We start from the raw sequence: 230,634 nt of genomic DNA, 5'->3' as shown, positions 1-230,634 counted from the left end.
TTTGGACAGTCGAACACACAGGAATTCTCAGAGACCTGCAAACAGACATGCTTGCTGCACAACATTTACACACAAGGGACAACAAAACACACTTGGTCATCAGAGTAATTGCTGGTGCCATTGGTTTCACCTATGTAACCTTTAATGAGGGTGAGACCGTCCCAATTGCATACAAATCTCACTTGTACTCAGCAGCAGAACAACAATTTGCTCCCACTGAGAAAATTCTCACTGCTGTACAGATGGCTGTAATTAAAGAAAGACCTGTAGCCCAGGGCAAACGCATTATTGTCATCTCACCAATTCCAGCCCTTGAGGCTGTCACCAAAGCCAGTGTTCCAAATGCCATATAATTACATCTACGTTGGATACAATGGGCCACCTCTTTGACAGCCACTGATGTAGACTACATCTTTGACCCAAAGTTACAAACTCAACAATTTTTGCAATATGAACTAGAATACCCAGTTCCTGCAAATATACTATCTATTGATCAATATCAAAGAGTCATGTACACATGTGGCACAAAGCATCAATACACTGCTGCTTGCACAGTCATAAGTGGCTATATGGAGGATAATACATTTTGTCCACAACATACGTACACGCAAACCCTAGGGGATTGCACAGCACAACTCGCAGAGCTAAAGGCTCTGGTGATGGCACTAGAACATACAGTTCCTACACAGCTAACACTGATTGTTTGTGATTCCTACTATGGTGTCCAGTCCTCCAATGAATACCTGAATTACTGGCGCCAGAATGGTTTAAGAGATTCTAAAGGCAACACCATTAAACACAGATTTCTGTGGGGGAAATTAGCGGATCTCAAGAAAACGCTACCAAATTTCCATGTCGTACATACACTTGGACACCAGCGCATTGGACTACACGTTGCTGGGAATACACTGGCTGATGAAGCCGCAAAGTCAGCAGTAGCCATGGCCACTGTTGCTGCAGTAACCTGCTTAGGTGCGGAACTGGACGAAGACATATGGGTTGCCATGAAAGCTACAGCTGAAGGTACGCCCTATCCAAAAGCATTTCCTGCTAGATATTCCTACTGAATGGGAGGTTGCCTAAACGCTGAGGTTAAGAAACCAGACGTAGGGGTTTGAGATATTCCCAACAAAGATATAAGACCAGAGATGATTAAAGCAGCGCATGAGGGGGTAGCATCTGCCCATGCTGGTGTGGCAGCTACAATATCATTGTTACAAAGCCCGTTACTGGTGGCAAGGCCTATATAAAGTGGCCAAGCAGTATGTCCTTTGTTGTGGAACCTGCCAACAAATTATAGTTTCCATTGCTAAGCGCCCACCGCAGACACCCCTCCTAATTTCCAACAAACCTTTACAATGTGTGTACTTGGTCCATTGTGGTCCCCTAACACCAGACAGTGCATACAAATACATCTTAGTCGCTGTAAACTCCTGCTCCAGATTTCTATGGGTGTGGCCACAACTCTAGGACTGATATGAATGATTTGTGAGTCTTTATCGGTACATATGCAGTAGCGGCTTTCCATTCAGACCAGGGCCCTGCTTTCGCCTCAAGGGCATTCAGGGACGTCATGGCTTCATTGGGGGTCCAACTTCAGTACTCGTCTCCATTTTATCCTGAGGGAAATAGTGTCATGGAGCGACTAAACCATGATTTAAAGCAATCCTCAACAGCCAGAGTCTTAGATACGGTCGTAGTTGGCTTAACCACCTGTATGGAGTCCAGAGAGCACTTAACAATCTGCCTAGAAGGTTCCTGTGGGGTCGTACTTCATATGAGTGCCTGTTTGGAACTCTAATTCCATATCTTGATGGTCCTGGTGTGGAGGCGGCAGAAACACCCTTTGACATAAATGAACGTGTCACTGTCTTACAGAATACAGTTCCGAGATGACAAAGCTTCTGCCAGTGCTGCCTCCACAGGAATTAAAGATGTACCTGTAACGCCTACAGGCTGGATTCCTAAAGTTGGGGATCTGGTACATGAAAAGGTTGCTGTAAAAATGAAGTTTGGTCCTTCTTATCTTGCACCAGTCCCAGTCTTGGGAATACATGGTACTAGAACTGTAATTTTACCACTGTGCCAAAGAAAACCGCTTTGTGTCTATCGACAATGTCAAACTACACCATGAGGCTGATCCTGCACAGCCGGCCAAAAGGAACTGCCAGTAGTTCCCGAATCCCTCTCACTACTGGTCAAGACATTCCTTTACAAGTTGTACGCAGCAACAGTGATACCTCTCTGACCTCGGGGAGGGTGGAAAATGATCTTGCATTGGTTCCCCCGACATCAAACAATACAGAAATTACTGATCGATTTGACACGACTTCAGCATAGACGGATGGCGCCATTTATTCTGAGCCACCGCAGGAAATACCCACTCCACCTACAGACACGGCTTTAGTTTTTGCACAAACTGCTTCAGGATACTTTGCCGACATCAACGACAACATTTCTGACTCATTTGCCTCTTTGGCACCTGAACTGTCAAAAACACATAAGCTGATAAATTGGCTTAAAACAACTTACTTCATTCTTCTATGGAACTATCTGTGGCTTTTGTTAACTGAACTGGCTTTCCTGCATTGGATTGGGTTTGTTATAACATTCTTTTTATTAATACATGGTGATTTTCTTCCTGAAAAATCAACCGTTGAACTGGTGGATGAGGTCCTAAAACAGCATTTTTCTTCTCACAAGGTCCGCAGAGACTTGTCATTTGTGAACATTTCTGCCATACCAATTCCTGGTGGGATTGTTTGGAATAAAGTAAAATTTGATATATACGGCCCCACAGAGGCCATTCAAATACCATAAGTGTATCAACTTTCAATGAATGATATAATAATACTCAGAGTTGTTTCTGATGATTGGGCTGTGAAAACAGTTGATTCTATGATGACTGAATTGCAGTATTATACTGTATTTGAAAACGAAGATGTTTACCAATCTAAAGAGAATTATGGTGATATGTTTTGCTATAATTATTCTGGGCACCATTTCATCCACAGAGCAAGTACCCCAGAAGCTGTCTTTAATTACACGCAATGGGAACATTGTCCGACTTCACCGCAACGGAGTTCTAAAACATATTCTGAAAAGTTTACATATTTTATCTGGGCATATGTTAAAAACGCTGAGTCATAATATTTTAAATTGCCGCCGACAGCAAATGGACGTATCCTGTTGACAAATACGAAATGTATATATTCGGATTCCTTTGTTTCCTGGTTGACTATAGAAGGCTATGAATATTGGCTGAAGTCGATTGACTTAAAAAGTGTGCGGGGAACAAGACATTGGCAAATAGGGGAGAAGGAAGCTTTATTTAGAGCATACCTGATACCTGTCCAATTGATATTTTTAAATGAAACTGTACAACAAACGAGTTGTTTAGGCTTAGCGAAGATCAAGGAATTGAACACACCCAGTATTCCTGCCGTTGCAAAATTTCATAAATGGCAAAAATATGTAAATGCAACTGAAGACCAGCTCGATGAATTGGTCCAGAATGGCACGTTTAATGTTTCACTGTCACATCCTGGCAGGTGGTCATTGTGGCCAATAGATACCAATAGGTGTCATAAACGTTTTATAAATTCGACAGGGGGTTTTAGAACTAGTAGGCCGGACCCTCGCTATATATCGCCCGAACGTAGTAATAACATACAGTGTAGGGAAACTATGCCAGCAATGTTTAAAGAGTTCCTCACTAGATGCGGTTAGAGATCACCTCAGTCTCCTGTCTAATACCACTGACTTACAGGACTTCTTGCTAGGCCCATGAAAACAACACAGAAAGCGCTTCTTATATGAAGTATATAATGAAATTTGGAAGCTTTTCCAACAAGAAGCTGCTGCTTGGTTAAGGCAAATAGACCAAGAAATTTACAGAAGGCATTAGCTGTTGTAGATAATGGGATTAATACCCTGTCTGACCGGATATACACCTTAAATAACATAGTCTCTTCTGCAATAGGCATTATACAAAAAGATATGTCTTCATTACACCATGAACAGAGTCAACTAAGGTGCATTATGCAGTTGGGTTGAACACTTCAAACATTGAAGGCAGGTCGCATTCCCTGGCAACATGTCAGTGCAAGGGAAATATTTTCTACTTTTAATTTAACGTGACAACAACAACTAATGGCTAAGAAAGAAGTGACTTATGTCATGCTAAACATCGAAAAGTTAGAAAAGTTGTCTTTAAATGTGGCTAAAATACCATCTGCTGAGTGGTTAATACACAGGGTCATTAATAAGCCTATTTCCACACTTCAATTCACCTCCTGTTTAATACACATTCCGGTCAGCAGATATGAAAGGCTGGGAGATAGTTACATCCATAAGGTGTGGAAGCTGTCCTTCTAGTACAAATGTCTCAGTGGCATGAAAGAAGTCTTTCTTAGCGGTAGTGAATGCAAGACTTGTGTCAGCCATTCAATGGTTTTTAAACAGCTGTCCTTGCATGGGGCGTGTAACGTGTGTGCAGTGAACTTTGCTTGTTATCTGAAGGGAATTCCAGTCCCCTTGATTAGACCTACGTTCCAGGTGCTTTCAAACAGCAGCTATGTTCTCCTCAATGGTGAAGACTGTTGTGGGATGCGAGCCGGAATAGGTTATGTTGCTTCGGTCTCTAAGATTGTTACATGCTGAGGGAAAGTACTTTTCCCTCCCACTAGAATAAAAGAGGTAGCTGATATTTGGCCCCATATTGCTACTTCTAATATGAATTTTGACAAGTTGAGCAGACTCAAGGCTTTTCTGTTTTAAAAACATGTGGCTATCATAGTTGGCGTTTTGCTGTTGCTTCTTTTCATGCGCAATGGCTGTCCCGTCGCAACAAGGAGAAATGAAAGCACTCCCATCAGCACAGCTGTGCTGTGAACGCAAGATGCAATATTTTGGAGAAACACTCCGGGAGCCATTGGAGTGGGACTGGTCCCTGCATTCAGACTGGTTTTGCATTGTGTGCAGCCCATGTTCCGGTGCATCTGGTGCTCTTTTGAACATGCACTGGAAGTTTGTCTTTCTACGCAGCACTTGCTTTCATTGGACGCTGATCTGTTGATGTTCTTGTTGAGGGTTCATTACCGGACATGCGCTTTGAGGGTGTGTTTGCTATGGGAAGCTGCTTATGAGTTGCTCTTCCTGGAGGATGTGGCTCTTAACTCATCATTGGGCACACCACGGAATGCTGCTGCCTTGGCTGAGGCTCAGGCTATGGAACACGACCTTGGTCCTTCTCAGCGATGCCTTTCCAACTTTAACACCTGCCAAAGTTTAAGATTTCCTGTCCTCCATTGTCCCGGAATCAATTGGAAATTCTAAAAATGACTCTGACTCTTGAAATTCGGTCCTTTTTATGTCACATGTAAACATTTTAAATTGTCCTTTTATATGCTCATATGTCCTTCTATCTTGTCATTATTGACATTTTTTATATACATTTCTTAGGTTGAGTTTTAGTAGCTTTTATGTATATTTAGTCTTTGAACCACCTTCAACCGACAAGGGGAGGGTGCTGTGTAAACATTTTAGTTATAGCTCCATGCATGTTATTTAGCACTCTATGCCTGCCGCTGGCACTTTAACCTAGATATATTTTATTCGGCTTTGTTTTATTATTGTTACAATAGCCACTTTTACGGTCTTGTTTTATTTATTTCTAACTGTTTTTGCCTAGGCCAGCACTCTGTTCTCAAACAAGACATTCTTGCTCACTCTGTGCTTCTTCCAAGGCTGTAGTAAGACAGGTTGCCGGTGAACGTGGTGCAACTTTTGTTTCTGACATTCATAGAAAAACACACATCCTTAACTAGGGACATTTTCTCGGAACATCAGCTGTTTTATTATAAAAACACTTCCCTGTCTTTTACACGTTAGAGGGAGACCCAGCCAGAGAACCACAACTGTATGCTGATTGCTGAACGCTTTGTTACAGCTGCTTATGCAGACTTCAGGCTTTTTCCTCAGGTATGGGGGATGATGTCTTCCCAGGGGAACCTGGAGGGCAGAATTAGAGCTTAACACGCTGTGCTCTATTATAGCCTAGGTAGGAATTAGTCTATTGACTCTAGTGACAATATGGTAGCGTTATTTCTATTCTTTACTCTCCATGTCACAATTTTAATCTTGTTAATGTGTATCGTCCTGGTTATTGCAGCACATGCTTTGCTATCTAAGATGCAGTCGCTTCATTTAAACCTTATCGAAACATATACTGCCTCTGTTTGTCATTGTGCATGTGAGACTAATGTAACTGAGAGAAACGGATGAGACCTGAGTGACCATGTTTTCCCTGAGAAATCAAGTATGTCATGCGCTCAGCTGCCCAATCATCCCTGCCCTTGGGTAGAGATGAGGCACTGCTAGTTAGCCGGAGCAAAACCTGGATTGGGGCGACAGGTGTCACCTGTAGTGGGTCAGACTCAGTCTCCCACACCGCAGGCGATTGTGCCACTCAAAATCCAGTAGTCTCATTAGAATAATGAGAGCCTACACAACAACACCAATTTTTGCCAGGTTTTATATCAGTTACCAGGGAATTGCAGGAACCTTTTTGTAGAGATGGTATGGTCTATGCCAAAGATGATTTTTTTATATTATTCACAATAAATGTGTCTGTACAGTACTAATCACAGTGTTGATCAAGTACAACCTTCAATGCATTATTTCTTGATCAAAAACCTTAATAGGAACCCTCTTTCCAGTGTCAGTAAATTCACCCAGAAACAGCTTTATGATGCCCCATCCATATTCAGTGTTGCAGGCCAAGACTTCAACAAGTCATTTTAACCAGATCGTGCAATAACAAGGAACTTTTCAGAAAGATGTCCCTGAGTTCTGCAACCAACAAAAATACTTATTACAGGGATATGTTTGCAACTAAGCCATTCAAATCACACACATTTAATCTTCTATTCCCATTTTTAGGTTCTCAAGGAAATTAAAGGGGACAATCTTAACAACATGATCGAAATCAAATCTTCCAGTACCATATTCAGCAGGAGCACACAGTCATCCCTCAGTAATATACTCCATTACTAACAACACAGACTTACGTAAACTGACAGAAACATGGATGCTTGGCATCATCCTTCCTCCTGATTACTCTCTCATTTGATATGACAGGTCAGAGAAAACCAGGGGAGAGTCACAATCATCCACAAAGACTGTATAATTCATAATACGTTGAACAACAGTTAATTTTCAAACTTCCAATGACTTTCCGATGCCGCAAAAACTTCAGATCCCACCCCCATCACAATTCACATATCCTACCACCTTCCAGGCAACACCTCTACTTTCATTAGCAAAACCACTGAACTTCTCACAAATAAATTGGCTATGAAACACATCAATATTTTCTTAGATACCTTCAATTTACACTTGGGTAACCTAATGGGCAGTGCAGGATCACAGCTCTCCAATTGCTGCAAATCACAACTCACAACTCTTTGCCTCTTCCAGTCACTCCAAATGCACCATTCTGGATCTCATTTTAGCTGATTTGTCGCCCTAAGTGGGAAGGGTGTGCCCAGACGTGGGTCCCGTGCTTCCCATGCCACTGGATTCAAGCTAGCCTGGCTGATGAGGGGTGAAACCCCGAAACCGGTCCCAGGATGCTTGTTTCCAGTCCAGGGAAGACCTGGCCTAGCAGTTCGGGCTGGACTGTTCCCATGGGGAACAGGGTCAAGACTGATTTGCATGTGGCTGGGTCCAAACTGTAATGGCTTGGGCAGCAAAAAAACAATGGATTTAAGCCCAGATCATTGTACTGGGGGTGAATGTTTGACAATGTTCAGCATTCCGTCCATCACTTGTTGTTTTTGCTTTGTCGCCCTAAGTGGAAGGGTATGCCCAGACAAGGGTCCCGTGCTTCCCATGCCACTGGATTCAAGCTAGCCTGGCTGATGAGGGGTGAAACCCCGAAACCGGTCCCAAGATGCTTGTTTCCTGTCCAGGGAAGACCTGGCCTAGAAGTTCGGGCTGGACTGTTCCCATGGGGAACAGGGTCAAGACTGATTTGCATATGGCTGGGTCCAAACTGGAATGGCATGGGAAGCAAAAAAACGATGGATTTAAGCCCAGATCATTGTACTGGGGGTGAATGTTTGACAATGTTCAGCATTCCGTCCATCACTTGTTGTTTTTGCTTTGTCGCCCTAAGTGGGAAGGGTATGCCCAGACGTGGGTCCCGTGCTTCCCATGCCACTGGATTCAAGCTAGCCTGGCTGATGAGGGGTGAAACCCCGAAACTGGTCCTAGGATGCTTGTTTCCAGTCCAGGGAAGACCTGGCCTAGCAGTTCGGGCTGGACTGTTCCCATGGGGAACAGGGTCAAGACTGATTTGCATATGGCTGGGTCCAAACTGGAATGGCATGGGCAGCAAAAAAATTATGGATTTAAGCCCAGATCATTGTACTGGGGGTGAATGTTTGACAATGTTCAGCATTCCGTCCATCGCTTGTTGTTTTTGCTTTGTCACCCTAAATGGGAAGGGTATGCCCAGACGTGAGTCCCGTGCTTTCCATGCCACTGGATTCAAGCTAGCCTGGCTGATGAGGGGTGAAACCCCAAAACCGGTCCCAGGATGCTTGTTTCCAGTCCAGGGAAGGCTGCCCTAGCAGTTCGGGCTGGACTGTTCCCGTGGGGAACAGGGTCAAGACTGATTTGCATATGGCTGGGTCCAAACTGGAATGCAATGGGCAGCAAAAAAACGATGGATTTAAGCCCAGATCATTGTACTGGGGATGAATGTTTGACAATGTTCAGCATTCCGTCCATCACTTGTTGTTTTTGCTTTGTCGCCCTAAGTGGGAAGGGTATGCCCAGACGTGGGTCCCGTGCTTCCCATGCCACTGGATTCAAGCTAGCCTGGCTGATGAGGGGTGAAACCCCGAAACCGGTCCCAGGATGCTTGTTTTCAGTCCAGGGAAGACCTGGCCTAGCAGTTCGGGCTGGACTGTTCCCATGGAGAACAGGGTCAAGACTGATTTGCATATGGCTGGGTCCAAACTGGAATGGCATGGGCAGCAAAAAAACGATGGATTTAAGCCCAGATCATTGTACTGGGGATGAATGTTTGACAATGTTCAGCATTCCGTCCATCGCTTGTTGTTTTTGCTTTGTCGCCCTAAGTGGGAAGGGTATGCCCAGACGTGGGTCCCGTGTTTCCCATGCCACTGGATTCAAGCTAGCCTGGCTGATGAGGGGAGAAACCCCGAAACCGGTCCCAGGATGCTTGTTTCCAGTCCAGGGAAGACCTGGCCTAGCAGTTTGGGCTGGACTGTTCCCATGGGGAACAGGGTCAAGACTGATTTGCATATGGCTGGGTCCAAACTGGAATGGCATGGGCAGCAAAAAAACGATGGATTTAAGCCCAGATCATTGTACTGGGGGAGAATGTTTGACAATGTTCAGCATTCCGTCCATCACTTGCTGTTTTTGCTTTGTCGCCCTAAGTGGGAAGGGTATGCCCAGACGTGGGTCCTGTGCTTCCCATGCCACTGGATTCAAGCTAGCCTGGCTGATGAGGGGTGAAACCCCGAAACCGGTCCCAGGATGCTTGTTTCCAGTCCAGGGAAGACCTGGCCTAGCAGTTCGGGCTGGACTGTTCCCATGGGGAACAGGGTTAAGACTGATTTGCATATGGCTGGGTCCAAACTGGAATGGCATGGGCAGCAAAAAAATTATGGATTTAAGCCCAGATCATCGTACTGGGGGTGAATGTTTGACAATGTTCAGCATTCCGTCCATCGCTTGTTGTTTTTGCTTTGTCACCCTAAATGGGAAGGGTATGCCCAGACGTGAGTCCCGTGCTTTCCATGCCACTGGATTCAAGCTAGCCTGGCTGATGAGGGGTGAAACCCCGAAACCGGTCCCAGGATGCTTGTTTCCAGTCCAGGGAAGGCTGGCCTAGCAGTTCGGGCTGGACTGTTCCCGTGGGGAACAGGGTCAAGACTGATTTGCATATGGCTGGGTCCAAACTGGAATGCAATGGGCAGCAAAAAAACGATGGATTTAAGCCCAGATCATTGTACTGGGGATGAATGTTTGACAATGTTCAGCATTCCGTCCATCACTTGTTGTTTTTGCTTTGTCGCCCTAAGTGGGAAGGGTATGCCCAGACGTGGGTCCCGTGCTTCCCATGCCACTGGATTCAAGCTAGCCTGGCTGATGAGGGGTGAAACCCCGAAACCGGTCCCAGGATGCTTGTTTTCAGTCCAGGGAAGACCTGGCCTAACAGTTTGGGCTGGACTGTTCCCATGGGGAACAGGGTCAAGACTGATTTGCATATGGCTGGGTCCAAACTGGAATGGCATGGGCAGCAAAAAAACGATGGATTTAAGCCCAGATCATTGTACTGGGGATGAATGTTTGACAATGTTCAGCATTCCGTCCATCGCTTGTTGTTTTTGCTTTGTCGCCCTAAGTGGGAAGGGTATGCCCAGACGTGGGTCCCGTGTTTCCCATGCCACTGGATTCAAGCTAGCCTGGCTGATGAGGGGAGAAACCCCGAAACCGGTCCCAGGATGCTTGTTTCCAGTCCAGGGAAGACCTGGCCTAGCAGTTTGGGCTGGACTGTTCCCATGGGGAACAGGGTCAAGACTGATTTGCATATGGCTGGGTCCAAACTGGAATGGCATGGGCAGCAAAAAAAACGATGGATTTAAGCCCAGATCATTGTACTGGGGGAGAATGTTTGACAATGTTCAGCATTCCGTCCATCACTTGCAAGGGTATGCCCAGACGTGGGTCCTGTGCTTCCCATGCCACTGGATTCAAGCTAGCCTGGCTGATGAGGGGTGAAACCCCGAAACCGGTCCCAGGATGCTTGTTTCCAGTCCAGGGAAGACCTGGCCTAGCAGTTCGGGCTGGACTGTTCCCATGGGGAACAGGGTTAAGACTGATTTGCATATGGCTGGGTCCAAACTGGAATGGCATGGGCAGCAAAAAAACGATGGATTTAAGCCCAGATCATCGTACTGGGGGTGAATGTTTGACAATGTTCAGCATTCCGTCCATCACTTGTTGTTTTTGATTAGAAAACCCTCAACAAGGAATCACAGATCAAATTTCACTGGTAGGATCACTTCCTTGTCTCTTTCCCTCTAGTCTTGTCTAAAGTGATCTCCATAATTCATCTCAGAAATCCAAAAGAGTGGGTCAGGCTCTAAATATCCTAGATCAGCAATCCTTATCAAGCAAGATGACCTCAGCACTAGATACTATTTTTTCAGAACAGACATGTGACCTTGTAACCCAATACATAGAATTGATCAATATGATTATGACTGACGTGTCTCCTACAAAACTAAAGCAAATTAAACTAAAAACGTCTTACCATGGTTCTCGGAAAAAATCCTGAATAAAGAGTGGAAACTAGTCAGAAAGCTTGAATAATTATCGTCACAAGATCCATCAACATACAACCCTTCTTGACTAACCCTTGAGGCAAGTAAATAAAAAGCTTATTTTCAAAAACAAATCTCCCTTTTTCAGAGCAGAGTCTGACTGATGTAAAAACTGATCTTCAAAATTGTGAAATGTTCCTCCAATACCAGAGCTCAGGACAGCTCAACATACTCTTAAGATAAATGTGAGAAAGTCTCCTTTTTGATGAAAATGTTAAGAACATTGTACTCTTCCTCACTATCTCCGACACAACTCAAGCCAGGTTTAACTTCCTTCAAACATCATACACAACTTGGCCTTCCTTCTCACCAGATTTTCTCTTGAAGATATAAATCCCATTGTTACACCCAATTCCTCCCTCCACTTCCTAGATCCTAACCAATCTCCTGTTTACAGAAGAACAGCTGGGCTATAACAACATCTATCTCACAGGGACAAGTTACAGATTATCTAGAAATTAGCCAAGTATCTCCCTCATTAAGAAAAAAAAGCAGAATTCCCGTGCTAAATAAAGAAAGTAGAAGAAGACAAATATTGTCCTGTATGCAATCTGCAATTCATGGTGAAAATATTCAAAATCTGTATGGAATCACAAGTGAAACTCTTTCTTGAGGAAGGCAACCTATTAGATGATCTTCAGTCTGGCTACAGGACAGGATGTGGCACAGGCACTGCTATTCTAAAAATTGTAGGTGATCCGCTTCACATACTAGACAAAGCAAACTCATGCCGCCTCATCCTACTTGGCCTCTACAGTGTATTACACAGTTAATCGCACATCTCTGTTTAGCACCTTAAATGAAAGAATAGGAATATCTCATTCAGCCCTCGAATGGTTCTTTTCTACAAAATATTGGCCAATTGGTGCAATTAGCAAATTATCTCTCCAACACATTAGTGTTGGAGCACTTTAAAACGAGCTAGTTGAATCTTACTAATTTCCATTAGAAATGGATTCCCATGTTGAGTTCTTGCTAAAACATTGATTAGGCAATTAGTTTAAAGTCTTCCCCTGGGATCAAAGATTTTATTCCTTGTAGAAGTTCTAGGTGGTTGTGTCCGCCATTAGCAACTGAGTTGAGATCTGAAACTAAGTTTTAGATTGTAGTGGGGCAGATTGGAGTGGAGCAGATTATTTTGGACTGGAGTAGGAAAGATTGTTTTGGAGTGGTGCAGAATGTTTTGAATTGGAGTAGGCTGAACAAGAGTGGGGCGGATTAGATTGGTTTGGGACAGTTGGAGTGGGGTGGATTGGATTGTGGTGAGTGGTTTGGATTGGAGTGGAGTGGGTTGGTGTGGGGTGAGGTGGGATGGATTTGGGTGGATTGTAGTGGGGCAGACTGGGGTGGGGTGAATTGAGGTGTGCTACACGGTTATGTGTTAAAGCATAATTTCAGAAATTACACATAGTAAAGAAACAATGCCATTCTGCAATATTTAGAACAAGATACTCATCATCTTTTGAGAGCAGCGCCCATGAGCAAAAACAAAAATAAACATGAGTGCAACATGAGAGAAGACAAGAGAAAGTTAGCTATAAAAAATACAACTTTGCAATTTTGTTTGTCATATTGGGCACGTTCTTTCCAGTCACAAGTCTTCTGTTTGCAGGGCACTAGAAGTTAAAAAGAACAAAATAGTATCTCGATCAGGTCGGGAGCAGCAGACGGGCACTGATTAAGATGAATCAATCAGTGTTTGGTCCCTACTCCACACAGAGGAATGGAAATGTTGATTGGCCATCAGTGATGAATTACATGGCTGTAAAGAAAAGTGGCACGCAAGCCAACACATGGTAAGTAGGGGGCGGGTTCCAAGCCCTTCACTGTACACAACAAGGTCTCTCAAGCAAGACACATGCTCTAGCACATGCACTCACAGGTGGGACCGTAAAAAGCGGGCAGTAATAACCCATGCTTGTGCTTTGAGGCTGGGGTGCTATACCACTCAAAGGCAACACCAGTATTTTCAAACACAGCTAATTACCCTCAATCAATAGTCCTAGCACTTCTGCTTAGAGGACAAGGCAATCATTTTCAGATGGGCCAAAATACTTTTAATGGGACAGTTCCAGCATTTATCGTCTGACTTTGTATTCTTTTAATGTGGCAGCACAGAACATTCTCACTCTAGTCTGGTGGATATTATTTAACTAAGTAAATGTATTTCTTCCGAATTTTCAGATTAAACAGACAGGCATTTCTTACATCTTTAGTCATAAAGCTTCACAACTAGGTATATCAGAGAGGAGGATGAAAAAGAATTGTTTTTTAAACATTCCACTCTTCTTTCTTTTTTTGGGGGGACATTCCACTATCTTTAAAAAAAAACAAATTGCCTCCCCTCAATTCCTAACGTTTAAAGGAACGTCCATGAAACATAAGTGAAAAGTGAATATAAAGTGAGATTCCAGCCCCCCCCCCCCCCCCCCCCCGCCATGCCATCACCATTATACTTCCACTTTCAGTGTATAACCACACACTCTTTTCACTGGGACACCTTACACTTTATGGGTGTGAACGGAAACTGTTCGCATTTGTTAATGCCTAAGGCTGGTTGCTGGAGTGAGACTTTCAGACATAGATCATTGTGGTTGTGCATGATGAAAGCTCTTTGTAAGTCTTTAAACCATCCAATTCTTTCCGTAGAATATTTCCATAAAAATTTTGGACAGATAGATTAGTAACCGGATAACAGCTCCAACGGAAAGCTTTGGGGTCACACAATTTAACCAAATACTTTTCAAAATGCATTTCGTTTTCACAGTTCTGTAGATGCATTTTAACATATGTTTAATTGACCAAAATTAGCACTAACCCCCCCCCCCCCCCCCACCCCCTAAATTGGTGCTCTGGCATAATTTCTTCTGTCCCTGCTTATTATTTTAGCTCTTTGAATATTGAAATGTCGATAGCTGCTGGCTTTCTCCATTCTCGTGGTCTGTTCAGGCATTACTAACCAGCTTGTCGCTGCCTATCTCCCACCCCCGCCCATCAAATCTAGCTGCGCTGAGCGCAGAGCCCAGCTTTTTATAACTTTTATTTGTATGTCTTTTAGATAAGTTAAACTCTTTCCTTAGATCCTCATTGCTCCCTCCACTGTTATCCCTGCTAATCGGTGTTAACTTTATATTGTATTTGATGGTTAGTCATCAATGACATTTGAAGTGCGTTCTGTGGTAGGACAGCATCTTACCCTTTTGCATGTTCAAGAAGCATATGTGGATTTCAACTTTTACTCTAAATTCTTGTTTCAAATTGTAAGAAATAGAGTTGTTATTTGATGCGGCAAGTAACCACCCCATGTAATAATCACAATCCTTGTCAAGGTGAACCCTCAAATTTATAATATTAGCCTGAGCTCAACCCCGTGGTGTCTATGCACAGAGCACACTAGCTTAACTTAGTGGAAATGTGTAAAATATAATGCAGTACTAAAACAGTAATACAGTTGAAATGCAAAACAAGTAAAATCCCAAATTGAGTTTAAAAAATAGAGTAACATTTCACACACAAAACGACAAAAATCCAATAAGGGAACTGGAGATTTTTAATTTTTTAAGTTGTAGGTAAAAATAGCACCAAGAAGCACAAAGTGCCAATGATGGTCAATATTCGCGGTAGAACCAGACCTATATGCTATTTCACTCTGACTTCGATGGAGCACGGGTAGGATACATTAACCAGGTTCATTCTGGACAAAGATTTTAACTTTAGACTTATACCTTTAAGTCCCAATCCACCACAGGAGTACACTTCCTACAATGCTAACTTTAGTTTTTGGGGGCCAGTGGCAATAACTATTTTGAGGGCCCTTATAAGGGATACGTTTGTATTTTACTACCCATTTCTTTTTAACTTAAGCCCCAATAAAACTAAACAATATCAAAGTATGTGTTATGCTTTAACAAGGTTACACAAAACAGTTGATACATAACTTGTCTGGGACCCCAAAATCCTTAAGATGACATCAGGTACAAAGACAAAGTCGAAGGTATAGATGGGGAGAGAGTTTGGGACATTTAGGTAGAGAACAGAATACACAGATAGTCAAAAAGAAATAAAGTTCAATTTCCTGAGGGTCCATGCAAAGTGGGGACCCATGGCAATTGCTCACTTTGCCCATACCTTAAAAGGTTTCTGTACCTTTAAACCCCCAGGGACTCAGAAGAGACACTCATAGATTCACACAGTGGCAAGCAAATGCCAAGAGGAGCGTCTAGTGCAGGCCCATTTGCCACTGGTCAGCTGAACTGTTGCAGAAAAGACGTATTGCATCTTGTTGTGTCCCTGTTACTTTAACAGAACATCAGCCTTATGACCCTTTAAGTCCACTTATTTGACCTGGGTACAAGATGCAGAACAGGTCTAGTGTTACAGGCGCTTTTTTCAGGTCTCTTATAGCAGTTCCAGTCATCTTGTAATCTTTCACAGGTCACAGAGTGGTCAGAAAGTGGGATGCCCTAAACAATGGGTAATGGCTCCCAGGGCTCAGGATCCTCACTCAGGACCACTCTGTTCATTGCCTACCTGCTCCCTCTCACTTGCCCATGGAAACAACATCATTCCCTATGCTGATGACACCCAGCTCTTACTTGCTATCTGAGAAGATGCCAAACATCCAGACCAATTTCTCTGCCTGCATGACCGAAGTTGCCGGATGGATGAAAACCAACTGCCTCAAGCTGAACCTAGTTAAGACAGAAACAGTAATCTTTGGCAAAGACACCTCACTCTACGACTCCACCAGGTACCCTTCCGAACTCGAACCCACCCCCTCCCAACAACCCATGCAAAGAACTGCGAAATATTAATCGATACCCAACTCACCATGAACGGCCAAGAGATTGCAGTCTTAGTTTCCTGCTTTATTCACACATTAGAAGCTCAAGAAGCTATCCAAATGGCTCCCCATCACCACTCCCAGAACCATCACCCAAACTCTCATCACCAGCAAACTAGGCTACGACAACACATTCAATGCTGGAATCATTGTTTAACTGACCAGAAGACTCCAGACCACACAAACTACAACAGCGAGGCTCACTGTATACCTCACACCCCCCACACACCATTGTGCACCATTACAAGCTCCAGTGGCTCTCAATCTACAACTCAGCACTCTTCAAGTTTCTTACACACACATACAAAGCGTACACAACATTGGCCTCAACAACTGCATAAACTTCCACAAAACTACCAGACACCTTGCTGAGGTGGACTCCTACTTGCACACACCAAGTGCATACACAGAACCAGATGTGCAGTTGTGCCATATGCTACCTCACTCCTAATGCCTGAAGTGATCTGGCACTGCACATCACAGCCTCATCATTTCTTTAATTCCACAAGAACCCAAAGCCCTTACTCTTCATCTAGCTCTGGCTCAGCCCATAGAGCTTCTGCTTTAGCACCAGGATACTGCATTATACAAATAAGCATAGCATTACATAGCATAACATAGTCCCCAGAGCCATGAATGAGCCTCATTCCTAAAACCAGTGACTCACCCTTTGGAACAAATGACTATGGGGCCAATGGTACATGGTCTCTCCTGAACTGTGCCAGGCCTTCCTGAACTGGATCCTCAGAGACCATAGTAAGCAGAAGCTAGGAATTTAGACTTTTGAAACTTTCCTTGTGTCAACCAGAAATCACACCTTTTATCTATTGGGAACCCTAGATCATGTTTTGGGTGGTCAACTTTTGAGTTTGGCCATGATCACAGTGGCTAAGGGCTGATGAACTCTAAGCTATGTGACATTCCTAAAATCAAACAGGTCTATTGGGTTTGGCAATGGTTGTTAGCTGTTTAAGATAAGAGTGTAAAAACAATGCTTTTGTTGTAAGTAAGTTATTAAAACTATTTTAATTCTAAAATTATGAGATGTGAATTAAACATTACTGGGGCCTACAGTAGAGGTCTTCAAGTGTCTTCCTTTATGTTTCCTATATGTTAGACATGTACACTATTTTATTTTTCTCTCCACATCTCCCCCATTTGCATACCTTACACCTCATCTATTTCCTCTTTTATACCCTCTTTTCACTCCTTAAAACACCTACTAGCATCTCCTTCACTTCATCATATCTAACCACACAATGCACCAATTCACCTGTAAGCACTGCATTTTATTTTACTATCATCTTTTAACAACTGTGTATCTCCTTCACACACACAATCCTGCACAGAATGACAACTATAACTGGAATTTGCAACCACTGCTCTGCATTCTGGAGAGAGGCCCAGGATTGAATGAGCATCCATTCTGACCCACTCACAGGCACTGTGAGAAACTCGCACTCCCATCACCCTCAGCTCAAGCTTATCTCTTGCAGCCAGTTATAAACACCTGGCATCGACTCAGCTTAAAGCATGCACTATACAAGAGCACCAAAAAACACAGAAACACACCATCCTGAAAATAGAAAGCACTATGAAGATTAAGTCAAAGGTGAAATATAACCAGAAAATAAATCGCCTTGGATTACCTTAAAGTGTTTTTTACATTAATTTTTCGGAAATCGATCAATGTTTTGTCTGTTATGTTAAAGGTCTGAATTAATACCCGATAAGGAGCGATTTCAATGTCTGTTTTTAATTACTATTGGGTCTGACACCCAAAGGGTTCTGGCCTAGTTCATACCCTGGCTGTAGAGAGGTAGCTTTGATTTACATAACTACTTTCTGCTCATCTGTTTTCAGGTGAATTACTTTTTTGCAGGGAAAGACACACCAAGCTGTTTGATTTTCCCACATAGTGAATAATTTCAGAAATTAATCATCCTCTAGGCAGTACTTTTTTTATACTTTATTCAAAAGAAGAGTGAAGGATCCCATTGAAAAAGGCACTAGGAACAACGGTGTCACGCCAGTGTAAATTAGACAATCGGAGAATCCTCTTTGAACTCGGGAATACTAAGTTGATTGAAACTGGGCCGCAATAGGGCACAAAATACTATTTTTTAGGAGAGTCTGACATGAGATTATTGTGGTTGGAGATCAGGGGTTTGGGACACTGATGACACAGCACAATTTGTTGCTTGCTAGGATGCAAAGTGTGCGGTTTCCAGGTACAAAGGTCCCACAAGAACACAGAAATGTTATTTTCGCAGACTCAACTATTGTAATTGGGAGGGCACATTCTTCAACCCCACTATATGTCTGCACAGTGCCCCCATACCATGCGTGATACTTTCAGATAGCCCTTACATTTAGCTATGAAGATGTTACATTCTTGGGCTTATATTATGACCTCTCAATGCTGTGTGTGGTCCAAAAACAGCCAGAATGCAAAGCGACGTTGGTGAAGGCGTCACCTCGTGACCTGGGGACTCTTGGCGGTTAGGTGAATGTAAATCTTGCTACTGGCGCTTATCTTTAGAAGGGAAGCTGTAGAAAGACACACCCTGGCCCTAAAACGACAAAGACTCACATTATAACCATTGATCTCTCTGCTGAGCACGAGCTCAGTGGCGGTGTCCGTTGGGAGCACAGACAGCACCTGCCACCCGTGCCCTACGCACTCACGCTGCACTCCCATGACCCGAACACAGTGAGTTCAAAGGTGCATCGACTGCTGCACGGACTGCTGCACCGCCCACACGTGGGCCTTCATTTTGACTGCGCGAGAGTTACCAAGCAGTCATTTAACCCAAGGGAAAATATGGTACTGCACAATGCATATCTTTCCTGGGTGATATTACCACGCGATTCTCAAGCTTGGAATGATGTATAACATGCACAGCCACAGTAACTGTAGGATATTGGGTGTCTTGTTGGGGGTAGGTTGGTTAGTGGGACCCTACTCAAACCACGGTTCTTTTTAGGGTGAAACACAAGTAAAACCTATAATTAACCTGTGATTAACCCTCTGATATCTTGTCACAATAGTTGTTAGGCTTAACTTAGAGGCACTGTGTAAACTATTTATGGAGCACTTCATACAGTACTAAAACGAAAATACAACACAATAAAAATCTCACCCCACTTTAGAAAAAAAAAAGAGTAAGATGTAATAATAATTTGAGACCAAAACGACAATTTGATCAGTAGAACCGGTATGCAATTTTAAAAATGTAGGTACAAATAATGCATAGAAGTACAAATCGCCAACTGTAGTTATTAGGTCTCGACAGACCAGGACAAAGTCACAAGTTCAGCTCAACTACGATGGAATGCGGGCTGGCTATAGTGAGCAAGTTAGAACCACTGATCAAAGTACCTTTAATCCAGGTTGCAGAGCGTTGTGAGATCCTGCGTAGAGGATACTTCTCACAGCGGCAGTTCTGAAGAATCTATGGGCTGCGTGTGAGGTCCTGCTTCATCATTGAGGTTGTGCTGCATCGGTCTGCCCAAAAGAGCACACCTGGGCTGGCAGAGTTTCTTCAGGCCAACTTCCAAGGGTCCAGGAGTGAGTAGGCACCAGTTTGAGGCAAGGCTCACATCAGGCAGCGTCTAGGTTCAAAGTGGTTGAAGCCTTTTCTGTCCCTTGGGCGCTGATCAGGAGGCCGGTCAACAAGCCCTTTGAGTCACTCTGATGGTCCTGGGTTTAGGATGCAGGTCCAGTATTTCTCACCCAGGCAGAATGGTAGTAGAGCAACACAGTAGCAGTCCTTCTTGCAGCAGAGCAGCACAGCAGACCGTCAGATTCTTCCACAGGTTCAGAGGTGCACTGAAGAGTTGGGTCTGAGGGGCCATTATTTATACTTGGTGCCAGCTTTGAAGTAGGAGACCGGTCAGGACTTTTCCACCCCCAGAGGTATTTGGAATATCCTGTCTCCCTGCCTTGGCCCCCAGCTTGTCTAGGGGGCACAAAAGTCTAGTTTGAAAGCCTTTGTGAGTGGGCTGAGGCAGAGTCATTATGGTGTGTAAATGTAGTAGATGACAGCTCCTCTCCCCGATCAAGTCAGAGATGGTCCATTCTGCCAACACCTATTCCCACTTTGTCTCACTGTCTGGGGGCAACACACAAAGACCAACTGCCAACTACACCTAGTCGTGTGACCCAGGTTACAGGCTGTAGGCATTAAGTGGTTTGAAGAAGAAAATGCCAACTGTCAAAAAATGGCATTTTCAGAATCCATAGAGAAGGTGGTACAACTTTGGCCAGAGGGGTCAGTGTCCTTCCAAATCCTCTTTGAGCCAGTAGAAGGCCAGCTCTGGCTGGGCAACCAGTCTTCATACACAGAGGATCCAGCAGTTTCACTTGGTGAAGGCAGGTGTCCATCTTTGGTGACCAATCAGGATTCGGGTGACACTCCCAGGTCCAGCAGACTTGGGTACAACTTTTGGCCATTGAGGATCAGTCTCTTGGGATGCCCAGCAGCAGTCAGCCGTGATTCAAAGAATGTAGCTGCTGACTTGTCAGAACAGACTACTTCAGCTTTGATGGCCTTGGTGCTCATTCCAGGATGTCAGCCAACTGACCCTTGGAGTCACATTTTTTGGTCTGGGGCTTGGGAGTGACTTTCCAATGAGTCAGGAACCGCAGGCATATCCCTCTCTTCATTAGTCCAAGGTGCGGTAGGTGCAGCCTAGCAGTCAGTGCAGCTGCTCCGGTCAGGTCCTGGGGTAGCAGGGCAGCCCTTCTTCTGTCCTTTCTCCAGTTCCATTGTGATCTGAGGTTTAGGGTCAGGGATGCCAGACAGTGCCCTGGAGCGATGAGGCGGTCACTCCAATGGTCTACCAGGATACCTCTTGCCCGGTGTTTACTTTTGGCTATGTGTGGCATTTAGCAATCTCAGGGGGAACTATTCTGCCCACTTTCAAGATATCTGAATCCATCTTTGGATGTTGGGAGCTTGATAGCCCACCCTAGAGGTCTGGCTACCTGTGAGCTACATGCCCATGGGAAAACCAGATTGGCCACTGGATTCCCCTCTGTCTTCCCATCGCCAGCCTGCCAGCTTGAACAAAGGGTCAGCCCTACAAGCCCTACATGAGTGTGATCTCTATTTCACCGCCTAAGGCAGCTTACCCCTTTGAAGCTTGTCTTGTGGGCCATTATGCTGTGTGGCGTCCTGCAAAGGGGATGTGAAACCTCCCGCTGGAGCAGACGTCCATCGTTCCTGGGCCTGGGAGGTGTTCCCACTACTCCCCAGGAGGGCAGAATGCTATCTGGAGTCCAGCAACTGTGCAAGGAACTGGACAAATTAGGCAACAGAGCGGCACTTTTTAAAAGTTGCCTTACTTTAAAAGTGACAATACATTTGACTTAGGCATGAAGTCACGTTTAAAGCGCGGATTGATTTGATTTCTTTAAATACCCATTTTGATAGTCCCATGCAGAAGTTATCTGGACTGAGCGGTCTACCGGAAACTCTGTGTTAACCAATGGGTCTAATACCTTTTCCACAGCCAAGATGACAATTTGGAAGTCTTGCTGGTAGGACGCTTTGAAAGTACATGTCCTACTTACTCATATACAGTTCCCTGCACATGGGGTCTATGGGCCGTCCTAGGGAGACTTACGTATACTGTTAAGGGAAGTTAGGGCTTTGCCATTGGTGAAATTTCAAAGTTGAACTAGCAGTTTTGAAACTGCTCGTCCAGGCTACAGTGGCAGGCTACGAGCCAGTTTCCTCTGTGTCAGAAACAGGGTGGCACGATTAACTTACATGCCCTGGGTACCACTGGTATCCTATACTAAGGACTTATAAGTAAGTCAGCTTCCGCCAATTGGGGGGTAGCTAATTCAATATGCTCTTGTGTAATGGGTTAGCATGCTGGCACTGAGGTCTGGTTAGCAGGCCTCAGTGCACTCTCAGAGTTGGAAAAATATCAGTATCAGTCTAAAGGTTTGGGAGCGATCACCCAAACAGAGGCATTTCCGTACAAGTACACTGCGTCCTGCCCTGGAGCTTTCTAGCACCTACCCTAGGGGTGACATATGTATTAAAAAGGAAGGTGTAGGCTTAGCAAAAGTTTTATTGTGCCAAGTCGAAATGGCAGTTTAAAACTGCACACACAGACTGCAATGGCAGGCCTAAGACATGTTTTAAAGACTATTTAACTGGGTAGCACAATAAGTGCTGCAGGCCCACTAAAAGCATTTAACAGGACCTGCGCATATAATGTACCATGGTACCAGGAACTTCCAAGTATACTAAATTAGTAAATTAAATGTGCCAATTTGGTGTAAGTCAATGTTACCACATTTTAAGGAATTACCACGTGCACCTTAGCTCTGGGAAGCAGTGGTTAAGTTCACAGAGTCTTAGGGCCAACAAAAACAAGACCGACAAAAATGAAGGATTAAGGCTAAAAAGTTTGGGGGGGAAGACTACCCTGAGGATGACATGTCTAACAGTAACCATAAACAATTTCTGCACAACATGTTGTCTCTATTCCCTTTCAAATGCCAACGGGTATTTACCTGGAACATTTAAAACAAGTAAAGATCACGGTTATATGTCTATCTGGATAGGGGCAAACACTTTTTGCACTCAATCCCAATACCACCCTTCAAGCAGCGGCGACTTGTACCTTTTTAAAGTGATGGAGCTAGTAAAGTTCCCCACCACTTCACAAAAAAAAAAACCCTCCCTCAAAAACCCAAACGTAAACCACCAATCTACCCTGAAGCCCAAATAACCCTACAACAAAAAACACTACACGTAAATGCGCTACAGACTTACAAGCACTACACATGTACATAACCTTACACACATGCATTACACAAACATTACACACTTTAAAAAAGGCACTTACCCACGAGCTGCACGTCCTCCGTGCGCTTCTGCTCTCCGATGCCGGAAGAGCTCCCCTAACCAATCCAGGCATTACTCTCATGCTGTTAACCAGCATGAAAGAAGCACCAGGATTGAATGGAGCATCCTGGATTGACGCTCCTTCAGGCCCTGAAGGCCTGTATCCGATCTCCACCCAGCTGTCTTAGACAGCTGAGTGGAGAGATTTAAACTGCGCAGGTTACTTTGGCCGGCGCAAAGCAGCCGGCCAACATGACATGCGCTCTTTGGAGCGTCCCTGCCAGGGACTGCTCCTGTCATCTGCTGCCAGAGCAGAGTCAGTGCTCTGTTGCCGGCAGCAGAGAAGCAGAGAACATGCCCCGCATGTTTCTGTGCTGGAGCGCACTGCGGAGGAAAAAATAAAATGGCAATGAAATCTTTTCATTGCCATCCTATTTGTTCCTGTGCAGCTCGCAGCAGGCTGGGGGCACCGTCGAGAAGAAACCGTCGAGAAGAAACCGCCACTGCCTTCAAGCAGCGCTTAATGTATAAAACATTAAGTGCCAGGGCACAAGGTATTTCACAGATGTCGATTGCAGCTGGCAGCACTCAACTGTAGATTTAGGAGCTAGTTTTATCATTTATAAATTATAATGAATAGCTAAATGTTTCTCCAACGAATTCTGCTTACAGGTAAACACACAGGGCGACTGTGTGGGAGATTCTAATAAATACATGCTGGTAAATAAGTGCAGTGCTGAACCTGGCAAACACTGGCACAAACTAAGCACTGCCTTCAAGGCAGAAATTGACCATCAGTCAAGTTTCTGCCTACAGGGGCACTGGGAGATTGGAGACTCTTTCTCATCTGTTCAAGCTCCCATTCTGTTCCAAATACAAGGACAATTAATTCATTTTGTCTGAGCAGCACCCTATCAGAGAAGCAGGTGTCCAAGTCGAAAGGAGCTCAGCGTTATACATTCCCATCTTCCCTGCCACACAGCAGCCCAACAAGGGAAAACAATGATTTAATCTGTGTTATTACTTTTCAAGTTTGCCCAGAGATAAACTGAGAAATTGTGTTTTTAGGACAAATGAGCCATTTGCTTTTGGGGCAGGTAAGAGTAGCCTACAACATTGCTGGGAAGGGTCAGACTTGCTTGACACAAAATGAAAATATTGGAATATTTAATGAACACTCATTCAGAACCTCTGGCTTTTTAGCTCATTCAAATAATTAAAGAGCTGTAAAATGCATTAGTCACCTGCCAGGTGCCAATAGCTGGGTTCTGTGTTAAAATGGTACTAATGATGTAAACCGTTTCCCATACAGTATCGAATGTGTTGGAATAGAAAAAATAGTGCAATAATAGAATTGCAGAATATGCCACATAATACGGCATCTTCTTTCTGTCCGCAAACTTTAGTCAATCACTCCGCACAATGTGATCCTCCCCCACATTTACCCTCTAAATTACAGAGATTCGAGCCCGTATTCATCAGATTTCAAACAAAAACCACTTAAGTATGTGCATTAAATACTTCAGCTATTTCACCAACATTACAGCCTGAAACTTATTGGCTACATAAGGATCTCTGCAAAGATGCTTTAATCCCCTGTGCTATCTTAGAAAGCAGTTACTGCTGTCTAACAATGTGTGCCCTGGCACCAGCTCTGCCTCAGCTAAAGTGAGAGGTGTCGTTTGTAAGCAGCACATCCAGCTGCCAAATTTCTGTATTAAAAGTCAGTCACCCACTTTACGATTCTCAGTGGGCCCCACCTCTTCCTAGAGTTTGGGTGTGCGCGCTACATGATGCTACCGCAGCACAGCCGCGACTACATTAGGTGGAAACACTGAGTAACCGGACGTTGCCTATTTGCCCGGGTCTTTCCAAAGAAGTCCCTAGGAGGCCGTCCTCTACGAGGGGGTGTGTGCAGGGGGTGTGTATAAAGTTGCCGTACTATTTAGATAGGGCTGGGAGAGCACACTCGGCTGCCGCACGGAGGGGTGATTCCTGGCACTCAGACACACGGACATCTCGGCACTGTCTGCAGCACAATGGCGCAAGGTACGGCGTCCCGCAGAGGGATAAAATACCTGTAACTTTTAGAGGCTTCGCTCTAGACATTCCTCTGCCGTGGGCGCACCTAACCAGGCGCCCGAAACATTAGCGTGCGCAAAAGATTAATGTATTTCATTCTTTGATAACGCTATCAGAAAACACTGCTTAGTTACATGGACCCATATAGCTTGGAAATTCCTTGCAATGAAAAAGTGTATGTTTGATGTTTTTATGCTTTTGTTTAGAATTATCTCTTGCACATTTTTCGGCATTATTTGTTTAGAGGAATTACTTTTGTGCCAGAAAGGGCGAGAGTTTTCAGCTGCGCATTCATTGAGTAGAATTTACTTTTAAGAGCGACGCATCGCTCCATTAAGGAAAATCATGGGGTGCGTGTGTGCTATAACGGGGGACTGCGTTCTGATTCGCTCTGACGTCTCCAGGACCTGAATTTTTCGAGACACGGGATTTTCTTGGTCACAAACTATTGTGATCTAAATGTCCTGTTTGTCCCTAGTAAGTGAATCAAAACTACAGCTCCCAGAATGCATAAGTCCGGTTGTCTGATAAAGTACAGAACTGAAGACCATGGTCCTGCCGACACAGAGCCTAGCGCAGTCTTAACCCGATTAAATATCCAGGTAAAGACGTGGGGTACAAAATAGTTTTTATATAGTTATTCAAATGGTTAAACAACCAAGGAAGGGTTTAGAGTTTTCTAGCACTATGGGCCCTATTAGGGACCGGTATATTGTTAGAGTGTTGTACCAAGATCTACATCAGTGCCACTGGAATTATGCGGCAGTGGGAGACCAACTTTTACAGCAAGACTGGCAGAATTATTTGACAAGAAATTGCAAATTATGAGACCTAACATGGCACAATCTGTAGAAGTATGATATTGTTATTTTATCATTTTAACAGGTATTGGCCCTGCTGGTGCAAAGTTTAAAACTTTAATACCAGTTTACCAGGCGCAATTAGCGATCCACAGCTGAAAGGTAACCCGTCAACCTTTGCAAGGGCTCTTCCGCTGTGTAGAGCTAACCTTTCTGTATAGTGACTTTTGATACGTTTAAGCTAGAAACAATGTTTGTTTTGTCAAATCTGCTATTTATGCAGCGGATAAGAGCTGGAAAACGCCGCAGCCACAGAAGAACTTAATACAATCCGCTTTTTTTTGCCTCCGTGACTTGTAGTCATGATTTTGTTTTAAGAAAAACAAAAATACAATTATTAATAACATTTTTAGTGCTGCATGCCACACCTGCTATTTCTAAATACCAGGTGTTATTTTTATCCAATTTAAGAGTGCCCAGTTACCTTCCCATCACCGCACTTATCAGCGACGAAAGTTCAACTCAATGAATCATCTTTCCGGCTTAAAAAAGTCCCAGATTACAGTGAGTAAAACAACTAGGCTTAGTACTCACATGTCAGGGGCAACTTGAGAGTTATGAAAAGCTAAAACTGAATTATTTGTTGCCACGTTCAGTTGTGGGTATTATATGACTACCTAAGTCAGGGATATTTAATTCAGCGGCCTCTGCTGTTCAGCAGCTGAATCTCAGAACCTTTTGGCCAGCAGGCAATCCTCTACAGCAGCCGCTGAACCCTTTGAACTATCCTCTTGTTTACATCGACCCCAAGTACTTTGGCTTAAACTGCGACGTGTTTCTGACTGCAGTCCCTTTTGAACTAACCCACGAGTCCAAACCCCTGTGGAACTCCAGACCTGGTATTGTCGAAACGTTTGCAATTGGTCGATTTTATACTGGGTTAATGGGGTGTTTTGCAACTAGCTGATGTGAAGTACTACAGGGGACTAAAAATGACGTGTTTTATAAAGGGCTTTCAACTATGACATTCTGGCTTCACAGCCCGACTATTCATAGGTGCTTTTCATCTACACATCAGTGATGCACATGTTATCGACTTTGGAAGGATGAGTATCTGATGTGCCCTGCTTCGAACTCGCAAGTGCAGGCTGCACAAGGATCTTAACAGCAGATGATTAAACCTGCTGGGCTATGTCATTGATTTAAGAGTTAGCACTGTAAGAGGGAGGGGTCCACATTTGCCTGTAGTTTAAATATTAAACAGCCTTTTTATTATCGTCTGGTTTGACAGCGCAGCTATCGCCAGACAATTTTGTTTTCTCTGGCCTAAGCTGCATGGGTGTGGCTTGATAGTGCAACTGTCACTTGACCATTTTAGCCTAAACCAATGTTATTCTACATTTATTTGCTTCCACTCAAATATCTATCTATCATCATGCTAGTTACTTGTAATGCTTCACATTACCATGCAGCAATCATTTAAAGCCAGACTTATTGGCATTGTCAATGCTTATTAGCCTTCAAAGCCCAAAAGCTGGTTAGAAGGGAATGCCTGCCTACTGTGGCTTTCTCCTACCGCACCGGATGCTTCTGTTGATGGGAGATGAGTGTGTATGTGGGGGAGGATGCGGAGATCGGGGCGGGGCGATGTCAAGACTCTCAGTTCCACGGTACAGAAGGCAAGTCAGGCCTGGGGCTGGAGTTTCTGGTTTATTTTTAGGCTGCTTCTGCAGGGTCTAAATCCCGCGGAAACATACCTTTCAAACTCTCAGATTCGGTGCTCAGACACATGCAGATCAAGCCACTGTTTGTAAAAAACGGCTCCATAAGGGACCAGAGGAAAACATCCTGGGATAAAAGCAACACGTTGGGTTTGTTCTAGCTGCAGCAAACCCATTTGAAACCGAGAATTTACAAACATCAGCGACACAATTGACAAGTAGAGCTCCTCCCAAATTGTTCCTTCATCTTGACTTTGCTTCACAGGCGTGAGTTTAATTGAATGTACTCCTGTGTTTACTGCGAAGAGCCACTTTTATGGACCACCTTTAAATAAACAAGCATTGGCAAAGCTAAAATGTCTGGCAAACATGAAAATAAAGGCGTGACCCAGAAGCCCAGGCACATCAGTTCTGGCTCTGAAGTGCACCCTTCTTTAAAGGCAGCTGGGCGCATGAGATCAGCCGGAATGTTGTCCCTCCCAGTGGAAGATATCCACTAGATTTAGCGGGCTGACCCACTGCCGAACGCTTATGCTCTGGATACCAGAACTAAAATGTGAATGGAACTTGAACAGACAATGGATGAAGAGGACTAACCAAAATTCCCGGGATACATGTATGTTTATTATGAATTGTTTGAAACATAAGTCATGCAAGAGCTCAAACTGACTCTAGACCAGACCCAAACATTTAGTCATTTCCTGCTCTGTCGCACTCTGATCCCATTCAACGCATTTAAATGGAAGTTCCCCCTGGGCTGGCGTTTTCAGTGCAAGGGGCATTATGGGGCAAAGGTTCAGGGTGGATGTGGCAGTGTCCCCACTACTTTTAGAGGGTGGGGTCATCCGCCCCTTAGCCTGAGGCCATTGGAGGCTGGCCTTGTTCTTGTACGGCCACCTTGACATCTGTTCACATTTTCAAAGTGTTAGACATCACACAGGCATGAAACTAGTCACACACTATTCCATTGGCGGCACCCTCACTAGTAGTGGGTCAGTAGGTATGTTATCCATGGGTTTCCTAACTACTCACCGTTAACCCTTCCATTTATGAGGTGTGAGCATGAGGTTTTTGTGGTTAGCAGCTGGTTAAAGAACCCCAGCCGGAACCAAACTTATTAACAGTAAATAGCTAACTCTTTAAAAACAAAAAAAGCATACCGGGTTCTATGTATTTTTTTAAATATAAAACAGTTTACCAATGTGTTTAATAAGTTTCATGTATCGATGTTGTCACTTTCAGTCATTGCCAGGCTCAATTACAAATTCATATATGGATAATAAAGATTATTTTTAAAAAAAAGGTAACACTCAAAATCAGGGTGTTTTTCACATTGGTGTGAGAGTATGGTATTTTTTTTTTGTACAACACCCATGCAGCCAGGGGGCCACTTCAGATACTTGTAGACCTCTTCCACTGTAGCATGTTTGACTGTATCCCAGACAATCACCTACATCTTCATAGGTCATCACTGATCTCAACATGACCAGTTACAAGTATAAACGACATAATATTAACTGTACATCGATTCTTAATCAATATCTGCATTCATCAATATACATTTACCAACCAGCTTTTTTCTTCTCCATTTTTCACACCATGCAAATGATTACATGTACTAAAAGTCATTGCTTAAGATTTAAATGTAAACTCAAGTATTGTTTGCAAAATTCACTGTTGTAGTTTCACAGAGAAAAAGTCCACGTATATTTATGTTTGGGTTCAATATACAATTGTACATTAAGGGGGTCATTCCGACCTTGGGGCAGAAACCGCCATGCGGCCGCCAATGCGGCCGCACTCACGCAGCCCCCATTCCGACATTCCCGCTGGGCCGGCGGGAATGAGGCCGCAACACAGGAGCCGGCTCCTAATGGAGCCGGCGGAGTTGCGGCCGTGCGACGGGTGCAGTTGCACCCGTCGCGCTTTTCACTGTCTGCTATGCAGACAGTGAAAATCTGGCCGGGGCCCCTGCACCCCTTACCGCCAGCCTCTTCCTGGCGGTGCAAACCTGCAGAAACAGGCTGGCGGTAAGGGGGTTATCCCCGCCGGGGCATAAACGGCGGGAAACCGCCGGCCCCGGCGGTGCGACCGCAGCGGTACCGCCGCAGTCAGAATAGGGAAAAAAGCACCGCCAGCCTGTTGGCGGTGCTTTGGTCATTTTTGCCCTGGCGGTCTCGGACCACCAGGGTCAGAATGACCCCCAAAGTAACTTAATCTTATGTTTCATACATAATAAGCATGAACTACACAATGACCCTGTTGCGCCTCGAGTGAGGGATATTATACGCATGTCACAGCACTTCCTGTGCTATCATATCCTGTTTTATCACTGTATGTGTTGTCCTGGACAATTGCACATGTTGCACATGCTAATTAGTTTTGTAATATTTTAGGACCTTTGCCCTGCTCATAATGATGCAAATAGTAATAACCTGTTTTATATAGGGCTGATTACCAGGCTTCCACCCTTTCTAAGCATGAAAAATAACAGTCTTTATTAAGACTCAATTAATGGCAATCAATTTAGGAACTCGGAAGGATGTAACATTGGAAAGGTTTCAACAGTAAAATCTGGAGGGCTGTGTTGTACTGTGACTGCTTGCCCTGTTTTAATGTTCTGGCTTGGCAGTGCAGCTTTCGACAGACATGTGTGAGAAACATCAGGAGAGGAGGTTTAGCTTGGCCCACAGGTTGGGAGCCAGGAGTATATATTTTAATTGGGCAGAAGTTGAGTGCTCCCACAAAAAAGTACTTGCCCTCCACACAGCTACGATCGTTTTGTTTATTTTTCCAGCCGGTTGAGCTTGAACTTTAAGGTGCACTCACATGCCATTGTAAAGTTATTAAAGTTTTTTAGATAACGAAATAAGTTGTGGCGTTTTTCTCAGGAAGCAGCACAGATAGGAGGAGGCAGTCATTAACATCCATGGATTTTTAGGTCTGGCGACAGTGCATTCAAAAGCCAGACCTACTGACATTGTCAATGCTTGTTTTTCCATTTGGCACATCAGTGTTTGATTGGTCAGGGTGGTTCAAACAATTTGTTGCAGAAGACGATAGAACAACAACTCTGTGTCCTGACTGCAAATCTGGAAACTGACTATTAGGAGCAGGCTTTAATCAGTAGTGGGGAACTGATCTTCAAAGGAACGTAGCATTGCTCTGGGGAGGGGGGGCTTTCTATAGATGTTTGTTTTTAAGGTAGCCGGTAAAGAAGCTACAAATACTACTAACGTGAGCAGCCACATTGATTCCTGTATGGGAAGGTTCTACCCAAACACAACGATGATGGTGTAGCTACCGGAGAAATAATGCTTCTAGGCATTTTCCCATTGGCACACTATGAGTAAAACACTTTCATCCATCAGGCCCACAAATCAAAGTCCTTAGGGTTTTCATAGAGCCACCTATGGAAGGGCACAGAAAGGGCACAGAAATGTGCATTAAACACTGTAGACCAACCTTATATAGGTATTAGAATCCCCCTGAAGCCCCAAGTTGAGTCACGCCAGGATGAAATAAAGATCCCCTGCAGAAAAGGACCCGCTTTCTGGTACTCTCCTCTGGCAAAACTGAAAGCAATTAAAGACTTGCTCCCCCCAGAAAGGCAGTGAAAACGGAGCTATCATGACAGTTCTGTGGTCCTTCCATTGATGTAACTCTACTGAGTATTAAGGTCTGAGCTATCTGTTATGTTGGTTGCTTGTCTAGTGCTTACTGCAACTCCGAGGCCTCCACAAAGCGCTTGGAGAGGAAAGGATGAAGGAGCCCGGTGAAAAGAAAAAAGAGCCCCAAACCCAGGACCTGTGGTTAGAGTTATGGTGCTTAATCAGGCTGACAGAATTCCCTAATGAGTTCAATGTTCGCGCTAAAACATTCTCGATCACAAGTTCGCCTTTCCTCAGCATTTCATCCTTCCAAAGGTCAGTAACTCTAGAACTGTTAAATATGATAACAGTAAAACTTACTTTTACAACATGTAGAAAAGGTGTTGTATGAAACACAGCATGTACAAATTGTTATTAAACGCAGAATAATGGGAGGCCAACCTCCGGCGTCAGGTCGTTTGGAAAGAGAAGCAGGCGCAGAGAAGGCCTGGTGAGGGAGGTGTAAAAAGTGAGAAAAGGGGACGTTTCTGCGCTTTAGATCTTCAGCAGCTTCGCACTCTACGAAATCTTAAAAAATAAATAAATGTCTGTTAAAGGTTCTACGTTAAGCCTGTTAACATCCGCTAAATGTATCCAAATAGTGAGTTTGTTGTTAGCTCGCGGCTGTGCACTGTGCCCAAGGAGCTGTTTCGAATGAATGCACAGCTGTCAGACTAAAACAAATATTTACCTCAGTCCCTCCCAGGTTTCAGGACTCACTTTTCAGAAAACATCACAAAGAAGAGTCTTTCAGGCATCCTGGGTGGGTCTGGCTAAACTCGCAGGGATTACTGGATGTGCTGCCCTTCCCTGGGGTGACGCTGGTACATGCCCTCTGGGCCGGTTTTCAAGAACATAGCGGCAGCCATGTTTGTTTTACAAAGAGCTGTGAGAGGGAGAGGTCAGTTCCGCCAGAGCCTGAGGCCGGAGTGAATCAACTGTGGCAACATTAGGTGAGGTCACAGAGCAAGTACAACGGGGGCTCAAGCGGTTTCTTCAGAGGAGCTCGCAATGGTGGCCTGACCATGCCCATTGGTTCTCTGACGGCCACGAGGGAGGGACTGCAACCAAACTCATCTGTGTCAAAAATGTTCAAAACAGCCCAACATGGCAGAAGGGCGCGATTAGCCTACATGGAAAGCAGTTGCAAAGCCAGAGTGTCATGGGCCCTAGTGCAAGGAAGGAACTAGACCCAATGGCTGTTGTTTGAATTTTAAAATTTAGGAAAAAATCAAGTTTCAGTGGACCCCTCAAGCCTCCTGGCCCGGTGACGTTCAACCCGCTGCACCAATTCGGCCCTGGTGGTTATGGCTCGTTTTATTGGACCAGTGAAAGCGACCTACCTCTACTGACTGGAGCTTGCATACAACACAGGGGGGTCAGAATGTTGCACTCACAGTACTTTTTATTCTATATTCTCAGAAGGGGCTTGTATGGGAATGTGATTGCAAAGCATAGCAAATCTGTCTTTCAAGAAGGGCATCAGTTTTGTTTCCTTGTGCACAGAGAGCACTCCTACATGCGTATGCTCTGTTCCCTGCTTTTGTGCTTTCTGTCACAGCTCTATGGTTCCTATCTTTCTCAGAGAAAAATAGAGGCCGTTTGTTCATGTTTTAAGATTCTTCAAAGGCTCAGACATGATGCTTAAATAGCACATTATACAAAATTGTCTTTTTCTCTTTTTATTAAAGTGACTTTGCTGGTTTGGTTAAAATCAACAATCCGACGTGGATCATCAAGACATTTCTTTCATTTTTAAAAGTTGAGAGGAGGAAAAAATATGTTTAGCAAGTTTCATACTTTTTGTACCAACTGTGATATTAAAATACATTCATGCTGGTAAAAAAACAAACAAGTGGAAACTCCACTCCTGCCTTCACTGTTGTCAGATTTCAAAACCCTTCCTAAGCCCAAAGTTGTACTAGCTCAAAACCAAACCAAAGTTGTAACTCTCGAATAATGCAATCATAGTCTTAGGAGCTATTTTTAAGCAATTAATCTAATTACTATTCAAGGTAAATAAGTAGACCTCTCGGTGCTTGAATAACTAACTGCATTTTACATTTTAAACATGTAAATGTAGAGAAGAACAAACGGTTACTCGCTTCTCTCAATATGATGCAGGTTGGATATTCTTCTATGGCTGGGTAACAGGAAGGTAAGGGCACTTGAGCATGTGCATGTGGGGCAGTGGTATGAGGGTAAGAGTGATAGAGAAGGAAGGTCTAGGCCACAGGACAGGATTGTAGAGACAGTGAGGTTTAAGGGGGTTTAAACCACAGGGCAGGAGGATGTAAGCCATGGGGCAAGAGGGTGTAGGTCAAGAGGCAGTGGGCTACATGGCAAGGGACAAAAATATAGGGTAAGTGGGGACATCAGGGTGCAATCTATGGAGTAGGAGGTTAGGGGCACTGGGGATAGGAAAGTATAAGGCACGGGTCAGTGAGGTCCATGCCATGAGGCTGGAGGCTGCAAGATTGGCAAAGGGTGCCAGGAACTGTACCAGACTCTGTCACTGTCTCTGACACTTCCAAATACTAAACAGCAGAGAGGCCCTACCACAGTCCCTCCTACTGCAGTATCCAACAAGAGTGGATGGTATATGTCTCCTGAAGTCTCCAAGCAGCAATGTATGTTGTGTGTGTGTACATGACCACCACCCTAACTTCACAAATGCTTAAGAAAACTATGATTTGGAGGCAGGTTTTGACTTTGGTCAAAATACATTTAAGAGATAAGCAAGCCCCTTAAGAATGTCAGATGCATATATCTGAATGAGTAATTGCACTAAAAGGGATTTAAATAGTACAGTTTGTTTTTTGGGACTCATCCAGTTTTGGGTGTCAGAGAGCATTACACGCACACATTATACAGAGACAATGAATCATCCAAGTGTTTAAATCAATGACTATGAGGTATACTGATGTTGGTGTCGCATATCATTCATACTGGTAGAGCTTTTAAGTTAAACATTCTCAGGTTGGAGGAACACAAAGTTAGGATTTAAAATATAACAGGATTTTTTTGGGTTGTTTGTACTAATGAGATGTTATTACTTCACAAGGAGCCCTTTCAGCAACCTTAGAGTAACAACCGATTAAGGGAAAGAATAAGGTTCTTGTTGTCTCTTACTAAGATACTATTGTAAGTGGAATGTTGTAGGATGGCTCTAAGCTCGGAATACCTAGAGCGCTCTAAGGCTGAAGTGACAGTTGCCTGGAGCCTCTGAGTGGGTGAGACGCTTCTACTTTTGGCTTAACTTAATAAAGACTATATGAAACAATCTAGTTCTTGAGAGATTGCAACTTTATATCGGCAACGAGCGCGGACACCCAGCAGCAGTGAACCTTTTTGATGTCTGACCGCTTCATTGGATAGAGGAACGATGAGCGCGGACACCCACCGGCAGTGAACCCTTTGTGTCTGATAGCTTCATTGGATAGAGGAAATGTCTCAACACTTTTGAGAAAAAAGAGGAAACTTTAACCAATTAAGGTCCTTTGGTTGTGGCTGAAACGTGTGTTTCTGCGTCAAGTGCACTTCAGAACGAGTTGTCTCAACAATCTCAGGTACTTGTGTTACATGTTTGGGGACTGTGGTAATAGATATTGAGGCACGCGTTTTACTTTATGATTCCTTGTCAGCGTCTCGTACAAGAGTAAGTAAACAAACAATTTTTAGACTGTAGAGCTGCTAACTAAAGCAAATTTGTGAGTTGCTTCATTTCAAGGGAGCAACAGTTTATTTCTTGATGGTTTGGCAACTCACAGTGCCTTTGTTGCTGTTAGGTGTATTAACGCTCTCACGACTCACCACCCTTTGTTGCTGTCAAGTGTAGATTCCGCGTGGCTTCCAACATTTAACCCCATGCTTGCTTCATTCAGCTCTTCTGGTGAAATCTCCATGCTACCGGCATGCACGGAAGTTGATCAGTGATGCGCACACTCTCTCCAATGAGGGGCCCCAGCATTACAGGCATCACAAACATACGTGCTTGACATCGAAGCTGTCAGTGATGCTAAGACAGGCTCCTAATCTTCATGCCGCACTTACAAGTGCATGGGGGTCACGCTAGGATCCCAGTGTGACATTTCAAGATAAGGGTGCACTCCACCACACCCCACACATTTTCTGCATAGAATCAGTGAATGCATACTTTCCGGATCTTCAATATTGAACTGAGCGTATAGAAGTTGAGGCAAGCGATCTGGTTGTAGTGATTATAAAAGTTTAAATTGTGACTGGTATTTATATATATTTAAAACAGGTAAGGAAATTTAATTTTAAAGGTATTAGCAGTTTGGAATATATATACAGTATATACAGGGAGTGCAGAATTATTAGGCAAATGAGTATTTTGACCACATCATCCTCTTTATGCATGTTGTCTGACTCCAAGCTGTATAGGCTCAAAAGCCTACTACCAATTAAGCATATTAGGTGATGTGCATCTCTGTAATGAGAAGGGGTGTGGTCTAATGACATCAACACCCTATATCAGGTGTGCATAATTATTAGGCAACTTCCTTTCCTTTGGCAAAATGGGTCAAAAGAAGGACTTGACAGGCTCAGAAAAGTCAAAAATAGTGAGATATCTTGCAGAGGGATGCAGCACTCTTAAAATTGCAAAGCTTCTGAAGCGTGATCATCAAACAATCAAGCGTTTCATTCAAAATAGTCAACAGGGTCGCAAGAAGCGTGTGGAAAAACCAAGGCGCAAAATAACTGCCCATGAACTGAGAAAAGTCAAGCGTGCAGCTGCCACGATGCCACTTGCCACCAGTTTGGCCATATTTCAGAGCTGCAACATCACTGGAGTGCCCAAAAGCACAAGGTGTGCAATACTCAGAGACATGGCCAAGGTAAGAAAGGCTGAAAGACGACCACCACTGAACAAGACACACAAGCTGAAACGTCAAGACTGGGCCAAGAAATATCTCAAGACTGATTTTTCTAAGGTTTTATGGACTGATGAAATGAGAGTGAGTCTTGATGGGCCAGATGGATGGGCCCGTGGCTGGATTGGTAAAGGGCAGAGAGCTCCAGTCCGACTCAGACGCCAGCAAGGTGGAGGTGGAGTACTGGTTTGGGCTGGTATCATCAAAGATGAGCTTGTGGGGCCTTTTCGGGTTGAGGATGGAGTCAAGCTCAACTCCCAGTCCTACTGCCAGTTCCTGGAAGACACCTTCTTCAAGCAGTGGTACAGGAAGAAGTCTGCATCCTTCAAGAAAAACATGATTTTCATGCAGGACAATGCTCCATCACACGCGCCCAAGTACTCCACAGCGTGGCTGGCAAGAAAGGGTATAAAAGAAGGAAATCTAATGACATGGCCTCCTTGTTCACCTGATCTGAACCCCATTGAGAACCTGTGGTCCATCATCAAATGTGAGATTTACAAGGAGGGAAAACAGTACACCTCTCTGAACAGTGTCTGGGAGGCTGTGGTTGCTGCTGCACGCAATGTTGATGGTGAACAGATCACAACACTGACAGAATCCATGGATGGCAGGCTTTTGAGTGTCCTTGCAAAGAAAGGTGGCTATATTGGTCACGGATTTGTTTTTGTTTTGTTTTTGAATGTCAGAAATGTATATTTGTGAATGTTGAGATGTTATATTGGTTTCACTGGTAATAATAAATAATTGAAATGGGTATATATTTTTTTTTGTTAAGTTGCCTAATAATTATGCACAGTAATAGTCACCTGCACACACAGATATCCCCCTAACATAGCTAAAACTAAAAACAAACTAAAAACTACTTCCAAAAATATTCAGCTTTGATATTAATGAGTTTTTTGGGTTCATTGAGAACATGGTTGTTGTTCAATAATAAAATTAATCCTCAAAAATACAACTTGCCTAATAATTCTGCACTCCCTGTATGTATATATATATATATATATATATATGTGTGTGTGTGTGTATATATATATATATGTTTTATTACTATATAAATTATACATACAGTAATTGTTATTTAAACATGCAAAGTATTCCAGCTCTTTTTTATTTTTATTTTTTATTTTTACTTCCCCCGGGGATCCACCTATAAAATGGTATAAGTGGAAGAAAGTGTTCTTACATTATGCACATGTATGTGGGTATCTTTTAAGTGCAGAAAGAAAGACTTCATTACTAATGCTCTGTTTAGGTTCTGAAGGTCAAGAAGTCTTTGAACATTTGCCCTAGTTAAGTGGAGATGAGTGTGACAATCTCAATGAATTTGAGATATGTTTAACCAAACTTGATAAGCATTACCTACCAACAGTAAGTACAATTTTAGAACGTTATCAGGTTGGTAAGGGTATTCAGAGACCCCAAGAATCAGTAGAAACCTATGTCTCCAACATACATAGACTAGGAGCATCATGCAAGTTTGACAATTCAACAGGAGCGCATTTGCGATCAGTTTATGCTTGGTTGTAACGTTGAGAAAATAAAGGATGAACTGTGGCAGAAGGATAACCCTAACTTAGATGAATTATTTGTTGTTGCAAAATGAATTGAACATTCCCTTGCATGTGTAGATATTCTTAAGAATGAAGAGCACACTGAACAATGTGGTAAAGTGTTACTAAGACTAATTTTTACAAGGTTGTCACCGAGGAGAATAACAATAATAAGAACGTTGTGCATGATGAAAAGAAATTAGTAGGCAAAGTCAGATGTTTTCGCTGTGGTGTCTGGGACATATTTCTAATAGCAGGAGGTGCCCTGCTCTGTCAGCCAAAAGTGGGACATTTTGGGAAAAATTGCAGAACTTCTCATGGGAAGTCTCCTGTGAAATAAATTAAACTATATGATGAGGATGAATATGAGTATGATGATGTCCATTTTGGGGAAGATGTGCTTCAAGTTGATTCCTGCAAGAGAGAGGGCCCCATAGATACAGTAATTGTACAGGATCATTCAGTTTAGATGCAATTTGATTCAGGAGTAAGCATTACTCTGATTTCAAAGAATGTCTACTTGAATAACTTGTTGGGAAAAGATAAATTGTTCAAACCTGATATCAAACTATTAGCCTATGGTGATAAGATGATGTACTAGTCTTTGGGTCATCTAAGGAAGAGCGTGATGATAGGGTATGGCAACTACTTACCAGATTTAGAAATAGAGGTTTGACATTAAGAGAGAATGAATGTTGCTTCAACCTTTCTGAGATTGACTATTTTGGACATAAGCTTACCTAAGGACCTAAGGATCTATTAGTGAAGTGTATATTAGATCTCCCTTTGCCCAAAAGCAGATATGATCTTGTCACTTCTTTGGGATGGCAGAATATTACAACAAATTTTTACCCAGATTAGCTAGTCCTACTCACACCATGAGAGAACTATTGAAAAAGAGAATGAAATTTAAATGGTGATAGTTGTGAAAATGAGTTCCATGATATCAAAAACGTATTAAGTGATGCACCTTTGTAGAAATGTTTTGATAACAACAGATTATCCATTTTGGTCACTAATTCAAGTAATAGGGTCTCGAAGCAGTTTTGAAACTAATGAAAGATGGACAGGAGAAAACTATTATGTTCCTATCTAGAGCCCTTGTAGGAGCCGAGAAACATTAATCGATTATTGAAAAGGAGGCTCTATGCATATACTGGGCAGTAAAAAAACTCAAGAAATTTCTGTGGGGTAATTCGTTTCTAATCAGGTCTGATCATAAGCCACTTAAGGATGTGTTTATAAAGGAAGGTCTGGATGCTATTTCCTCACACATTTGTAAATGGGTAATAGCTTTGCAAGATTATGAGTTTAAAGTAGAGTATATTCCTGGTACCGAGAATAGAGTTGAGACTGCTTGTCATGTCTTGTCTCTGATCAGCCAGCTCAGGCAGGGGTTTGAAAACAATGGGGTGGAAGATCCCTCTGACTTAGAGGACTATAGGGTGTGTGAGGTTACAGATGGCATGATCAAGGAAGAAGATTGGAAAATGTCAATGTCAAATGATGTCATTTTACAGGAGGTTATCAAAAGACTGCTGGAAGGCTGGTTTAAAATAAATAAAACTGAAGAGATTAAAAATGTTGGGAATATACGAGATGAACTGTCTTTCAGAAATGAATTACTCTGGAGGGGTACTAAACTAGTGTCACTAGTGAACTCAAGCCAAACAATTATAAACCTAGGTCACCAAGGGATCTCCAAATCTAAGGAACGTATTAGGTCACATTTTTGGTGGCCTGGCATGGATGTCCAAGTAGAAAGGAGTGTGAGGGATTGTTTTGGGTGTGTCTCGAGTGATAAGGCCTGTAAGCTAAGAGTCCAGCCTATAGTGTTGAAAGAATTGCCAGTGAGGCATGACAAGAAGTGGTATTGGATATCTTTGGTCCTGTAACTTGCAGGTCTGGTCAGTTCTATGTGCAGGTTCTAGTTGACCTCTATTCCAGGTGGCCGGAAATTCACATAACGTAGTCCATTGAGACGAAAAACGTGATTGAGTTTCTGGATGAGGTATTTTGTAGGGAAGGTTTACCTGAAAGTTTAAAAATTAGTAATACACTGTTCCAACCATGCAAAAACAGAAAGAGGTGGCCGGGGTCCTAAATTCTAGGAGCAAGAGGCCTCACACACCCATAGGGTGTCATGCTTCATCATAGGCACTGCTCCTCGTCAGACCGGCGCTGCAATGTCTGACGGGCACCACCCCTGATGGGGGGCTCTTTGCCGGAGATCTTTTTATATGGTGGTGCAGTGACCCCAAAGGTGACTGAAGTGTCAGTGGAGATCAGAAAAGAATATGGTTTAAAATTGACTCTCAAAACCGCCACTGAGACAGTAGATTTTATTGGACCAGATGGACGGTCAGGGCCAAGGTTAAAAATAAAGTCAGAAGAGTGAATCAAGAAATTTAAGATCAATCACTCTTATAGTGAAAAAATATATATCAAAGAGAGGAGTCTGGGAATTCTCCAAAGTCTACCCTCTCATGGGTCAACATGTTTCGCATCCTGGTGGTCCAAACGGATCCAGTGATGCTTCATCAGGACCTTATGTGACTATGTGTATCTCCTAAATAATAAGGGCCACATATATTTCAAAACAAGGTATACAAGTTACTGTAGGCCAGCAAATAGCTTGGCGGAGTAACAATCACTTACATGAATATGGAACCAATAGTTCCTAACTCGTGCCCATCCTAAATTTGAAGACGAGCATCCTAGGAATACACAGACCAATGGTCCAGCGCTAAATGACGTTTTGTCCAGGTGCACTGGCCAGGTGGTAACCTACCCCGGTCCGTGGTTCCCGAAAAGGTTTACCTGAAAGTTTGTTGACTGTCAATGGAGTTCAATTAATCTCTAAAGAAATGGAGAGGGTTTTAGACAACAATGGTATCAAACACAAAAGATGCTCTCTTTATCATCCAGAAACCAAAGGAAAGGTAGAGAGATTTGATAGGGTATTGAAAGAAACCATTCAAATAGCGAGAGTAAAAAAACAGAGACTGGAAATTAGGAATTTTGGAGAGAGTGAAATTATATAGATTAACTCCTCATTCCATCACAGGGAAAATACCTTTTGAGTTATTTAGGGGGCGCAAACCTGTAATTCTGCTGTGCCCTGGGTGGATGAGAAATGAAAGTGTAGGGGATGTTGCGAGGGATGCCCCTGTGTTAGATGGTTGGTGGTCTTCACAAAACGAAAAGTTAAAGAACTTTGATTTGAGACATGCAACATCCCCAACCTAAGTTAAAATTGGGGATATGGTGAGAATAACATTTCTTCATAAAATAGGGTTTAATAGATTATCAGGACCTCTTAAAATAAAATAAAGTAATTACATTGTTTCATAATGCTGTCAAACTGAGTGACAATCCTATTCAAAAATTGAGCAGGGTGGCATTAGTGCCTCCCAATAAAGACATTACATGTGCTGGGGAGTCTAAGCTCAGTGTTTCACAACCAAGGACATGTGGTTATGTGACATCTAGACTAAGTGTTTCACAACCAAGGAGAAGTGGAGCTGTGACATCTAGACCAAAACATTTGTGTGATTTTGTTTGAACCTCAAGTATCCACTTCATTGCCTTTGTTACTGTCAAGTGTAAATTTATTTTATGTATCTCTCTATGATCTTCTCCACATTTTAAAGTATTTCTTAATTTTGAATAGAATTTAGATTTCAATTGGTTATTGATTTGTTTTATCTATTGGAGGGAATGTGTGGTATCTCGTATCTTATTAAGATATCATTGTAAGTGGGATGTAATATAGTTCTAAGATTGGAATACTGAGAGCATTCGAAGATTGAAGTGTCAGTTGCCTGGAGCCTCTAAGTGGGTGAGACATTTCTACTTTGGCTTAACTCAATAAAGACTATATGGAACCACCTACTTCTGGAGAGATTGCATCTTTACAGTTCTAAACCTGTGACTTGTAATTTTCTTGCAGCTCTTTGGTGCGGTTTTGTGGCTTATTATGCTATATGGCCAGGTACTGCCAAGGCCTCCCGCAACAAACTCTGACACCACCTCCAAGGATACCCCACACAAATCTTAGAATGTTTTGCACTTAACCACACACTTTTGGGTTTAGGGGTTGTGAATCCCTGGCCATATTTTTATTGTATTTTTATTGACAAAAAACACATAAATCAGTCAAAAACCATTAAAAGTATACTTAGTAACTCCATCACATTTACATAATATTTACAGCATTTCATATGCTTAGCCTTAACAGAGTACATTAACATCCGAAACCCTAAGTCTGACTATAACAGTTCGTTCCTGTGTATCCCAATGTTTGTGACTGTAAATGAGATCATGACTGTTTGGCTAGTACACCCAGTCCCTACCCCACCTCCTGCAGTGAGGCTCAGGGGTAGGATCTCCATAGGGGATTCCTATCCCTTCTCAAACCCATTTATGGGTATACCTTGTGGAGGGGGGCCCACCTGCCAGCCAAAAAACCTACCTCTGGCACCCCTGTTTCCCCCCCCAAGGGCCAGTGCTCACTTCAGGCCTTTGCCCATGTACAGTTGGTTGGCCCTAAAGGCCAGATGCCAGCGACCACTCGCAACTCTCCTCGCCCCTGGATGTGGTCGTCACTTCAAAGCCAGCACCCATTGGAGGGTCCAATTACCTAGCAGTACTTCTCAGGTAAGAAAAGGTACCTAATTGTCCATCCCCCGTCATGATCTCACTCTGCCACCATCCCAATACATTTAAATACGACAATCTATACAAACCACGTTCACAGCAAATCCTACCACCTCTCAAAAGAGAACCTTTCAAAAGGCACAGAATACAGCCGATATAAGGTCAGGAGCCACATATGGCAAGTGATCACACTGCATTTCAAGAGTAGACGACTGCCAAATTTGTATCTGTTGGGCTGTGGAGGATGTTCTGAACACGGCCAGCGAGCAAGAGCAAGAGATCCGCTCGCCGACCGCACCCGCTTTATAAAGGTGGGCCCTACCTCGTCATTGTTGAGCCTGGCCCCGGAATACACGCGTAAAACGGGACAGGCCAGATATAAAAGTGAGAGTAAAGTCTTTAGTCCTTCTTTTATGTCGACCTGTCCCGGTTTTTGCTCCTCAAAATCTGGTCACCCTAGCTTGTATGCACTTCCTGAATACAAAGGCTGCTTTTCTCTGCTAGTGATGCCCGAGTCAGCCGGAAGTCCTGACACTAAACTTGCCAAGTTACAGATATTTATGACACGTATCTGAGATTTGTGATTTCGAAAGCACATAATATTTTTTGTAACTACCCCAGATCACTTGTGTTCATCGAACACAAGGAAATCCAGTTGCCACCAACTGACTCGATGACCTCGTGCTCACACAGTGACCTTGGATATCTTCAATACTTTGAGGATGCCTGCAATTTAAAGGCTTCAAGTAGCTCACATTTCCAATCGGGCAAGTGTTGTTACTTTTGAAAAATAACTGTAATTTTATTTACAATCAATAAGTGCAATTACACACCAAAGAGGCAAGGAAATATGTTTAGGAATAGGAGTAAGTATCGCAAGGATTACAGACTCCACGTTGCTGCTCCCTCAATTGATCCTCCGCATAGGGACACACAGCACATCACAAACAGGCTGAGGAAAGATGTGTGGGGCACAGGGGTGTCCACAAGATCCTGGAGCTAAAAGCACGAAATATCACAGGGAGTCAAAGAGAGCACTGCATGCTGGAGGGAATCTGACCTAGTTTGGGAGGGGCCACAAGGCAGACAGGGGCCTCGGGGCCCCAACCTCGGTGGCTCAGAATGTTTGCCACTGGTTTCCTGGGGTCTGTCCTACTATGGCTCTACATCAGGGCCAAGTACATCACTTCCGCATTTGATTCTCAGGTAGTGAAGGCGACCAGTCAACGGCTTCCTAAAGGATGTGTGACAAGAGCTCTTAACCCAACAGTCAACCAACAAAAAAAATATTGTCCAGCCCAGTACTTATCTTTCAATAAGAAGAAAGTAAATTAATAACACAGTAATACCGAAATACTACTTAGCAGAAACTAGCATTTTCAGTCACAAGGTTGTAATCCTCTTGACCCCCCTCAGTGAGGTGCTGCACCCTTTCTAGGCACAGATTACGCACACTTGCAATTCACTCAAAGTACCCAAGTATTTAGAGTTGCACAGTAGTGCTGTTTGCTTCCACCAGATCATCTTCACCAGGTAAAAGTCTAAGTGTGTGTTGCTTTATTACTCTACTTGCCCAATTTCTAATTTTACACACAGTAAGGTACTTTGGTTACCTGCATTACTGTAGCTACAGCTCTGCTGTGTGCGATGGGTACCTTCAATAGGCCCGCTCCTGCGGTGATGGCTCATGTACAACAGAGGCAGCAGCGGTAACCACACCTGGAACATCACCATTGGGTGGTCTCAGAGCTGCAGGCTCACACGGCAGAACTTGTTGTTAGCAGTAGTGTCCTTCTAGGATGGGAGCAGAGTAGACATTTGGAGGGGGAAGGACAACCTATTTGGCAATCATCAGCTGGTGGGTGTTTTTATCAGTAGCAGCATCTGGTTTGATCAAGGCTTCCACAGTGGGGGTGACTAGAAATCTCCATCTTTGGCATTGACAGCATCAGTCTGTTGACCTACGGCGGGATGCATATAGCACAATAATGCCTGACAATTCAAAGTCTTGGTACAGTCCACAGCAGAAACAATGAAGAGGGACCAGGGGGTACTTCACACAACGGTTGCTCCTGTCTTCACTCCCATTTAGTTGTCTGCTTCCTCCAGTTGTTCTTCAAAGTGCAGACTTCAAGTGATGTCCCCTGCCTCTGCAGGCCTGGTTGTCACACAGCCCTCAGCCCTCAGCCCTGGCCGTCATACAGCAGTTGTCCTGGTGCTCTGCTGAGCATTCCCTTCCTTGGTGAAAAAGACCTTGAAACTAAAAAAACGTGGGGTGGTTTGGATCTCACTTTTAAACACATTTTCCAGAAAGGGGATGTGCTAATGTTGAACATTCCAGACGTTTGAGAACTGATTTCAGTTGGTTCTCTTTCAAATATTATTTTCTGGCTGTTCCTCAGAAATAGCTTTTGTGCAAGGCGATTGCTTTTACAGCAGGTAACAATGAAGCTGACTTTAAGCAGGAATAACCAACAGAAAAGCACGATCTAGTGTAAGAACTCTTAATCTGGCTTGCATTTGCCTTCTTGCAGAAGCAATCATGGACAGACAAAAGGGTCGGCCTTGCCTAGAAACTTGAACAGCAGAAAGTGCAGCCATAACCACACAATTAAAAATGTCAGTGCTCACAACTAATCCGCCGCTCTTTGCTAACAAGTTCCTAATTGGTTATCCTAGTAGCCGTGACTCCATCCTCCCTCACTTCAGCTTCTAGGTCTCCACCTTTAAGTGACAGGGATGCCGCCAATACACTTCCAGTGTCTGTGGCAAGTGATAAATGTGTATAGGGGCCTGTGTAGGGAGGGTATGATGTGGAGACAGTAAAAGTAGGTAGTGGGGCAAGGCGAAGGGAGCGATGCATGCTCCCCTGTACTGTAGGAGGATGTCAGGCATGGGACAGGCTGCACTCGTGACCACGGCCCTGTCCCAACGTCCTATGGCTTTTGTGTCCAATTTTCTGGTATGTAGGATTGACCCTGGTATTCTAGCATTCAGTAACACTGGCAAAATCTGGGTCAAGTGGAACGCTATCTGATCCAGAAATAACTTTCATTCTGACTCTTAATGGCGCCTTCTATTTTAAAGACCAAAACTTTAGTGTCACTTCAAAGACACTGGTTGGGGACACACATTTTGCATTCTGTTGGACTCTCTCTTTTCTTTGAGATCTTCTTCCAGAGACGTTTTAAGGCATGTTCAAAGGGAGCAATTTCCCAGGGTCAATATCTTCCAACAGACCCCCTAAGCAATGGATTATTCTCTTTATGTCACCATTATTTCTCTTAGCCTCTTTCCCTCTCTCTTTCTGCATTTACCCCAGTCTCTTTATTCTGCTTGTCTTCCTGGTTGGCGGTGGGATACAGGATGGGGGGGACACTACGTGTACTCAAAAGACGAAGGAGGGCCTCACCTGGATCGCCTCCGGGCACTCTCTGCTCACAGATTTAGATTGGACAAATGCCAGATGGCAGGCGAGCAGGGAGCAGCCACTGACTGGAAAACAGGATTAGACGGTCCTATCAGCGGCACATTCATCAGTCGTGTCCACGACTGTCAACACTCTCATAAAACAGCATATAAAGATAATGCCAAGATTCAGAGGCCTCAGGCTCGAGGTAACCTCCCATCAGGGTCGGGCGTGCAGCTCTGCGCGGGAAAAGGGTTCACGGAAGAATTCCGCCACATGCTGCAGCGGTGCTTACTTACTGTGTCCGGGTCACGGGTGACACCTATCTGTTACTGCAGGTAGGTGAACAGCCCAACCAAGGACCTATAAGCAGAAGGCGAAAGTCACACGCTAACAAAACTACATCAGTTGGCAGCAGTGCTTTAAATGGCCTGTACTGTCTGGTACTGAGGATCGGCACTTTTTTTTTTTGAGAGGGAGGGTACCTGCACTTCTTAAGGAAAACGTAGGGGCATATTTATACTCTGTTTGCACCGAATTAGTGTCATTTTTTTAACTCTAATTCGGTGCAAAACTAACTCCATATTTATACTGTGGTGCTAGACCCCTCTAGCACCAAATTTATGGAGTTAAAGTCCTTTTTTGAAAGTGGAGACCTACTTTGCCTTAATGAGATGCAAGGTAGGCGTTCCCGTGCAAAAAATGTCTCTATGGCCTTAACGCCATATTTAAGGGCATATTTATACTCTGCGGCATATTTATACTCTGTTTGCACCGAATTAGTGTCATTTTTTTTAACTCTAATTCAGTGCAAAACTAACTCCATATTTATACTTTGGTGCTAGACCCATCTAGCACCAAGGCCCTGATTTAAACTTTTTTTGAACCGCATTAACGTCATTTTATGACGCAAAAGTGGCGCAAACTTACAAAATATTGGCCCTTATTTATACTTTTTGCTGCAAAACTGCACTAACTCAGTTTTGCACCAAAAAGTTTAGCACCGGCTTGCACCATTTCTGTGCACTAGCCGGGCACCATATTTATGGAATGGTGCAAGCCGGTGCAAAGGGTAGGCTAGAGTTTTAAAAAATGACTTTAGTCGGTGGGGCTGGCAGTATAGAAGAAGAGGGTTTAGCACCAAAAAATGGCTTTAGGCAGGTTAGAGTAAAAAAAAATGACTCTAACCAGATTAGTGTCATTTTATGGTGCTAAACCTACAATGCCACATGACTCCTGCCTTAGAAAAAGCAGGAGTCATGCCCACCACCCCAGTGGCCAGCACAGAGGACAGGGGTCCCCTGGGCATGGCCATTGCACCCTGTGCCATGTATGGGGGCCCATTTCATAGCCCCCTATGGCACTTTCAAAAATAAAATGGACTTACCTGTACTAACCTGGGATGGGGTCCCCCATCCTCGCATTCCCTCTAGTGTGGGTGGGGGTGCCCCTAGGGTCTAGGGAGGGCACCTCTGGGCTTATTCCATGGTGTTCCACCATGGGAATAGGGCCACAGGTCCACTAACGCCTGCCCTGACCCTGGTCTTAAAAAATGGGGCAAAGCAATCTTTGCCCCATTTTATGACCCCTCCTCCCTCCCTTGCACCATTTTTACATGGGAGTATAAATATGGTGTTAAGGCCATAGAGTCATTTTTTTGCACGGGAACGCCTACCTTGCATCTCATTAAGGCAAGGTAGGTTTCCACTTCCAAAAAATGACTTTAACTCCATAAATTTGGTGCTAGACGGGTCTAGCACCAAAGTATAAATATGGAGTTAGTTTTGCACTGAATTAGAGTAAAAAAAGAATTACGCTAATTCAGTGCAAACAGAGTATAAATATGCCCCTTAGCATCAAAAAATGATGCTAATCTGGTCAGAATCATTTATTTTGACTCAAAACTGCCTAACGTCATTTTTTTTTAAGCTAGCCTACCCTTTGCACCGGCTTGCACCATTCCATAAATATGGTGCCCAGCTGGTGCTAAAAAATGGTGCAAGCCGGTGCAAAACATTTTGGGGCAAAACTGCCTTAGTGCAGTTTTGCACCAAAAAGTATAAATAAGGCCCGTAATCCTTTTAATTGGAGAGTACCAGCACTTCTCAGAAACTTCTATATTTCCATTTCAAACACTGGTTGGCAGCAGTGCTTAATTTGAGGCGGTTGTTTTCCGGTGCGGGGCAACCGGCACTTATTTTTACAGGCCAGCCCTTTTTTTCAGCCTCAAGCATTTACCGAGAGCAAAAGACACACCTGGGAAAGACGGAGAAAGATAAAAACATAAAAACAAAAAGCGTCACACAGGGAGAACACTGCAAGAGTAAACTGAAGGGTGAGGGAGTGTCTGTAAATGTATTCACAAAGACCGAGATGGCTTCAGTATTACGCTGCCTCAGTATTCCGTGTCCCCACATTTAATTGCAGCAGCCGCATGTTTCAGAGGAGAGCTTTTGACACCGGCACCTTTTTAATGACAAATTATGCACTGGTTGTCAGATATACATTTCCTTTCATCCCTAGTGACTGAGACAGTGCAAATCCTAGCTCTGAAACAGATCCTTTGTGGAGACACAGCTTGGTGCCCACGTTAAGAAGTTTTGTAGAATTTAGGCCCATATTTATACTTTTTTAGCGCATCATTTGCGCCAATTTGTGACGCAAATGCGGCGCTAACTTACAAAATTCAATGGTATTGATAGAATAATAGTTAGATGTTTTTCCACATTTGTGTTGCTAAATTGTTTTGCATGAAGCCCAACATGCTGATGCTAATCTGGTGTTAGTTGAGAATTCTGATTTATGACGAAGAGACTAAATGCTTGATGGATTTCTTTGCTACACTACATGTATTTTGTATTTACAATGGTATTTTGTAAGTTTGCGCCGCTTTTGCATCAAAAAATGACGCAAATGCGGCGCTAAAAAAGTATAAATGTGGGCCTTAGTGCGAAGAAAACATGTGTGCATCGACAATTGAAGGCGCAGAACCAGCTAAGTACCGCAGAGACAACTCTACTGACTTGGACAATCCAAGCAAGAGCTTTCTATAAAATCTAGTCCTGCAGAATGTTCTTTGGCCCTCACTATTACAATGCCATGGAGGTGTGCTAAGGCATGCGTCATTAGCATGCACGTCCCTGGTTGAAATTGCAAAGCTAGCCGACATCCTGCATTTGCACTAGAGATCCCCACAGGCCTGCATGTGCCCCACACTCTGACGTCTCATCAGACCGCAAAAGAAAGACCCTGGAGGCGGAAGGGGTATTAACGGGTTTGATATATTCTGGAGGGGGACATATGTAAGGGAAAAGAAGCATCGTGAGAAATAGAGGGAGTAAGGCTGAAGAAAAGAGGGAATTAAATAGTGAGTGAAGATGTACAGAGAGGTTTCACTGGGGAAATTGAGGTGTATTAAGCGAGAAGAGTACGAGTGGAGGGAAAACAACTTGAGACTGGAGGTGTACTCAGTCACGAGAGAAGGACTGCTTCGGAGGGAGGGGAGCTAAGTGAGGAGAATGTCTTGAAGTAAGCAGAGAGACAGGGGCGTAGCTTCGAGCGGAGTAGCCTGGGAGTGGGGAAATTGGGTGTTACACCCCCCCACAATATATATACTTTTTAATAAATAGTTGGGAGCAGGCGTTTTCATTCGGATATGATAAGGTGTCACTTAGAATTTTTACATGCAAACAAAGATTAAATAAAAAACACACGCACACTCTCACCTCCCTGTTGTGGAGTTTTTAAAAATGTTGGTTATTTTACAAAATATTTTGTTACAAGTACCAGTAACAATGCTCACTGCTCTCCCTTTCCACTTTAACCCCCCTTCAAACTCTGCTTCTCATATAATGGATGTCAATAAGATATGCCACCGTGATCGTTGGGAAATCTGCAGCTCCTACCCCCACCAATCTGACTGACCTAGCTACGCCCCTGAAGAAAGAATGTTCACAAAGGCATAGGATCACAGAAGTTAATGGCAGTGCTTTATTTGTAAAATAATAAATGGTGCCCAAAGCGCTGCTCATCTGGCGCTATGTAATATCAGTGTAGAACAGCAAAGGGTCACAGTCCCGAATCCACCTCAGGCCTCTTTAATTCACTGCCAGACACTCCCTGTCCTGTTATGTCACTCATAGGTTTCTGCTTTCTTCCTTTGTGACCGATTTTCTGTATTTCTCATCCTCCATCATTTCATTTTGTTTGTTTTTCCCTCTGTTGGTCTCAAAAAATGTCTGATGTAGAGAATTAAGTGCCATTCAGGAAAAATAAGTGCCAGTGCACCCCACTGGCAACTGTTAGTGTGTCAGACCTTAATAAGTATACTTACAAGGGGTCGCGAATAGGACGATGAACCTTTTGACTCTCAATTAAGAAGTTCTTACCATAGCTCCAGCACGTAATCAATAGACGATACACAATAATCAACAATCATAAGTAATCAATAAGCAATGGAGTCAGTAATTGTCACGCACCATGACCTTTCAGCCATGAATAACCACACCCTTCGTAAAAGTTTAGTAAGTTTATTTCCCTAGCTTAACAATGCTGAGGTCATGTAGATTAATCTCAAAATCAAAAGAAACACATACAAAACAACACTGGTTGTCCAAAGTGGCAGAAGAAACGGAATCTAAACAAGGCTTGAACTACAACACATTCTAAAGATACAATGCAAATTCATGGCAGAGTCAGCTACGTTAACGAGAAGTAATACATGTAGTGAAGCAAAGAAATCCATCAAGCATTTAGGCGGTCATTCCAACCATGGCGGTCCGAGACCGCCAGGGTTGGGGACCGCGGGAGTACCGCCAACAGGCTGGCGGTGCTCCCATGGGCATTCTGCGGTCAGAAACGGAAAACCGGCGATGTACCGCCGGTTTCCCGCTGCCCTGGGGAATCCTCCATGGCGGCCCAGCTTGCTGCGCCGCCATGGGGATTCCGACCCCCACACCGCCATCCTGTTCCTGGCGGTTTCGGCTGCCAGGAACAGGATGGCGGTATGGGGTGTCGTGGGGCCCCTGGGGGCCCCTGCAGTGCCCATGCCAATGGCATGGGCACTGCAGGGGCCCCCTAACAGGGCCCCACAAAGATTTTCAGTGTCTGCCATGCAGACACTGAAAATCGCGACGGGTGCAACTGCACCCGTCGCACCCCTTCCACTCCGCCGGCTCCATTCAGAGCCGGCATCCTCATGGAAGGGTGCTTCCCGCTGGGCTGGCGGGCGGCCTTCTGGCGGTCGCCCGCCAGCCCAGCGGGAAACCCAGAATAACCGCGGCGGTCTTCTGACCGCGCAGCGGTATTCTGGCGGCTCCCGCCGGCCCTGCGGTTACCGCGGCCGGCGGGAGTCAGAATGACCCCCTTAGTCTCTTCGTCATAAATCAGAATTCTCAACTAACACCAGATTAGCATCAGCATGTTGGGCTTCATGCAAAACAATTTAGTAACACAAATTTGGAAAAACATCTAACTATGATTCTATCAAAACAGTGCAGTTGGTACCTAGTAAGAAAAAACAAATATGCATAATAATCACAGTTTGTCACATTATACCTATCCTCGGTATTGGTAAGCAAAACAGAATCAGTCTTCGTCATCAGTCGATCAGCAAGGCATCAGGTCTCGGTCAGGAAAGTATGGCAAAGTCATTTAGTATTAAAAATAAACACGTCTCTAGTAAAGACACATAAGAAGATAAAAACCTTTCGGTCAGGAAAAATAAGGGCAATGGCTGTCTTCTTTTAGAATGAGCGTTGTTATATTAAAGTTACCTAAACTATCTCCTAATTCCCTATTGGTCAGTTAATTATATGTTCACACTTTGTCCAATAATATTACTATATCAAAATTATGAATTCTAATATTTCTGCGTTCTCATACAGTTGATTGGTCCGCCTTTCAATGTTCTCATCATCCGGCTTGTCAGGTAACAATATTGTTGCAGCTTCCACTCTAGTCAGTATCTTCATTGTTCTCGTACTGGGAAAGTTCGTCTCACACACATTACATATAAAATGTTGCGTTACCAAGAACATTATCTCTTAGCAGTCGGTTCTCACTAAAAGCTTCCGTTAAGCACATTTAAACAATACAATGGACATTTCACAGTTTAAACCACTTGGTCAGCATTTTTATTAAACGCTAAGAAATATAGCTTCTGCATGAGGCCTGGCAAAATAGGCCAAGATACTCGCTATTTTAAGGCCTGCAATTAATAAAGCTAAAGCAAACTTCATAACCTTTAATATGACATATCACTGCATTAACATAATACATTTTCAACATTTCATATATATTCATCATTAATTAGTATATTTTGTGAATATTGGTGGCCGTTCTTTGAGGTCACATTTCAAATGCGTGCATTCTTTTTTCTATGTTATTTCATTTTCTACATAAACTTATTATTCAAAATACATAAACACTCATTAATAACTCAAATTAAGACACATGCGCTAGCACAAGCACCAGCTCAAATTAAGCACTAGATAGTTGTTAATTGATCATTTACAAAGGCACTTTCTGCTGCTTCCAAGTGGATATTGTAACTCAAATACCAGTGGACGATTCCCCTAGCTGCTGATGTTGACCTCAGCATTCAGTGCAAAATCAGAGATCTTCAGTGCAATTCTGCCTTTTCCCCTATTGTTCACATAAGTGATATCTCTGTCCCCAACGGCCTATCTCTGTATCACCCATGCCCCAGCTCCCACCATCTCTGCCTATGTGCTATCCACACTTTTAAATCAACATATTGCCCTACTTCTACTGTCATCTCTGAGCTACCCACGCTACCTTCTGCTCCCACACCAGCCGGACTCCGCTTCTCACCCAAGCTGTCCTCTCTACACAAATCTGTGGGTCCAGAACTGTTTTTATGTTTGTCTTTTCACTCTAAGGTCAGTAGATGACTCCAGGTCACAGGGTGGTGGCACTGTATTCCAGGCAAGTTTTACCATTTACGTTCCATTGTTCTCTTCATCTGCATCTTTAAAGGAAAACCAGAGTTAATTTGATCAAATCCTGCAGCTCTCACATTCCCCACCAACAGACAGCAAGGAATGGTCCCTGTATGATGATGACTGCTTGAGTTTGGGATCAGTTATGCTATTCCATTGATAGCCTTTTTAATCCAATGTAATGCGTTGCAAATACATATCACAGAATGCATTAGACATTTTGCTGAAACCCAGGCCTGAAACATAGTCCCCTTGATGATAGAGACCCACCTGATATCCCTTCTGCAGAGTCACTACTGCCTCTCTTCCCCCTCTCTCCTTCCTCAGACACTCTCGCTCAAAGGTGGACAACTTCCCATTATCACTTTGTAGGACACTGTGCTTGTGTGGATACACATTTCATGTGTGCAGAGACATTATGGGCATGCATCAGAAGATAATCTCCAGTATCCACATACTGCTACTGCCACTGGACCAAAGAAAAAGATAGTGAGCACTATAAACAAATATGATGCAGTCCCTAACAAGGTGGGCAAAGCAGTGGATTGGGTGGACAACATACTAGAGGTTATCCGGAGTGTAACTTTTAGCTATGGGACTAAGATACTTGATACTCTCAGCTTTGCTGATGCATCTAAATATGCTGGAAATCAACACTGTATTCTAAAGCTAGACGGGGTCCACAACACCATGACATATACCTGGGAAGGGCAGTCTGTTGGCTTAGCCTGCAGGATCACTGCCACCCCAGTTGTGAGTTAGTAGACTAGTTGGACACTGTGGAACCGGGAGCCATAATTTTTAATCCCAGCTTCCCATTTGATCAAATTGTGTGCTCTTGGGCAAATACTTTTTGAACTTATAGTCTCTTTCTTTAGGTAAATTTGAGAGTAAGATTGTGACTACAGGCAACTAGAATTAAGGTACAAATCTGCAAGCAAATGTGCAATTATAAAAAGAATGGATTGGATATAACCTGGGGGCAGGGGAAGGGCCAGGTCTCATGGTATTAGTTTTCAAAATACAATATGGTGGTAAATATAAAGTATTTCCAGCAAGCAGCAGTAAGTTGCAGTCTCAGGTCTACTACTTTGACAAACATTTTGGTCCTGGGCAAATCATGCTTTGCCTGTGCCTCTGTCCACTGCTTTGACAATATGTGAGCACTCTGAAATAGGGTAGGTTTGAAGGAACATATAAACACCAAAGCCATACTCCCGGGGCAGGTCCTCAGCATGGATTTTATTCACACATTCAGGGCTGCTTAATTACTGGTGGTTGAATTTGCCTGTCTGTAGATGCTCCTACTCCTGAAACTCCATTGTGCAGCCCCAACACCTGTGCTTCATGTCCTTCCTCCTAGCCACAGGCAGGGACCTCCTTTATAGCTCATTAAATGCTGAAATAAGGAAAGTAGCTTGTCCTGTGAGATGCTTGAAAGTGAAGGGGAAGCTAAATTCAGGACAATTTGAGTTCTGCAGTGGTTCTGTGCGGGCAACAGGGCAGTGAGATAAGAGGCATGATTGCAGGACAACCGTGCCAAATGCAGACAGTCGGCCATCCTATTTAGCTCTGCTCCCTCCTGTCAATGGTGCAGCAGCAACGAGTCTCAGGGGTCTGAGACAGTGCTGAATTTGAGCTGGTGGTTTCCAGTGCTCGACACTGGCACTTGTCAACACCAGAACTTATGACAGTCTAACACTTGGTGGTACTGTTTGTCTAATTTCGAGATGGGCACAACAATAGCTATTTCTTGAGTCAATATGCATTAAAAATGATTCAAACCTACCACCAAAGCCCTTCTTATAGCTTTGGGGACCTGGAATAGTCGGAATCGTCACGCTTTTAGAGTCTTATGGTTAGTAGTTGTGTTGTTACTACCAGTGGCAGAGCTGACGGGGCAATCGGTGGTGCAAGTTGCAGTGGCTTCCTGTCGAGGGCCCGGACACCGCTACTGTTACAAATTAAGCACTGGTCTGAGGGAGCCCACTGCACGTTATTTTAATACCCAACCAAAGGCTATGCAGCCCACTTTCCTTGTTTGCATAGATCCCATGTCAGCTTTGCCACGCCTTTGCTCCCCCATTGTTACTCGGCTCTCAGTGACCACACAGAGTTCTCCTCACTTTTCTGCCCCTGCTCGGCAGCTATAGTCAATCCGCAGGCCGCTCAGCCCCCTCCCCCCCAACCCCCAGCGCCGCCCCCTCGTGTCCATCACTTAACTGAGGCCAGTTGCCCACTTCACAGAACACATACTTTATTAAATCCCCTGAACATTATGGACTTAAAATAACCACCGAGCCATTAGTCAAGGACGCTGAGTGTGTCGGGAAAAGATCCCGAGTTACCTCAAAGCGGGAGAGCCAGGGCCTGCTGTCGGACTTCAGGGAGTGTTTGTGTGCACGAGAGACACATGCGAAGAGCGGCGGGACAACAGGGGAGTGAGTGGAAGACGAGGAAAAGAAAGAGGAATGCAGAGCGAGAGAAGGGAAAAGAGGATTAAGGGGTGAGGGAAGTAAGAGAGAGCGCTGCAGGAGAGGGGGCGAAAGGGGGCGCTGAAAAGGAAAAAGAAGTAGAGAAGAGAAGAGAAACAATGAAAAATAAGAAGGTAGCACGAGGAAGACAGAAGGGCACAAGAGGAAGTAGAGAGAGGCCAAGGACTGAATGTGCATGGAGTGTGAACTCCCACTTACCTGCCCAGGCAGCATTAAGACAACCCCATGAGCGGGACCGTGAGTGTATTTATTAAGAAGTTTTATGATGGAGGAGTGAGGGCCATGAGAAGAGCAACTGAAGTATTTATCGAAGGTCGAGTTTCACGCAGCGCTTTAGAAATGGTTGAAAGAGTTAAATAGCCTAATGGAAAATGTTAAACTGTTCCATATCTTGGGCAGAAGGCTTCAGAAGACCAGAGAAGTGAAGGATCTTTTCTTCAAGCTTGGGTTCTGTGAGCTATAATTTTCTTTGCTTCTGACCAAACGGGCGACAGTAACGATAGTTTATAAGAAGGATATTTTGGAGTTTTTAGGTGTAGTGCTTTGTAAGTTAAGCATGCACTTCAACAGGTGAATACGAAATTTCCTAGCTATCGTGAAGGAAAGTTTCAATTCTATTAAGGACACGGAGGCGAGGATTATGCAGATCTTTCTTCACTTTTTATTAAACAGCAAGTTCAGAGTCAAACAAAACATGAACAAAAAACTACAAGTTCCATGAGCCCGCCGCCATGGTAACGAGTATCCAATGAGGTGCACTCCTTCATGTTGGTATAAATATCCCGAAATGCGTCACACTTCCTCGACTTCACTGCGGAAGGAATCCTGGTAGAGTCAATTGGTTGTAGTTTCGAAACCTACAAAAGAGGTATAATTAGATGCTAATCCAATAGAACACAGAAACATACCGAAGGCAATAAAGTCATGAACCTTAACATACATTTAAATATAAAATGTAAATACATCTGAATCAAGTGCTGCCTAATGTAAATTAGAATATGAGCAGAATAACAATAAATAAAGGTATAAACGCAAGTATACTACCTTGCTACGCAGATAGATGTAATCGGGAGGGAACATACCAGCGTAATGTATGTGGGTGGGATAATCCTCGCCTCCGTGTCCTTAATAGAATTGAAACTTTCCTTCACGATAGCTAGGAAATTTCGTATTCTATCACAGGACCGGAGGCGAGGATTATGCAAGTTCAAAGCTTACTCACCACTAGTGCGGCTGCTTCATGAATTGGTTTAAAGTAAAACTTCTTAAAAGTAGAATCTGAAGACCAATCAGCAGCATGCATGATGTCCTCTAATCCGCCCCCCACTTGTATGGCTTTGGAAGCCATAGCTCCCCGAGTAGAATGGGCGCCAAAAACTTGAATATCTATTCCTGCCTCAGAGAGAATCCATCGAATCCATCTGGCAATGGAAGGAGAAGAAACCGCCTTGAACGGTCTCTTTATAGAAATCAACAATTGATTCTCACCTGGAGGTCTACAAGAACTGGTCACTTCCTCATAGACTTTGAGACATCTAAACACAGATAGTTTCGGGGAATCAGGAAAAGCGGGATAGGATACCGACCTGGTATTAGTCTTTGTCCTCCTTGCAATAGTAAACGTGACTCCTTCTGGAGTAAAGACTCGAGCGGAAACATCCAGTGCTCTGATATCTGACACTCGCTTACAGGAAATGAGGCAGAGAAGCATGGCTAATTTGGCCGACAATTCTTTCGTCGACAAATACTGGTTGTCCCGCCAAGAGGATAAAAGATTAAGAACTAAGTCCACATCCCAGAGCTCCGAATATCTGGGTTGTGGAGGTCTGGAGAGTCTAATACCCTTAAGAAGTTTACATATCCAGGGATGCTCCCCGATCGGGAGATTGTTCAGGGGAGGGTGGCCCGCGGAGATGGCCGAACGAAAAGAATTGATCGTGCGATACGCCTAGCCGGATTTTGCTAATTCTGCAAGGAAATTGATGATGTCGGTAATACTGGCCCCCATGGGATCGCAGTGTTTGCCCACACACCAACGAGACCATCTATTCCATGCTGATCTATATCGTTTGCATGTACCAGGGGCCCAGGCCTGTGCGATGAAGTTATTAGCTTCCTGCGAAAGTCGGTTGTCTTGCCAACGATGCCGGAAATCTTCCAAGCTATGAGGGAAAGATGACCTAGAAGGACTAGAGGGTGACAGAAACCCGACGGATCCAGGAGTATTGAGGGAAAATCCGGGAGGCGAAGAGGACATTCGCACGAGAGTTCCAGCAGAGTCGGGAACCACGCCTGTGACCTCCACCAGGGGGTTATTAGAATCACCGTCGCCTCTTGGCGGCGAACTTGAGCAGCAACCCACGGGATAAGAAGAAACGGGGGAAAAGCATAACCCTGAAGGGTCCCCCAATGTTGGAGAAACGCATCTACTGCCGCCGCTCCCGGATCCGGACGCCAGCTGAAGTATAGGGGAAGCTGAGCATTCCAACGAGACGCAAAGAGATCCACTGAGCAGGGACCCCAGCGATCCATGATCGCCTGAAAAACCGAGTGATGTAGTCGCCAATCGCTGGGATCCTGGAGAAACCGAGAATTCCAGTCTGCCCAGATATTCTGGGATCCCGGAAGATACTCTGCTGTGACTGAGATTTGGTGTTGAAGGCAAAAATGCCAAAAATCATTCGCTAGTTCCGCTAGGGCTCTTGATCTTGTCCCCCCTAGACGATTTATGTATTGTACTGCCGATACATTGTCCATCCGTAGAACTACACATGAGACTTTGTCTCTCGTGAGAGATTTGATCGCAAATGATCCCGCCAGGAGCTCCAGGCAGTTGATATGCATGGTTAGTTCCTGCGGGGTACAGCGACCCCCGAACGAGATGTCCCCGCAACGAGCCCCCCATCCCTGGCGACTGGCGTCTGACTCGATCACCAGATCCGGGGCTGCTCCAAAAATGGCCCTGCCATTCCATGCCTCCATGTGGTCCAGCCACCAAAACAACTCCGTCCTTGCCTCCTGAGACAGGGAGATCAGCTCGGAGTACGTCACCCCTCGGCGAAGGTGAAACGCTTTCAAGCGTTGCAGGGCTTTGTAGTGTAGGGGACCAGGAAAAATGGCCTGAATCGAAGAGGAAAGCAGGCCGACCACTCTGGCTAACTGACGTAGTGAAATCTGGTCTCGTCGAAGGACTTTTCTCAGTTCCTTCTTTATCTTGGAAATCTTCGTCGTCGGGAGACTGAGAGACGCCGATCGGGAATCCACTAGAAACCCTAGGAAGATTAAAGATTGTGCTTTTATCCAAAGCTGAAAAAGTAGCCACAAATTTTCCTAACTCTTTCACAAAAGGGACGCCAAATAAATTGCCTTGGGCAACAGCCCCTGCCTCTGAGTTAGACAGTTCCCCTAACTTGGGGTCGATTTTGATCAATAAAGACCTGCGTCTTTCTGCAGAGATGGCACAGTTCGCGTTGCCCCGGAGACAAACAGCTCTCTGAGCCCATCCTGCTATGATGTCTGTCTGAAGGAGAGTGTTTGCTTGCTTGGCACGCTCCGCTAATTGAATAATCTGTGTGAGGGGACCTAACACATCAAGAAGTTTATCTTGGCATGCCCTCCAGGAGCGATCAATCCCTTTTTTTTTGGGATCCTTGGTATACTTGGCAAAAAACGTACACATTTTAGGGTCAATGTCAGGCGTAAAAGCGACCTTATCCGATAAAGACGGGCGTGGGCACTCCGCCCGTAGACGAGCTCGCACCTCTTTGTCCAGAGGTTGCCTAATTTTGCTGGCGACATATTCAGCTACCTTGTGGTCTGGACGTCACTCCGAGGAACGCGGATGGTAGATACCCTCCGGTTCAAACATATCGGAGTCAGAATCGCCGTGATCCGAAGGATCTGGTAGGGTAGCACCAGGACGCCAAGGGCGACCTGAGTCGTCATCCAAAGATGATGAGTCCTCATCTGAACCTCCCATGAAGCCTTTAGGGGATCCCAAATCAGGGTTCCATAGGTGGTGAAGCATGTCACCCATTACCCCGGGCAAACGGCCCTCCCGGGAGGGTAAGCGCTTATGCGCGCGCGCACTCTGGGGGTTGGATAAAAACTCACCATCCTCCAGGTGCCCCGCGTCGCGCTTGCGCATTTTCCTGGGAGCCGAAAGGGTAGAGGAATCACCCTCCGCTCCCGTCACACCAAACATGCCCGTACCCCTGGACACCTGTTCAGTAAGTTTAGCTACAGTATCCCTAAGAGGGGCTAAAGCGTGAGAAATAACCTGTGAAAATAAAGCGTCCACCCCAGGGGGAAGGGTACGGTGAGAGGGACCCTCACCTGGGGACATGTTGGTAAAAGGTTCATTCACTTGAGAGGATTGCATAATGAGGACTGGACAGAGTATACACCCAACAAAAATATATATAATATATAGGGTAAATCCCTACCCTCTCTGTCACTCAAGTAAAGTCAAGAAATAATGCCTTCCCAATGGGGTAATCCTTACCCAAACGGGTGTCACAGGTAGGGAAAAAACTGCACCAGAGGCACGAAAACGTGCTACTGAGGTAAAAACCCTCAATTCTTAAAGAAAATAACAAACGCGAGGTGCGAGCGCCGAGAGCTGAGAGTAACACGCTCTCTGACGCTGAAAAACGCAGCGCGCGCGCCCTCTGGTGGGTCCGACGCGTATTTAAACACGCCGAGGGCGAAACAGAAAAATGAAACGCTCGAGCGGAAACGTCTGTTCCGGACCGCTCGTAGCAACGAACGTTGCTATAACAATTAAATACACGGAAAACACAATTGAAGCAGTAACGCGAGCCAACAAACAAACTTCTAACCGGAGGCAGAAAAAGGCACTTATCTGACTCGCAGCAGTGAAGAAAGAGGAAGTGTGACGCATTTCGGGATATTTATACCAACATGAAGGAGTGCACCTCATTGGATACTCGTTACCATGGCGGCGGGCTCATGGAACTTGTAGTTTTTTGTTCATGTTTTGTTTGACTTTGAACTTGCTGTTTAATAAAAAGTGAAGAAAGATCTGCATAATCCTCGCCTCCGGTCCTGTGATAGAATTGCACCTCAACCAGGATTCATTTTAAAGAGGAAAAGGAGTTTGGGATGTTGTCCTATTTACTGGAGTTGACACTAACGCTCCTGCAGCAAGGACATCCTTTAAAGGTGTCAGGCTTTTTTGTAGTCTTGTGAAAAAAAGTCATTGCTATAGACAACGTGTGCAAGTACAAGTGATCTTAGGGCCATATGTACGAACACATTTCCCCATAGACACAGAATGGGTAGAACCCTTTGCTACATCTGGCCCCAAGTTCCTTTTTTGGACCAGTTTCCAGTTCTAAAGTAGTTCGAGTTGAAAAAATGCCTACTTTGCCAGATTTTTAATGTGGGCTTCAAGACTTAGAGCCTGATTTAGGGCCATATTTATACTCCGTTTGCGCCGAAATTGCGTCGTTTTTTTTGACGCAATTTCGACGCAAAACTAACGCCAACTAACGCCATATTTATACTATGGCGTTAGAGGCGAATAGCGCCAAAGTTCCCGGAATGTGCGTCATTTTTTAGCGTGAACCCCTTCCTTGCGTTAATGATATGCAAGGGAGGCGTTCCCGTCTAAAAAATGACTCCCAGGCCTTTACGTGGTATTTATACTCCCGGGCAAAAGAGACGCCCGGGAGTTGGCGTGGCTAAAAACGGCGCATTTGCGCCACTTTTTAACGCCTGCTCAGGGCAGGCGTTAAGGGGCCTGTGGGCTCAAAATGAGCCCACAGGTGCCCTCCCATGCCCCCAGGGACCCCCCCTGCCACCCTTGCCCACCCCAGGAGGACCCCCAAGGATGGAGGGACCCACCCCAGGGACATTCAGGTAAGTTCAGGTAAGTATAATTTTTTATTTTTTATATTTTATTTTGGTGGCATAGGGGGGCCTTATTTGTGCCCCCCTACATGCCACTATGCCCAATGACCATGCCCAGGGGACAGAAGTCCCCTGGGCATGGCCATTGGGCAAGGGGGCATGACTCCTATCTTTCCAATGATAGGAGTCATGTTGATGGGGGATGGGCGTCGTTAAAAAATGGCGCAAGTCGGGTTAAGACGATTTTTTCGACGTAACCTGACTTGCCCCATTTTAAGACGCCCATGCGCCATTTTCCCCCTACGCCGGCGCTGTCTGGTCTACGTGGTTTCTTCCCACGCAAACCAGGCAGCGCCGGTCTGATTGCGCCGTCTAACGCCATTCCATAAATACGGCACCCGCATGGCGCTTCAGAATGGCGTTAGACGGCGCAAAACTTTTTGACGCTAAACTGCGTTAGCGCAGTTTAGCGTCAAAAAGTATAAATATGGGCCTTAGAGTTTAGCATATGGGATACCCCATCACAAATGTGACAATTATCCTGTCTGGCGTATTACACGCACACTATGTGCAATGACACTTGTAATATGATGAAAGTGATATATGTCTTGTTTGTGATGGAGTATCCCATCTGCCATACTCCAAACTGGCCCCAAAGGTTCTGTCTTTCGTGTAGCTTTGGTACTTGGCTAATTGTACAGTTTGAGGCTGTAAACCGTCTAAGTGGATTGGTTTGTGCAGCTCTGATTCAGGTAGACGTTGAGAGAGAAGCAGAAATTTGGTTTTAAGCTTATTACGTTTCGAGTGTCTGCTCTTCAGCTATTCTTATATTTTGGTCCAGTATGAAGAGACGGTTGAAAAGTTGGAGTTATAAATAACATTTATGCATAACTGGATATGAACCTCCAATGACCTTACGGTGTATCCCATGTTATATTTTTGAGGTCCAATTTATTCATCGTAGTAAGCGTATCAATCCTTTTGGGTTGTAACTATGGTTACAGGAACAGCTTTGGAGAGACATTCACCAGTTTTATATATTGAAACCTACATAAAAGATAGCTTTCTAACCATCTTTATTTATTCATCGATTAGTTAACCAACTTCACTAATTCTGAGCCTTTCTTTGAGGGTACATAAGAAGATTTCATGGTCCACTATGTAAGAGGCCACAGAGAAGTCTAATAGATTAAAACTATATCTTAAATTATCACCAAAAATCTTAAGATTGTCATCTACCACACTCATAATAGATGTTTCAGTGCTATGGCCTGAGTGGAATTCTAACTGAAAGTCACTGTTAGGTTGTTCACATCCAAAAATACTTATATGAGGGAGGCAACACAGTATTACAGTATTTTTATAACAGTTGGTAGTTTTATTTGTGCCAATTTCTTTGACAACGTTTGGATTCACTGCTGTTGTTTGAACAAAAGATTTGACATATCCAATTTTGATCAGTCATGAACAGTACCGGCTACATTAACAATTTCTAGTCTATTTGGTTGTTGTGGACGAGTAATAGTTTCATCAACAACCAGAACAATTAGACTGACTCGTGGGCAGAGGGATTTGTGATGTTCGTAATTTTCTTGTGAATTCTTTGATATTAGTTTGAAATGGGTGTGTAAGGTGCTTTCTTGTTCCTAGTGATGTTGTAGATTTTCATAGTGGGGCCGCAAAATAAAACTCTCTCTGAGTTTATTTGATGTGGAATCATTTGACAAGTTTACCACAATTGTCTGTTCTGATTTATTATTTGGTCACTTAAGTGCACAACTCTTTTAACAACTGAAATACATTTATAGAACTGTTTTTCCCAGCATTTAATTGCTTACTAAGGTAGACTACTTTGCCTATTAAAACATTTTTTCTTAAAAGGCATTCTGTGTACTTTTGATAAATGTTAAAGGCAAAAATGTGTTTTCCTCAAATCCCCTTCTTTCATAATTTCGATTAGAAGAGCTCCAAGTTGCAGATCTTTTCCTTTTAGTTGTGAAGCATGAACCTTGTCTAGGGAGTTTGTCTTAGTATTATTACATTGTGAAATAAGTAGTGAGGCAGGGCGACCAGGCTTCACTGCTTTTGCTGGAGGTGAGTCTACCTTTAGTTTTCATCAGCTCGAATAGACCAAGGCTATTTAGGTTCTGTAAGTCCCTTGTCCAAGTTAATTTTATCATTGGATAATAGGTTTCACATGTGTATATAAAAGAGTGAAAGAGATCAACAAGTGACTGGACCAATCAAATGTCAGTAATCATCAACAATCAGACCCAACAATCTCTGTGCAGGACCGAAATGCCACTTTTTTTGGGCCTGGGTCTCACTGAATAACCCATGAAAAATTTAAATCACCTTAAAGATATTGTTTTTTTTGTTATAAATAGACATCTGAATTAGCTTTGTCCTGTGTGTAAAACATTTGTCAACAAATTTTACTTCATCACCAGGTGGGTGATATGTTATGTGGGGCTTAAGCACCTTTGAGCACATAAGTCCACTTGTAAATTTTGGAAACAATTAATCACATGGGTGCTATTTCGGTTCATTCCAGGAATGTATGAAAATTTGAATTCCAGTCTTCTAATATTATACCTTATGGAAAGAGGTCATTGTGTGTTTGAGAGTTGTAAGGTCATGAGGTTTCCCTTAGAACAATAAGTTATTCTTTCTATTTGAATTTAGTGTATTGCTTCAATACTATGTGCAACTATAGATCTGCAGTTATGGAAACCATAGTTTAGTTTTCTATCAGAATGTCTTTTGTATAAACTTTTTAGGACATTCTAATATGGAAAGCATTGTCATTTTTAGTTCACCTAAAGGGTTTGTAAGAACTGTTTTGCTTTCCTGTAGTAACTCTGGGGCTGGAAGAGACAGCAATGGGTTTGCCTGACAGATTAGTCCTGACAGTGGCCTATTGAACATGAAGTACTGGCAGGTCACTTTGAGTTTTAGCCATAAGCATGAGAGTTGTGACTGACATAATTCCTTAGGAGTCTTGAAAGAGGTTGCTAATTACAAAATTCTGAGTTAATTTTGTTGGAAAGTCAGTGTGGTACCATTTTGAAATTTTAGTCAAGTTGTCAGTCGGGCTTTTGGAATTGATGTTGCCTTGCTTGCAGGCATTTCTTTCAGAGTTCCCATGATTTGCCTCTGGTCTTCAGATAATAATGAAAGGATTCACTTGTTCGAATATGACGCTGTTCAGTCGCACTTATTGATTTCATCACATTTCTGCATGGTGGGAGTAGTCACAAGGAATTACTTTCTTCTGGTAAACACTTTGGCGTAGCATCAAATATACATCACAGGAAGAGGCCAGTCATGTTTATAAAGTAGAGGATGTGTCATCTGGAATTGGTGTCTGATTATGATAAGCATTGGTGCTGAACCATTTCTTGGAAATACTTCCATTAAAATCCATGGGCTTCGCCCGGTCATTTGGAGTAGAATTATGGGTCTGGGCTGTGACATTACATCAATGAAAAGGTAGCTTGGTAATCACATAAGGTTACCAAATAGTATGCGTTCCTGAAGGAGTAGTAATTAGAGTAGGGCTTTACCCAGAGAAACGTCTTCCTGGATAGATAAGTCACTTGCTATTTATTGGTGGCCCTTCTTTAGAATGGTTCCCAAACTTGTTTTAAGAGAGTATATGTGATTTTGAATCAAGAGAAGTTTCTGATCCTTAGCCATGCTGTTGCCATTAATGCTTATGGATAGATATCTCAGGTCAATCACTGGTTTTAATTCAGAAAGTAAAACAATTACGTATGGAATGTTTGATTTATTTGCATTGAGGGAAACTGATCGTACTGTATTGTATTATTCAGAGAAAAATTAACGTACTGCATAGAAGAGCAAGCCTTTGTAAGTTACCCTTTTGTAGAGCTAAAGATATGTTTACAATAGTATTTGAGGGTTCTTACATAAAAAGTTGTGTTTGTACTTTTCTTTATTACACATTTAACTAGGTGTGGTGGGGAGATTATTTCTTGCACAAAGGTATTTACGCTGCCTAAATTATTTGGAGTAACAGAGGATGGTTTGTGCGATTTGGTATGTGGTACACTGCATAAAAGTTTGGTCACGATGCTCTAAAAGTAAGCAGCGCATCAACTCCCACCGCATCCTCCAGTGCCGAGAGCTGATACAGTTTGTAGTATGCGCTATGCAGGGGAGCCAACACAGGCTGGAAACGTTTACTGAAGGACATGTCAGGAATGAACAGGGTGAGGACACCCCTGCAGCGGGAACTAAGAGGCCAGGAAGGGGGTATAATTAGGACGCTTACCTCACCCTGCTAATTTAAGAGGCCGAGAGGAAATTGAACGCAATTATATATGACAGAAAGCCAAGTTCTGGGCTGTCCGGGGAGCCTGCTGCTGCACAAAGCATGACTGCTTCTATTCCAAATGAAGTGGGTCTTCTTATGGCCGAACTCACAACGAGGGGAGGCAGCTGGGGGATCGAGGCCGCGCTGTGGTCTAACAGTCATCGTGGCAGAAGACGTCTTAGGCCTTTCACCGAAATTGCGTGATCCTGGACAGATTCACAAAACGTTCTTTAATAAACAAAACAGTACTATTGAGTTCTACATAAAGCACCGAGAAAGCCAGTTTTAGGAGTTCTACTGGGTTAATGAAGCTGGAGAAAAAACGTTCACAAACGACAAGTGTTGGCATCATCAGCTCTCACCTTGGGAACCTAATGGAGCTGCCAGTGCTTTTTGGCGCTATTGTACGCAGAATTGACAAGCTGCTGCAAAGCATGGTCATAACTTTTGAAAAAGGCAGTAAAAAATTCTTAATGGTGCTAACGGTAAAGACATGTTACTCCTGGGAGGACAAACACAAGATGAACAAATTGGCACAAGGAACCCATCGAATAAGAAGCAAATGAGATGCACTTAAGCCAGCCAATGGTAAGCAAGGGATGGGCTTTCTCACTGTGTACATTCTTGGTAAGCCCACAATTGTTTTTTTGCAAGGAGACAGCTTATGCTTTCTGGTAGGCTTGACCTAAAAAAGGTATAAGATTTCAGCAGCAGTGCAGGTAAGGCAAGGGGTTGTAAAGGGAGAGGAGATATAAGGGGCCGTGAGGATAAAGCTAGTTTTTGTAGCATACACTATGTGGTAATGTATCCCACTTATTCCAGTCCACGTAAACGTGCACAGCTATCTTTCACTCTGCCTAACTTCACGCATAAGCGTAGCCTTGTATTATCAGGGACAAGATAGGAACATCCTCTCCATACACGTGTTAAAATAGCCACAGAAATGGCACTGCATTCCCTCACCTCTCCATCAATACACTTGAAGCTTAGAAGTTTAACTGCCTTACTTCTCACTCCTTCCACTTCACCACATGTCAAAGGCCAAGCATCTCAAACAGCCAAAGAGAAGAACTCTGCTCATCGTGGAGGACATCAAAGCACTTCCCACATAGATCACGCTAGACGCCCAGACTCCTCCATCCAAGCACGCTCATGAAGCAAGGATCACTAAGGGAACTTCGCTGAATAATATAAATGCAAAATTCACACCATTTTTGCGAGAATACGCTGGTATAATGGAAATATCGCCCAGGCTTAATGAAGAGGACACGCATGATTCTGCATCAAGCTGAACTTACACTGCATCCTACTAACTTTGCAAAACCTGACCTCTGTAAAGTCTATATTGGATGGGTCCTGAAGTGCACTGGAGGTTCTACCTCTGTTGCGGTTCTATTCACCCATTTTTAACCGCCCATTTGTCCTGGTGATCCTCAGCAGTTGCTGGATTCATCTTATCTGCCCAGGCACCTGCTGCTGGTGGACAGCTAAACTTTGCTATGTGTTATGTAAACTGCAAGCTCTTAGAAGACAGATCCCGGGGGATTGGCGCGTAAATAGAAGCTTAAAAGAACTTCCACATTTCTAAGAAATATTTCTAGCAATGTTTTGATAATACTTTTAATTTTTTGTAACTTTTTCTGTTCGATTCTTCCTCCTATTTGTGTTGTGATGAATGGGTGGGACTGGTAATCCACACTCTTCTTCCCCTACTTGGAAATAAAACAATGCATGGAAGAATGAAAACATGAGTTGGGCCTTTCAAGGTTCAAGCCCCCAACTCGAGCCTTTTCTTTAGGTTTCCACAGCAGGTGCATTAAACCGCTCAGCTATGTGCCAGCCTTGCAAAATGTTTGCACTACAAATAATACAGGGGTTTTATTTTGCTTATGAGAATAACAGCATCTTGTTTTTTTAATATAGTTTTAAGCAGTGTAGATAACAGATGCCACTATTACCCAAATTGCGGTACTCAGTGTAAGCACCTGAGAAGGAAGGGAGGCTGAGATGGGGTTGGTGGCAGAGGATCTCTTGACTTCCACAACAAAGCACTCTCCTTGCATCTCAATAAGCCATCCTAATGGTATCTATTTATAAATGCCCGGCTTACAGGTCTGCAATGCTATTACTCATGACCTTGTTGAGTCTTCTCAGCTGCTTCTTCCACCACCATATCAGCAGCATCCTCAGTAATTTGGTACAGTCAGTAAACAAGGGGAGTTTGGCCTAGCAGATAAAAAGGATACAGACATGACAGAAAGGGCTGCGCAGCATCCATCTCATGGGATTTATCACAAAGGGCTTCTATTATCGCCATTTCAGTGCAGAAATGTAATTTTATAAATAGGCCCAACTGAGGATATATTCATGGAACAAATCCTGGTGATGTTAAAGTGCTGACTGACTGTGTGACGTGTTGCGGGCTTTGAAGCGGGTAATGCAACCAGTCAGATAGCTCAGTGGGTTAAGAGATCTGCTGTAATATTTAGGGTTGAAAACCCCGAAGACTGGTTCAGTTCTTTGCAGGGCTAACTCTGCTTTTCTCCATTCTGCTGTTAGTGCCTTGCCCCACATTACAGAAGCGGCCAACCCTGCTCAGATCAGCTAAAGAACCTGTTGTGGTACAGATTTTTTGGATGTTCCATTGCAATGTCCTCATGGGTCCTTCAGTGTGTTGCATCAGTTTTTCTGATCAAATGCATCCAAGGTGTTAATCCTGGCCACCATGAATATTTGTCTTCTATTCCGGGCTGCCTCCAGTTTACGTATGGATCAAGAGATCTCAGGGTCCCAAAAAGATCCTTGCAATTCAATGAAGATCTTTATGCTGGTCGAGGTTCTGTTCTAATCTTTTTTCATGGAATTTGCCAGAACCTTCATTTGGCCGGAAAGGAGGGACCAGAAAGGCAGTGCAATTAGGATCATGGCCTCATCTTGGGAAATTAGGAGGGAGGATGGAAATGCAACCCAGTTACACCTGACAGAAAACAAACTTTCTATGCCACATGGACATTATGCTTCTCCCCTAGCCACACTTTGACTGCTTCCATTCCAAAATCTGCCTCTGATCTCGTAAGTGAGTCAATGGTACTTGTGATCAGGATGTGCCTGTGGTCGTATGGTTATGTTGCTTACTTTGGATCAAGCATATTCAATATTCAGCTTCTATGCTTAACCAAAACTGTGTGATTCTACGCCGTTTACCTTATCCATTACCAGTGAGCTGAACACCTAAACCCTATATTACTAAAGTGAGGCCTTTGTATTTAGTGTAGAGGTGTGTTGTGGGCTATACATGTAGCTTTGCTTCCACACGTGTTGACTGAGATCTGAGTCTTGAGCAGAAGCAGCTATTGAAGGGTATGTGGCTATTGGCAGTAGATGTCCCTGTTTTTGATTTGAGTTAAATACTGTAGTCGCACCTCCAGTAGCGGGGTAATACAATATGATTTGGGGGTATGTCCCTCCCTCAGAATGTGATGAGGGTCCCAAGTATCTCAGAAGTATTCATTGGTCTTGGGCTGAATGAGTTCCTTAAAGTGTTGGGGGCCCACCTGCAGGGGCCTGTGTTACACCCATGACCTGCAGGACTATTTTTCAGTGACAGCAGAATTTCCCGCTTGTGGCATAGCTTGTTTGGCCCCATGACTCAAACTGCACCTGTTTTATTAAGCACAACAGGATCAAAGCTGGTGTGGGGTCACTTGTGTTCCTGTTCAAAGGGTGTGGGCTCAGGCAGGCGGATCAAACAGTTGCTCTTGGAGCAGAACAATCCCTGATTGGCTAACATTTGATCCCTGTCTGTAGTGTCACACTGAGCAGAAAAGAACATTGGAATGGAATGCAGTCCGGAGTAACTACCAGTGGTTAAGTTTAACTAATTCTGATGAAAAAACACTTTTTGCCTAATTTAGATTTCGGCGGACGGGTTACTCTATCACAATGGTGACGGATATCCCGTCTGCAGAAGTATAAATCCCATAGGAAATAACAGGATTTATATTTGAGTGGATGGGATATCCGTCACTGTAGTGAGGGAGTAACCAATCTGCCAAAATCGTATTCAGGCCCTAAGTGTTACTTCTATACCGATTTGATACATTACGTTTTAGTTCCATATGCCTTCCCCTTTTCATGCATTTTCTTCTGTTGTGGTGTTTTGTGATAGAGAATTTATAAAGCTTTTATAGTTTGTACATCACAGTGCTTTGCTCATAAATGTATTTAATGTCATCGATAGATGGTGCCATGAACCCAATGTAGCCTGTATTATTCATAGAGTATGCTATGTTTAGAAGGCTTCATGGCACAACTATCCACTAATGTTGAGCAGCATCACTGCCATTAGTGACAGCCTTAGTAACGATTGCTAATGCCTTTTATTCTCGGGGTTGGGATTATGTCTGGTTAGAGGGTAAATAAATAGGGATGTGTAACAATTTTAGAAATAGGCGTAAACTCACTAGTCAGTTAAAGCAAATTACTCTTCTTAGATTAAAGTAGGTATCCACCTTCCTTTTTGCATAGTTTTTAAACCATTCTAGGCAAAACGTTGCAAATAGTGTGTTTTCTACTGAGTAAATAATTATATTAATGACAATCTGTCCAATCAAGTAAAATATTTCTTACATCTTTGTGACTCAAGGTTTTGTGCCCAAAACATTAAAATTAATATTTTAACAATAAGCTTTTTCAAAAAAGTGCAATATAGTTTTGAACGCTCCGAGTTCTATTCTCACCACAAAGTGTAACAAATTAAAAAGTGAGATTATGGGCCTCATTACGAGGCTGGCAGTCTTAAAACCGTCAGGACCGCCGCTGCTGTGGTGGTCCAACAACTACATAAAGATCTTGGCAGTCAGACCGCAAGGGTACCACCATCACCGTCGGGATGCATGATCCCGACGGCCTGTCGATGGCAGAGATCGTAATCAGCCAGGGCAGCGCTCCATGCAGCGCCAACCCTGCTGATTACGACCTGGTTCTCCAGCAGCCTTTTCATGGAAGTTTTACTGCCATGAAAAGGCTGACGGAGAACAGGTGCAGGGGATGACCGGGGGGGGTCCTTTACTGCCCATGCACTTGGCATGGGCAGAGCAGAGGTCCCCATGCCCAGCACCATCGCTATGTTCACAATCTGCTGTGCAGACAGTGAGCATTGTGAGGGTGCTGGTGCACCCTATGGCGGCAGCATTGCCCCTGGTTCGATTACGAGCCAGCGACAATGCTGCAATCAGTTTCCAGCTAACCTAATTTTCTGCCCGTCAGCCTAGCGGGAAACCCCTAATAGGTCCGGCGGAGTAACCGCCACTACGGTGGTGGCCACCTTGTATGGAGCTTGGCAGATGGGCTTTCCCATCTGCCAAACTCAAAATGAAGCCCCATGTTTTTTATATGGAGCTCAAAAGTAGGCCCAAGTAAAATTTAAATTACTCTGTCATAACTTGCATAATTTTGAGGATTTGATGTTACGCCTATCGAGCATAATTATAGTACAGGAGCCACACGAACAACCAGAAAATGAGCAGCTATTCATAACAAACAGGTTTGTCCCGCTACATTTTCTAGCTTGAAATACTTTTTCTTAAAAATTGACAATGGGACACATTTTGTGGTAAAATATATCTCTAAATAGTGTATTTGCATTTCATAAATTACTAGTAATGTTTAGAAATATTCCCAAAATATTACTTAATTTCGTGAAATCTGGTTGCATAAATTTCACACACACCCTACTGAAAATGTCCTAGAAAAGCCTGTGGAAATTGTAATACAGTGGACAAAATAACCATCAAGTTTGTGACAGACTAACCCATTTGCCAAGATATTAATCAGACCCTAAGTTTCTATTTTGTTTGTCTTTAGGCTTCAGGCAAGTTTTAGGATGTACCAGGTACCACACTGTTGAACTCAATAACCTACTTGACACCACAACCATTTTGTTCAGTTGGCTCTGTTCGTACTGGTTCATGTACTCCTTTCATAGCCATCTGTGATTTCAACCAATTTCTTTCAAACCCCTAGCACTCCAAAGTTCTCTCTTTCCTCACTCAATCACTCACTCACATGGCAAAACATTCATTCTTGCCTTTATGCCCTGTTCACTAACAACTCACCTCTTACATTGCACCCTCCCTCAATGATAACTATATACTCTAAACTTACACACATTTCAAAAAGGTCTGTGTCAGTCGAATAGATAGAATATCAACCTACAGATACAATATGACTGTAAAGTTGATGACGAAAATATAACCAAGTTAATCGTGGACGTAGTACTTTTAATTTAACAGTGAAGTTATTTTGGAGGTGGAAATTAATGTGATGATATAGCTGTAGGTTAATATTTCTACTGCATTATTGAAGCTTTCTTAGCAGCTTTTAACTGTCAGAGCTCCCATCAAATCTTTACGACTAATGCTGCTCAAACAATATCATTGATCACAGCTTCTAACCAGGTATTAAAGACTCCATGCACTTTCTTTGTTTATAAGGAGCAAGTCCTCCTACCATTCGTTGTACAACTTAATCAACCCTCTACAATCAGACTTCTGTCAAATTCACTACCCAGATACACCCCTCACACAGGCTGCAAATGTAATTACCTATGCTTACCACAGTCACCTCTCCTATATCCTAATACACGGCCTTTCTACAGCCTTCAACACTACTGACCGCCTGCAATGCTAGCAACTCTAACCTGCATAAAAACTGCTTGCAATGGCCTGGTATGGTTCATATTCTAACTCTCCAAGAATTGCTTTTCTTCTTCTACTGCTCCACAATCTCACTACAGACTCACCCCACTTGTATCCCATTAAACTTCAGTTGTTTTCAGTTGCTAGTGCCACTTCACAAGAATACCCGCTGCATCCAGAGAAGAACTACCCATCCTTTTGTTATGTAATTAGACACTGAAGGCACACCTCACAAAACTCTGAAGCTCAGCTCCTTGACCACTCCAAATCTTTGTCCATCATGTGGTGCTTAACCTCACCTTCTCAACCTCAGATCGTTGACTGTGAAATCTAAGTGTGTTATGTACCAATACACTGCAATCCATCTTAGTCAACAATTTGTGTCTAGATGTAAATTGCTGTTGTACAACATCTCGGACGAGCTCCCCTTTTCCACGCTATTTAATCCCTTTTCATTATGTTTAGAGCATAAACATGATAACTCATACGTATCCCTATGTTCCAAGTTGTTACTATGTACAGCATTTAAATTCATAGAGTACTGGGACATCAATGAATGTAAATATAGGGAGAGAATCAAAGTTGATTGGCAAACATGTTCTCATCAGTCCATCGAACTATTGGATACTTAAAAGATGTTAACACTCTATTAATGGTCAATTTAAAAACTCACTCAGAAGCAGTACACTACTTCTGCTAGGGTGCGAAAGACTGCCTATTTCCTGAAGCCTTTAAAAAGATCCAAATTTCAGCTAGGCTGTTTAAAGCCCTGAAGCATTTTCTCATCATCAAAATTGCAGTGACAGGCTGGGGGTCACAAGGACAATCCTGCACTCGTATTCCTGTCTCAGGTTAAAATAAAAAGGATGCTTCTGTCATGGCTGCAATCAATGCTTCAACATGTGACCTAGTCTTACATTCCTGTTGACACTGAAATGTTACCTTACCCTACCTTACGCTTGCCTGAGTAAAGTTAAACTTCTTTAGGGCTACAACCATAACACAATAAAGCATTGTCCTGATGAAGATTAGCCTAAATGTCTCTAACATTGCTAAATGTGGTGCTATCTCCAGTATCCTCAGCATAAATTATTAGATGTCTGATCTGTAAACAGCTCCTCGCAGATACCGATATGCTTGGTCCTTATCTTCCAAGAGCCAGATTTCCAATCACCCTATAGTTTTAAATTTCATCCATTGATGATGAATATTACAAAGGTTAGCTGTGATTGTCTTGGCCACCCTGGTAGGTCAGAGTGGCGTCTAAAGCTGTATTATATCAGTCCAAAATTCCGTTTTTGGAAACCTATTTATCAGAATAATCAATACCTGTATACAGTGCTTGGTTTGGGCCACATGTTGTAGGGGGGGTCACACGTATACTTTTTTAGGGACCTAGACTTATTTTCCAGTATCAGACTTTGACTCAGAGCAAGAGAGAGAGAGGCAAAAAAGGGAGAAAGAAAAGGGAAAACACCGACAAGCGGAGAAGGCACGGATTAAAAACAATCTGCCAGAGAGAGATAAAGAGACAGCCTACATTTTTGGCACTCCTGGATTTCTCTAGTGCCACCTGCGGTCCCCTTTGAAAAACAATTTCCCCCTGCTCAGGCATGTGCAGACACACACGCCCACACACACTATGTTGTAAGAAAAAGAGTAACAGGCACTCGTCCGTGGATTATTATAATGTTTAATTTTGTATGTCAAGGACAAAGGGCATATTTATAAGCCCCTTTGGGTCGCGGATGCACAACGCTACATGGTGCAAGCATGACACAACTTAAAATAGTTTATGGAGCCATGCAAGGCCACTTTGCGTGGCCCTGAGTGGCACCACAAATCACGAGTAAAGCAATGCAAGGCAAACCGCTCTATTGCCTTAGTCTGCCCTGGACAGGAATTCCAGGGGCATTGCAAGGTGGCTTGGTGTGTTGCGTTACAAACTCGTAAGTAGGCCCTACTTGTTTTGGCTATCTAGCCTTCACAAGTGTAAGCCCAATTTCTCATTGACTTACATAGTATGCAAAGTAAGTAAATCATGGAAATAAACAACGTAGGCTCATATTTAAAATAAAATGACAGAGCGCGACGCTGCGCCAAAATGGCGCATAACGCGGGGATGCGCTGTATTTAATTGAATATGGTGAACCCCTGTGTTGTTCTCTGCACTAGGTCTAAATTAAGTTGCCTGCACCAGCGCAGGCATCCTTGCACCATCATGCAAGGATGTCTGCGTTGAGGGGTTTGATTGTTTATGTGTGGGAAGGTATCCCTTCCTGGCGATGTTGCACTTCTGTGTGTGCTGCAAAGTGCAGCACACAAAGAAGTGCTAAAGCGTCATTTTGAAATTATTGTTTATGTGCAGGAAGGGACACCTTTCCACGCATCAACAATCATGTCTGGCATTTTGCCTTTTCTATACGTGCTGCAGAATGCAGCACGCATAGAAATAGCAAAAATCGCGTAAGAATAAAAGTATTCCTCCTTCTTGCGTCTTGCTAACGTCATCCGTGGGGTGTCGTTAGATTTCGGTGCTTGCTCCGGATTATGAAATCTCGTAAATCTGAGGCAGCATCAAAATGCAATGGGTGTTGCTGTGGCATACCCACAGCGTCACCCCCTTCCATGCAAAGAGCTGCGTGTGAAGGGGCTGTATTTACAAGGTGGCGTTAAGCCGCAAAAAGTGGTATAACGATACCTTGTAAGTACAGGGCAAGGCATAGCGCCACCGTAGCGTCATTAAAAGTGATGCTTCAGTGGCGCTAGGGGCTCTTAAATATGACCCCATAGTCTGTAAAAATACTGAGGAGCAAACAATGACTTCAGTAGATCTCACCATTTAAAGGAAACTCCCAAGATAGATTTCATACAATGCTGTGATCTCCAATTTACAAAGAACATTATTTGCATAAGTTGTACAGATGTATTATTATCAATTATGGTCCTTAAATTAAAAAGTGAATCATTGATAATGAAATGACTCCAAATATTAAAAATAATTGTTAATTGATGCCCGCATTACAAGAATTTATTGTGATGCACGTATCAACTAAGAATGAATTTTGTGGTGAGATCTATCAAGGAGGCGTGCCTGTTTACTCTTCTCTAAAAGCAGATTACTGGCCCACTGTTTAAGGCACTGGCGTCACAGGAGTGGAAGGGGTCGACTCACTGTGGTCAGGACTATGGACATACATAATAACTAATTAACCACTGATTTTATAATAGGTTAGTACAGTTTAAGAAGCTCACAAAGCCACAAATAGCTCGTCATCAAATAGTATAAGAAAAGGATATAAAAGATAGGTTCAAAAATATGTTTTTCCAGAAACAGGAAACGGGGTGTATTTTGGCCAACCAAAATGAAAGGAGAGGGATATTGACATGTAGTTGCCTGATCTGCATCTACTAAAGGGAGCGCAGGGATTTTTCTCCACTACCAACGAGTAGTTTATTTGGTAGAGTTCCCGAAAAGTATCGATACAAACACACTGAATGAGTAGTCATATACTACAACCCATAATACATCACTTAAAAATAATGTTTAGAAAACACATAAACGAACGCAACCTGTAATGTTGCGCATTTGCAATCTTTAAAAAAAGAGCAGAAGTTTGAAACTGTCAGAGAACCCACATTTTCAAATTGAAAGTTCAGAAAGCGGAATGTGCCCTAGTAAAACTCCATGGTGACAAATCCGATAATTTTCTGTTTTTTAAAACTAATTGGGCTGAACGGCAGATGCCTGAATTTAGGGAAGTAAAGCATTACGTACTCTGAGGAAATAACAGTTTATAGCTGTCACGACCTCTTGGTTTAGAGGCTTGAGCGCTTGTTATGTTTTGAAAAAAATACATGTGCGCCTATTGCCCTGCGAAGGTCCCAAGTTAATTCAATATTACATACTTCAGTCAAGCAAAACAGTTGTCATGTTAAGACTAAAACAAACAATTTGCAACGCAATGGGTCTCGCATTTGCTTGAGTTAGACCTACAGGTGTTGTGAATTAATGACTGGACTTTGCTTGACATATAACTTGTTCAACACTGCCTCATAATTTGGTCTTTTCCTGCCACATAATTGTGGGCCATAGTTCCAGTGGCCCTGCATATAACGAAATTACTTCCATTTACCTTCTTCCTCTATCTGCATCTATAAATGAAAATGTCATTTAGCATCCTAATTAAAATCTGCCATTCTAACTTCAATAGACTCACCCAAACATATCAAAACTGTGAAAACACTCATAGTGTAATAAGGAGGTTAAGTTGGCCTGAATCATGATCATAATTGAATTAAGGAGGGATTAATAAAACATATACAATTATCTTATAAACCCAATAAAATCCTTTATCAGAAATACACGTTTGTCAGTAGACTGTAATGCTCAGAACAGCCCCCAGAGAACACCACACTGAATGTAGCAATTGTAAGAAACATAGTCTTGGTACCACATAGTTAGCCTCTAGAGGGCATACACACATGAAAAAATGACAAAGTATTGCAGTGTAACTAAATCTGTAGCCCCTAGAAGGCATAGTGCATTACACATTTTCAGGGCTAGCAGGCCTACTGCAATGATATTACTAACAAGACCCTTAAAACACAAACTGCTCTCACCTGTAAAACAAAAGTTACATCCACAAGAGAGGTTAAAAAGACACTGAATGGAAAGAGGAATTAATGTTTTGGGGTACCCACTAACCTAGTGTGGGGAACCAGGGATGATATAGGCAGACAGAGCAGGTCGTGGTGAACATTTTGTCATACGACCACCACAGACTAAGTTATGAGTAAAAATGTTTTGTAAATGAACGTCCTGCAAAGTGTTATGGGACGACCGAGTGCAGCAAATATTGTAGTATGTTGACTGTAATGCTCAGAACAGCCCCTAGAGGACACCACAATAAAAATATAATTTGTAAGAAACATGGTCAGGTTACCATATAATTAGAACCTAGAGGGCATAACTACATGAAAATAGAATTTCACAAAATAATGTACTGCAACCATATATTTAGTCCCTAGAAAGTGTAGTGCCTTACAAATTTTTAGGACTAGCAGGCCTACTGCACTACTAAGGCCCTTAAAAAAACAAACTACTCCAAGCTGCAAAATAAGTGTTAGCATTAAGAAAGCTTTTAAAGGGGGGAATTGAATGCTGGGAGGGGTTATTATTTTGGAGTCCCTACTAACCTAGTGTGGGGACCCAGAGATGACCTTAACAGAAAGAATGAATCATGCTGAACGTTTTGGTGGTGGCCCCATTGTACTAGGACCACCACAGGCTGAGTTGTAGGCAAAAAAGTTTTGAAAAAGAATGCTTGCAAAGCATTATGGGGCGACTTTTCCCGAGTGCAGTGAATATTGTAGTATCGGCGCTCCCGCTGTGCGGTGAGATCGGCTTTACAGATTTCTGTGTTTTTTAGAAAAGTATTTATCAATTATAAGTGTTCTTGGGAAAGCTATGGAGCGTGAAGGGGAGAGCCAAAAGAAATGACTGTGATTAGGTAACAGTGTGAACAATGTGACCAGTGCTCCAATACCGCCGATGGAGTTTGTGCTGTTGCTGTTTTTCACTTTGCGAGCACTGTGAGGGCCAAGGTTGTCATGGAGCATGAAGGGGAGAGACAAAAGAAAAAAATAGCTCACCCATGCTGAAGTATATTGGCAATCGTGCAATTATCCATGTAACAGGTTATGTCCTCAAGGCAAGAAACAAAACCGTCTCAAGGCAGGACAAATGTAAAGCAATTAACAATGACATCAAGGGATTTTTTAAAGGCAAGCCCATGAATGAACGAAAGTGATGGGTGTGAGATGGCATGATTTAAATCCCACAATACTTACAACAGACCAAAGTGCTTGCGCACTAGACCATAAAAGGGAATGCAACAATGTGTTGTAGTGAAGCGCTTTATGAGTCATGCAAGTCTTCAGCTGGATTCTAGCTTCAAATGGGAGCCTATTTTAAATAGGTGCGGTCCTTGGTATTGTGGTTCAATCTGTTGTATCCAGAAATGAGCCTAGCAGCTGAGTTTAGACTGACTTGTAGAAGGGCCAGCCTAACTTTGGGTAGACCTGCCAGGGTAGTGCTCCCGTAAACTAAATGGCAAATGACTAGGGATTGGACAGCTAGCTGAAGGTCATCCGGGGACAGAAAAGGTTTAATTCTCTTCAGTATATTTAGTTGGTAATTGGCTCCCCTGGTGGTGGAACTGATATGGTGTTGCATATTCTGCTATTTGTCCAGTGTTATATCTAGAGATCTACTGGATTCACTCATGTGTGGGGCACAGTTGAGAGCAGTGAGATGCTTCTCAAGGGACCGAGTGATTGTGAGGGGCGATCAGGAGGAAATCAGTTTTGAGCATGTCAAGCCTGAGGTGATTGTGGGTCAACCATTGTTGTGTTTTCAGAAGGGTACAGTTGAGCAGTTGATGTCTTTGGGAGAGGGCATTTTCAAATACAGTTGTGTATAATAAGCGTACATGTGGTAATTAATGTTACAGTGCTTGAGAAGTTTGGTAAGGGGTTCCATGAGCAGGTTCAATAGGGTGCGATAGAGCGTGGATCTTTGTGGAACATCAAATGTTTTTGATTTACTTTGATTCTTTGTGATCTATTGTGATGAAACAAGACAAACTAGTTTAAAACAGGACCAGATAGTCCAGCCTCTTCTGAAGAAGGTCAATCAAATTATCATATTTTACCAAAGGCGGTAGAGAGATCGAGTAGAATAAGCAGGCAGGGTTTGTTCTGGTCTAGCGTTCTCAATGTGTCATTGACAATATGTGATATGTTTCAGTGCTATGACTCAGGTGCTTGAAGTGAGTGGTGGAGGTAGAGCTTCTCCACGAACATTCTGCAAACCTTAAGTTGCTTCTTTTTTCATTGAGGCTGCCATTGAACCAGCGTTTGGAGTGTCAGTATGGTAGTCTTTTTAGCTGCTTAGTAGCAATCATATCCTGGATGTCTGTCATGAATTGTATGTAGTATTCAGTAAGATCATTAACATTTACCATGTTTGTTGGAAGCATCCAGAGGTTGTTGCCAGTAGAGGATAAATTGAGTGATTAATATTTTTCAAATTTCTAGACCATTATCTGGGTTTAAGAAGTTGCCCTTTTCTGGTCAACACCTTCTCCAGGATTAGAAAGGAGATTAGGTGGTGGTCTGGCCAATCACAGGGGTTATGGATTCAAGTTGGAAGGTGTATTCCTTAGATATGATAAGATCGAGGCTGGCTGACAGTATATGTCTCCAGCTTGGCTAGGTCAAACTCTCCAGCTCCACTTGTGGACCTAGCTAGAGACATTTTATATATGTTTAGATTAGAATGTCAAGCAGGGAAATTGTAGCAAAAAGAGAACAAATCAAATTGGCCTTTAACTGTGGGTAGGTAGAGTACTGTAGCTATTGTATGGCACTGCACAAACTCAAGTTCTATCCTCACCACTGATCACCAGTGTTAGAAATGGGCTCTCCAGTTGGCAAAGGGACACACCCATGTCCAAGTAGGGACCACAATCCTAGTCCTGCAAGTCACACAGAATCCAAATTATCCTGTGTTCACTATCTGGTAGCTTGGCACTGAGCAGTCAGGCTTAACTTAGAAGGCAATGTGTAACATATTTGTGCAATAAATCATACAGAAACACACTGAAAACACCACAAAAATACACCACACAGGGTTAGTGTAGGAGGCTGGCCCTCTTTGTAGAGTGTAAAACTAGGCACAATGTCCAGGGGGTCCAGGCAACCACATGCTGGTTTCCAGAGGCAAAAACTAGATCACCTAATGCTCTAATTGCATAGGTAGCTTGGTCGAGCAGTTAGGCTAATCTTGGAGAACTGCAAAGCATTTGTTGTGCACACAGTATCAACCATCCATCTCACACATTTGAAGGAATAACTGGAGACAAAGTTATAACAATACTTCGGATTTTTATATACATTTTAAGACAAAGATTATCAAAGTTGGTTAAGAACTTTTTAAGATATGGATTTTTGAAGTTTTCATAAATGCAGCCTTTCTTGCGTAAATACGCACCATAGGAATCAATAGGCAGTCACTTTTAAAAATGCATATATAACCACACCGTGGGTTTACCAAGTTCCACTTTTGCAGGTTGGTCTAGGTTGTCGGTGGGCACACTGTGCCAGCTGGAGAGGCTATGGCGGATATCGGTTCCAGGAGGAGCAGAGTTGAAAAGTCTCTTGGAGCAGGTGTATGGCCATGAGGGGAACAACTTGGAAATGGGTGGTTCTTGCAGATTTGAAGGTGGTGCCTTCTGGTCCCCTTGTGGTGGTGAGGTTGCAAGGGGTGAGGGACCTCGGCCGGGTGCAGAGTGAGTTGGTGATCCAGGAGCTGTGCGTAACGGAGCCCTTTGGAGCTGGAGGTGTGTCTCTTTGAAGGCTGCTTACAAGATAATGGGGGCATTCTGGTTCGAAGTCCAGAGTGTTCCTCAGGTCCCTTGACTGGGGCTTCTGCCTAGTGTTTTTTTAAGCTCTAGGGAAGCATGTTTTCTGGTTGTCTGATGTCAGCTGACTCATACTCAGGGTATTTCCACGACTCAGCCACTGGAGGGCGCAGTCCCACCAAACATAGCAAATTTATGGGGTTGGTCCTGGCAGTCATCAGTGTGTTAAGTCCAGCTGCAATTTCTGGTTCAAGAGATATTGGCCAGTCAGTGAAGTGACCCTCACTGGGTGGTTGGTTCTTTGTTGGTTGTAGAGTGGTACCTCCAATCTGGAGGGAGATCTTGGACGATTAGTGAAGCCGGGAGGTCCTCTGGGTTTCTTGAGGTCAGTCCAGTGTCCAGCTCCTCCACAGCGGCGATTGTCGAGTCCTGGGTGCAGCAGGCAGGGTTTGGTGCCTTTATCTTGGGCAGCAGGTCCACAGTTCTCGTGGCTTGGATCTTCTTTGGGCTGGTCTTCTTTGTCCTTTTGAATCCAATTTCTTGGTCAAGGAATGCCCACTAAATACTGAGTATAGTGGGCGTTTTAGGGGGAACCTGGTAGTGTCCAATGGGATACTTACCCTTGGATGGCTACACCCACTATAGTGACCACTTCCTGTGCAAAGGGTCACTTCCCTAAACTTAATTAGCTATTTTCCTTCCATCTAAGATGGAGGAAAATGAAATGGAGGGTCCACTTCACAGGTAACACCTTAGGGGAAGTGCATGCCAGGTGAGGCCATTCCTCCTACCCTTTGTGTGGTTTCCTACCTTGGCTCCCGCCAAAGTGGGGGTTTGCAAAGGGTGAGGCCATCTGCTGCTAGCAGAAGGTTTGGGGTCCGAGTTTCAAGGGTATTAGCCCTTTGAAGCTCACCACCAGGGCAGTGCACATTCCTGAGGGAGGGGGTGTTAGCTCCTCCACCCAGGAAAGGCATAGTCTTGCAAACCAGATAGACAGGGCTCTCCCCCAAGGTTTGTACATTGGCTGTCTGGAGGTGGCATCCATTCAGCAACCATGACAAAATAGTTAGCTTTTCAGGGGGAACCTCTAAGGGGACTCCTGGGTACATTTAGAGAGAAATCCAATACTGGCGCCAGTTTTGATTTATCATTTTGAGTTGTTTGATACCCAACAACCCAGAGTGGCCATCATGTATGTGGGAAACTCATTTGACATGCATTAAAACGGCTGCTCTGTTCACTCACTATGTCTCAGGTTTGGCAAGGACAAAATGGGGGCATATTGCTAATGCAGCTATGCCTTCACATATACTGTGGACCACCCTGCCTTAGGGCTGTAAGGCCCGCCAGAGGAGTGTCTTACCCATAGTGAATGCAGTGTATGGTGGACAAGGCAAAGATGTTGACTGGAGACAGGCTGTATGGCACAGATGGTGTTAAGTGCAGAGAAATGTCACTTTCTAAAAATGTCATTTATAAAATAGTAATATTAAATCCAACCTCACCAATAAGCAGGAGTTTCTATTACCATTCTGGCCATACTAAATATGAACTGGTTACCCCTTTCAGATAAGAATCTACCACTCAAAAAGTATGAGGGCAGCCCTAATGCTAGTCTATGAAAGAAGCAGGCCCAACCGTAGTGGGAAACGAATTTAGAAGTTTTCCACTACCAGGACATAAAACACATATGTACAAATGTTTCCTGCCTTTGACATAAATAGCACCCTCCCTTGTGGGTTACCTAGGGCCTACCTTAGGGGTGACATATGTAGGAAAAAGGGGAGTTTAAGGCTTGGCAAGGACTTCTAAATTCCAAGTCGAAGTGGCAGTATAACTACACAGACAGGTCTTGCAATGGTAGGCCTGAGACATGGTTAAGGGGCTACTTATGTGGGTGGCCCAAGCAGTGCTGTAGACCCACTAGTAGCATTTAATTTACAAGCCCTGGGCACATGTGGAACACTTTACTAGGTCCTTAAAAGTAAATTAAATATGCCAATTGGGTATGAGCCAATGTTACCATGTTTTTAAGGAGGGAGCATATGCACTTTAGCACTGGTTAGCAGTGGTAAAGTGCCCAGAGTCCTAGAGCCAGAAAAATGAGGTCAGCAAAACGTTTTGGGGTGACCGTTCAGAGAGGCCATTTTTCAACACTTGGGCTAGAAGAGATGATTTCCATTAGTTGTTGAATGAAAAATAGGTCATTTCCTGGGAGTGGGGGGGGGGTAGTAAATCATACGGAGTTTGCAAACTATCCTGCTGTTGCTCCAAGTTTTGATACCTAGGTATTCGCTGCAGGTCATTGGTACAGTTTTAGAATGTTTCAAGGTGAGCATGGAGCGGTAAATAGATGTTAGTCCCCACCTCCTGCTTTTACAGATCTTTCAAGTCTGGTGATGTCATAGTTGGGGGGACTAGGGTGTCGAAGCAAGGATGCGGAGGTCTCTTTGAGCCACGTTTCCGTTAATATGATGAGGTCAAGGTCATATAAGAGAATGAGATCTGCAATGTCTGCTGCATGTTTAACCGCTGACCTGCAATTAAGAAGCACAGACCTGAGATGAGATTTGGTTTCAGAAACTTCACGTTGAGATATGGGAACTTGAAGTAGGTTGTACTTGTTTAAAGTTCTGTAGTTCCGACTTGGTTCTCTCAATGGGTTGGAGGGAACAGTCTGGATAGTAACTGGAGAGGATGGCAAATCCCTGTTAGAACAGGTATAAGATAACAGAAGGGAGTGGCTATCAGTTTCAAATATGTGGTTAGTTACCCTATGTGGTCCACCGATGGAATTGAGATGGAGTTGAGTTTTCCAGATCAAGTTCAGAGAGTTTTCACTGTAAGATGTGCCCTTGTGGCTTGGCCATCCGATGCATAGTAAACATTGTTGTTTGGTGAGTAGGCTTTGGTTAGCCCAGGAGGTAAGGTTGAGTTTCTGGAGCTTCTCGAGCTCCAAGGTGGTGTGAATAAGGTTCCAGATATTGGCTTTAACTAAGTCTTGACTAAGATCAGCGAGTTTGTTCTCCAGTGAAGGTGGGTAATCCATACCTAGGGGAATGTGGGGACAGAGGACCCGTGTACCTCCTCCAGGGTGGTCGGAAGGGTCGGTGGATGAGCAGGTGCGAAGGAAAAGAGGGGAGTGATAGGAGAAGTGATAGGAGGGTGCAGGTTGATAGAGGGGCTGCTGAGGATGATGATTGGAAGAGAGTAGTCAATAGGAGTGGTTGACAGAGGTCTCCTAAGATCACCAGCAGCTGGTGGCTATTAATGTTTATGGGTCACTGATGACAAGATGGCAACCAGAGTGATCAAGTGGTTCACCCCTTGGGTAGGAGTTAAATAAGGTGATGGTGTGTCATTGAACAGGATAGGCAGGATAGTATCCAAGAATATCCTGTGGAGGATGGCTTTGTTGCTGGTTCTAGTGCTGTATATAATAGTGTTTTTATGAGATAAGGGTTGGGGCAGGTCAGATAGCTGGATTGAAGGGGAAGGCAAGAGACCTTTTCTCGATGACTGATATGGGGTCATCAACAACAGTTCCGGTGTTAGAATGGAAGGAGTGGTCGTAATGTGAGATAGGTGATATGGTAGAGTGGGGTCTGGATGACCCCTGAGTTTCCATCAAGGAACATGAGGGGAGAAGTGGATTTTTTAAGGGGATGGGGGACATCACTCAACATCATCTTTTTGATCCTCAAGAAAAGCTCTAAGTTACGATCCCATGCTTGAATGAGAAAATTTCCATTGTTGTAAAGGGAGATGATAGCTTTGGCATGAAGAGCGGTGAGGGTGTTAAAGATTTTCTAAGGCCATGTGGTGTTTTTCTGGATGTGTTAATCCTGCATGAGAGGTAATGGCTCTCCTCCACTGTGCTCTTTTATTGATGAAAAAGATCAGATCAGCGTTTTTAATCTTAAGCACATTACGGCCTAACTCTGGCCGTAAGCAATTAGTAGGATTTAAGTTGTCAGACTTCATGATGGCTATTGATACAACAATTTACAGGCAAGTAGTGCCCTACTGAGAAGTGCATCCGGCTGTAAGCAAGTGACCAGTGCACATATTTATCTAATCTGTCTCTTAGATGATTATTAAAGCACTGCAGTTGAGTAGCCAAGATATTTCCTTTGTAGTTTAGAGTTTTCCTAGGAAGAGAAGTTCTTCTGTAGGAGGAGTGGAACTTGTGTCATGGAAATGACAGGCAACCATTGCTGGGTACCCATTTTAAGACTGATAAACAATTGAAAACTTTGAAATTAGGGGAGGTACCAGTATTCAAGTGTTCAAGTGTTGCAAAATGTCCGCTTTTATAGGACTCCTGAGTTGTAGCCTTGTTTGTGAGCCTTAATTCCTTTTTTTCCTTACCGTGTATCACCAAAGGATAAGCCCAATGTCTATTTCAGCTTCAAGAGATGAAGATCCTAAATGTCCACCTTCACTTTCCTTGAAGCTGTGTAAGCACATTCCTCTGTCATTTCAACGTATTTAGGCAGATCGCCATTTTAGGCTGAGTCCATCATGCAGGGGAGGGGACAGATGTCCCTAAAAAGGAGGGCTGTCTTCCGAATGTAGAGACCTACATCAACAAATGATCAGCCACGATCCTACAGTCCAAGGAGAGTGCTCCATAAAGATAGGTATGGGGCTCAGGCTAGTGTCACTAGTAGATGCCAGAGGGTGAGGTAGGAAGGTGGCCGAGCAAGAAAGCCACTGGGATTGGGATTCAGCCAGACAGTGTGTGGTCTAGCAGGACACTAGGCCAAACCTCAGCACAAAAGAGGGGAAAGGCGCAGCAGTTAGTTGTATCAAGTTCCAAGACTGTTATGAGTCAGGCGCACCCATCACTCATCTGTAGTTATCGAACTCCTGCCATCAGCAGAACTGGGGCAGCCTAGCGGGCTGATGACAATAGGGGAGATATACGAGGAGGTCAACGTTTAGCACCAGCTCAGGTAGGAAGTGTAGAAAGGTGATCAAAACCGGACTGCAGTGCCGCCTCGTATCCCACAGCATAACCAGAGGAGAGTAGAGGCCCCGAAGGAGAGCACCACGGACCCAAAGCAGCAGCAGAGCAGGAAAGCTGAAAACCCCCAGGGAAGGACGACACATTCAAATCAGTAACTGGATGATCATCCATGAGCTCCAAGCATCATTCGCAGGTGGGCAACATCAATGTAGCGTCTCACAGCAACTCATCAGACGAGGAGGTCGGGCGGCACAGGGCTGAGCATCGGGAGCGAAGGGGCAGATCGTTTAGGTGTGCTCAGATGCTGCAGATCAAAGTACCCTGGGTTTTGGTAGATGGAGAGGGGAATACCATCAAAACGTCTGCTTATGGCCGAACGTAGAATCCGTCATGTAAGTAGAGTTTGAGTAGTTCAAAAGGGTTTTGATATTCATTTTGTTTCGATGATAGTTGGAATGGTGGTGGATAGCAGGGCATAAACACGGATATTTAGAGATAAAAGATCGGAATCCCGGGAGCTTCTAAAAGGAGCTGCAGCTCGACGGCCACTTTGCTTTGTTTTGCATTATTTCCTATGGGATTTATATTGTGGCAGACGGGATACCCGTCATCGTTGTGAAGGAGTAACATGTTTGCCAAAATCGAAATCAGGCCCATAATGCATAGAAATTGTCCCACATTTCAACAACATTAAACAATGGCTTCTAAACAGCAGTGGAAGGTAATTCAGGAAGTCCTCAAAAGAGATACTGTTTTGATCAGGTTCCGTATCATAATAAAGGTACAATATAAACCTTGTTATCTTCGAGTTGAGTAATTTTGGGTGCCAGTAAATTGCAGGGTCGCAGGGGACCTTTTCAGCTCTCTATCCCTGAATCCAAGCTATTGAGGCACACAATACCAATTAGTCAATCAAATGAAATAGCTCAGTGGATTGGTAAGTGGGGCTCGGGCAGGTGGTGTGTGTTTGGGACAGGGCAGGGTAGGGTTTAGGGCAGAGAGGGGTAGGTTTTTAGGGCTTAGGGCAGGGTCGGTGTTGTTTTCAGGGCAGGATAGGTTTTAGGGTTGAAGGCTAGGGCTGGGGTACTCTTTAGGGCAGGGTAGGTTTTAGGGTGGGGCAGGGGGTCAGGGTTGTTTTTAGGGCAGGGTAGGTTTTAGGGTTTAGGGTGGGGCAAGGGGTCAGGGTTGTTTTTAGGGCAGGGTAGGTTTTATGGTTCAGCGCAGGGGTCGGATTATTTTTAGGACAGGGTGGGTTCGGTTTTAGGGTTCAGGGTGGGGGCAGCGGATCAGGGTAGTGTTTAGAGCAGGGTAGGTTTTTTAGGTTCAGGGCAAGTGGGGGTTGGGGTAGATTTTAGGACCGGGTGGGGGTAGGCTTTAGGGTTCAGAGCGGGGGTTAGGGTAGTTTTAGGGCAGGGCGGGGTAGGTCTTAGGGACCAGGGTGGGGAAAGGGGGTCAGGGTAGGTTTTAGGACAGGGTCGGGTAGGTTTTAGTGTTCAGGTTGAGGTTACTTTTAGGGTGGGGTGGGGATCAAGGCAGTGGAGACAGGGGCACTTTTAAGGGCTGAGGTGAGGTGGATTGAAGATTATGGTATCAGGTGTAAGGGGGCAGGGCAGAGGACAATTTATCACTCATGTTACTTCACCAAACATGCTTTTACGATGAAATTTGTTGTAAAGGCATGCGTGGTAAAAACACGGTCGTTGTGACTGCGTTCTTAAGGCATGCGTGGTTCAGGCATGCGCGATTCCACCATGCAACCTTGGTAAGCCACTAGAACCAGCGATAGAAGGTAGGAGGGTGGGAGGAGTCAGTTTACAGATGAGAGGTATGTAGAGGCAAGAGGTGGATGTAAGAGGAGAAGAATCAGTGAGAAAAGGTGAGAGGCTTCTTCGGAAACAGGGAGGTAGTTATGAGCATAAACATCTTCTGTGGGGGCTGGATCTCGGCGCCAGCAATACTTCAGGTGGGGGATGGACTAACATTTGGAGCAGAAGCGTGTGAGCGGTGACATAGCAAAGAGAGCGCCGGATTCACAGAGTGGCAGAGAAAGTGGTGCTGGAGCAGAGGTGCGGCTGCGTAGAAGAAGCAGAGAGAACATTGTGGGAGGAAAAGTTGAAACAAGGAGTGAAGGTGCAGAAGGGGCAGAGAGGGCAGCATGTGAAGGGAAGCAGCTCTGTGTACCAACAGGGGAGGCAGAGTGTAAAGAGCCAGTGTGTAAGCAAAAGATGCCGGAGCACAGAGGGCAGCGTGCCACAGAGCGAGCAGGACCAGATGAGTAACGTGTTTACGGATACAGACGCAGAGAGGGCAATGGGTGTATGGAGAAGACACTGCGCGCAGGGGACGGTGTATGAGCAGATGGAGCAGGAACAGAGAGGGCAATGTGAGCAAAGGGGATGGAGTAGAAAAAGAACGGCATATGGGCAGAACCAGAGCGGGCAGTTTGCTTGTGCAGATGAGGCAGGGAGCTGAAGGAAACGTGTGTGAGGTGGAGGGCATTGTTTGCACTGAGGTGGCTGGCTGCAGAGAGGGCATCACGTATGCAAAACCGGCAGAAGCAGGGGCCAGTGTGCGAGGAAATGGTGTGGGCACAAAGACCAGGAGCAGAGAGGGCTATATGTGAGATGAAGGGGCATGAGCAGAACGGGTAGAGAGCAGAGCAGGGTAGTGTGTGAGAATGACGGGCACAGGGCAGTGTGCCAAGAGATTGGGCATAGAAGGCATTGTGTGAGCACAGAAGGGGCAGTAAGGGCACGGAGTGCAGAAGGGTCCAGCGAGTAGAGAGGCCACTGAGGAGAAGGGAAAGGCTGCAAACCATGCTGTGTGTAAATAAAAGGTACAGGATGTACAGTACTCGGTGTGTGAACAGAAGGGGCAATCTGAGAGTAGACTGAGGAGAGAAAGCAATATAGAGAAACAGGGGGCAGGTAGAAGGGAAGATCTTGTGTTGTCACAAGTATTTTTCTACAAATGACTGGTGTCAGACTGAGTTGCCCACATCAGGATACAAGATGGGTCACAAAACCAGTTATTGTTAAGATGGAAATGGCAGGCTCAGGAGGCAAGCCATGGGAGCCACATTTATTAACTGTGACGTGTAAATCTTTCAAAGTGAATTTTACTTGTTCTGGGCCTCGGGGACTCACAGACTTGACTGACTTTGTAGCACTCCCCTGCTGTGAACTGCAATGTGCCCCAGTGAGGAGTGCGAAAAGGTACTTCCTGCGCTGGCTAGTAAACTATGCTAATTCCCCCAAAACGTATCATTTGAAGGTGCCACTAAACCAGAAGAAGCAATTCTAGCACTACTGTCTACATAAAGAACGGGAACATATAGAAGACCAGAAGGCAAGCCTTCCCAAACTATGCTCCAGCATCGGGAAAAACATCCATTGACACATCATGCGCGCCCTTTCATTTGAGCAATTCAGAAAACACCTTACAATGCAACTCATCAAGCAGCAGGTAATTCTTTTAAAACAGGTGCCTCTCTCTTGCCTGGCTTCATAGACACTAAAAGGAGACCACCTCTGTCTTTAGAAGCATTCACCAGTGCTTTAAATGGGCCGGTACTCTCCGGTACTGAGTACCGGAACTTTTTTATTTTGAGAGGGAGAGTACCGGCATATCTCAGGAAAAACGTAATACTTTTAATTGGAGAGTACCGGAACTTCTCAGAAACAAGCAGGTACTCTATTACAGAGTACCTGCACTTCTATTTTTCCATTTAAAGCACTGCCTAACACTATTTATGTACAGCTCTCTATTGCTCCCTTGAATGAAATGGAATGGTGCATACTTTCAAAGAGCCAAATCTGGTAGCCCTGGAACCTTTCACAAACATCCCTCATGTTTTTGTATGTCTTTTTGGCATTGTCTCTAATGTACACAATTACTGCTGGACATTTTGTGAGACAGAGCCTCTTTTGACATGGTACCCCCCCAACACTTTTTGCCTGGAAAATGATGTGGCTAGAGTGTAAGGGATGGGGCCCCTGCAAAACAGGTTCACAGGGTCAGATCTTTCCCCAAAACTGCACTATGTATTGAAACTTCAGGTATCCTTGTAAGTTACTAGTAAATGGTATCCCTGGCACCCAGGGCATGGATTCTGGAGAGGGCCACCCAGAGCTGCAGCACCAATTGTGCCACTCTGAGAGGCCGCACACCAGCCTCATGAAGACTGCCTTTGCAAATGCATGACAAGGTGTATTTAAAGGTTGCAAACTTGACATGGCACTCACCAAGAATGCTCTGTCCACAAACAGTGCATGCACTATAAGTAAGTCACACCTCTGGCAGGCCTTACAACCCTAAGATAGGGTGCATTATAATGCATGTGAGGGCATATGTTTGCATGAGCAAATATGCCCTTACTGTGTCTTTACAAAACCTTAAGATATAGTGAGTGTACAGGGAAGAGCCATAACACATACATATGCTGGAAACTGGTCATTACGAGTTCTCCAGCTACATGATGACCTCTCTGAATACTGGGTTGTTTGATATCAAACAACTCAGAATAATAAACCTGCACTGATGCCAGTGGATTTATTATACCCTGTACCCAGAGGGCACCTTGGAGGTGCCCCCTGAAAACCCTAACAGCCCTAACATGGTTGCTGACTGGGTTTCACCAGTCTGCCACCACCAGACAAAAGTCTGGACTCCTGTGGTGAGAGCCTCTGCTCTCAGGAGCCAGAACACAAAGCCTTTCCTGGGTGGAGGTGTTACACCTCCTCCCCAGGCAGGCACCCAGGCAAAGCGGTTAGCTTCAAAGGCTTTACTGCCTTTGAAATCTGATCTCTGACTCTGCTGCTAGCAGCAGATGCCGGTCCAATGTTTTTTCCCCCACTTTGAGTGGGAAAACCAGCGGGAAAAATTATCCAGAGTAGGAGGAGTGGCCACCTTTAGCTTGCACCACCCCCAAGTGTGGCAGGCGAGGTGGCGACTCCATTTCATTTTCCCCATCTTGGATGGTAGAAAAATAGCCAACAAGCGTGTCTACACCCACTATGTGACCACTTCCTTTGGGAAGGGGTCACATCCCTAAACCTAACATACAGGGAGTGCAGAATTATTAGGCAAGTTGTATTTTTGAGGATTAATTTTATTATTGAACAACAACCATGTTCTCAATGAACCCAAAAAACTCATTAATATCAAAGCTGAATATTTTTGGAAGTAGTTTTTAGTTTGTTTTTAGTTTTAGCTATGTTAGGGGGATATCTGTGTGTGCAGGTGACTATTACTGTGCATAATTATTAGGCAACTTAACAAAAAAATATATATACCCATTTCAATTATTTATTATTACCAGTGAAACCAATATAACATCTCAACATTCACAAATATACATTTCTGACATTCAAAAACAAAACAAAAACAAATCAGTGACCAATATAGCCACCTTTCTTTGCAAGGACACTCAAAAGCCTGCCATCCATGGATTATGTCAGTGTTTTGATCTGTTCACCATCAACATTGCGTGCAGCAGCAACCACAGCCTCCCAGACACTGTTCAGAGAGGTGTACTGTTTTCCCTCCTTGTAAATCTCACATTTGATGATGGACCACAGGTTCTCAATGGGGTTCAGATCAGGTGAACAAGGAGGCCATGTCATTAGATTTCCTTCTTTTATACCCTTTTTTGCCAGCCACGCTGTGGAGTACTTGGACGCGTGTGATGGAGCATTGTCCTGCATGAAAATCATGTTTTTCTTGAAGGATGCAGACTTCTTCCTGTACCACTGCTTGAAGAAGGTGTCTTCCAGGAACTGGCAGTAGGACTGGGAGTTGAGCTTGACTCCATCCTCAACCCGAAAAGGCCCCACAAGCTCATCTTTGATGATACCAGCCCAAACCAGTACTCCACCTCCACCTTGCTGGCGTCTGAGTCGGACTGGAGCTCTCTGCCCTTTACCAATCCAGCCACGGTCCCATCCATCTGGCCCATCAAGACTCACTCTCATTTCATCAGTCCATAAAACCTTAGAAAAATCAGTCTTGAGATATTTCTTGGCCCAGTCTTGACGTTTCAGCTTGTGTGTCTTGTTCAGTGGTGGTCGTCTTTCAGCCTTTCTTACCTTGGCCATGTCTCTGAGTATTGCACACCTTGTGCTTTTGGGCACTCCAGTGATGTTGCAGCTCTGAAATATGGCCAAACTGGTGGCAAGTGGCATCGTGGCAGCTGCACGCTTGACTTTTCTCAGTTCATGGGCAGTTATTTTGCGCCTTGGTTTTTCCACACGCTTCTTGCGACCCTGTTGACTATTTTGAATGAAACGCTTGATTGTTCGATGATCACGCTTCAGAAGCTTTGCAATTTTAAGAGTGCTGCATCCCTCTGCAAGATATCTCACTATTTTTGACTTTTCTGAGCCTGTCAAGTCCTTCTTTTGACCCATTTTGCCAAAGGAAAGGAAGTTGCCTAATAATTATGCACACCTGATATAGGGTGTTGATGTCATTAGACCACACCCCTTCTCATTACAGAGATGCACATCACCTAATATGCTTAATTGGTAGTAGGCTTTCGAGCCTATACAGCTTGGAGTAAGACGACATGCATAAAGAGGATGATGTGGTCAAAATACTCATTTGCCTAATAATTCTGCACTCCCTGTAGGTCGCCATTGGCCACTACCAGGATCTCCCCCTAATGGCCACTAAATGCAGTATTGAGTGGACATCCCTGGACCTACAGATCAGATTCAATGGCCACAAGAAGGCCAGTGAAAAAGAAGAGCCAAGGCTCAAGAACAGAAGTCCTGCTGCCAGAAGAAAAAGACGCCAAGCCCTGCCTGCTGCACCCAGCACTGGACAATTGTCAGTAAGGGGTCGACTGGACATCAGACTGACTCTAAGAACTATCAGAGGACCCCCAACCTTCTAACAATTGTCAAGAACCTCCCTCAGAGTGAAGGCATCAATCCCTGCACTCTGCAGGCAAGAAACCAATGAAGTCCAGTTCACTGAATCGCCGCTGACCAACAAACCGGACATATCAGCTTGACAAAATTCCACCCAACAGATCCAGAGGACAAACCCTGCCAGTGTACCAAGTTTGGTGGCACTGCGACCTCCAGTGGCTGAGATGTGCCATAGCGGAGGGTACCAGTCCCCCAAAGTCAGATACGCAGAAGAAAAGTCCACTCCGGACTCTCTAAGGACCAGAAGCAAACTTCCATTGAGGGACTTCAGGACACCCAAGAACCACTTCCCAAGAGTGGTCCTGCTGACCTGCAATCCACCTTCAAAGTGACCTGCACATGGCTCCAAAGACCGTAGGACACACAACACTTGGCTGACCAATCCACACTGAATCCAGCCTCCCTGGCCCCTGCATCGACAAACCAGCTGTGTTGTAGGGGGCTCCAATCCCTTGCAACCTCTACACTCCAAGGGGACCCACCAGACTTACACTCTGCAGAGTGTCTTGCAAAGTGGTCCCCTCCACCATTCTGCACCAGCTCAAGACTTTCAGTTGCTGCTCCTGCCAAATCCGGGAACCGCCTGAACTTCTCCGGCTGGCCCATAGGACATCTCAATGACCTCGACCTAAAAACAGAAGGTGACCCTTGTCAAAACATTGCCTGATTTTATATGTAAGTTTATATGTAAGTTTTCTCCCATTCATTCCTATAGAGTGTAATTATGCAGAGAAACAGAACATTTTCTAAACTTTGAAAATTCATAATTTAAAAAGTACTTACATGACTGATGATCTTGGTCTTAAAAATTATATAAAAACCTTAAGTATTTTTGTAAATTGGTCTTGAGTTATCCTTCCAAGTGTGTATCCATATTCAATGATACTGTGAGCACAACAAGTGCTTAGCCCATCTCCAAGATAAGCCTAACTGCTTGCCCACCTAACTTAAAAACAGACCTCTGGTAACCAAGGTGGAGTCGCTTGGATTCTCTACACAGTGCACATTATTTTTGTACACTATATATATAGAGCCAGCCTCCTAAACACGTACCCACTAATGAACCCCTACCGCAACACAATGACAAGATCTCTTTTCAGGTTTGATAAAATGGGTGTTAAAGTAAAGACACAAAGCAGATAGTGAAAAATGTAAACTGTTCTGTCAGCCCAATGCCTAGCATTTAGAGCAGACCTCAGAGGCACTCTTCATCTTGCAAAAGGCTGAGTAAAAGTCTACCCATGCACCTAGCCTGCACTCTTACATGTAAGTGCTTGCACCAGCCATATGAATTAGGCAGTACAAACTCCACCCCAAACAAACGTGGGTCAAACTTTATCAACCCTCGTCGCCCTGATCTCCTTGAGCACAATGCTCTAAGCTTCAATTTCTAAAAAATATCTAATTCAAATTAATGAGGCAAGGCCCATCGCCATTTCTATACTCTGGCACTTTCCATACTCACTGGGCCTTTTTGGCTTCATGTTGAGGAGACCACGAAGATCAAGGTGTTTGCTTCAACACTTGAAGCTGTTTGCACCCTGCCACACCCCCACCACCTCTTATACAAGACCTCCATTCATAAACTGAACTACTCCTGGTGTCTGTTAGGGTCTGAAATATAAATGACAGCCTCATAGTCATAAATATGTCCCTGACCACATCACTGTAGACATTGATGCAGAGAAACAAGAACATTTATCTAAATAAATCTGTGTTTGTGCAGCAAAAAAGCCCACCCAGAACATTCACCTAAATAGCAGCTCTGATTTTCATGCAAAAATCTACCAACCTTTGAGGCTACTCAACCTTGGAGCTCCTTAAGCCAGCCCTCTGAGAGGATTAAGTAAACCAACCTCCCTCCCTTCTTCCATTAGACTTCCACTTTGGGGTTAAGGTGATTTAGAACATTATAGTAAATACAAAATAAAGTATCCAACGGACCTGCTACCAATTAGGAAATCCCTAGTGTGAGAAAACAGGGCTGATTGCAGAGGCCCCCTAATATTTTGCCCCCATTTTTCACTTTTTGCTGGGGTTTTCCTGATTCTGATGGTGCCCAAGGTACTGTTAACCAGTCCCAGGGCCTGTGCGCTGTATAAAATAAGTATGCAAATTAGGCTAATTATAATTGGCTATGTCATCCTACCTATAAGTCCCTAGTATATGGTAGGGCATGTAGGTTTAGCATAGGTGGCGCTCCCATAGGTGCACTGCTGAGGTGCCCAGGCCTGCCTTGCTGGCTGCTTTTAAATTAAAGTTATATGCACATTTCGACTTTGGAATGAAAAGTACTTCAAAGTCTTAAACTACCTTATTTTTACGTATAAGTCACCCCTAAGGTGTGCCCTATGTGCCCCTAGCGTTGGGTGCCATTTAACTATAGGCAGAGACCTTATAAAAATAGTTGTATAAGCCCTGGTGAGGTAAAACAGCCAAATTCGTTTTTCCATCACTGCAGTGAATGGTCTCCATATAGTAAAATGGAAGACTTTATTTTAATTTACAAAGTCCCCTTAAGTGTCAGATACCTCAAGTTTGGTATCAAATTAATTGTTATAATAAATCCCACAACTTACATGTGTTGGATTTAATATAACTTGTTAAGGTAAAGAGTTTTAAACTCTACCTAAAAAGTTGCCAACTTCAGCCCTGTAGTGCCGACTCTGATTGGCCAGCCTCTGGGAGCCTGGCCAGGCAGCATTGATGAGGTGTGAGGTGGCCTGGGCTGAACACAAAGAGATGTGCCTGGGGGAGCTAACCTACCTCAGCAGATGGGGAAGCAGGAAGAGCTGCCAAACTGGCCTTGAGAGGAAGAGAAGGACATTTGGAGTAGCCCAGCACCTCCCTCACATCCTGCAACCCCAATTAAGTGCCCTCTTCATTAGATTAGGAGAGGGCAGGACAGGGGTGTGTTTAAGATTTTTAGCCACACCAGTGGGTGGGCTCAGCCTGATGTAACCTCCAAAAATCAGTTTCAGCCTTGATGGATTTTTGAAGAATGTTGCTCCCTGAAATTGATGTTTGCCATCACTTCCCAGGAAGTGGTCATCACGGGGGAAGGACCCTGCATCTGATTGGAGAACCAGGACCCCCCTGTTTTTCACTGCGGAGCAAGTATAAATATGGCAGAGTTGCTACCACACCTCAATTCCCCACCAGATCCCAACAAGGAACAAAGTCAGAAGAAGAAGGACTGCCCTGCTGGACCCCTGACCAGCACCTGGACACTGCACTCTGAAGGACTGCACCAGCTGCACACTTGGGCTCCACCACAAGAAGAACTTTGCCTGGCTTCAACTGGTTCAAAGAGGGACTCCCTGTTTGCTACAGGTGAAAAATTGCTAACCAGAGTCCCCTGCCTCAGATCCTGAAGAAACTGACCAGCTGACTACTGTCCAGTGACCGTTTTGGAGTTTGAGCCAGGTGCATTCTGGGAGTTGTAGTCCGCACCCTCAAGGAGTAACTCAGAGCTTCTGGAACCTTGGGGAGAGCTGTGGACTTCAAAAGAACCTTAAAAGACCCTCTGGAAGAAGATCCAGAATTTTTGAGACGTTTGGAGATCTTTTTGGCAAAAGCTCCATAAAGGGACTGACCTGCCATGGCAACTCTAGCCGGCTTGCCTCAAACGGGACCTGGCCTGACTTGCAGGTTCGTCCCGCTGAAGAAAATCTCTGGAAAAGTGACTAAGTCAGAATGTAGAAAGTTGGCCGGGACCTCCCAGGCAGTTTGTCTCAAGAGGGCTCCAGGGACGTCGGATCAAGATTCAGGTTCAGCCTGGTCGAAGGATTTTCATCTCAAAAAATCGTCTAAGTCTGAACATAGAAATCTTCACCGAGGGATCCTGCGACGCGTTTCCGAGGAAGGGTTCCAGGATGTTGGATCGGACTGGCGACTTCGTCCCGCTGAAGAAAATCTTCAAGAAAACAACTAAGTCCGAGGGTAAACGTTTGACCGAGGCCTCCCAGTTGCTGTAGCTGAGCAAGGCTCCATCGTAGTTGGCCTTAAACTTTCACTTTGCCCCGGTCGAGCTGCGACCAGATGACCAGATTGCGCTATTAGTTTGAAAGCGCTAAAAAACACAAATTCTTAAAAAAATCATATCTCCGGTTCCCTTTATCCAATTTTATTCGTTTTGGTGTCATTTTAAAGATACAAATATTTCCTATTTCGATAAATTGGTTTTGGATTTTTAAACAATTTCCTGTGTTTTAATTAATTACTGTTTTGTGATACTTGAATGCTTTACGTTTTGTCTCAAGTTAAGCCTTGCCGCTCGTTGCCAAGCTACCACGGGTTGAGCTGGGGTTAATTTATTGAGACCTAACTGAACCTAGTGGGGGTTAGTGGCCTATTGCTAAGTGTAGGTACTTACCTGCCCTTACTAATAATACATTTTCCAACACCTAGAAAGGGACTGCTTCTCAGGGCTTAATTTAAGCCGGTGGTTTCCGGCTAGGGGGACTGGAACCTGTTTTTGAGGGCTGGCACTTATCGTTCTGCCTCCAAGCATTTACTGTGAGCAAAAGACACAAAAAAGGAAGACGAAGGAAGAGGAAAACGAAAAAAACGTCAGAGGGGGACAGTAGGAAGCTGCAAGAGTGAGCTGAAAGGGCAGAGAGCGACTGTAAGGGGATTACGGAGGCACCAGATGGCTTTAGGATCAGCCTGCCTCAGTATTTCGTGCTCTCACATTTAATTACAGCAGCTGCGTGTTTCAGAGGAGAGGGTTGGGCACTAGTACATTTTTATTTACAAATTAAGCACTGCTGCTTCTCCTGACACTTCAACTCCCAACCAACACCTAATCGACAGGCAGGATTGCAGCAGCCCCCAAGTTTGCTGGGATGACATTGCAGATCCTAGGAGTATACAATGGAAGTTCTGTTGCCTTTTTCTTTGTATTTTGCCCTTCAGTGACAGCCTGATGGCGCCCTGGCTGTGGATGTGTAGAGAGCCCAAGGGGAGGTGGGTGTTGGCCAGCATGCCTTTGTAGATGATACAATTGTTACAGAAGATGACATGAGACGCAAGTGGAGCCAGCAGAGTACCATCATGGTAGGTGGGATGTGGCCATATTTCTTAAGGCCCTGGATGTGGCATGCTTCTGGATGTAGAATGCCCTCAAAGTCGGCCAAAGTGGAGTCTGAGAGACCACGGAGAAGGGTATTTCCAGCATCCAGATGTGAGAGTACGAGGGTGTGAACAGCAGAGCTTGTCCATCACGTACACTTTGTATTATTGTTATACCAAATCTTTACCGATAAAAGGTTGAGGCAACATCCAAAATATAACTTAATTTTTCAAATAATACTCCAAAACCCATAGTTTTGGAGGTCTGCACCAGGAACACGTAGGGTTGTTAAACCATAATCAGGGATTGAGAATACAATGGTATTTTTAAATGAGTGTGTGATTAAATCAATAATTACCGCCTAAAATAGCATACAAAACAACAACTGTTGAAAAAACAACATTAGCAGGGGCACACACAGAGGCTGAAATTAGATGCTGTATTTCGAACGCTGCTGACAAGTATAATAAGCAAATGAATAAAATAATTTCACAGCAAGTGAGTTTCCAGAACTCTTCGCCCGACTTCAAAATGTCATCATTTGTAATGTTCCAAACATTCCATACAGATCCTCATTGCATTCCCTCCATCATGGCTCGACTACTAAAACCTGTTTTTCTGGATATTAGCCTGGCCTTTACATGTTGCTGTTATTTCAAAAGTTGTCTAATACAAGTTACTTAACGCCTGAATGTCAGCACATAAATAAATATATAAACAAAATCCTCTATTTCCTTGTTAATCAACTAATATTTCCAGGGACTTTGACCAGAAGCATTAATTCTCCCAGAGGAGATTGGGGATGCATAACACACTCTCAATTCTCCTATAAACCTTACCCTTCCTATATTTAGTACAGGACCTTGAATGTTAAGCAGAATGTATTGATCATCACTGATCTACGAACCTCCTTCTCCCAACACTACCTAACATGGTTTTTAGGTCTGTCATCAGCCAAGACCTTTTGATTTGACTAAAATTATAATGATAAATACATATTATTTTATAGGGATTTACAGCCAACCCTCTTAATGCACTGGTCTGTTATTGTGTCATTCACATTGCCTTCTGCCTACTACAGCATACAGCTAAGTGTAGTATGTCAGCCCACTTCAGCCATTGGCTATATTCGCTGTCATTGATGGCATTCTGCCCTTTCACAAGGAGCATGTCCACACAAACTAGTTCCATTAACTTCGAGCTACTGCTACTGCAACCTGTGATTTTTTTAGACCAATAAATATTTTTGCTTTTAGCCAATACTTATTTTTTTATTAGATTGAAAAGGGCTGGGCAGCTTCCCCAACAATAAAGTTTGGAAATATGACAAAACAAATACTGACAAAACCAAAAGATTGACAGCCAATTGGATTTGCCAGTGCTTGTTCAATTAGCTTACCTGAAAGATCTGTTTGTTTGATTCATGGACGTTAAGTAAGCGGTAGCCATGCTTACCACAGGCTTCCCATTGCTACCCCTGCCATGGTTCTCTCCATTTATCAGGGCAGACGCGGTTTCAATAGCTCTGCTCACTTTCTCTTCATAGACTTGTTTACATTTTGTGGTTTTCTTTCCTTTCCTTACCTTAGCAGCAAACAGAAGGCTGTTAAGGGATGAAGAGCAGGACGAAGGGGCAACTCTCTCACATCACGGGGAGTCAAAGGGTCTTTGATATAACTTGTGCTACGCCTGGTACAGGGTTTTTGCATCACGTCAGTTTAAGAATGAAATGTTTATTTCACCTACCTTGAAGGTCCTTACATTTGCCAACATCCTATATGCGCAGTCTGTTTAACTAATGCAATTAATAGATGAGCTGTCTATTCTAATGCTTTACATGATCCTTGATAGCTATACATTCGCAGGTTTACTGTTCATGTGTCAAGTTATTCTTTGGATCTGAAGGCATCGGCTCTACCTGTTGTCCCTTATGTCCCCACACTTCTCCTATGGGTACACGCGATGCCCTTCGTTACAAGTTGGTGTTTTCTTCCAATGACCTTCTTTCTATCGTTGTCAGTTGATCTCTAAGCCTTGAAGTAGTACTGTTTTTAGAGGGCAAACTCCCTTCTGAATCCAAAAGGTGCATTTTAAAAAAATGTTCTACTGTTCAGTGTAGCAATCATGAAACCAGGCAACATTGCTTTATTGTTTGATTGTATTTTGGGTCATGTCCTTTTCCTCTTACAGATTTGAAGCTGGATAGCTGCGACCTGGGTTGTCAAGTCAACAACAAGCAGCATCGAACCGCTGACATAGGGTGTGCAAAGCTGATTGTGAGGCGAGGACAGTCCTTCGCCATCACCCTGAACTTCCAGTCCAGAGGCTACCAGGAGACCGTTGATCAGATTGCATTCAATGTACAAACCGGTAAGTCTCATATTACTCACTGCCATCTCAGTGTGAGGGGGCTCATCTCAATCCATTCCCCTGGGAAGCAAGGGAGTAATTCAGATGGTGCGTGCAATGGTGGTAAAATTAGGAGCATCCATGTTCCACTAGGCAGAGACATTTAGCATGAAACAAGTGGGCACGGTAGGAGCTGAGCAATATAAATACAATGTATAAAAAGAGGAATAGGTTTGGGTGAAGCCTTATCATTTTTGTGCTATTTTAAGCTGCCCATTCCTGCAGATCCAAGGAGGCTCAGAAGTGCTTTGGCTTGGTTACAAGGAAAGCAAAGCAAGTGGGTGTGTGAAGGCCTCTTAAGACACTTTCCAAGTAGGCCGGAGACCAGAGTTTCCAAGAGTGTTTATCTTATCATTAGGTCATCCAATCACTCTGCCAGTTGTGCTGGCAGAGATTTTGTCTCGGATGCCTGTCCAAGGCCTCTCCTGCACTAGTAGGCTTCCTGGAGATCCTCAATGTAGCCTCATTTAAGGTAAACCAAGTGAAACCAATCCTATACTGTGTGTGGGTCTAGCAGTGGACTTTCACAAAAGAGGCAAGTTTATCTTTCGTCATTGAAACTGCCAACATTTCCCTGGGCTCATGACCTTTCAGAGATCATTACGTTAACATTCACTGTCCATATAGCTCAAGGCGATTCATTGACTTTGACACTTACGGAACATCCTCAGCTTCTTCTTCTATGGATTTATTCATTGGGGGTCACCTGGTTGGCAGTGTTGCTGCTTGGATTCGCAGGGACTTTTAGTATAGGTCCTCATACCATGCTTCTGCCGTTTCTAAGCAGGGTAAATAAAATACATACTGAGTTTGCCTGGATTCAAAGGGTGAAAATCAGAGTTAGTCTTGCCAGAATTCAAACTCATGACCAGCAGATCAGAGCAGGTATTATCTGCAAAACACAGCTTGCTGCACGCTACGTGGCCCTGGTTACTTCCATACAGGGGTTGATAGACTGAGGAAGGATGAGGCGGGATGGAATACAAGCAAGGGAGTGCTATGTAAGCTTGATTCACTTCATTTATCAAGTCTAGGAACAAATATTTTTTTTTTAAAACATGCGGTAACAATCTCCATTCCACAAAAGCAATATGGGACCAGCTGCATTACCTTTGTTGTACACATGACATCAGTATCTGTGCATGGATTTTTAGTGCTGTAGGCCAAAAACTAATTTTGCCAGCTGGAGTGCTCACCGTATTCTATGAAAAAAGTCAATTTTAGACCATAATCCCTGGAATCTGAAGCCAGCACTTGAAGAGTCCTATTACCCCTGCCATACCTTGACTTATCAAAAAGATAACCATGCAGGGCATTCAATAACTTTAAAAGTGCACATTCCACCGGGTCAGCTGAAGCAAAGTATCACAGAGATCCTCTCAATCTTCAAGAGTGTGTAGGGCAATGTGAGCACCAACAGAGTGATGAGTCATTCTCCTCTACCCATCCTCCATCCACAGAGTGTCCTACATGAAGCATTACCCAGGAAACCCTGATGTGCAACTTCATAATAACTTTTCTTGTATTGGCGCCAAAACTATTTCTCATTGTAGGTCCCAAAATGCTTCCTCTGGCTGTTGTCTTAGCTCAATCCTTTCTACCCTGCAGGGCGCATTGTTCTCTGCCGGCAACAGAGGATGTTGTCGGGGCTCAGGACTCTAATGGTCTTGTCAAACTTATTATTTCTGTTCCTCTCTCTCTGGTCCTTTTTTATTTTCCAGTTGCCAGATAACAATGATAGGATGTCCAGGAAGTTGCCTCCTCCATGGAGTGAAGTGATATCAGTGCCATAAATTAGACCACACGGTGTGCTTAAATCCAGGAATGTGCATTCCATGCATGGATGTAGGAGCCTCAAACTGCATCTTTCTAAGGGCTGAGGGTCTGTTTGTAAGTGAGTGGTTATTATTAGATAGCTAGAGAGAGATCATATGAGGGCTGACAAATTAGAGCGAGAGAGACAGAGATAGATTGAGAGAGATATAGAAAATGACTATCTCCCTTGAATTTTGGTTGCTGGATTCACTGCTTAATTTGGATGCGGGTGGGGCCCTCCAGCGATCAGTTTTTTGGACCAGCATGTACTTTTCATCATCAGACATTGATCTACAGCAAGAGAGAGGAAAACAAAAAAGGGTGAAAAGGAAGAAGAGAAAGACGGAAAAAGAGTGATCAAGGGAGAAGGCAGAGATAAAAGAGACACTAAAATAGTGAGATAAAGCAGCAGAGTGTCTTGTGATGGATCAAAGGAACATGAGGTGGTGTCAAGACTAGGCAGCCTGGTATTCGGCTGTCTCAGTATTCGTCAGTGCTGGCTGCAGGCTTCTGAGAAAAAGTTTGGGTACCCTAATTTATTATTTTACAAATGAATCAGTGGCTGGATTCATGGTTATTTGAATTCCCTCTAGCAAGATGTCTGACCTTCTTATAACCCTCTCTCTGATTGATTTTTTTTTCTCTACCTCTGCTTTGGTCGTTTTCCAGTGCAGTGCAAACAACCTCAATTACTTTTGAAGGCCGCCACAGAACAAACACAGACATTTTGTTTAATGCAAATGTAGATTGTTTGGATATCAGTAGTCTTCATTCGGGCAGATATCCACTGTGGATAGTTTCCAGAGCATTTGAATTGCCTGTCGCTACCAAAAGTGAGATCAGAGGTTGATGCTGCATTTTCTAGTCTAGCTGAGACATTTTGGGTAAAGTCCTGACTTGGAGAAGCTACGCTTGAAGTTGGATACTTAGGCAACCATCAAAATAACATTAAATAATATTTATTTATTATTGCTATTTATCACCTCTGCATTGTGAGACGACAAGAGCTCAGCCAGAAGAACAACAACGCTTGTTATAGAGAACAGCTACAGAGCAACATGGGCAGGCACCAACAGCAGCAGTGAAAATGGCAACTGTCCACCCATCGATCAATTAATTTCCATCCACCTGTGCACTGCCAAAATGTCCATTTGGGCATGCATTGAAGAGTGCAGAGCATAGTGTCAAAAAGATGAGACTTCACGTGCTATTCCATGCCTGTGTGTGTTATCCCCAACATTCAGATATGGGATGTGAAGGCCACTCTTCATTAGCCATGGTGTAAAATATGCAAAGACATTTAAAGGGTTCTTGGAGAACCATCTGGGACCAGCTACTTGGATTCAAAGCATTCAGGGTTATAGTGAGTTTCAGGTCAGAGAACAGCTAATGCTCTAAATTCTAGGGAATATTGACCCATGTTCTGGATGAATGTCGTGTCCAAGTGATGGCAGAGGGACTTACTTTCCAGAGGATAGACTGCTGGAAAGATGTCTGGAAGAGCTCACTTTCCAACAAGTTGAGTTGCCCTCACTTCTGAGCATGGCTGACGTTGATGCTGTTTGTTCCAAGCATAACTTTCTATGTGGATGCCAAGATAGGCGTGGACGAATCTTGCATCATTCAAAGCACGGTTTCTTATTTGGTGGGACTGAAGGCTGGTAGCTCTCTCAAGCAACACCCCGGTAGACCAGTTCCACCACAGGTGTCGGTTATGATGTCACTTTCTACGTGATTTCAGCCTGCAAGCTGGCTGGCGGTGAGTGTGTTTGTGAAGCAGACGTCTGTGTGATTTGTGTGCAGTCCCTCAATCCCTCCGCTTTTAAGTGGCCCTGAACACAGGAAAGAAACTCCAGGCCAATGGAATCGCTAGCGTGCTAGCAACACAGCAACACAGCACCACGCACGCCTTGCTTTTGATGCGAGTCCCTCATGGGAAGGGGAAACAATGTAATGTCCTCCCATAGCTGCTACTTCCTGGGCTTCTCGCAGGTGTTTGTAAAATGCCTCGGTGGCCAGCCAGCTCTCCGCGCTGTGCCCCATTCCTCCCTCTTAGCTTAAGTAGCATTTCAGAGTGAGTTAAAGAAAAAAAACAAGTTTCTGTAGAGCGCCAGTACATAAGAGGAACACACAGTCTGCCACTTTAGTCCAGGCAGGGAGCTTTCGTCTGTGACTAGTGATCTTTGGAAGCTAACCATGAAATCTGGGGGGTGGTGCGTGATGTGAGGAAAACCGCTCAGCATTGGGCACCGCTCCAAAGAACACACCGACACTTTCAGTCACAGAGACTCGCCATGGGACAGGACAAGAAACTATGCGCTGTAGTCGGGCCTGCTAGACTTTATGACGACAGAGTGGCGCGGGTGGGAAGTTCCGCTGTTGGTGAAGCAATCGTACCTTGTGTGCTATGTCAGTGTGACACGGTGCGTAGTCCTAGGCCTCCGTGCCCAGAGCGTGCTGCATGTGCACGTAAATTATCAATGGTTGATTCATGCTTCGTTCCCCGCTGGCGGAACAGAGATCTTCTATGGGAGAACGCCTGTCCCAGACACAGGATGTGACGTGTTCCGATTGCATCTGTTGTCTCATCATGAAACCACCTACAGAAATCAAGAGGAGTCCACGTACAGATCAAAGGATGAGGGATCCGGGGTTTGTGGTGTGTGTGCGTATGCTCACACACAGCAGGGGTTTAACGGATCCCATAAAATGCCTGTCCAAATATCTGTGTACTGCACATCACGCCTCTAGCGGACCTTTCCTCATTTTGTGCTCTGGCTGTTGTACATACAGATAGACCCTTTCTGCACTTTTAAAGTTTCGATACCTATTTGTAGTATTGGGACGGACGTTTCCTAACCGGGAACAGAAAGGAGCTTTTCTGATTCAGATGGCTGCCACTGTAGCGCTAGGATGCTAGGTTCCTTGGCAATTCAAACAAAAAGCAACCTCCACATAGAAATCCGTGTGTGGCTTAAGGTGCAGTTTGTATAATATTTTGGTTATTTATCCATTCGTAATTTTGAAGTGCCTTTACTTAATAGCCTTCCTTTAATTTACAAACCGTTCTTTATATGAGCATGTTCTTCATTCCAATGCATTTCAGGGATCTAGTCCCCATTAGTGATTTGTCAATCATTCCAGTATTTTATTCCTTAAAACAGAAAATAAATAGGTTTCACAAACTAAGGGACATATTTATGGCAAAGTGGTGCAGTGCAGTAAGGCACCTTGCGGCGCTGCACTTCGTCCCTGGGAAAGGGCAGGAATGCGCTGTTTTAAAGGTGTAAGGCACATTCCTGCCTTGTTCCCTGCGCTGGTGCCCGTTTGGCAGCCTAGCAGCAATGCAGGCATCCTTGCACAATGGTTCAAGGGTGCCTGCGTTGCATGCAGGATTGTTTTAGTGCAGGAAGGGGCACCTTCTGGCACAAAAACAATCCCTAAAGGCACATTTTTTTTTCTTTGTGTGCTGCACAACACAGCACACATAGAAAGAGGAAGTAGCAAAGGAAAAATAAAAATATTTTTCCTGGTTACTCCGCTACTGGGGAGGCATATTTTGTTGTTGCGTTCCCAGTTTAAGCAGGTTTGGTAAATCTGGCAATGCATCAAAAACAATGGGAGTTGCATGAGAACACCCACTCAATGCCCATGGAGCACCTCCCTTGCGCCGAGTAATGCAACACAGCCATTTGCTCTGTGTTGCATTGCTCCAGATATTTTAGGCCATTCAAAGCCACTTAAAGTGGATTTGCCTGGTTTCAAAACTCCGACTTAGAGGTTTGTGTCACTCATGTTGCTTGGCGCAAGCATGACCCACAGCGCTTATAAATATGCCTCTAAGTGCATCAGACATTTAGCTCACACCACACTCTAATCAGCACAACTGCTCTTGCCAACCCGAGCATGGGGGCAGAAGAGCATTGATGGAGTGTGGCCAGTGTATGCAGCGCGGGATAAGAAGCGGGGGATGTGTAGTGCCAGTGTGGCACTGTGCCACTGCTTCTTCAGACCTGCCTGTGTGCCAGGAAAGGTTCAGCAGTGTTGGAACTCCTGAGTGAGGCAGTGGTGCGGCTTAAGTTACGTTTGGCAGGACAAGAGAGAAAGTGAATGGTGAGCCAAGGCAAATGGAGAGAATGAGGGAATGGGTGAGGAATTATTGAAAGTTCTGTGTGCTGTAGTATCGTGGAGGGGTTGGGAAAGGGTCAGAACTATCTTTAGTTTATTCTCTTCTGGACACACACCACACAGAATATAAGAGAGGAAATGTGGGTGTGTGTGGGGGGGGGGGCATAGCAGATAGAATTGCTGACTTTGGAACTTGAGAGACAGAGTCAGATCCCAGCCTCAGCTCAACATCTTGAGAATCTGAGCTAATGTCTTAATCTCTCTGCACCATAAAAATGTGTGTGTGTGTATGTATGAATATATATATATATATATTGTTAGAAATGGGGTCTTTGGTTGGCAGTCAGGTTACCCCCTGCCCAAGCAAGGACCCTCACTCTAGTCAGGGTAAGTCACACACAATCCAAATTATCCTGTGCCCACCCTCTGGTAGCTTGGCACTGAACAGTCAGGCTTAACTTAGAAGGCAATGTGTAAAGTATTTGTGCAATAAATCATACAATAACACAATATAGCACCACAAAAATACACCACACAGTGTTTAGAAAAATATATAATATTTATCTGGATATTTGCAGGTCAAAACGATAAAAGATGCAATATGAAAAGATATCACTGAAAAGTGATATAAAGTGTCTTAAGTCCTTAAAAAGCAAACAAAGTCTGTTTCAAGCACAAAGTACCTGGTTTGGAGTATAAAATCTCCGCAAAGGGCCACAGAGGAGGAGATGCGTGGAAAAATGGTGTGTGCCCCTTCACACACGGACTTGCGTTATTATTTTTCACGCGGGGAAGACGTTGCGTCGATTTCTGGCGTGCGGACAGTCTTCTCTGTGGGTTGCGGGGTTTTCAGATGCCCCGGGGTCTGTGCGTGGATTCCTGGGCTTCTTGTCCGGCTGCACATCGTTCCCGTGGAATTTTCTCCCTCACGGCAGGCGTCGTGTCGATTTCCTCTCTGGAAGTCGGGCGGCCTTGTCCAGGCGGGCCGTGCGTCGAAGTTCCGGTTGCACCGCAGGCATCGCGTCGATCTTTTCCTTGCGGGGTCGAGCGGTGTCTTTCCGGTTCGGCGTGCAGTGAATTTTTCACCGCTGAGCAAGCTGTGCGTCTAATTTTTCGGCGCACAAGGAGTCCAGTTGAAAGATGGAAGTCTTTTTGGTCCTGAGACTTCAGGGAACAGGAAGCAAGCTCTATCCAAGCCCTTGGAGAGCACTTCTGCAGCAAGGCAAGAGTTCAGCAAGGCAGCAGGCCAACAGCAAGGCAGCAGTCCTTTGTAGAAAGCTGTAAGGTGAGTCCTTTGAGCAGCCAGGCAGTTCTTCTTGGCAGGATGCAGGTTCTGGTTCAGGTTTCTTCATCAGCAAGTGTCTGAGGTGGTAGGGCAGAGGACCTGTTTTAAACCCAAATGTGCCTTTGAAGTGGGGGAGACTTCAAAGAGTGGCTTAGAAGTGCACCAGGTCCCATTTCAGTTCAATCCTGTCTGCCAGGGTCCCAGTAGGGGGTGTGGGAGTCCTTTGTGTGAGGGCAGGCCCTCCACCCTCCCCGCCCAGGAAGACCCATTCAAAATGCAGATGTATGCAAGTGAGGCTAAGTACCCTGTGTTTGGGGTGTGTCTGAGTGAATGCACAAGGAACTGTCAACTAAACCCAGCCAGACGTGGATTGTAAGGCACAGAAAGATTTAAGTGCAAAGAAATGCTCACTTTCTAAAAGTGGCATTTCTAGAATAGTAATATTAAATCCAACTTCACCAGTCAGCAGGATTTTGTATTACCATTCTGGCCATACTAAATATGACCTTCCTACTCCTTTCAGATCAGCAGCTACCACTGCAATAGTGTATGAGGGCAGCCCCAATGTTAGCCTATGAAGGGAGCAGGCCTCACAGTAGTGTAAATACGATTTTAGGAGTTTTACACTACCAGGACATGTAAACTACACAGGTACATGTCCTTCCTTTCACCCACACAGCACCCTGCTCTAGGGGTTACCTAGGGCACACATTAGAGGTGACCTATATGTAGAGAAGGAGAAGGTTTAGGCTTGGCAAGTACTTTTAATTGACAAGTCGACGTGGCAGTGAAACTGCACACACAGGCCTTGTAATGGCAGGCCTGAGACAAAGTAAAGGGGCTACTGGAGTGGGTGGCACAACCAGTGCTGCAGGCCCACTAGTAGCGTTTAATCTACAGGCCCTAGGCACATACATTTCACATTACTAGGGACTTATAAGTAAATTAAATAGTCCAGCTGGGTATGATCCAAAGTTACCATGTTTAAAGGGAGAAAGCATATGCACTTTAGCACTGGTTATCAGTGGTAAAGTGCGCAGAGTCTAAAAGCCAGCAGCAAAAAGTTAGGGGTGACCCCCCTAAGGCTGTCAGATCTAACATATATATGTATATATATGTGTATATATGTATATATATATATATATATTTACATATATATATATATATACATATATATACACACATATATATACATATATCGCACAGCAGAACTCCATAGGGGGACCCAACCCCGCAGGGCCGCCTCTGCAAAGCAGGAATAGAGAGTTTGATAGAAATAATTCAACAATCACAGAGTGAAGAGGCCCAGCTCCGGATACAACCATGCACTTTATTCTCTCATATCTGCAGCTCATACCTTGATGCATTTCGGCTAATACGCTGCAGACATGAGAGAATAAAGCGCATGGTTGTGTCCAGAATTGGTCCTTTGCACTCTGTGTTTTGTTTCTATATATCTATATATATATATACACACAACCATGGAATAGGAACCGAATTAGATATAAAGAATGTATATATACTTTCACACACAATATACTCGCACATACATACGCATAAAATGGGCACAACATTTTCTTCTGCACAATATGCAGATCTCATGTGCAGGACTTGACCTGTGCCCAGACTGTTTTTCATGCACATAATGGCGGACACGCCACCAGCCCCCACAGTGACGAAAATGCAGAGGTACTTTGCTCTAGCAGCACCAGAGTAGGCCCATCTGCTTCATATTACACTTCCAGACTTTTAGCAGGAGGTGGAAGGTAGAGAACAGGAAATCACGACTATAAAAAACACAAGAATTCAAAATGAGGTTTAAGATTTTGGGAAGCTCTTTTGCTGGGGCATATGGAAGTGTAATAATGAACAGCTAGTAGCTTTGAGCGAAATCGAAATCCAGGCCAAGATCAAATTCCACTATGTTATAAAGAGAATTAATAAATAAAGTATCAAAATGTATGTATGTTTTTGGAATAAAGTGTACTCATTGGTAAGAGCAAGCAACCACAACCAGTCCACATTTCATAACCTTGTTGTGTTCACAGGACCCTGTCCTTTTGAGGAATCTGGGACCAAGGCTCGCTTTCCGCTTTCCGACTCTATTCAGGAAAAGACCTGGAGTGCCACAGTTGCCAGCAACAATGGAAGTACCCTGACCCTTTCTGTCTGCTCACCTCCTGATGCTCGGATCGGACTCTACAACCTGTCTATGGAGGCTTCTATGGGGAGCGAGGGTACCAGCTTCCACCTTGGCACCTTCACCCTACTATTCAACCCTTGGTGTCCAGGTGAGTGTCTATTGCATTCAGGAATTGAGTGATGGAGGAAGGAGAACGGATGGAGATTCCAGAGTTAGAGAGAGGAGCAGTTCAAATAACGTAGAGATATTTAATATGACCTATCGGAGGTGCTCTCTTGGCCATAAAGCTCAATGTAATTAAGAATCTTCCAAGACATGTCTATTAAGTACTCTGTGCTGGGCATATTTCCACTGCTGCACCATTGTGGAGTGGTCAGTGGTCCAAATGTAGGGACTTTGTAAAATTTTCTATGAAATGGAGTTAATTGTTTCCTGGTAATTTCAGGTTTTGCCTCACTTGCATCAAAATCTGCCAAATCTTTAAAAGTTAGGCTAAGTATGCATTTCTAAACATCTGTATTTTGGATTCCTGAATCTTCTAGAAATGCATTATTTGACGGCCCTGAACTTGTCATTGTTTAAAGCAGAACGTGTTCCTCTAGAGCCCTGGAATCGTCAGTATAGAATTTGCTGAAAGCAGCTATATCTTGGATTTTGCCCTAGTTCTAGGTTAGTTTAGCATGGGAGCATCACTGTGTCTCCCCCAACCCCTTTTGTTGTTCCTGGGATTCCTACACAACCTGTGATGTCCCACTAAATCCCAGCAACTTTTTGTGGTGCACCCTCTACATCATTCCACCCTTTTGCCCCACATCTTTTTTTTCCTGGTGCAAGTGGTAGAAGCTGTGCCCAACATCTCAACTTGTACTTGTCGGTTTGCACCTGCCCCTTCCTGCATGCTTAGGGTCAGTTGTGTTTTGATTCTGGTGCCAGGGTTTCCTCTCTATTGTAAGTCTAGAATTCAAATACATCGTATTCCCAATGTCTCGCTTACTGGCTCTGTAACTTCCTTTCTGTATTGATTTGGGTAGCTGCAGTGTTCTGGTGAAAGAAAGCAAGAACCGGATGGGAGGTGGCAAAAGTATTATAGGAGGTCTTCACTGTTGGCCTTCTCTTGTGTGCCAATCTTTGTTTCAGGATGAGAAGTTACTACAATGAAGCCTTCAGCCCATTATTTTATTTTAGTTTAGTTGACGTTTTCCCAAAGTGCTAGTTAATGAGTGCATGGATCACATACACCAACTTAGCAATGGTTAAAGATTAGATATCTCATCTACATTAAAGGGCTTGGCTTGCTTATAAAATGAAGATAAAGTCTCAAAACAGGTTTGTTAAATCTGAGTCTAAGCAGTTATAGAGGTGTTGAGCACAGCTAATTTTAGCAGCCTAACCAGCAAACTTGGATAAGAGCTAAAAACGGTATTGGCAAGCACAGTCAATCTGAATATGTACTAGAACCCAAATCCAAATGTTGAGTGCCAAGACCACAGCGTTTATATCTGCAATCTACCATACCGATGATATTTACAAATAATGATCTAGGACCTGTGCTTCTTTTTCTCCTTCTGTATACCACAGATGACTCTGTCTTTATGGAAAATGAAGAGCATAGAACTGAATATGTGCTGACTCAGCACGGCATCATTTATCAAGGATTAAAAGACCTCATGGAACCTGTCCCGTGGAACTATGGACAGGTACACTTCTACCTCTCTGGCTTACTTCCTTTACCCAGGCTTTGACCCTCTAATGACCCCACCTCTCACCCTTTCTTTGCTGTACATTTTCCTACTATCACACCATTCCTGAGTGTGGCATTGAACTGCACCTACCCAGCCCTAATTTGTGCATTCACCTTTCCTCACATTTGCCAGTCAAGGCCCGTGTGTGTCTGTAGCATGTGAGCACTGTGAAAATATAACATACAGGAATATTGCTGAACATAACTTTTTCAAACATAAATTCACATTGGGCATATATTTTCTATTTTAGAAAACTCCAACAGGGCAATACTTTTGTAAAGAATATTTAGGACACTATAGTTTGCTTTGATTCCTTCTGGAGTGGGCCTCGCCTAGTAATTCTGGATGGACTCTTCTCATGAGGAGCAGGGACAGAACTGATCTGCATGAGAGGGGGGCTCTGTCTAGAATGAAACAGAACAAAAAAGCAATGAGCTGCAATGCTACCTGGAGTTATTGCCACAAATGTTGACTATTTGGTAGCATTCCTCTAATCACCCTCTGTGTGTTTGCTGTAATGCCCTAAGTGGCCAAGCATATGCCAAGAGGTTCCCTTGCTCTCTCTGGTATAGGATCGAAGTTATAACTCAGTGACATCTCCCAAGCCCCTGACATTAAAATGACATTCCCTTATTGAGGAAAGAGGGTTAAATAGGTCAAATTCTGCTAAAGGAGGTGCCTCGGTACAAATGTTTTTAGACTGCAGGCAGTATTTTGTTTCTGCCTCCTGGGTACTCTATTTAATCTAGCAATAAATTGCTATTTTAGGGCATTTGTTAAAAACTGCTGACCTCTTGTTGCCATATATGGTGACACAAAACAAAGCTGCCTAATCTTTAGCACTGGTCCACTCTGCCACAGTGAGATAACTGACAACCGAGCCCAAAAAGTTACTGTGTCCCATTTCCAACCTGGCACTCCATTGGTACACCATGCCTTACAGCTCACTCATAACTTTGATGAGGCACCTCTATTGAAACCTGGCCATTCTATCCCTATACTGTTCTTGGTCCGAACAGGCCGCACACTTGCCAATTCATACCAGGGACCCTCATACAGCTCTGCCAGCGCACTCCAACACATACTTGAAGTACTCCTTGCTTCTCCATTAAGGAATTCCTGATGCTGCTCTGCCAATGCAGGTCATTTCAGAGCTGATGTTCAATGTTTAAATGTACCTGGTTCTCAGAATGGAACAATATGTGTCTGCAAGGCATAGGATTTTTTTTTTTTTTAAACCTAGAGGTGGTGATGACACACAGTAGTGTATCGCTACAGGAAGCTCTTTGCAGGCGAGAGCATCACAAATCTTGCTTTATAAGGTCCCGTAAATCTCCTAGGATTCAGGGGTGAAGGGTACGGCGACCTAATACCAACAAAAATTAGGTCCTTGTCAAAAGAGCCTGATCCAACATTTATATACTCGCAAACATATTTAAAAAAAACAGATGGGTATCGAAATCCCAATTGGATCACATAAAGGTGATCTGTGGGAATTACCTTGATCTAGAACTCTTTGGGCCTGGGACTTTAACAGCATCTCTGGATGTTTTACGATAATTTTGTTTTTGTTCAATCTCTCTGTGAGTTCCCGCGCATGAGTGGAAAGAGCAATGTGAGCGATCTAGGGAATGCTCCAAAACTGTATTCCTGTGCCCTGCCCTTGCTTAGATATTGCTGCTTACTCTCCTGCTCTGGTTGATTGTTAAAAGTTCAAATAAACATTGTTGTAGAAAAAGATAATGAGAGATCCTGCTGGAACTCAAGTAGTTGCAGATGTGCACCTTTGGTTGTTGATATTTTTTTATGTGTGCTCATAGCAGTAAAACACAGCAGGCATTCAAGTGGTTACATTTATTGGTAAAATAAACGTGGAATTGTACTGGTTGTAAGTTCTTTGACATACAAAGAACAAAGTAAAAAGATGTCTCAAAACAAATCGGATGACAAAAAATAAATTTGGGCGATGAAAAAAATCAAAAAAACGAAATATCCTAATAACGGAGGCCCAGCTGTGATCAAATCTAGCCGTGGTGAGGAGGAGGAGAAAGGGGAGACTTGCAACCATTGGCTCCTGTTATGGTGAAAGCACAAAGAAAACAAAAGCAATTGACAATGTAATATTGGAAGAGCAGTTGGCGTGCATTAATTCATTACATGAAACAAGGGGAAACATCTGTTTCATTTCTCCTTCCAAGGCAAGAGTAGAGCAGGCCTCAGATGACTGTGTGTTGCTGTTCAGGAATCTGTGGGGTCAGAGTGCAGAGTATGCATGCTGGTTGCATATTTATTTTTTAAGAGCGGCCATATTCAGCGGTAAAAGGACCATTGGGCTGCCAGTGAGGATGTCTTTCATTACTAAGCGGAAATGGATGGCATTGCTTTAGTTTCACAGACGTGACGTGGATTCCATCCAGCCTGCCCAAATGCAAAGCAGGTTTCTTCCTCAAGAAATGGTCTTTCTAATATCACCAATCAGCGAGGATAGCAACGATAAGATGCGGAGCTAGGCCAGGGATTCTGAGAAAGCTATTTCTTCAGTACAGCTTTCTAAGAGTAGGAAGAAAGGATATGCTCTTAAAACGAGGGAAGAGTAGAATACCAGAACTCAGTTCCCAATAAAAAAACAAAAATGCTATCATGAATCACATTCCTTTTTTAAGTGACCCTGTATGGTTCTCCGATGCCCCCTGGTTAGGTTTGTGCTCTGCATACCACATACAGTACATGCACACTATACAATAAACAGTCTTTATTGACTATTATCTGTTAAAACTTTGAAGATAAACACCTACCAAATAATACTTATTTTTCAAGGCCCACCGTCCCACGGTGCAGCCCACTAGGGGAACATTTCTTTCAATTTTAGAACACTGTTGCATGTAATACTTACCTTTGACATCACCAGTATTGCCTTCTGGGGCCTGCCTTCTTTAAAGGAGCCACCTCCTGGTCCTAAGATATTGGTAAGATATTTGAGGGTGAGATTACCCGCTCATATGAAAGTCTGCATGAGCATCCACCCCTTTCGGGTTTACAGACGAAGCGAAAATAATGGGGGTCATAACAATCCTGGCGGTCTTTGACCGCCAGGGCTGTTTTGCCGGAAGCACTGCCAACAGGCTGGCGGTGCTTTCTGGGGAATTACGACTGTGGCGGAAGCACCGCGGTCGCACCGCCAGGACCGGCGGTTTCCCACCACTTTAGTCCCGGCGGTTTAAATCCCCCTGTGCCGCCCAGGGGATTACGAGTCCCCTTCCTGCCAGCCTCTTCATGGCGGTTTGAACCGCCATGAAAAGGCTGGCGAAAAGGAGAGTCGCGGGGCACCTGGGGGCCCCATGCAGCTTTTCACGGTCTGCATAGCAGACAGTGAAAAGTGCGACGGGTGCAACTGCACCCGGCGCACAGCCGCAACACCACCGGCTCCATTTGGAGCCGGCTCCCGTGTTGCGGCCGAGATCCCCGCTGGGCAAACGGGCAGAAACCAGGTGTCCGCCCACCGGCCCAGCGGGGATCTCCAAATAGGCCCCGCAGGAGTGTGGCTGCCTTGGTGGCCGGCCGGCGGTTTCAACTTGGCGGGCGGCGGTTGCCGCCCGCCAAAGTTGAAATGAGGGCCAATATCTTGTTAGCACTGGCCTAACTAGGTGCTAATGCAAAGCCGAGTTGAGAATCTTTTATACAAATCTCTTTCGTTCTTTGGCTTTCTACCGGTGTTCCTGATGGATCATTTGATGCAGACTTCACATTCACACAGCTCCAAGAGTGGTGCAGCTATTCAAAGAAGAGCTATTTGTCTCTCTGCTGTCTTTATAGTGTTCAAATGTATCAGGAACTGTCAGTGTTCAGCCTCTGCTTTGTCTCTGCTCAGTTCTTGACAGTATCCCTTACGATAAAAGACGATTTGTAATTAACAATTCTACATGTTGTTTTCCACAGGAAAACAATATGTTTGCACCATTTTGAAACACCTTGCTGGAATATTTCTAGTGTGAACTTGGCTCAATAAAAAAGAAGGTGCAAGTCTAGTCAGAATTTTATATTTCAACTAGTAGTTATGCCTTATGTACCCATCAATGTGCTTCTAAGTTCCTTCTGTTTCGTCTGATTTATGTCATTCTACAATTAACAATATTGATCAATAAGGATATCACCCACAATTTTGCCCACCACTACAAAGTCAATGTTAGGTATGCATTTAATATTCTTAACTCCACATCTACTTAACTTGTAGACAGTCGGTGTAGTGGATGCAATACATTTATCATGAGATATATCACATGTATCACATGTAATATAGTGAGGATATACCAGTTTCTCTATCTTTCCTCTGGATTATAGTGATCTGAAAACTGTTCACTAAATCTGTAAATTGTTCATCTATGGAATACTTTCTGGGACAATTTGAAGCTTTCCAACATGGCCACTATAGCTGGACGTTTTGTACAGGGTAGTGGAGTAAAACTGCTTCCAGAATGAGGAAATCCTAGTGAGAGCTTTAACTGGTGCAGGCATGCTTGTGGACCATCTGACTCCTTGGGCGGTTTCCTTAAAGGACCCAAAAACTGTGCAGCCCACACATATGCATCCTATTCCATTCCAGTTGCACCTGTGTCTAACAGTAGCTACATAAATTTTTAGCATCAAAAAAGTAAAACTGAAGACTCGGGCTGAAAGCTGGAAGCTGCAAAAATGGGACTATAACGTGTGGTTAGGCAGTTCAGCAATGCATGTATGACTACCCCCACTTTGTAATCACTATAGTGTTAAATAGTTCTGTTGATTAAAGCATTCTCCAAATTTGACCATATGAATAACCAAGTGCCGGGGCCAGATGTATTAAACACTGGTTGATAAATACTGGTTGCAATTTGCTAACAATATTTTTGCAACCAGTGTGATATTTTGCAAACTGACCTATGTAGTAGTAGGTTGGTTTGCAAATTTTACCCACATCATAAATATTATTGAGACTATTTGCAAATTGTTGCCCACTACGATACAGTGCCATCACTGGGATGGTGGCCTGCTGTGGTCAGCAAACCACCATGTCTGTGATTGCTTTTAGAAAAAGCCTTCTGTTTGAAAGATTTTAGTGAAACGGGATGCAAAAAAAAAGAAAACATTTTATACAACCTTTTTTAAAGAACTAGGTGTGGTCTGAGGGACCACTGCCTAGTCCTGAAAAATATTTTTGTCAGCATTCATTCGGGGCCCGCCTCTCGTTTGTGAATGGGTTACCATTACTTTTGTGTAGTTGGCAATACATTAATGTTTTGCAACTGGATTTGAGTTTCAAAAGAATAATTAATCTCATTCAAAAACACTATTTGTAAGGGACGCCCTAAACACACCCCTTTCAAAAATTCAGTATATGGTAGTAGAGCCAAATTGCAATTACATACCAACAGTCGCCAAGAGTAGGATCTTGCGAATCAGCACTTTGCAACCATAAAAAGCCTTAGTACATCTGACCCCTGTTCCTTAGAGACTGTACAAAACAGTCCTTGCATAAATCTAATAAATTTTTTAGAGTAAAATATGAACCTAACTTTTATTTGTTACGCAGAAACCATCAATAAATTTTACTCTCGTCGCCATCTGCTGTTTATGGTTTCAGAACATTGCCCAATTTACAGAGCAATTTCATTTTCTTCTTCTGTTCCGTTACTTCTTATGACGCATCCTGCCCTTCCAAAAGTCTAAGCAGGAGAAAAACAGCTGCCCAGTGTTCCCTTCCAAGCCAAGCTTCTGTTATCAGCCGTGCCCAGAGCATGCTTCTCGAGACTCCTTGCGGTCATCAGACTCTGCTGCTTTTGCCAGACTACTTTTGAATTACACTTTTTTCGTCTTGGTGGAAAGCTGTTAGTTAAAAATAGGTTAACAATAATACGAATGCATGAATGTGTGCTGCAAGGGTACTGTGGACTATAAACTCTGGGCCTCATGTAAAAAGCCATGTTGTAGTTGTGATTCCTAAATTCACATGGTTTGCAACAGCACAATTACCTTTTTAATGTTTTAAACCCATTTTGTGTTTCGGCAACAGGTTACAAAATTACAAAGTGTGTTTAGAAAGACATAATGAATCGCTATTTGGAATGGGTGTCTTCAGGGCGTAACTTGTAAATAGCAATTTGTTGTTGTGTGTAATAATGATTTGCCACTGAATTCAAACTATTGACACATTTCTAGCTCCCCAGTCAGGATGCTAACACATTCTTAAACACGGAGAGGTCCCTTTACGACACCTTCCCCATTATGAATGTAAAAAAAAAAAAAAAAAAATGTTTCCTGGTGGTAGTCACTTGTCCAGGGGACCACTGTCAACTTTCAAACAAACTTGAAAAAAACTTCCTTTGTTAAAAGATCCTAGTTTCCATTAAGAAAAGGTATTTTTCCTTCCATAAAGTGACCATCACATGATAGGACACCATTATAATTCAGTATTTTCCAGATATGATTCTGACCCCAAAGTCTCAACAGAGGTCCCAGGAAGGACACACTGGGGCTGAGATAACCATTGTTCTTTTTAATTGGTGGGTGTTCCACCAGAAGTATATTATTCCCAAGTGATGAAGGTATTTGAAGGTCTATGTTTTCTCCAGTCTAGGGAACAGTGATGGGTGCAAAGGTGGTTTCAATTAAGGCTGCCAAATTTGAAATGTATTTTGTTCTTTTTTTAGGTGCTCAGGGGTTGTTCTTGATGTCATGTAGATTTGTTGGGGTTTGCCATCCAGATTTTAGAATTGAGAAAATGTGTGTGAGGACACTGACTATTTTGCTCCCCTTCACCACGTTTTGACAAACACGGATTACTACTTATTTATTTAGTTATTTACTTATCTACTGAAAGTATTTTTTACCAGAGACATAGCCACGAGGACCAAGGAGCTCGTTACAAACAACAAAGTGGCTTGTGGCTTTACCAAAACATGGATGTAATGGGGATAATATATAAAGGCTGGTTCAAGAAAGAATGAAAAGTCAAAAGAGGAAGTGTATTTTGAAATCCGTTCTGAACGTGAGGAAGTCAGGATTTCGTCTGATGATGTCAGGAAATTAATTTCAAAGCTAGGCAAGAGACAGTCTCCTCCCATGATTTGTGGATTTTTGGTGTTGGAGATTTCTAAAAGTAGTCAGTATTTACCTATCATTTTCTTTTGCCCATCTGCTAATTGAAGTTTCTCCTTTAGGTATGGAGGTAGACCACAGTATATTGTTTTATTGGCTTCGTTAGTAATGGCCTTAAAATCATCTCAAAACTGAGATAATTGTGCTAATTGATCAACTTTCCATTTGGCCCTCAGGTTGGTTGCTAGATAAAATGGGCCGCCTCCTCCCCTGCCAGAACAGTTAAAATTCTAGTTGTAGTGTTCCATGAGTACATTTCCCTCCAAACCCAGATCGCTAAGGTATAGGCTGGGTGCTGCCTTCATCCCCAAATTTAATGGCAAATTCTTCTTTTCCTACCTGGTAATACCCACTGCTCAGTTATCCAAGCAGCAGCGGGTGCAAGATCAATGATCATGCAGTGTACCTTGGTCTGCCTTCATGTACTCTGTATAAAATAGAACTGGTAAACAATGTAGTTGTTTGGCTCCTCCTTAAATTGCCTCATCATGTGTCCATCTCACATAATCCCTTGTGGTTGCTCTCTATAACTAAATTCTATTCAGTAGTCTTTCTATTTGATTTAAAGCCTTTCATAACAGATGGCCTCTATTCAGTAGCCAAATGTTCAGACACATGCCGTCCTTGAACATACATTCTTTTGCGAGCATACGTACCTAAAATCCGGAAGGTCTGTCAGGGTGTTAGGACCCTTGTTTTCCAGACCCCTTGTTATGCAGAGGGCACACTTTTTATTTTTGCACCGTGGGGCACTTTTAGATAGATGCACCATGCGCAAACAGGGAAAGTGAGTTATACAGAGTTTGAGCTGCTCTCAGGGCATTTGCAAACTCATGCTGCTTTGGGGGCATTACATTCAAGTGATATACAGAGTTGCTGCTTCAAAGGCACTCCATGTTTCTCTGTGCAGGTGGCGACCCGTCTGCATTTTAAAGAGGAATTAGAGATCCCTTTGCAGCTGAGTGCAGTGAGTGACTTCTCTCGCCTGCAAGGTATTGCCTTAAGTGTCCATGAGACACTTTCTCTCCCTCCAGAGGACTGCCATCAGAAAGCCACGCCCTCATGCAAATGAAGGAATTCCCTCTTGTAGCGATTGTGCTATCTGTATTAAAGGTGGGGCAATAGATGCTTGTGTGGCCCCTTCTATAATACCAAAGTGCCAATGGGGCGCACAAAGTGGATGCACATGCCCGTTGTGCCCGCGGCACTTTCTGAAACTTTGGAACTTAGACCAGTGGCGGTTTCCCTTCAAGGGTGGGGGAGCGTCATACCTCGTCTCCCCCCCGCCCGCTGTGAGCTGAGCAGGACGCAAAAGAATGGCAATGATAAGATTTAATTGCCATTTTATTTCTTCCTCCACAGCGCGTACCCGCCCAGAGACATGCTGGACATGCCTTCTGATGCTGGTAGCAGAGGACTGCCTCTGCTTCCGATAGCAGAGGGCTTGAGCAGTACCTGGACCGTAAGCTCCAAAGTGCGTATGTCACTTTGACTGGCTGCTTTGTGCCATCCAAAGTGACATAAGCACTTTGAAGTGCTCCACTCAGTGATCTTAACACAGCTGGGTGGAGACCAGGTACAGGTCTCCAGGGCCTGAAGAAGCTTCCAGGCAAGTGCTCCATCCAATCCAGGCCCTTCTTTCATCCTGGTTAACAGCATGAGAGCAGTGTCTGGATTTGTTAGGGGAGCGCTTCCTCTATCGGAGAGCAAAAGCACAGGAGCAGGACGCGCAGCCCATGGGTAAGTGCCATTTAAAAAAAAAAGTGTGATGCATGTGTGTGTAATGCATGTGCGTAATGTATGTAAATGTGTAGTGCATGTAAGTGCAGTGCTTGTGTTTTAGTTAGGGTACTGGTTTACTTTACGGTTTTGGAGGGAGGTGACGTTTTTTTATTGTTGTTTTTTTTGTGTGAAGTGGTGGGGCACTTCACTCGCCCAACCACTTTAAAAGGATACAGGCCACCGCTGACTTAGACACTTCTCTAACGATCTAAAATACAAGAACAATCTTAAAATGCAGCTGTTTAAGCTTCAGTGAGTGTCTTGGGTTAGGTGTGCTTGCAATTAGCTCAGCACCAGGATGCCTATTTGGTATTTACATGCTTTCTAAGAACAGCAAATAAATAAGTACACAACATCGGTTATGAATGCTATTTTGTTTTCCACTCTAGCTTCAGATGGGAGTCATGGAAGGTGTCATAGGATCGGAGGAAGAGATGTGATCAGTTCACATAATAACTCTGGCTCAATTTTGTTGCCGTACAAATGTACACAAAACATTAATCTTGCATGTAGATGAACAAAAACACCCAACATTGGATGTGCTGACTAATTTACAAAACTACTTAACTATACGAGGGAGCTTTAGAAAAAAATATGACTTTCTCTTTCGACGTCCACCCTTACTCAAAATTAACATTTGGGGGAAGTAGACAAGTTGTATTCACTTTCATGAAGTCGCCCTCTTAACATCTGGAAGTCTGGTTCAAGAGAGTAAAGCCTAATTTGTGGAATCAGACAAAACCTCTACAACATAATGGCAAATTTCACCCATCTTTTGTCACCTGAAGGATGTGCATGCAGAGACCACCAAAGGTGATTTCAATGCAGGAAGTGCAGAACTGCGGACTCTGCACTTTGAGGAGAAAACAGATCTTCCTCATAGACTCATCTGCCCTTCACCTCTTCTTACATTCCACAACATCCATTTAATCTCTGTCATCAATCTTCTCGGAGCTCAAAAGTGAAATGAAAAACACAACTTGCAAGAAGGAGAAGTGAATCTTCTGCAATAGAGAAAGAGGAGCGGAAGACTTGGGACCTCCATTTCTATGCATTCTGAGTGGGTGCCCTTGCGATCTGGAGATGTTGCCCTCTTACTGGCTGGGTGGGGAAGCAAAAGAGGAGGGATGCCAGGTTTGAGCCTGGGAAATGTGGGGCACTCCTTCAGGGAGGTAAACAAAGCACAAAGTCAAAAACTTTACCTTAGAGTGGCACGATGGAGGGGGACATAGAAGATGGTAGAGACACAAATATGGACATTAAGGGGAGTCACACAGAGAATAAGCAGAGACACTGAAAGAACAAAGAGGTACCAAGGCACAGGGAGAGAGATACGGAGGCTACACAGGGAGGGGATTTAGAGAAGATTTGGACCTGTAAAAGTAGAAGCAGCATAGAAACAGATATGAAACCAAAAATCATGGGATGGAAATAGGGCTAATGGAAACACAATTAAAACATAAGAACATGATGGGTAAACCTCTTCAAAACTGAATTGCATGACCTAGCCCAACAAGAAAGCAACTCGATTGAGGGGGACATACTTGTATACATAACACATGAAATAATTTACGTCCATTTCGCACTGTGGGGATACTCCTAACAATTTTAAACCCCTTTATGCAAAACTAAAACCAACCACTGCTGTAGATAATTGAGTAGGAGCAGTTTCTTACGATAGTTGTCATTTACATGCTGCTAGAGGTTTGAACATATGCGGTCACATGCTTGGGTTGAAGTCTCTTTTTTTTAAATTTCATTTATCTCTCCACAATAGTTTGAAGATCAGATTTTGGAAATCTGTCTCCAGCTTCTGGATACCAGCACAAAGTTTGAGAAAGATTCAAACCGAGACTGCTCCCGGCGGAATGACCCTGCTTATATTGGCCGGGTGGTGAGTGCTATGGTAAGTTTTCAACCCTTTGTCCTTCAGCCATATCAGCGCGACCCTTTCATCATTTCAGCTAACACTTTTTCTGTGACTACTCCATCCATGCTCTAGTCTTGTTAGTCTTTTTTCACTTGGGTCCTAATTACCACTCCCACTATGCTCACTCACTCGTAAAAGGAAGAGTGTATGAAGAATGGATCGCGCAGGCGATTGAGAGGGATGGAAGATGTCTACAAAGAGGAAGGATGTGGCCAGTTTAAGGTACCTGGAATGAAAGGAAATCTCTGTAACATGCAAATCCCTTTATACTCTTACCTGTTGCCAACACAAGGTGGGATGCTGTATCATTCCCTGCTGGGATTAAAATAGACAACAGTCCTAGGTCTTTCTGTACCTTCGTTCCTATGCCTTGTGCCAGGCAACATTTTACGCTCGTTCCTCTTGTGAGACTAAAAAAATATCTTCACTCAGTAAACGTCAGATTCTATTTTATATGGCCGGATGGTATATTAAAAAACCATGGATACATTTCACATATATCCTATTTGTAAGGGTTCCAGTTCAGGTGAACTTTGTGCGTTTGCCCTTTGCAGAAACAGTACAAAAGTCTGTCTCTTTAGAATACACAATTATAATTGATGCTAAAGTAGCATTTCTTAATAAAGGCGTTCCTATTGCCCACAATAGAGGAGATTTGGGAGAACAATTCTTGATACTCACTAAACGCCTATGACTGTAATCCAGACTTACAAATTTAGGCCATCCTAAAATGTGTCTAGAGATAGTATATGAGCTTGAAGCCAAATGACTATGGACACAATTGAGAATTCTGTATCTAACTTCAAACTGAGTATGGACTCAACCCCCAATCTCAGGATTACAACTAAGTATTTATAATTATAGTTACAGTTCTTTCAAGTAACTATAACTCGCACCCTAAGGTAGCTATAACTCGCACCCGTGCCATGCACTGCTAATTACCCCAGATAATACAGCAGTCATAGGAACTTTTATAACTTCCTTAAAAGTATAAATGAAACCTTATCACTTACATTTTTGAAGAAAAACCTGTGCATGGTAGGGGCGCAAGTTATAGTTGCCTTAGGACGCGAGTTATAGTTACTTGTAAGAACTCTTACTATAACTGCTGAATTTCTGTGGTTTTGTACGAGTAAATTTAGATCTTAACTATAATGTTCCTGTAACCTTTGTTTTTTTTCTGTGAATTTCTAAGGTTTTTTAAATCCTATTTCCTAAATATAACATCCCTGTAAGCTTTGTTTTTTTCAGTGACTACATATAAAGATATATATGCTGTCAGGGCTTGTGTGAGTCCTGACAGGGTTGGTGCATGTCTGCTGAAAAATAATCCATTACTCTGTTAACACCAACACATTTCATCCAGCATTGCCTTGGTCACAGTAAATATTTTTAGTTCTCCTTTACCCTTTAAGTAAAGAAAAAATAAAATTGAAAAAAAAATCTAATGTGCTCGTTGTAAATAAAGAAAAGGGCAGTTTTTGTATATAGTCCAATACTGCTAAAAAACGTAATCTCAATATTCTCAAAGGAATTCATGGAGTCAATCAGTTATGTATCATTTATAAATTTATTTTTCATTTCTTTAGTAATCATAGTATTGAAGTGAACAAATGTCAATGAATAAAACATTACATGGTGAATTCAAATTAATAGTATATATAAACAGGTTCACACTTGATTGACGTAGGTCCAACATTTGATTAGCCTCAAGTGGATAACAAATGGCCTTCCATATGTTGATCTTGACAGAAGGTCCTCTGTAAAAAAATAAAAAAAATAAAGTGAACATTAAATAAAAAATGTCACTCATACAAATGGGGAATCTATCCTTCTGGGAAATAATCATTCATTAATATACTTAGCTCATAATTGAACAATAAGTTCCTCCTTACTGTTTAATCCTGGGAGTAATATCTTTCCAAATCCACAATATAATGGATTCTGAATAACTAACTTCTACAACTATATCTCTACCCTCTTGGATGTATCAGAAATCTGTCTATGCCAAAGTATTTTGAAAGGCAAACAACTATCATTATATTCCTGCAAATACTGAGCTAATTGATATGTTTTTTCATTATTTTGAAATTGCTCTCATGTGTAACAGAATTCTCTTTTTCACATGATTGATCGTACATATCTTAAACCCCAGGATCACATGAAAATAAAGATCACTCATTCAGAGTTGCAACTGATATGTTTGATTCTCTGCATTTTACGTTCATAATGAACTTCATATTTATTCACATTTTCAGTGTTTTGTAAAGAAATACCCTTATTACAGGTAAAAAAATCATTTACTGATAGTCAGGTATTCTTCCTGCATTTTCCTAGATAAGCTAGATAGGTGGATACCAGGATATCTCTCAGGGATGAAGATTTTCAAATATTATTAGAGAAATAGAGGTAATCATATCTCCTGTAATATGATCTGTCCTTAAGATATTCCATTGTGTGTTACGGCTTGCCCACTGTGTCTCATTGCGTATTTAAATTTGAACTAGATCTTGGTTGCATCATATTATCACTAATCTAGTATTTCAAGGCTATCAGATCAGTGTGTTGTTTCTGAGAGGCCCTTTCTACATTGTTCTTCAATACCTACTTGGGGTATCCTCCTCCCTAAATCTTTGTAGCAGAAATTGCTTTTCTTGCTCAAACCCATTACCAATACTTCAGATTATTTTGCTTTTAGTAACTCTTCAGAAGGTATGCTCCATCTCAGTTTTAACTATAAGTGAATGTAAAATCTAAATTTAGACAATTTTCATTTAGCCTCCTGATAAATTCTTCTGCAGCTGTCTTTGGCCCATCTCAAATAAGGACTTTTCTCCTGCAGCTGTCTTTGGCCCATCCCAAATAAGGACTGACTTGTCAGTATATCGAAGCCATATTATGAGATAGTCAGTAAAATTCTGTATGTCATCAGACAAAACCATCTGCTTCTCCCACCAGTCCATCAAAAGGTTGGCATAGCTGAGGGCTAAGGAGGTGCCCATAGCTATGCCCCTTGTGTGCCTTTAGAGCATGTCATTGATCACGTAGACAATTCTTTGTGCATGAGCATGTAGTGGAATCCTTCTAGCTCTCAAAAATGTTGCCATGCTTGGTCTGGCTCATGTAGAGTGAATTGTACAATAATAATTAGGAGCAATAATGATCTTTTAATGCCCGCTACCATTAAGTTGCCTTACGGCTTCATGTATGTACATGTCACAAGGTATCACAACCACATTCTCTCCATCGCAACATTTGGTGATAATTGAATGCTCTTGCTAGACTGAGTCCAAAGCTAGCTTCTGAGTAAAAGTGATATTGGGGGATGCAGTCTTGTATGACTTTGAACTATAGTATCCTGAAAAGTGCCTAAAGTGTCTTACAGTAATTGTGACCCAAAGTTAGATTTCACATTAAGGCTACTATTACCACTCTCTTATTTATGTAATTCCAATCTCAGCCACTGATCCCAGCTGCCATGCAGAAAGAACTCCTTTGATTTTTCCCATTACTCTGATAGTATCAATGTCCTAAATCTGCATTTGTCTTACATCCTCCGTATTTCTAGACCCATAACCCATTCTTCTATTAGTAACCAACGTGTGGAATTTCATCAGTTTCAGTTTTCTTATAAATTTACATATCTATTCTGGTTTGAACATAAATAATGTTTATATTTCCTAAAACAGATAGACCAGGTTCTAATGATGTCATTGCATTGCTGTTGAGCATAGTATTGGAAAGGTTAAATTACGGCGAGTAGTTTAGAGGAAGTTATTTTTTCCCTCCATTGTACCTTCTAATTTCTTTATTTCTTAGACTTGTCTTCCACCACGTTTGGTCCTTTCTCCCTTACTCCACTACCTCTTGACTCGCCTCTGCATGATTGTAACTTTTGATTTCAACATAATATGAATTTGTCAAAAAAAACAACAACAAATTGAATCTCTTTCGATGATACCATATTGTTTACTCCAGTGGTGCCTATGTCTGAGTTTATGTCCAATTTTGAATCGAATACAGCAATAGACTGTCTTGTGCCACTTTATTTTTTGTTGTTGTTTTCACTACCGATGTTACCAAATTATTAGGGCAAATTTCAGAATTTCACAGTCTCCCCTGCCTCTTTCACGCTTATTATTTCTCATTTTTGATCTCTTCTTAAATTTTTTCAAAACACTTTTCCTTACTTTTTATGACATTGTCAGTGATGGACTGATCCACATATTGAGATATGCATATTAAAGATTTCCATCTTTCGTTTTGAACATTTGGCCAGATTTGTTACCCATCCATCTAGAACTGAGAATTTAATTTCCAGATGAAGTAATGGTATGGATTCTAAGACATCTTGGAACACATTCTGTTTCAATGTATCTTCCCGACCAGGTGGCCTCCCCCAAGGTATTGTGTTCCAATTTAAAATTGCTTTCCCAATATTTAAACTTTCTGTAGTTATTATACCTAGTTAAACAGTACTTTGTGTGATATTGCTTTCAAAATACCCCCATATGTGTCAGCAAACATTGTAGATGTAGCTTTCTTCCTCTGGCATTCTCTTTCTAGTGCCATACACTTGGCATGCAGTTGTACATAAACAAGACACCCCTACTGCCGAAAACACAAAATAGGTCTTGATTCAGAAATGCAGCTCTTACCAATTAAAGTAGGCCCCTGCTTCATCTCCTCTTTCTTGGTTTTGGGCAACACTCAACAAACTGGCATGCTCTTTCCAATTGATGCCTGCATTATCAATCATTTGGCAAATTTGCAGGATAGGAAATCAGTTATGTACCCGAATCTCCTGAGTGCTTACTACACATCTTTACAGGGTTGGAGTGCAACTAAGAGCACAAGAACCAATATTTATTTTTTGGCAAACTTCTCCATAAAAGAGAGATCATGCACTTGTGTGCTAGATCATAATCCTTTTTTGATCAGAGAGTGAGTTAACATCAGTACGTTTCAGCCTTGATGGCCTTGGTCACAGTAAATGTGTAGAGTCATTCTTTACTCTTTAAGCAGAAAAAAAATAAAATTGAAAACAAAACTAATGTGCAAGTGATAAATATAGAAAAGGGGCAATCCTATATACAAGCCAGTGTTGCTTAGAAGTGTGATCCTAATATCCTCAAAGACCTTCTTGGAGTCATTGATTGATATATCAATCATAGATTAATTTCTCAATTGATCAGTTATTATAGTATTCTAGTGAATACACTTCCGTTGATAAACCCACGTGGATGAATTTACATTTACAGACTATACAAACATTTTCCTATATTTACTGTTGTATTCTTCTCCAGGTAAACTGCAATGATGACAGGGGTGTCCTGGCAGGACGCTGGGACGATAGGTACGAGGACGGGTGCAGCCCAATGTCCTGGATAGGAAGTGTTGATATCCTCAAGAGGTGGAAAAGATATGGATGTCAGCCAGTTCGATATGGACAGTGCTGGGTGTTTGCTGCAGTGGCCTGCACAGGTGAGAAGTGCCGTAATGCAAAATGATGTCTCCCCCTTCCAGAATGTGATGAAAGTCTCACATACGTCACATGTGTTCGTGGGCCATGGGCTAAATGGCTAAATGGCTGCCTTCTGAACGCTTGGGTGGGAGGGGCTGCCTTGCAGGGGATGGAAGGACCTGTGTTACACTTCTTCAGATGAGAAAAAAATTATGAAAGTACCACTCTCCCCTTTTAAAAGGTATTCGGGGCATTAGTACTGAATACTTTTATGGCATCGTTATAAAAACTCCTTTCCTACACTTTACAACTACATGATCCATGTTTGATTCACAACAGCCTCCTATTCTCCAAGCACCAGTGGGAAAGTTTCTGCATGCCCACCCATGGCGCCTTCTGGATGCCAATCTGTGAAGAAATGCATGCCCAGATGCGCCCATGATGTACTACACTGAATAATGTTCTTTGCAAGGCATGGACCAGAAATCAACAAATAAAAGTCAGCATATGTTTCCTAAAGAAACGATAAAGGGCTCGGGAGTACAGCGGACCACCCTTTACTGGAAAAGGTGTCCCATCAGAGACCTTTAGATTTGCCCAGGTTCATTGGTTAGTACCTCATCCCATCTAGTTTTTAACTCTGAATTTAGGGAGTTGTAGCCCTGATATTATAATGTGATAGACAGACTCAGTCTCTCAGAGTACAAGCAATCTAGACTGGTTGAGCTACTGGCGTACCTAGGAAGCTTGTGAGGTCTGCTCTTGTGTGTGTTTCACATGGTTAGGTGAAGGCAAATACTAGTCAAGAGTCCGTTTATAGAAAGGTCGAATAATTCAATAGGTGAAATAGTAACTATTTTTATGTTTTATGAATTTTACGCCTATATCCTGCCTCATTTCCTTAGAGTACATCATTATTCAGCTGTATTTCCGCATTTGGATCCAATGTGCAGACTTCCTAATAATCCACATGGCGTTTCATGAAAACAACCTCGTTCATCGTGTAACTCAACGAATGTTTGGGTGCATTTATAGATGTCTTTTTATAGACATCTTTTTGGTACTTGTAGCCAACTTTTGAAACCTTCAGTCCATGTGCACTGCTCAGTTATTCATGCAATATTGCCTGTATGGCTACGGTGTTTTTTTTTTTTTACTACTAAGCATGCTTTCAGCTTTTTATAATTTTGATAGGAGTTTGTGGTTGCTTATATCTGTAAACGACCACTGTGTAATAGCTCCCTGCAAGTTCGAGTTTTCAATAGATATTATTTCTATAAAAGAGCAGTGACTGAACATCGAGGTCAAAATTGTACAAGGTCACTTCCGGTAATCTCACTGGGATAGGGAGTGGTGTGTTAAAAACAAGTGTGCCAGTTTGAATACCCTTATTTTTTTGGGACAATTACATCCATTTGCTTTGTTGTGGTTTGGAATTATTGTTCCCTAATAAATAAAGCCATATAACTAAAATCTACTTTTATTTTCGTGTTTGCCTGAAGAAATCCCAGATTGGAGCAAACCCAAAAGATCCCTTTCTAGAGGTTGTTAAAAAGCCCTTCTCTGAAGGTGGAGAAAAGTGATGTCCATATTCCGCAGTGATAATTTAGTTTATTTCCAGTGGGTGATTTTGTTACTATGTGTTTTGCTTATAACAAGATCATTTAGAAAATCTGTCTTTTTCCTTGTTTCACCTTAAAACTTAATTTGATGTAGTCCCTTGGAGGGTTTAATAGGCCTGATGTACAAAGCAAAGCAATTTTGAAGTTTCAAAGGCTGCGATTCAGAAAATCATGGGATTTGTGACCTCAAAATATCTTTTATGTACTCAACTGATTTCGCAAGTCTGTAACAGTTTACATATTCCTCAAAAAGGGATTAGAAACCGATAACAAATCCCTATGTGGAAGGAACATGTTTAAGGCGTCCCTTACAAATCGTGATTCCTTAAGGCATGTATCAATGTTTTGTGACTATAACCTGGTCACAAAATATTGAAAAGTCGCCAACTCCGCAGCTGAGGTGATAAAACATTTTTGCAAGGGACCACATCCTCTCAGTGATTTATTTTAAAAAAAAGCAAGTTTGGGAGTAGGCAGTGATCCAGGGGTCATTGCAAACTTTCAAATAATCTTTAAAAAAAAGATACTTCTTTTCAAATGTAATCTTCTTTCTTTTAAGGGAAATGGGGTACATTTTTAAAAAAATGCTGACCCCAGCAGACCACCATTCCAATGATGACATCCAGGCATAGTGATTCTAAAATCACAATCTACCTTATAAATATGAATGAGGTACACTGGATTGCGACCCACTATGAATCAGTATTTTGTGAACTTACCTATTTATGCATAGGTCAGTTTGCAAAATATTAGTCATTTCACAAAAATCAGTGCACAATTTACAACTACTTTTTGCAAATGGAAATTTCGTACATCAAACCCAGTGTTCTTTCTTTTCCCATTCATTCTTTAATACGTAGTAGCTGTTTATCCCAACAATTTATGGTGACAACATTTTGCAAATATAGCGTCAAAGGTGCCACACTCCAAAAAAATGTTGCTTCTTTTTATGTTACATTGCACCAATTTATAGCTAAAAAAATTAAACTCACACCCATGAAGTGCTCTGTATCCCTAATATTTCTAAGCAAGAAGCACCTTGTAGTGCTTTATCTTAAGAAGCATTTGTTTCTACAGTCCAAAAATCAATGCCTAGATGTATTTCCAGAACTATTCACTGATTTCGACGATTCTCACATTTAAAAGTAACTCTCTTCATGTCTCCTCCATAGTCCTGAGGTGTCTTGGAATTCCGACCCGAGTTGTGACCAACTATCACTCTGCCCATGACACCAATAGTAACTTGATCATCGAGCAATTCCTGGATGAGAATGGGAACAACCAGCGTAAACACCGGGACATGATCTGGTGAGTACCAGTAGCCATCCTGACTGTATGATCTCTACTGAATTTAATTAGCCTAGTTATCATTTAAATCCAATATTCATTGTGACTAGACAGCAATGGACTCTTGAGTCATCTGACCTTTTGCTGTAATTATTTCTACATTCAGATATTGCCCCATGTCTCCGTTTCACATCTTGCAAACCTCTTCACCCTACGCTCCTCATGTAAAATTATGGTGGACTCCCTGAATACCCATTCCAGAGAAGGGGATCTGTCTTAAGCATTATTTCCAGACTAACGTATTCTCCCCGCCTCTAAGGAGCTACCCAGTGACATGCTGTATAAATGAGCTTTTCTTATCTGATCGTCTAAGTAACTGAGTTGCTCCAGCGGCAGAAGTCCAACTTGTCATGTGTTTATTGATTATAATAAAAAGTGAAATTGCTAATCAACTCTTACCCTAAAAAAATAAATGAAATTTACAAAAATATATTTGCTCAATAATATGTCAGCTCCTTTGCTTACAATCCCTAAGGGCCCTGTGAAACCATTAGGGCTGTCTGCTTTTTCAGTAAGTATTCTGTTGCACAAAACCAGAGTCTTCTCATGTGGAGGCAACTTGTAATACAATAACCCTGCTCTCTTGCTAAAATATCTTTCAGCTGAGTATGGAAAATGCATTTGGCATGATAGCAACAAATAAGAACACACATAAAATCAATCAAAATGTAAAATAAAAACATATGATGACAGAATGTCACTTGAGGCAATCAAAGACAAGCATTTACTAGAAAAATAATTCCCTAAATTGCTTTTGTGTACGTTTATGATTGTTTGCCATTCACTAAGGTGTTTTACTAGTAATATAGTGACAACTGCGAGTCTCCACACATAAAAAGATAGGACAGACATCTTTTATGTCTGTAGACTCTGGAGTCATAAGTATACTGCAAGAAAATAATTAACTTACACAAAAGTGGAAGTTTATCTTTGCGAAACAGACCCATAGAAGTCAAAGCACTTTTGAAAACTTGGAGACTTTAATAGTGCAAAGTATGAGATATGTTGAGGCATGCTACTTTTTAAAAAAAAGATGCGATTTTAAGCTTTAACATGGCCTTCACCTGAAGTCAATGCAGACTTTTAAGATCGGCTATGGACAGTACCACGTGTGCAAGCACTGCCAATCAAATTAACTAAGACATGGAGATTTGCCCTGAGTGGAGTCTGCAAGGATTTATGAAGATCAACTATTAAAAAATTTTCTAAATGTAATGGACAAGACCAACACTTAGAATATAGTCTGAAAATCAGCTTGGGTTAATTTGCCTGCAATCACACAAATTTATATTTTCAGCCAGTATTGTTACTTGAACCCTGCTATGTTCCTCCTCATAATTAAGAGACTATGGCCCTCATTCTGACCCTGGCGGTCAGTGATAAAGCGGCGGCCAACCCGCCAACAGGCCGGCGGTCCAAAATATGCAATTCTGACCCTGGCGGGAACCGCCAACACAGCCCGCCGCATTAACACTCCGCCCGCCACGGCGGAACAAACAAACAGCGCAGCGGTCCCCGCCAACAGCCAGGCGGCAGACAATGTACCGCCCACCCTATCACGACCCACCAATCCGGCACCTTTTCCGGGGCGGGAGCACCGCCGATAAAAACACGGCGGAAACAGACTACGAACGGGAAAACGCTCACCTCCACATACTCCACGCGAGATTCCGGCAGTATGGAACCCGAGTTGCAGGTCATCCCCGCACTCCTATACCTGCTCCTGTACCAGGAGCACGCCCGGCGGCGCGGAAGACATCGGTGAGTACTGCACCTACGACACAGGGGAGGGAAAAGATTACCGGCACACACCCACCCACCCACACCCACTACAACACACACATCAATGCATTCCCACAGATCACTGTCACAACCCACAAACCCACCCCTTCCGAAATAATGCAAAGACCAAAAGAAGAGATCTCAAACGGGCAGATATATTGAAAAATGGACAGCAGTAATCCAAATAAATAAATAAACTATGTACAAAATATATACAGCTACTAAATGTAGTCCAACCACTGTCCGTGGACCACAGGGGTCCTGAGCAAAGGGGCAAGGCCCAGTCCCACGACAAGAACTCCACGGAGAGAACACTGCAGGGGCATCAGAAAGAAAAAAGGACAGGCACCTCAGGGGGAAGGGAAGGGGGGGCACCTCAGCCACTTGAGTACACGACGCCAGATCCACGAGGGGACTCCATGACCATTGGCCATCCTGGGGAGAGCAAAGCCACAGTCCAAACAGTCCATACAGTGGGTGGCCTGCCCACTGGGCCATCCTGGGGAGAGCAAAGCCACAGTCCAAACAGTCCATACAGTGGGTGGCCTGCCCACTGGGCCATCCTGGGGAGAGCAAAGCCACAGTCCAAACAGTCCATAACAGACTCCACTGCCACTGGAGGAGGCATGTTGGCCAGAGGACATCCTGCAGCCCTGCCCGAGACAGATCCTGCCCTGCCACGTCTGCCAAAGGGCCAGCGGTTCCTGCCTGGAAGGGCCCAGTTCAGCGGTTCTTGCCTTGAAGGGCCCAGTTCAGCGGTTCTTGAGACGGCGGTCCCCAGCGGAGCGGTGCTGGAGACGGCGGGGCCCAGTTCAGCGGTTCTTGAGACGGCGGTCCCCAGCGGAGCGGTGCTGGAGACGGCGGGGCCCAGTTCAGCGGTTCTTGCCTTGAAGGGCCCAGTTCAGCGGTTCTTGAGACGGCGGTCCCCAGCGGAGCGGTGCTGGAGACGGCGGCCATTCTATGGCCAACTGCTCATTGCCTGGTGGTGCCCTCCTGGGCAGCGGGGATGGTGCTCCTTCAATGCCCACCTGGGCTGTGGGTGGTGGGGCCCTCCTGGCCAGCTGGGCTGGGTCCTCCCTGGGCAGCGGCTATGGGGGTGGTGGGCTCTCCCGGGGCAGCTGTGCCGGTTCCTCCCGGGGCAGCAGCTATGGGGGTTGCGGGCTCCTCCTGGGCAGCTGTGACGGGTCCTCCATGGGCAGCAGGCCTGCTGCCTGACTTCTCCACCTTGCTGCCCTTGCCCTCCTTAGTCGGGAGTCTGTGGCCCTTTCCTCCCTTTGGAGCTGTGGCTGTTGACGGTGGCTGGCTAGTGTCCTGGGGGGATATCGAATCCGGGCTCCGGCGGCGGCCCTTCCGCCTTCTGCTCCTCTTCCCAGGGGGTGGGCTGGCTGTCCCCTTGCTGCTGGGCGAAGATCCAGACCTGCGGGCTGGTGGGCTCCAATACCCCTGCACCCTTGTCAAGGGGGCTGCAGGGCTGGTGGTGGCTGAGGTGCTCTTTTTACCCCGACGAGAAGGAGGGGGGGGCTCAGGGTCAGGAAAGAAGGTAGCAGTAGAGAGATAGATTTTCTTGGGACAATGGAGAGTGGTAGGTACAGTGGGTATGGGAGTGGAGGGAGAGGATGTGGTTGTAGGCGAGACAAGTTTGCTGTCTTTGGGTGCAGGTGCAGGAGCGGGAGGCTGTCGTGAGGTGGATGGCTGTTGGGTGGGTGGCTGCGTTTGTGTGGTGTGGAAGAGGGGGTGACAGACACAGTGGGAGAGGACACAGGGGACGTGTAAATGGCAGTGGGGGTGGTGACTGCACGTGTGCGGACTGTAGTGGAGGGTATGCTGGTGATGGAAACACTGGCTGATGGTGAGGTGAATGAAGGTGTGAGTGTAGACGTCACAGGGAGGGAGGAGGGAGACGAGGAGGTGGGGGTCACAGAGGTGGTAGTGACTGTTGGCATGTCTGCATCGGAATGTTGCTTGTGTGAAAGTCTGCGTGATCTGTGGTGCTTATGTTTGGATGAGCTGCTCTTGGGTGTTGAGGTGTGTGCAGGCTGGTCTGATGGTGTGGGTGGGACAGGCAGAGGAACAGGAGACTGGGAGGAGGGAGTTAGTAGAGGGAGGCAGGAGACAGGGACAATGGCTGCCGTCAGTGCTGAGGCCAGAGCCTGGAACGATCGCTGATGGGCAGCCTGACCCGAATGAATGCCCTCCAGGTACGCATTGCTGCGATGAACCTCCCTCTCCACCCCCTGGATGGCATTCAAAAGGGTAGTCTGCCCAACAATGAGCGTTCGGAGGAGGTCAATGACCTCCTCACTGAGGGCAGCGGGGGTAACAGGGGAGGGCCTGAGGTGCCTGGGGCGAAGGAGATGCCCGGCTTCCTGGCAGAGCGGGCACGGGGCGAACGCTGAGGGGCTGCTGGGAGGGCGGAGATGGTGCGCTGGGTGGCGGCTGTACCTGTAATGGCGGGGGGCACGGATGGTGCCACCCCCGCAAGGGAGCTCCCTTCCGAGGACGTGTCCGTGTCGCTGCAGGGTCCAGTCGTCCCCGTTGTGGAGCTCCCCTCGCCCTCCGTCTCACTGGTCCAGTCAGACTCTGTGGCATGGCCCTCCTGGGCCATGTGAGATGCAGCTCCCTCCTGCCCCGATGCCACTTCTCCTCCGCCTGATGATGCTGATGCACACAAGCACAGAAAGACAAACAAAAAGGGGGGGGGAGAGAGAAATAAAGAGATTTTGAGTACATGGATCACCGGTACAGTTAGCGGACATGACAGACACAGATGCCCCCTGCACTAAGTTGCGCACTTGGGGTCCGCTACGCATTCCGTGGAACATGCCCTACACGCCTAGAGTTGACAACTGCACCCATGGATGACACGGCCCAGGGATGGCTGTACTGACACACTACTGAGGGTGGTGGCTGGGGACACAGGGGCTTACGGGGGTGCCCAGCCTACAGATATCGCCCTGGCCTAGGGGGACCCACAGCCCTCCTCCCCCACCCAGACACCTCCACTGCGCGACAACAGAGTAGATAATGCTTGTACTCACCCCCTTGTGTCTGCTGTGCTGCCCTCACGTGCCCATCCAAATCAGGGTAGGCCACCGCCAGGATCCGGAACATCAGGGGGGTCAGTTGACGGCAGGCACCCCGCCTACGTTGGGAGGCCATCCCCAGCAGAGACTCGGCGGTCTTCTTGGTCCCGCGGCGGATGTCCTCCCACCTCTTGCGGCAGTGGGTGCCCCGTCGATGGTGGACCCCCAGGGTCCGGACTTCCTTGGCCATGGCACGCCAAATCCCGATCTTCTCATGGGCGCGGACCTATGTGACACGTACAGGGAGGGAGAAATACCACGTTCAAGTTTGTCTGCATTTTCGTTGCCAGTGGCCCAACGCCACCCATCCCCGCCAGGCCCCCCGCCAGGCCCCCCGCCAGGCCCAACATGCCCCCCATCCCCGCCAGGCCCCCCGCCAGGCCCAACATGCCCCCCATCCCCGACAGGCCCCCCGCCAGCCCCAACATGCCCCCCATCCCCGCCAGGCCCCCCGCCAGGCCCAACATGCCCCCCATCCCCGCCAGGCCCCCGCCAGGCCCCCAAGCCAGCCAGTGGCCCCAAATCCATATAGAATTAAACTCACTTGTTGGTCTGGAGGACCGTAGAGTAGCGCATACTGGGGGAGGACCCCATCCACAAGTTTCTCCAACTCCTCTCCAGTGAAGGCAGGGGCCCTTTCCCCAGTCGCAGCAGCCATTGTCCCTTCCAGACCGAGGTCACAGCAACACTTGCAGTATAGGTCCTCTCCTGTGAAAGTTCAAGTCGCAAGTGGATAAGTAGATAGGAAATGGCGGTCACGTCCGCGGCGGTGCGTACCGCGGCGGTGCGTACCGCCACCGCCGGTGCCCTTCGCCATTGGCTCCTGAAACCCATAGGCTTCAATGTTAACCAATGCGGCTTCGCGCCGCGGTCTTCGACCGCTGACCGCCGCGGTGTGCCACGCCAGTGCATTGACCTCACATCCCATTGTCACACTTCACAGGTCAGGCAGCCGCCATTTCGAGGGTCCACATGGCTCAATTTCAACTGCGTCACACAGGCCTAGGCCTTGCATAGCCACTCAGACACGCCATTCACTGCATAGAGAATCGTTTACTGTGCAAGCTGTGAGTACGTACCTGTGGGTTTCTTGACTCTGTGCTCCATGTTGTCCTTCCTAGGCACCGTCCACTGGGTTTGGCGAGGAGACGGATGAATCCTCGCGTGTACCGACCGCTGGTGGACCTGTCGACAATGGAAGAACGCCACATTATCCTGACCTACCGGCTTGACCGTGCCACTATACATAAACTGTGTGCCCAGCTGGAGCCCGACCTGATGTCCCCCATCCGCCAACCCACAGGGATTCCCCCTCTGGTGCAGGTCCTGTCAGTACTCCATTTCTTGGCAAGTGGGTCATTTCAGACAACAGTGGGAATTGCTTCTGGGATGTCTCAGCCCATGTTTTCGAAGGTGTTATCCAGAGTGTTGTCTGCCCTGATGAAATACATGAGGAGCTACATCATTTTCCCTGAGGTGGGCGAATTGGCTACAGTGAAGGGTGATTTCTATGCCCTTGGACATATTCCCAACGTCATTGGTGCCATTGATGGGACCCATGTGGCTTTGGTTCCCCCAAGAGACAGGGAGCAGGTGTACAGGAACAGAAAAAGTTACCATTCCATGAACATCCAGGTGGTGTGTTTGGCTGACCAGTACATCTCGCATGTAAATGCCAAATTCCCAGGGTCAGTGCATGACGCCTACATCCTGAGGAATAGCAGCATCCCTTACGTGATGGAACAGCTAGAGAGACACCGTGTATGGCTATTGGGGGACTCTGGGTACCCCAACCTGTCGTGGCTACTGACCCCAGTAAGGAATCCCCGGACCAGGGCAGAGGAACGGTACAATGAGGCCCATGGGCGTACTAGGAGGGTGATCGAACGCACCTTTGGCCTCCTAAAGGCCAGGTTTCGGTGCCTGCATATGACAGGGGGATCCCTAATGTACTCACCTAAGAAGGTGTGTCACATCATCGTGGCCTGCTGCATGCTTCACAACCTGGCTTTGCGCCGCCAGGTGCCTTTCCTGCAGGAGGATGGTCGAGACGGTGGTGTTGTGGCAGCTGTGGAACCTGTGGAGAGTGACGAGGAGGAAGACGACGGGGCTGAAACAGACAACAGGGACAGAATCATTGAACAGTACTTCCAATAGGACACAGGTAACAATTCAAACATAATTTAGTAAATGTGAACTACTCTCCTGCATCTCTGCTGCCTGTCTATTTGCCCCAGTGTATGATGACTGAGTTGTGGCTTTTCCCTCCCTATTTCAGATCTGGGGTCCCCACTACGAGTCCTGTGCTTCGTTTCCCCATGGACTACAGCTTTGTGGCAGCTGTTTGTTGACTTCACTATGTACAAGGACATATTTGCAATGTCATGTCAATTACAATATTTTGAAATCACAGCCAGACTCCAGATAGTTTTGTGCAAAATAGGTGTTTATTTCAGTGCTCAAAATGGGATGGGTGGTTTCAAGTGGGTGGGGGCTATGGTGAAGGAATGTCCATGGCAGAGTCCAGAGTAACAGTCACACAGGTGCATTGTCCAGAGGCCTGTGGAGAGATGGAGCATGGGCAGTTCAAGGATGGACAGGGTGACAATGTGGGACAGTGGGCTGACATCAGGTGGTATCCTTTGCTGGCGGGGGTCTTGACATCCTACTCTGTCTTCTTGCGAGATCTCAGGGCCCTCTTGCGGGGTGGTTCTTCTCCTGCAGGAGGTGGGGGTCTGGTGGGCTGCTGTTGTGCGGGGGCCTCCTGTCCACTAGCGCCGGCGGAGGTGGTTGGCTGTTCTTGGTCCAGGCTAGTGGCAGGGGCCCTTTGTTGTTGTTGAGTGTCCGTCCTGGTGTTGATGAGGTCCTGCAGCAGCCCTACCATGGTAACCAGGGTGGAGGTGAGGGCTCTGATGTCCTCCCTGTACCCCGATAGTGTTCCTCCTGCAGTACTTGGATCTCCTGGAACCGGGCCAGTACCGTCGCCATCGTCTCCTGGGAGCGGTTGTATGCTCCCATGATGGTGGTGAGGGCCTCGTGGAGAGTGGGTTCCCTGGGCCTGTCCCCCCCCTGTCGCACAGCTGCCCTCCGAGTTGCCCTGTTTCCCTGGGCCTCTGCCCCCTGGCCGGTGTGCCCACTACCACTGCCCCCAGGTCCCTGTTGTTGTTGGGGTGGTGGGTTATCCTGGGTGCCCTGTAGTGGTAGACACACCGCAGATTGACGCGCCCTGGAGACAGAGGCATGGGCCCGCTGGGTGGGAGGTGTGCTGGTGTTCCCAGAGGGGTTTGGGTCTGTAGTGGCCTGTGCCTGTGTGAGGGGAACCGACTGTCCAGAGGTCCCCGATGGTCCGGGCTGGTCATCAGTGTCCAGGTCGACAGAGCTGCTGTCATCGCTGACGGCCTCTTGGGTGGGGGGTGTGGAGAATTCTGGGCCCTCCGTGGCGGTGTGTTGACGGTCGGGTCCTGCAGGGGTATAGAGGTATGGTTATAGTTTCAATGTGTGGCATATGGGTGTATCTGTGGGTTCCCGTGTCCCCAAGTGCTGGCATTCGTGTGTGGGGGCTTTGGTGAGGGTGGCTTGTGGGGGGGATGTGTATATGCATTGGGCATGCTTTGGTGATGGGTGTCCATGCTTAGTGGACGCATGCAGGCCTAGGTTTTGGGATGTGTGGGTTGTGATGGTGAGACATTGGCAGGGAATAGGTGTGCTGGGGGTGGGGGTGAGGATGGTGGTGGGGGTGAGGATGGTGGTGAGGGTGGGGGTGAGGATGGGGGTGGGGGTGAGGGTGGGGTTCGAGGATGGGGGTGAGGGTTGGGGTATGATTTGGCATGCAGGTGGGGGGGAAGCAGTATTGAAGCTTCAACTTACCAGTATCCATTCCTCCGCCGACTCCTGCGAGGCCGTCAGGATGCAGGATGTTCAAGACTTCCTCCTCCCATGTTGTAAATTGTGGGGGTTGAGGTGGGGGTCCTCCGCCAGTCTTCTGCACGGCGATGTTGTGCCTGGATACCATGGAACGCACCTTCCCCCGTAGGTCGTTCCATCGCTTCCTGATGTCTTCCCGATTTCTGGGGTGCTGTCCCACAGCGTTGACCCTGTCGACAATCCTCTGCCATAGCTCCGTCCTCCGGGCAATGCTGGTGTATTGGACCTGTGTGCCGAAGAGCTGGGGCTCTACCCGAATGATTTCCTCCACCATGACCCTGAGTTCTTCGTCTGAGAAGCGGGGGTGTCTTTGGGGTGCCATGGAGTGGTGTGTATGATGTGTGGGGTGGAGTATGTGTAGTTAAGTGTGTTGAGTGTGGTGGTGTGTGTTGTTTTGTGTGTGGATATTGTGTGGGTGATGGTGTAGTGTGCCTCTGTGTGATGGTATTCTGTGATCGCTGATGTGTCTCTCAGTGCTTCTTTCTGAATTTTTGGTCGTAGGGGTTTGTGGGTGATGTGGGTGTGTTTTTATATTGTATTGTGTGTGTGGGAGTGGTGTGTGTATGTGTATCAGGTGTGTGGAATTCAAATCGGCCAATGTGGCTGAGTTTTGTTCGTTTGTGTGTATTCTGACCCCGGCGGTGTGTACCGCCAATGGAAAACTGCGTTTGAAAGACCGCCGTGTGCATTCGTGGGTCGTAATGGCATGGGCGTATTTCTGTTGGCGTGACGGTGGAGGTTTGGTCACCTCCACTTTTCCGCCGACCGCTGGTCTGGCGGTCTGTTGTGGCTGTCGGATTTTCGGAGGTTTGGCTGCTGCGGGTCAGAATGACCGTGGCGGTTTACCGCGAACGCGGCGGAATTAAGGAGGATTTCTGACCGGCGGTAGGCCCATTTACCGCCGAGGTCAGAATGACCCCCTATATATGTTACTCTGTGTCAAATTTCTCAACTCTCCTAAGTTTTGCAGCATGAATCTTTACTGGATTCACATGCCGAGCATTATTTTTGGATCCAGAAATGCCTTATATATTTTCCCCTTCAGGTGTCATCCGCAGTAAGACCACAATGCCCCAGTGCGTGGTCGCCATCTACAGATTTGTTTGTATCCACCATTGGGTTCAAAAGCATGGTCCACAGCCACTGGTAGGAGATGGCTAAAGAAGTAGATGGTGCCAAAACAAGAGTAAAAACACAGAAAAGGGAAGAGATCTTTGCCGACAAGAGCAAGTGTTGAAGTAGAAGAAAGATAATGAAAAAAAAACCAGGAAAGACTGTTTTTTGGTTTGGGTATCAACCATGTGGATTGGAGAATGTATAATCTGGACTGGAAGTTTTCTCTAAACATCCTGTAAAATCAGGAAGCAATGAAACTACCCAATTAGATTCTGCCCCAACATCCACCACAAGTAGGCTCAGAGAGACACACACAAAGTTTGCCTACACAAGGACCATAAGTCAGTGAGTGAAAGGTGTATGATGGTTTCCTTCATAGGACTCTAAAAGTGTGGGAAAAGATGGATACATTCTGTCAATACCCAATCCAAATAAGTGTTACTTAAGAACTTGGGACTTGTATGCCTGCAGTGCAATCAGGTGATATTGGGACTGAGCTGAAGAAGTTGACGGAACACCAAAAACAAAGAGCCCAATGGATCAAAGTTAAAAGACACCAGAGGGGACAAGCCTTTACACTCTGCCACAACTCCAAAAAGGCATCGAGATCAGAGGTAGAAAAATGATGAGAAAGCAAAGGAGTCCTTAACTCCAAAAAGAAGGGTAGTTCAATGGTCCATGACAAGCAACATGCGATCGACATGTCAAAGAAAAAATGGTGGCTCAAACCCAAGATGGTGGCTGTACTGAAAAACAATTAACTATTTAATGAATCACCAAAGTTCTTTAAGATCCCCATGAAGGCATCACATAGAGAGAAAGGACAAAAAGTCTTGAGACAACTTTTTGCAACCAGACCCCCAATTCAGCCCCTTTCCCTCAGGGATCTAACAATACAGTGTAATCTGAGCACAGAGTATGATATGATTCACAATGCAAAAGGGAAAGGTTACCTGTAGGAATAATTTTAGAACTTAAAGACTTTCCAACATTCACATGTGACTGGCCACTTACCAAATTAAGGAGTTTGGCTAGATGAAAAGGTATTTAAAATGCAGAGTACAAGAAGGATAAACCATAAAACACTAAGGTCGCCAAACCAGGGGAAAATAATCTGAAGATCGTGACCATGCACTGGGGTATTATGAGCCCATGTTCAATTCCATAGTGGGTCGGCACTGCCCACCTTCGGGTCAAAGCCCAAATGGAAAGAAAGAGATAGAGACTTTTCAGAACCAAGCACTATATGGTGGACTAATCCACAGCAAATGAATCCAGAAAGGTCCTCAAGCTGTAAATCTTTTGTAATAGGTAAGTACGTTAGTTATACCAATTGAAAATAATAGTCAAATATAACAGGATACATAAGTTTTCAAAGTCAAAAGCAACTTCCATCTCAAGGACACTGTGTGACTCTGAAAGACCGTCCATTATACCATCTTTACCAATAATTTCAATAGAAAGCTATAAAATCTGGAGTTTTCCAATATTGAATGTTTTGGTATTTCAACTAGTCTACATAAATGTCAAATATCTCAAATTCTAGTGAAAATATTCATTGCTAAATACGAATTTTATCGAAGTGTTTCTCTCCCATGTGTCTTTAAAGCAGACTGTAATTCGGAAATCTATCTATACTCACAACAGATTATCTGGTGATGAAAATTAAAAAATAAGAGCAGGATCTGAGCTACTTAAATATACCCTGAAAAGGGGTTTAGCAAGACTTGAGTAGAAACAGAAGGAGGAAGCTGTCTCAGATTTAGGAAGCTATGACTTGATATTTAAGGAATCACAGCACTCGAAGTCAAGTTTTACCATATTTCAAATGCAGTAAAGCTGAATCCATAAAATGGGAAGCAACTCCCAGCATTGGGATTCCTTGGCCAAGAAATGCAAAAGTAAAGAATCTGGAATGCAATCGTAGGTGTGCCTTGAAAACAATGTATTTCAAAAGAGCTTTCTGAAACAAAACCAACTAAAACAGTGACAGGAATAATATACATTGTATGCAATTATGTAATAGAGGAGGACCTAGGTTTAATGTGACAAGTAGGTATGTAAATAACCACATAGATACTATATACACTGACAATCATTGAGATGTTTTGAAAAACAGGAAAACCATGCAAAAGTGTGGGGGAGGGAGAGAGAGTGAGAAACACATAGTAAATGTATATGTATACATAAAGGAGAATTATGGTGTCATGTAAAAGTCATGGGGATGTCTGTGTCAATCTGAAACTCAAAAATAAAGCATGCTGTTACAATGTGGACCTCAACTTATTTCATGATGTCTATGTAAATAGAAGTTGCAGTTCACAGCTTTAATTTCTTATTGGGGTTGGAAGGCAACGTTTTCACCTTCTTCACATTTCCCCCCTGTGCTTGCTTTACAGGAACTTCCATTGCTGGGTGGAGTCGTGGATGACTCGTCCAGATCTGAAAGCGGGATTCGATGGATGGCAAGTGCTGGATCCAACACCTCAAGAGAAAAGCCAAGGTAGGGATGTCCCAACTGGAATTGCTGTTTGTCCCTACTTGTTGCTTCTCACAGAGGTTACAGGGGCACTTTATTTATTTTAATGTAGAGGGGACATCATTTTTACTAATGAGGCACAAACTGGGATGATGATAGGGAGCATTTTAATGTTCCTGTCATGAACCTTTCAATGTGTTATCAAAGCACTGCTTAAGGTCTAGAGCTTTTATTTTCTGCCTTCTATTGTCCACTGCGTGCTCACCGTCAACACTGACCACCGTTCCATAATATTGTTTTTTAGGATAACCTAAAATTTTACTTTTTCCATCCAGTTGTTTCCAACCCATTTGGCTTAGAATAATGCAGCTGACATCTGTGGTCAGCGTCCGTAGGGTGCTAGATGGATGGCAGTGCAGGGATTGGTTGGTAGCCAGTCTGTGCCAGCCAGCTACATTATCAGCTGTGCAAAATTACTGTGGCTGTACATGGCCCTATTAGGGGTGAGGTTTCGAAGATTTGGACCAAAAGTCATGATTCCCAACTTAATCTTTACCAAAGACTGTGGGAATATTGAAGCTCGCTATGAGCGAGACTCCTGGATGCTGCAACTATCACCTAATGGGTGAGTCAGGTATCTACCTTACTAGCAATGTTCGGTCCTTACACACTGTGACTATAAGACATTCTTTGCAGTGACTATGGTGTTATTAGTAGTGCTTGTGCACTTTTACAAAATTCTCTTTTTTATTGTTTGTGCTCAATTTAATAAGCATACATTGGTTAGTATGCTGTCACAATTATTTTTGCTTACCAAGGAAGCTGTATTACGTTTCGTATTACCATCCAGGCACATAAATATGCAGCAGGCTCAATGCATATTTGGGTGTACCTAATAGTGGTACTAAACAATATTTTTCCTGTTCTGTTCTGTGGCTGTAGGAGACACTAGTAAGACTGGGGCACAAGACCAACTTCGAGTATGATCCTAGGTTCAGCATTTCCAGCACAGTACCGGAAAATAACTGTGACGAAGATGATGCAGAGTGGGGAGAGTGAGGTATTGCATCCTCTGTCACAGTCTCTGCTGACAAGTTGCAATAAATTTATTATTTTTGTGGCGGTTATATAGATTTAGAATGGATTAGTAGAAACTGTGTCACCCATTTAATATTAGACTGCTCGGATTCTCAAATAAGAATCATTGGTTGCAGTCTCATGATCAAGGAGATTTTGGTGTTAAAAAAACAAACGAGGGAACAATCAGCTTGGAAAGTGATGTACAAAAATGTATCATTATTCATAATCCCGGACTGTTCAAATGTCCACATCTGTTTCCTCACCAGGTGTGTACTGTTGTGGACCAGCACCTGTGAAGGCTATCAAGGAAGGAGAACTTGCATTGCTGTATGATGTGCCATTCATCTTTGCGGAGGTCAATGCTGATGTTGTCTACTACGTGCAGCAGAAGGATGGCTCCACCAAGAAGACAGTGCATACCTCCCAAGTGGGCCAGAACATTAGCACAAAGAGCGTGGGCAGAGATGTGAGAGAAGATATCACGCACACCTACAAGTACCCGGAAGGTAGGTGCTTGTGTTCAGTGAATGTGATACAACCACCAAACTTATCAAAACAGAAGTAGTTAAATAAATTCATTCAATTCTCATATTGGTAGTTCGGTAGTATAAGTTTAGAACCAACATTTTTTATATTTTTGTAATCAAAATATACTTGTAAAGGGGTAGACGTACAATGGTTTGGTGTGATTGTTAACCAAGTCAACAGAAAATAATGGAATTAATGTTTCTGTTTTCTTGGTTGTAGGGTCTGATGAAGAAAGGCAGGTGTATGAAAAAGCCAATCATGAGAACAAGCTCTCTGAGAAGGAAGAGAATGGCGTGATCATGAGGATCAAAGGATCTGAGAACATGAACAAAGGCTGTGATTTTGATGTCTATGCTGTCATTAGCAACAATACTGCTGTTGAGCGAACATGCAGGCTGATGCTCGGTGCCCGGACCGTCAGTTACAGTGGGGTGATCGGTACTGAATGTGGCAAGAAGGACCTTCTGAATGTTATTCTTCCAGCTCATGGAGGTAGGAGTCCAGCATGAGGATTGCAAAACTGTGGTAAAATACATCAGGAGATAGACGGTGCTATCACCGACCCAATGTGTGCAACTCGGAGTCTAAATCAATCACACCTGTAAACCATATCTAAATGCTATTCAAGCAGTTAAAACGAGTATAAACCGTAATCCACATAAACCCACTATCCAAATTTATGTGACCCATACCAGCTATCCATATCCGTATAACTCAGCCCACTATCTGCAGATACATGGCTCACATCAACTACCACATCTCTGTAACTCAAAACTTCTATCGACATCCATAAAACTCATCAACACCTACACATGTAATCTACATCTTTGTAATGCACTCCCACTGTCCACCTCTCTATAAATTGCACCCCGTGTCCATAATTATCTTTATACCTGGGCCTGTTAGCTGCATCAAACAACCCAATCTCATGTTTCCTAATCTACAGACTCATGATGAGTATCTCCTCTTCCTAACTCACTCACTTGATCCATTAATTTTGCTTGGTATTCTTTGCAACATTTTGTCACACCCACGTGCTTACTTAGAGTGCGCATTTCTAAACATTGGTAATTCACTATTGCTCATATTCTGACTCTACTCACTTTTCCTCATTACTCCTGTCTTCTGGCTCAATCAAGCATGTCCCTGCTTCCTGATTCGCCTAAATCCTGCACTGTCTTGATCTGTGAAAAGCCTTGTAATCTTCAGCCATGTAGCTCACTCTGTCAGCATCCAGTTCTATTTCCCTTTAGTTAGCTCTTACCATCTAACTCTCACTCACTATCTCTATTTTCTCAGTCTCATTGACAGTCCGTAACCCTGTTTCCAATTTTTATCATTTTCTCTTTCTCTTACTTTCTCTGTCTGTACACCACTCACAGTGACTCTCCCTCTTTCCTTGTCACTCCATTGTTAACTGTCCAGACTTCTAGCTTTTGTTTCGGTCCATCATCTCTATTCCTATAACTCCCACTGCATTTTTATTCATTTATTGCTTTCGCGCTGTCTGTAGCCCTCTCACTCTGTCTCTAGTTACTTAACATTCACACTGTCTCCGACAATTTAACCCTCCCTCTTGTTCTTTTACCCTCTTTGTCTCTGTCCCAGTAACTTTCTGTTCCTGCCTTTCTAACTCTTACTCGCTGGTTTTGTCCTATCGTTCTTGTAGTATCTATTTTCATATCTTACACAATGTTTCCTTTGCCAGATTCCAAAGATGTAACTATACCATAATTGAATGCCTTGTGGATATTCACAGTTTCTGATCATCATCTTGTATTCCAGATAAGACAGTGCCTTTACGCATACTCTATGAGAAATATGGGAGCTGCATAACTGAAGATAACCTAATTAAAGTGGTGGCTCTTCTCTATGAGAGTCAGACCAATGACGTTGTTCTGGCCATGAGGGATATTTATCTCAAGAACCCAAGCATCAAAGTCCGGGTAAGAGCCGTTTGCCAAGGTCCTATATGTAGTTCATTTATTTCATCTCTCTCGTAAGCTTTGTAGAAAATGACTGTCACATAATACGTATCCAAGCACACATGCATTGCATTGTGGGTATACAAATCTCTCACACTAAACCTCACAGTTCTTAGACAAGGCTAAGCTGAAAGACAATGACATACCAGAGGATCATTCACAATGAATAAGCAAAATGTAGAAAAGAGAGAATAGCAATTAAGTTTTCTTTGAAGACAACTGAAAAATTACCTGCAGAAAATCGTAAAGTAAAATCCAATAAATAAAAAAAAATGTTATGAAACGGCTAAGTTTGAGGACTGGAGAGCGGGATAAGAAAAAATATCAATGTGTGATATGAGTTGGGGAAAGAAATATAGTGTTGCAGGAAGGGACAGAAAGGGACAGGAACTGGGGCAAACATGTAATGAAGGGGTTAAAATTTAATGTAGCAAAAGAGTTGGGATCAGTGTGAGTGGGACAAGAGTCATTGATTGAGGAGGTGTTCATTGTAGGAGATTTATTTTACAATCAGTGTATATTATTTTTAAAAATTGTTGTGGAGGTTTCAAAGTTATTGATTCATAATGCATAAACCCTTTATACACAGCATGGGCAGAAAGTAAAGAGTACAAGGAAAGGGTAAAAAAGCAGGGAAGAGGGTTAATAGTTTAATTCTAAACCACTTAGTTACAGGCTAGGCCGTCGAGGACTTTTCAACATTATATGTAGCATCAGTAGAGGCTGAAAACTCAAAACACAAGTGAGAACACGGATCGCTCTGCGAGGCTTCACGTATAAAAAGTAGATATTTTTGCTCTTGCATATGTAATCAGTCTGATCTTGAAAAAAGTATTTCTCTCCTTGTACCCTGACTACCCGGGTGATAACTCAAGACCCTAACTTTTACAGCATCATGTGCTCACACCTTACCAGTTGATAACGGGGCTTGAAATCTCTCTGCGGTATTCAGTACTGTGGAAGTAACTCTACTCACACACAGCCATGCTTCTGTCATGATACCAAGTGGGTATATAAAAAGTTCAAATGAGTCAAACAGGAATATTATGAATTTATAGCTGAAAAAAGCTATTAATAGCTACTTTTATCAAAAGACGGTGTGAACGAAAGATCAAAAGAAACTGCAGTGTGTTTAAAGACCTTCCATCGTTTCAGTTAGGTTTGCAATAACGGTAGTGAATGCTGAGTAGAACAAGCATTCCTAAAGCCAATAAATCTCGTCTATTAGAGCTGTTAGCTTTGGCATTATTTTTTAGCAATGCAGCAGCATGGATGCTTTGCATTGTGGCTAAAACTAATTTTTTAAAAGTGCTACAATGTAGCCAGGGCTAATGCACTTTCTTTTTTAAAGTGCATTACTGCAGAATGATTCATACTCCTTTTTAGGTCGAGTGTAAATGTTCGATCTTGTGTATACTTTTACTATACTTCTTACGACTTAAAGCGATTTCATTTGTTAGTTGCAGTGTCCTTTAAAGCTTCTTGCACGCTAGTGGTCAGTTCTGCCTTTTTCTTCCTCCTTTTTCAGTTTCAGAGTAGTGACCAACTACTGTTTTATTCCACTTCGGTTTCTTTATCTGTTGCTGTGATCAACACTTTTGTTATTTCTTTGTTGCTCCCTTTTCACTGTGGGTGTTTTAGGCTAGTAGCTGCCCGCATCTTATTGCAGCATTCCATTCCTCCCACCTTCTCCCATGTCGCAGATATTTGTTTTGGCTTTATTCCAGTGCCTTCCTTGTTTTCCTATGGCTCTTGGAACATTTGTTCCACCATTAAATCTTTAATAAAAGGTAGCTCCTAGGCTTTGGTTTTCTTCATATTATTTTACCACTGCCCAGCGTCTTTTATTAATGTTCTTTCAGTACAACCCAGCGTGTGCGCATTGATTTAATCTTGAAGTAAGCCTATTTTTGCGCATGTTTATGTATCATTAAAATAAGCTTATTTAAAAAAAAAAACACCCAGTGCTGTTTAGCTCATCCTCAGGAAAGCCACAATATGTCCTTTCTAATAGAATGTATCTAAACCTAGAAGCAATGATGTAAAACTTGCAGATCCTTGCATCTGGAGTCACTCTCCCCCAGGCCCCTCCCTGTCATTCCTCATGACTTCCGCACACAGGGCATAGCTTATCTCCTTTACTGGGGCCATAAATCTTCTCAGGCAGGGCTCCTATTGTTGACTTCATTAGAGCTTTGTTGTAATGTGACGCACGAACACTTGCAAGACTTATCATTCTGTTACCATAAAAAGAAAATTGTTTTCCAGCCTTATTTTCCAATTTCTGTTCAGACAATTGCACAACTTGAGGTAGTGCAATCATCTTCACATCTCTCCTCAAGGGTTTGTGATTTCTGATGTCAGTAGCCGCCGGTGACCACCAAACCATGGCAGGAAAAGTCAAAAATTATGAGGAGGGGGTTGACCAATTTATGTGGCTAGAAAAATCCAGTTCTGAATTTACAATGCCAATAGCTCTAACTCAAGAAAATGCAAGACCTATTACATTTCAAATGCTTGTTTATTATTAGTTGTAGCCATGCTGCAGAGCAGCATTGCTGCTATACAGCATGGCTACAAATCACTGCATGAACAAAGGCAATGGCAGAGTCAACAGTCTCAAAGGCAAAATCTTCTCTGCAACTTCCTGACAGTCCCCTTGAAAGACTTTCATGTCTCATATAGTGAAAATCGGCATGACATTACTGTTCAGCTAGAGTTTTATATAACTTTATGTACTGGATATTATTTTGCCTAGGTTCCTTTTTAAAGTTTATATTAAAGAATGTTTAAGTAACATTGTAAAATTGTAGTTACCTGTGATTTGAGTGCCTGGTTGGTAACGTGTTTGTTTCTTTTAATAATGATAATCAAAATAATAATGATAATAATAATAATAATTAAATACATGGTGCAACTGAAAGGCTTGGTGTCACAATTTAAATAATGTTTCTTTTTTTTAATTTCCATTTTCTACAAGCCTAAAACTGTGACATGTAGGTGACAGCAAGTCTGCATTTGCTGACTCAGGCTAAGACTGATACTTGCTTTGCTGCTCTTTGAATGGAGCCCCTTAATGTCCATGGAGTTCAGGATCATTGTGTATCCTGCCATTATAATTATTAAAGTTCATACATGGCTGCCACTCCAGCCACTGACCAAAGATCCCACAGAATTCCTACCTTTGTTGCCAGCTCTCACAAGTTGTTGGCACACTCTTATACTATGTATGCATGCCATGGAGATGAACACATGCTTCCGGAAACAATTAAACTAGACTTGTGATAATAAAATCAAAGATCGATTTAAGTTGCGGTCTGTGCCTGGATTGTTTATTGATGGATCAATGGGAGTAGTAGATATAATATATATATATATAAAAACCTAGTGGTGGTTGGCACTAGGTAGTTAGGACCCAGGGCCAGATGTACAATGCCCTTTTGCATTTCTTAATGGTCCAAATCAGTATTCCCAGTATAGGAAATCGCAAATAGGGATTCCCTATTTGCAATTCCTATTCTGATGTACAAAGTATTTCCTAAATGCGACTTAGGCATTTAGGAGTTGCAATTACCACTGACTTGAAGTCGGTGGTAGCCAGGTGAAATTTAAAATAAAGCACCCCAAAGTGTTTTTTTTAATTGCAATAAAGCACCCACATGCCCCATAGGTATATGTGTGCTCTACAGGTGCTCCCCTATTGTTGGGGTGCACCCAAGGGGGGCTTTTGCCCTTTGTGATCCCTAGTTTTGCATTTCCTAAATAGCGATTTCTTTAGAAATCGCTATTTAGGAAATGCAAAACCGGCCCATTGACTAAATTGCAATGGGATTTCCTAATACTGATTTCCTAATAGCGATTCCTACTTTCTAGGAATTGCTATTAGGAAATCGGTATCTCTGTAGATAGCGTTGTGAATTTCTGAAATAGCGATTTCTATGAAGTTTATCCTTACGAAATGCAAAATTGCATTTTTGTACATATAGCCCCTAGTTTCTATTAAAAAAAACATTTTTTTACTTGCTAATATCTTTGCACCAATTGACAAATCTTCACAAAATTTTCCAAAGAAATTTGACGCTCACGTCACATACTGTCTTGAAAGTTTCAGGGTGATCCGTCAAGCGGGGGCCAAGAAAAAACAGGGGTGTTCCAAGAATTTTCTCCATGTTAGTTTCCAAAGGGATTTTGAACGGGAATAGCAGCCGAACCACTGGACGGATTATCACCAAATTTGGAAGAAAGCCTGCTCTTGGTCCAGAAAGCATCCTTATTGTGATTTGGTGTAAATCCGTTCAGTAGTTGTTCAGATAATAATGAAAATTCAAAGTTGTATGTATAGGGATGAGGATCCTATGCGGACCCTCCTCTGATTCGCGAACCCACGTGCCAACAGCAATGTCGTGATTGGCTGGCCACAGCCTAAGAAAGTTGCAGCTGCAATTTTGTTCCTCAGGAATCGGTTCCCAGCAGGGAAAATAATGATAAAAAGTGATAGGAGGGGTCAAGGCAGAGCTACCCTGACCTCCTGGGACTAATGAAGTGGTCTGTGAGGAACCCCTCATGGGCAAGAAATTGTAAAAAAATCATTTTTTACCACGCGAGGAGCTGCACATCCTCATGGATTGGGTAGATTCGGGTGGATTCAGGGGGGGATTCAGGGATCCAGACCCCAATTTAAAATAGAACATACTCTTAGTCAGAGATACACATACCTTTTCACTCACACACCCACAGAACCACTCACCCACTCACAGACTCACACAGCCACTGACACAACCAGTTACACACCCACTCACACACCCATCTAGCCACATACACACCCACTCACAGACCCATGCAGCCACTCACACATCCACTCACAGATCCTCAAAACCACTCACACACCCACAGACCCACACAGCTTTCACACACCCACACAACCACTCACACACCCATACAGCCACACACACACCCACTCACACACCCAGGTTGCAGGGACATTATATTTAGGAAATGACATTAAAAACCTTAGAAATTCACTGAACAAACCAAAGATTACAGGGACATTATAGTTAGGCTCAGAGAGTACTCGTACAAAACGACTGAAATCCAGCGGTTATAGTTAGTTATTTCAAATAACTATAACTAGCAGCCTAAGTTAACTGTAATTCACGTCCTCGACATACACAGTTTTTTCTTCAATAATTTGACTTCTAATATTTCATTGATATTTTATTTGTGTTATAAAAGTTGCCATGAGTGCTGTTATATCAGGGGTAATTAGCAGTCCATGGTGAGGGCACGAGTTATAGTTAACTTAGGCCGCAAGGTGCAGTTAGTTGAAATAACTCTAACTAACCATGGTGCAAGGGTGCCTGCGTTGGCGCATGAAAGCTCTTTTTGCACCAGTGCAGGGGAAAAGGACAGGAACGTGCCATATCTTGTAGATATGGCACGTTCCTGCCCTTTTCCTTGATGCAGAGTGCCAATACCCTGCACCAAAATCTTGCAAATATGCCCTTCTGTTTTTTCACTAAAAATACAGCACTGTTTTCAGCATGATACTCTACTTTGCCAGTGCTTGACACCCCCTCTAAGATCAACTCGGGTCACCTAACTGGGTCAGCCCCCCCAGTTAAAGACCTCTTGCTTAGGGGACTTAAGAGCAGATGAACATATTTTTAAACTTATATTCAGCTGCTCTTTGTTGGGACAAATAGGAGATGGGCTCATATGGTCCTGTGTGTGACAACTTACCTATAGGGAAAACTGTGTCTGAGTCACTTAGGCCCATGTGAAAGCACTAAAATGGGTGCAAATAACATTTGTGCTTGTTTCTGTTCATGCTTCCTTCAGAGGCTTAGTGAAAATTGCACTTTCATCAGCTTTTGCGTGGGCAACACTATAATCTGGTGGTAACTGAACTGTTACATACTACAATGTCTCCCTTGTTCATTGCTTACTACTATCTGGTAGAACTTTTTATAATTCTTTACCTTATGCTCATGTCACTGTACAATTACCCTTTTAGGTCGAGGGTGGCAGCACGCAGTCCTGTCTGTAAGACGTGTTGTATTTAATATTGGCTTTTAATCACACCCACTCCTGCCATTCATTCTTTGTTGTGCTTGTCTTAAATGCTTCACTTTTATTTGTGCATTGTGCTAAATGTCCTTCCTCTTGTGTACTAAGTTCCTGCCCAGGGGATTTTACAAAGAGAAAATGTTTGTGGGCCACCACAGTACATCACGCTTCCTCATGTCAGAGCGTGTGACGGCCCCTTCTCCCTCCTCGCTTTTAGTTTCGGTTTTGCCTTCTCGCTGCTCGGCTCTGTTTCTGTGGTGTGAGGTCAAAGTTTGCCAACGAGTAGTATATTTAGGTGGTAATGTTTAGTGCAAAGCCTTCTTCTATGGCCCAGGGCTGCTGATGGAAAGTGCAGTTGTTTATCATGAGATACCCCTTTGCTCCTCAAAACGTGGCATACTGAAGGCGAAGAGCTCACCCCGGCCTTTACTTCTGATCAGGGAAAGCTCATAGTGCACTGCAGTGTGTCACGACCTGAAGAACAAGCCTCCTCTCGAGCTGGGACATGGCGTTACCGCTCAGTCACAGACAGGAGAAAGTGGCTGCTGCGCCTCACCAGCCAGGGCAACAACAATTTTTTGCTCTCTTAAAGAAAAGCTTGCAGCAAATCTAACAGGTCAAGGCTGTTATGCATGATGAAGTGTTCAAATAGCCACATGTTGCTGTTGAATACTCATTCTGTGACTCATTCTGTAAAGAAGGGGTACTATATGGTCCATCAAATTTTGTATAAGTGCCGCATTCTGGGACTTGTAGTCTTTGTTTTAATTGAACCAGTGGGTAGCATCTAATAACAATGATATGTGAAAGGAAAGCCTGGGACTAAAAGCATCAAGATTGTCTGCCTGCCTTGGTGGTTTGATGTAGCAGAGTGCTTCTGTTTTTTTGTGTTTCTTTTTGTAACTTGCTTTAAAGGTAAATACTCTCATAGGATCACCTAAAGCCAGCTACCCGCAATGCACAGTTGCACTCTTTGCTGTGGCATGCATTTTTAGCTGGCATTCCATTCACAATGTTATTCGCATAGCACTTCTAAATTATTCCCTTGTTTTTTCTCTCTTCTGCTCTCTCGTTTGTTTTTGTTAATCCCTTGCAGCCAAAGGGGAGGATGGAGCTTGGAAGCATTATCAGAGAATCCGTACAGAGGAAGTAAAAACTCATGCCTTTATTATTATTGCAAGCACTTCCCCTGTCCAAAACACACATATAATGGTATATTCTATGTAATATGTACTGATGAGAGTGGGGGCATGTGAAAGGAATTCCAAACTGTAACCCAGAAGCGAAATGACCAGATCAGTGAAGTTGAATTTCATGCTATGTTTAGTTTCCAATGAAAGTTTTATCCTCACATCATAGAGTCGTAGAATCAGGAAATGTTGCTCTATATTTACAATTTAATTCTATTGTACTCAGTGGGTTGAAATGCTTTGTTAAAAAGAATGCCATTTTGCACGGCGATAAAATCTGGTTTTATGTGCCGTGATTGAATATCGTACCACATAGATTTTGTTAGTGCTCTGTTAAATTCCCAACATCCTAAATAAAAAAGAGGAGGGAATTTTTATAATAAAAAGAGAGCATTTGCCTTTCTTGAATATGAAGTGAGTACGTATTTTCCAGTCGAACACATAAAACACATTTCAGTTTTTTATTTGTGCTTTTTTCTCAGCATTTCCCTTCCCTGAAGACTTTAGCCACTTTTATCTTCTACAAATGTAATCATTAAGTTAAAAAACTGCAAACTGCACTTACCTACCCGTTACTTATAGCTCTATCCCTCCCACATTGTGTTTCGATGAAGGTTTGGACTAGACTTTCGCAATGTCAATTAATAAACCAATTAAACATTCAACTGTGGCACTTAAAAATTGTAGATAAGTTAGGGAACTGTGGCCCCTATTACAACTCTGGTGGTCGGGGATAAAGCGGCGGTAATACCGCCAACAGGCCGGCGGTAATCTTTTTTTAATTACGACCATGGCGGAAACCGCTCACACAGACAGCCAATTTAACACGCCGACCACCACAGCGGTAGCAACAAGCACCACGGTGGTAACCACCAACAGACAGGTAGAAGACAATGTACAGCCCACACTATTACGACAGGCCTATCCGCCACCTTTTCCGGGGCCATACCAACGACATCAAAAGCACAGCGGAAACAGTACACAGAAGTCAAAGGACTCACATCTGGAGACTCAGGGAACAAGCACAATGCCATGGAGCCGAAGTTGCACATATTTCCCATGCTCATCTACCTTCGCCCGCATTACGAACGCCAATGCCGGCGAAGACAACCACGTTGAGTACTGCCGCCTAGCACACAAGGGAGGGGGGAGGAAAAAGATAGTGACACACACACGCAACACACAACACTCCCATCCCAACACCATACACACAAACAGATGCAGTAACATAACATATGCACCCCGTATGCCTCAGGAATAATGCAAGGACAAAATGATTTGAAGAAAGTGAGTGTAATATGATTAAATACTATAAATAAGTGCATCCAAATCCAAACGTATATACATATTTACAGATGTAGGGACACTGCCCAGTCCTCAATGTCCATGGGCCACAGGGCCACAACACATAGGCCAAGGCCCCACCACACTCCTGCAACAACACATAGAGAACACTGCAGGGGCATCAGGTTGAAAATACACAGGCATCTCAGGGGGACGGGGAATGGGGGGCCACCTCAGCCAGAAGATGGTACAACACCACTGGTCCTGGAGGGAGCAACATACCCTGTGCGCTGTCCTGGGGAGTGCAAGGCCACAGTCTCTAAAGTGGGTGGTTTGCCCACTGCTTGGTCATGGGGAGTGCAAGGCCACAGTCTCTCTAGTGGATGGCTTCTCCACTGGTTCTGGATGGGGCATTGAGCCCTGTGATGCAGATCTTGGGGAGTGCAAGGTCCCAGTCTCTCATCTGGGTGTCAGACCCACAGGATTTGCAGGGGCCAGAACGCACAACAGTCCATGGATGCAGGACTACACACTGTCCGCCGGTGGTGACGGCTGCTCAGTGCTGTCAGTGTTTGGGGGAGGCTCCAGCCCATCCCCTGAAGCCTCGGACGGATGCCCACTGGGGCTGCTGGTGCTGGCAGTGGTGCTGGTGGCGGTGCTGTCAGTGGTGGGGGGAGACTCCAGCCCATCCCCTGCAGCCTCGGACGGCTGCTCACTGGGGCTGCTGCTGCTGGCAGTGGAGCTGGTTGCAGTGCTGGTGGCGGTGCTGGCAGTGGTGGGGGGAGTCTCCAACCCATCCCTTGCTGCCTCGGATGGCTGAATCACCATGGTTGGTGGTGGGAGCTCCGAATGAGTCCAAGCACCAGGCCTCCTGTCCTTCCTGCCTGCAGGTGCAGGCCCCTTGCCGTTCCTGGCAGCAGCCGGGGATTGCCCCTTGCCCTTCCCTCTCACAGATGGTGGTGCCTCCTTGCCCTTCCCTCTCGCAGCTGGTGGTGCCTCCTTGCCCTTCCCTCCTGCAGATGGTGGTGCCTCCTTGCCCTTCCCTCCTGCAGATGGTGGTGCCTCCTTGCCCTTCCTAGACGCTGCTGATGGTGCCTCCTTGCCCTTCCTGAATGCTGCTGGTGCAGGCACCCTTTCAGTGTTGCTGCCTGGTGCCTGGGATGCTCTCCCACCTGGAGTAGCTGTAAAGACTACTGTGGTTGTGGACTGTGTGGCTGAGGTGCTCGCCTGGGTTCTGACCACCCTGGCCCGATGTGAAGGAAGGGGAGAGTGGAAGAGGTCAATGATGGAGAGGAAAAGCTTCTTAGGGACATTAGGGCTGGAAGAGGGTGAAGGTTTGGGAGTGGAGGAAGAGGAAGTGGTTGTAGGAGGTGTGTGCTGATTTTGGATGCAGGTGCATGGGCTGGATGCTGTTGTGAGGTGGATGGCTGTTGGGTGTCTGAGTGCTTGCGTTTGTGTACTTTGGGAGGAGGGAGCACAGACACAGTGGGAGAGGACACAGGGGATGTGTGCATGGATGTGGAGGTGGTGACTGCCAGTGAGGGGCTTGTAGTGATAGGTGTGATGGTGGTAGTGGATGAAGATGTAGTGCATGCAGGTGTGACTGTAGACACTACTGGGAGGGAGGTGGATGACGAGGAGGAGAGGGGCACAGTGGAGGCAGTGGATGTTGGCATGTCTGCATCTGGATGGTGTTTGTGTGAGTGCCTGCGGGATGAAGTGTGGTGCTTGTGTTTGCCATGTCTACTCTTGTGTGTTGTCCTGTGTGCATGCTCGTCTGCCTGTGTGCTTGGGTTAGGTTGGGGTTGATGGGAATGGGACTGGGGAGAGGAAGTTGGAGGGGGGAGGCTAGAAACCGGGACAATGGCTGCCATCAGGGAGGAGGACAGAGCCTGGATTGATCTCTGGTGGGCCGCCATGCCAGTGTGAATGCCCTCTAGGAATGCATGTGTTCGTTGCAAATGGGCTGCCAGCGCCTGGATGGCATTCACAATGGTTGTCTGTCCAACAGAATGGATCGCAGGAGGTCAATAGCCACCTCACTCACGGCAGCAGGGCTAACTGGGGCAGGGCCTGAGGTGTCTGGGGCAAAGGAGATGCCCACCCTCTGGGTGAGCGGGCACGGGAAACTCGCTGAGGGGCTGCTGGGAGGGCGGTCCTGGCACGGGAGTGGTGGCTGTATCTGTAGTTAGGATGGGCATAGAAGTGTCCACCACCACCAGGGAGCTTCCATCAGAGGAGGTTTCACTGTCTGAACTGTCCCCTCTAGTCTCCGCCACGGAGCTCCACTCGCCCTCCGTCTGACTGGTGCCCTCACTGTCGGTGGATTCGGCCTCTTGGGCCCTGTGGGATTCAGCTCCCTACGTCACCTGTGCCTCTGCTCCTCCGCCAGATTTTGCTAATGCACATAAGGACAGAGTGACAAAACAAAAAGGGGGGGAGAGACAAAGGATACCCTTGGTCAGTGGTGGCAACAACACCACCTTTGGCGTACACAAAACACACACTCAGTGAACAGCCCTACGCACTAGGCAATGCACCAGCAGTCACAATGCTAGTCACCAGCCCATGGACAGGGATAACTAATGCCAATTGCAGCATACCTGAGACCCAATGACACCTGCCCAGTAGTGGATGCCTACTAGCTTGGTTGGAGAGGTTTACATCAGACCCTGCCCAACATGGGATCTAGTCTGCAATGTCCGGCCTGGCCTAGGGGCACCCACAGGCCCACATCTCCCACCCAGATACCACCTCACCACGCACAAATAGTATATTGGGGCACTGTACTCACCACATTGTGGCTGCTCTGATGCCCCCAAGCGGCCATCTAGCTCCGGATAGGCCACTGCCAGTATGCGGGTTATCAGGGGGGTCAGGGTTCGACGGGCACCCCTTCCTCGTTGGGAGGCCATCCCCAGCTGGGCCTCTGCCATCTTCCGTGCCCAGCGCCTCAAGTCCTCCCACCGTTTGTGACAGTGGGTGTTCTGCTTGCAGTATACCCCCAGGGTCTGCACGTCCTTGGCGATGGCACACCATTTACCCTTTTTTTGAAGGGCGCTGAGCTGCAGAGAAACGCACATAGGAAAAGGTATCAGTCAGACCGCCCAGCCTGTTACACTCATGGCCCACCATAGCCCTCACATCCCCTTACGCACGGACATTGCCCGCCATACATGCAGCACGCTGCCCAGGGCACTTCCACCAACCCCCCCACACGAGGCCATCCCACACACCACTCCATGCATTCATGCCCCATCCATCGTGCTGACTGTGTACTTACCCGCTGGTCTGGAGGCCCATACAACAATCGGTACTGGGGTAGGACCCCATTCACCAGTCTCTCCAACTCCGCAGCGTTGAAGGCAGGGGCCCTTTCCCCAGTGACACGAGCAAGGGTCGGTTCCAGACACAGGTCACAGCAGCACTTGCAGTGTAGGTCCTCTCCTGTTGAAGGTCAGGCAGCAAGTGAGTGAACAGAGAGAAAATGGCGGTCACGTCCATGGCGGTGCATACCGTCACCGCCGGCATTCATCACCATTGGCCACTGTAACCCATAGGGCCCAATGGTATCCAATGAGGAGTTGCATGGCGGTTCTCGACCGCCTCCCGCAACAGCGCACAACGTCAGCGGAATTACCTCATTTCCACATATCCCTCCATACAGGACAGGCAGACGCCATTTCAGGGGGGGGCAGGCCATGGCACCTAACTGCATCACTGTACACATAGGCCCCATTTGGGCCTATACAACAATATACTGTTACAGTCACAACATGCAATGCAGTGTAGTGTTTGGAAATATGGAATACTGACAAGCTGCTCACCTTTTGCCCCCTAGATTGCAACAGCTGCGGAAGAATCAGAGATGGAGACATCTCCCCATGTACAGGCCCATGGTGGACTTGGCAACAGTGGAGGACAGGCACATTATCCTCACCTGTCGACTGGACAAGGCCACAATCACAGAGCTGTGTGCCCAATTGGAACCTGACCTGATATCTGCTATCCGTCAGACAACGGGATCCCCCTCTCTTGTGCAAGTGCTCTCAGTGCTCCATTTCCTGGCAAGTGGCTCCTTCCAGGTGACAGTGGGCTTGGCAGCAGGAATGTCTCAGCCAATAATCTCAATAGTGCTGACCAGAGTGTTGTCTGCCCTGATTAAACACATGCGCAGCTACATCATTTTCCCCCAGGTGGAGGATTTGGCCACAGTGAAAGCTGATTTCTATGCAATGGGACATATCCCCATCATTATTGGGGCAATAGATGGTACACACATTGCATTCGCCCCCCTCCCCCCGGAGAAATGAACAGGTGTTCAGAAATAGAAAGAGCTTTCACTCGATGAATGTGCAGATAGTGTGGCTGGCGGACCAGTACATCTCCCATGTCAATGCAAAGTATCATGGGTTTATGCTGAGGAATAGCAGCATCCCATATGTTAAGGCTCAACTCCAGAGGCACCGGGTGTGGCTAGTAGGTGAGCTCTTGTTCCCACCCAGTAAGTGTTTCGTGTATGGTGTGTGTCTAACAGTTGTCCCTCGATATTTGCAGGTGACTCTGGTTACCCCAACCTCTCATGGCTACTGACCCGTGTCAGAAATCCCAGGACAAGGGCAGAGGAAAGTTACAATGAGGCACATGGGCGAACAAGAAGATTAATAGAAAGGACATTCGGCCTCCTGAAGGCCAGATTTCCTTGCCTCCATCTAACAGGTAGATCCCTGTACTACTAACCCAAGAAGGTGTGCCAGATCATCGTGGCATGCTATATGTTGCACAACCTTGCCTTACGTTACCAGGTGCCTTTTCTGCAGGAGGATGAGGCTGGAGATGGCCGTGTGGCAGCAGTGGACCCAGTGGACAGTGAAGATGAGGAGGCAGAGGATGAGGACAACAGAAGTGCAATAATACGACAATACTTCCTATGACACACAAGTAAGCCACTGTAATTTCACTTTACATTGACAGTTTTGTGTATGGCATTGTTACTGGCAGACTGATTTTCCCACTTCTATGACCACTTACTGTACTCTTTTGCTTCTCTATCTTCAGATATTTGTGCCCCACTATAGCTCCGGGTGTGTTGACTGCAGCCATCTACAGGTCATTCCATGTATACATTACTGTACAGTTGTATTGCAGTGTTTACAGCTTGTTAAACGAATACATAGTTCAAACATTTGACAGACTCCACTTGTATTTCTTCAAATGGTGTTTATTTAGGTGCTAATAAGTTGAGGGGGATTTGCAATGGGCTGTGGTGAAGGTGGAGGAATGTCCAGGATAGAGTCCATTCTATTTGCATCACATGTGCACTGTCCAAGGGGCATAAGAAGTGGTGCAATGGCAGTTCAAGGTGGACAGGTTGACAGAGTGGGACACAAGGGTGACAATCAGGAGAGTCTAATTTCCTGGCAGGGGTCTTGGCAATTGTCACTGGCTTCTGCCTGGATTGCAGGGACCATTTGGGGGGTGGTTCTCCTTCTGCAGGGGTTGGGGCGCTGGTGGCCTGTTGTTCCTATGGCGGGGCCTCCTGTCCACTAGTGGCAGCGGAGGTGGAAGGCTGTTCATCGGTTTGGCTAGTGTCAGGCCGTGGTGTGCCCCTGCCTCCCTCATGGTGTTGGCCATTACTGCCAGCACCTCTGCAATGGTGACCAGGGAGGTGTTGATGTCCTTCAAGTCCTCCCTGAACCCCAGGTACTGTCCTTCCTGCAGCTGCTGGGTCTCCTGCAACTTGTCCAGTATCTGGCCCATCGTTTCCCTGGAATGGTGGTATGCTCCCAGGATGTTGGTGAGTGCCTCCTGGATAGTCAGTTCCCTGGGCCTGTCCTCCCCCTGTTGCACCGCAGACCTCCCAGCTTCCCTGTTGTCCTGTGCCTCTGTCCCCTGAACCGTGTGCCCACTGCCACTGACCCCAGGTCCCTGATCGTCCTGTTCTTGTAGGGTGGCCTGGGGTCCCTCTAGTGGTGGACACACTGCTGATCGACGTGTCCTGGGAACAGAGGTATGGGCAAGCTGAGTGGGTGCTGTGCTAGTGTTTCCTGAGGAGGGAGACTCTGTGGTGGTATGGCACTGTGCCTGGGGTACCGACTGTCCGGAGAAACCTGATGGGCCAGGTTGGTCATCCAGATCCAGGTGTCCAGAGCTGCTGTCGTCACTGTGGGCCTCTTCTGGTGGTGGACTGGATGTTGCTGGCACCTCCTCTCCGGTGATGTTGGGAGGGGGATGGTTGGTGATGTAAATGCAGTGTTATTGTTTCTGTGTGTGTCATCTTGTGCATTGGTGTGTTGCCCTCTATGGTTGTTATTGCCCTGGCAGCTTTGCCTTGTGTAAGTAGTTATTTGGTGGGCTATGTGATTCTCTCTAGTGTGCATGCTTTGGTGATGGGTGTCCATGCAGGTCTGTGATGGGGGTCTGTGCATTGGTGTTACATGCAGGGCCTGGTATTGTGAGGAGTGGGTTGTGAGGGTGGGGTGTGTGGGTGGTGGAGTGATGGAGTGATGGGGGGTGAGGGTGGGGGTTTGTGATGGCATGCAGGTAGGGGGGGTGATAGTAATAGAGATTTGACATACTAGAGTCCAGTCCTCCTCCTACTCCTGCCAGGCCCTCAGGATGCCTGATTGCCAAGGCTTACTCCTCCCATGTTGTTAGTTGTGGGAGAGGAGGTGGGGGTCCACCACCAGTCCTCTGTACAGCTATTTGGTGTCTTGCTGCTCTGGAACGCACCTTCCCCCGTAGGTCGTTCCACCTCTTCCTGATGTCATCTTTTGGTCTAGGGTGCAGTCCCACGGCCTTGACCATGTCCAGGATTCTCCACCATAGCTTCATCTTCCTAGCAAACGATGTCTCCTGCACCTGTGATCCGAATAGCTGTGGCTCTACCCGGATGAGTTCCTCCACCATGACCCTTAACTCCTCCTCAGAGAACCTGGGGTGTCGTTGTGGTGCCATGGGTGTAGTGTGAGTGGTGTGGATGAGGGTGTGTGGGGTGATGTGTTGGGGTGTGTGATGTAAGGTGTGAGGATGGTGTATAGGTGATGGGGGGTGTGTGTCTGTGGTCTTGTCTGTGGTCTTGCTATCTCTCTGTTGGCAACTGTTTTTAGTCGTAAAGGATTGTGGGTAATGTGGGTGTGTGTTTTATAGTGGTATGTGGTGTGTGGATGGGTGTCAGGTGTATGTTATTCAAATTGTCCAATGTGGTGGTGTTCTGTATATGTGCGTGTATTTTGAGCGTGGCGGTATGTACCGCCAATGGTTTACCGCCACTGAATGTCTGCGTGGTGATTCGTGGGTCATAATACTGTGGGCGTAGTTCTGTTGGCGTAACGGTGTGGGTTTTGCTACGGCCAGTTTATCACTGACCTTTGGGCTGGCAGACTTGTGAGTGTGGCTGTATAGTGACGGATTGCTATGTATGTGTGGGTAATCCGCTGTAGCGGCGGTAGGATGGCGGCAGTCAGCATGGGGGTAAGCGGAACTTACCGCCAGGGTCATAATGAGGGCCTATATGTTTTGTGATGAAGAGTAACTATTTAAAAATGCAAATCCATATTTTTTGTGGTGGCAAGGTCAGGTCCATATACTGCAATAGAAGAAAATCTGGAGTATGTGATAGCCCTCGGGAGATCAGGCGCATCCTTACCGCCATTTTTTGTAGGTGCTGTAAAAATAGTTTTGCCTAACAGAAATAAAATACGAGCCGCTTTCTTGTTTCTCTGCAGTCCTGTTTCACATTATTGAGTACCCATATGAATATAACGTACAGGAGATAACGATTAATTTGTCACACCTTTCAAACAGCTGTTCTCCATTCTGACTATTGAAAAAAATGAAGCTCCTCAGAATAAGTGGGTGATATTAAGAATAAGAGTAGACCCAGGTCCATAGCATACACAACCCTTTTGTTAGTAATTATATTGCACTGCCACCTCCCCATGATATATTTACTGGTTATTGAACAACATGTGCATGCCCGCCTAGGTGATTTCTTTTTTGTTGTTGTTGTTGTTTACATCCCTACAAAAAATATTTGATGTTTGATTTGGCATCATCTTTAGATGATGTGGTTGCAAAAACTGATCCCACATAACTTGGACAACACATTGATAGCATTCTAATACAAGACAAAAAACTCTGTAGATGTCATGCACAGTATTTTGATCATACACTAGGAAAAGACCAAATTATGAGGCAGGGTTGACAAAATTATGTGACAAGAAAAGTCCAGTTATGAATTTACAATGCCAATAGCTCTAATGCAAGCAAATGTGAGACCCATTGCATTGCAAATGCTTGTTTACATTTAAAATGTCTTGCTGTTTAGAGCGGTAAGTATGTTTTCACTTTATTAAGTGATTTGGAAAAAATACACTTTCCTTTAAATAGAGCTACCCTTTTGTAAACAATGTCTAATTAGAGCATTTTTATTTGGCACAGGTTCAACCCGCGGTAGTGAAATCTGGCTTCGTTATGATCTGGCTAGACATCACACCTGTCGCCGGACACTTATGTTAGAACCACCAGGAAAGGAGCTTTGGCTCTTTCCACATGTTGGGAGCCAGGAGTAAATGTTTTAATTGGGCAGAAGTTGTGTGCTTCCTTAAAAAAGTGCTTGCCCTCAATACAGCTGTGATCATTGTGTTTATTTATCCAGCTGCCTAAGATTGAACCTTCAGGGCACAAACATTCCATTTTAATGTTATTAAAGTGTGTTAGATAACAAGATAATTTATGGCATTTTTCTCTGGTGGCAGCACAAATGGGAGAAGGCACTCATTAACGTACAAGGATGTTTAGTTCCAGCTTGACGATGTATTCATAAGCCAAACCTATTGGCAGTCGCAGTGCATTGGCAGAGCTTGTTTTCCAGTGTTGTACTGTCATAGCAGTGAATACGTGGATTTTCAAAAACGGGTTTTAATAAATCACAGTGGATGAGACCCGTCAATTCACTATAAGATAGTTGCATGCTGATTGGCTGCCATGCATTTCACTGGCAGGATGTTTCACGTATACACAATAACTAGCTTCATTACTTGTGCACTCACGCACAGACCAAGTCACTTAGTTGGCCTAACAGTATTCTATTGGGCGGAGGGTGGGAGGGAAGGGGTATGGAACAGAAACGCTTTCCAGATAGTCTTATCTGGGTTCGTTCAGAACAGACATTCAAGAATGCAGAGGCTGCACAGGGCAATGTGAACAATACAAGTGCTAGCAAACTTGAAATGCAGCCCACTCACAGTAACCTAAAGCACTAAAAGTATTGCTTTTTCATCGAATAAAACTTAGGGGCATATTTATACTCTGTTTGCGCCGGAATTGCGTCGTTTTTTTTTACGCAATTCCGACGCAAAACTAACTCCATATTTATACTTTGGCGTTAGATGCGTCTAGCGCCAAAGTCCATGGAGTTTGCGTCATTTTTTAGCGTGGACACCTACTTTGCGTTAATGAGATGCAAGGTAGGCGTTCCCGTCTAAAAAATTGACTCCGAGGCATGTGCGCCGTATTTACACTCCCGGGCAAAATTCACGCCCGGGAGTGGGCAGGTCAAAAAAAATGACGTACGGCCGCTTTTGCGCTGTTTTTGAGCACCTGGACAAGGCAGGCGTTAAGGGACCTGTGGGCTCGGAAGGAGCCCAGAGGTGCCCTCCCATGCCCCCAGGGACATCCCCTGTCACCCTTGCCCACCCCAGGAGGACACCCAAGGCTGGAGGGACCTATCCCAGGGACATTTAGGTAAGTTCCGGTAAGTACTTTAAAAAAAAAAAAATTGTGGCATAGGGGGGCCTGATTTGTGCCCCCCTACATGCCACTATGCCCAATGACCATGCCCAGGGGACAGAAGTCCCCTGGGCATGGCCATTGGGCAAGGGGGCATGACTCCTGTCTTTGCTAAGACAGGAGTCATTTCTATGGGGTGTGGGAGTCGAAAAAAATGGCGCAAATCGGGTTGAGGCGAAAAATTTGCCTCAGCCTGGCTTGCCCCATTTTTTGGCGCCCAAGCTCCATATCCCCCTACGCCGGCGCTGCCTGGTGTACGTCGTTTTTTTTCACGCACACCAGGCAGCGCCGGCGGCTAACGCCGGCTAACGTCATTGATTAAATACGGCGCCCGCATGGTGCTTCAGAATGGCATTAGCCGGAGCTAATTTTTTTGACGCAAAACTGCGTTAGCGCAGTTTTGCGTCAAAAAGTATAAATATGGCCCTTCATTTTATAGACTTTCTATATTCATCTTCACAGAAGTAATGGAAAAGATAGAAAAGTTAGGGCAGATTACAGATGCATGTCTGTATGTGCGGACCCCCAGTTGGGCCCACAGTAGTCTCAGAAGCCTGCGGCGCATCTCCAGGGTCCTGGGGCACAGGCAGAGTGCGTGGGGCACCGTTTCGGATGGTAGCCCACACAGCCGGCAAAGATCGTCCTTTGATGGACGTCGCCATGGCCTCTTGTGTGTTCCTACTGGGGGGACCCCCAGGCGGTAGCGCAGGAACTTCCTCTTGATGCTGTAGGTTAAGGTTTCGCCCAGATAGGACTGGGGAGCTAAGGTCTTGTGGCTGTTCAGGACTAGCCAGGAATAGTGCCTTTTCTCGAGGGCTGTCTTGTCTTCAGTGAGGGACAGAAACTTTGTTCTTTTTAGTTAGGGATTTGAAAAGGTTGTGGTTGTGCTCTCGATGTCAAACTGCTTTATTGAGGAGTCAAGGTATATCCTCGTTAGTGAACCGGTTTTCGTCATGATTTCTTACCAGATGCCATGGTTTATGGTGTTTGTGGCCACAGCCCTGGTTTTGTGAAGGAAGTTGATTAAAGCTGCGCTCCTTGCTAGAGACTGTTTAAGTAGACCAAACTCCAACCTTATGAGTGCTTGTGATGGACGCCTCGGGAGCTTGAACAATTAATTGCCTGTAGATGCTTAGTACTGTGGTGTCCATGACCTTTGCATCTCTGCTGTGGAGCGTGATACTGCCGTAGGCTAATGTTGGAATCACCTTGGCTCTTCCTACTTCTAGCAGTAGACTGAGTGAGTATTTGTTGAGTTTGTCTCCAGAGTCTGTAGCCTCATGGAGAGCGCACCCCCCTTCTGTCTTATTCCTTCTTTGTGTCTGAGAAAGGAGCCGTTATAGTCTAACAGAAGGCCTAGATATTTTTTGGTTGTTGTTTCTTCAAACGTACTTCCGCTCAATCCCTCTGTTGTTGCCTCTTTTAGGGATCTCTTGCCAATTATCATGATTTTGTTTTCTTTGTGGTTGATTTGTAGTTCGTTCTCGAGGACGTAGTCCTCTGTTGCTATCAGGAGGAGCTGCATGCCTACCCTTGTTCTGCTGAGCAGCACAACATTGTTTGCATAAAGCTGGTTTGACAGTTGTTTCTTTCCCAGCTGTGGTGCGTGGGCATAGAGTGAGGATAGCGCCATTGAGAAGTCAGCCATGAAGATACTGAAGAGCGTGACGGTCAGGACACAGCCCTGTTTTAGGACTTTTGTCGTAGGGATCTTCCTGGATAGGTTTGCCCTGTTGCCAGTTTGATCCTGACCCACTTGCTGGTGTATAGTGACTCAGGGGCTTTCACAGTTGCTGTGGGATTTGCAGGCTGTGGAGTTTCTCCCAGAGTTTGTTTCAGTTGATGCTGTCAAAGGCTGCTTTGAAGTCGATAAAGCAGAGCTAGAGTGGGAGCTTCGTAGCCTTTGAGGAGTCTAATATGAGGGATAGTGCCATAATGTTGGTGTCCGTGCCTGAGTCACTGGTGAACCCTGTTTGGTTTGTGGGAATTATTGATTTTTGACCCACCCAGTTGAACAGGCGTTCCAGGAGAGAGCTAGCGTAGTACTTTGCTTCGTTGTCTATAAGTGCTGGGGATTGACCTGTCCCTGCCTTTGTAAATTGGTGAGATTATGGATTCTCTCCAGGATTCTTGGATTGTTTTCCCAGACAGGGCGTGGTTGAAGAGAGGGCCAATATATTCTGCCCACTTGGGCAGGTCTAGTTTGTAGATGGCCTGGGAAAATCCATTAGGACCAGGGGCTCGCGTCTTTCTCCCTCTGCCTATTAGGCGTTGAATATCTGCACAATTGTGGCCCTTTGGCGTTGGCACCTGGTGGCTGTGCCGTTTATGGCGTATTGCTGGGTGTATGAGTGAATGAAAGCCTCCCATTTGTCTTTGGTTGACCCTTCTCTTCTTTGGGAGGCTCTTAGGTGCTTGTCAGCTTCCTCAAGTAGTGGAGCGAGGGAGGGGGCTGTCCATTTGAATCTTTTCAGTTGACACAACTGTTCGGTGCCAGCAGGTGCCGAATTAGCCGTATTTAAGGCTGGTGTCGAAAATAAAGCCACTTCCTGTGGCAGGTGATCGCTTTCCGGCCGTACGCCCATTTTAAATCAGAAGACCATTTGCAGCAGAGATAGGGCGACCCAGGTTTAGTCTATTAAAGAGTTTCCGTTTGTAGAGTGGAATGATAAGTATGGGGGGGATATCTTTGCTGGATTGGCCATTTAGTGCTCCGAGACCTAAGTGCTCAAGGGAGCCAACTAAGGCTGTTCCTGTGTTGCTATTTTTCACCATTTTGATCAGTGTTTGTTCGGGAATGTACCACTGGTTTCCCTGGGCGTCAGTGACCTCGTTAGTGTCGGACCCTCCTTGCAGGTTGATTTTGAAGTCCCCTGTTACTAGTAGTGGAGAAGAGGGTAGGAGCTAACTACTTGGGTAATGTGGTCCACAAGCAGGTTTGACAGTTCAACTTGAATTTTTCGTCTCTGTGTATGTACATGTTGACTAGGATTAACCCTAGCTCCTCCCTTCTGTGTTGATAGGTTAGGTGCACAGTGAGGAGTTGGTCGGAGTCCGAGGAGAGCATCTCGCAGCTGACCTTAAAGGCTGTTGATAGATAAATCCCCAGACCCCCTTTCCCTTGACCAAATTTGCCTTCCATGGTGGCGGGAAGGGGGGCATAGGACTAGCTCGGGATGGGGATTGGTTCAGGTCCCAAGTTTCTTGTAAGGAAATGATCAAAAAGCCTTGGAGATAGGTCAGTGTGTCGGGGTCTTCCAGTTTGTCCTTTAGCCTGTGAATGTTTCAGGATCAAAGCTTTAGGCGGTGGCTGTCAGAGGCCTCCTTGCCTCCTGGGGCAGAGATTCAGTTTGTAGTTTGCATCTGGTTGAGGATGTGGGCAACTCGCCCCTAGTCATCTCTCATGTGGGTGTACTTCTGGTTTGGTGCTTGATGTGTGGGCCAGGCACACCTTGTGGAATTTGGTCCTGAGAGCGAACCTCACGGTCCCCGATGAACCGTGTGTGGAGCTGCAGACTGCCTCCTAGTGTCATCCGGTGTGCTTTTTCATGCTCTGAGAGGATATGGATAGCCGGGGTCTTCTCCCCCTTCCAGGATGATACCCCACTTCTTAATGTGTTTGCTTTCCTTGAGGACGGCCCCAGCCAGCATGCTGGACTGCCAAATAACTTTGGTTGATTTGTTGGCTTTCCCTGGCCTTCGCTCTATGGATTCAATCATGTCTGAGGTGAAGTAGGTGAGTCCTGGGGTCTGCCCCAGGTGTTTTAGAATGTTTCCCTGGTTGAGGATGTCCATGTTCCCAAGTGATTGGTATTCCAGGTAGAATAGGGTTCTGTGGCACTGACCCTCCCGTGGGGTGTTTTCAGAAGGGCGGTCTGATGTGTTATATATTTTAACCTCCATGGGAGAGGACTGCAGGGTGTACAATTTATCTGAGGGGGTAATATGAGGAGGCTCCGTGGGAGCCAGATCTGGTCGTTCTCCTAATCAGAGGTGGAGTGTCTGGCTGAAGGGCGGTTATGTGCCACCTCACGTCTTCATTCTGGGAGAGCCGTTCTGGCTCCTGTGCCTGTGGCAGACCATTCTTGGATGGGGTTGACTCTACGTAAGGCATGGGTCTTTAGCCCCCTGTCACCTCATGGCTGTCATCAGAGGCCCGCTGCCTTGTGAGCCGGGCTCCCTGAAGAAGGTTGTCCTGCCGCTTGTTTTCAGGTGGTGAGCTCCCTTGGCGCTGTAGTTGGGGGTGGCCTGTCCTTGGCTTCTGGGCCACCTCAGGGCTGCTCCGCTGCCCCATAGATTCTTGAGCTCAGTGAAGTTTGCTGTGGGTGGCTCTGATTCATGCTCTACGTGGTGAGATACCACAGGGACGCCTTCGTTGTAGCTTAATGGAGTGTGGCTCTCAGTGTTTTCTTTGTGGACTGTTAGCTTAGATGTCAGGTAGGTTCGTAGCCATGCAGTTCTGGGGTAGTTTTTGTTATGCAATTTCCACTTCTGAGACCTTTTGGACTTGGCTTTTCCCCCTGGTTGACCAGGCTGGAGTGTGGTATTGCAGGCGTTCTTGGTGCTTATGGTTGGCTCTGTTATTATGTTGCCCAATAGTGCTCCTCTCGCCTCCCAGGTGGGTGTTGAGGTTTTTCTCAGAGGGGAGGGTCTTGACTGTTTGACTCTGCTTTTCCAGGTGGCAAGCCCTTATTTTCAGGTTTGCAGTCATACTTGTCACCGCCTGCAGTGTTGGGCCCTCCTTGTGGATGCATGGATGTGTGGGCACCCTTCCTGTCTTTCAGCTCTTTTATTATGCCCCCAAGCATGCTAGGCAACTGGCTTATTTTGTCAAGGGTTTCAGAGTAGCAGCATCTTGGACTAATATCGTTGGTGGTCTCTTGCGCCCTCTTGATGAGGCTGTTAAGGTCGTTGATACGCCTATCGATGCCAGCCAAGTGGGTTGCTACTGAGCTCAATATCTCCACTTGAACATCCATCTTAGCTGAGTGGTAGCTGAGTGCATCGGCTATTGACTGAATGGTTCTGAGCAGTGCTGGCCAGGCGCTGTCTTCTGCTTGCCTGGGATATCCTCTGTACTAACCCTGGGGGACCCACCATGGTTTTGATAGGGGGCCAAGGAGTGAGGTTCTTAATGTACAGTTGAGCACTCTTTTCCTTTTTCTGACGAGTATGAGGCGAGGAGCTCGTCCCATTCTTCCTGTGATAGGTCATTGAAATCTGTCTCTAAGTTGGGATCAGCTTCTGCCTCGCTATGCTCCACCTTGTTGAGCTCTGGGCTGCCTTTGAAAAGATCAAGCTAAGCGGTCAAAGACAAAGACAATCAGTGAGGGCTTTCGCATAGTTTGCATTATCCTCTTGTGCTCTGGTTTGCACGGGCTAGTGTAATGGTGATTGGGACTTGAACCCCCTGCCAGGGAGGGTGGGGGTTAGGCTGGGAGTGGTTGTCCCCATCGTTTTCTGCTACTGATAGGGTGGTCCATGCCAGGGTTTCCACTTTACTTGCCTCAGATGCGCCATTACCCATGTCTGTATTCGATTTCCCATGCCCAGTTGTCTGGCGGTTGCTTGTGACACCTGTGCTAGACCTGCCTGGGGAGGCTTTGCCACCGAGTTTGTATGGGGCTGTTGTTATTGCAATTGTTGTGGCTGTTGTAGAAGTTTTGCCGGTTGCCCTGATGCTAGGAAGAGGCTCTGCCTCCTGTGGTGGCCCAGCCTGCCTGCTATCCAACTGGGAGCGAGGGTTCTCGTTATAAGTCAGAGATTGTGGTTGCTTCTTGAATCCGATTATTGCCAGAGGTGGCAGAGGGACGGAAAGACCAGTGACTGTGGGGGGGGGGGGGGAGGAATAGATGGCAGCTCCTCCATCTTTCAGAAATTGGAACTTTGTTGTTATTTTAGGTTGGCTGGAGGTTGTTTCCCTGTTGCAGGACCCTTTTTACACATAAGGGCCCCGGTTGGCTGGACGTCTGGTGGCTGGATATCCACCAGGGGTGGATCAGTGTGGCCTGCTCTCTTTTTCTTGCTGGGTAGTGACGGCTGCACCGGGGATTTCCGCAGTCTCCCCGACCTCATTGTCTTTTGATTACTTTTGGTGTTCTTTCCCTCAGTAGAGATGTTAGCGCGTGCTGGCTTGGTTACCTTGGGGAGTGGGGTGCATCTAGGTGAGTGGGGCTTACCAGGCACCTTGCAAGCCGCATTCGCGGCTGCCTGAGCCGCTTCCACAGGGTCCTGAGGCGCACACTCACAGCAGCTTCTGAAGCTGCTGCACTCGTCAGGCTCCGGTTTCACTGTTTCATTGTACCTGGTTGTATCTGGCACTGGGGTGGTTCTGATGCAGTTGTCTGGAGATTAGCGGGTCAGATATTGCTGGATATTGCTGGATGTCACAGAAGGGTGCAGGAGGTTCTGGGTGGCACATGCGAAGGCGGCGGAAGCCACTCGGATGAGTCTCTTATGATCTTCACAACTTTCGGTGAAGTCCACCTTGGCGCTTGCCAGCAGGGTGTTGGCTGAGTGCTAGCTGGGTGGGTGCCGGTGGGTGTTGGTGGTGACCAGCGGGTGTTGGTGGCAGTACAGGGGTGCCGGGTTGTCTGGATATCAGGTTGCTGGATTACTGAGTTTCCAGTGATCCCTCTGGGCTCTCCTTGGGCTCCTTCCGCTGGCCTCCCTCCTCTGGCCCTACTGCCCCCACTGCCCCACTGTCCCCTGCTACCTCCGAACCAAACACCCCCACCGTGTCGTACCACCCTGTTCCACCACCTCCCCCTACGCACCTCTGTGGACCTCTCTGTGCCTCTCAGTGCCATGCGCAGTCAACAAGCTGGGAAGAGGGATGGGGGTGATTACTGGTGGGCATGTGGTGCAGGTGGCACGGGAGGGCAGAAGAGTGTGTTGCCAGCAGGTAGCTGCGAGGGGCCACAGGGGGAGAGAGAGCACTGAGGCAGGCGAGGCACCTCCCTGCCCCGACCCCTGTAGCCCAGCACCCAGTTGGCCCGGCCGCAGGTCCCAGACCCAGGACCAGCCTCTGTGTGTACATTGGGGCAGGTGTGGGGAAGTGGGCAAGCACGGGAGTGGCAAGCGCCGGCAGCAGCAAGCAAGAGAGCAGGTGTCGGGCAGCGACAACAGCAGGCAGTCTGCGATCCACCGTTGCCACCCTTTCTCTCTTAGCCGCACTCAGGCGCGCTCACCATTCAGCCGGTACTGCCTCACTCCAACCTCACTACCCGGCTCTGAACTTCTGGTATTCCCAGTGCGCGGCTCACCACTCCATTTCGCATCTGATGCGTCAGCGTCTGCAAAACAACCAGCCTAACGAATATTGATTAGGCAGGCTGCTGTTGACTACCTCTTGTAAATGAACATTAATTGTCCTAGTTTATTGCTTAATTCATCATCCGTTGTATAACTAGTAGATAACAAACAAGCATTGGCAAAGCCAATAGGTCTTGTCTATGGCGAGATTGAGTTTCATGGGGTGGATTACGGTGGGGTAGATGGAAGTGAGGTAGGTTGGAGTGGTAGATTTCAAAGGGGTGGGGTAAAATGGGACATATTGCAGTGGAATATATTGGAATGGGGTAGGGTGGGGTAGAGCAGGGTGGAGTGGATTGGAGTAGATTGGGATTGGTTGAACTGAATTGGAGAGGAGTATATTAGAGTATGGACCATTGGAGGGCAGTGGGGCAGATTGGTGTGAGGAAGTTTGGGGTAGGGTGGATTGGGATAGGTTGGGGTGTTTCAGGGTTAGATTGGAGTGGAGTCAGGTACATTTGAGTGAGGTGGGGTAGAATGGAGCAGTTTGGAGTTCAGTCGGGTAGATTGGGGTAGATTACTGTAGATTGGGGTAGATTGTGGTGGAGATGAGTGTGGCTGTTTGTGGTAGATTGAAACGGGATAGATAGGAGTAGAGTGGGATACGGTGGAGTGGACTGGAGTAGATTGTGGTAGATTGGAGGGGGATAATTTGGGATAGAGTAGAATTGATTGGAGTGAGGTAGATTAGGGTGCATTGGGTTGGAGAGGGGTAGATTGGTTTGGAGTGGGGTAGATTGAAATGCAGTGGAGTAAATTGGGGTGGATTGGGGTGGGGTATATTGAAGTGGGATAGACTGGAGTGGGATAAATTGGGGTAGATTGTAGTGGAGACAATAGGGGTAGGTAGGATTTTAGTAGATTAGGGTAGATTGGAGTAGAATGGCGTAGAGTGGAGTGGATTGGACTGGGGAATGGTAGATTAGAGTAGGGTGGATTAGGTTGAGGTGGACTGTGTGGAATGGTGTAGATTGGGGCAGTTTGGTGTATATTGGGGTGTGGTAGATAGGGTATATTGGAGTGGAGAGGGGTAGATTGGGGTGGAGTGAATGTGGGGTAGATTGTGGTGGATTCGAGTGGAATAGTTTGGAGTGTTGTAGACTGTATTGGGGTAGACCGCAGTGGAGTAGATTGGGGTAGACTGGATCAGAGTTTGTTGTGGGTTGATTGGAGTAGAATGGGGTAGATTATGTTAGAATTGAGTAGAGTGGGCTAGACTGGAGTGGGGTAGATTGGGGTAGATTGGAGTGGGGTAAAGTGGGGTAGATTGGAGAGGGATGGATTGTAGATTGGGTAGGTTGTGGTAGATTGGGGTGGAGTGTGGTAGATTGAAATGGAGTGGGATAGACTGCGGTATATTGGAGTGGGGTAGATTGGAGTGGAGTGGGGTATGGTGGGTGAAGTGGAGTGTGGTAGATTAAGGTGGATTGGCGTGGAGTAGGGTAGATTGGAGAGGGATGTGGTAGATCAGAGTGGGGTGGATTGTGCTAAATTGGGGTACATTGGGGTAGAGTTGGTTAGATTGAGGTGGAATGGGTTAGGTTTGAGTGGAGTGTGGTGGACTGAAGTTGGGTAGATTGGAATGGGGTAGGTTTTGGGAGGATGGAGTTAGGTAGATAGAGGTACAGTGGAGTAGAGTGGAAGGAATGCAGTGTTATAGATTGGGTTAGATGGGAGTAGGGTAGATTGTGGTAGGCTGGAGTGGAGTAGATTGGAGAAGGGATATTGGAGTGGGGCAGATGTGAGTGGGGTACATTGGAGTGGGGTAGATTGGGTGGAGTGGGGTAGACTAGAGTGGGGTGGACTGGGGTATATTGGAGTCATGTAGGATTTACTGGAGGGTAAATTGGAGTGGGGTAGATTGTGGTAGACTGAGTGAATTGGAGTGCAGTGGGGTAGATTGGAGTGGTGTAGATTGGACTGGAGGAGAATGGGGTAGAGTGGAGAGGGGTAGATTGGGATAGAGTTGAGTGAGGTAGATTGGAGTGGAGTGCGGTAAATTGGGGTGAGACTGGACTGGAGTGAAATTGGGTACATTGGGGTTGGTCGATGTGAAGTGGAGTAGGGTAGATGGAAAAGATTAAAGTAGAGTGGGGTAGATTGGAGTAGGGTAGATTGGTGTAGATTGGAGAGGACTAGAGGGGAGTAGTGTGGGGTGAGGGGAGGGGCATAGAGTGGAGTGGTGTGGAGTACAATGGCACAGAGTGGAGAGGCATGGAGTGTCATACAGTCTCTTAGAGTGGAGTAGTATAGAGTGGAGTGACCTGGACTTGAGTGGCATGGGGTGTTGTAGAATGGAGTGGCGTAGAGTGGAAGGACATACAGTGGAGTGGAAAGGAGTAGAGTGGCGTAATGTGGAGTATGCATGCTGTGGTAGCACACTGCTATTACAGACCACACATTTTCAATTGAAATGACCATTACATTTGCACAGATAATTTTACTGCGCACAAACGATAATGTGTAAAAATGTCATCAGCTAGCATATTGATGTGTTTTGATCGTATTTGAATATTTGTTTCTGCCACACCACACAATTACACAAAATAAACTTAATTTGTACTTTCCTAAATCAAATATATACTGAAATATCAGCACAGGTCATATTTGTTGTGTGCTAGAAAAAAGCCTATCGTTTCACAGCAAGAGTGTCACATAAATTCTCTCACTTTGAAGTCAGAGAAAGAAAAGTAAACACCAAGTTCCCTCGGAAGCCAAAGCCTGACATTTGACCTTGGACTTTGAATGCACAGAAAATGTGACATGATAAGAACAAGATTTAAGAGCCTATTTACAGAAAACGAGCACTCGGAAGGATACAGTAAATAGGCAGTGCTCTACAGGAAGGAAGTTGTCAAAATACCCACAAGAAGTCGATAGCAAACCAGGCTTTGATGAAAAAACATTTCTACCTCAAACAGATCAAAAGCTAATAAAATTACCACAGAATAGGTGCAGTGCGGCACCAGATACATTATAGTCACCTTCATCTGTAGTTATCAGAATTTAAAAGATGTAGCAATGCTGACCAAGTAGTTTAAGGGACCCATTTAATGGACTGTCTTTTGTCTGCAATAGGAAACAAAAACCTTCACTATTTAAATATAGTTCAAATAGATTATCAATAATGATTCATTTTTGTCATGATGACTTTGGCTCCATTATTTACAAAAATGGGCTTTAATTCCTGCAATACTTAGTCAACTCTGCTACATAATCTCGTTCTCCATTGCGGCATAATTCCAGTGGTTGTACATCAGTGATGTTGCAATCTTTTTGAAGTGCAGTGTTATACTGAAGGGTCTCTGGAGGTTAGAGGAGAGGTGATCTCCAGTCAATGGGGTTTCATTTCAAAATAAAGAATTATCATTATAGAGTTGAGTTGGCAGAGCTTAGAGAATGTAGCTGATTTGGCACAGCTGTAATAATGTAATCCAAGAGTTCTCTATTCTGTACCGCCATCACAATCACATTTTAGACCTTCTCACCACTGCTGACTGGAGCAAAGCAATCCAACTTTTCTACTTTTCTTCTTTCATGTGTGATCTCTTTCTCCACATTTAGATTTTGGGAGAACCTACGCAGAAGAAGAAACTGGTGGCAGAGATCTCATTGAAGAATCCCCTGCCAGAGCCTCTGAATGGCTGTTTGTTTAAGGCTGAGGGGGCCGGCCTTACCGAGGTCCAAGTAGTGAAGGAACTGTAAGTAACATCCTCTTCCTCAATTGCTCATACTTAAGATGTTTCCCCTTGTAAGAGGAATGATGCATCACCCCATATTTTAGAATGAAATACCGATAGCTGTGGGTTTAAGGTGTCACATAGACTATTTCCAAATACAGAGTACTTGTGTGGTCTGAAGAAAACCCAGAAGGAGGAATCTATTATATTTAGGGCCAGATTTACAAGGAACTGGTGCAGCACTGTGATTCACCAAAATCAGCAGCGCCATGTTGCACCAGTTTTGAAATGCATGGCTGCCCCGTATTTACAAGTTTATGGTACAGCCCTGCCTTTCTCCCTGCGTCAGCGCTAAATTAAGCTGCCTGCGCCAAGGGTGTCTGCATCGAGGGGAGTGATTGTGTGCAGGAAGGTGTCCATTCCTGCACACAAACAATCTACAGTGGTGATTTAGCAGAATGTAGCACACACAGAAGTACCAAAGCGTCCTATTTGAATGATTGTTTATGTGCAGGAAGGGACACTTTTCTGCACACAAAAAATCATCCTTGGCATTTTGCTTCTTCTCTGTGTGCTGCAGAATGCCGCTTCCAGTGGGATAATTTATACGGACTGGTTAGAGAGAATAGGCTGTGTAAAAGGCCCCAAATCATAAGGCCTCTGTTCTTTCACTCTGCAAAACTGTAGGTAATGCAGCAGTAGCTCTGATTGTATGTGTATTAAGATGTGTAACAATTACATAGCATTTAGCCTGTTCTTTTCAAGTTGTTCATTATCTCTTACCATCCTTTCTCTCCCTAGGGATTGCCCAATTGAGCCTGGCCAGGATGCGAAAGTCCGAGTAGATTTCGTCCCTCAACAGTGTGGCCTCTTGAAGTTGGTGGTTGATTTTGAGAGTGACCGTCTGAAGGCAGTAAAGGGGTTTCGCAATGTGATCATAGCTCCACTGCGTAAATGAGTGAAGTAAAAAAGACTGCTTGTGGGTGGATACAAAGTGACATGAGCCAAGTCATCTATGTACATCACTTTGGAAAGACACTCTAATGATTCAAAAGCAGAAACATACTCCCAGTAGAAATATAATGAATCTAACACCAAAGTGTGGCCACTGACCTGAAGAAGATGGGTCTGATACACTCTATTGCTGCTTATGAGATCTGAGGGGGAGCACTGAGTGTCATAATTGACCTTCTCCTGCTGCTTCCTTCGGAAGACTGCCATTCTACCTATACTTCAACTGTTGCTTGTCTTTACTACAGTAATGGCATTGCCCTGTTGTGATCACAGCTTTTTTCACAAAGCTATTTCTGATAAAGCAAGCAGATGTTGGCAGACCTCACTTGCATCTTTACCGTAACTGTCAATAGTTACAGATGATGATTATTATTTAGAAGTTGAGGAAGGTGCTGTGATGAATAGAAAACTGCAAAATAGGTCAACAGCGAGGAATCTATTGTTCTATTAAACTTACAGAAGAAAAGCAACTTGCATAAACTAACAAACACTAATACCTGGCATATCAAATGTTCATTTTCTTCTTGTGCGGGCACTTATCTTCAACAGCTTCTTTTTCCACCAGATGTATTCTTTTCTATCCAGGTGTATAGGTTGCTGGCTTTGCCACCGATTGAGTGCTTCTATCTTTGTTGTGCTTGTTGGTGGGGAAAAAAGGTCAAATTTTGGCCAACCTCTTCTCTGTTCGTATGAACATATGAAGGCAAATTATTTGTTTTTTAAAGAATCATGTCAGTATGAAGACATACCTTGTGATCTTGGAAACCAAAGAAACTGTTCCTGAGTTAATGAACATTGTGGAACCTGTTTAAGAAATGAGAAGTGGTAAAAGCATGAAGATGAATGGTGGCAATGGAAAAGACAAGTAAAGAAGGTGACAGACAAGACTAGGGTTAGGAACTTTGAGGAGACCTGATGAAGACCAAGGGTATGTATTAACAGCAGTGACTGCCTATTCTAGAAAGGAGCGGGGGACTCCTCAGAGTGAGCAAGATGGTGCCAAATCAGGAAGCTTCCTTTCATCTCATTTACTCATATCAGTCAAGTTATAATTAACCTTTGTCCACCAATCCCATGCGCCTGAGTGCAGAGTCAACCTGATGGTCCAAGACCTGAGAAAGAATGCATTGGGCTGTGAGGTAGGGTAGAGGCCGGGAATGGATTTGTCTGGGCATGGGATGAAGAGTGTGTGTTATAATGAGGCTAGGGTGAATTGTCTAGGGCTATTGAGCAGGGTAGAAAGCTTGGTGCTGGCCTTTCTGGCATGTCATGTAGTTGAAGGTATGGCTGGAACAGAGAACCTGTAGTAGAAATTGAAGTATTGCATCTGGAATGGATAGATATGGTTTATATGTTTACTGGTTGAGATGAAAGGCCTAGTGTTGTTGGTAGGACCTGCAATTCGGATACATAGGCTCAGCTAGAAAAGGTCCCTGGGACACAGACGAATGAGAGTGAGCTTGGTTAAGGGCATGGACCTGAAATGTAGGGTAAACAGTTGCTGTTCTTGAAGAAAGAGCAAAGTGCTTTGATAGATGCCCACAGCTGGGATAAAGGACCTAGGTCTGGAAAGGAAGACCTGGGACTGAGATGGAGGACGGTGCACATGGTCAATGGACTGAGGCTCATATGGAATGCAAGGAAGTGAAGTGAAAGCCTTCGACTACATCTCGGACAAACAGCCTGGGGCAGGGATGGATTCCATGGGGTGAGATGGTCCTTATGCTTGGTAGGAGTGTTTCAGGCTGAGCTTGAGGGCCTAGGTCAGAGACAAGTGACCCAGCACATCAGCAGTCAGAAGGCTCACCTGGGGCATTAGTTTACATCGCCAAGGGTGGCAAAACTCTTTACATAGGCCTTAGATAGGAATGTGAGACGATTGCTGCTCACATTCTTTTGAAACACTTCAAGTTTAGACATTATTATGACTTATGTTCCCTCGGCACCTGTCTTGAGTCTCTCAACAAAGCAGGGTATGTTATGTGCACGCTACCCCTCTTTCTTTTTGGCAGGGGCACCTCAACACCCACAAAATCCCACTGAAAATATGCCTCCCAAGCAGCCATTCTATCTTTCCTAGTACAATGCAGCTGGTACAATTGCAGAACAGGCAGTCTTAGAGGGCAGAAAAGACAACAACAAAAACAGAGTTTCCTTCCTGGAGCTGCTGTCACCGTTCCATGCTAAAAAGGCTTCTGAAAGGTGCATAACCTCAAATGACATACCTGTGCTTGAGAGATATGGCCCGTGTTGGGGCAAATGTTTCCATTTTGTTCCCGCTTTGGCGACATGGGCATGCACACAGGACGGGACCATTTAAAAGTTGCATTCCAACCTCCTTCCCGTCTTATGAGACAGCTTCAATGAGAGAAAATAGGTTTAATAGTGGTCATTACACAAGATTAGAATTTTCTGTGTATGTGAAATTAATAAAAGAAATCAGAATAACCAACTTGAGAAAGAGCAACGAAGGCACTTATGGGGCTGTGTCCTGTAAGGGACAAAAGTTGAGAGACAAAAACCTTTTAGGGCATTGGCAAACTGGGCACTTGCCAAGGGTCTCCCACCTTCCAAAAGGCCCCTGAGAAAGGAAACTCTTCCGCTCTTTACGAACCTGTCTGTTTCTATATCTCAACCACTCCCCTCTCTGCCTACATTTACCTCCAAGTCTTTCTCTCGCTGAGCATTGTGTTTCGAAGACTTTTTTTTACCCTAGGAAAGACATATTTCAGCTGTTTTTGTATGATCTCATCTCTGAAAGTTTAAGTATAATTCAGTATTGTTTATCATAATGTGGGCTTGATGAGCAGAAAATGTGTAACAAATTCAAAGTTGTTACAAACAGGTGCCCGCATAATATATATTGCCCAGAGCCCCAGAAATCCATACAAAGCCTCTATCGTGGGGATGACATTTTTGATTCCCAATGTGATGCAGAACAACTCAATGAGTGGCTCTGTTTTGGCTAATCATTCAAGCAACAGGGGCAGTACAACCTTAGGGACAGCTTTGCTTTCTTAATATCTCATACTGCCAGATACGTGCAATCTAAGGGGCAGTTCTGCTGTTGGTGTCCTGATCCTGATTGTCTAAGGCTGTAATTATTTTTTCACATTGAGAGCTAGTTCTGCTGTCTGAGGCCTGGACCTGTAAGCTCTGTGCAACTGAAAGACTGCTCAGGTGCCTGAAATCAAATGCACATTCTTTGTCATATGACTAAGTCTCCCGTCTTATTGTTTTTCCTACACTACATATTCCTAAAGTTTGCTTCGCCACACTCGGAAAGATGAAGTAGGGTGGAAAGAGCCTCTTTAAAATTCGGGTTCAAATCGATATCATTCCTTCGCCGCCAGAAACCCATGTTTCAAAATTAGCCTCTGCCTTGTTCGTCTTCCCTTCAGCTTCAACCCCCACCTTTCTTCTGCACTGTCGCCATGCCCCATCTGCGGCAAGTCAAAGCTATCATGAGGGCTGTGCATGCCCAGTGGGTGTGGGACGGAACAGGATTAATCAACGACCTAAAAATAAAAACATGCACTCTGGCTCCCCGGACTGGCTTGCTGGGGTCACAAAGTTTAAAACATTGCTTAAGCCTCAGCTGGCGCAAGAGCTTAGTCTCTCTGCAGAGAGAAAACCCATTTTAGGAGAATAAGGCTCTCCGGTTTCTGACTTGGAAAAGAGACTTGTGCAGTATTCCGACGATCTATAAATTTGGCAGTGAAATACCCACAGTCCGGAGAGGTTTTAAGGCATGGGGAAAGAGGACCACCCCAGGGCCACGCCTTCTTAGGAGTCCCCTACGAAAGTAAACTTTCTTTCGATTGGACCTCCTGCCTATTATAGTTCTACCTCTAAACCTTTAACACTGTTTCTCTACTCAATGACATCTTAAGGATTTTTTAGCACCAGGGCAAGACCTATTTCAGCTATTTTTGTGATCCTGTTATAGTGTAACATATAAGCCAGTATTGTTTGGCATCATGTGAGCTTGAATTAGAAGGAAATGGGCAATTAAATGAAAGTGTGTTCTATGCAGTGGCCCCCAAAACCTGTCTTGCCCGAGACACAGGAAATCCTTAATATGCCACAGAGCAAGACTCATATTAAGGTCGGTCTGGCCTCACATCAGCTCAAGCTAAATTGTTTAACCAAGCCCCTACTGTTCCTCCCTCAAGGGATATACCCAATGTAATAAGTAGCCAATCTTACTCTGACCCCTATGCAGGCATGCTAACTCACATGGTGCTGCTGTGTGATACACGTTCTTTAAGTTATCACAGGGTTACTCGGCGAAGAGCCGCTGTCAACTGATAAGCTGGAAAAGCTGGTACAGAGAGGTTTCCAACTCGTGTATGAATGTTGTGCACAGCTGGGCCCCAACTAACAATCTCCTTGGGACAAGTGAAGTGCAAGGGTTCAAAGCTTCACTCTCCAAGGCTCTGCCGCTACTCGCCAGTCTATACGATGACATAGGCAAAATAAAGGTTGGAGGTCTGCTTATGGCGTTAAAAGGTCCCAACTATTTAATATTATCTCATGAAATATGAATTTAACAGAGAGTAAAGGGCATTTATGATTGATAATAAACAATATGGGGAGGAGGGCGGCCAGGACCACCTATGTAAAAATGAATGTAATTACAAAGAGGAAGAGGGGAATGAATGATAAACCCACCCCCGCCAACGAAAATGAAAGTGGGGCAAGACTTTAGGTTAATGGTTATAAATGGGTATTGCACCCAGGTTCCAATAGTCGCAGCGTGTGCCCCCATGTGGTGTCTGCTGCTATTCCTCCTGTGTGCATAGTTAGGATACCAATAAGAAGGTAAAACTTGTTGTTCTCCCCTAAAATATCATTAGTGACACCAGGTAATAAACTGGTCTGGTACTGCCTATGTAGTGGAGGTGAGTGGGTTTTGCCAACAATTTCCCCTGCCATAAAAATATTAGTCACAGACACCCTGCCACGGGTGGCCTGTCTGGTGGGTTGAAAGTGGAGTGGAGGCTGGACCAGCCTGAACACCAAGCATGATGGCACAATGGAGACCACTGGATAATCACCATACATTCATGTGACAGCTCTGCATGTGCAATTTTAAGGTGGGCAACAGTGTTGAATGGGAGTGGCCCATTATTTGTGCTGTCACTCAAACAAGGCCCTGGGATTGCCCCAAACCAGGCAACGCATTCCTGATGTACACCACTGCCTACTTAGCTGATTCTAATGAACACTGATACACCTTTCAGAATAAATGGGATAATTTTGTCATCAACTGTGAGACATACACCTGTGCCAGAGGTTCTCACATTGGTACAGTACCAGTTTGCATTGCAAGGACCTCCTGAAACATTAAAGGACCTAACTAGAAGTTAAGACAAGCCTGAATGATCGGTAGCATGTTTGCCCGGTCAGTGTGAATACATTTATGTTTGTATGTGAAACTGGAAATATAGTTTTGGCACTGTGTTTTCTTTATATTTGTGTTCCAATCACTTCTGCTGTATGCTATGCCACGCATAAGTCTGCTGTCGTACAGCTATGTATGCTTTGATACTCAATAAATATATTATTTTTCACTTTCATATATCGTTTATTTCCTTCTGATTTTCACCTATACAATGGGGTATAGCAATTGCATCGGGACAGAGTTTTGAGTGGCCAACTGCACCCCACCTATAGCTATTTCTTACTATCAAACAAGAGGGTAAGGTTCCTATTTTCCTTGCTGTCATCAGGGCCTATTGCACCCTGAAAGGTCAAGGCCTTGTCACACGTGGTCACTGCTATCCGACCAATTGTTTGGCTCTTTTAGTCCTGGGTTTAAAGTATGCCTTCATATCTGACAATATTCTGTTCTCTAATTGACTAGGACATCCTTTAACCTGTTATCTCATTCGAAGGCACATAAACTAGGCTAGGTCATCCTTGATCACATACCACAGCATCCAGGCCATCCCACCTAGGTTGAAAAGCCTACTAGCCTGCATGCCTGAGGCTGAATTCTAACTTCCAAAGGTTACATGTCACAGAGGTTGACCACTTACTGTGGTCATGACGGTCAGTCCTTGATTACAGCGCTGCGACTCTTTTTGAAATTTGATTTTGACTCAGTCTCTTTATACGGAATCCCCTGATAGTATTAACTTTGTGTGGCCTTCTTAGTTTGGTACTCTAAGTGGAAACATTGGTGCAGGTATTCGAAATTGGGTCACAAAAGCAAGCATTGACTTTACACTAGATTTTCTAATTTCATATTGAGAGAGTGCTTCATGACAAAGGGCACATCACTGCAAGCATAGAACAGTAACCTAGAAGAAGTGGGCGGGACGAGTTAGATACAGACAGCAGCATCTCCTCTGCTATAGCGGAGGATGGTCACCCCCCCAACATCAGCAGCAGCTGCAAAACCTTTACAAGAAAAGAATAATAAACTGTGTTTATTATAGTTTTTGTGTAAAGGCGTGGAGCCACGTGCTGTGAAGAGCACTGAAGGGGAGTGCACAGCACTCCCCCTGAAGGCACATGTGTGTTTGGCCAGCTGTCTCGGGCTGGCCAAACAGACATGCGCACAGGGCTCTCTCCAGCCCAGCACTGTGTTCTCGAGCTAGAGTAAGCAGGCACGGGCTCCCAGTCTTTCTGGGAGCGCCCTGACTTGGTGCTCCCAGCCAATCCTAACGCTGCTCTGAAGAACATCAGGATTGGCCGCAGGGTAGGCTGGGAGCCTGTTCCTGACTCCAGTAACCAGCAAGAAGGAGATACAGCAGTGTGGCAAGGATGGTAAGTTTTTATTTAAATTTTTATTTAAATGTTTATCCTCTCTCCCATCGCACATCGCCCCGCCCCTTCGGCGTGCACCGAGCCACCACTGGATACAGAGCTTTAGTAGCAGCAAAGAAAGGTGCTCCCATTTGAGTGACTTGAGTCAGTTCAGTGGCTTAAGAGTTACCAGGGTCTGACTCTTTTCACCTCTTTTTTCCTTCTGAGATGCACACAGGCGCTACAAAATAACTCCAGAATGACCAGGTACCCCACCCTTTAACGGACAACGGCTGTATACAGCGTTCAAAAACGAGCTGGAAATCCACTCTTTCAGGGTTTCCAGCTTGTCTTCCCTGCAACCCTGTTTGAAGTGTGTCTAAATCGTGTGACACACAGCAGCATTGTGTTTGTAGGCCTTTCACATGTTGAAGAAGTTCACTTTTTTAATTTAGAAGAGCTAACATATTTTACGGGATGTTTGTTGTATGATTTACATAGCAAACATTTTCAGGGCTCCTGTATGGGCTCTTAAAGCCGGAGCAGACCCTTGGCTCGGCTCAGGCTCGACTCTAGCTATTTATTTGTTGGCTCGCTCACCTCTACTCAAAACTATAACCTATATTGTTCTTTAGCGAATCGCTACACAAAAGCACACACTCCATCTCTCACTCAAACTGGCAGTTCTTATCCACCTTCTCAAAACACCCTGGGTGAAGATAACGTGACTCTGGAAAGCCTACTCAGACTTTGCTCTTCCCATTGCCAAAAACCTGTTAGCCTTCGACAGGTTGTCTTGTTAGCGCTCCACAAATCAGCCTCTGCAGTCAGGCTCTCCGACGCTTCAGTCAACCGAGACTAGTCTCCCACATCTCCAATTTTCCTGTGACTGCCCACCACAACTACTTGTCTTCTATTTTAATACTCCGCGACATCTCATCCCTTTGATAATAGTCCAGAAAACATCAAACTGTACACCCTGTCCTCGCTGGGAGTCTAATGACCAGAACTGTCTTTGGCAGTGCTTAATTTGAGCCGGTATTTGGAAGTGGGAGGGCAGCGTCACTCTTTTTCGTTTCTGGGGACCAGGAATGATTCTTTTTAATTATCAAACACTGAACCAGAACAAGCTAGAGAAAGACATGAAATGGGAAAGAACAAAGAAGAGAATGACAAAAAACTGGGTAAAAGGGAGAAAGCAGATATGAAAAAGTACATGCAGTAGTGAGACAGGGGTAAGTGAGGGTTTGGTCGTGGATGAAAAATCAAGACTGGAGTGGTGGAATCAAGACTACCCAACAATCGGTTGAGCCAACAGCAGGATTCTTACTAAAATAACTTATTCTTTTACACATTAAGCACTGGTTCTCCTCAATCTCTGCCTCCCTGATCGCCATGAGACCCATGGCTCCTCAAAGTGTTACACCCACTGCTCTACCTGTAGGTAATATCACTTTACTGCATCCTCTCTTCAACATGTTCTTATTTGGGTTTCACTGTTAATAGTTAGCATTGGATACCCAAAATGCTCATCTTTTCCCCCGTACGCCTCTCTTCCAAGCTAAGGTAACTGACCACTGCATAACAGAAAGCATCCTGAATATCTACACCTTAATATCAACGAGAAACAATTCTGAGGACAAAATATCAAAAATAAATATTGACAGGCAAGTCTAGAATTTGTATACCCTACTCCACGTAAATGCATTTGTATATGTATCTATATATATATATATATATATATATATATACATATATATATATATATATATATATATATGTATATATATATATATATATATATATATATATATATATTCACTTAAAATACCCAAAGGTTACAGGAACATTATAGTTAGGATTTGAATTTACTTGCACAAAACCATAGAAATTCAGCGGTTATATTTATGGTTAGCTCAAGTAACTCTAACTCCTGCCCCCGCCGTGCACAGTTCTCTCATCAATAATTTTATTCCAAATGTTGCAGTGATTTTATCAATGATGTCATAAAAGATGTCATGACTGATGCAATATATGGGGTGATTAGCAGTTCATGGCAAGTGTTTTATAGTTACCTTAGGGCACGAGTTATAGCTATTGAGATAATTATAACTGCTGAACTTCTATGGTTTTGTGCAAGTAAAATCAGAACCTAACTAGAACGTCCCTGTAACCTTTAGTTTCTTTAAGTGAATTTCCATGTTTATTTAAATTCTATTTCCTAACTATAATGTTCCTGTAACCTTTGATTTTCTTCAGTCAATTTCTATGTTTTTTAACGTAAAGTAGTTTTAATTACTTTATGTTAATCCAACCACTGCTGTGCACATCCTTTGGTTGTGCACGGCGAGAGTTGGCCGCCTAGGACAGGCCCTGAAGCCAACTCCCTATAACCACCCAAACCTGTACCACGCATGGCCTTTACCTGTGTATGGGGGAGATTGTCCACAGGGTCTGACCTGCAGCCAGATCCTGCAACCTAACCCCCATAATCACACAACCCTGTGCCACATGGCCTACAACCGGCCTTGCAACCTAACCCCCATACCCACTCAACCCCACAACACTCATAAAGTGCTTCTTTATTTGATGGAGATGAGATCATATTTCTGTACATCAAAAATGCGTATCCAAAATCAGTGGGGAAAACGCCCAGAGGGTCCTTTGAGTAAAATGTCAATCATCCTGGGAAAATGGCGAGTAGACACTGCATACCAGTAATGTATGTGGGGTGGGAGCAAAAAGGTCTTCTAGGCCAAATTACATACTTGTCATTTTTAAAAGCAGGAACACAATCTCTGGTGTCAGCAGCATGTCAAGAAATAACCCACTCGTCACAGTCGCTACATGAGATATTGCACTTGAAAAAAGTAAGGATGCAAACACCTCTATCAAGGATTTCTGACAACTTTTCAAGTTGGGAATGCAGAGAAAACACTTGCTTTGCCTTGACCATGTGCAGTAAATTAGGATGATTACAACTTTACAGAATTTGAGCTTAAACTTGGGCACCTGCCTTATTTGTATCTGAAAGTGCTTCCTGTTGAGTTTAATTCCTGTGAAATGTGCTTCGTGTCAGAATGATTCCTGCCCTGCATATTTATCCAAGAAGAGGCTATCTTTGTATTTTAAAAATCACAGGGACCACAGGGGAGCCTCAAGACCTTCGCAGTCCCAGCTGGCTCCTTGCCTCCTGCAGGAGCCAGCATTGCTCCCACACACAGAGGGCTGCTGGAAATGCAGCTCCCTGCATGCAGGAGCAATATTCCAGGCCTTAAGTTATAAAATCATCTCTGGACACGTGTTTCTAGGTCAATTCTTTCTTCAGCAGAGAAAAATATAAAAGTGTTTCACCCTCATAGGTGCAGCCAGTGCTGGAAGTGTTCCAGGCAAAGACCGGCGTGGCTTCAGCTTGTCTAATTACAGGCACCTGATTAGTCTCTTTAAATACCAGTCCGCCCCAGTGGGCCTCTCAAGTGAGCAGTGCATGCTGGTTGTGGTGGTCCTGCAATTTTTTCATTTTGCCCCAAGTGGGTTGCTGGAGCCAAACGAAATAATGAACCAAAGTGCAAAACCTTTGTAGGCGAATCCAAAGTAAAATTGTCAGATTTGCTGTGAATATCCCAACCTGACTGCTCTTATGTGACAATCCAAGACCTAAAGAGAGGAGCTGTCCTTCACCTAAAAGAAAAGACAAAGAGAAGAGACAGTTACCACAACAGAGAGAGACTGAAGAAAGAGAAGAAAACAAACATTCAAGAAGCTAAAATAAGTAAAATGAGATAAAAGAGGATACTGACAAAATTAAAAAAGAAATTGCTTGCAAATACTAAAAGAGACTCTGACATCTTCATTTCCTCTGTTTCACTATACACATTTTAACCCATTCTCCACTTGGAGACATAGACCAAGAGCTACCTTTCTACCAAATTTAGTGTAATTCCGTAAAGAGGTTCGGGCTGTAGTTATGTCTAAAATCTTTATGGGAACTAACAAGGGTAGCACACTTTTTTAACCCCCTTTTTTCATAACCCCCTGCTTGATGGATCACTCCGAAACATTCCATGTACAACAAAACCCTAGAGAAAACATTTTGGGGAAAATTTCATGAAGATTTGTTAAACTGCGCCAAAGATATAGCCAAGTGAAGAAAAGCTATGGAAACAGGCCCTAAGTATAACTACCTACTGGCAACCGCCAATAGGTTTTTTATATATACATATATATCTTGAAGCTACATAGATGTAGAGTTAGATATTGTGAATTTATATTTCCCTACATGCATTTATCTTTCAATATTTTGTCCCTCTACAGGGATGTGGAATTCCTATCGCCTGACGCCCGGGACATCTTGTTTGGGGTCAAGGGCAACAAGTTTTTATGTTTACTTTGTCCTTGGGACAAGTAGGCCCAAACCTCTGCAGCACAAACCCTTTGGCTGTCTATTTATAGAGAGGGAACTCTCTGCAGTTGAGGTAATGTGTTTCCAAAAGGTAATGCTGTTCGAACTTGTATTTATGGTTCATTATTTGAAAGCCTTGATTATTAGGGTGAGTGCTGTAAATAAATGTTTTAAGGTCACACTTCACTACTGACGTTGGTTCCAGTACAAAAAAAAACAGCTGTGTATACACATGTTCGAAAACTTTAGGCTATGAGGCTAAGTATAATGCTCCCAGAATGCTCTCTGATTAGATGCAAATGAAGTGTCATTTAGTAAAATGTGTTGATGCATGCTAGTATTTCCCAAAAATATTTCTAATGGATAAATCAGTGTAACCATTTTCAACACGAATATGGGAAGCATGAAAATAAACAAACACTGACAAAGCCAACTGATCTGACATATTTTTATAAGTCTTTTAGTTTCATCAATGCGTGTCTTGTTTTGACATGGCTTTTGTAACACTTTATTGTTGTGGGAGCTACCAGGCCCTCAACATTGTAACAAACACTGCCAAAAAAAACCCCCAAATTTTTTGAACTCTAAAAGCACATGTTGCCACCAGTGGCATAACAAAGGCCCCGCAGCCGCCCTCCAGGGGGCCCCTTTAGCACAGCACCTGCCCTGAGTGAGTCTGGAGAGGGGGCTCCTCCATGTTCTTTGCAAAGGGGCAACCTCCAGTTTCGTTACGTCACTGATTGCCACTGTAGTTCCTGACACTGAACAAAACTACTTTGTGTGCCAATATGCTCCTTGTGGAAGAGCAGAATGCAATCACTCACAGTAAAGCCAGCCAAAAGAGAGAGAAATAGAAGTTTTTATTAAACAAAATGTCTTTGTTAACACCAGACCTAATTAGGGACCAAGACCCACATGTAGGTAGCTTTTTGCATGTCACAAACAGCGACTTTCGCTGTTTGCGACGTGCAAAAAGCACATTGCGATGCACAAACCCAATTTTGCGATTCATTAACCTGGTTACCGTATCGCAAAACGGGTTTGCGAGTCGCAATTAGGAAGGGGTGTTCCCTTCCTAATTGCGACTCGCAGTGCAATGTAGGATTGTTTTGTGACCGCGAACGCGGGCGCAAACCAATCGTAGTTTGCACCCATTTCAAATGGGTGCTAACACTTTCGCAAAAGGGAAGGGGTCCCCATGGGACCCCTTCCCCATTGTGAATGTCACTGTAAACATTTTTTCAGAGCAGGCAGTGGTCCTGCGGACCACTGCCTGCTCTGAAAAAATGAAACAAAAACGTTTCATTTTTCGTTTTTGTAATGCATCTCGTTTTCCTTTAAGGAAGCAGTCACAGACATGGTGGTCTGCTGTCTCCAGCAGGCCACCATCCCTGTGAGGGCCGCTATTCGCAAGGGGGTCGCAAATTGCGACCCACCTCATGATTATTCACTAGGTGGGCATTTGCGAAGCCCTTGCGAATCACAGATGGTGTCAGGGACACCATCCTACATTCGGATTTGCGACTCGCAATTTGCGGGTCGCAAATCTGAACCTACCTACATGTGGCCCCAAATTCTTAAAGAAAGTCACAAAAGTGCACCCATGGTATATGTCGTACCCCTATAAAATATTTGTGAACTGTATTTTAGCATGGGTAAATACGCATGTGTAGATTTGCTCATGTGAAAATCTATTGAGCATCTGCAAGTTCATTTTCCCTCCGGCCACTTTCTTCCCAACCCTGGAAGAAGTTCTAATTCTGCTATTGTCCGGAGTAAATGTCCAACCTTTCTTATTATGGGAAAATATTAGAGAGAAGCTGGTGAAAATCTTTAAAACATGCAGGTTAGTAGGTTTGCAGACTCAAAGGCATTCCAGCCCTGGAACTATTGCTTACTGCTTCCTCCAGCCCCAGTATGCAGATCTGCAGAAAGGTGGCAAAATAAGGAAATTGCTACAGTAGGGATTGAAACTGCAAGTATTCAAGCCCTATTATGGTAGTAGCCCTGGCATAATCAGAGAGGCTATTATCAGAGCTCTTACATAATGAGATTGCTGCCATAATTTGTCGCCACACTACATGGCACCAAAGGGACAAGTAGATCTTTTTACAGGACAAGTAGATTTGAGAAGCAACCTGTCCCCTGGACAAGTAGATATTTTAATAAATTCCACACCCCTGCTCTATAAATTGTGCTCAATATTCTTGTAACACAAGATTTTGGGGGTCGATATTGAGTAGTACAACCCTGTCCACTAGTTCATGCTGGATACACAGGCTATGTCTGTGTCAACCTTGTTCAAGTGTGTCCCCTTACTCACAGCTCTGACTGGCGGGCCCCGGAGAGAAGCTGGACGCTGTCTAGTCTTTCTCCAGGGAATTTGCGAGGCCACAGTCAGGGACAGTATTGGGAGGAAGTGGGTTCGGGTACCAAAGGGGTTGGGGGAGTAGGGTTTATAAGTGGTCAGAAAGGGAAGTGACGTCCTTTCTGGCTCCTCGACGGACCTCGGGCAGCTGCGGAGCTTGCTTGAGCAGCTCCACAGTCCTTGCAGCGGCGATACTTTCTTTTGGGAAAATTTGTGTGCACGTTGCATACAGAACCGCAGCCCGGTTCAGCGCGTGAGTGCAGGACCTGTCGCCTTGCAGAAAGCCAGTGGGCGTGTGGCTGTAGCCGCATGCTGATTCTGACTTATACCAACCTATAAATTGTGGGGGACAATAGTATGCGCTGAGTGTGTGCTGGGCCTAACGCTCTGCCAGTAAAAGGGGGGCACACAACAAGGGGGACATGACCCAGGGTAATCATGGAGAGGCGGCGATGACGGCCCTGCGTGTTCTGTGGGAGGCAGAGCGCGCCAATCTCCTTAGGCCTGGAGTGCTGGACCAGGCCTGGGTAGGTATGGAGCACCAGCCTATGGCAGCATCTCGGGGGTAGCAGCAGGTGTGGCGGCATGTGTTTCCCATAAGCGCAAAGTGCGGGGAAAGGGTAGCTTGGGTAAGGGCAGGAGCTCATCGCCCCAGCAAAGGCCAGGTTAGTCGGTTTGGACGCATGAGAGCTTCCCTGCCACTTCAGCATGGACACTGGACCTACAGGGGGCAAGACCTTTGTCCCACACAGAGGTAGAGACCAGGGGGACACAGATGGGAGGTAGGCCTAGTCCTCCAGAGGATGGTGATGCGTGGGAGAGAGTAGGTGAGGTCAGGAGCAATGTTCCCCTTAACTTGTCAGTCCAGCCGGAAAGGGGGTCGAGTTAGAGGGCAAAAACACTGGAAAGCACTGTGGGGGACAAAAGGAAAAAAAAACGGAGGGGGGAGAGAGAGGGGCATGAGAATGGGCGGGGTTGCGCAGATGGGGCCCACACCCCAGGGAAGCCAGATTGGGGGGGTTAAGCCCAGGGCCTCCAAAGTATAGACAGGATGACACGCGATGATAGGGAGGAAAGAGTTTCCCCTTTGTCTCCAAATGGAGGAAGCAGAATTGAAAATGAGGATCAAGGAACAGCGTAGGGCAGTGAAAGAGACGGAAGCCCTCTGGGAGTATTTGTGTAGGGACAGGGAAATGGGGAAGATCAATCAAGGCCAGCAAAGAAGGTGAAAGGGGGTCTGGCTAGTGAGGGGCCCAGTGTTGAGGCTGACAGTTCTGGGTCTCATGGGCATTGGGTGTGGGTCCCTAGCACAGGCCCTGAAAAAAGCTACCAGTAGGGGCAGACGCATGGCGAGAGGCCAGTACCGTGACAGAGGCACGTGGCTGGAGTGGCAACGTGGGTGGAACCACAAAGCCAGCAGGTGAGGCTGGCAGGAGACGTAGTTTACCAGCGGAGTCTTTAACAGCACCAGGGCCCTGGTCCGAAGTTTGAGGGTTCCTCGGCAACCTTCCCTACAGTGAAGGAATTTCCACACAGTACACGGGCACAACGACATCCCACCCCAGACGGGGCACAGCTTGAGTCCAATTCCCTAAAGAAGTCTGTAGACTGTCAAGTTGGGGTGGATCGGAGTCATGATGTGTTGGAACTGGACTTTGACAAGGTGGAGGATGAATGGTTGGATGGCAAGGTGCGTGAGGAAATACAGGCTACCTCAAGAGCGGTGGTTGGAAGAGGGGGTACAAAGGTAACGGGGATGGACGTGGTGCCTTACAGGAGTCCGGTGCGGACGTTGGCGGCACCACTGGCAAGATCAGGAGACCCGTTTCAGGCTAGGCTACCAAGGGCAGAGAGGGCGACGGTGGGTTGACAATTTGCAGTCAGCCAAAGATTTGTCTGGGGTAGTTGTAGCAAAGCTACACACGGAGGTTGCAGAAGGCAGGATCGCGGGCCCTTTCTATGATTGGCCCTTAACAGACTTGATAATCTCTCCATTAGGTATGGTTCCCAAAAACATAAGCGGGAGTACAGGTTGATCCACCATCTGTCTCGTCAACGTGTCAACGATTTTATAGCCACAGAAGATATCAAGGTGGCTTATGCATCAGTAGACAATGCGGCTTGATTGGTGAGGTCGTGCGGGGGGGGCAAGGCTGGCAAAATTGTTATATCAAGTCATCTTTTTGCTTGTTACCAATTCACCAAGAGGAATTTCCCTAGCTAGTAATGCAATTTGGGAGTGCCATTTATGTTGAGAAGGTCATGCAAATGAGCTGCGCGATCTCTTGAGCTCTCTTCATAGCATTCAGCTCCTTTCTGTAGTGGGTGTACACCAGGGACAGTGGTCACAAGGAGGTCACATACTACTTGGACAAATTTTTGTTTGGGAGGAGAGCGAGGACGGAGGACTGTACACAGGTCTTGGAGCACTTTAAAGCCATGACGGGGGTTTGGTGTGCCTTTGGCACCCAAGAAAACTGAGGGCCCTAATGAAGTGTTGATATTCTTGGGTATCGAACTAGATACAATCAATATGGTGGCACGGTTGCTGAGAAGAAAGCAAAAGAGATGCAGCTTTTTGTGCAAGAGCTAGTGGGAGAGAGATGCTTGGACCTCTGTACAGCACAAAAACTGTTGGTCCTGCTGAATTTTGCCTGCAGACTGGTGCAAGGGCGGACCTTTTGTAGATGCTTGGGCATGGCCATGTCTGGAGCTACCCTACCCATCACAGAATGAGAGTGACTATGGCGGTCACGGCTGATTTGGTTGTTTGGCACTCTTTCTTGGACAACTTCAACAGTGTGTCCATGTGGTTCCAGAAGGACAGAATGGTGTATCAAGTGCAATTTCTTTCAGATGCTGCAGGTGCACACGGATTTGGACTTTTCTGGGGCAGGAGGTGGTGTACAGAGTATTGGCCTCAGCTCTGGATTCAAGAGGGGCGAAGCATAGACTTTTTGGAGTTCTTTCCCTTGCTGGTGGCCCTGGCTGTGTGGTGTGGTGATTTGGCAAACAGAACAGTGTAGTTTCACATGAATAACATGGCTGTGGTGAAGCTGGTGAATTGGCAGAGGGCAAGAGATGTGAGGGTGTTGAGGTTGCTATGCCACTGTGAAGGAGAATGACTGGGAGACATATGTCTTGAGTCAGGAAGACTGGGTATTTGGTTATGAAAATCAAAAACGGACCAGGCCGGGAGGGGAGGGTAGATCTGGCTGCTAGAGGGAGGGGATGAGTCCATCTGCCCGGTCAAAGAGTGACAGAAGTTGCAGGTGTGGCCGGGAACGTGGCAGGAGGCAATCTTCTGCCATGCTGATGGGGTCAAAGTTTCTGCCTTTCAATTGTTGTTGGTTTTACCTAAGGCCATAGGACAACTTGAGTGGGACCCTTCTAATTCCGGGACACTTTCCTTTAGAATAGGGGCAGCAACTTCGGCTGCCCATTTGGGTTGGGGGATGCGGCAGATTTGGGCCATTGGGAGATGGAAGTCCAAATGCTGTGAGCATTGTGTACGCAAGTGAATGGGGGGTGTGAAGCAGGGGTACAGGGGCTCACGAAAAGGGGGTTCATCTGCCAACAGATGGCTAACATATTTTCCTTCCCAATGATGCGTGGGAGGCCCATGGAATCCTAAATCAGTCACTTGGATAGTGGGCCATTCGTTGATCCACTGGGTGGCCAAATTTGCAGAAAGGCAGAACTATGGATGGAATCTTGGAGCTGGTGGGGAAACTGTGGAATGAGAGGGTGTGGTGCGGATGAAGTCTTTGGGCTTAAATGTGTTGCAGCAGTTTCGTAGGACTCTGAGTAAGGGGGGAGCAGAAAAAACAGGTAGGGCTTTTCTGGGTGGCGTTATTTGGAGGGGTGGAGAATCTGATGCAGGCAGGTCCACCCCTCAAGGGAAGGAAGGATGAAAGTCAGGCGATTGAAGATTTGGGTAGGATGCCTGGAGTATGAGAAAGAGATGGCATTTGGAGTTCGTTCAGTGAAAGAAGTGAGAAAGACGTACAGAACGGGGTGAATTGAGTGGAACAAGGACAAAGAAAGCTTAAAGCCTTATGGGAAAGGAGTTGGGGGGAGGTCAAAAAGGGTAAAATGTTGAGATATTAATGTTAAAAGTGTGGTTGTTGCAGGTTATACTAATGATGTAATCCTGTCCCGGAGTCTGGATTGTGAATGCCTCGCGGTGTATTTTACTCTCCCTCAGCCAATATCATAAGCCGGGAAACGCGTTGTGCAATTTGACTGCTAATTATCTGATCTTGCTCCTCCTCCTATTCAACTTGAATTTATGTAACATGCACTTCCATTTGTGGATACAAAACTATATCTATAAGTATGTTGCATTTACACATGAGTAACATGAGCAACAGAATGATCCTCGCCTTACTGAATGTAGCCAGCCTAAGTTTATAAGGACACATAGGCGGGCATTCCTACATACAGTAGTGGCATGGGCACTGCAGGGGCCCCCAGGGGCCCCACGACACCCATTCCTGCCAGCCAGGTTCTGGCGGTGAAAACCACCAGAACCAGGCTGGCGGGAAGGGGGTCGGAATCCCCATGGCGGCGCTGCTTGCAGCGCCGCCGTGGAGGATTCACAGGGGCAGCGGGAAGCCGGCGGGAAACCGGCGGGAAACCGCCGGCTTCCCTTTTCTGACCGCGGCTTTACCGCCGCAGTCAGAATAGCCCCAGAAACACCGCCAGCCTGTTGGCGGTGCGTCCTCCGTCCCCTACCCTGGCGGTCTCTGACCGCCAGGGTAGGAATGACCCCCATAATGCCTGCAAAATTACATTAGAGCCGTTATCCATTTAGCCACTGCAAAACATTAAAATGACACTCAAGGTTAAGCTAGCAGTGATTAAAGTGAGCAGCAAAGAATGTGTAATGAACACTGCTGTACTTTTTAGGCCGAAAAGAGTGTGGTTGAGTGGCACCATTTGCCCACAGAAAGCTGTTAACGTTGCAAAACTTTATCCAGCTCAGACTGGTGAAAGCTTGTTGCACACAAAAGACTCTATGTTGGATCCCTCCTTCTCAATTTTCAGTTGACTTCAATGTTCCCTGGGCCTATTGGAGTTCCTCTTGCTTTGTGCTTGAGGCGGCTGTAGCGCCGATACCTTCCTTGGAGTGGCTATACAATCTGCCTTAAGACGTTTCTCAGCAGTACTGATAAAAAAATGACCAGTCAGATTTTTCCCGGTTCACTCAAGCCTTGCAGGCAGAAAAAAGGGCATCATGACATTCAATAGGTGTTAAAGGTGTTACAGAAGAGCTTTCTGCTTTCAAATTGCAATGCAGGCATACGCACAATATATGCAAGAGAATTTCTTCTGGCCTCTGGCACAGCCTGCATAGCATTGAGCTAGATTTTGGGCCCACGCTGGGAGTGTGTCATTAGCTGGTGATAGACCAATCCTCAGTGCTAAAAACTTGGCCTTTAATTGTTTAAAACAGGTAGTTCTGTGGAGTTGGTGATTTGTATGTACTTATTCATGATCTTGAATGCTTGCGTTTTTTTAAACATTCCTTGTCTTTCGCCCAGGACAGTAATTACATTTGTTTATTCGTTGTAGGAAAATGGAATGTCTCCCTTTTGCAGATACCCCCCACTTTTTGCCTGATAATAGCTGACTTGACTGAGAAGTGTGCTGGGACCCTGCTAACCAGGACTCAGCACCAGTGTTCTTTCACTTAAAAATGTACCATTGTTCCACAATTGGCACATCCCTGGCACACAGATAAGTCCCTTGTAAAAGGTACCAGTGGTACCAAGGGCCCTGTGACCAGGGAAGGTCCCTAAGGGCTGCAGCAAGTGTTGTGCCACCCTAAGGGACCCCTTACCTAACACATGCACACTGCCATTGCAGATTGTGTGTGTTGGTGGGGAGGAAAATGCAAAGTCGACATGGCATCCCCCTCAGGATGCCATGCACACAAAATGCTGCCTGTGGCAAAGGTATGTCACCCCTCTAGCAGGCCTTACAGCCCTAAGGCACGGTGCACTATACCACAGGTGAGGGCATAGCTGCATGAGCAATATGCCCCTACTGTGTCCGAGTCTATTCTTAGATATTGTAAGTACAGTGTGGCCATATTAAGTATATGGTCTGGGAGTTTGTCAAAAGAACTCCACAGCTCCATAATGGCTACACTGAATACTGGGAAGTTTGGTATCAAACGTCTCAGAATAATAAACCCACACTGATGCCAGTGTTGGATTTATTACAATATGCACACAAAGGGCATCTTGGAAGATGCCCTCTGTATTTTACCCAATCCTTCAATGCAGGACTGGCTGGTCTGTGCCAGCCTGCCACTGAGACGAGTTTCTGACCCCCTGGGGTGAGAACCTTTGTGCTCTCTAAGGCCAGAAACAAAGCCTGCACTGGGTGGAGGTGCTTAACACCCCCCCCGCAGGAACTGTAACACCTAGCAGTGAGCCTCAAAGGCTCAGGTTTCATGTTACAATGCCCCTGACCACTCCAGCTAGTTGAGATGCCCGGACCCTGGACACAGCCTCCACTTTTGGCGGCAAGTCCAGAGGAGATAATGAGAAAAACAAGGATGAGTCACCTACCAGTCAGGACAGCCGCTGAGGTGACACCTGCCTTTAGAAATCCTCCATCTTGGTTTTGGAGGATTCCTCCAATAGGAATAGGGATGTGCCCCCCTCCCCTCAGGGAGGAGGCACAAGGAGGTTGTAGCCACCCTCAAGGACAGTAGCCATTGGCTACTGCCCCCAGACCTAAACAAAACCCTAAATTTAGTATTTAGGGGCGACCCTGAACCCAGGAAATCAGATTCCTGCAACCTATACCAAGAAGAAGGACTGCTGACCTAAAAACCCCGCAGAGACTACGGAGACGACAACTGACTTTGCCCCAGCCCTACCAGCCTGTCTCCAGACTCAAAGAACCTGCACAGCGACATATCCAGCGAGACCAGCGACCTCTGAAGACTCAGAGGACTGACCTGCACCTAAAGGACCAAGAACCTCCTGAGGACAGCGGCCCTGTATAGAAACAGCAACAAAATTGCAACAAATGTATCTGTTTTTAATTCATATTTCTAACATTTAAGTGCGCTGTTATACCACTTGTTTTTAGCCAAGCATTGGTTGGTCAGCTGGAGGCAGTTGTTTGCTCCTAGGAAGCATTTTGGTTATTTTTGTATATTTTTCCAGACATCTAATTGATTCAGCAGATCCCGCCTCTTTTGTGGGCCAGCTTCAACCATCTTACAAGTCTCCCAGTTGTACCTGGGTCCTGGAGGCCTTTGTCCTTCCTCTAGGCAACATGTTCCTTTTCATGTAGGATCTCTACCACCAGGGATTGATGGTCGCTTTAGTGACATTCTTCCACTAAGAATGTTGTGGCATTCTTCCACTATGAAGGTTGTGACCCTTTGGAACGTGTAAAAAGAGACAAACACATACTCCAGGACTGACTCTGCTGACTTGGTTTTTCGTGTTGCCACCACTGGGCAGTCTTTGGCAAACATCCCATTTAGTGCTCTGAGGCCTATAGCTTCAGTCATAGACAGCAGCTGGTGGTCAAAATTATCTAACTTTGCATATTTTGAAGCCTCCTCTGGTATGCCCTGGCTTACATGCAGAGTGAGTGTTTCCTTACTGCTCTTGTAGTGGTTTGCCAAGTTTAGGTTGAAGTCATAGGCCAAAATCTATTTGGTGTTCGGATGAGGATTATTTAATATTTAATATAGCAGTGCAAGTTGCAGGGATACAATTGCCTTATGTGTTTCGGCCACCTTTGGGTTCAAGTAGTCATTCACTATTACAACTGATTCTTCTTGAGTGTCAGATTTCCAGTCTTTATTCTGTACTGCTTGCATGAAGGAAGAATCTTTTCTTAGCTCAGTAGTTTTTAAAGTTTTATTCTGGGTAACATATATTCTTAGCCCATGTTTTGGTCTGCTTGTATCTCCACTTTGTATAGCTTGTTTGCAGAAATGTGAGTAGCTCACAAGTGGTATTTCTCCCAGGCTCCAGGTCTCTTGGAGGCATATTATATCAAATGATCGTAGATATTGCCAGATCAGGGTCTAAGGCAATCTTGCTTGCTCCTGCAATGTTCGACTAATCCAGGGGGATCTTACTGTGGTGGCTTACAATGGAACTTCGTGTTATTGAGTTAGTACTAGGGTTGATATAGTGATGTTGAAGATCTGGCTGTAGTTCATCTGAGGCACATTTCAAATTTGTTTTAGGATGGATTGCCTTGTTCTATGTGGTCTGCAGTCATCCTGGAGATGTGTTGTTGGCTGCAGGTTCAGCAAAGTAGGGTATTTCTCTGGGACCAGAGCAAAGGCACTGTGACTGAGTATGCACCCCATGATTTTTGCATTGTGGAAATGTACTTTGGTGAGTTCCCTTTTCTTGTCTGGTCCCTGTTGCCAGGGACACTACATAGTCCAAATCTTTAGTGTTAATTGTATCCAGTCCTGGGAAGGCAGAACAAATATTGTTTATATTTGACCTAATCAATATATCCCAAGGTCTACAGGATTTGTAGGTGGGGCAGAAAACTATGGTGGTCGCTGAGGAGAGAACGGTGGTTGTCTCAGTGTTGTTTTTCATCAGTGCAATGTTAGTACTACAAGTGAGAGAGATGTTAACTTGGGACCAATTAAGCTTAGAACATTTATCCGACATCTCCCAGGGCCTTCTTTTATGTAGCTAGTGTGCACCGGGGAAGAATGGGTGTTTGTTGTGGCCACTTGATTGAACTTGCCCAGTCAATTGGTTGGCTCATTTGTATTTAATCTTTTTAATGTTTTGAGTTTGGCCTTCATGATGGCTCTCTTTATTAGGTCTTGGTGTGTTCTGTTTGTTCCACCAGGTTCCTGTTGAGCCATTGCTGGGTGCAAATCTCACAGCAGAGAGGGTACAAGAGGGGTTGTGACAGTGGGGGTCATGACAGTCCCCCCCCCACAAGGAACGACCTTTAGGACATGGTTTGTCAGGTTGGCAGGCATGAAATGAATGAACGGTGAGGGGCATGAACATTACTAGCTGGTTCCCAATATTGTTTTTCTGGACCATACCCTTTCCAATCAATTAGGTAAAATAACTGATCATTAACACATTTTTAATCAAGAATCCCCTGAACTTCAAACTCTGGGTAACCATCCAGGGTAATTGGAGAAGGAGCGGGACAGGTTTGGGCACGATATGGTTTGAGGAGGGAAACATGAAACACATGGTAAATAGGTAAGTCATCTGGCAGTAGGAGTTTGACAGCCATGGGGTTAATGATATTTTTTCAATTGGGAGTGAACCTATAAATCTAGGTTGCTCTTTGTGGAGAACTTGTAGTCATAATTTGTTTGTGGCAAGCCAAACCTGATCTCTGCTTTGATAAGCTGGTGCTTACTGGCAATGTTCGTTAGCATTCTGTTCCATGTTTACCTTGGCTTGTTGTAAGGGTGTTATCACCTTTTGGTAAAAGTTGGAAAGGTGTTTTACCACGTCTTATATTGCAGGTACACTTTCAGATGATGTAACAACATTTTCAGGTAACATTTGTGGTTGTGGGCCTGTTACACAATAGAAGGGGGATACCCCAGTGGCAAAATGCTGTCATTTGTATGCAAATTCTCCAAAAGGTAACAAGGATTCCCACTCTTTAGGAGTTGATGTTGAAAGACAACGCAGTGTTTGCTCCAGTACCTGATTTACTCGTTCTTTCTGCTCATCTGTTTCTGGGCAGCTAAGAACCGAGCGTCGATGTACAAGAATTTGCAAAGACTGCACCAAAACCGAGAAATAAATTGCAGGCCTCTGCTGGAAATAATGACAGAGGGAAGGCCATGTAACCGCACGATATGCTGAACAACTAAGGTGGAGAGAGTCTTGTCCATCAGTATCTGTTTTAGGGCAACAAATTGCACCAACTTAGAAAAAATATCAACAACTACCCAAATAGTAGTATAGCCATTAGAGTTAGGCACATCTGTGATTAAAATCCATGCTAACAGTATGCCAGAGAAGTGGGGGTTCTTGCAAGGTTCTTAAGAAACCCACAGGAGCTGAGTGAGACACCTTGTTCTGTGAACATGCACATCGTTGGACAGAGCTGGCCACCAAAACCATCGCTGACAGCTTCAGTCTTGTGAATTCCAGGGTGTCCAGCTAGGGAGGGGAGTCATGACATCTTGTCAATGCTTCCTGTCTTAATTCCTAAGTAGGAATATGTAAAGTGGTTCCATGGTAAAGAAGCTCGTTATGGACGTAGTTATCTTTACCAGTTACCCAAGAGGCTATGTCCTTCTGGTTCTTACTCTGTTTAACCCTGTTCAGGAATTATTCTTTTTTGCAAAGACCTTTTATGTGTTCAGTATCTATTATGTTCTGTGGTGCCTGTTCCTGAGAATTCTGATTTGAGTAACCTCACCTGGTGAACATGTCAGCCTTAGTTGGTTGTGTGCCTGGATGAAAAGTAATGTCGACATTTTATTCACTGAAGATCAACAACCACCTTACTTGTCCAGGGGTTCAATGCATTTAATGACCAGAGGAACTGGAGATTCTTATGACTGGTGTATATGGTAATGGTATGTTCAGCCCATAGCAGATATTTCCTCCATTCTTAGAAACAAAATTTAATTGCCAAAAATTCTCGTTCAGCCACTGTCTAGTTCTGTTCAGCTGGTAACAATTTTTTGGAAAAGAATGTAACTGGTGAATACTACCTGAGAGGCATCCACCTCTACAAAGTACGGCAAAGCGGGGTCCGGATGTCTGAGTACAGGACTATGATAAATTTCTCCCTAAGTAAATTGAATGCATCAGAGGCCCCAGTAACCAGACAAAATGCAATTTTTTTCATAAAAGTCTCATAATTGGACTTACAATGTCAGAAAAATTAGTAATAAATTGTCCATAGAAGTTTGTAAAACCCATGAAACTTTGTACCTCTCTGACTGTGGTGGGTGCTGGCCAGTTCAATATCACCTGCACCTTTTTCTTTTTCTGATCCATGGTAATGCCTTCTGGAGATAAAATGTATCCCAGGAATTCAACAAATTGAATTTTGAATGTATATTTTTCCAGTTTAACAAAAGGGGCATGTTCTTAGAGTCTTTGCAGGACCTTCCTGACATGTCCTATGTGTTCCGTCATATTTGGTAAATAAATGAGGATGTCATCAATGTATACTACCACGCAAACGTCCAGTAGCTCTACAAAAACCTTGTTTATAAAGTCCTGGAACGCTGCAGGGGCATTACATAACCCAAGTGGCATGACTGTATATTCAAATAATGCAAATTCGGTTTGGAAGGCTGTTTTCCACTCATCACCTTCTTTTACAATAATGAGATGGTACACACCATGCAGATCTTACTTAGTGTACACAGTGGACTTTCGAACCTGTTTGAGCAAGGCAGGAATCAGAGGCAATGGATATCTCTTCTTAACAGTAACCTGCCCCGTAGTCTATGCACTCCTGTAACTTGCCATTCTTCTTCCATTCTAAAAAGAGTGACAAAGATGCAGGGGAGGTGGAATGACAGATGAATCAGAGGGCTAACAGCTCATCTAAGTTTTCTTTTCGATGTTTTGTCTCAGGTTCAATGAGAGCGTAGACACAACTACAAGGAAAAGCTGTACGCTGAATTACATCAATATGTTAATCATATTCCCTATGGGGAGATAATTGTGTGGGTTTTTGTTAGTCAAAAACAGTTTGAAAATCCTGCTGTCCTATCGGAAATTCTTGTTTTAGTGCTGCACATGCTGAGGGAGATAAAACTTACTGTGGCTCTTTATAACAATGGATCCATCATTTGTGGGAAACCAGGGTAACAAAGTGAAGGGACTAATCAATGAGGGGGATTGTGTAGCTAAAGCCAGGGAACCCCTAATATTGTGCCAAAGGTGGGTGTATCACAATGAGGTCAAAGGTCAAGGTCTCTCTAGAGTTAAAGGAACGGTTTAATATGCGACACTCCTGGAGGAAAGCTCAGAGTCATCCACAGCTCTAACTGGTTCAGGTCCATATTTCTAAATCTGTGGTATATGGGAAGAGCTAGCCAAAGCTAGGTCTAAGAAGTTTTGTGTAGCCCCAGAATCTAAGAGTATAGGTAATACCTTCCACTGTTGAGGTGAAAGTATCAGAGCGACTACTATAGTAAACTGTTGTGGAACTTTATGTGTAGTGTTTGCCGAATCATGGGGGTCTGAGCTAAGAACTTAACTGAGCATTATGGTAAAAGTCAACAGGTCAGGGCAGATACAGCTAATGTCCAGGAATCGCATGGTTCATCTGCAGGTGCAAGACAAAACAAACTAGCAACTATTCAGAAGGTTCAATAGGTCTGAGAGGGGTCCATGAATTGCACGAGACAGAAGGGTGCCACAAGGAAAGGATTACGTGAGCCCAGTGTGTAAAACCTACAGCACAGAGGGTACAAGAGAGGCTTGTGATAGTGGGGGTCATGACAGCAGGAGCAGTGGCGGTTCACTCTTATGGGCATCAAGGCTTCACCCCTGTTGTTTTCTGTCCCTTTTGTATTATATCAATTATATTAACTGGCTATTATTCACTACTGTTACAATAAAAATAATCTGACAACATAGTGGAGCAGCAACCTGAGGCAGTGAATCTGTCTGATGGCTGGTGCAGACAAACAGATGTGCTTGTGCCAGCCATAAGGCATTTTGGCTAGTGCTATGCAAAGTCCCTGTTCTGGCCTCAGGCTCTAGTACATCTAGGTGACACTCCATTTGTGACATGCTGCAGCTTAATCCCTTTAGGTAGCCCCTGTGCTTAAGGCATAAGCCCTGCAGTGCTCAAGGTTACCTGTCAGTCAGGGTGTCACAACACCCCCTCCCATCTCATCACAAGGTGGGGTTGGTTCAGGAGCCTCATGGATCCTACCACACCCTTTGACGAGACAGCAGAGGGTGATGTGAAAAGACAAGAGGTTCGATGCTTAAGACTGCATGCACTGTGCATCTTTCAGTTTCCTTTTTGAGTGCCTGAGGAGGAAAGGAGCTGTGTGCTTGTCCTGAAGGTCCATGCACCAGCAGCTGAGCAACTGTAGTGGCCCAGCAAAGACAGCAGAGAGTAAATACAAAAAATATTCTTCTAAATGTTGTTAGCATGCAGGTGAGAGGGAAAAGGTGTGTGTGAAAGCATGTGTGTTTGTGAGGGAAAGTGAATGAACAAGAATGAATGTGAGACAGTGTACCTTATATAATCTATATTAACATGAAATGTTTATGAACTAATGTACAATAATGCTGCATAGAAACTGTATTACCATGTTTTTCTAAAACGTGCACTTGAAATGTGCCCACGGCGAGTGGCCACCAATGTATACGGAGACTAATAAAAATGACTAACGTTGATGAATTACTACATTTAAAAATGGTTTTACACTAATTATTAATGGTTATGTTATTAAAGTTTGATAATAAGTATTTTAGGCCTTAGCATGAGTCGAGGCCTAGCTGCCTGACTCTCATATGAAATGTATTTTTCTAACGTGCAGTGTGCTGACTTGCTAAAGGACATGAACTCTTGTTTTTTTCCAAAAGCTAGAAGCTGAATGTAACTGTAGTAGATCCGTTCTATTGAAATTCATCCTGCTTCTAGTAACATTTTAGCTGAATGCAACGATGTAGATTAATGCTATGTACAAGGTCGCCTAAGCCGGTACGGACAATGGAGCCACTGACCAAAGATGTGCAAATGCCCACAAGACGATGAAATCATACCGGACATTCCACCCGCTAAAGACGTCAATCATAAACACCAATAAAATACGTGAGAACTGTTATGGGGTAATAAATTTGATGAGCTAATTTGATTTTAATTGGTTAAAGATAGTGGGGTACAACCCTTGTCCAATCAGATTTTAGGGGAATGTACCACGAACAGGGGATAAAAACCCTTGTCACCAGGAAGTAATTAGGGAGTAGGAGACTAGGAGAGGGGGAGATGCTGATGCCATTTATTATGATCCAGAGACTGTCACTTTGCTTGGTGACTTGCTGATTTTATTTAGAACCATCCTTACCCTTAGATTGCCCATTCACACTTTACCTCCTTATGAGGGAAGTGCCCCTTCCTCTTTGCTGGAGCTGAATCTCTTTTGATGGCGAATCAACTGATGTCCTGAAGACGAAGACACAGGCCGGTAGGGCTGGGGCCAAAGCAGTTGGTGTCTCCGTCTTCTCTGCAGGGCTTTCAGGTCAGCAGTCCTTCTTCGTCTTCAGGTTGCAGGAATCTATCTTGCTAGGTTCTGGGGGCCCCTAAATACTCAATTTAAGGGTGTGTTTAGGTCTGGGGGGTTAGTAGCCAATAGCTACTAGCCCTGAGGGTGGCTACACCCTCTTTGTACCTCCTCCCTGAGGGGAGGGGGGCACATCCCCAATCCTATTGGGGGAATCCTCCATCTGCAAGATGGAGGATTTCTAAAAGTCAGAGTCACCTCAGCTCAGGACACCTTAGGGGCTGTCCTGACTGGCCAGTGACTCCTCCTTGTTTTTCTCATTATCTCCTCCGGCCTTGCCGCCAAAAGTGGGGCCGTGGTCGGAGGGGGCGGGCATCTCCACTAGCTGGAGTGCCCTGGTGCGCTGTAACAAACGGGGTGAGCCTTTGAGGCTCACCGCCAGGTGTTACAGTTCCTGCAGGGGGAGGTGAGAAGCACCTCCACCCAGTACAGGCTTTGTTACTAGCCACAGAGTGACAAAGGCACTCTCCCCATGTGGCCAGCAACATGTCTGGTGTGTGGCAGGCTGGTAAAAGTAGTTAGCCCACACTGGAAGTCGGGTATGTTTTCAGGGGGCATCTCTAAGATGCCCTCTGGGGTGTATTTCACAATAAAATGTACACTGGCATCAGTGTGCATTTATTGTGCTGAGAAGTTTGATACCAAACTTCCCAGTTTTCAGTGTAGCCATTATGGTGCTGTGGAGTTTGTGTATGACAGACTCCCAGACCATATACTCTGATGGCTACCCTGCACTTACAATGTCTAAGGTTTTGCTTAGACACTGTAGGGTCATAGTGCTCATGCACCTATGCCCTCACCTATGGTATAGTGCACCCTGCCTTAGGGCTGTAAGGCCTGCTAGAGGGGTGACTTATCTATGCCATAGGCAGTGTGAGGTTGGCATGGCACCCTGAGGGGAATGCCATGTCGACTTAGTCATTTTCTCCCCACCAGCACACACAAGCTGGCAAGCAGTGTGTCTGTGCTGAGTGAGGGGTCCCCAGGGTGGCATAAGACATGCTGCAGCACTTAGAGACCTTCTCTGGCATCAGGGCCCTTGGTACCAGGGGTACCAGTTACAAGGGACTTACCTGGATGCCAGGGTGTGCCAATTGTGGAAACAAAGGTACTGTTTTAGGGAAAGAACACTGGTGCTGGGGCCTGGTTAGCAGGCCTCAGCACACTTTCAAATCATAACTTGGCATCAGCAAAGGCAGTGCTGACCAAACTTGGAGAGTAGAAATATGACAATGAATTTGTGATTGTCTGTTTGCTTTTCCTTTCTAGATACCAACTGCTTTTCTTTTGACAAGGGCCATAGTTAAATGTTTTCCAAATTGGTGTTACTAAATTGTTTTGCATGAAGCCCAACATGCCAATGCTAATTCGAGGTTAGGAGAGGGGTCACTGAACTGACGCAAATAGACAAATGACTAAATCTATGCTTTATTGAACAATGCGCAAATATATTCTGCTTAGAATAATCTATGCTAACGTCGTGTTACATTCTAATGTTTGTGATTCTTACTTTGATGAAATCTCATCAGAGTTGCCATATTGTGACTATGCTATTGTGCTTCTTGGTTTTGAGATTAATAAACTTGCTAGTAGTATTGTAACCAATAGGGAATAAATATCACTAAATTCATACTAAACTGGTGTGGTTATTCATGACTGCAAGGTCATGGTGTTTCCAGAGTTTATTAAATGTCATTGACTAAAGTAAAGTGCATTGTTATAATAAATATTGATGACATTATTGACATATTGATTGAAATGTTAATTAGCTATCTCGTCCTAAGGTGTCTTCAGTCAGGGTCAAAAGATTCATTGGACTAAAACGAGTCCCAATGTGAGTAAATTGATCATAAAGGGACACGTTAGCAGTTCTGGTAGCAGAGCGACGGTTTAGGCCCTTTGGGGCCCTAGGACGGAGGACTATTGTTTAAATTGTTTTTTCGAGATAATGCAAATTGGAGGTATGATGTATTTCTAAATCCCCCATGACTTTCCCAGAATCTCGGAGCCTGCCTAAGTGAGTTAGGTATGTTCTCAGCGTTTTAGCATGTGTGGTGTAGAATTTGCGCTTGCTCAGCTTATGCTCATTGCAGGTGATTCGTGAAGTATTGGTTGTTTTAGGCCAGGTAATGTCATTTTAGTAGGAGTAAGCGTACTCCGCAGTATGAGAGGAGGGAAGTCAGCGTACTTCATGTGAGTGTGGCGCTTTGTGCTAAAAAACTATCCACGTGGTTGTTGGTGATGTACGGACCCGTCGTGGTCCAAGACTCCAGAGTATATTGACAAGTGTAGGAGACACTTGGGTTTATGTTGTAATTTGTGTGGTTTAATAGGTCAATCGGGCGTGGTTGACAAGTCGAGTTTGAGTTAAGTTGTGAGTGTGAAACCTTCAATGGAGATTTGGCAAGTTCTATAGTGCACTAGAACAAACCATTGACAAGTCGAGAGTAGGATTTGCGGGTCGAATTCTGCTTGCGGATGCGGGAGCTGAGAAGGAGAGAGTATCGGCTGAGGCTTCAAGTGAAATCTCTGCAAATTTCTGAAGCGAATGTGTTACCCTTCCTGTAGTAAACCGGCAAATTTGGGTTTTTGTGATTAAAGGTGCTCGCAATATAGTGCATTAGTTTTTGTGAAGAGGACAAGCCGCAAGACTTTGTCAGCCGCAGTGTGTGTGAGTGTGATGTCAGTGGTGCCGCACTGAGATAGGTCAGTTGCTGAGAGGGGTCACGCACGGATTGGCAGCCGTCCATGAGAGGCAATAGGTTGAGAAAGGTGGGTGAAGAGTGTACTGGGAATTAAAGTCATTTCCTTGAAAAACAAAATAAAAGATGCAAAAATGAATTTTTTCAAGGCTTTAAAGAGCGCTCTGAAAGGAGACGCATACATTATGGCGAGTGAGGGGGAGCCTACACCGCCTGCTGGTACTCCAGCTTGTATAGTAATGGAGGAAAAGGGAGTCGCGCCTTGCCTGTGTATGAAGCAGTGGCACAAATTAACAGACAAGGAGGGATGTTTGGCATTTCCGGAGCATGGAATGTTCAATACAAGAATTTTAGAGAACTTGAGGTGGATGTTAAGTGTACAAAAGCCACCTCCGAGACCAGCTCAGTATGAGGCGTTGGCAGTTTGGTATTTAATGGCCATACGACAAAGACAGCAAAAACTTGAAAGGAGAATAAAAAGGGCAGAAAAGACATTAGCCGAAGCTAGATGGGACAATGAGAGCAAAATGTGGAGAAGGGGGATAGTTGACAGACTTAAATTGTTTCTGGCAATTATACAAGAAGATGAGACACAGGGAAAGAAAGCCACCTGTAAGACAGATGAGGGCTCTAATAAGTCTAAGGAGACTCAGAGGTCTTGGGTAGACGGAGATGATTCAGACGATGAAGAGTTTCTTAATCAGTGGTTACATGATCGCCCGCCACCATATGCCATAAATGACACTGGTCCAAGCACTAGTGCGGGTCCTGGGAATCCAACACAGAGTAAAGAAGTTACAAATACAATGCAGACAAGTGATACGGTTTTGATACAGAATGGTGTCAGTGTACCCACTGCACCAGAAGTGCAGATACAGTTGCATCCTCCGCCACAGATAGAGGATTTATCCAGACGTCCCAGTACTAGAGACAAATACGAGTCTGATGGTGCTGCCTGATCCGATATATACGAGATCAAAGCCAGTGCAGATTGAGCCAACTCCGCAATTGCTGCCCCAGCCGCAGCAACAGCTGATTCCGGGTTATAATCCAACGGCAGGACCTCAGTCAGTACCTGCACCAGCCACAGTGAGTCAAGCTTTGGGAGTTACTGCTCCATGGGGTTTGGGACCTGGTCAGACACCAAATGCCATATCATTACCAATCACTGTTGGTCGCCCAGTACCATTGTATGCGCAGGGTAAGCCTGACGTGTGTGATCAGGGAGTGAGAACCTTAGAGGTAGTAAGAGGAGGGTTCACAGGAACTCCCCAGCCAATAACATCAAGAGAACAATCAGTCCTTGTTAGACCTCAGTCCGATTGGGGATCCTTTGGAGGCAATGAGACAAGCAGGGTTAAGTGTGCTAGCACCACAAACAATGAGTACAAATACATCAGAGACACCACTGATGCATTCAGGGAACATTTCGTTGCAAGGTTTTTCTGCGCAACAATTGAATGAGTGGTTAGAAATCACTTATGCTTCCCAAAATACTGCGGCAACCGCAGATGAGCCAGAAAAGGAAGAATACCTGAATTTTGTGAGAAGCTGCGGAACTAGTGGAAGGGACAATGGGGGTAAACAGAAGCAGAATTGAGGTATCTGTGCCCCAAGATCACTAAAGAAGTGGGCAAGGTGCATCAGAGGTTGGCAAACCTGGCAGACAAATACAATATAGACATTGGGAATACTAAACATTTGAAAAGAAGCTACAGATTAGACTTTGATTCTAAAGATTTTAAACACATGAGATCTACCGGAATGAAAGCACATCTTAAAGAGATACTGTAAAGTGCGCAAATCTGGGGAGCTTTAGAGAAGTGGGAAGGCAGATGGGCAAAGAAAAGAGATAAAGAGAAAAGCGAAGGTCCGGAACCAAATCAGGCTAAAGCTGCACCGGAAACGGGGACAGTAAAGATGTTACCAATGAGAGAAACAGCTGGAGGAGTTCTAGTCCATGTACCATGGTCTAGGGGAGACATGCTGTCATTCACAAATGATTATCCTATGTTGAGGGAGAAGCCGATAGAATGGTACCAGCAGACAGATAGGTTTGTGAAACTTGCGAAATGTCTCTGGGAGGAATTGAATACCCTGTTTGAGATTATCGTTCCACCTGACTTATGGCTTGAGTACAAAAGAGGTGTGGATTGGCCGACACAGGAGCCAGCAAGGGATAAGGTGACTGGAGCACCATCTGAGGAGGTGATGAAGTACTATCATAAAGTGATTGAGTTTTTGAAGCAGAAAGTGTCGCCGAAAGTGACTGATTGGCAGAAAATTGATCGAACCTCACAGGAGGCTAAAGAGACTATTCATGCTTACTATGAGAGATTGTTGAAAGTGTTCAAACATTACAGTGGCACGGAGACCATAGAACCGAAAGACATGAATCATCTTGTGTTCAGGTTTGTTGAAGGACTGAGACCAGAGATTAGTCAGATGATTAAGAATCATTTGATCTGTTGGCAGGCAAAGCCGATTGATGAGGTGTTGCAGTATGCAAAATACTGTAGTGACGAGATTGAGTTGAAGCAGAGAAAGTTGAAGGAGAAAGTGATGGTGATGCAGATTAAGGCTGCGCAGGCAGGGATGCAGGGAAATGGAATCCAGCAGATGCTACAGCAGCAACTGCAAGGGAATGGCATGTTTCAGGCACAGCCGAGAGGCCGAGGTTTTGTGAATCGCGGTCCAGACTTGAATTCTGTTGTGGTTCAACATGATGTACAGGGGATGAAAAAGATGTCACCATGTCACGCGTGCGGGGGCGTGGGGCATTGGAAGCGGGAATGCCCAATGGTGGTGCAGGATGGTGTTGTTCAACAAAGCAGTGATGTCAGTACATTTCAAAATGTGAGGGGTCCAAAAGTGAGAGGACAGAATCAGAACTTTCAGAATAACCTGGTTCAGATGCAGGGGTTACAGCCCATGCAGCAAATACAAATGCCGCTTGTTCAACCAGCACAAATGCAGCAGGTTCCCATGGTACCTAGACAGCAAATGCAATTACCATTAGCTCCGATGTGACAGCAACAGGTGATGCTTCCTCAGCAGGTCACAGGCCAAACAATGAGTCAAAATAATACTGTACAGCAATTTCCATTGCGTGGTGAGGATGGATTAAACGATGAATGGTCGGATGATTGTTCAGACAGTGAGAAGTGCAGGCTTGCAGCATCTCTAGAAGTAGATCAGAGGGGACCCTATGTAAAGGGAAAGGTGATGGGTCACAAGGTTTCCTTCCTGGTTGACACGTGAGCTACACGCTCTACAGTCAGAAGTGCAGAGGTTCCGAAATTGCCACTTTCAGGGCATACCATAAGGGTGGTTGGTGTAGCAAATCAGTTCCTGGCAAACCCAATTACAGATCCGGTCCAAGTTGAGATTGGCAACTTCCAGGGATTACACAAGTTTGTAGTCTGTGATTCTAGTCCTGTGTCCCTACACGGAAGAGACTTAGGGTATCATTCCAACCCTGGCCGTCCACGGAAGCACCGCCAACAGGCTGGCGGTGCTTCATGTGGTATTCCAACCGCAGCTGTAAAGCCGCGGTCGCCCAGCCGGGTCCGGCGGTTTCCCGCCGGATTAGCCCCGGCTGGGAGAATCCTCCATGGCGGCGCTGGGATTCCGACCCCCTTACCGCCAGCCTGTTTCTGGCGGTTTTTACCGCCAGGAACAGGATGGCGGGAACGGGTGTCGTGGGGCCCCTGGCATGGGCAGTGCAGGGGCCCCCTAACAGGGCAGCAGCATGATTTTCACTGTCTGCATAGCAGACAGTGAAAATCGCGACGGGTGCAACTGCACCCGTCGCACCCCTGCAACACCGCCGGCTCCATTCGGAGCCGGCTTCTGTGTTGCAGGGCCTTTCCCGCTGGGCCGGCGGGCGCTCCCTTGGCGGGCGCCCGCCGGCCCAGCGGGAAAGTCAGAATGGCCTCCGCGGTCAGAGCGGCCAAGTGGCGGTTCAAAACAAGATGCTTGATTACCTGTTCTAATAAAGGGATTGAAGTGCAGGCAAACAGTGATGATGAAGGGGACGATGGACAATTTACAGATCTAGAGACGGAAAGTACAAATGAGGAATACCCTTTGATAACCTTATTCCCAATGCTTACAGTAACTGACTTGCCACCTGAGTTGCAGGGAACAGTGACAGAGAAGGTGTGGGACCTGACAGGAAAAGAAGTAGGACTGATAAAGGGAGTAGAACTGGTTAAGGTACAGGTTAAGCCGAACGCAGTGTTTCCTCAGGTACCGCAGTACCACATGGCACAAGATGTCCTCATCCAGGTATCACAGATAATTGCAGACTTTGTAAAGCAAGGAGTTCTGAAAGAAGTGATGAGCAGCCCGTGTAATTCACCAATAATGAGTCTGAAAAAGCCTTGTGGGAAGGTTCGAATTGTTCAGGACCTGAGAAAAATAAACGAGATTGTGGTAAAGTGCTGCCCTATAGTGCAGGTCCCAGCAGTGATCATGTTTCAGGTTCCGTGTGATGCAGAGTGGTTCACAGTTGTGGACCTGTCTCATGCATTCTTTTCGGTGCCTCTTCATGAGGACAGACAATTTCTCTTCAGTTTCAAATTCCTGGATAAGGTATACAGTTGGTGCAGAATTCCTCAAGGGTTTTCTGAGTCACCGTCCATCTTCAATCAGATATTGAAGAAGGACTTGGAGTCATTAGAACTGCCTTTCAGTTCGACTCTAGTACAGTACATTGATGATTTGTTGATCGCGTCCAGAACAAAAGACAACTGCAGATATGGCACAATTGCCTTACTGAACCATTTGGGAAAGAACGGACATATAGGGGGTCATTCTGACCTCGGCGGTAAAAGGCGCTTACCGCCGGCCAGAAGGCCGCCATAACACCGCCGCGGCCGCGGTAAACCGCCACGGTTATTCTGACCCGCAACTGGCAAACCGCCGAAAACCCGACATCCTAAAAAATCCACCACACCAAAGGTCAGCGAAAAAATGGCGCTGACCAAACCTCCACCGTCACGCCAACAGAAATACGCCCATACCATTCCGACCCACAAATCCACGCGGCGGTCTTTCAAACGCGGTATTCCATTGGCGGTACACACCGCCGCGGTCAAAATACACACACACATCGAAAACTCATTGACATTGGTCAGTTCGAAATACACACACCTGATACACATACTAACACCACTCCCACACACCCAACACAATATAAAACACACACCCACATCACCCACAAGCCCCTACGACCCGAAATCATTGACGAAGGCTAGAGACAGAGCACAGAATAGAGAATCCCACAACACAGAGGCACACAACACCATCACCCACACAGAATCCACGCACCAAACACCACACACCACCACACGCACCACACTCATCACCACAAACGCCACCCCACACCTCAACCACACCACCCCATGGCACCCCAAAGACACCCCAGATTCAGTGACGCCGAACTCAGGGTCATGGTGGAGGAAATAGTCCGTGTAGAGCCCCAGCTCTTCGGGGCACAGGTGCAGCACACCACAATTGCCAGGAAGATGGAGCTATGGCAAAGGATAGTGGACAGGGTTAACACGGTGGGACAGCATCCACGCAATCGGGAGGACATCAGGAAGAGATGGAACGACCTACGGGGGATGGTGCGTTCCATGGTATCAAGGCACAACATAGCGGTGCAGAAGACTGGCGGCAGACACCCACCTACTCCCCCAGAATTTACCGCGTGGGAGGAGGAAGTCTTGCACATCCTGCATCCTGAGGGCCTCGCAGGAGTAGGCGGAGGAATGGACTCTGGTAAGGCAAATCTTCACTACTGCTTCCCACCCCCACCCCACCTGCATGCCACAGGCTACACCAGACCCAACCCCCTCTGGGAACACCAGCACAGCTCCCACCCAGCGGGCCCATGCCTCTGTCTCCAGGGCACGTAAATCAGCGGTGTGTCCACCACTACAGGGCACCCAGGTTGACCCAACACCCCAACAACAACAGGGACCTGGGGGCAGTGGTAGTGAGCACACCGTCCAGACGATGGCGACGGTACTGGCCCGGTTCCAGGAGATCCAGGAACTGCAGGAGGAACGGTACATGGGGTTCAGGGAGGAACCGAGGAACATCGGTTCCGCAATGGGGACCATCGTCCTGGCCCTTACCCAGATCGTCACCACATTGCGGGACCATGTGGCACCCCAAAGGGCCCCTGTCACTAGCCCAGGCCAGGAACAGCCTACCACCTCCGCCGGCGCTAGTGGACAGGGGGCCCCCACACAACGACAGGCCACCAGAACCCCATATCCTGCAGAAGAAGAACCACCCCGCAAGCGGAACCTGAGATCTCACAAGAAGACAGAGTAGGATTGCAAGACCCCCGCCAGCCTAAGATACCCCCTGATGTCATCCCACTGTCCCACATTGTCACCCTGTCCAACCTTGAACTGCCCCTGCTCCATCCTTCCACAGGCATATGGACAATGCACCTGTGCGACTGAGAACTGGACTCTGCCATGGACATTACTCCACCCCCACCCATCCCCGCTTCCCAATCATTTACCTATATCTAGCACTTAAAATAAATCACTTATTCCACTTAAATAAACAGGAGTCTGCTTGTCTTCTTAACAAATGTATTACACATAACGGTTCAATAATGTCCAGTTACTTTGTGATGACAACATACCAATTTCAATAAGCTTTAGTCAATGGGCAAACAAAGCTGAAGTCAGGCAGTGGGTCATACAGCTCTGAAAAGGGAAGGGAAAGTCACAAATCAGTTAACCGGAACTGGGGGGAAACACAGACAGTGGATACGCATGAGGCCTCAAGTAAATGTAAATTGGGGTGGCTGTTTCTTACCTGTGTGCTACTGAAAGTATTGTTGTATGACTGTATCCCTGTTGTCTGTGTCGTCCCCGTCGTCTTCCTCCTCTTCACTCTCCACAGGCTCCACAGCTGCAACAACACCACCATCTGGACCATCCTCCTGCAGAAAAGGCACCTGGCGTCACAATGCAAGATTGTGAAGCATACAGCAGGCCACGATGATCTGGCACACCTTCTTTGGTGAGTACATGAGGGATCCCCCTGTCATATGCAGGCACCTAAACCTGGCCTTCAGGACCCCGAAGGTCCTTTCTATGATCCTCCTAGATCGCCCATGGGCCTCATTGTACCGTTCCTCTGCCCTGGTCCGGGGATTCCTCACTGGGGTCAGTAGCCACGACAGGTTGGGGTAACCAGAGTCACCAATTAGCCACACACGGTGTCTCTGTAGCTGTTCCATCACATAAGGGATGCTGCTATTTCGCATGACATACGCGTCATGCACTGACCCAGGGAACTTGGCATTTACATGGGAGATGTACTGGTCAGCCAAACAGACCACCTGGACATTCATCGAATGATAACTTTTTCTGTTTCGGTAAACCTGCTCACTGTCTTTGGGGGGAACCAAAGCCACATGGGTCCCATCAATGGCCCCAATGATGTTGGGGATATGTCCAAGGGCATAGAAATCACCCTTCACTGTAGCCAATTCGCCCACCTCAGGGAAAATAATGTAGCTCCGCATGTATTTTATCAGGGCAGACAACTCTCTGGACAAAACCTTAGAAAACATAGGGGCTCATTCTGAGCCCGGCGGGCGGCGGGAGCCGCCCGCCTGGAGGGAGCCGCCAAATGACCGCACCGCGTTCAAAAGACCGCAGCGGCCATTCAGACATTTCCTCTGGGCCGGCGGGCGCTCTCCAAAAGAGCGCCCGCCGGCCCAGAGGAAATGCCCCTGCAACGAGGACGCCGGCTCAGAATTGAGCCGGCGTAGTTGCAGGGGTGCGACAGGTGCAGTTTGCACCCGTCGCGTATTTCAGTGTCTGCATTGCAGACACTGAAATACACAGTGGGGCCCTCTTACGGGGGCCCCTGCAGTGCCCATGCCATTGGCATGGGCACTGCAGGGGCCCCCAGGGGCCCCGCGGCACCCCCTACCGCCATCCTGTTGCTGGCGGGCGAACCGCCAGGAACAGGATGGCGGTAGGGGGTGTCAGAATCCCCCATGGCGGCGCAGCTTGCAGCCATGTCTGACCGCGGCCGAACCGCCGCGGTCAGAAGGCCCTGCGGGGCACCGCCGGTCTGTCGGCGGTGCTCCCGCCGACCCTGGCCCCGGCGGTCTGAGACCGCCGGGGTCAGAATGACCCCCATAGGCTGAGACATCCCAGATGATATGGCCACTGTTGTCTGAAAAGACCCACTTGCCAAAAAATGGAGTACTGACAGAACCTGCACCAGAGGGGGAATCCCTGTGGGTTGGCGGATGGGGGACATCAGGTCTGGCTCCAGCTGGACACATAGTTCATGTATAGTTGCTCTGTCAAGCCGGTATGTAAGTATGATATGTCGTTCTTCCATTGTCGACAGGTCCACCAGCGGTCGGTACACGGGAGGATTCATCCTTCTCCTCGCAAGTCCCAGCGGACGGTGCCTAGGAAGGACAACATGGAGCACAGAGTAAAGCAACCCACAGGTTCGTTCACACAGCTTGCACAGTACACGAATCGCTATGCATGGAACGGCTTGTATGAGTGGCAATGCAAGGCCTAGGCCTGTGTGACGCAGTAGAAATCATGCCATGTGGGCCCTTGAAATGGCGGCTGCCTGACCTGTGAAGTGTGACAGTGGGATGTGAGGTCACTTCGCTGCCGTGGCACAAAGCAGCATTGGTTAACATTGAACCCTATGGGTCTCAGGAGCCAATGACGATGTGCGCCGGCGGTCGCGGTACGCACCGCCGCGGTACGCACCGCCACAGGCGTGGCTGCCATTTTCTATCTGATTAATCACTCGAGACCTATACTGCAAGTGCTGCTGTGACCTCGGTCTGGAAGATACAATGGCTGCTGCGACTGGGGAAAGGGCCCCTGCCTTCACTGCCGAAGAATTGGAGAAACTTGTTGATGGGGTCCTCCCCCAGTATGCGCTACTCAACGGTCCTCCAGACCAACAGGTTAGTACACAGGGTGCACGTTGAATGGGCTATGCCTGTGTTGAGTGGGGTGTATGTAAGATGGTGGGGAGGGGAGCGAATGAGGAGTGCAACGCACGAAAGATGAGAGCATGTGCCACATGGCAAGGTTGGGGAGGGGGGGCCACTCACATTGACCAGGCAGAAAACTGATGCGATTTCCTTTACCACCCTGTACATGTCACATAGGTCAGCGCCCATCAGAAGATCGACATTTGGCGTGCCATCGCCAAGGACGTCCGGGCCCTGGGGGTCCAAAACAGACGGGGCACCCACTGCCGAAAGAGGTGGGAGGACATCCGCCGCGGGACCAGAAAGACCGCCGAGTCTCTGCTGGGGATGGCCTCCCAACGTAGGAGGGGTGCCAGCCGCCAATTGACCCCCCTGATGTCCCGGATCCTGGCGGTGGCCTACCCCGATTTGGATGGGCACGTGAGGACATCACAGCAGACACAAGGGGGTGAGTATCAGCACATTCTGCTATCTTTGCGCGCAGTGAAGGTGTCTGGGTGGGGGAGGAGGGCTGCGGCTATCTCTAGGCCAGGGCGCATTCTGTAGGCTAGGCCCCTCCGTTAGACACGGCCCTGTGCCCCGCCCCCCACCTCTGTAGGGTGCCAAGTACAGCTATCCATGGTCCGGCCTCACCCATGTGTGCATTTGTCGTCCATAGACCCGTAGGCCTAGTCACAATAACTGAGTAGTGTACCCCCATTGCGTGGCCTAGTTCAGGGGGCTTCTGTGTCTGCCCTCTCCGACAATGGTGTTGCCAATGCATGCACTCAACCTGTCTCCATTTCTCCCCCCCCACCCCCCCAATTTTCTTTGTCTTCCTGTTCATGTGTGCATTAGCATCATCAGGCGGAGGAGAAGTGGCATCGGCTTACGAGGGAGCTGCATCTCACATGGCCCCGGAGGGCCATACAACAGACTTCGAGTACACCAGTGAGACGGAGGGCGAGTGGAGCTCCACAACGGGGACCTGTGGAGACGTCAGCGACACCGACACGTCCTCGGAAGGGAGCTCCCTAGCGGTGGCGGCAACATCCGTGCCCACCGCCACAACAGGTACAGCCACCACCCAGCGCACCAGCCCCGCCCTCCCAGCAGCCCCTCAGCCTTCGCTCCGTGCCCGCTCGCCCAGGAAGGCGGGCATCTCCTTCGCCCCAGGCACCTCAGGCCCTGCCCCAGTTACCCCTGCTGCCCTCAGTGAGGAGGTCATTGACCTCCTCAGGACACTCATTGTTGGGCAGTCTACCCTTTTGAATGCCATCCAGGGTGTAGAAAGGGAGGTGCATCGGAGCAATGCATACCTGGAGGGCATTCATTCGGGTCAGGCTGCCCATCAGCGATCGTTCAACGCTCTGGCCTCAGCACTGACGGCAGCCATTGTCCCTGTCTCCAGCCTCCCTCTTCTGACTCCCTCCACCCAGTCCCAGTCTCCTGTTCCTCTGCCTATCCCATCCACACCATCAGACCAGCCTGCACACACCTCTACACCCAAGGGCAGCTCATCCAGACATAAGCACCACAGATCCCACAAGCATTCACCCAAGCAACATCCAGATGCAGACATGCCAACAGTCACTACCACCTCTGTGTCCCCCACCTCCTCATCTCCCTCCTCCCTCCCTGTGACGTCTCCACTCACACCTGCATGCACACCACCATCAGCCAGTACTTCCATCACCAGCACACCCTCCATTACAGTCCGCACACGTGCAGTCACCACCCCCACTGCCATTTACACGTCCCCTGTGTCCTCTCCCAGTGTGTCTGTCACCCCCTCTTCCAAAGCACACAAACGCAGGCAGCCACCCACCCAACAGCCATCCACCTCACGACAGCCTCCGTCACAAGCACCTGCACCCAAAGACAGCACACTTGACTCTCCTACAACCACATCCTCTTGCTCCACTCCCAAACCCACTACACCTACCCGTCCCTGTCCTTCGAAAGTCCTTTTCCTTTCCAACCTTGAGCTCGTTCCAATCACTGACCCACCCCCTCCATCTGGTAAGACTAAAAAAAGCACCTCAGCCACCACCAGCCCTGCATCTACTGTGACCATAGTGCAGGGCTATTGGAGTCCACCAGATCCTAGGGCAGGGACATCGGCCAGCAGCAAGGGGACAGCCACCCCCCCACCCCCCCCCGGGAAGAGGACAAAAAAGAAAAAGGCCCGGCGCGACAAGGCTGAGACGGCTGCCACCAAGGACAGTAGCCTTGCCCCGTCACCTGCCACATCATCCAAGGGAGGCAAGGCCCACAGAGCTCCAGCGAAGGAGGGCAAGGGCAGCAGGGCGGAGAAGTCAGGCAGCAGGCGAGCTGCCCAGGAGGGCCCCACCAGCCCCATTCCGGGTGTGACGGACGACACCCACGGGCCCAGGACTCCATCACAGGAGGGCGCCGCGACCGCAAGTTCGGATGGTGAATGAGCGGGAAGTCTTGGCCAGGTCTGGCTCCCTAGACACACAGGACAAGCACCATTGAACAGGGCCCCGCCGGGAGGAGCACCGCTGAACAGGGTCCCGCCGGGACAAGAACCGCTGAACGGGCCCCGCCGGGAGGAGCACCGCTGAACAGGGCCGCGCCGGGAGGAGCACCGCTGAACAGGGCCCCGCCGGGACAAGAACCGCTGAACGGGCCCCGCCGGGAGGAGCACCGCTGAACAGGGCCCCGCCGGGAGGAGCACCGCTGAACAGGGCCCCACCGGGACAAGAACCGCTGAACGGGCCCCGCCGGGAGGAGCACCGCTGAACAGGGCCCCGCCGAGACAAGAACCGCTGAACGGGCCCCGCCGGGAGGAGCACCTCTGAACAGGGCCCCGCTGGGACAAGAACCTCTGAACGGGCCCCGCCGGGAGGAGCACCGCTGAACAGGGCCCCGCCGGGACAAGAACCGCACCGCTGGGCCCTTCATCTCAAGCACCGCTCCGCTGGGCCCTTCCTGTCAAGCACCGCTCCGCTGGGCCCTTCATCTCAAGCACCGCTCCGCTGGGCCCTTCATCTCAAGCACCGCTCCGCTGGGCCCCGCCGTCTCAAACACCGCTCCGCTGGGCCCTTCATCTCAAGCACCACTCCGCTGGGCCCCGCCGTCTCAAACACCGCTCCGCTGGGCCCTTCATCTCATGCACCGCTCCGCTGGGCCCCGCCGTCTCAAGCACCGCTCCGCTGGGCCCTTCCTGTCAAGCACCGCTCCGCTGGGCCCCGCCGTCTCAAACACCGCTCCGCTGGGCCCTTCATCTCAAGCACCGCTGGCCCATTGACAGTGCCGGTTCTGTGTCGAGCAGGGCTTCAGGAAGCACTCTGGGCACCATGCCTCCTCCAATAACAGTGGGGTCGGTAATCCATCTGATGGACTGTGGCTTTGCACTCCCCAGGATGGTCCAGTGGGCAAGCCTCCCACTGTAGGGACTTGTGAGACTGTGGTTTTGCACTCCCCAGGATGGGACAGTGGGCATGGAGGCCCCTCGTGGATCTGGCGTCGTAGACTCATGTGGCTGCGGTGCCCCCCCTTCCCTTCCCCCTGAGGTGCCTGTAGTTTTATCGTCTGATGCCCCTGCAGTGTTCTCTCCAATGGTGTCTGGTCTCCTGTGTGGGCTTTGCCCATGTGTTTGTGCACATTGGCCCACGGACTATGGAACTTTCACGGAATGTGCCGGACTTTTTGCCTATGGATATATTGTGGACTATGTTCATTCCTTATTTTTGTATCTTTTATATGGCATATTTGCCATTCCTTCAATGGAGCTATTTATACATATATTTTATAGATCATTTAAATTGTGTCTTTGCATTATTCCGGGGGGTTTGTGTGGTGTCACTCTGACTTGTTGCTCGGCATTGGGGTGTAGGTATTTGTGGTGGGGGGGTGGGTGTATGGCGCATGTGTGTGCCCGTAAGCTTTCCTCCTCCCCCCTCGCCTGTGTCGTAGGTGCAGTACTCACCGTTGTCGTCTGCGCCGGCGTTCGTACTCCTGGTAGATGAGCAGGTAGACAATAGCCGGTAGGATGTGTAATTCAGGCTCCATGCTGTCCTCCTTCCTCGTGGAGTGTGTAGAGGTGAGCGTTTTCCCGTTCGTAGTCTGTTTCCGCCGTGTTTTTATCGGCGGGCTCCCGCCCCAGAAAAGGTGGCGGATTGGTGAGTTGTGATAGGGTGGGCGGTACATTGTCTGCCGCCTGCCTGTTGGCGGTGACCGCCGCGCTGTTTGTCTGTCCCGCCGTGGCGGTCGGAGTGTTAAAGTGGCGGCCTGTGTTGGCGGTTCCCGCCAGGGTTAGAATTCCATTTTTTTGACCGCCGGCCTGTTTGCGGGTTGGCCGCCGCTTTATCACCGACCGCCAGGGTCAGAATGACCCCCAAAGTGTCCCCAAAGAAGCTGCAATACTGTCAGAAAGAGGTGAAGTATTTAGGTCACTTGATTGAAAAGGGCTCCAGGAGAACATACAAAGAAAGGGTAACTGCCATACTGCAGATGAACCCCCCGACAACTAAAAGAGATGTCAGGATGTTTTTGGGGATGGTGGGCTACTGACGCCAGTGGATTCCCAACTTTTCTATTATCTCCAAACCTTTGGTGAAATTGACAGGTAAAGAAGTTAAGGATGACCCGGGTACCATAACCATGTCAGAGGAAGAGATTGAGGCATTCATGGAATTGAGAGAGTGCATGTGCAGGGCGCCAGCTTTAGGTATGCCTGATTACAGGAAGCCTTTTCTGCTGTTTTGTCATGAACGTGATGCTTGTTCTTTGTCTGTCTTAACACAGGTCCATGGAGGTGCAAACCGCCCAGTAGCATATTTTTCAGCTACTTTGGACACAGTTGCAGCAGCCTTACCGGGCTGTTTGCGCGCAGTTGCAGCAGTTGGTCAGAGCCTCACACAGTGTGAAGGCATAGTGATGGGGCATCCCTTAATAGTAATGGTTCGACATTCAGTTGAAATTCTGTTAACCCGAACCAAGACTCAGCACATAAGAAATGCTAGGCTGACGAGATATGAGACCATTATACTGGGGTCTCCGAATGTTTCTCTCAAGAGATGTACTGTATTGAACCCAGATACTTTACTTCCTGTTGAAAATGCTGAGATTAATAATACTGAAGAAGTAGAACATGATTGTCTTGAGGTAACAGAACTATGCACCAAACCCAGACCTCACATCCAGGATACACAGTTAGAAGAAAATGATTACATTATATTTGTTGATGGTTCATGCTTGAGAGATTCAGTCGGAATAGTGAGAGCTGGTTATGCTGTGTGTACAATCACCGGTATCCTAGAAGCTTCCTGGCTCGAAAGAGTGTACTCCGCACAAGTGGCTGAATTAATTGCCCTTACTAAGGCATGCCACGCAGCTGAAAACCTGAAAGTCACTATCTATACTGACAGCAGATACCGATTTGGAATTGTACATGATTTTGGCCAATTATGGTCACAGAGGGGTTTCATGACCTCTTCTGGCTCACCAGTGAAAAATGGCGAAAAGATTAAGGATTTGTTGCATGCGATTCAGTTACCTCTTGAAATTGCCGTGGTGGAATGCAATGCTCATGTCAAGTCACAAGACTTTGTGTCAATGGGAAACGGCTATGGAGATCAAGTCGCAAGGTTTCGCGCATTGAACTGTATATCGTTCAAGGATCAGTGGGAACTATTACCTGAAACTGAAAAAGAAACCTGCTTGAACTTTGCATTAAGAGTGGTTGATACATTAGATGAGCTTAAATCACTGCAGGGCCGTGCTAGCAGAGAGGAAAAACGCTCCTGGAAGAGAATGCAATGTGTAAAAAAGGTCGGACGACTTGTGGGTCTCAGAGGAGGGGAAGTTGGTTTTGCCAAACAGTCTTTTGTCACAGTTTGCAAGGCTTTACCATGTTCAGGCACATCTTGGGAGAGACGCAATGATCAGATTATTCAAAATTGATTGGTTCAATCCGAAATTCAGACAAGCCGCAGAGGTTACCTGTCACAGGTGCATCATCTGTCAACAGATGAATGCAGGAAAAGGGACTGTGGTGACTTTGAGCCACATAGGGAGAGCTGGAGGTCCGTTTAGCAAGATGCAGATGGATTTCATTGAGATGCCTGTGTGTGGAGGCTTGAGGTACGTGTTGGTGATTGTGTGTGTTTTCAGTCACTGGATTGAAGCCTACCCTACACGTGGAAATGACAGTCTCACAATAGCTAAGCTGTTGCTTAGAGAATTAATACCACGGTTCGGATTTCCTGTCTCTTTAGAATCAGATAGGGGCAGACACTTCGACAATGAGGTGATTAAGCTCTTGTGTGCTGCATTGGACATTGAGCAGAAGCTGCATTGTAGCTACCGCCCTGAAGCATCAGGACTAGTGGAACAGATGAATGGTACCTTGAAGTCGAGAATGGCAAAAATGTGCGCAGCTACCAATATGAAGTGGCCAGATGCATTGCCCTTAGTGCTGATGTCAATGAGAAACACACCTGATAAGAAGACAGGACTATCCTCCCATGAGATTTTGATGGGCAGAGCTATGACGTTGCCCGCAGTACCTGCAAATGCTCTTGTGAATATCACGAATGATATGGTGTTGGACTACTGCAAGTGTCTGGCTGATGTGGTCCGCTCTTTTTCGCACCAGGTGGAGGCTAACACATTGCCACCGATCAGTGATCCAGGTCACACCCTGAGAGCCGGTGACTGTGTGGTTGTCAAGAAACATGTGAGGAAGTTGTGTTTGGAGCCACGTTGGAAGGGACCATGTCAAGTAATACTGACAACAACCACTGCTGTGAAATGAGCAGGCGTTCCAAACTGGATACATGCCAGTCACACAAAGAAGGTGACATGTCCAACTGATGAGGAACTTGAAGTGTCCAAAACAACAACTGCAGAGAAGGAAGTCTCAGGGCCGGAGAGTATTCAAAGGGGAACTGAGACTGAAGGAGAGCCCACTGAGGACGGCTTAGTCCCTCAAACAGTAAACAAGTTGGAGAGAGGTGACAGTGAGCCTATCTCAGTGGAGGCAGCAGGAGAACCGAGACAATGAGAGGTTCTCCCAGAAGTAGATGGATACAGGTTTGAACTTGAGCCCGTTACAGACCTTGAAGATGAGGGGGAAGGAGCAGAAGGAGGTCAAAGTACACTGACTCCTCCTGAGCCACTTGCAGGTCCGTCAAGAGAAAACACCATAGCACAAGAGGAGGGTGCTGTTCAACGTCCTGAAAGGCCAAGCAGAAAGAAAACGCATAAAGGTGATAACTGGCCAAAGAAACAAGCTGCAGAAGAGAAAGTCGTCCCTTGTGATACAATAGAGGAAGAAGTTGACACAACTAGAAAAGAAGACCTCAGTGAAGGAGAGTTGCAAAACAAACGCAGACTGAAAAGAAAAAGAGTCACAAACAGGAGGCACGCAGGTCCTGAATGGGCATATGCAACATCAGCTGAATGGCGACAAGAATTCTTAGCATTCTGTTTTGATCGAGAGGTATCAGGCCAATACTACGGTACCTGAATTGAAACAGAGAAAGAGACTGTGTTAAAATTGAAATTGAAAGCTGAAAAGCTGAAGAAAAGAGACTGAAAAAAATTACCGGATGTGACACTGATAACCTGAATTGACTCTGAAAACCGATTATGACAAACTGTTAACCTGATTTGACAAAAGGGTCCTGGGGTGAGTGAAACGCTGTAAATACTCGCAGAAAGAAAGAGAGACTTTGCATTAAGAACAAACAAAAAAAAGAGCTTTTAAATCATCCTCAAGTTGATTGTTTGTTTTGTATCTTCTGCTATCTGATTCTTTACAGATCATGGCTTACACTAGAGGTAGTAGCAAAAAGGGTAGGTTGTGTGGTTGATTAAGCGCTATCTTAGGTATTAGGGGGCATATTTATACTCCGTTTGCGCCGCAATTGCGTCATTTTTTTTAACGCAATTTCGACGCAAAACTAACTCCATATATATACTTTGGCGTTAGACACGTCTTGCGCCAAAGTCCATGGAGTTAGCGTCATTTTTTAGTGTGGACACCTACTTTGCGTTAATTATATGCAAGGTAGGCGTTCCCGTCTAAAAAATCGACTCCGAGCCATGTGCGTCGGATTTATACTCCCGGGCAAAAATCACGCCCGGGAGTGGGCGGGTCAAAAAAAATGACGTACGGCCGATTTTGCGCCGTTTTTTAGCGCCTGCAAAAGGCAGGCGTTAAGGGACCTGTGGGCTCTGAAGGAGCCCAGAGGTGCCCTCCCATGCCCCCAGGGACACCCCCTGTCACCCTTGACCACCCCAGGAGGACACCCAAGGCTGGAGGGACCCATCCCAGGGACATTTAGGTAAGTCCAGGTAAGTGTTTTATTTTTTATTTTTTTGTGGCATAGGGGGGCCTGATTTGTGCCCCCCTACATGCCACTATGCCCAATGACCATGCCCAGGGGACAGAAGTCCCCTGGGCATGGCCATTGGGCAAGGGGGCATGACTCCTGTCTTTGCTAAGACAGGAGTCATTTCTATGGGGGTTGGGAGTGAAAAAAAATGGCGCAAATCGGGTTGAGGCGAAAAAATTGCCTCAACCTGACTTGCCCCATTTCTTGACGCCCAAGCCCCATATCCCCCTACGCCGGCGCTGCCTGGTGTACGTCGTTTTTTTTAACGCACACCAGACGGCGCCGGCGGCTAACGCCGGCTAACGTCATTCAATAAATACGGCGCCCGCATGGCGCTTCAGAATGGCGTTAGCCGGCGCTAATTTTTTTGACGCAAAACTGCGTTGGCGCAGTTTTGCGTCAAAAAGTATAAATATGGGCCTGTGTGTGCAATAAAAATTGTAGGTGTGATTGTGGGAATGCCATGGTTGGATAAGAAGATGACTAACAATGCTTCAAAACCTGAGACTTTTACACTAACACCGTGGGAAAAGTTTGAGCAGGATGCAAAATACTTACATGAGGGAACTAATTCAAAAGGGGAACTCTCTACTAATGTCTTCTATCGCTTTCTGAATGAGTATGTTGATACTATGGATGCGAGAAACTGTTATGTGTGCACAAAGATTCCTTCATCAGTACAAGAGGGGGTCACCTATCATAGTCTGCCTCTAACGTAAGGGATAAGCTGTAGTCTGCTGCTAACAAGATTCTATGATCAGGAACATGTGCAATATTTTTATTCTAATCTAGATGTGGTGTTCTCTTTTGTGCCTGTGATTGAGTTTCTAAATAAATTAGTTAAAGAGCATAGCATAAAATTAGTTTGGGGATTCTTTGAACCAACACTAACCTTTGGGACAGCTTGTGCGCACCGCAATAATTTAACCTGTTTACTAACACCTGTAGAGAAGAGCTTTTTAGATCACACTGATGATAGACGCAAAGCACTGAAGGAAAGGCTAGAAAAGGGATTAGAAAAACGCACATGTGCAAATGATTATGCTTACACCACAATAAAGACACAGGGCAAATTAGCTATAGATGCCTTACATGTAGGTAGGCTTTGAATATATAGGCCAAAATCTGAGCATGGCACTTTATTTGTGGGAACGAGTGAATGCAGGCATGTGTTTTTGTTTCAGAGTAAATGGACATTGAAGAAAATGAAAGGGAGAAAATGTTTAATGAAATTTGGGAAAGCTCACACAAAGGGCAAGATGTTGAAATGCGCATTATGCGCAAAGTGAAAGGTTGAAAGGGAAAGGTTTGTGTGATGACAAAGGTCATCAGAGGAGGGAATGAGAGAGTGTAGCTTATATAATCTATATTAACATGAAATGTTTATGAACTAATGTACAATAATGCTGCATAGAAACTGTATTAACATGTTTTGCTAAAACATGCACTTGAAATGTGCCCACGGGGAGTGGCCACCAATGTATACGGAGACTAATAAAGATGACTAATGTTGATGAATTACTACATTTAAAAATGGTTTTACACTAATTATTAATGGTTATGTTATTAAAGTTTGATAATAAGGGCCAGATGCAGCAAAGGGTTTTACCCATTTTGTGTCTATTGGAAAATGTGTTCATACATATGGCCCTAAGTCTTTTAGGCCTTAGTTAGCATGAGTCGAGGCCTAGCTGCCTGACTCTCTTATTAACCCCTTCTGGGCCTTGGACGAGGTCACCCTTGGGCAAGGTTCGCCCCCCCCCGGGGGGCAATTTTTTTTTAGTGTTTCGCCCCCCCCCTCCCCTCCTGGGGGCAGATCGCCTTTTTTTCGGCGGATCTGCCCCCAGGGGGGGGCGAAATCCACTAGACACCAGGGATTTTGTTTTGTTTGTCTATTTTGGGGGCGACCCTTTGGGCAAGGGTCGCCCCACCCGGGGGTCAATTTTTTTTTGTATTTCGCCCCCCCTGCGGGCAGATCCGCCGATTTTTCGGCGGACCTGCCCCCGGGGTGGGGGGGCGAAATCCACTAGACACCAGGGATTTATTTTTAGTGTAAAGTTTCTTTTGGGAGCGATCCCATGGGCAAGGGTTGCCCCACTGGGGGGCTATTTTTTTTTAGTATTTCGCCCCCCCCCCCCCCCGGGGGCAGATCGCTGATTTTTCGGCGGATCTGCCTCCGGGGGGGGGCAAAATCCACTAGACACCAGGGATTTTGTTTTTATTGTGTTTTTTGGGGGCAACCCCTTGGGCAAGGGTCGCTCCCCTCGGGGGCTATTTTTTTTTTTCTGTTTCGGCCCCCCTGATGGCAGACCAGCCATTTTTTGGGACGATCTGGCCCCCGGGGGGTGGAAGCACACTAGGCGCCAGGGATTGTGTGGTGTATGTGTGTGTGTGGTGTGTGTTTGGGGGCACCCCTTGGGCAACGGTCGCCCTCCTAAAGTGGGGAAATTTCGTATTGGCCATCTCTGCCTCCTTTGGGGGCAGATGGGCCTATTTTTGTAGGCCCATCTGCCCCCAAGGAGGGCAGAAACCACCAATACGCCAGGGATTTTTTTTTTGTTTTGTTTTGTGCTGGGGGTGCCCCCTTTGGGAAGGGTCGCCCCCTAAAGGGGGCACAGAGGTGTTGCCCATTTCTGCCCCCCTTGGGGGCAGATTGGCCAATTTTTTTATGCCCATCTACCCCCGAGGGGGGCAGGATCCACTTAGGTACCAGGGACAACTTCTAAGTTCTTGGTGGTGGGGTGTTTGTCAACTGGCGAAGTATTTGTGATTATAACAATTTTTTATTCTTTTTCTTCTAGTTCAACGCTTTTGCTTCCTTTGCTGTGGATCCTTGCAGTTTTGGCAGTAGTTGTCCTGCGGTTTGCATAGTTGCATGTTTTAGGTAAGTGAAAGCAATTTACTCCAAAGGAGTATTGTTGACATGCATGAATGACAGGTGGTGTACTAAATGCAGTATTGTGTGTTTGACATTGTCCTTAGATTTGAGCACAGTGATGTTTGTGTTGTCATATGTCTAATTTGCTTTTTTTTTTTTCTTTTTAGTGGGATATCATTGGTGATTGCCGTGTCTGTGCAGAGTAGTTGCTTGGTGAGTAGCTTTTTCAGGCAAGTGAGTGGTATAGTTTTTTGTAGTACATAACTCTTTGTGATAAAGCTACACTTTGTTTATTACTTATTTTATTGCTAGTTGTTGTTGGCAATCCATTTGTTGTTAGTGAGGATCATGGCTAGCCGCAAGGTGACCGCTCAGCAGGTTGGTCGCATGCTCTTTGAGTCGTCTTCAGACCATGATTACGACACTGACTCTGCATCTGAGGCAGAGGAGGAAGCAGGAGTTTCTGGAAGTGAGTTTTCTGTCCGAGAGTATTCTTCTGATGAGGAAGCTACTCTCAGTGCAGATGAAGGGCCTCTGTTAGAGGAGGACATTGATGTGCCAAGAGTGCAGCAGCCTGGGGCTGAAGGGTTTCCCATTAGAAGACCTGACACCTGGATTGCCCCAAACATGAAGCAGCCACAGTTACCTGCATTTACTGGTTTCCCAGGGTGTAGAGTTAATACGGAAAACTTTTTGCCTATCCATTTCTTTCACTTGTTTATGGACGATGTATTTTTGGAAGAGATTGTGGAGCAGACAAATGTGTATGCAGAGCAATATTTGCGGGACAACACTGCAGGCTTAAGCCTCAGTCTAGAGCTACTCAGTGGGTTCCCACATATCTGGAAGAGATGAAAAGGTTTTTAGGTTTGTCTTTTTTGATGGGGTTGATCAGGAAGCCGTCACTGGCTTCTTATTGGTCTACTAGTCCCTTGATGGTAACTGCTATATTTCCTGCAACTATGACACGCAATCGGTATTTGCTTCTTCTTCGTATGCTGCATTTTGTAGACAATGCTTTAGCCTTGCCACGAGATCACCCTGATTGTGACCGTCTTTTTAAGATTAGGCCTGTCCTTGATCATTTTGTGGATCGGTTTTCAGAGGTCTATGTTCCAGGCAAAGAGATAAGTGTGGTCGGGTCTTTGGTCCTTTTCAAGGGGCGTTTAGTTTTTAAGCAGTACATTCCTAGTAAGAGGGCACGGTATGGGATTAAATTGCATCTGCTGTCAGAAAGCAGTACAGGATATGTGTATAATTTCCGGGTCTACACTGGTAGGGATTCCAGTATTGACCCTCCTGGTTGTCCGGCCACTTTTGGAGTTAGCGAAAAAATTGTGTGGGAACTTGCTAGACGGCTGTTTAACAAAGGTCACCATTTGTACGTAGATAATTTCTACACTGGAGTGCAGTTGTTCAAGGAGTTGTTTAGAGTGGACACTGTTGCTTGTGGCACAATCCGTTCTAACCGGAAAGGCTATCCAAGGGAGCTTGTCTGTAAGAAACTTGTGAGGGGACAGTGCAATGAGCTGCTAGCTATGAAGTTTTCAGACAGGAGTGATGTGTACATGCTATCGACCATCCATGATGAGAGTACTCCCCTGTGGCTGTTTGGGGTCAGGTTGCGGAAGTGCGCAAACCTGCGTGCATTTTGGACTACAATAGGCAAATGGGTGGTGTTGATAGAGTAGATCAGAGGTTGGAACCTTACACTGCTCTTCGTAAGTCTTATGTGTGGTATAAAAAGTTGGCCCTACATTTATTTCATTTGGCAACTTTTAATGCCTTTATTTTTTCAAGTCAAGTCAATGAAGTCTTTATTCGATATTTCATCATAAAAGACATGCTACACGTCATAATACTTATAAAATTAACAGTGCTAACGATTAAAACAATAAATACAATATTTCATGAAAGCTACTAATGCTTCATTTGTTAAATATTTTAACATATTAAAAAAGGAAGTACATTACTTTAAAAACTCAGTACTAATGTTCAAGATATTTTACTTATCTAAAACAAGTAACTGTTTTAGTAGTTCAGAACAAATTATCCATGCTCACCCCAGGAATTTGGCCACCCCTATTGCTATAGTAGGTGAAAGATCAGTTTTAAGGATCCTACAAGCAGTCTCGGCCGAATGTGTGCCCAGACTTTTGCATAGGGGTACCAACCACTTCTTCCTTGGGGCAGCATATAATGGACAGACAAAGAACAAATGGCTCACATTTTCCCGCATTACAGTACACAATGGGCATTTATCTGGGCCTCCAATGCCCCAGGTTGAGGTTAAACACCTTAATGGTATTGAGCCCACTCTAACTTGGTGATATAATTTGCGGTCCATAGGTTTTGTAATAACGTCCCAATACATTTCAATTGCAGAGACATCTTTCACGTGTACAAATGTTGTTGTAAGGGAACTACCTATAAGGGATGAGTGTCTTATGCCTACCACCCATTCCCAATATAGTTGTTTCAGCTCTTTTTTTGAGGGAAAAGTAGCTGAGTCTGGGTTGTGCCAAAGGGCACCTAGACCCATGGCACAAAGGGTGGTTCTAACACCCTTAAACCAACCAATCTTATCGGATCCTAGGGTGTCCCTTACCTCGAGACATGCTTTCGCATATAATAACAGCTCTGGGGTAGTCCACAACCTCCGCCAGAAGGCCAAGGGCCGAAATCTGGCTTGATCTTCCACCGGTTGGAGCCCAAGGTCATAAAGGAGCGGGATGCGTGGGGATGACCTCGGAAGACCAACCGCCCCTCTTGTAAATCTGTTTTGGGCCAGCATCAGTCGGTCCAGATTGCTATAACCCCAAAGCTCTGCCCCATACAAGACTGAGGGAAGAATTTTTGACCCATAAATTTCCATAAGTGGGGACATCGGGCGGGTAAATGATCTTTTATATTCCTTAAGAAGGGCACCGCCCAATTGAACATGTTTAAGTGCTTGAATATCAATCTGGGGTTTCCAACTAAAATTATCACTAAAATGCACACCCAGATATGTAAATACATTAGTTTGCTCAAGAATAGCACCACCCATTTTAACCCTTGCCACAGTTTGTGTTCGACCTCTTAGTACCATGAATTTT

The 230,634-nt window shown here is 45.3% G+C and overlaps 1 protein-coding gene across 1 annotated transcript; it reads left to right on the top strand.

Annotated features, from left to right (window-relative positions):
* Positions 1-25,097: 25,097 nt before the first annotated feature.
* Positions 25,098-182,382, top strand: TGM2 (transglutaminase 2). The gene is made up of 13 exons (XM_069243740.1): positions 25,098-25,187; positions 99,876-100,055; positions 109,371-109,613; positions 111,044-111,162; positions 121,898-122,026; positions 127,357-127,534; positions 130,309-130,444; positions 142,788-142,891; positions 144,214-144,453; positions 144,695-144,967; positions 146,261-146,421; positions 175,671-175,807; positions 176,588-182,382. The coding sequence occupies exons 1-13, from the start codon at positions 25,178-25,180 to the stop codon at positions 176,742-176,744; spliced, it is 2,067 nt and encodes a 688-aa protein (XP_069099841.1). The 5' UTR covers positions 25,098-25,177; the 3' UTR covers positions 176,745-182,382.
* Positions 182,383-230,634: the final 48,252 nt, after the last annotated feature.

The sequence above is a fragment of the Pleurodeles waltl genome, chromosome 7, assembly GCF_031143425.1.
Source record: "Pleurodeles waltl isolate 20211129_DDA chromosome 7, aPleWal1.hap1.20221129, whole genome shotgun sequence".
Taxonomy (NCBI): Eukaryota; Metazoa; Chordata; class Amphibia; order Caudata; family Salamandridae; genus Pleurodeles; species Pleurodeles waltl.
The sequence above is the reverse complement of the archived record's forward strand: the minus strand, read 5'-3'. Positions and strand labels throughout refer to the sequence as shown.

Excerpts from the sequence above, each read along its gene's own strand:
- TGM2 (XM_069243740.1), top strand. Across the intron at positions 111,163-121,897 it reads TCCCGTGGAACTATGGACAG|TTTGAAGATCAGATTTTGGA; the intron begins GTACACTTCTAC and ends TCTCCACAATAG. Across the intron at positions 142,892-144,213 it reads ACCTCAAGAGAAAAGCCAAG|GTGTGTACTGTTGTGGACCA; the intron begins GTAGGGATGTCC and ends TTTCCTCACCAG.